At 40.2% G+C, this 252,974-nt stretch overlaps 7 protein-coding genes and 3 long non-coding RNA genes across 17 annotated transcripts; 4 read left to right on the forward strand and 6 right to left on the reverse strand.

Annotated features, from left to right (window-relative positions):
* The first annotated feature begins 15,545 nt into the window (after positions 1–15,545).
* On the forward strand, positions 15,546–23,296 carry LOC134220808 (protein elav-like). 3 transcript variants are annotated; one of them, XR_009982064.1, is made up of 3 exons: positions 15,546–17,205; positions 17,537–18,086; positions 22,071–23,296. XR_009982064.1 is itself a non-coding variant. In XM_062699903.1 (2 exons), exons 1-2 carry the CDS (start codon positions 16,136–16,138, stop codon positions 17,556–17,558), a joined length of 1,092 nt encoding a protein of 363 aa, XP_062555887.1. In that variant the 5' UTR covers positions 15,546–16,135; the 3' UTR covers positions 17,559–23,296. The 3 variants fall into 3 exon arrangements, 2 of the variants coding, with proteins under 2 accessions (XP_062555887.1, XP_062555888.1); XM_062699903.1 differs by having other exon boundaries at positions 17,537–23,296; XM_062699904.1 differs by lacking the exon at positions 17,537–18,086.
* A 25,401-nt stretch (positions 23,297–48,697) lies between these two features.
* Positions 48,698–82,041, reverse strand: LOC134221449 (uncharacterized). The gene is made up of 3 exons (XM_062700638.1): positions 81,898–82,041; positions 79,516–81,643; positions 48,698–48,999 (listed from the first exon to the last, which is right to left on the reverse strand). Exons 1-3 carry the CDS (start codon positions 82,039–82,041, stop codon positions 48,698–48,700), a joined length of 2,574 nt encoding a protein of 857 aa, XP_062556622.1.
* Positions 82,042–92,468: 10,427 nt separating this feature from the next.
* LOC134227343 (fumarate hydratase, mitochondrial-like) lies at positions 92,469–107,062 on the reverse strand. 3 transcript variants are annotated; one of them, XM_062708747.1, is made up of 4 exons: positions 106,816–107,062; positions 94,004–94,141; positions 92,919–93,924; positions 92,469–92,860 (listed from the first exon to the last, which is right to left on the reverse strand). In XM_062708747.1, the coding sequence occupies exons 1-4, from the start codon at positions 106,918–106,920 to the stop codon at positions 92,598–92,600; spliced, it is 1,512 nt and encodes a 503-aa protein (XP_062564731.1). In that variant the 5' UTR covers positions 106,921–107,062; the 3' UTR covers positions 92,469–92,597. The 3 variants fall into 3 exon arrangements, with proteins under 3 accessions (XP_062564731.1, XP_062564732.1, XP_062564733.1); XM_062708748.1 differs by lacking the exon at positions 106,816–107,062 and adding an exon at positions 106,513–106,658; XM_062708749.1 differs by lacking the exon at positions 106,816–107,062 and adding an exon at positions 94,325–94,549.
* Positions 107,063–109,996: 2,934 nt separating this feature from the next.
* On the forward strand, positions 109,997–121,732 carry LOC134227807 (uncharacterized). Of its 2 annotated transcripts, none has more exons than XR_009983766.1 (5): positions 109,997–110,593; positions 110,653–110,843; positions 110,978–111,127; positions 111,594–111,879; positions 121,596–121,732. It is a non-coding gene; the product is annotated as an uncharacterized LOC134227807 (long non-coding RNA). The 2 variants fall into 2 exon arrangements; XR_009983767.1 differs by lacking the exon at positions 121,596–121,732 and adding an exon at positions 112,172–112,450.
* LOC134227806 (uncharacterized) lies at positions 121,194–121,996 on the reverse strand. Its single transcript, XR_009983765.1, has 3 exons — positions 121,829–121,996; positions 121,587–121,709; positions 121,194–121,457 (listed from the first exon to the last, which is right to left on the reverse strand). It is a non-coding gene; the product is annotated as an uncharacterized LOC134227806 (long non-coding RNA).
* An 11,648-nt stretch (positions 121,997–133,644) lies between these two features.
* Positions 133,645–134,663, reverse strand: LOC134225608 (uncharacterized). The gene is made up of 3 exons (XR_009983280.1): positions 134,539–134,663; positions 134,304–134,458; positions 133,645–133,767 (listed from the first exon to the last, which is right to left on the reverse strand). It is a non-coding gene; the product is annotated as an uncharacterized LOC134225608 (long non-coding RNA).
* Positions 134,664–135,896: 1,233 nt separating this feature from the next.
* LOC134222830 (telomerase Cajal body protein 1 homolog) lies at positions 135,897–146,132 on the forward strand. Of its 2 annotated transcripts, XM_062701979.1 has the most exons (3): positions 135,897–136,007; positions 136,084–137,431; positions 145,744–146,132. In XM_062701979.1, the coding sequence occupies exons 2-3, from the start codon at positions 136,142–136,144 to the stop codon at positions 145,957–145,959; spliced, it is 1,506 nt and encodes a 501-aa protein (XP_062557963.1). In that variant the 5' UTR covers positions 135,897–136,007; positions 136,084–136,141; the 3' UTR covers positions 145,960–146,132. The 2 variants fall into 2 exon arrangements, with proteins under 2 accessions (XP_062557963.1, XP_062557964.1); XM_062701980.1 differs by lacking the exon at positions 135,897–136,007 and having other exon boundaries at positions 136,070–137,431.
* Positions 145,991–218,342, reverse strand: LOC134222829 (WAS/WASL-interacting protein family member 1). The gene is made up of 9 exons (XM_062701978.1): positions 217,508–218,342; positions 177,219–177,584; positions 166,513–166,820; positions 166,372–166,433; positions 154,293–154,601; positions 154,033–154,151; positions 153,608–153,972; positions 152,961–153,450; positions 145,991–146,869 (listed from the first exon to the last, which is right to left on the reverse strand). Exons 2-8 carry the CDS (start codon positions 177,571–177,573, stop codon positions 153,073–153,075), a joined length of 1,896 nt encoding a protein of 631 aa, XP_062557962.1. The 5' UTR covers positions 177,574–177,584; positions 217,508–218,342; the 3' UTR covers positions 145,991–146,869; positions 152,961–153,072.
* A 701-nt stretch (positions 218,343–219,043) lies between these two features.
* On the reverse strand, positions 219,044–223,239 carry LOC134219801 (biogenesis of lysosome-related organelles complex 1 subunit 1). The gene is made up of 4 exons (XM_062698667.1): positions 223,066–223,239; positions 222,927–222,999; positions 219,365–219,497; positions 219,044–219,249 (listed from the first exon to the last, which is right to left on the reverse strand). The coding sequence occupies exons 1-4, from the start codon at positions 223,124–223,126 to the stop codon at positions 219,148–219,150; spliced, it is 369 nt and encodes a 122-aa protein (XP_062554651.1). The 5' UTR covers positions 223,127–223,239; the 3' UTR covers positions 219,044–219,147.
* A 1,872-nt stretch (positions 223,240–225,111) lies between these two features.
* On the forward strand, positions 225,112–241,569 carry LOC134226475 (alpha-(1,6)-fucosyltransferase). 2 transcript variants are annotated; one of them, XM_062707279.1, is made up of 5 exons: positions 225,112–225,185; positions 225,591–225,976; positions 232,216–233,310; positions 233,369–233,522; positions 240,715–241,569. In XM_062707279.1, exons 3-5 carry the CDS (start codon positions 232,232–232,234, stop codon positions 241,201–241,203), a joined length of 1,722 nt encoding a protein of 573 aa, XP_062563263.1. In that variant the 5' UTR covers positions 225,112–225,185; positions 225,591–225,976; positions 232,216–232,231; the 3' UTR covers positions 241,204–241,569. The 2 variants fall into 2 exon arrangements, with proteins under 2 accessions (XP_062563263.1, XP_062563262.1); XM_062707278.1 differs by having other exon boundaries at positions 225,161–225,498.
* The last annotated feature ends 11,405 nt before the right edge of the window (positions 241,570–252,974 follow it).

Raw genomic sequence — 252,974 nt, forward strand, 5'->3', positions numbered from 1 at the left:
CAATGTATCTTAGTGAAGGTGGACAAAAAGAGTTACCTGACTGTATGCGATAACTGGCAAGACATTATGTTGCTATGTACCGTTCTCAAAGTTCTATGCAAAGTTATCCTAGCCGGGATTCAGGAGAAGATCGATGTAACTCTCCAGCGGCAGCAGGTCGGATTCCGTGTCGGAAGATAATGTGTGGACCATATTGTCACGCTCCGTAGTATTCTGGAGCAGGTCAACGAATTCCAAGAGTCCCTGTAGTTGGTGTTCATCGACTACGAAAAAGCTTTCGAAGGCAAGGGCTGCCTTTGCGAGTTTAAGAAATACCTGGAAAAACAGGCAGATAAGTGAACGCACCAAAATACGAATTTTCAACTCTAACGTGAAATCTGTGCTGTTATACGCTAATGAAACATCGTGTATATAAGTGGAGAACACTCAATAGCTGCAAGTGTTCATCAACAGATGCCTGCGGTATATAATTCGGGCATGGTGGCCTCACAACTGGATCTCAAACAACGAGTTTCATCGTCGTTATCACCAGAGGCCGATAGCAACAGAAATTCGGGATCGGAAGTGGGGTTGGGTCGGTCACACTTCACGTAGGGACGGAAACGAAATCTGTGAAAGAATAAAGAAATAAAAGAAGTCGACACAAATCTAACCTGGCAACAGGTTAATGCAGGGCTGGTAGCGACCAATGCCGCTCAAAATAGTGACTTTAGTGACCAAAGCTGACGAAAAAAGGGATCAAATAGTGACTTTCAGTAAAATTACTGAGTAAAATTGTATTGGCCGCTCTTTTTTTATCCCACGGAAACTAAATATCAGTCAGTCAGTCAAAACCAGGATTACTCAAAATTATTAGTAGTCCTGCTAGCAAATCAAATGTTTGTGCTACTGGAAGTGAACGAAATAAAGTTATCACTTATAAGCAGGGTTCGTACATTTCGTTTCGATGAGGCGAAATCAAACGATTTTCAGGTCGGGGGAGAATCTTTTTTCGAAGCTAGTAGTGAAAAACATTTTTCTTCCAACCCTCTTTTCTCTAGAAGATAAGCGAAAATCATGCCTACTTGATGAATTTCTTTTTTTGTTTCATCACTTTTACGCCTCACTCACTTTTCGCGAAAATTTTCGGTAAGCAATTACAAAAATTTTACGACCGCAACGGGATTTGAACCTAGAACATCAACAAAAATGGCGATGGGATGCGGTCACTGTAGCCATACCACCACAGCGACTGCATGTAGGGATTAGGTTGTTTGTTCCATAAAGCCCACTCTGTTTGCAATTGGTGATGGTACGAAAAGGAAGCAAGGAGTGAGAAAACGAGCAATCGCGGCACTGGTAGTGAGGGAGAAATGGTTATCTCTTATCACACCTTTTTTCTTTTCCCGCAAACCGATTTCTCAGTGAAAATCAGCGTGAGGGAGCATTCTCTGCTCGTGAGAATGAGTGAGAATTACGATCCCTGCTTATAAGACCTGTGTTTCTTTCTCGAAAAATGATTTCTCGGCAAAAATGCGTGAAGGAATATTCTCTTCTCGTGAGAATGAGTGAAAATTACGATCATTGGATTAGCTGAACACTTTTTTTGGAATTGTTGGTGCAAAAGAAACAACAGTACGGATCGTTTTGGTAGAAAACGAAACAACGAGCCAAAAGTTATCAAAAGCTAACAAATCTAACAAAATCAAAAAAAAAATCACAATTTTTCATATTTGAATCTTTTACATTTATGCCGTTTAAAATGTATAAATTATCATCATAATATATTTTTGAAAATTCGAAAATATTGATCGAAATGGATGTTGGGAGAAAAAAACGGCTTTTTCTCATGTTCTTGCAGCAAAACTACTATGGGGGGGATCCCTTACATATTTAATGTACCTCCCCTCAATTCGATTGCAGTACAATCATAGATGCAAATATCATTATTTAGATTTAAAAATAATTATTTTTATTCTACCAAAATATCACGCGCTGCTGTCAAAAGTTGAATTTGAAAATATTCGGAGGGTATTGTTCCTTCTCCGAGAACTTGCTTTCATGAAAGTAGAAAAGTGCTCCCTGAACTTTTAAATATTTTTCCTCCAAAAAACGCAGATTTTTCGACTTGCTGTGCATATTCATGAATGATTTTTGCTATGGAATTCGACAGCGCATTCAATCTTCAAAATTGGGGAGTCTTAATCCCCTTTAAATGATATCTACTCAATAAATCTTTTTCCGAGCGAATTCTTCATTACATCTATATCTACAAAAAAAATATCCGCTTTAGCACAATTTATATTTTCTTGAATTTTCTCGCCAATTTTATGTGTGACTAATGAGAGATCAAATCTCCTCATATTCGGGCAACAATTTGAAATCCAAATATCCTGAAATTGTAATGGAATGTAGGAATTTTTATCAGTAAAAACAATTTAGCATACTGATGGCTTTGTGCTGTGAAAAAATGATAGCATTTGGTCATTGTTGGGAGGAGTTGTTCAAATTTTTCGTAGCCGCTAAAAAAAATCTTCAGGAGGGACAAAACACAGTAAATAATAGAGTAAATAAGATTGTCAATTCAAAAAATAACTCGCCACATAAAGGTCTAAAGGATTTATTAGAAAAATGCGCTAATCTCCCAAGGGGTCAAGTCTCTCAAGGAATCAAGTCTCCCCACCTTCCCTTTTTGTAGAAAGTCTGATGGTTAAAAACATCCAAATAGTCAGGTCTCCTGCTTGCATGACCATTAGGGTGGTTCAAAAAATTGATTTTGCTCCACAGTGCTCATCTGATTCTTTACCATGTTCTGAGCGTCCTCTGAAAATTTGAGCTCATTTGGATTAAAACTGATTTAGCACAAGCCGTTTCAAGTTTGCATGCAAATTAGTATAAGGAAATTTATTTTTTTATTATACTGTTAATGACGTTTCCCCATTAAGTGCAGGTTAAAAGAAAACCTACATAGCTAAAAGGGATACTCAACAGCTTTCACCCAACGCAAACCGCATGTTGATTAATCGTCCCAATAATTAGTAATCGATTTTAAGACAGGTCGCGAATCTTTAGTCATGATCGTCAAACTTCTTTAAGGGCATCATTGAAATGTGCAGTGCAACATAGTAGCCTGAATTTGAGTGTGCTAATTTTCGCGCCACGAGCAGCAATGTTGCCTGTTGATGAGTTATGCAATTAGCTCCAGAAAACCACGGTAAAGTTAAAATAAATTACAAATTATTGGAACGATTAATTGAGATGCTGTTGCTGAAAGCTGTTGAGTATTCCTTTTAGCTATGTAGGTTTTCTTTTAACATGCGCTTGATGGGGAAGCGTCATTAACAGTATAATGAAAAAATAAATTACCCCATACTAATTTGCATGCAAACTTGAAACGTCTTGTGCTAAATCAGTTTTAATTCAAATGAGCTCAAATTTTCAGAGGACACTCAGAACATGGTAAAGAATCAGTTAAGCACTGTGGAGCAAAATCGATTTTTTGAACCACCCTAATGACCATAAACCAATTCATGAATTCTGACGTAAAACACCTTCAATTAGCTACTGGTGAAATGCCAATAAGAGCAGCGAGTAAAATGGCTGGCGAAGTTTCAGAGCAATCAGAGTTTTCCCAAGATCAGTAATAGCATTTTCGCCATGAATAAAGCATCATCCGACGGATACATAAAGCTTCATTCATAAATCTTAGTCAATAGTTTCAAAATAGTTGAAAATAGTGACTTTTTGCGAGAAAGCATCATCCGACGGATACATAAAGCTTCATTCATAAATCTTAGTCAATAGTTTCAAAATAGTTGAAAATAGTGACTTTTTGCGAGAAATAGTGACTTTAGTGACTTGAGGTCGAAAAAAGAGACTTTTTAGTGACTTGCCCGAAAAAAGTGACCAAGTCACTAAAAAGTGACCTGCTACCAGGCCTGTTAATGCGATAGCTGGACATCGCTCAGAATGGAGATCTTTCAAGTCGGCCCTTTGCACCACCGGGGTGTACAGAACCCATTAGTAAGTAAGGTGAGTCAAATTCAAAATACCAAAACTCTATAAAAATACAGAATTCTTTCTAGCTAAGAGGCAAAAGAAATGTCAAATAGTCTTATATTTTGCCCTCTTGTCATAAGACGAGTTAATACAATCCCATTGAATTCCACCACTCAATTGTATCTTGACAGATACGTATTTCGACCTCAACAGTACGGCCGTCTTCAGTGTCTCGTACTTGACTCGACTTGAAGAAAATGATCGCAGCTTACACTATTTATACTATGCGTAGGTATAATAATTTATCTAGGTACTTATCTAGTTACATTTACTACGGTGCTTACTTCTACTCGCTTGTTGCGCTTAATGCTTAGGTATAAACTTGAAGAGCCATGAGCTACCATTTCCTTGATCTTTATTCAACAACCGCGTTTGTACCTGTCGGTAGATTTCCAAGCTCTCAGCAACATCAAGTTTCCACGGAGAAGAGACATTTCTTAAAATTCTTTCTTAATAAGCCATACAAATGTTGGCTTACTTGTACAATTATGTAAATAACACATGTGATGGAATTTGTACAAAAGTAGAGTCACAGGAGTTGATGTACCAATGCACCATGCGTCTCCATAGGCTCGTATGCTTATATGATTAACATTCTCACCTACCCTGACCCATGGAAGGCCCGTGTTCCTCTGGAAAACACTAGTGGGGACAAACAAATATCAGATTTACAATATATAACTTAATGAAATAACTATTCCTATTTTTTTTAACATTTAGCATGCAAATGACTTCAACGCATACACAAGCGACGATCCCTCTGCTATGTGAGATGCTCGTGAAAAGAATAGGAACAAATATAAGTCGAGTCAAGTACGAGACACTGAAGACGGCCTCACAGTTGAGGTCGAAATACGTATCTGCAAAGATAACAAAACGTAGTGGAATTAGATGGAAAGTACTAAACTCGTCTTAGACGGTTGAATACACGTTACTAAAAAGGGGTTAAAATATTTTTTCCAAAATAGTCGCGCTCATTTGATATAGAATATCTTCAACTACTGAGTTGAAGTTGAACTGAAGTTGAATGTTCGATAAGGTTTGTCAATTAATTAGAGCTGGTACACGTATATTTTTGCGTAAAATTGGGTGATTTTTCATTGGCGCTTGCCACGTATTAGCAGAACCCCGATCATATTGATCTTGGAATTTTTCCAATCAATTTACTAGCGACCATCATCAGCCGATTTTACAATTAGGCAATAATATAAGATCTCCATGTTTTCTGCTGTTGTCGACCATATATTAGAGAACGAAAATACATACATGATTTCAAAACATTTACTTCTACCAGCATTTGGCATGTTTTTCTCTTGAACTTCATGTTGAATGAGCATGGTCATGATGACCATACGATTCACCATTGATTGACAAAAGCAATCGTAATCACACTGGTAATTAATTGAAGGGCCATGGGATTCTGCTCTAACCAAAATGTGCACAGTCCGAGAGCTCTAGAATTCAAATGATCAACAACGGCGCTGGTCATCTTATTACGATCGATGGGATAGTGACGTTAATGAAATTATGCTGCAGTCACCCGCCCGCTGCTAACCGAGAACATTTCGGCACTTGTTGCCACGAGTTCATGCAGAATTTGATTGAAATTCTGAGGTTAGTTTCTATGGTAGAGGTTCGTCTTGATTAATGGGTTGCTAATGTGATAGGAGGGGAGCAGGGACTATGTCCAAGGGCTTGACGATCCCTCCCCAGGCCATCTGCGAGTTGTGGCGCCTGCCTAGGATGTGCTGGAGTTTGACAGTGGGCCCTGTTAAACCTTTATAAAAAGCTACTTGTATCCGCAAGTAGGCTCCGCCAAAGCGACCGTGTGCCGCTCAGAGCGCACAAGCCCAAGTCCTGGTGTTAGGTGGGACGCTAAACAGCCTTGACACGACGGCCCTCCGACGAGACAGGAGGTTTGCGCAGGCCCAATAAGCCGCCTATAAAAACAACTATTACGAACGGCATAGAAGATAATACGACTCGATACAATCGGCAACGACCTAGGCGACGAATAAAGGATCACGATTGGAAGCTTGGAACATGGAACTGCAAGTCGATAGGCTTCGCAGGTTGCGACAGGATAATCTACGATGAATTACATCCCCGCAACTTCGATGTCGTAGCGCTGCAGGAAATCTGCTGGACAGGACAGAAAGTGTGGAAAAGCGGGCATCGAGCGGCTGCCTTCTACCAAAGCTGTGGCACCACCAACGAGCTGGGAACCGGCTTCATAGTGCTGGGAAAGATGCGCCAACGCGTGATTGGGTGGCAGCCAATCAACGCAATGATGTGCAAGCTGAAGATAAAAGGCTGTTTCTTCAACTATAGCATCATCAACGTGCACTGCCCACACGAAGGGAGATTCGACGACGAGAAAGAAGCGTTCTATGCGCAGCTGGAGCAGACATACAGACATTGGGCGGCTACAAAACGGTAGACTAGCCCAACACTACGCGCAGCAGCTGGAAGTGGCACTCCCAACGGAAGAGCAGCTAGGCGCAGCATCTCTTGAAGATGCTTGAGAGATATTCGATCCGCCATTGGAAGCACCGCAACCGCTGCACTAGGCACGGTGGCTCCGGATCAGAGAAACGACTGGTATGACGGCGAATGTGAGCAGTTAGTTGAGGAGAAGAATGCAGCATGGGCGAGATTGCTGCAACACCGCACGAGGGCGAACGAGGCACGATACAAACGGGCGCGGAACAGACAAAACTCGATTTTCCGGAGGAAAAAGCGCCAGCAGGAAGATCGAGACCGTGAAGAGACGGAGGAACTGTACCGCGCTAATAACGCAAGAAAGTTCTATGAGAAGTTGAACCGTTCACGTAAGGGCCACGTGCCACAGCCCGATATGTGTAAGGACATAAACGGGAACCTTCTTACAAACGAGAGTGAGGTGATCCAAAGGTGGCGGCAGCACTACGAAGAGCACCTGTATGGCGATATGGCAGACAACGGTGGCGGTATGGTAATGAACCTAGGAGCACGCGCGCAGGACATGCGACTGGCCCCGAATCTCCAGGAAATCCAGGAGATCGGCCGGCTGAAAAACAACAAAGCCCCTGGAGTTGACCAACTACCAGGAGAGCTGTTTAAACACGGTGGTGAAGCACTGGCTAGAGCGCTGCAGTGGGTGACTACCAAGGTTTGGGAGGATGAGGTTCTGCCGCAGGAGTGGATGGAAGGTGTCGTGTGTCCCATCTACAAAAAGGGCGATAAGCTGGATTGTAGCAACTACCGCGCAATCACATTGCTGAACGCCGCCTACAAGGTACTCTCCCAAATTTTATGCCGCCGACTAACACCAATGAATCGCCCACTTTGAGCGTGCTTACAGCGGCACACTAGGAGTTAACTTTCTGAAATCAGTATGGCGAAAGGCATCTAACGTTCGATTTCTCGAAATTAAGCACTTTCATCGATAAAATATTTGGTAGGCGTAGTAGCGGACACTTTCCTGCATAACCGGTACCAAATAGTTTTTCATGAAAAGTTTCTTATTTTGAGAAAACCCGCGTTAGATGACTTTCGCCATACAAATTTCTGGCGGTTAACTCTTGCTGGCTATTTTACGCATATACTATAGCGCCTGGATGTGGCAGCGGCGGGTAGAAAATCAGCCACTGCCAATAATGAATTGCAAGAGAGTTCATGGGGCAGTACCAGGCGGGATTTATGGGTTATTTGGTTTCGCCGACGACATTGATATCATGGCACGTAACTTTGAGAGGATGAAGGAAGCCTACATCAGACTGAAAAGCGAAGCTAAATGGATTGGACTAGTCATCAACACGTCGAAGACGAAGTATATGATAGGAAGATGCTCAAGGGAGGTCAATGTAAGCCACCCACCACGAGTTTCTATCGGTGGTGACGAAATCGAGGTGGTTGAAGAATTCGTGTACTTGGGCTCACTGGTGACCGCCGATAACGATACCAGCAGAGAAATTCGGCTGTAAGGCGCATAGTGGCTGGAAATCGTACGTACTTTGGACTCCGCAAGACGCTCCGATCGAATAGAGTTCGCCGCCGTACCAAACTGACTATCTACAAAACGCTTATAAGACCGGTAGTTCTCTACGGACACGAGACCTGGACGATGCTCATGGAGGACCAACGCGCACTGGGAGTTTTTGAAAGGATAGTGTTGCGTACCATCTATGGTGGGGTGCAGATGGCGGACGGAACGTGGAGGAGGCGAATGAACCACGACTTGCATCAGCTGTTGGGAGAACCATCCATTGTTCACACCGCGAAAATCGGAAGACTGCGGTGGGCCGGGCACGTTGCCAGAATGTCGGACAGTAATCCGGTGAAAATGGTTCTCGACAACGATCCGACGGGAACAAGAAGGCGAAATGCACAGCGGGCAAGGTGGATCGATCAGGTGGAGGACGATTTGCGGACCCTCCGCAGACTGCGTGGTTGGCGAAGTGCAGCCATGGACCGAGCTGAATGGAGAAGTCTTTTATGTGCAGCACAGGCCACTCCGGCCTTAGTCTGATAATAAATAAATAATGTGATAGGAAAAAAATGATTAGGGGAGATCCCCCAGCGTCGGACCTCTCCCAGTACCGGACAGAAGAAGTTGTTGAAAGTTGTCATGTTGTAAGCTTTGCAGAAAATATGCAATTGAACAAAAATGCAAAAAAAAATGATAAACCTAAGTTTAGAAGGTTTGTATCAACAATATTAAAATCAATCAAATGCATCTGATTATGTGGAGATGGTCAATATTAGCCATATTTCAAATAACGATAATGATTTGTTAGATATATAAGTGATTCAACTGAGTTGTTCAATTCACTTGCCCTCAAAACGTAGCATTAGCCGATTATGTCCCGATCCCGAACACACAGATTCCGCAATATTTACCTAGGGGAAAAGACGGCTTTGGCAGGTTTTGTTCTATTATTGTCAGGGGAGTTTTTGTCGACCAAATTTTATGAAATTTGGCCACAATATTCTTTGATATGCAAAGAATGTTTAGGCCAAATTTGAGCATAATGAGTCATAAAAAAAAACCCCTGACAATAATAGAACAAATCCTGCCAAAGCCGTCATTCCCCCTACATGTAATTCAGTGCAAATATTATTGTCAGAACCATTGTTCGCCGGTTCGATGCTCCCAAAATATGTAGATATCGAGAATATGTTGTTTCCGGTGCGTTTGTTTGTACCAAGGGTATTTCATTGTACCAACTGAAAACAATTAGGTCACAATGTCGAGTTTTGTGACAACTAACCACTTTGTGCTAAATGTTTCCAAAAACAGCCAGCAACAAGCCACAAGATGTGCTTATTGTGGTTTGGATCCTGCCCATGGTTTGCTAGATTGCCCGGTGTACAAAAGACGCACCCAAAAAGTGAAGCGCTCGTTGGTACAGCGCTCCAAGCAGTCGTATGCGGAAATGGTTAAAGCGCAAGGCAAAACACATCCGCCTGCCACCGCAAAGACTGCTTTTCATCTGCCGTTCACGTAAGTGACTATTATGATTCCATCTCCATTGATGAATCGGACTCTGACGCAGCAGATAGGGATAATTTTTCGGAGGTACACGCGCCCGGAAAAAGGAAGCAACCGTCTTCCCTGGGATCGCGCCGTAAGAAAACAAAAGTCATTCATTAGGGCTTGGCAACATCTGAAGGTAATGGGGAATTATTAAAAAATCCCGAAGCAACCAGTCTTTACTGTAGATCCTTGCTGCACTAAGACATTCCCGCCATTGCCTAAAACCGATGTTCTTAAGCAACATCCGGCTAGTATTATCAATTAAAAGGAGAATGCTACTCGCACTTCCGAAAAAAGAATCTCGTCCAAGCGAGGATTGATATCCTTTAAGGATCTCGTTGATCGCTTTTTGAATCTATTTAATATTCCGGATTCATCGAGGCCAATCATTGACCTCTTTATTCCAACAGTAGAAAGTTTCCTGAAGCGATGGACTGTTTTATGGCCCCTTCTTGCAGAAATTGTATGCACCCAGGTTTTTTTTACACGGTTTGGTTTTAGTCGTTTGAGACCCTCAGCGTCAATAAAACAATGAGTTAACCCCACGAAAAAATTCACAAAAAATCAAAGAAAATTCAGGGGGTATTTTAAAAGCTGTGAAAAATTCAAGTTGACCGAGAAAATAATGAATTCCAACCGCGTAAAAAAAACCTGGGTGTATTTCGTGTACTTGTTCTCTGTGAAATATGGTAAGACGCGCGGCTACAAAGCAAGACCATGCTGAGGGTGGCTAAATTTGATTCCTATGGCGCCGGTCTAGACAATTTTTGGTTTGGAAATTGTCTTGACTTCCCTGGGCATAAAAGTATCATCGTGTTAGCCTCATGATATACGAATGCAAAAATGACTTGGCTTAGAAATCTCGCAGTTAATAACTGTGAAAGTGCTTAATGACCACTCAGCTGCGAGGCGGCTATGTCCCAGTGTGGGGATGTAATGCCAATAAGAAGAAGAAGAAAATACATTTCTTTCTTCTGAAGATGAAATCAACTTCCAAGATTTTAACATTATTTAAGATTGGGATGACCACTATGGTGGCGTTCTTTTTGGGATCAAAAAATGCTACTTCTTCTACAAAATTCCCATTCCGGTTGTTAATGGCTTAGAAATCGTCGCTTGCCAAGTAAATGTAAAAAATAAAGACCTTTGCATAGCTTCAGTTTATATTCCACCAAACGACATCTTTGGAGCGCTATTTCCCTTCTATCATCTCCAGTATTGATATTGGGTGATTTGAACGCACATGGTATTGGATGGGGCGACACATATGACGATTACAGAGCGCCTATTTTCTATGATTTGTGTGACGATTTCAACTTGAATATTTTGAACACAGGTGAAGTAACCCGAATAGAACCAAATGGTCAACAAAGCCGTATTAATCTGTCTTTGTGCTCCATCTGTCTTGTAATCCAAGATCCCCATGGTAGTGTCCATATGCCGATAGTCACCTCACTCAAAACTGGCTATCAAAAATCTGAGCCAGCTGATGTTCCTTTCGTTCTAACGAAGGACATTGACTGGCAAAAATTTGCATCGGCGGTAAAACATGGTATTGAATCAATCAACAGTTACTGATATTCTAACGCTATTGGATGAGTATCGATTCCTTACCGAATTGATTCATAAAGGCGCACTGGAAGCTTAGAAACGACGCGTTCCAAGTACATCTGGCATAAGAAGACCAGCCACTCCTGGATGGGATGATGAATGTACTAATTTGTTTCCTGAGAAATATGATGCCTTTAGTATATACTAATATATAGCTATCTAGCAATGATATGTAGCATCATGGATCTTTTGTTTCAGTTCACATTGTGACATGTAAACTTAATGGTTTATAAATGAATTTTCAGGGTGAATTAAGTATTGTTTTCAATACAGTGTAGTAATAATGGTAAGGTGATGTATTTATACGGTTTAATTCATGCTCTGTTTATGTGCATGATTTTCAACGCATATTTACATTGAGAAAACAATTATATGATCTGTATTTACATTAGTTTTATTGATAACATTACCAGTGAAAGTAGTTTTTTTTTTGCAGTGCACTGTAAAAGCTACCAAATCCTAGGCAGGGGCCACAATTCGTAGTTGACTTAGAGAGGGATCGTCAAGCCCTTGAACATAGTCCCTGCTACACGCATAAAGGGCCCAAATCCCCGATATAGGGATTGAATCTCCAGAAAATATTGAAAATGCCAAATTTTCCATCTTAAGGTCCATCTTAAAGAGTATAAATTTATGCACGTTACATCGAGAAACATTCAAAACAAAAAGTGGGAATAATATGTGTCTAGTTTCCCTTAATAATATAGCAAAGAAAAGGTGTGAAAAACTGAAATTTTCCACATTTGGATGAACCTGTTAACGATTTCGATATGATTCATTTATTGTATTTTTTAACTATTTCATTTCCATGTACATCCAATTTGTTGTTATTAGATCGCTCTGGCACTCGATTGATGACTCAATTCTATTACGGCAGACCTAGAGGTGAGCCAGCCTAGGGATGCAAGCCTCTTTAATAAAAAAATAAAAAAAAAAAAATTACGGCGGAATTTTGTGCTTAGAAAAAGACGAAGTCGGTTAAAGACGTTCGATCTTTTCTTCGTCTATTGGATCCATGTTTGCATTAATCCAGAGGTTTAGAGTTGTTGCTATTTCCACACCCCCCTCCCACTTTCAAAAAAAAAAGGTGTCAACTTTATGACCACATGATGCGTTAGTTTTTATCAGTTCAGCCATTCTGAAAAACATAACACCAATACTGCCGCGATTCGCATAAGAGTCCCATGGCGATGATTGACGATTTTGATTTTCTTTCAGAAATAATCTTAAAGTGAACTCATCTTTAAGAAAAACTGATAAAATAATAGGCTTTGTTCTAGAAATTTGAAAATCAAAACCCACTTGTGTTGTCCCATCTTGCTATTTATTCGTATAACAGTCACATTCCAGATTTTGATACACTCTCACACAAAACATCAATGTAAATATGGTCCATTTAATAGTTCCATAGCAATGTATACTGATAAATAATGTTATGCCAAATTTTCAGAAAGATTGCTGGCTATATCAATTTATTAGAATTTTTTTAATTTCTACATGTAAAACGAGTTTGAAAAATTCAACGGCATGTTTCTCAAGTTGATGAAAACTGACATGGGACGCTTATGCGAATAGGGGCAGAATACCCCTACAAAGGTTTGAGGGGGACGACCTACATGTGTTCAAAATAATTAGATTTCTCTTTGTGTTCGGATTATCAGTTGAACTTTATTGACTATTAATTCTTTTGGTCGATGATGAAAATTTTCAAGAGTTGATGGTGGCCTTGATTCTATCCATTGAGGTTATTTATCGTCCCACATATTCTTCCACGTCTTGGTCGAGGATGACTGGTTTGATTTGACATTTTTCTGGTAAACGACTGCAGCCTTCGCCTCAGCATATAATGTTTTAGAATACGGGGTCAATGTGTAGTAGACTTTGAGGATGGTAATTCGTAGCGTATCCAGTGGGGTCGTTCAAAATTGATGTCACAGGTTTTAGGGGGAGGGGGCATTGCAAAGCTTCCCATCATTCGATCTTTTAAGCAAAGATACTGATGAAATGATGGGATATCGATCTTAATTTTTTATGTTAGGTGGCGAGGTCAGTTCAGATTTCTTTTGCGACGGTGGGAAGCAATTGTACTTTGGTTTCCGGATCGTTCAAAAAGGGAACTGCTGTTGCTCGCATCCCCTTTGGGAGAAGCCAGTGAAGTCAGAGTTCTGAAAAAAGTAGGCTTTTCCTCCCGGGTTCAAGTGCCAAGAATTGGGCAATAAAAAACCACCTCGGGATTTACCGCCTGAACAGGAAGATCAGGAGAACCCAATAAGACTGGTATGTTTCAGTTTTTCCTTTCCTTATAATTGACCTTTCTCGTAAAAAAATCTATTCACTGAACCTATGCATTATTTCATTTAAGGTCAGCTTCCCCAAATGACCCATATTTTTTTACGCTTCTAAGTATTGTTAAAATCGTACAGAACTTTTTCGGTTTTCGTTTTTGATTTTTCAAATAGTTAGAGGCTTAAAAAATATGGGTTCTTTAAGAAAGTTTATCTAAAATAAGTCCACGAATCGACTGAGACAGAAAAGATCAATTATTGAACAATTATGAAAAGTTTTCGAAAAATGAAGATTTTAAAACAGGTGGACGGAAACTTGGGTGAGGGCCATTTGTGGGTGTCTAGGGTAAATTATCCAATAGTGGAGGAACTAGGCACGGCCAACACTATTCAAAGGTTTGAGGTGGTGATGTCAATACTCACGCTGCTCTAATGTGAATGTGTACTATACACAGCGTTGGCTTGACAAATAGATTGCGAGTTATTTGACTATGCGTCCAATTTGGGAATCTCGAGCTCATTCAGTAGCCGCTAGGTTGCGAAGGCCGACGGAGCGTGGGTTCGAGTTCCATCGAAGGGAAAGTGGTTACCTCCAATACATTTTCAAATCAATATCTTCCACATATGGTACATTAGGGCAGTTCAAATTTCAAAAATGTTCGAAAATTTCAACTCCCATATGTCTATTAGCATCATTATGATAATATAGGAATCCTGGCAAAATTTCAGGCAATTCGGTGGCCATTTAGGGGTGGCGCGAAGTCAATTTATGTTTATATGGAAATTTGAATGGGAAAAACTTAAAATTAATTCAAATCCCCCTACAACTCTTAAATCGTGATGAAGTCAAATAAACATCCCCAACCTCTATTTTTGGAATCTATTTGAGCTCAACCAGTGGGTAACTCATTAATTTCGATTTATATTTCCACTGCTACGTTGAGGCTAATTACACCATTTTAGCCATTTATCACATATTCACACTGTCAATAGAACCGTTCTATCCACTCATAACTAATGTGTTATACAGAGGTCTCATTTATATAGATTCCAAAAAAGGGTGGTTGGGGATGTTTATTTAAATTTATCACGATTTGACAGTTGTAGGGAGACTTGAATAAATTTTAAGTTTTTCTCATACAAATTTCCATATAAACATAAATTGACTTCGCGCCACCCCTAAATGGCCACCAAATTGGTTGAAATTTTGCCAGGACTCCTATATTATCAAAATGATGCTAATAGACATATGGGAGTTGGAATTTTCGAACATTTTTGAAATTTGAACTGCCCTAATGGTACATATTCACATATGAGTTTTCACAATATTGTAAATTAATGTCCAAGTCGGGTGTTTTATTCCCCGGAATATAGGCAATTAACTTTGATTGAACTATCAATCAGTAGTTGTGAGATGAAATTTATACATTGTTCTTATTAAGTGATGTTTAAAGATGTTTTAGATGAGAAGAATCTACTATTTTTTTGAATAATTATTTTGAAACGACTTTTTCACGGTGTGTTTGTCCGAAGAGGCTTATTTCCAAAAAATAAGTATCTCTAAAACACTCACTACACGAAATTATAGGTTTTCCTCTTTCATGTAGATGCATTTTTAAAATGTTCTATCGGGGGTAATTTTTCCATACATTTTTGGGGGGGTTAAATCGGCAATCATTTGAGATTTCTATGAAGTTTGCACCAAAAATAGTGAAAAAAATAAAAATTGTTCTAGATCCCCCGATAGAACATTTTAGTTTACCAACTATATGAAAGAGGAGAGCATACTATCACGTGGTGGGTGTTTCAGAGATACTGATTTTTGAAAAATAATATTTCCCCATAGACACACCGTGTGTTCACTTTTTTATTTCCAACACTGTAAATTCCAAAATCAGAGAATACATGTTGCATGGCAACTGCCATATCAAATGCCAATAACTTCAGATATGTCGTGCAACAGCAGGCAATCCAATAAGAATCACCGACACCTGCCGTTGAGACACGACACTACCTCCCGCACCACTACCAATACAGCTCACGAAGCTATAAAAGCTGGCACTGTCACCATTACGAAACCATTGTATCGTCATCAGCGTAGTGCCACGGTTGTGCTCTCGTGAAAACGGAACCCAGCAAGGCCCAGCAGCTTTCCTGTTCTAGTGTAGTGTTGTAGTTCCAGATATATAGCCAGTAAACCAGTCAAACACACTCACACTCGTGTACGCATACATCCATCAGTCGTCACCCGCCGTACGGTATATAGTGCAAAAAGGAAGAAGAAAGTTTTTGTTCCGTTCGAAAGAGCAAAAGAGAAAGACGAGACCGAAATTGATTTTTTTTTCTGCCTGGAAATTTCTTACTGGCTGCCGCTGCTACATCCATCAGAAGTTAATTGATATTCGCAGTTTCGCACAAGTTTTATACCATAATCGTCAATCGTTGCGGAAGAGCTGGTGTGTGAACTTGTTTGTTTTTGGTGACATTTTTGGAGTTGGTTAAAAATAAAAGATCGCGAAAATCAAGTGAAGCTTGACGACGTAGCCGTGACCGCGACGGAAAATTGCCAAATTCGGAAGTGAATATTAAGAAGCGTGTGCAACGGTGAACCTGCACGCGGCCGAAGAAATTTTTTGAGTGAAAACAAGTAAAAAAGAACAGCCTCAAAATTACGACTTCAATCATGACCAACAAAGTGCTAGCAGCCGTACAAGATCTACAAAAACAAAATGGCGAATCGCAGAATACTACTGCGGCGTCGTCCGGGTCGGATACGGCTCGGACGAATCTGATTGTCAACTATCTGCCCCAGACAATGACCGAGGAGGAAATCCGGTCACTGTTTTCGAGCGTGGGTGAAGTTGAAAGCGTCAAACTAGTGCGTGACAAAAACGTAATTTACCCGGGTCAACCGAAGGGGCAAAGTTTAGGATACGGCTTCGTGAACTTCCACCGATCCCAGGATGCCGAACAGGCCGTAAATGTGTTGAATGGATTACGCTTGCAGAACAAAGTGCTGAAAGTTTCTTTTGCAAGACCGAGTTCGGAAGGAATCAAGGGAGCTAATCTTTACATTTCCGGTTTGCCAAAAACCATCACACAAGAGGAATTGGAGACGATTTTCAGACCGTACGGCGAAATAATCACGAGCCGTGTGTTGGTCCAGGAGGGCAATGACAAACCGAAAGGAGTTGGATTTATCAGATTCGATCAACGTAAGGAAGCTGAGCGCGCTATTGCTGCTCTGAATGGAACAACACCGAAAGGATTGACCGATCCCATAACGGTTAAATTCTCGAATACCCCTGGACAGAATACGGCCGCAAAGATTGTGCAACCTGCTCTGCCGACCTTCCTGAACCCACAGCTGACCCGCCGGTTGGGAGCTATCCATCATCCAATTAACAAGGGATTGGCCCGTTTTTCACCGATGGGAGGAGAAGTGTTGGATATGATGCTGCCGACCGCACCGACTACGGGAATCGGCGCAATCGCACCGTCTGGTGGATGGAGCATCTTTATCTACAACCTAGCACCGGAAACCGAGGAGAATACCCTGTGGCAGCTATTCGGCCCGTTCGGTGCCGTGCAGAATGTGAAAGTCATCAAGGATTCGGCGACAAACCAATGCAAAGGATACGGCTTCGTCACGATGACCAACTACGAGGAGGCAATGTTGGCGATTCGATCTCTCAACGGATACACCCTTGGCCAACGGGTGTTACAAGTCAGCTTTAAAACCAACAAAGCAAAGTAATTTCACTCATTTCTAACCGAACAGATTTCTTTCTCCTTTCCATGAACACTAACACTCACACATATGAACACACACATCAAAAAAACCACACGGGATCGACGACGCGTGTTGAAGCGCCTGAAACGATTCTTGATCCGCTAAAAATACCCGACTTTTTTCTCGCTACTGTCTCTGCAATCGTGGAATTCCCTGCGAAAAGATAAATTTCCTCCCTCCAAGCGCTTCTCCAACTCTTAAACTCTTATTTTACATTTTTTATCCACCAAACCCATGCTTGCCCCACATTGTCGATATTTCCATTCTGATATGGTGATATTCTGATTTCAGCGCCGAAATGGCCGATCATTAAAATGAAAGAAACCCATTGCAATTGAGAGGAGGGTGAGATATATATCAAACGCATCGAGACGACACCCTCCTTCGGAAAGGAAACAAAAGTCAATCAAACTCCCCCGCATCAAGACACGAGTACTGTCGGTGCAATAAATATTCCACGAACACAGACATGAAATATGTAACTACAATCGTGCATAAGCCGCGATTTAAAACAGACACATAGATTGTGAGGAGGGAGTAGGCGGTGGAAAAGCGTACTACGCGGCTTGAGCGAGGGGTGCGATTTTCTTCGAGGGGTGCGTCGCGATTGAGTTTGATATTTTCCAGCCTTGCACCTCTCGTTTCCTATCGACCGTCGCGTGCGCTGCGCATGCGGAGGATCGAAGAAGCATCCAGCCGCCAGAATATTCGCAACCCCCTACTACTACACAACCCTACAAATGAAGCGCAAAAGATGAGAGGCAAAGCGAATCTTCACAGAACACAGAAACAGAGAGGTTCGCTTTGGAAGAGCGAGATACTGCCGCGAAAAAATAATCAAGTATGTGTGCTTTTACCCATTTTTAAACATTTTCTTAAAGCTAAGATTGGCGATTTAGCGTTCCCTAAAGAGGACGAAGAAGAAAGAGGGCAATCACAAAAAATGCACCGCAAAGAATAACCGAAAATAGTTAAATTACTGTCAAGGATTCTGTACGAAACTTTTTTAAAACGTAAGTTTGTAATTTAATCAGTGGTGCACAGCAAATCCTTTTTAATTGAATTTCATTCACAATTTATGAGAATCGTTTCAAGTTTTCTCCCCATTCTTCCCTTCTTATCATAACAACGCAAAATCGCCAATATTTTTCGAGCAACACATCCCAACTCGCTCTTATTACATTAGGCTATAGTAGGCTAGGTGCACTAATCAAAAATGAATGTTGGCTTCTCATCGACTTGGAAGTATTTTAGAATGAGAGATTATTCAGCTTCTCTGCGGATTAAAGCAAGCGGTGGGCAAATACTCTGCTATCGAGTGTTGCTGTAAACCGTTTATTCGTGTATTTGTTCATATTTGCTTCCATCCATCAGAGTAGGCGATTAATTAGCGACTCACGCGCGACTACTCTCGTTTGTTCTCTATTTCTTAAGTCTATTTACACGAAATGCGCAGCTGGAAAAGTGGTGATGATAATGTGCGATGAGATCAGTACCAGAAGCTGGGAGTGCGCTGATGCTCGTTTAGGTTGGACTAAATGTGTAGCGAGAAAAAAGGCAAAAAAGCGTGTAATTTGAACATTCTTGGTCGTCTTCAACACGTCGTTCCGAGGTCGTTGCGGTAAACGAACAACCCTTGAGAGACATTGTTCGAACATTTTTGAGAGGCTTCCCGAAGTATGGAAGAATGAGGCTATATTATAGAAGTTAACGTTACACGTTTCTTTTTCGTTCCTGTGTGTGGCGAGGAAGCGAAATGTGTGAGCTTTTACAACAAGAACAAAAATGGCTTATATCCGTTCTATTTAACACGTTGATGACGAAAACGACGATCAATAAGTAACTATAACACGACCTACAGGAAAACCACTGTTGGTCGAACAGAAAGCTGAAAACTGAAACACGAAAATCTAGTCAAAAGAAAAAGAAAAAAAACTTTTACAACAAAGCATAGTAGGCAGAATAGGATCTTTTACGCGTTAGTCTTAAATGTCCCCTTATAAAGTAAACACATATGTAACCAGGCTGGAACTACAACAGCGTGGACAGATATTTATTAAAGGAAAATGTGTATCAAAGGGCGGGATGTAGATGAAAGTGGTACTACTGCAATATTTTTCAAAGAAAATGGAACTTTTTTCATCCCTCTCACACGTGCGGGAAGCCGGATCGTGAAAGCAAGCCTGCTGGCAGAAATACGCATGATACACGCAAGAAAATAGTAAGATTAAATTAATATTTTAGGAAAATTTTATTTATTTTACAACTTATTTATTGATGACGATGGAAGGTGGCTTTGAGACTAAACGAAACAAGCTAAACTCTTCAAGCTATTAGAACACGCGAAAGACGGAAAGCAAATAATGAAGAAACAAACCTACATACGAAAGGATCTCATTTTAGCATATAAAACAAGTGCAAACAGGTTGGGTTTGACGAAAACGGTAAACGGAAGCCATTAATTTAGTGAAATTGAGCGAGTGAGCCTAATAACTGCAGATTAATGAGACATAACTTAACCATAGAGAAAGAACGCGCAAATGGAAAGAGACACAAAACGAACGACAGATGAAAAACGTACTTAGAAAAGAAGAAACTGTTGAGACAGTTAGAAAGAACAAATATAAATCATCAAATTTTCAGTTCCAAAGAACCTAGTGAAGATAAAGTAGAATCACTGACTTGTTTACTTTCGGCAGTAGCTGCCACCGATGTTCTTTTTGTTTTTATTGACGGAAACGTCGGTCAAGTTTCGAAAATTTCTTCTTCAAAACGATAGACTTTTATACAAACAAGACAGAACATCTTGAGCCCACCATCGAACGCGATTTCGTTTTTGTGTGGTCTTTGTTGAATAGCGAAATTGGTACTAAACTTGTTGTGGTGCACCTTTCTCGGCTAGAAGCGAATCCAGAAAGTGTTGCATCAATTGGTGAAAAAAAAACATTTTGTTTACGACTTTGAGAGCGAACATAACCCAGAACAGTAATAATATTAGTCAAAAAGTATTAAAAGCCTGATATGAAGGTATATTAACCGTAAAGATACAAGAATATTCAAAGGATAACAACTATTGGAATGAGCAACAAAATAAGCATAATAATGCCGCACAGTAATTTTTAAGGTGATCGTAAGACAAGTTATTGATATACACAAATTCTGCTCCTTTACCAGATACCCACAAAGAAGGAAAAATAGATCATTGTGGCATAGTAACAGAAATACTCCCCATCCCATTTCTCACCAGGAATATATTGATATTATATGTATAGAGGAAATGTGAGATAGGAAGAGAGAATAGTGACACAGACAGAATTTTAACATGTCAATCTTTCTTTTGTTGTATCGACATTTTATATGGTTTTTCTACTTTATTTTCAAACCCTAGATTCGTTTATGACTTTGGTTTAAAATAATTCCGCTTCGTTCTATTCCCTTGGGCAGTGGTTCCACGAATGTCTAGCATTTAAAGCAACAAAAACAAATCTTATTTGTGATTTCTAGTCCAAGCTAGCGCCTACCTCGCGCTAGCGCCAATTGTATAAGAACTTTCCCGTGGAATCAAGTCTGGTCAGGGGAAAACAAGCGAAGAAAATACAACACCCGAATCTATTCCATACAACTGTGATACAAGCAAAACAAGAAAAACCTACTTTTAAGAAAACAAAACAACAAATACACGCAGAAAAATTGCAAGCAAGAATGTGTTGATTTGACACTGCCCCATCCAAGTGCACACGGTTTTTGCTTTTCAACACCGCAGTCTCTCTGAGGCGACCGATTGGCACTCGGTGCACAGTGTCGCCGGTTTATTCAGTATTTTTAGTTCTCGCTAAGAGATTTTTCCATTCCCCCCCAATCTTCTCTCTTCGCCGTGACGGCACCCTCCACCCGTGGGATGGCAGCAGTGATGCACCGTGCAAAGGCCATGCATCTAATGATCGCAGGAGACTGTTCGTATGTGACATTTGACCGCGGCGCTTCTGTCAGAGGCGCACCACACGCACATTCTTGCTGAATACGTTTTCAGTTCTTACATAGTTCTGTTTTCTTCTTTTATTCTCTCGAATTATACGTTTTTTTCGTTTGTTTTGGTTTCTTTCGTTTGCTCTGTTTTCTTTATTTTTGGTTAAATTATTGTGTATGAGGAGAAAAACATTGCCGAACAGGTCCCGACAGACTACGCCATTTGTTCCAATTGGATAAACGAAAGAATTTGACAAAAAAGTATGAAATCATTATTTGCTTTTATATTCAGTATTCACAAAAAGAAAACATAATAAGAAAACTGTTTACTTTCTTAACGTCTGATTTATGTTACGCTTTGTTCCTGTATTTTTTAGTTTTCGCAATGATCAAACACACACAAGCACACCCATATAACATCAATAGCAAAAACATGTACAATTTGGTTTTCGCTCGTGCGATATGACAGGTGTAATTTTCTTTTTCTTTTCATTATAATTTCGTTACTCATTATGGCACAGATTCGCGCGAAATGTCATCCCTTAGCCCAGCTAGAGTGCCGTGCCACATTCTTGTATTTGGTTCTGCTTACGTGGTTTTGTGTTATTATTGTTTATTCGGTTTAGTTAATTGTTGTTTTCGTCCTCTTCAGTTTTCTAGCTCGTATTATAGTTTTAATAATTTTCATTTTAGTCCTGCTATTGAAGCAGGACTTTACTTATAAGTTGTGTACGGTTCATTTGGGTTTTCATTGCATGATTTTTTTTATCTTTTAAGTGTATAATCATTTTGTTTTACGTTTATTATTTCTTTTAATTTCTCTTTTCTTTTTTGTGTGTTTTCTTTTCTTTATTTTTAGGATTTATGTTAGAAAGAATTGAGAGTGATGTGTGCAATAGGATGTGACTATGTTTTCTTACTTCCCTTCTTCTCACTTTATCTTATCCACTCTTATTCTTACTTTTGCTTAGAATTTAATTATGAAAGAAGAAAGCTAAACTCTAGAATATCTATATAGCGAGTATGAACAGAGAAAAACATTATTTATTTAAACAGATTTTCATACTTATTTAAAAAGTTAGTATTTTAAGCATAATTTCATAATTTATTGCGTATTCATCATTGATTGTAAAAAATGAAGAAGCTTATTAGTTTCAAATTTCCGGCCGTTTCGCAAGTTAGCGCAGCATACTCTGTTTGTTTGAGTATCCATTTTACAGTGAAGCGTGGAAACACATTTGTTCAGTTCCTTATCAATTCAAACACGAATTACGAGTAGGATTGCGACAAGATCCAAAAACAACAGTGGAGAATCCAACAACGTGACAAAACATTTGAATCCTGTAAGTACAAATCAAATGGTTTACGGAAAAATAAACAAATACTCATTTTGTTGGATTGTCGCTGGCGTGGAAGTGAAAGTGTTGAATTAGAAAAATCACTCCATACGAAAATCTGTATCACCAAAACCAACACCACGTTCTATACATAACAAGGTAGCTTTTAGTTGAATTCAGAATTCAGTTCCCATCACACACCATATGATGCTTGTTGTTTGTATTTTTCTCTTACAAAGGAGGCAATGTTTCAAACATTTATGCAACACTTTTACAATTAATAACAAAGATGAAAAACCACCTTTAAGAGAATATCGAAATGACTCTCAAAACCAAACTTTTCGAATAATATAAATGAACATAAAGCTGTAAAACTGGCAGCCTGGCGGTAGCAGCAGCAGCAGCATTAGCAACGGCGGCAGCAGCAGAAGAAAACCCATTATAAAGCTTGTGTTAGTAATTCCTCTTATCTCATTTGTGTTAGTTCATTATCAAATTTTCAATATACAAAAAGAGGGAAACTAATTCCGCAATAATAGCAAGCAGAAAAAGTAACGGCTTACTGATAGAAACGTCAACTGAATTTACGGCTTTCATTTATCATTATTTATATATTCGAATTAATCAATGTATAATTTCATTTTCCCGAATACGTTCTTGTGTACATACGAAAATTATAAAAGAAAATCAATTATTACAATAGTAAAAGAAGCAAAAATATGAAATACAATAAAAAATTATAATTTGAGTCCGTTTTTCTTCATTTTATTTTTTCCGTTATTCCATTATTGGTTTCCACCGAACAACAGAAGCAACAACAACCAACTGTTGCCAAGCAACAATTGGAAAACAACAGCAACCATTCAATTTGGCGTGTGTGCTTTGTTTACTTTACTCTTCTGTTCGTAAGTTGCGTCCTTTTGTATACACAGAGATGAGTACCTCTCCATTTCATACATTCACACGTACCCAGTCCGCGTCTATGAAAAGATCATGTGGAACAATTTTGTAGATTTTCAACATTTATACGTACGCATGTTAAGGATTACTGACACAAATAGTATCAGATGTGTTGACTTTTAAGAATTGAGAAACAATTCGCTTTTAATCAGTGAAACATTTTATTCATATTCAGAATATCTATGTTTGAAAAAGTGGTCCTTAGCATGCAACTCGACACATTTCATACACTCAAAATCACTTCATTCTCAAAAAATGAGTGCTCTACTGAATTTTTTTCATTGTTCTCCATCGAAGTGACGATCCAGTCGGTACTCGAACCGCTTCGTCACTGTCGAACAGACAGCAATGAGTTCCATAGGGCACTCATCCAACATCGTAGCACACTCACACTCACGCAAAAGATAAAGAAAACAATCGGCGAAATATCCGGTTTCGTTCGTCTTCTCAAGCCTCCCTGTCTCTCTTTAAGCGCAGAGTGTGTTGTTGTTAGGCATATCGACTTGTTTCTTTTTGAGTTTTGATGACAAACATCCGCCCACAGTTAGTGCAAGTAGAATCGACCAGAGTAAAAAAAAGAGTACCGGAAAACATTCAAAATCTGCATATTTTGTTTCACATCCAGTATCGGTTCGTTATCGGCTTCCTTCCTCTTGTGTATGTAAACAATATCTTCTTAAGTGCATCGGTTATTCTCTCACCTCTCAGTATCTCAGTAGGCTGTATGCTTGAGTTCCGTCAGTTTTGCGTTTATTGCGCTAGCCATCTTGCGTAACTGAGTGTAAACGGTTTGTCCGCGCGAGCGAGTGCGCGCTGTCCAATGTTTTTTTGAGTTTGGAATCACGTGTCTGTTACAAATTGCCAAAATCAAATACAAACATTAGAGAGCTCTAATGCAAGCAGTTTACCATGGTTTTTGTAAGCGTATTGGTTTGATTCTAGGGTCCATCATTTCAGTTGAATATATTACTTATTATTCTATTTATTGTGGGTAAGTAATGATTTCCCTTTTCTTTCTTCCGAATCCTGTTTATGTTTCCATTGTCAATTTTTTAAACTGTAATATTTATTCGTCAACTTAATTTCAAACTAGGATAGGGTACGACTGCTATTTGCTATTTTTTAATGTAAGTTGGAGAGGATTGAAGTGAAAGTATTGTCATTCAAATTAAGTCGTACTCCTGACTACTTGTCGTATCCTATCCTCAGCTAAGAATATTGTGAATTGATTGATCAGTGATCCATCAGTTTGCAAGAACATTTTGTTTGTTTGGAATAGAATATTTTCATATCGATAATTCCACGAGCACTAGTGAAGCTATCACACTTTCATGACTGACTTCAATTCATTTGTTAGTTGTTTTTTTTTTCTTACGGAATTAACCTTTTGGTTCAACTCATATTCATCATGTAAATGTGTGTATTTTGTAAACAAATATATCCTCATTTTGTTCTATTCATGCATGCGATCTGAGAAGGTAGAAGTGTTATTCTAAGTTCAACGAATCCCACAACATGGTTTATTTTATTTCTAAAAGTTATTTGTGTCAACGTTTCTATTGTTGTCTTCCCGTTTGAAGCTATTATCCCTTTCCAATTAATTGTGGCTATGTTAATTCTGTTGAACAATTTCACTAAAAGCGAAATCTACTTAATCACTATAATTATGCCTCTTATAATTAATCATGCAAAAGTTGTATCTCTTCAGTTTATTTCCAGCAGGTAGAGAAAGCGCCGAACAGAAACAATAGGCCTATGTTTTTACATCAATTCTTCAGGTATAACTACTTTTCACATGTCCTTATTGGTTTTCGGTTATGTTTCCTGGCAAGCAGAACCAACATGAGTTTTACTGTCTTGATTTTTTCGTCATGTGTTTAGAGTTTGTATTCAATGTAAATTTGAAGGGAAGGAATGTTTAGCAGTAAATTACAGAATATGCATAAACAAAGAACATACATGAATATGACGAAAAAGTTAGAGCAAACATTTTCTTCGTCCTGATATATAAGTAAATAAAAAAATATCAAAAGGCTGTGTCAGTTTATTATACGAATAATAAACTATAAATACGAAAAAGACTGAACTTAGAGTACAAAAAATGGTAGCGAAGTGTTTAGACGTGAAATAAAAATCTATTTGAAAACAAATCTAATTCGTTTCTTGTTTAAATCGTTTGTTTGGTGTGTATGTATCTTAAATGTCCATTACATTGCGTATTTTCTAAAGGTAAAAATGCAACAAAGGATAATCTCGTGGAAATTCGTAGCCCGGGTTTCAGTACGCCTGCAGCATTGGTAAGGAAAACTTGCCGGTACTGCGAAAACTCGACACATGCGCACCACCCATCGCCGGCCCATCCCAAATGTTTAAGGATTTGGTTTGCTTTTCCCTCTAGGTTCTCCTGTGCGATGGTGAGGGTGTTGGCTGGGAATAATCGATACTGCAAATCTGAGTCAAAATTAAATGAATTCTTCTGAGGAGTAAATTCAAGAAGCGTTACTGCGAGTATATCTGACAGATGTTTGATTTCCGTATCAGGAAGTTGTAGAATTTGTTTCGAATTCACTCAACGACTTCATTTGTGTTTTGTCAGATCACATCCAATATAATATGCAGGCGTACATTCAAAAAAGAAGATTTAATAGAAATGTGTTGAAAGAAAAAGCGACTCGGAACCAGGTAATACGGTTTTAATGCGACCGAGCATTAAATGTTGAGGACGGGATTACGGATACTGTCCTAAAATCTAGTTCCTATACGCATTGACATGCTAGTTTTAGTCTAAAAACAGTTTACATGGACAATAAATTTTCCTGTAAAGAATTTTAAAAGCTCAATAGTTCGTATTTTAGAAACAACAAATCTTTAAATCTGACATCACGCGAATCGAGGTTCAGCATTAACTTAGTAGATATCAATGATACAAATACAAAGTTTGCTATATTTCGCAATAAGGCCGATACAAATATTTAAGAACTATTTTGTCCCCCCCCCCCTCGGATTTTTTTTGCCAAAATATAATATTTTAAGAGGGCAACAAAATAAAATTCGGATAATTTTGAGGATTTTCAAAACATTCTTTAACAAATCCGAGGAGTTTATTTTCCTATTTTTTTCATTTTAATATTTATTTTTTATATTCCCCCCGCTTGACCTTTCGGAGGCCAGTAGGACAAAAAGTTAATTCAATATTTGTAACGGTTATTTACGAAAAGTTCCCTTATTTTGAGCGTTGTTGAAATTGAAATCCGATAAAAGTTCCAAGTCAAACGTAGAAAACACAATGACACATTTTTTTTGTGTTCAAATATAAATGGGCATGCTTTATTCATGGTGTTGACAGAGTGGGACAGTGATGAGTAATGAAACATTATTGAAGTATGCTCGCTGACTGAGTAATAATTAATGGAGTAATAATTAAATGGAGTAATAATTAAATGAAGTAAGCATGCTACATTTAGGTTCAAGATAATCGCTTAATGTGACAATCATTTGCACGGATCGTAATGTGAGTGGTTTTCGCTCGACGAAAAATAATTGGCTATTCTTAAACCGGCAACTCACAATGCGGATTGGGCGTGAAATCGATTTTAACCAATCAATTTTCATATTTTTTTCTGAGATTCTCGAGATGAGAGAACCCAAAATTGCAAATCTCCACCAATTGTAGCTTTCGAGAATTTATTCTTCTTAAATGGCACTTGACAAGGCAATGTAAGAGTGATAGAGATGTTTTTTTCGCGTCCTATTAACTATTAAGGCATTGGATGTGGCCATGTGAATGGCCAAGCGTCTCCATAAGTTTACCTGCAATATTGCTTCTACACGATTAGAAAAAAGTACCTAATTTTAGGTACTTTTTTTATCTTGCATCTCCCTCCCTCTTCCCTTTGTTGTCATAAAATGAAGAGCAAAACCACTCAACAAGGGCATTAAAGTGTGGGAACCCAACGTTGAGTAATCTCATGTTTACAAAAGTTGAGTTAAATTCACCTAACTTTTGGTTAGTTTCTATTTAAAATTAAGTATATTTTACTTAATATCTTATATATAAAAATGAAATGGTCTGTGTTCGTATCCGCATAACTCGAAAACGGCTGGTTGGATTTTTTTCATTTCTTCAGCAGAAACATTCGTTATAGTTTCCGACGGGTTTATATGATATTTTCTCATGCGAAAATCATGGAGTTGGGTTGAGCAAATTGTGGAAAACTCTAACAAAGATTCGTATGGAAAATTCGCATGGGCAGTTCATAATGCGCATTTTCGCCTACTATGCAGGACAACGTCTGCCGGGTCGACTAGTTAAGTGATAAATTTCAAGAAAAAATTACTTAATTTTGGGTTCCCACACTGAACCCTCGATTTGAGTGAAAAGTACCCAATATTAGGTACTTTTTTCTAACTGTGTAAGCAGTTTGTCATCGACTCTACGACACTACCCATAATTCCATTTCCCATAACACCATTACCCCGAAGGCCACTATCCCGAACGCTATTATGCCGAATGAGCCAGTACACTAAATTAGTAATTGATTTTCAAGTAAATAATTTATTTCAATTGAAAAATTGTTTCTCAATAAAAGGTTATTTATGTTCGAATCATCGAGATTCTTGATCGTAGATCCGTGTTTTTTTTTGGAGCTGTTTCAATACAGTATAGAAAGAAGAATTATCATTGTGTAACATCCCATTCCACTCCGTGTGATACCCTTAAAGATTATCTTAGGAGCGGGAGAAGATAGTTCAGTACGTTCTCATGCGTTGGGGGAAATTTCAGCCCACGTAGACTATCGGGACGTCCCGTCACTTCAAAATATCAATGTATCTATATTAGACAGAGGCGCATCCACGTTCCAAGTCGTGGGTAGGACAAATAGGACAAATGTCAGTTTGCGCAACAGTTCTGGTGCTGAGAAATCGATACACATTGCACATATTACATATAAAAAATTGTAAAAATAAAAAATCTGAAACTCCAGGCATAATCTTCACATAATTTGTGATTTTTTTTCACCCGAAGGCTGCTGAACACTTTATAAATTAAATTTAATAATGAAGTGGAAACTCTGGGTAATTTAAGTTACTGTTGTAAATATTGTCTCAGTCATTATGTATATGAAATTGAAGATTTCTATGTTTTGTTCATTTAATCTTTTGTCCCTCCTACCTCTGACATTTTTAGTAATTTATATGGATCGTCGCTTATCCACTACCAGGAAATCGTATGATCGTCAAATAATCTTTCGGGGAGTACAGGACCCGTCGCAGAACAGATTTTATGCAGACTTGAGGATATTTGTGATTTCTTAGTCCTTCCAGGTTTCTTCTTTCCATAAGTTTGTAATAATTCATTTAAACTAATAATAAATTAAACTGCACAATATTTGATGATATTATATAGACCTTGAAGGCAGACCTACCACACACTTAATCCAGTTCACAGATTTCAGTGAGTTCACGCTGCTCTGTGGGAAAATGTTAAATATTTCATTGAAATACTCATAACGCGAAAGTGTGAACTCTCCTCTTTCATATAAAAGGGTAAATTAAAATGTTCTATGGGGGATCTAGAATATTTTGCCTTTCTCGTATACAAAGAATGTTTTATTTTTTCAGATTTTCCAGTGCATATTCCATAAAAATCGTGAAAGGCAGGCATTTATAATGAAGTCCTTCAGCCGAAGACACCGCGAATTTCGTTGAAATTCACCGAAATCCCAACAACAGAACTGTTCGTTAGTTATTTCACCGATTTTCTGTGATATTTTTCTTTGTTCAGCTGTCAAAGCTACCGGAAATCTGTAAAATTATTTACCAAACAGGTATGCTGTTAACAATCCGATGAATTTAGCGATTTTAGGTGTGCAGACAGTATTGCAACAAGAGCTTAAAATAATCGAATGTTTTTGATGAAGCCTCTTCGACACTCTCATTTCGTAACATATTCATATTCGGCTGAACATATCAGAATTTATTCAGACTTCGAAAGCTAATAAATGTCTGTAAGACTGAACACTTATATTTTAATGATTTAAACAGTTACCCACATAGATCTGACCCCGACGTTCAACTGATGGACAATTTTAGCACCAAAAGTCAACAAATCTAAGCTTATTGTGTTTTCTTCGAACTCAGTGACCATTCTCAGTACCAATCATATGAATGAATCCGCGACGAAGAAAACTGAGTGAGTCATTCTTTGTTTTGAATAGTCATGCGACTTGTTAAAATTCGGGCCGAAGTTGCTTCGTGAAGGTGAATATTTTATACTCTGCTCGGCATAATCATGGGTAGGACAATGCCTTTACTGTCCCACCCACGGAAATTCGTGCGTAGGACATGTCCTACTTGTCCTACCCACTCCCGGCGCCACTGATATTAGACCTCTTCATGTTTTCAAAAGGAATCAAAAATTCAACCGGTCAGCCCAGAATCACAATTCACATGCTAAAATAAGTCTCCCGTCAAATTTTCAGCTAATTCGTATAAAATTTCGAGGTGGCTCAAGTCGATTTAGTGTTTTTGGGCTATTTTCAATTTTGGAAAAAATCTAACAAGAGATATAAACGTCGAAAACTATCACAACAACCTCTATACGGAAGCTTTGGGTGTGGTCTACAAGTCTTGTGAACATTGCGATTCGTTCCGTTCACGTTTTGTCCATGTTAAAGTGATTTTCAAGCTTTTAAGTGCATAAAAATACTGTTTCCTCAAAGTCGTTGTTCTACAAAATTCTTGAGTTACGACAAATGATTGCTAATTCATTATATTATTATTCCTCTTTTTCCCTGAAAATTTGAGTAATATAATTGTCATTGTGCGATTTATCGTTAAACTCTTAAAAGCAGAAGCTGAATATTTGTAATAAATTTGTACGTTAGGATTTCTTCAAACAAGTTGTTCGAACAAAACATAAATCAAATGATATGATATTTGATGCTTACAACAAACAATTTCTAAATTTTGTTAATTTCACCATATGTCTGCATGCTTTTAACATTGAGTGCATCGTAGTAACAAGTGAAATCGAAGCTTCTTTGTTTGAACAACTTGTTTAAAGAAATCTCAGCGTGCAAATTTATTACAAATATTCAGCTTCTGATTTTTAAGAATTTAACGATAAATCGCACATTGACAATTATATTACTCAAATTTCTAGGGAAAAAAGAGGAATAATAATAGAATAAATAAGCAATCATTTATCACAACCTTGAGAATTTTGTAGGTGCGCAGCGGGCAAGGTGGATCGATCAGGTGGAAGATGACTTGCGGACCCTCTGTAGACTGCGTGGTTGGCGACGTGTAGCCATGGACCGAGCCGAATGGAGAAGACTCTTATATACCGCACAGGCCACTTCGGCCTAGTCTGAATAAATAATAATAATGAGAATTTTGTAGAACAACGACTTTTTGGGGAAACAGTCACCCCTATTCTTGTTTACGGACGAACGAAACTTTCGAACGAATGCAGTTCGTTCGAATCGTTTCCCCATTTGATTTTGCTGGCGTAAACGAGTATGCGTATCGGCTTTCGTTCGAAAGCGCGTTCGTACGTAAACAAGAATAAGGGTGAGTATTTGTATGCACTTAAAAGCTTGAAAATCACTTTAACATGGACAAAACGTGAACAGAACGAATCGCAATGTTCACAAGACTTGTAGAGCACACCCAGAGCTTCCGTATAGAGGTTGTTGTGATAGTTTTCGACGTTTATACTGCCGTCCCAAGCATATCTGTCCCATGTCGATTTTTATCATTTTTGAGTTTTATGCACCAAACGTTCTTTATTAATGTATATTTTATTGTGAACAAATAAATACATATAGTTTGTTCGAAAACTTAGCGAAAAAATATCGGGTCATTTTGTCCCATTGTAGAATTTCCAAGCATAACTGTCCCATTGAAACAAATTTCATATAACATGTATTAAATTACTTCGAAAAGGCCTATTTTCATTACCAAATCATTCAGAGAAAGAATATGGGTTGTGGTATAGTTTCAATGGGTAAAAAGGTTAGTCCACCTAACATCGTTAATGTCTTTCTTGTGCATTATGAAAGTTGAAAAGTAATAATTAAAGCATATTAACATAATTTATATTAAAACTTGAGTGAAAATAGTCTCTCATTTTTTTCGCATTATATGTATTTATTTACACTTTTTCTTCTTTCCTTATTGGCATTACCATGTTGGCATTCGCATATGATGAGGCTAACACGATAATACTTTTATACCTAATTGCACCTGAATATTTCTTTGACCATGAGTCCAACCAAGCCACCTAAGCATCATCGCTTTGTAGTCGTGCTTCTAAGCGCATGGCTATAAGGTAGGCTCAATTTATTTACATATATACAAGATTTTTGCAATAGGGAAGTGACTAATCGATTTTCAAAAGCAAACAATGGGGCCGAATTTCCCGTCGAGGGCAACTTATTACGAAAAACCAAGATTAATCCACCTACAGTGAGATGTTGACCCTTCCTTAATTAAAAGGAAATATTTTCAGACTCCAGTATTTAAAACGAGAAAAAACTACTCAACCTCCCACGGCGAATGAAAGTGTAAATGACAAATTAATTGCCTACCAAAAGGCGGATTCCATGGGTTGAGTAACAACAAAACAAATGTTTCCGCACTGTACGTCAGGTTGCCTATCCATCTGGCGCTCGTCGGATTGAATAGCTGTTGTAACATGTGATAACATGGTTGATTAGATACTATCGTAACGCTGGCAGCATGTATACGCGTAAATTCCAAAGACCTTGATATTAATTAATCTAGAACTAACTTAATCAGTCATTGATCTGAACGAAACTCAATAGCGTTCAATAATAACATATATTTTGCCTTATGGCTGCCTAATTTTGTAAAAATAATGATGTTTAATACCTTAAAAATGAGCGAGATATATATGGTAGTAAATTTTGGAATTTGCACACATACGCACACATACATGCATATAAGTGGTCTATTAGTATCTCAAAACATGTTCACATTTATTATCTTGCTTCCACTAAAGAAATTTTTGAAATCACTTCAAATTTTTACGTTTTTGCTTTTCTGAGAAGGTTTTGTGGTACATGCTTCTATCTGTTCCTCAATTGAAATCAAATGTTTCTATGAAAAAAATCCGAAATATAAGCATATTTTCATATCATATCACTGGTTGTAATAATATTTTCAATATTATAGTGAATTTGTTTAAATTGCCATACTTTTTTTTTCATAATTCAAGAGGTTTATTGATAGATTAATACATAACACGCCTACGTAACGCATACAAAGTGAGTGAAATTATGGACACTTCCTAAGGAAGGGTCAAAAATGGTCCTTAACATGTGTTTACAAATGTTCATATACGCACCCCACACAGCTTGAAGTTTCCACTCGACACATCAGATGCTAATCTGAAATAAATTTCATAGGAATCATCAAACACCTTCGCAGTATTGCGGTATTGAGTTACCACGGAACCTGATTTTGATGCTTCTTCATAAAATTCTTCTAAAAATTTTGTCACTGGGGGTTTATGTCTAAAACCACCCCCGTGGCTACGCCACTGACCTGAACCAATTCTCACTGTCCTTATACTTATATAAGGTATAATATCTCTGGGGTTTTTCAGACACACTCGTCCCCATGTCAGATTTTTTATACACATTTTTTTTTCTATGGAGCGTGAGCTCCCTCCCTCAAAAGCTTATATGCTTGGAATTATCAATTTTGTCTTCAATTTCGCAGCATAAATGTCCCACTGAATAAATTCCACTAAAAAACAGTGTTTATCCTTTGAAACATACTAAGCCATTAGAAATACACTATTTTCATCGATATACGTTTATTAATCAAAATTTCATGGGGCAATTTAGCTACAAACTGAAAAATATGTTTCCACCTTCAATCGCATTTTTTTCAGTTGCATATTTTTCGACATGGGACAGATATGCTTGACACGGCAGTATATCTCTTGTCAGATTCATTCCAAAATTGGAAATAGCACAAAAACACTAAATCGACTTGAGCCATCTCGAAATTTTATCCGAATTAGCTGAAAATTTGACAGGAAACTTATTTTAGCATAAAAATTCTGATTCTGGGCTGACCGGTTGAATTTTTGATACTTTTTGAAAACATGAAGAGGTCTAATCTATATCAACGATATATCGGCATAAAATAATGGATATATTGCAAAATCATATGATATTTCAATCAAGAGACATTTAGAAGAATTTTCACAGATGTAGTAATTTATTTTCTAGCGTATTAGGTACTTCATAACAAAAATAATTCTGCGTCTGAAGGTGTGTGTTGGTCATCGGTGGCGGAGTTCGTCGTAGTTTTAATCCGTAAAGGCGTTTTTGGCACGATGGTGAAATTACTTTTTTACGTCCACATGAATTTCTTTGAAAAAAAAAATTAACTTTGGAGGGAATTATACGAAGGCACAGTGTTCGATTTCGTCGAATTCACGATCAAAATTGAATAACTTTGAAACCGTTGGTTTTAGACGTTTGGTATCTTCTACAAAGTTTTTAGACATGAAAAGACGCATCTTTTGATGTAATGAAATTGATGATTAATCCACCTACAAGTGAGATAAAAATTTTCTTTTCGCCAATAACATAAATAGATAATTGATTTCTTCAGCAGAGGTGTAGAGTTCGACATTGCGAGAAACTTCGTAGAACATTCCAAAGCTCTATCTATTGAAGGTATCGAAATATGAGCGTTATCCGAGGATGACCCCCTTAAAACAGTTTTTTTTAATTAAACTTTTAATCCAGATTTTTTACATTTTCGTGATATTCTACAAAGTTATTCGGGTTAACAAAATACGCATTTTGATTACTGTAGAGAGTTTCTACCTTTTAAACTAAAAAAGTTATTTAAGTTTTTCTATTTTTTTAGGCTATGTTTTACCTTAAGTAACTCCTTCCGGCGCAAAATGGCGCAGTTGGTTCAGATGGCATCTGAAAGTCCTGGCTTTCTGCTACAACTGACATGTGAAACCTCTTGTAGGCAAGAGTGGGTAAGGTATGTTACATTCAGAGGAAGTGTCCAATGTATTGGAGTTCGAAACACTCGATTTCACGATCAAAACTGAATTACTTTTAAAACTTATAATTTGAAGGTTCGGTCTCTTCTAAGAAGTTCTTAGGGATGAAAAGACGCTTCTTTTGAAATACATTTTTAATGGTTAATCCTCCTAGAAGTTAGTTGAAAATTTTTACTCCAAAGTAAGAACAAATTACGTCTATCAAGTTCCACTATATTTAGAACATCATTCGAAATAGTTTGGGAAACAAACATTCAATTAAAATGTTGAAAGCAAACTAGTATTTTCTTTAATAAAGTTACTTTTGGAAACAGCTGAATAAAGCAACGAAAGCAACGTTTTGAGCGAAAACGATCACCTAGTATTTCCGTATATAAATGAGCGTTGCACCATACTATGACAGGAGCACATTGAACACTGACAAAAATATATTTATTGCATTTATGTTAGGCAATAGCAACAATAGCACTTTTCTCATAATAGCTATTTGAGTTCACATAACAAACATGAGGAACACACGTAATCGATATTTCCTATAAATTCTATAGGTATGTGATATTTTTTTAAAGCAGAGGGTTGTAAGTGCAATAAACTTATTTTCTACATTTTTGCCAATAAAATTATGTGAAAAATATATTGGGTGTCCAATACTATTCGTGATAAATTGAATCTGCTACATATAAACTTGTGCCAAATTAACGGAAGATATTTTATTGGAACTTGGTGCAATGAGACTTTTCAAAATTATTAAAAAACTAATGAAATTATTTTTTTTTCTTTATTATATTTTCTTTACAACCTTATAATTTGAAGGTTCGGCCTCTTCTAAGAAGGTCTTAGGGATGAAAAGACGCTTGTTTTGAAATACAATTTTTTATGATTAATCCTCCTAGAGGTAAGTTGAAAATTTTATTTCATCAAAAATGACGTGAAAGCGAATTAAGCTCATCGCAATACATAGTTGATATATTCAAATAGAATTGAGGGTTTTAACTCAATTCTATTTGAATATATCAACTATGTATTGCGATGAGCTTAATTCGCTTTCACGTCAGTGGTAATAATTGATATTTGTTTTGTGTTTAGTTGTAGCAGAAAACGCTGTTGAGCTTGAGCTTGATTGACTGCTCGTAGTTGCTACTCCATTATGACCAGATCAGCTGTTCTTGCACAGGGAACCAACAGAAGTTTGCTTGGGACTAGCACGCATCTTCAATGTACAAGTACTGATGATGATCTCATTTGTTAGGTCATACTTGCGCCTTCCACGTCAGAATGCAAGTCAATGTAGGGAAGGGGGAGGAAATGATGATGCCCACTGCAAGCCGAATATACCTCTGCACTTGCCACGAGTTCATGCGGAATTTGTTGTAACTTTTGGGTTAGGTTCGAGGAGGCAGAGGTCCGTCTTGGTTAACGAGCTGCCAATGTGATAGATAGGAGAAGGTAACTGATGGAATTTCTAATTGGATGAAGGAAACGAGCTCTATAGTTCATTTCCAATTCTAGCAGATTACTGGTAGAATACTCAAGTTGAAGGTATAGGAATAGTAATGGAAACGGTATGGAAGTCCATTTCCAGTTCTAGCGATTGCTAGAACATGAGAAATAAAGAGAAAGATACAAAGTAGGAGAATGGAACGGACCTGGGATTGATCCCACGACCTCCTGCGTATGGGGCAGAAGCAGTAGTCATATGACTACCAAGCCCGCAGTAGCAGAAAACGCTGTTGAGAACATAAACATTGTATTTCATTTTCGATGAAATAAAATTTTCAACTTACCTCTAGGAGGATTAATCATAAAAAAATCAGTTCAATCAAAGGTAATTGCCTATTTCCGGGGATTAAACCACCCGACTTGGACGTTAATTTACAATGTTATGAAAACTCATATGTGAATATGTACGTTATGTGGAAGATATTGATTTGAAAAATGTATTGGAGGTAACCACTTTCCCTTCGATGGGACTCGAACCCATGACCAGGCTTGTAAAATGTCATCTGCATGTCATTTGACTAATTTGTTCATAACTTTCTTCAGAAGCCGAATTTATTCCATAATTTTAGATGTACTCATAACCCTTGAGTAGGGCTATATTTTTGTCCAAGGGTACCTTGCTCTAAATATTATATATGAGGCTGGATAGTGAAAACTCTCCAAAATGTCACGTGTCATTTGACATAATGTCATTTGAATGACATTTTGCCTCCCACGCCTCAGATTACATATTTACAGCAATGTCTTGTTAGACAAAGTTGTAGGCACATTTAAGGGCTATAAGTTCGTCATACCTCAGGAATGATGGCTATCTTCAGAAAAAAGTTCTGGGAAAATCATACAACCGAATGCAAATGACATTTTACAACACTGCCCATGACCCTACAGTACGCTAGACTGGTGCTTTAACCAACTAAGCTACGAAGGACCTCCGTCGGCCTTCGCAACCTAGCGGCTACTGAACGAGCTCGAGATTCCCCCTCGAGATAAAAAATTGTATTTCAAAAGAAGCGTCTTTTCATCCCTAAGACCTTCTTAGAAGAGGCCGAACCTTCAAATTATAAGGTTTAGGGGAACGTGGGTAGACTTGATCCCAGGGGAGACTTGATCAACCCCTGTTTTATCGAGAACTAAAGTAGTTTTGTTCTAGCGTATTTTTTAGTACAGATCCTCTAAACAAATGACCTTTATGTGGCGAGTTATTTTTGGATTGACAAACTTATTTATTCTGCAGGGCGATTTGTATGTTTTGACCTTCCTAAAGATTTTTTATTGGCCACCGAAAATTTGAACAACTTTTTTATAACAATGACCAAATGCTTTCATTTTTCACAGCACAAAGTCATAAATATGCTTAATGATCTGTACTGATAAAATGTCAAAAATCCATCAAAGTTTTATGATATTTGGATTTGAAGTTATTGCCTCAATATGGGGACACTTGATCCCCATTAGTCACCCATACAAAAATTTGACGAAAAATTCAAAAAATATAAATCTGTTCTCAGGCTTCTATTTTTTGTACATTTGACAGATTTGATGAAGGATTGGCAGGAAAAATTATTTATTGCGTAGATATGGTAGAAAGGGGATCAAGTCTCCCCAAATTTTAAAATTGTATGTGCTGCCGAATTCAATAACAAAAACCGTTCATGTATACGCACAGCAATTCGAAAATCACTCGTATTTTGAAGAAAAATATTTAAAAATCTGAGGGCACCTTTCCAATTTTATCAAAGCAAGTTATTGGAGAGGGATCAATTTCCCCCGAATATTTTGAAAGTCGATTTTTGACAGCAATCCAAAAAATCGATTGTGTATCAATAACAACAATAATTTAAGGACTGCCATACATCAGTAATGTTAAATACTATATTTCTTAAAGAGTCTGTGTGGATTGTTTATTTATTTTTGTTTATTTATTTTTGGCTGTGATACATCGAAAATCAGAAAAGGGGATCAAGTCTACCCAGTCTCCCCTAAAAGTAATTCAGTTTTGATCGTGAAATCGAGTGTTTCGAACTCCAATACATTGTACACTTCCTCTGAATGTAACATACCTTACCCACTCTTGCCTACAAGGGGTTTCACATGTCAGTTGTAGCAGAAAGCCAGGACTTTCAGATGCCATCTGAACCAACTGCGCCATTTTGCGCCGGAAGGAGTTACTTAAGATAAAAGTTAGCCTAAAAAAAATAGAAAAACCTCAATAACTTTTTAGTTTAAGGTAGAAACTCTCTACAGTAATCAAAATGGGTATTTTGTTGACCCGAATAACTTTGTAGAATATCACGAAAATGTAAAAAATCTTGTTAAAAAGTTTAATTAAAAAAACTGTTTTTAAGGGGGTCATCCTCGGATGACGCTCATATTTCGATACCTTTAGTAGATAGAACTTCGGAATGTTCTACGAAGCTTCTCGCAATGTCAAACTCTACACCTGTTCTGAAGAAATCAATTCTCTATTTATGTTATTGGCGAAAAGAAATTTTTTATCTCACTTGTAGGTGGATTAATCATCAATTTCATTACATCAAAAGATGCGTCTTTTCATGTCTAAAAACTTTGTAGAAGACACCAAACGTCCAAAATCAACGGTTTCAAAGTTATTCAATTTTGATCGTGAAATCGACGAAATCGAACACTGTGGAAGGGTAGGGATTGATACGAGTGCACAGTAGCTAAAATCGTGTTTTAGCGTGTTTCTTTAATAGTACCTTTATTGTGCAATTTAGCAGAAGCAGAAGTCAATCTCTTATCAAAAGGAGTTGATGAACCAATGCACCATGCGTCTCCATATGCTTGTATGTTTATACAACACATATGTTCAAAGCTTGTTGGTAATGAAATAATGGTGTCTTCGACAAGACTATCAGGAGAGCTTTTGATACATCTGTCGCATGTTGTAAAGTAGAAATAAAATCATCTGAAACCTTCATCAGACTGAAAAGGGAAGCTAAACTGATTGGACTAGTCATCAACACGTCGAAGATGAAGTACAGTAGCCGTTCGATAACTGCAAAATGTTTGCTTTTCAGTTAAAGAATGCCGTTCGATAACTGCAACGCATTCTAGACGTCAAACGGTTGTCAATCGACGTCAGATGCAATAAAAGTGCATCTAAATGTGCAGCGCAATGCAGCTGTCCTTGAGTCTGACTTCAGTTTGAAGTTTACACACTCAGTTTTTATTTCTGCAGCTCGGCAAAAATCCGCACAGTCGTGCGCCAGCAAAATAAATAACTGATATTCCGGCAAAAAAACATTTGTTAGCTGATTTTCGGCAAATCATTTGCTGATTATCAGCAATTTTGACAGAAATCTCGGCAAAAAACATGTTTGCTGGGGCACGGCTGTGCGATTCTCGGTAAAAGTTCAACATTTTGCTGAGATCCCGGTAAAAAAAATTAAGTGTGTAGCGGTCCGATAACTGCAAAACTGTTGCAACTATCGAATTGCATTGCAGTTAAATGACTTGCAGTTATCGAACGTCTACTGTACATGATAGGAAGAGGCTCAAGAGAGGACAATGTAAGCCATCCACCACGAGTTCGTATCGATGGTGACGAAATCGAGTTAGTTGCAGAATTCTTGTACTCTGGCTCATTGGTGACCTCCGATAGCGATACCAGCAGAAAAATTCAGAGACGCATTATGACAGGAAATCGTACGTACTTTAGATTCCGCAAAACGCTCCGATCGAATAGAGTTCGCCGCCGTACCAAACTGACTATCTACAAAACGCTTATTAGACCGGTAGCTCTCTACGGACATGAGACCGACGTTCACGACGTTCGTGGAGGACCAACGCGCATTTTGAGTTTTCGAATGGAAAGTGCTGCTTACCATTTATGGTGGAGAGTAGATGGCAGACGGTACGTGGAGGAGGCGAATGAACCACGAGTTGCATCAGCTATTGGGAGAACCATCCATCGTTCACACTGCGAAAATCGGACAGTAATCCGGTGAAAATGATTCTCGACAACGATCCGACGGGAACAAGCAGGCGAGGTGCACCGCGAGTAAGATGGATCGATCAAGTGGAGGACGATTTGCGGCCCCTCCGCAGACTGCGTGGTGGGCGACCGAGCTGAATGGAGAAGGCTTTTATGCGCTACACAGGCCACTCAGACAAACGTGTGTGATAACAAGAGGCGTTTATAGACCGCTTGCATTCCCCTCGTAAAACCTATTAAATAAATGCTAAATACAGCATTAATTAATATTGCCAAGAATATTTCTCAGTTGTTGGTCACTACTACCATCGTCACAGTTAAGGTTGTGTTGCGTTGTAATGTTGTATTTTATAGCTTGCATACTGAAAGCTCTCATGCATATTCTTTAACTTTCATCGATTACTATTTAGGATTTAATAATAAATTTAAGGTCCAAAATGATAAAGTATGAAAGCTACCATTGCTGGCCACGCCCATCGTCTCCATTACTAGCGAACGGAAGCAAATTGAAATACGACATCTACATAACGAAAGGCCAGCAAATCACCGACGCCCTCATAGATGTCAAGAAGTTGGATGATTGGATGGATAATATAGTTTCGGAGTATTATTATTAGCAAATAAAATTGTATTTTAAGACCTTGCGAGTGACCATGCTAAGAATATTGCCACTCCTCTCTCCTGGATGATAATTCTCTGGAATGTGGCGAAGTTATTACACTCGCCCTAGATAATTAACATCGGCTTAAGCTCTTTGAAACGAGAAAGGAAGAAAAAATAAGCTGAAATTTCTAAAAGCTGCTTTCAGTAAAAACTAAGAAAAACCTTGAGTGGAGATCCCAAATTATTTCCCGTTGAAATCTGAATAGAAAAATAGAATTTTTCAACGGAGAAGGGTCTTTCGGCAGAAAGCCATTCAGCCGAAGGCCGCAAGGTCGAAAGTTGATTGGCCGAATATATCGTTTGACCAAACGAAGTTTTTTTGGCCGAAAATGGCCTCTGGCCGAAATGATCGTTTGGCAGAAATGGAAATTAGAATGAATGTATATTGTATGTATGTTGGGACATTTTCCCAAAAAAGTCGTTTGGCCGGAAAATTTTCAAGGCAAATGGCTCTTTCTGCCAAACGACCATTTCCAAACCAAACCAAACAATATTTTCGTCCAAATGATCTGTTCGGTCAAAGGACTTTCTGCATTTTCAGTCAATTAACCTGGGTAAATATCTTTTTTCGTACAAATTACCAGTTCGGCCGAATGTTTCTTTGGCTGTATTTGGTCAAACTATTTTCGACCTAATGACCATTTTGGACAAACGTTGAATTCGGCCAAATGGAATTTGACTACATGACTTTCAGCTTAACGTGTCATTCGGCTAAGTTCCGTTGAAATCCAAAGATTTTTTGCTGAAATCCACATAATGAACAATCTCCCGCAGAAACTCAGAAGAATTTTCCGTTGGAATTTCGGAGAATTTCTCATGAAAATTCCAGGGAGTTCCGCGCGAAAATTTCTTAGAGTCTACCGTGGATATTCCGGAGAATTGTCTGTTCAAATTTTGAAGAATACGCAATCAAAACTCAACACGAAATAATTTCCAATTGATTATTTTTGAAAAACTTGAAGATCTTTCTGGAGTAGTTTTCCCGACGAAATTTTAAAGATTCTCTTGTCAATGATGCTGGGTAAAGCGTACCATTGGTACTTAAGTACCTGAAGGAATAAGATAGACCCCATCTCGCGGTCCCTAGCCTCTTACCCAGCAACTCCTATCCCTGCCTCCCCGTGGCACAGTGGCGGCCCTCCAAATGCCGGACAAAACCTAATATGTTACTCGAATCTACTCCAAAGAGTAATATTGGGACGCTAAATTCATCTTGAGGTTAGAATTGTTATCCAACATATACTACGCTACTCGAGTACTTCTGAAGATGCAAGCCTTAAGGTTTGAAGCATTAACAGCGTCCTCATTCTAACCTTGAAGCAGTCAATTTCCAGCTTTTGAGCAGCTAGGAGCAAATCACCACACTTACCATCGGAGAGTAGACCAAAAATAGGTTTCAATACATGATACCAGATCGTTCCGAATAGTTTCCGAAAAAAAAACTTTAGTCAAATTTTTTTTTCCATATAAATTTGTTCGGGAGATGCCTTACAGCATTAACTTCAACAAGCCTCCAAGAATTAAATTTACTACTTACCTAGGGGCGGCCCGGCGATGTGCTCAAGGACCGTTGATTTGGCACCGTAGCGCTGCAGGAGGTTTGTTGGAAGGGATCAATGGTGCGAACGTTTAGAGGTAATCATACCATCTACCAGAGCTGCGGCAACACACACGAGCTGGGAACAGCTTTCATAGTGATGGCAATATGCAAAGGCGCATAATTGGGTGGTGGCCGATCAATGAGAAAATAGGCAGGTTGAGGATCAAAGGCCGGTTCTTCAACTTCAGCATGATCAACGTCCATTGCCCACATCCCGGAAGCACTGTGATGTTAAGGTGATTATACAATCAAGCCATGTGGTGAATTTCAAATACACCACACGGTTTTCTACTCCTATTATCAAAAGTTCAAATCTAGCGTAATAGTTTTCGTACGATGCTGAAATTAAAGTCGATTGTTTAGCACAAGTAAGTAAACGATCTACGGATGTTTCATCCCCATGGGCATTGTGGTTCTCTTAATTCGTGCTCTTGAAAAATCACAAGAAAAGGCACGTGGTTTCCAAGATGACCGATTTGTGGCTTTGTTGTATAACCACCTTAAGTACGCATTCTACGCGCAGGTACGACAGCTCCCCAAGCCACGACGTCAAAATCATCAGATTTGAACGCTCAGGATGGCCAAGAGGAGGAGTTTAGACCAACTATTGGGAAGTTCAGCGCTCACCGCCTGACGAACGAAAACGGCCCACGACTAATTGATGTCGTCGCCTCAAAGAATATGGTCATTCGCAGCACCTACTTCCAACACAGACTTCCGTATCGGTACACCTGAAGACAGAGTCACAAATCGACCACGTTGAGATTGATGGACGGGTCTTCTTCGTCATTATCGACGTCAGCACGTATCGTGGCGCTAATATCGACTCTGACCACTATCTGGTGATGGTTAAACTGCGCCCAAAACAATCCGTCATCAACAATGTTCGGTAAGGACGACCACAACGGTACGACCTAGAACGACTGAAGCAACCTGATGTCGCCACTGCATACGCGCAGCATCTCAAGACAGCGCTGCCGGAAGAGGGTGAGCTTGATGGGGCTCCTCTTGAGGACTGCTGGAATACAGTCAAAGCAGCCATTAACGACGCAGCGGAGAACAACGTCGGGTATATGGGACGGAGTCGACGGAAGGATTGGTTCGACGAAGGGTGCAGACAGATTTTGGAGGAGAAGGACGCAGCGCGGGCGGTCGCGCTGCAGCAAGGTACCCGGCAGAACGTGGAACGTTATAGCGGAGACAGCAGACCCGCCTTTTTCAGGAGAAGAAACGCCGCCTGGAAGAAGCGGAGTGCGAGGAGATGGAACATCTGTGCCGTTCTCAAGAAACACGCAAGTTCTATCAGAAGCTTAACGCATCCCGCAAAGGCTTCGCGCCGCGAGCCGACATGTGCAGGGATAAGGATGGGAGCATCTTGACGGACGAACGTGTGGTGATCGAAAGATGGAAGCAGCACTACGAGGAACATTTGAATGGCGCTGAGGCAGTGAAAGTCAAGGCAGCGGAGGAGATGACTACGTCAGTTCAGCGGACGATGGAAGCCAACCAGCCCCCATTTTGAGGGAAGTTCAGGATGCCATCCAACAGCTAAAGACCAATAAATCAGCTGGTAAGGATGGAATCGGAGCTGAGCTCATGAAGATAGGCCCGGAAAAACTAGCCACTTGCCTGCACAAATAGATAGTCAGAATCTGGGAAACTGAACAGCTACCGGAGGAGTGGAAGGAAGGGGTTATATGCCCCATCTACAAGAAAGGCGACAAGCTGGAGTGTGAGAACTTTCGAGCGATCACCATCCCTAATGCCGCCTACAAAGTTATATCCCAGATCATCTTCCGTCGTCTGTCACCACTAGTGAATGAGTTCGTGGGAAATTATCAAGCCGGCTTCGTTGACGGCCGCTCGACAACGGACCAGATCTTTACTGTACGGCAAATCCTTCAAAAATGCCGTGAATACCAGGTCCCAACGCATCATCTGTTCGTTGATTTCAAGGCGGCATACGACAGTATAGACCGCGTAGAGCTATGGAAAATTATGGACGAGAACAGCATCCCTGGGAAGCTTACCAGACTGATCAAAGCAACGGTGGATGGTGTGCAAAACTGTGGTAAAGATTTCGGCCGAACACTCCAGTTCATTCGAATCGCGCCGGGGACTAAGACAAGGTGATGGACTTTCGTGCTTGTTGTTCAACATTGCGCTAGAAGGTGTCATGCGGAGAACCGGGTGTAACAGCCGGGGTACGATTTTCAACAGATTCAGTCAATTTATTTGTTTCGCGGATGACATGGACATTGTCGGCCGAAGATTTGCAAAGGTGACAGAACTGTACACCCGCCTGAAACGTGAAGCAGTAAAAGTTGGACTGGTGGTGAATGCGTCAAAGACAAAGTACATGGTTGTGGGTGGAACCGAGCGCGACAGGGCCCGCCTGGGAAGCAGTGTTACGATAGACGGGGATACCTTCGAGGTGGTCGAGGAATTCGTCTACCTCGGATCCTTGCTAACGGCTGATAACAATGTCAGTCGTGAAATACGAAGGCGCATCATCTGTGGAAGTCGGGCCTATTACGGGCTCCAGAAGAAACTGCGGTCAAAAAAGATTCGCCACCGCACCAAATGTGTCATGTACTAGACGCTAATAGGACCGGTTGTCCTCTACGGACATGAAACATGGACAATGCTCGAAGAGGACTTGCAAGCACTCGGAGTATTCGAGAGACGGGTGCTTAGGACCATCTTTGGCGGTGTGCAAGAAGACGGAGTGTGGCGGCGAAGAATGAACCATGAGCTCGCCCAGCTCTACGGCGAACCCAGTATCCAGAAGGTAGCTATGGCCGGAAGGGTACGATGGCCAGGGCATGTTGCAAGAACGCCGGACAGCAACCCTGCAAAGATGGTGTTCGCTTCCGATCCGGCAGGGACGAGACGACGTGGAGCGCAGCGAGCGAGATGGGCAGACCAGGTGCAAAACGACTTGGCGAGCGTGGGGCGTGGAGAGATGGAGAGGGATGAGAGATGCGGCCTCGAACAAACAACTGCAAACAACTTTAAACCATATGAAGGAAAATATCCTAAAACATGACTTATATTCCATGAAATCGGCAAAACTCGACACTACAAGAAAGTAGACAAGATAACAAACTATACTTTGCCCAAAACTTGTAAAAACCCAAATTTATCCACCAGTGGTGATAATGCCTTTCTCGATTCAATATGTTGAATTCGAATTAATGTTGTAAATGCAGTGCTTATTGGCTTCATTTCGGCGGTTAAAAGATTTTGCGCAATTCTAGTACGCTGCTTACTCAATTATGAGAGTAATAGGTTGCGCCACGGCTAAAATGATTAATGATTCAATGTGTGAATGCAGACAGTGTTTTTGTTGATTAAAAAATAAAAATATAATCCAAACTGCACAATAGTGTCCAACTAGGAAATTTGCTCCGTTGAATGAAACCAGTTGCACTCGAATCTGTCAAGTCCTTCTATATGTAACGCGTTTAAAAAAAAATTTGTGGGCTACACACATACACATTATATCCATCGGGTACAACTTTGTTGTACGAGAAAGGCAAAAAATGAAAAAAAGTTTGAAATATTTCCAAGTGTGTTTTCAATTTCTGGAACAGTCTATAGTCTTATCGTAATGATTTGCTAACGTGATCTTTATGTATATAATGTCAAATTTGATTATTATGAATTAAAATTATATGATTTTTTCGGATTTTTCTTCAATTGAGCTACATTTTAACTGAAACTTGGCCTGCCTGTCAACTTTATTTCCCAAACAAACACTTGGAAACCAAATCCATGACAACACAAGCACTTTCTGAGAAAATCACGGAATGTACAAATAGGCTCTTCTTTCAAATAACGGTTAGAGAAAAACTTTAAAATTCTATTCTAATACATCGATTGACAAAACCATAAACAATCGAATCCCAAAGCGACCGTGAATCAGATTATTTTTGTGCTAGTCTTGATTTCCCATGGGGAGGTGCATCGAATATGAACACAATGACGTTTAAGCGGTGAGCTGTTCAGTAAAAATGAACACTCTTTCATGCATCGAGTTCATTCAAAATGAATTTCGGCACTGCTCAAACGTCAAATAATGAACCTATGCACTGCCACATAGTTTGTATCATTTATAAAGAGCATCCATTGTTGACCATTGAAGAAGCCGAATGAGTGATAACGAACCTTCAATAAAAATACCAAAACTTTACCACTCCCTACAACTAAAATCGTGAAAAATTCTTATCAACCTACAGTTCGTAAAGTCCAACCAACTCAAAATTGTATTCTCTTGGCACATGACTGATGACATGTGCTAATCAGAATCACACAATTTTGAAATATTATTATAATGAAGTGTCATTGGTCTAAAATTCAGCAACAATATACGTATTTTAAAGAATTTTAAGCCCAGGGGTGAAAATAATTCATTAGAACATGAATTTTATTTCGTTAAAAAAAAAATTCCCAAAGGTTAAAGCGGACATTTTCTTTTGTTCGACATAGTCTGGAAAACCAATGGGGCAGTGCATAGGTTCATTATTTGACGTTTGAGCGGTGCTGAAATTCATTTTGAATGAACTCGATGTATGAAAGAGTGTTCGTTCTTAGTAAACAGCGCACCGCTTAAACGTCATTGTGTTCATGCGATGCACCTCCCCATATTGTGCCAAACTCATCCGTACCGAATCGAGAGCCTAGGAGAAACGTTCTGCTATAGTGGAGTTCAACAAATGGGCGTTGCTTTCGCTGGTTTTAGCCCTTACAACGTTTTATTTATTTAACAAACATCTAAAACTAAACCCGTACCAAATCCATACCCAGTTTTAAAATCGCAAAATTTACGTAGAGGAAATTTTGATTTTCCTTCTGATTGAAACATTTTTTTCTTTCAACCATTTGGTTATTTTTGCTCACTGCTAAAAAATCACAAAAATGAGAAATAAATCAAATTATGTTTCATTCTAATGCTTTCGATAGGATAAATGTAGGAGCTACGAGTTGAAGAACCAGTAGTCGAACTTGTGGAGGCGGTGAACAAAAACCAAACGCAGCTTGTCGAACCAGTGGAGACGCTTGGTTTTTGTTCACCTGCGCATCAGTCTCAGAAATAAAAACATAATGCTGCTGAATTCAAATGTTAAGACTGAAAGTTTGATAAATAGGTATTTTTTGATATTAAGGACATTCATAAATCGACGGGACCATGGATATAAAACCATTTTGAAGATAGTGGGGATCAATTTCCGATACGGTCTAGGAAATTTTCGGGTTGGAAATTACTCGACTATTCTGGGCATACACAGTATGATTGTGCCAAAATGGTAATATGGAATAAAAACTAATAAGTAATATGGAATAAGTGCTCAAGAACACTAAGCTGCCAAGCAGCAATGCCTAAATGGGTATGAAACTCTGAAGCATGTGAACGAGCAATATGAATTACAAGGCTCACCTTTCCAATTTTTTGTTACGAAAAAAAATCATATCGAAACTCCCAACGCCACACCTTATAATTAATGAGATTATATTTCAGATAACATCTTATAAGCTCGTGTTCTACCGAAAATCAAGCTACGAAAGCTGGTGCTCCATTTTGCCAAAAGTTCTGATTGACTTCCCCCTTATCAGAAAAATAAGCAAACCATCTCCTCCCTGGTATGTGCCATACCATCATCGCAGTAGGCATGCTTTATAGTCACGCAACCACCACAAAGCCTTCTCCGATGTGGCTACCGGCTGACTCAAAGTACCCCGCCACCTCCATGGATGTGGAAAATAGCATGAACAAGCACAAAAAGGGGTAGCAGAAAAAGCGGTGGTCTTATGGTAATAACATGTGGCTAAAATATAAATGTATCTTATTAAAGAAAAAAAAATCTATAAAAATCTAGGTAGATGGGTGATAATTTGAGTAAAGTATAAGACACTGGTCCTCCCGAGAAATTGTCATGTTCGTCAGAATACAGAAGACGAATAATTATTCCTCTATGGAGCATTTGAACAACTTCGATTTGGCTGAAGAGGTTCTTCCATGAACGCAATCGCGAGTGTAAGCCATCAAATAGAAAAGAAAAAAAATTTAGTGTATTTTTGATATTAGCTACGGTAAATTTGACTTTTACTATGCCCCTGGGGAGTGGAGAGTTTTGCTTCATCTTCCATACATGACTTATGACAGTATTTATATCATCCAAATAATTTAGGGCACACGCTTTCCATTAGCTTAGATTGACAATCGTCATTTTTCCCGATTCCCGATTTTTCTAAAACTCATCATATTTTATAATTGACATAACTTTTGATATATTGCGAATATACTGTCAGGTGAAACGTCATAATATTTTCCGCACTTTGCCATCAAAAAGTTAAAAGTTGTAAAATATTGAGTTGTGCCAGTATTGCACGAAACCGTCCATATCTACTTTATTAGGGAGCACTTATTTTGCCACTGTTTACCGTATCGATTTTCCATCAGCACCCCGGCAGACAAGACCGGCGACGAGGACGACGACGACGGCGTTAGCACGTTTTCGTGATACAAATGTGCGCATGTGCCCGATTTTCCCAGAACAGGAAGCGCACATTGTTGGTCCTCCTGGCTCGGTTTCGGTGGTTGTTGAAGCGCTAGCCTAGGATAAAGCACGCCGGTAAGGAACGGCCGGTTAGGGACGGGAGGGATATTGAAGAGTTTTTGAATATCGGTGGCAGCAACGAGATATGCTTTTAAAAATCGAGTTTGATAGAGCGGGATTCTACGATAGCTGGCCTGGCTGGGTTGGTTCGGTTGATATTTTGATAATAGGCTTTCACCCTTTTGCTTACTTCTCTGATATATTCACTGTTATTTTAAACGATGCAGTTTGCTATTACTCCTGAAGCTGTTGTACATAAAAAGGACTCCGTAGTCTGATTTGCATCTTTTTTGTCTCTATTTTTTAAATTATTTATTCAATTTGTTGGTTGACATCATCGTCACAGGTGATGTATTGCCGAGCGATGTGTATCCACATATGTGTACCATTTACAATCAACACTGCGAAGCTATTGACTTAGCAATGTCTCGGCAATACATTCAATAATTTTTTCGATAAAATAAACATAAGAAATTCAATCTAAATTAAAAATCAAAATTATAAAAAGCTTTACAAGAAAACCCTATTTTTATATTTTCTGTACTTCATAATCATACTAAAAGCATTACAAAAGCAACATGTATATGTATAATTATATGTACTAGTCTACGTTGGTTGACGAAATAAATAAATTAAAAAAGCCAAATAATTTTAAATATATATCATGGACAAATCCTAAAGATACTATTGGGAATATTTCGAAACAACATTATTCGTCTAGATAATATTCGGATTGCAGATTCTCTCGGCTTTTCTGGGCAAGAGAGTATCATCGTGTTAGCTTCATGCAAAAAAAGGAAACTTGAGTTAAAAACCTCACAGTTAATAATTGTGGAAATTCGTTTCGTGTGCTTGTAATTCGAAAAGCTAACTGGAAACCTTAGGCTAACGGTACCAATAGACCAATAGTGGAGGTATTAGTAGATCCACAATAGAAAATATTTTTAAAAAACTAATAATTATGGGAAATTTACATCTTTAATATCTTAGTCAATAGAACTAATAAATTAGCTATTGAAAATGAGATAGATACCATTTAACATCAACAATTACCAAATATTGCTTGCACCACTATGGGTACACTATTCCTTAAGTGGCGGTAAAAATTAATTTTGGCTCCCATAGTGGTGCTATCCATTGATTTCTTATGAGACTCGACACTATAGGTGCAAGGAAGCCAATTTTGTTAAAGAAAATCATTGTTTTCTAAATTTTTCTAAATTCATTTTTTCAAGCGAAACCTTAAGAGCATTTAACAGGATATTTAAAGCACGACGCATCTACTGAAACCATCGTAAAGTATATAAAATCTCATTAAAACCCCACTACCTATACTATTGGGGCTACATCCACCAAGGGTACGGTTACCGGTTACTGAGTCTTCAAAAAAATGTTCAAAAGGGATGTTCAATAAACTTGATCAGTATCACTCAATCATCGTTCGGTGCGATTTGAGTTCTTCATAGTTTCACTTATCTGTTGAAACATCAAATCGGTTAAAAATATTAATACTAAGATATTGAGAAAGGATTATCGCTCCGCGCTTGAGTTTTTCATCGTTTAACTCATTTGTTGGAACATCAATCCGCTTCAAAACAAAATGTTAATATTACGAAAGGATAAGAGTCTAATGAACGGAATACATATCGCGTGAAACAAAAAATGTAGTAAACACATACACGTTCATGGGTTCACAAAAATGAGGGAGTGAGTTCATAATTACATAGATTTTCCACCTAAACAAACTACCAATACTCCCCACAGCAGATCTTGGATGTAGTTGGGTCGTTGTTGGTTATTCTCCTTGACAAAACGTGTCAGCTGTTCGGAACGTTGATCAAGGGAACATGCAAATTAAAATCTCGTGGTTTATGGCTTTGCGTGCTGCTGGGGTGTGGTGTGCCCTAAATGCAAATATGTATCGTGAAGGACTTTTGAAGTGTTACATATTTCATGTTTCAAGTCTAATTTGCTTCTTTCATTTTCCATGGCACCTACGTTCAATCTAGATCGCACATGCTTCACGCTAAACATATTTCTACAATTTTTAATTAAAGGATTTAGGGATGTTCGTGTTAGTATTTTTCTGGCAATTGTTGCAGTTTTCTTCATTGGGAATCATTTTGACTGGACTGAGAAGAAAATATTTTTTTTTTGCAAATTACTAAATTCGCGACTCCATTATTCACTTGAGAAAATCAAGTGGAAAGATTACAATACTTAATAGGTATTGATATAAGTTTGTTAGATTCAAACACTTTAATATTCAAGAAAAAATCAAAACTATTCTATACACCTGCATGCCAGGCTTCAGAACTAACATGCTCCGCACATTCAGCATTGTGGGTTGTCCTATAAGCAAACCATTCCAAGTCGGCTCGAGTGTTCCATTACTCCATCTCGCTTGCCTTACTTAAGTGCCCTCCAGGTATTGATCAAACAAAAGCAACCAGAATAATGAGTTTCACTGTGCTCTGCTGCACCACTTCATCATCGCTGGTTTTCCATATGGTAAGGCACAATAGTGCACAAAAGTGGGTACTGTACCATGCAGTGCAACATATGTGCAACAAAAAAGTAATCAGCACGGTTGTTTTGTGCAGAAAATAACAAAAGTGACAGGCACTTGTTTCCGTAAATGAAAAAGAATACAATCCAAGGAGGCGGATGTTAAATGGGAACATCTTTCTTGTGAATGCGGGATACTGTGAAGATACCTACCGGTGCTGATTTGTTCGAAAGCTTTTTCTGGAACTGGTAGTTTTATTACCGGGCAATTTTCTGATTATTTTATCTTGTAGATAAAGGATGTTAAAATGAAGTTTTTTAGACTCTGATGAAACGAATGATCCGATGAAACGTCACTTTTTACCGAGATCTCGACATGAACGTAGGAAATGAATATCGGAGTCGAAACTACAAGATATTGAAGTACTGAAACAGGTTTAAGACGACAATCAACGAAATAGATTCATATTTCAATACATTAACTTTTGATGAATTTGGATTTCTCTGGGTGTTGCGTTAGAGGCTGTGCACATACCACGTACACCAAATTTTCACATTTTAAAACCCCCTCCCCCTAGTAGTCTTTCCTAGACTTTTTCAAAACTCCTCCCCCTTTCCTTGAAGACTTTTATAAATATAGACTTTAGTGTTAAAATATATGTAGCTACAAAAAGGAAATTTTAAACCGAATAAAATCAAACTAAACAAAATCCATCGAAACAAAAATCAATTTGCTTCAAAATCAAATTCAATCTTCTGTCTACGGCTGCTGAAACCAGATCTCAAAGTCAACTAATGGAATTTCCGGTAGATTCGGTTCCTTGTAGATGTGTGCGCCATGGCGCCAATATTTTTGTATATAGTTGTATATAGTTCCTGTAATGTGAACGAGTATTGGTAAGCTTAGAGAGCAGTCACATCTATCTATTACTATATGCTTATATGAATGATTAGGGATAAATCAATCAGAAATTTTCCTCAAAATGACAAGGTTCATGAAGAAGTTTCTAGGAATTTTCTACTGCATGGAGCCATAATTCGTAAAAGGGAATAGCAGATAATAAGCAGAAATTATTAACTGTTGAGTTGAACTTTGTATGCGAGAAAAAGAAATGTCAAGTTCGTTAAAATATTATTCGATGAAAATCCCAAAACCTGAAGTATTTTGAAGCTCAGAAAAAAGTTTTAACGAGATCGAACCTGAAACATCAACAAAATTGTTGTTTGCGATGTACCATATAAAACGCCGAAGAAACCGAGAGATTCGGTGCCTATTTGTTCAAAATAGGTTTTTGTTGATTTCTCAAAATTGCAGTTTCTCAAACAAATGATTCATTCAGTAATTTACTCCAACAGTATTCCTTTAGAGGAAAGTATAGACTCAGTTGTTATTATTCCTTTACAGTTATTATAATTCTTTTGGAATTTGGCGTCTTAGACTCTTTTGATGTTACCTGTAGGTGACACTTATGCTAGTAGCAGCGGTAATGGTTTGGGAATACCCTTCCTATGTTATATATGTGTACTAAAGCCTATAACATCCAGTTATGATTTTTGTCCGATTTCCCATATATTTATCACACTGTGGCGCCGCTGATTAAAATTTGAAATGCCAGTGACCTATAATTTTTCACGCAAATTTGTAGATTTTTTTAAATTCCGGGTAAATTTCCGTGAAAAATTAGTATATTTTACATAGAATAGAAAATATAGAATAATTTCCAATGCAAATGTTGAGCAGTTTTCTGTGGAAATTTCAAAGAATTTTCTGTGAAGTTCGGTGGAAATTTTGGTAAATTTTCCGTGAAAATTTAGGATTATGTATCATGAAAACTATAAAGGCTTACTTGTGGAAATTGCGAAGATATTTTTCGCAACATCGTACATCGAACTGTTAAGGAGAGTTGTAGAGAAACCTTCGCACCAAAACTCCACCATACAACACATTTTGAAATTTAGCCTCTGGAATGAGTTATTGACAAACTACTAAATTATCGAACGCAGATTACTAAATGATCGATAACATCCTTGCTTTGCCCCCTTGGTCTCGACAAATGTGAACTCTGTTGAATTCCGTCCTTCCATTGACACCAGAAACCTAATATTAGAAAACTTTCCTTTCCAGTCTTTCTCCACCGCAGGACCGAGATTCGCTTTATGTAGGAGCAGGATACATCGAGGTCCCGGTTTCTGGACTTGATAAACGAAATTTGTACGAAATTTCAGTTCGAACGGTGAAAGTGAAACTTTATTTTAGCGCCAGCTGTTATAATTTTCCATAGAATTTACAATTAAAAATTCCCCAAAAGAACCCGTAATTTTTAACGATAAATCAACCAAAACTATATCCTAGGAAATTTTACCAAACTTTTATTCGTAGACCGCAAAGTGATCCGACACTTGTGGAAAATATTATTTAGATAACACTGATACATTTAGATAAAACTGATAAATACATTTTTTAAATCAATATCTTCCACATAATGTACATATCCACATATGAGTTTTCACAACATTGTAAATCAATGTTCAAGTCGGGTGGTTTAATCCCCGGAATATAGGCAATTAACTTTCCAATCCAATCCAAATCAAATCCAAGTCCAATCCAACACAATCCTAAACCAATTCAAATCAAATTTGTTTAGTAGGGTTTTGGTCACCGTGAATTTTTATATCTTTAGATTGTTGATTGTTTTCGGTGAAAAACACCGAAAAAAATCAACAATCTAAAGATATACAAATCCAATTTGAATCCAATCCAAATCCAATCCAAATCCAATCCAAATCTAATGCGAATCTGATCAAAAACCAATTCAAACCCATCCAAATCCAATTTAAATTCAATTAAAATCGAATGTAAAACCAATCCTAATCCTATCAAAATCTAACCAAAATTCAATCCCAATCCAATCCAAGACCAATTCAAATCCAATCCAAACCCAATTCAAATCAAATCCAAATTCGTTTCAAATTCAATTTACATCCTATCTTAATCTAATCCAAATGCAATCCAAATTCAATCCAAATCGAATACGAATCCAACCTCATTCCAATTTAGATCCATTCCATGTAGAATAAAAAATTGGTGAGATTTTGGCAAATACAATGGGAATGAAAAAATTAATTATAATAATTTGAGCAATCTAACGCAAACTCATTTTTATCCACTTTCTCAAAATAAAGGCATTTGATATCTGGTGGGTCGCAAGTTATATGTAAGGTGGGTCGCATATCCAAAAAGATTGGGAACCTATGCTACGCAAAGTGATGCCTCGTGCAAACAACATCAACAATGATGGTATCCTATCCCATTCAGTCCTGAGTATTTGTCGCTGCTCCTACATAAAGCGAATCTCGGTTCTGCGGTGGAGAAAGACTGGAAAGGAAAGTTTTCTAATATTAGGTTTCTGGTGTCAATGGAAGGACGGAATTCGACAGAATTCAGATTTGTAGAGACCAAGGGGGCAAAGTACTCTCCGACTGCATCGACGACTTCTGGAAGGTTCGAAGATTTGAACATAGTTTTATTATAAGAAATTGAAGATCCATCCACTCTGGTATTTAATATCATACCAAACGTAGATAATCAAAAACGTGGAACGGCTTTAGTCATAAGATCGCATATGTCGTACTCTGATGTACGAAGAAGTTTAGACAGTCGAGTGATCACTTTAAGAGATAGTGTTGAGATTATGAACGTTTATGTGCCCTCGGGAACAGCAAATTACTCTACAAGAGAGGATTTCTTCCGGAATATACTGCCTTTTTACCTACAGTCATCCACTGAAAAATTAATCTTGGGGGACGATTTCAATTTTGTCGTTGCTCAGAAAGATGCCACCGGTTCTTGTAATTTCAGCCCAGCTCTGGGAAACATGATTAAGAGTTAAGAAAATTATGTTGAGCTTTTTAGTGGAATGTCTTCACTTGTCATAAGACGAGTTTGTACCACCCCATTTAATTACACCACTTGATTGCACCTTGACAGCTACGTATTTCGACCTGAACCCCTGGAGGTACCTTCGCTGGCTTCAGGGGGTACCATGAACAAAAATGCGTAATGGCGGATGTATTACAATTCCAATTAAAACTTATTAATAAAGTTTTGATAAGTGCGTTCTTTTTTTTCAAAACTTTGTCTTGTAGGGGAACGGTTCGCCACTTCATCTCATAGCTCCTATTTCCATCCCATCAAAAACCAAGCAATGGTAAGGAATTTGGTTTGTTTATTATTTTTGTGATTTTTTTCAGCAGTGAGCACGCATGTTGACAAAAAGAAGCGACGAATTTGGTGCCGTATTTCTTTGTTTAGCGATGAGATGAATATATGTACAGTGAGATGGAGATCGGAACATTTCCCCTACATAACATACATGGCGATTCAAGAGGCTCGGAAGCGTCCCTTCAAGAGATGCGGAAGCCTACTTTTAAAGAGGCTCGGAAGGTTCCAATAATCATAAAAGTCCTGTAGGAAACGTGATGTATAAACTGAATTTGCAATGTTTGATGGAATAATAAACATTTCAGCCAACTTTATGGAGAGCCTTATATCCCGTTATAGGTTTCAGCCTATGAGTTACGCTTATTCTCATTTACAGCAAAAAAATAGGGGGTACCTCAATTTATGCACAAGTTTGAAGGGATACCTCTCATGAAAAAGGTTGAGAACCGCTGATCTATATCAAAACCCCGGAGGACGGCAGAGATAAACAAAATTGAAGGAAAGATGCTTTTGTTGCAAAATCAGTTTTTCACATGCTTTTGAACAATTAAACGATAAAAAATCTCGGGGTCTTCTTTCCTACTGGCGGACCACTTCAAACGGAAGAAAATTGGTACCAATCGTATAGACATATCACATTATTAAATTCAGACTATAAACTACTTGCTCGAATCTTGAAAACACATCTGGAGAAAATCATGACAGTCAATCATAATTCAAACGATACCCAAAATGTTCTAATTTGGGTAATCGAGGCAGTCTTGGGCATTGAAGATAACATGGTTGAGACAAAGTTAAGCAAAAGTCTGGGAAGCTAATTTCATTTGATTTAGACCACGCTTTTGATCGTGTAGATCAACGGTATCTAATTAGTGTGATGAAAGAAATTCAATTCAACAATGAATTAGTTGCATTGATAGAAAGGGCAATGAAGCATTCACAATCGTGAATTCTCGTTAATGGTCATTTGTTTTTTCAGATCACAGATCATTTTTTCAGGGAGACCCGTTGAACAATGAACATGCATTTGTTCGTAATTCATCTGCATCCGCTTATTGAGAAGTAACGTTCAATCTGTGATAACCGTCTAGAACCTGTTGTTGCGTACGCGGATGACGTCTCAGTCATCATAGTTGATGAGTATAAAATGAAACTATTAAAAGAGCTTTCAAAGACTTTGCGCAATGTTCAGCAAAATTGGAGTGAAGTGATAAGAAGTACTTCACGATTAATGTGGCAACGCTAATGAAGATTTTAAACATGAATTGGCATTGAACACTCGAGTCAAGCATTTATGGGATTATATTCTTCCTAAATTAGAGACAATTACTGGTAGAAACCAGAAATATTCTGATTTCGCTTTACCACAGTTGAAAAACTTAAACAATGATTAAAAAACCCTGATTAATCCACCTAGCGGTGATGGTGCCTTTCTCGTGCATTATAAAAATAGTATTTTGGCCTTTACTCTTGAGCCCATAGTCCGATCTGGCAAATTTTCAATAGGAAACAATGGGAGATTATTCTGCGTCGAATGCAAATCGGTTAAGGATAAGTGCCTGAAAAATGAGTGACATTTTTTTTACTCAATTTTTCTATAATGCAATTGTTGCAACTTGTTGCAAGTAAATTGGTTAAGGATAAGTACCTGAAAAATGAAAAATGAAAAATGAAAAATGAAAAATGAAAATTTAATAGCATTTCTAAAAATCCTTTTTCTGTAGCTAGTGAGAATACCAATAAAATTATAAATAAATTTAATTTCAAACCCTCGTATAACGTGTACGTTTTTACGTTCCCCGGACATTTGAAATTTTCAACATATGTAATTACATTTTTTCTTGAAAGTCAGTAATTTTCTTCTGAAATTTTAAAACAAACGCTAAAAGTCACAATTTGATGGTACGGTTATGTAGAACTCCAATTGCGAATCGCCTCTTTCACTGACATATGTTATGTTGTTCATAGATGGAAAACAGAAAGTAATTCATCCTAACATATCACACGTCATATTCTCACTTATGCTACACGTAAACTTTGGCATAAAATCGAGTAATTTTGTATTGGCGCTTGATGCGTTTTAGTAAAGCCCCGGATAATGTCTTTGGATGTCCGCAAGCATTTCCAAAAATATATGATGATTCGTATTGAATCGCATATGAGTTGAATGTGATAAGATATTTTTCTAACATAATACAGTTCCATAATAACTAACAACCGTTTTTCACAAAACTGTTCTATTTGCAAGAGAATGATTAATTGTCGAAAATAATATTCTTAGTGACAATGCAATGACTAAGTTTATAAAGAGTAGTACTGGCTGCGTCATTCTACGGGTTGAACAATCGTGTTGTTGATATCAAACTTTCATATCAGGAAAAATATTCTACTTTGCAAGTCGAATTCTCGGATTTTTACTAAAATAAGAATATTTGTTCGTGCAATATAACTTATTCATACTTATTAATCTAAAGTAGAAATGTATCATTGTTCTGAGGATTAATTCTATTTATTTAAATTATCCTTATTCTCCACTGAAACAACTCTTCGCAGTAAGTCAATCGGTTTTAATTACATGAAACCCCTTACCCAGAAGGGATGCAATCTGGAATCACTATCAAAATGGTTTCGAAGCACACGCTTCTATCTTAAACAGTACTGTAGAGCTGCAACAAGGACGAGGGTCACTAGTAGTTAGAACCAGTGTTTTCTAACTAATAAGGCAAGGCACAATGCACATCGCAGGATCTCGTCAATGAAATCTCCTTCGCTTGACGAAGTTATTGCTCTGCACACCGCACCGGGGACCAAACAACTCGAGCTCATTCGGGTTTTCCATGCCATTTGCGATAGAGACGAAACAATATGCCATGCACAAGCGGAGTTGCCGAGGGTGAGCCCGCCCGGTGCCTGTCGAGACCGAAGCACATGACTCGAGTCACACCAATAATAGTATGCTATAGGGAGTGCAATGACCTCGTCTCGTTTCACCCAGCCCAGTGTGTCAATGGCTCCTTGTGCTCGTCTAAAATCTATTCGGTTTTTCCTGTTTGCCTCCTTGGTCCTTTGAAGAGCGGCTTGTTCTGTTCACATGTTATTTTCGTTAGCTCACAGTGGTCGCATAGTGGTCGGAGGAGGATAAATAGCGCGGTTTCAATTGGTTTGTACTTGGCTAAATGCAGTACTTATCGATACAATTCTAATGACAATTATAGTTCGGAGTTTGTTTTTTCACAAATATTGAAAATACGTTTTTTTAAATAATCCATCTAAGCTATCGAACTGTGTCTTATACTAAACCGATTATCACTTTGTAAAACTTCTAATCACAATAAATGTTTGACTTGAAACTTAATCAACATCATCACATACATGAAGTGTAATTTTTATATTCACCCATATTCTTGTTTACGTACGAACGCGCTTTCGAACGAAAGTTGAAGCGCATTCCCGTTTACGCCAGCAAAATCAAATAGTATCGTTCGTCCCTAAAAAAGAATAAGGGTGATTGTTTCCCTTACTTCGCAATGCTTTGTTCAAATCACTATTAAAAAATAGTTTCAAAAAATTACCAAGATATTGTGTTGATGTATAGATTAGGGCCATTTTCTTCACCGCCGTTTAACTTTTAAGCGGTGTTTCTTTTTATTATTAACATTACATCCCCCACTTGAATATTGCCGACTCATGATACTGTTATGCCCAGGGAAGTCCAGAAAATCTCCAACCCGAAAATTTCCTAGACCGGACCGGGAATCGAACCCATCTAACTTCAGTAAGGTCTTGCTTTGTAGCCGCGCATCTTATCGCACGACTAAGGAAGGCTCCCGGTGCTTACTCACGCTTAAACATCTGAGCATATACGAAGAAATCCGCCCTTGGTATAACTTCGTAAATCTGTACATACGCCGGAAAATCGAAACAAGATTCAATGCTACGCATTATGTTTGGGATAACCTTTCGTTTCTACCGCCACTGTGTCAACGGGCCGATGATGAAAGAACCTCGGTTTCATTTTTCATCCCTACTTGTGTCAGAATCTGAAACAGAATGGCCATCCGCTGCCTTCGTATAATTTAAAGCGCTCGAGGGTGACGATAGAGCGCGTGTTTCAGAAACATTTGCACCCCCTCGGTGTACTGTCCACTGCCTGTCGACGGCATGATAAGGTTTTACCGTAGGTTTGGGAGAATTTCGTGCAACAACAGGGTTATCGTGATTGCCCACAATGGGTATACAAACGTGATCCAGTTCACGGTAAATCTAAATCATCTGTTCAAGCCTTCTGCAATATGTGTCCTATGGCAAGTAGAAAGTCCTGTTCTAGGAGCGCTTTGAAAGCAGCCCTTCCCCTAGTGTTGTGTACGAGCGTATGTGCTGCGCGAGACTGGGCTGTGTGCGTGGTTCCATACGTGTTACATATCATTGCGTGATTTTGTTGCCGTGCTTACGTGTCTTATCCTTGCGTTTCCAACTGAACCGTGCGCTCAAACATAAAACAACCCTCGATCAATGGTAACTAGGAACAAGAAAATCAACAGCAAGGGCGAACAGCCACCCTCTTGCTGTCCGTCCTTCTGCTGCCACTTGCGCACGTCCCGAACCGAGCTCCTTTATTGTATTGACTCGCTATCCTTTGTCTGTGTGTTCGTGCATGTGCGCTATTGCATATTAGCATATCAAATTCATTTCGGCTTGTTTATGCATAAAAGTCTCATTATATTGGAGCGATTTATCTGCGTATTTTAATCTTCTTATAGCGCAGCGGTCCTATGCTGCTGCTACGTGTCCTGCCGTCGAAAGTTTATAGCGCACAGGAAGTGTGGGTAGGAAAATTCGATGTTGAAAAAAAAAGTGAAACAACCTGAACTTCCTTTTTTGAAACAATCAGTATGATAGCAAAGCATGGAGGCGTGCTGTTTCCGTAATAATCAGATTCGTTCGGGGCGAAGAGATGCATGATTTTTACATATAGAAATTAAGCTGCTATTAATAGGATGCAATTTTTTTACACCTTTTTTAGGATGCAAATTGTCCTAACGATTTGACAGTGCAAAGACAGGATCTCAGATAGTTGTCGTTTTATGCATGTGAAAAGCTTAAAACCCTAGTTATTCAGCATTAAAAATGGTATGATTTCGTATAAGAAAATTATTTTGACCTTTTAGTGGAATGTCTTCACTTTTCATAAGACGAGTTTGTACTATTCCGTTTAATTCCACCACTTTATTGTACCCTTGACAGATACGCATTTCGACATCAACAGTAAGGGCGTCTTCAGTGTCTCGTACTTGACTCGATTTGAGTCGAGTAACTGGCAAGTCTTATGACAAGTGATGATTTCGTACCCAACCAATTTGTTATAGATGATACAGCAACTGACTTCTCTATGTGTTTTATAAACAATCATGTAGAACTTTCGGCAATTTATATAATCTTCTAACTCGGCTCTCCCTCACATATTTTGCCAAATGTCACAAAGTTTAGAAAATTTTTATAGGGGGGTTTCTGCAATCCACATAGATTTCTTGATACCAGATCCTACACACCAGTGAATACGTATTATTATATAGGGTAACCAAATTGATTTGAACCCCTACACATTTTGGACCATCCTGGTGACATTTTTCCGATGTCTGAACTAAAAACAATGCCGATGCTAATTCCCCCATTGGCTTCAGGAAATTAATATTGTTCAGCATCTGTTTCATTGGTTTCCCGTGCAAAAAGCGATATTTAGATGAAATTTCGAAGAGGCGAGGCGAGCGTTACAATGCGTTACGCTTAAAAGTATAAATCACTGAAAATCTCAGATCGTACACAATAAGTTTTTGTCGAAATTGTGAATTTAAAACTCTGGAATCTTCTTATTGATGCATTCCAATCGGAAGTTCCTCCAGCAATTCCTCCGGGAGTTCCTCCAGGAATTCATCCAGAAGTTCCTCCAGGAATTCATCCAGAAATTCCTCCAGGAATTCCTCCGGAAGTTTCGCCAGGAATGCCGCCGGAAGTTCCCCCAGGAATTTCTCGGTAAGTTCCGCCAGGAATTCCTCTGGAAGTTCCGCCAGGAATTCCTCCGGAAGTTTCGCCAGGAATTCCTCCGGAAGTTTCGCCAGGAATTCCTCCGGAAGTTCCGTCAGGAATTCCTCCGGAAGTTCCGCCAGGAATTCCTCCGGAAGTTCCGCCAGGAATTCCTCCGGAAGTTCCGCCAGGAATTCCTCCGGAAATTCCGCCAGGAATTCCTCCGAAAATTCCGCCAGAATTTCCTCCGAAAATTCCGCCAAGAAATCCTCCGAAAATTCCGCCAGGAATTCCTCTGGAAGTTCCGCCAGGAATTCCTCCGGAAGTTCCACCAGGAATTCCTCCGGAAGTTCCGCCAGGAATTCCTCCGGAAGTTTCGCCTGGAATTCCTCCGGAAATTCCGCCAGCAATTCCTCCGAAAATTCCGCCAGGATTTCCTTCAAAAATTCCGCCAGCATCCACCGGGCATTCCTACGGAAGTTCCGCCTGGAATTCCTACGGAAGTTCCGCCTGGAATTCCTCCGGAAGTTCCTCCAGGAATTCCTCCGGAAGTTCCTCCAGGAATTCCTCCGGAAGTTCCTCTAGGAATTCCTCCAGAAGTTCTTCTAGGAATTCCTCCAGAAGTTCCTCCAGGAATTCCTCCGGAAGTTCCTCCAGGAATTCCTCCGGAAGTTCCTCCAGGAATTCCTCCGGAAGTTCCTCCAAGATTCCTCCGGAATTCATCCAGAAGTTCCGGAAGTTCCTCCAGGAATTCCTCCGGAAGCTCCTCCTGGAATTCCTCCGGAAGTTCCTCCAGGAATTCCTCCGGAAGTTCCTCCAGGAATTCCTCCGGAAGTTCCTCCAGGAATTCCTCCGGAAGTTCCTCCAGGAATTCCTCCGGAAGTTCCTCCAGGAATTCCTCCAGGATTTCCTCCGGAAGTTCCTCCAGGAATTCCTCCGGAAGTTCCTCCAGGAATTCCTCCGGAAGTTCCTCCAGGAATTCCTCCGGAAGTTCCTCCAGGAATTCCTCCGGAAGTTCCTCCAGGAATTCCTCCGGAAGTTCCTCCAGGAATTCCTCCGGAAGTTCCTCCAGGAATTCCTCCGGAAGTTCCTCCAGGAATTCCTCCGGAAGTTCCTCCAGGAATTCCTCCGGAAGTTCCTCCAGGAATTCCTCCGGAAGTTCCTCCAGGAATTCCTCCGGAAGTTCATCCAGGAATTCCTCCGGAAGTTCATCCAGGAATTCCTCCGGAAGTTCCTCCAGGAATTCCTCCGGAAGTTCCTCCAGGAATTCCTCCGGAAGTTCCTCCAGGAACTCCTCCGGAAGTTCCTCCAGGAACTCCTCCGGAAGTTCCTCCAGGAACTCCTCCGGAAGTTCCTCCAGGAACTCCTCCGGAAGTTCCTCCAGGAACTCCTCCGGAAGTTCCTCCAGGAACTCCTCCGGAAGTTCCTCCAGGAATTCCTACGGAAGTTCCTCCAGGAATTCCTACGGAAGTTCCTCCAGGAATTCCTACGGAAGTTCCTCCAGGAATTCCTACGGAAGTTCCTCCAGGAATTCCTCCGGAAGTTCCTCCAGGAATTCCTCCGGAAGTTCCTCCAGGAATTCCTCCGGAAGTTCCTCCAGGAATTCCTCCGGAAGTTCCTCCAGGAATTCCTCCGGAAGTTCCTCTAGGAATTCCTCCGGAAGTTCCTCCAGAAATTCCTCCAGAAGTTCCTCCAGGAATTCCTCCGGAAGTTCCTCCAGGAATTCCTCCGGAAGTTCTCCAAGGAATTCTTCCGGAAGTTCTCCAAGAAATCCTTCCGGAAGTTCTCCAAGGAATTCTTCCGGAAGTTCTCCAAGGAATTCTTCCGGAAGTTCTCCAAGGAATTCTTCCGGAAGTTCTCCAGGGAATTCTTCCGGAAGTTCTCCCAGGAACTCGTCTGGTAGTTCCTCCAGGAATTTCTCCGGAAGTTCCTTCAAAATTCCTCCGGAAGTTCCGCCAGGAATTCCTCCGGAAGTTTCGCCAGGAATTCCTCCGGAAGTTCCGCCAGGAATTCCTCCGGAAGTTCCGTCAGGAATTCCTCCGGAAGTTCCGCCAGGGATTCATCCGGAAGTTCCGCCAGGAATTCATCTGGAAGTTCCGCCAGAAATTCCACCGAAAGTTTCTATTTGAATGCTTCAGGATGTTTGCTCAGGATATCCCCGGGAGGTCCTGTAACTTCTTACAATTATTCATTACAATTTCTCCCAAAATTATCCCTGGAGTTCCTCCAAGAACACTTGATAAATTACTTCGCATACTTTACAGAAATTACCACGAGGGCTCTTAAGATATTTCCAGTGGCGTCGCGTAGCCTCACTTTTATTCATGCATTTATACACTGACACAAAAAAAAATTTTGCTATTTTGACTGGTTCAATCAAAGTTAATTGCCTATTTCCGGGGATTAAACCACCCGACTTGGACGTTAATTTACAATGTTATGGAAACTCATATGTGAATATGTACGTTATGTGGAAGATATTGATTTGAAAAATGTATTGGAGGTAACCACTTTCCCTTCGATGGGACTCGAACCCATGACCCTACAGTACGCTAGACTGGTGCTTTAACCAACTAAGCTACGAAGGACCTCCGTCGGCCTTCGCAACCTAGCGGCTACTGAACGAGCTCGAGATTCCCAAATTGGACGCATAGTCAAATCACTCGCAATCCATTTCTCAAGCCAATACTTCCACATGTGTATTGTACACGTCCACATTAGAGGAGCGTGAGTATTTAGAATGTCTGGCGGCTATACACATTCTTCATCAGCAACGGTACTGATCAAGTGAGGTTGTGTAAGCATTTGCCAGTCGGTCGTCAAGCTCAGACCCGACCGCATTGCGTAGGCAAGAGCACGCAACTCAGGTTCAGTTCAATCAAAGTTAATTGCCTATTTCCGGGGATTAAACCACCCGACTTGGACGTTAATTTGTTATGGAATTATATGTGAAATATATTCATATGTATACAGATATGGTCAGACGTCACAGATTCGATCAGCATTATGCATACACGCAACTCAGGTTCAGTTCAATCAAAGTTAATTGCCTATTTCCGGGGATTAAACTGAACTGAACCTGAGTTGCGTGCTCTTGCCTACGCAATGCGGTCGGGTCTGAGCTTGACGACCGACTGGCAAATGCTTACACAACCTCACTTGATCAGTACCGTTGCTGATGAAGAATGTGTATAGCCGCCAGACATTCTAAATATTCACGCTCCTCTAATGTGGACGTGTACAATACACATGTGGAAGTATTGGCTTGAGAAATGGATTGCGAGTGATTTGACTATGCGTCCAATTTGGGAATCTCGAGCTCGTTCAGTAGCCGCTAGGTTGCGAAGGCCGACGGAGGTCCTTCGTAGCTTAGTTGGTTAAAGCACCAGTCTAGCGTACTGTAGGGTCATGGGTTCGAGTCCCATCGAAGGGAAAGTGGTTACCTCCAATACATTTTTCAAATCAATATCTTCCACATAACGTACATATTCACATATGAGTTTCCATATTTTGACTGCTCAAATGGAAAATAAAATCATCGGAGTCGTTTGAACTAATCAAAATCTAGTTATTCTATGCATTTCCGCACACCAATTCCTTAAATTTAAATCCAGTGCACAGGTAGATTGAGGTTAGGGAAACGCCACTGGATATTTCTTCTGAGTTCCTTCCGGGATTCATATGGAATTCCACTACAGCCACCTCCCAGGAATTCTCCCGGAAAGTTATCCAAAAATTCTTGAAGAACTTCTTATGGAAATTAAATGGAGAAATCTAGATCTAGAAAACCTTCCGCGCATTCCTCTGGTAATTCTTCCAGAAATTCCTACCCTACCCTAGTAACATTTTGGTTTTATAACACTCTTTTTTATATAAATTCTTGAATGATTATGGACTTACAGGAGAAATTTTCGAAGGAATTCTTAAAAGAGTTTCTGTGGAAATTCTAGAGACGTTTTGGTTCTTGAATTATTAAAAAAAAAGATTGTCGAGTTTCCAAATAATTTTTAAATGAAATTCTGAAATATTTTCAGACCGAAATAATTTAGGACGTACTACCGAAAAAGATCTAGAGGCAATTCTTTGAATTCCTGGAGAACAATTCCCTTATTTTCTGAATAATCAATGTCGGGTGCATTTTTTTTAACAAATATTGTTTTGTTTGACCGAGCATAAGTTGTACAACAACTGATCTAGTGGTTCTCCAACAAACAATTCCGCCTGAAAAAGCTACTTTTTAGCTAGAAAAGCCTGATTTAAATTATATAAGCCTTTCATCAGCTTTCAATTTTGTTGGGTCTAGACTTTATTGGACATGAGAATAAATGCTGCATAACTGTAAAGAAGATAATTGTCATATGAACTTAATTGGAAATATTTATTTTCATATAGATATCAACATATAGATAAATCTAGATTTTCAGGGAAAATGTCCATTCGGCGGCGTGGACAATTTTCATACGGCGGCGCACCGATTCATTTTTGACGGCGGCGCACCGATTCATTTTTGACGGCGGCGGTCTGAGAAAATCCTCGGCGGCGGCGGCGCACAGATCTATTATTATCCATTATTTTTATATCAAGATAAAATTTTCAAAATGACTTATCTGCTTTTGTAAACAAAGATTCAAACGACAATTTGACGAATCTGATAGCTCTCCCACGCAAACCAACACCATCAACAGGAAGCGGAAACCTTCACCTACCTATTATTGGTGTTGGTTTGCGTGGGAGAGCGATCAGATTAGTCAAATCATCGTTTGACTCTTGGTTTACAAAAGCAGATAAGTCGTTTTGAAAATTTTGTCTTGATATCAAGAGGTACATTTTACAGATGCTTAGCCGATACATACAATTCATCAACTAAATTAATTGTTTTAAGCTTTATTTATTAACATGTCCGTTTTACCCACACACTATGTCCATTTCAGTGATTTCACCCGCATACTTTAAAACCGAGATTTTTTCATCCTGATTTTCTTGTAGAAAAAATCACAAAATCCGATTGTTTTCCACTAAATTGACTTCAAGCTTTCGTAGTGCTTAGGTAAGTGGTTTAGGTCCCCAATATTAATGCTTGTGAAAATGACGCGATTCCTTAGGGTGTCCATATTATCCCCAGACCCCCTACTTGGACACACTGGAGATACATTTTTTTATTCAAAATTCATCATCAAAATGCATCGTCGAAAAACGTGTTCAAATGATCAAATATTATTTGTATGAATCATCAATGATCATAGTTTGTTTTTATGTAATAAACATAAACAAGTAAACATAACCCGAATAATTAGACAGTATTTCGTTAAATGGCTTATGTGTAGGGAGATCTCCCCCTACATGTCATTAGACGAGCTAGTACTATCACGTTCAATTCCACTGTATTCCGGCTAAGGACATCAGTGTCTAGTACTTAACTTAACTTTGGCTTTACTAAAAGCTTTTGCTCGGCTTTACAAAAATATAAAATGATTCAAGTTGTGCACAGAGTTTGTTCCAGTCTGCAATTTATAATCCTTCATAATCAGGTGAAAAAGTGCTACGCGGCATTCTTCCCCTTTATAATACTCCTTATCCCATTTATCCATGTAGGGGAACTGTTCCATTTTTCATTTTACCAAACTACGAAATATAAATATCAAAAATCAATTTTGTCGATTTTTTTGCTAACATGCGTCCTTGCTCGATGAAAAAACCGCAGAAAAAGGAACAAGCTCATTTGCTTTTCATTCTGTTATTTTTGACAGGATTGATATGAGACCTGCGAGTTGAAGAACCGAAACAGGCACCCTATAGCCTTAAACTATGAAAATTCCCATTCTCCTTAAAACCCCACACTGATTGCGATATTTAAGAGCCTCCTTCTCGTCAGCATGAATAGGCCGACATCCATCTCACGAGAACTTTGTTAATCACGAACGGCTGTGGTTCCGGCTATGGGTAACCTCGTTGCTGCCACCGAATCGAGAGTGGTGCTTCCGCACTCGATTTGGGCTTTCCTACACAGCGGAAAATCGTGGTGGGTGGATACCAGGCAAACTCATTTCCATGTTAAGGTGAACCACATCAGAGCCCAGTTAGGAAATTACTCCAGGAGTTTCAGGAAAAAAATAAATTGAGAAAAAACAGACAACAATGTACACCGCGTTGAATCTTCGCTGCGATGCAGATTTCGTATGAATAGGAATTTCAGTTGTGTTGATCATCTGTTTATCGAGATTTGTGGCCTCATTTGTATCATTAGGTAACCATTTGTATTGCATTTTGTCGCGCTTGTCCTTAAATATAACCCACTATAAATGCAATCATTAGCAAATCCTTGGTTCCCAGTAGAGCATAAGGGGAAAGGCAGGTGCAGTAAGGCAGCGAAGCGGTGGTGGGTGGTTTGCGGTGAACAGCACGTACTCCACTACTCCTAGAGAATAATAGTCGCTATGGCAACTGTGCAAGAGGGCATGCAGCAGTACACTCATAGCAGCATGATAGGTGGCACTCAAGAAATCGATATTTTTTGCACTATTCGTGCACAACGAAAGTTACCGCCCTTTTACCCACTACATTGTGTTATTAAAGTTAATCTTATTGGAGTATTCATTTCGATTATCAATCGATCTAGAAATCTAACATCGACCCATAAATAGCGGTTGATCTTAGGGTTAACCACGTGCTTCCAACACAGCCCTCTCCTAATCACAAAATAGTGAATAAAAGATACGTGGGAAAATAAGTAAATACTATGTACGAATGATGATTATCTATAAGCTATTGGGGTTTCGCTTTCGTTCAATGTTTTGTCCTGTCGAGGAAGCGCTAGATTTGATTCCCCATTGAACATCTATATAATATGATTAGTTTCCAACTATGCACAATACATATGCATATGTATATCACGATTGATAATGAATGAGTTTATTGGAAGCGATGTTACTGGCGCTATCTAACGGTAGGTTGTACAATGTTAATACACGTTGCATGAGGGTATCCTTGATATGCAACATTATGGATGTGACATGTTTGGAAGCGTTGCGCGATACGACTTGTTTCAGTCCCGAACAGCAAAATGTTGGGCAACAACAAGTGAGGTTGGCCTACAACAACACTGAAGTATAATTAATTAATTTTATAGATGATTTTTTACAATGCTATATGCATTGCTATGAGAATTTGCCCTGACGGCAGCGCGAAAATAAAATTGGAGTTGGTTGGTGCTATTTTATTCACCCGGCAAGACATATAGGAGGTCGATATCTAAACTCTATTTGAACGTTAAAACATATAGGTGAAACCGCCAAATAACGGCTAATTTTGCCGCCTATAATAGGTTTTTTTTTCAAATGGGCGTAATTTATTTTGACCTTCGTTTTTGAAACGTCGATTGTACGCTATTTTCGTCAAGAATGTGGCCAGCAGAAAGAATGGATTCACATAAGTGCTGTCCAATGAGAGCTTGAAGTAGCTCGAAGTTTCTCCCAGTCCTGCTCATGCCCATTTGTTGACAAAAAAGAACGAGCAGGACGGGAACAACTTCGAGCTACTTCGAGCTGCTCATTGGACAGCATTATATATTTGGAAGTAACGTCAGCTGAACAAAATATGCTGAAAAGAGAGAGTATTAGCCGTTTCAAATTTCAAGGTCAAATACAATTACGCCTATTTGAAAAAAAAAATCCGTTCAACAAAAGGCGAAGAAATTTGCCGTTCAACATTTCTCGGATACTTATTCAAAAGGACGTTTGTGATTTTGTAAACAAAGATTCAAACGACGAGTTGTCCAATCTGATGGCACTCCCACACAAACCAACATCACCGACAGGTAGCCGAATCCTCTCCCTATCTGTCTATGGTGATGGCGAATTACCCTGTCCTATTGCCTTATTCTGGGCACATGTGTGTTTTAAGGATTAATTTACTTAAACTTAATTCCGGGTTAATTTGTGGTTTAATTGAAAAAATAATGTATAATTTTGCCTTATTCCTGACAAATACGATTTTTAATGGCCGATAACGGCGCTGGCCTCGTCCTCACGCAATCTATCGAAGATGGGAAGGAATTGATGATGCAATCACTCGTCCATTGCAAGCAAGCCGAGAATACCTCTGCATTCGCGAGTTCAAGCGCAATTTTATTGGAATCTGAGAGTTTAGGGAAGGGGCGCCTAATATAGCTCTGGTCCTCACAAGTTCCAATACTCACGCTTCCACGGGTCTTCCGATGACAATTGGCCGCCAGCTAAGGGTTAGTTAGCCTAGCTGGTAGTGCAGCCTGGGCACTGTTGTCCTTCTGACATCAGCTAGAGTGAGAGGGTGCGTCCTGTGGGGTCTGCCTAAGATGTGGTGGGGTCGACAGTGGGCTCTGTTGAACTTCTATAAAAAGCTGCATGTGTCCCCAAGCAGGCCCTATCAAAGCGACCGTGTGCCGCTCAAAGCGCACTAGCCTAGTCCTGGTGTTGGGTAGGACTTTAAACAAATTTGACCCGACTGATCGAGCGTCTGTCCACCAAGGAGGTGCGGCTCTAACAGCGTCTGTTCTGGCATCCAGCGGCTGAGTATGAAATGCTATTCCCCGGAAGCTATACCTAAGATGGCAGCCCCATCCCGGTGGATAGGGAACCTTGGGCCAACAACCTACTGTTCCCGAAACATCAATTTGTTCGAGAATCCGATAATGAAAGAATACGGACTGATTTTACGGCGACGACTCTTAGCGCGAAACAACGGACACGAATAGGAACATGGAACGTTTTAACCCTAGCCCAGCAGGGTAAATTGGCACAACTTGCCAATGAGGCACGCCGCATGAAGCTTGAGATTCTGGGACTGAGTGAAGTCCGTTGGCCAAACTTTGGAGAACACAGAACGCCGTCGGGACAAGTTCTGCTATACTCTGGTTTACGAGGTGAACACGCTCCCCGGCAACGCGGAGTTGGCTTCCTACTAAGCGCTCAGGCACACTCTGCGCTTATGAAGTGGGAACCTATAAGTGAAAGGATAATCGTTGCCAGATTTAGAACACGGGTCCGAAACCTTACTATAATCCAATGTTATGCGCCAACCGATGCTGCCGATCTGCAAGACAAAGAGAACTTTTACAGTCAACTCAATGCCGTCGTAGATAGAATTCCGAAGGGTGATATCAAGATCTGTTTGGGCGACTTCAATGCGAAGATCGTATCCGACAACTCGAACCATGAGCGCATTATGGGACGCCATGGTCTCGGAGAAATGAGCGAAAACGGAGAGCTGTTCGCAGAATTTTGTGGTAATAACGACATGGTGATCGGGGGATCGCTCTTCCCTCATCGACCGGTTCACAAGGTCACGTGGGTCTCCCGTGACGGCTTTACAGAAAATCAAATCGACCACATCTGCATCAGCCGAAAATGGAAACGGAGCCTTCTTGATGTACGGAATAAACGTAGTGCCGATATCGCGTCTGATCATCACCTCCTCATCGGCGAAATACGCCTGCGCATTGCGCGGATTCGTCGGCAGGAGGAAAGAGTTGGACGACGATTCAACACACGCCGACTGGAAGATGCCACGGTGAAACGGTCCTTCGTTGAAGAACTGGAGACGCGTGCTGCAGATATTCCGGAAGGTGGCAGCGTGGAAGACCAATGGACCGCCATCAAGAATGCCTTCATCGCCACCAGCGAGAACAATCTGGGCGAACTACGCACCCAGAGAAAACAATGGATCACCGATGAGACCTGGAGGAAGATAGAGGAGCGAAGAGAAGCCAAAGCCGCGATAGAGCGATCAAAAACCAGAGGAGCCAAAGTTCTAGCCCGCCAACGATACGCGGCTCTTGAGAAGGAAGTAAAACGCTCATGTCGACGGGACAAGCGAGCGTGGGCAGACTCTCTGGCCGACGAAGGAGAGAGAGCCGCCGCAACCGGGGACATTCGCCTCCTCTACGATATCTCACGACGCTTAAGCGGGGCGAAGATGAATGCAACGATGCCTGTGAAAGACGCGAATGATCAGTTATTGACCGACCCAACTGACCAGCTGAAACGCTGGTTCGAGCACTTCGAACAACTTTTCAAGTGCCAGCCAGGCTATCACCCCCTCGGCATGATCTGCCTAGGATCCGACGTATAACACGCGTCAATACCGAAGCTCCATCACTGCTAGAGATTCAAACAGCCATCCAAAGCATGACATCGAATAAAGCCCCAGGGGTCGACCGCATATCAGCCGAGATGCTCAAAGCTGACCCCATGACATCCGCTCAACTACTGCATCGTTTATTTCATAATATCTGGGACACCGCAACTTTCCCGGTCGACTGGATGCAAGGTATCTTAGTAAAGGTGCCCAAAAAGGGTGAGCTGACTGTATGCGATAACTGGCGAGGCATTATGTTGCTGTGTACCGTTCTCAAAGTTCTGTGCAAAATTATCCTAGCCCGGATTCAGGAGAAGATCGATGCGACTCTCCGGCGGCAGCAAGCCGGATTCCGTGCCGGAAGATCCTGTGTGGACCATATTGTCACGCTCCGCATCATTCTGGAGCAGGTCAACGAATTCCAAGAGTCCCTTTACTTGGTATCCATTGAATACGCAAAAGATTTCGATCGTCTCAATCAAGAGAATATGTGGGGCGCCCTGAGACGCAAGGGAGTTCCTGAGAAAATCATCGGCCTCATCGAAGCACAGTACGAGGCCTTTTCGTGTAGAGTGCTGCACAATGGGGTCCTGTCCGACCCTATCCGGGTCGTAGCTGGTGTGAGGCAAGGATGTATCCTATCACCGTTATTGTTCCTCATCGTAATCGATGAGATTCTGGTAGGTGCGATTGACCGTGAACCAAACCGCGGGCTGTTATGGCAGCCTATAACAATGGAGCACCTAAACGACTTCGAATTGGCTGATGACGTTGCACTCCTCGCGCAACGGCGCTCTGATATGCAGAGTAAGCTCAACGACCTTGCTGAGCGCTCCTCTTCGGCAGGTTTAGTCATCAACGTCAACAAAACCAAATCGTTGGATGTAAACACGACGACTCCTTCCAGTTTCACAGTAGCCGGGCAACCAGTGGAGAATGTTGAAAGCTTCCAATATCTTGGTAGCCAAATGGCGTCGGACGGCGGTACCAAGATCGACATAGGCGCACGGATCAAGAAAGCAAGGGCTGCCTTTGCGAGTTTAAGAAATATCTGGAAAAACAGGCAGATAAGTGAACGCACCAAAATACGAATTTTCAACTCTAACGTGAAATCTGTGCTGTTATACGCTAGCGAAACATGGTGTGTATCAGTGGAGAACACTCAACGGCTGCAGGTGTTCATTAACAGATGCCTGCGGTATATAATTCGGGCCTGGTGGCCTCACAACTGGATCTCAAACAATGAGCTCCATCGTCGTTGTCACCAGAGGCCGATAGCAACAGAAATTCGGGATCGGAAGTGGGGCTGGGTCGGCCACACTCTACGTAGGGCGGAAACGAAATCTGTAAACAAGCATTAGACTGGAACCCAGCGGGACATCGCAGCAGAGGCAGACCCAGAGGCTCATGGCGGCGAAGCCTCAATAAAGAAATAAAAGAAGTCGACCGAAATCTAACCTGGCAACAGGTTAAAGCGATAGCCGGGCAACGCTCAGGATGGAGATCTTTCAAGTCGGCCCTTTGCACCACCGGAGGTGTACAGGATCCGTAAGTAAGTAAGTGAGAGTTTATTTTCTATGGCAGAAGTTAGTATAGGAGAAAAGATGGAAACGGTATGAAAGTCAATTTCCAGCTCTAGCGATTGTTAAGGAGAATCGGGGAGGCACTACACACCGTGTTATTTTTCCTATCTTTTATCTCTTTCTAGCTAAGAGTAAAGTAAAAAGTAAAAAAGGAGGGACTATGTCCAAGGGCATAACGACCCCTCCTCACGGCCTCTGCAAGTTAGGAGGCCTGCCTAGGACGTGGTGGGGCTTGTTAAACCTCTACAAAAAGCTGCATGTGCCCGCAAGCAGGTCATATCAAAGCAACCGTGTGCCACTCAAATCGCACAGGAGCCCAAGGAGTGCCAATTGGCACATCAGGATCAATGCCAGCGAGGCATGTAAGTCATGCAAAGATCACCATGGGATCATTAAAGGCGACTACAGCCACAAGGGGGACCCATTTAAAATGAGTGAAGCAAAATAAAATAATTCTTTTGACGATGCGTTAAGCATGGAGGTGGTTGACCCCTTTGCCAATGGGGGGTTGGTGAGGTCTCCTCCCAGGGAGGCGGAGAGCGGAGTGACGGAGGTTGCAACTAGCAGCACCGGAGTCTCTCCAGCAGTGACAGGGTATAGCCCTATCAGCACGCTCGGCGGTCCACTACCCGGGATGCACTACGCCGAGCAACTCGATGATATCATATAAGGATGATATCATGAACATCAGAAAGGAACTAAAACAAAACCTTCGGATGCTCCACCAGGCTGTTCCAGTCGCAAGACAAGAACAGGATGCGTTTATCAGGCGGGTGGTAGGAAAAGAGAAGGCCGACAAAGGTGCTCAAACGGATGCCTTCTCCTTCCTTGGAGGAGCGACCATGGCCCAAGAGGCGATTGATTTCGCCCTGACGGCCAATGAAGAAAAGACTGCGCCTAACCCGAAACGGCTCAGAGCAAAGCCAAACGACGTGCGACCATAAAGGCCAAACGTCGTCTGGACGGAGCAGATCGGGGTGCAGAGGAGCCCGAAGGGCGTCGACCCGAGAAGGTGACTTCTCGGCCCAAAAAGGCGAAAGGCACCAACCAGGCGCAAGTCGCCGGGCCGCAAGAGGGTACCAGCCAGCCTGTGCCATCGGCACAAGGGACCGAAAATCCCTGGCAGCTGGTCAGTAGGGCAAAGCGGAAGTCGCATCTCGCATCTCGATTCTCGACCCGCAAAGAAAGCTAAAGACAGAGGAAAGGCCTTGTTGGTGAAAATCGATAAGGCAAAGTACGCTGATGATGATGATGATGATACTACCATCTATTGTAGCAAGGCACCTGCCGATAGCACTGGCCATATCTGACAAATGATTTGATCATGATTATACTACTGTTTGTATTTCATCAGACTCCTGTATGAAGGGCCAAAAATGGGTGGGGTGGTTCCATAAGCAGAGACACTTATGCGAATCCACGGGAGGATTATAGAGAATCTCCAATATTATAATCTTGCCCTCGTTTCCCAGATTGACCCAATAGATGGGGAGAAGAGCCCGCCCTTTATCCACGAGATGTTAACAATAGGAAGTTGGCGATTCCACTCTTCCTATCCAAATCGCTTCAATCGGGTGCCCTGATGGTTGTTTTGTTTTTTTTTTGGTTTATGGTATATAATCATATAGTTTCAATATAATTTGCTAAATATATATAATGGAATTCTCTCACCAAGTTTCCATTCGTATGTCCTGGATGATGGAGGATCTTACTTCAACACTAGCTAGTTTTAGATTTATGCTATCTTCAGAGTATACATATTTCATTCTGGTTCAAAGATCGAAAAATAGATCGAAAAATAGACAGATGATTTCTGAAAAGATGAAATAAAAAGACGGATGGCAGTATCATGCATAATAGCATGAGCATTTGAATTAAATTGAATGATTAAAAATGAATATGTATATACTCTATACAATACTATAACACACCCTTTTTTCTTTTCTCTATATAAACTATACTCTTCTTTCTTGTAATCTTGTAATCTTGTAATATCAACGCACCCTCTGACCATAGCCTATCTGCGTTGTATTTAAATACCACTGAGCGATACGTCTACTGGGCAACACGTCCGGTGTGCACTGCACTAAGATCTCCTTAGATGCAACCGGACCGAGATCTTACTTAAGGCTCCCAAGGGTCCGTTTCGTTGTGATATGTTGCCATAAAATAGAAATATATGCACTTGCTTTTCTAATCTACGGGAATATTTAAATTTACTAATGATATTGATTAGTGACAAGTAAATTCATTCATCGATCAGATTAGAACGAGCTCAGTGCAATTAAAATATAAACGCAATACTTATCTGCAATTCACAGAAGATGTTGGGATTGTCCTTGAAGTAATCACGTTGTGAACACAGACTTCCTGTATTGACGGTGGTTGTTATGAATATGAATACCACTGCTGATACCGGAACAATAAGATTTTCTTCATCACTGGTCGTCTGGAAAGAGGTAGATAAAAGAATTGGGCCGCTTTCACTCGCCGGCCCGCAAAACATTAGTAAGTAATTAATCTTACTACAAAGACAAAAATACAGTTCTAATAATTCTGTCTTATTATTGGATAACACACATGCCCATCTGATACTCAACTTAACCAAAATATATCCTCAATACTTAATAAAATGATAACTGTATATAGTTTCTATTATTGTCCATATATACCTACTATTCAATCTAGGATTCCAAATCGGATAAATTAATTCAGTTGCTAACTAAAAGCTTATCCTCAACGCTTTGGCTGTCAATAGTCTCCACAATATGAACCTGAAAGGTTATAACTTTGTTCAATCCTACATCTGTTTATATTAAAACTCATTCCTAACTGGCCCGAAACTGCTTTCAACACATAACTGCCCCGAGCACAGCCACTACATGCGACCCACAGGACCCCAATCGAGGACGGCCTACATTATACCGTTGTGAGCTTACACCCTCTCCTGGGCTGTGCGACGCTGAAAACATGCTCCTAACGTTTGATGCCTAAAAATAAAAATAATTAAACTAATTACACTAAATCTTACACTTTTGATCGAACCCGGCTGACATTCGCGTTAAACAATGTGTTCCATGAGTGCTGATCACTCATGATAACGCCCCGAATCGGCGAATAAAATTCAGTTTAACGCAGAGTTTAAACCCTCTCTTGCGCTAAGTAATGCTGAAAACCTAACTTCTAGGAATTTGATTCGTAGAAACAAATTATACTGAAATTGGTGCGTGGCAAAATAAGTTATACTATTAGCTAATTTAGTTAAACCCTGACTAGCCCACATTATACCGGCCCGTTTGGAGTCATCCAGTGGCACTTGGTCTTAGCATTCGTTTTCTTTTTAAATTCTATAACAATTCACCACGCTTACCCCATATTAGTAATATGTAGAACGAATGCTTGACTATTACTATACTAAGTATAGTAAAAGACCGGAAGTAATAATTGGGCCAGCCACCACCTATATAAACTATACTCTTCTTTCGAACACATTTTTTAATTTCGTGATAATCTAAGGCAGTGATGCTCAGCATTTTGGGCGTTTTTCCCTTTAATTTGCCTGTCACTGAAGTCCTTAAATCGATGCTGGCGATCGAAAGCTTTCGGCGCTGGGTCAGGACGTGCGAAGCGTCAGACGCACCAAGACCGGTGAAATCTAGACCAAAATTTGAAAAGGGCGTTACAGACAAAATTTAGTCCTTCTGATTCTTCGTCTACAAATATAGCTATATGTGTAGACGAAGAATCAGAAGGAATAAATTTTGGCTGTTACGCCCTTTTCAAATACTGGTCTAGAAAAGATCTTGGTCTGAAACGCGGAGCGCAGGCTAGTGGGACTGAATACAGGAAGCTGGCCCAAGGGGTTCTGGGTGACGACGCCGAGATGAGGTCGTTGGGGCGGAAGTGTTCCTCCAGTGCAAGCAACTGGACGAGGTCACGAACGCGGACGACGTCGTCTCTGCCGTCAGAGACCAGTGTGATACAAAGGTCGATAAGACCTCTGTACACCTAAGAGGCGGTGCCTTTGGTACACAGGTAGCCTACCTTAGGTTACCGGTTGCGGAAGCCAAAAAAGTAATGGAGTGAGGGAAGTTGAAGATCGGCTGGTCAGTATGCCCAGTGAGCAAACTCCAGCGGCCTTCAGTGGACAGGTGCTATCGGTGCTAAGAGTTGGAACACAAGTCCTACAACTGTAAGGGCCCAGACCGTAGCAACATGTGTCGTCGTTGTGGTGAGGAAGGGGACAAGGGCACAGCGAAGTTTTTACCGCGGCCCTGGGACTGGAAGCCAACACTGATGGTCTAAGCGGGGATACGTTGGTAGCTGTCCTATCACCCGCGTGTGACGCCACAAAGCTCTACCGAGAAATGGCAGACGCCCGGTATACTAGTGGAGTCCCGAGATTGCGGCCCTTCGATCAACCTGCCTGAAGGCTAGACGAAGGATGCAACGTGCCCGCATCGAGGATGAAAGAGCGGACCGCCGTGAAGTGTTTCGAAACTGGCCTTTAACAAGGCCCTCAAGAGCAGTAAGAGAGCGTGTTTCGACAACCTATGCGAAGGAGCCAACGCGAATCCGTGGGGTGACGCCTACAGGATAGTGATGGCCAAGACCAAAAGGAGCTCTTCAACCCCTAAACGGTCCCCGGATAGGTTGGCGAGGATTATCGAAGTACTATTCCCGTCCCGAGCCACAAGTCCCTGGCCTCCTGCACCGCAAGGCAATATGGGTGCGGCTGAAATGGTGGCTCCGTGACGAACGAAGAGTTACTCGCGGTGGCCAAATTCCTGGTAACGCACAAAGCTCCAGGGCCTGATGGAGTTCCGAACAGCGCTCTCAAGGCAGCAATCATAGCGAACCCGAACATGTTCATGCTAGCTATGCAAAGATGCCTAGATGAGTGTAGATTCCCCGAAAGATGGAAAAGACAGAAACTGGTATTGTTGCCGAAGGCCGGGAAGCCGCCGGGCGACCCATCGGCGCATAGACCAATCTGTCTTATAGACACGACGGGCAAGTTTGCTAGAGAAGATCATCCTCAACAGGCTGACCCCGTACTCAGAGGGTACGAACGGCATGTCAAGAAATCAGTTCGGTTTTCGCAAAGGTAAGTCCACGTTGGACGCTATTAACTCGGTGGTAAAGACCGCCGAGATAGCGATCCAACAGAAAAGGCGATGTATTCGATACTGATACGTTGCGATGCCATTGCACTCTCGTTACACCGGCTTAGCCTGCCGGTGGGCCTGTACCAGATTTTGGAAAGCTATTTCCAGAACCGTGTACTATTATACGACACCGATGCCGATCAGAGAAGCGTACCTATTACCGCAGGAGATCCGCAAGGTTCAATACTGGGCCCGGTACTATGGAACCTTAAGTATGATGGGGTTCTGAAGCTAAAGTTCCCTCCTGGTGTTAAGATCGTCGGCTTCGCAGATGACGTAACCTTGGAGGTCTACGAGGAGTCAATTCCCGAGGTAGAACTTACCGCAGCACACGCGATCAGCACGGTGGAGGATTGGATGAGCGCTAGAGGCCTGCAGCTCACTCAACATAAGATGGAGGTGGTTATCGTCAACAACCGCAAGTCGGTTCAACATGCAGTGATTCACGTGGGTGAAGTCGCGATCGCATCAAAGCGGAGTTTGAGTTCGTATGTCCTCGTTTCGACGTCGAAAGAAGAGCTATGCTAGACGTTTGTGGTCGGGACACAACCCCGGATACCCTTATCCAGAGGATGTGCCAAGCAATGGAGAAGTGGAACGCAGTTTCGACTGCAACCACTCAGATTGCCTGCAGTTTGCAGATAATCTTGGGCGCCGAGCAGCAGTCGACAAGCATGACTAACTTGTGATTGGTTGGAGCAAAAACAGGCTGAGCGCGGCGAAGTGAATGAGAGGTTTGCACATGTCGAGGTAAAAGTGTCGCAGAGGATGGCAACCGCAGTCGCCACCACTAGGCATGGCAGAAGAGTGAGCGTATAGGTGTTAGTATGGACTGCACATGCCGATGCAGAACTGTTCTGCCGTAATCTGGAAAAGTGACGTAATAGCCATTTTACAACATGCATGTCTAATAGTAGATTTACCTCCTTCGATATTAGCAGCAGACTTGACCTTCCTCAGACTTCTTCGCAATTATTCAGCCGTCCTCCTACTCTGATGAGTCCTTCCTTGCAGATGAACGGATGAAACCATCTCAATGGTGGACACAAACTCTTCTCGCGATAATGCCCTTATTTCGTCGGCAAAAACTTCCTTCTGTACGCTCCGGAGTATTACGTTTTCAGCTTTCTGCAACTCTACAGTAGTTGGCAATCCATTAGCAGAGCGAGCGAGCAGAGCGAGTCGTAGCCAGTAGGCTGTGCGTCGTATCAAATCAGAATATGACCCGAACTTGCCGATGTACATCTCGTTAAATTCTGCCGTGGGAGATACAGTACATGCCACTACTGTGCGGCGTCTTTCTTCTTCTCCTGCTTCTTCATCAGACTCGATGCCTCCAGGCCATAATTCGGGTGCTTCCTTCAGCCAACCGGGACCTTCCCACCAAAGTGCGTTATGAACGATGTCTTCGGGCAGCATTCCACGTGATATCAGATCTGCTGGGTTGTCCGTACCAGGAACGTGTCGCCAATTCCAACCCTCCGTGAGCGTTTGAATTTTCGCCACTCTATTGGCAACAAATGTAGTCCACGTTGTTGGCGGTGATTCGACCCAACGCAACACGCAAGTTGAATCCGTCCAGAAAAAGGTTTGGACTGTCAATTTAGTAGATTCCTTCACTTTTCCGTATAGCTGCGACAACAGAACGGCACCACAGAGCTCTAACCGTGGGATAGATTGGCAGCGTAGTGGAGCCACTTTAGATCGGGACGACAAGAGTCGTACCATAATCTTTCCGTTGGAGTCTTGACTTCGTAAGTAAACGCAGCCGCCATACGCTTTGCACGAAGCATCCGAAAAACAGTGTAGTTCCACCAAAACTGCTCTGGGTAAGATAACACACCGATCGATACGAATTTCATTCAGAAACGGGAGTTCTTTGTGGAATTTTCTCCAATTCTCACCCACCATTGAAGGTACGGGCTGATCCCAGTCTAACCGATTACCAGAAATCCAGAGTTGCTGCATGAAAATTTTAACTGATGAAGTCGTGGCCCCAATCAAGCCAAGTGGATCGAATAATGTTGCGATCTGTGAGAGTATTTGACGTTTCGTTAAAGGAACTCCTGGTTCAATCGGTGGGACAGCAAACTGGAAACGGAGAGTATCAGTATAGGGTATCCACGTTAGTCCTAGAGTTTTGACAATCTCAGGATCCAGAATAATTCCTATGGGATCTCGTATTGCCAGGTTTTCTTCGGGTACACCATCAAGAACTTCTGGGACATTACAAGCCCACTTCCGTAGTTTAAACCCACCGCACTGCATCATTTCAGTCAGTTGATTCCTAGTACTGACGGCTAGTTCAACCTCGTCCGTACCGGTGATGACGTCGTCCATATAAACATCTTCACGAATTGCTCTTGCCGCGAGCGGGAAACGATCGGCTTCGTCAGCAGCCAACTGTTGGAGGGTTCGGGTGGCTAAAAATGGTGCGGGTTTGGTTCCGTATGTAACTGTGTTGAGTTCGTACACTGCAACTTCCTCCTCCGGAGCAAACCGGAATAGTATAGATTGGAGTGGTCGATCCGTTGGCCGAGCGAGGATCTGCCGAAACATCTTCTCCACGTCCGACACGAGGAGCACCTGCTTTGTTCGGCTGCGTAGAATAATTGATCTCAAATCCTCCTGTACAACTGGCCCTACCAGAAGTACATCATTTAAGGACACTCCAGATGACGTTTCGCAAGAAGCATCGAAGACCACCCTGACCTTGGTGGTGGTACTGGCCTCCTTGACCACCGGATGATGCGGTAGAAAACATCTTTTAATCTTGTCCTCTGTAGCTTCCTCAACCTTGCGCATGTGTCCCAATTTCAGGTAGTCGTCCATGAAGGCAATGTATTGCTCCCGCAAGTGAGCGTCCCTCGCCAGTCTTCTTTCCGTGCCAAGAAGACGTCGGAATGCGATATCCTTAGACTCGCCCAGGTTTGGAAGAACGTCCTCGTTTTTAGGTAATGGAACAATGTAACGACCCTCTGTATTTCTCTGAACTCCACGCTGGAAAATTTCTTCACACTTCTTCTCCTCTAGCGAACAGGTATCCGAAAATTCCACCTCCTCGCAGGACCAGAATCGCGCCATCAACGTTTCCAGATCCTTGGATGTTGAGAAGTGGCACTTGATTTGGAGGGATTCGCTAGGAATTGAGCACCCACCACAAACTACCCAGCAAACACTGAGTCCGTAAGGCTTGGTAAGTTTTTACCGATTGTGATCCTTCGTCCTGACTCGAAGAATTCAAAGAAGGCCTCGATACCTAACACGATGTCGACTTCCTTAGACGTGAAGAATGCTGGATCCGCAAGCTCAATCCCTTTTGGTAGGACTCAACGTTTCGTATTGATTGAAGTTGTAGGTAGGTTTGCGGTTACCTTGGGTAATACCAAGAACCTCATGTCTCGCGAGAAGTCCGAAATCCGCGAACGAATGGCTGCTTGAACCATGTGTTTGACCTTGGTGGCCCCTTGTCCTATGCCCAGGACTGAAACGTCGATCTTCTTTCTGATCACCTTCATCCTTTGTACCAAGCGTTCCGAAACGAAGTTGCTCTCTGAACCCGAATCAAGAAGAGCACGAGCGTGGTACTTTACGCCAACGTCATCCTCGACGATGACCACCGCTGTCGCTAACAAAACCTGCGACGTAACTTGATTTGCCGCACCGCTCACCGAAACGTCTGTTGCTGCCATATTCACCACTTGAATAGAACTGGAACCTGATGAAACCTGATAATCCTTGGAGTTTGAAGCTGCTACCCCCAGCAGCCTCTGCGACCGATGCAGTATTACCCTTCTCCGATTTGAAACAAACCAGGGTGTGGTGACGTCTTCTACAGATCCGGCAGCGGAATTTTGATAGGCAATCCTTTGCCTGATGCCCCGGCCGGAAACAATTCCGGCAAAGCCCATGGGATTTCAACATAGCATCCTTGTCCGCCACAGAAAGTTTTTGGAATGCGGAACATTGAAATAGATTGCAAGCCACACATCTTCCTGATGATGCTTCAACCGAGTTATAACTGGCCTTGGTTGTTGAAACTCTTGATTTTGTCGTTGTTTGTTGTGGGTGGGTAACCTTGGAATCCGCCTGCCTAGACGGAAAGCATTCCAAAACTTGGATTCGCTGGCGCAGGAATTCGATGAGGTCTGCCAGTGAGTCCTTTTCCTTGGAGGCTGAGCATTCCTCCCATGCTCGACGAGTAGACGGGTCCAATCGCATTGTGAGGAAATTCACCAACAAAAGATCCTTGTAATCGACAGGTTCCACAACTTGATCTAATGTTTGGACGATTCGCTCAAAACCCTCTACCAGAGAACGCAGATCAACAACAGATTCTCTGCCCAAAGTCGGTAGCATGAAGAATGATTGCACCTGCTTCTTCTTCAATAGCTTGTTGTTGTTGTATCTTTTCATCAGCGTTTCCCAAGCTATATGGTAATTTGCCTTGGTAATCTTCAGGGGATCGATTAGGCTTTTCGGCTCACCCTGAAGGCACCCCTTCAAATAATGAAGCTTCTCCACTTCCGGCAAATCGGTTCTCCAGTGGATGAGCGACGTGAACAATTCTCGGAAGCTCAACCACTCATCGATGTCACCACTGAACGTTTGAAGATGAATTTGTGGTAACCTGACATGATCAACAACATTTGCTGCCGGTTGTTCGAGAAGAGACTGATCCACGGCCGGAGGGGCATGAAGGGCTTTGCTTTTGTCCAACAAAAACGTTTTAGCTTCATAATATCGATCACTCATCTGCTTGCGCAACTTCCCAAGCTGATTCTCTTCGTCCTCAAACTCTTCATGAGATCGTAGCTCGACCAAGTTCTCGCTAAATCTCTCCCACAAATCGTCGATTTGCTCCAGCCGAACGTCTACCTGGGTAGCAGTGGTCGCATCAGAAAACTTCTGAATGAAACCATAGATATCGTCAAATGAAGATCGCAGGTCTTCCAGCTGAACCTTCAGCTGCATCAAAGACGATAATGCTTTCCGAGTGATGGGCATGATGATGTGTCGTCGAACAATCGGTAAAGAAAGCGAGTATCCTTGCTTCGGCGAACATATACTGCTCGCTTTCACTAACCTGGAAGAACAGGTAGCTGTTCTTATCTAATTCCGAATCGAACCAAAGTAGCAAAGGTCCGGTGACGTCACATCAATCTTGCCTCAATTGGGTTCACTCACATTTGGATTTGTAATTCAAGAAGAGGAAATACCGGGGTGTAATATTCAAAAATGTATGCCTCGGCAAGGCATATACTGTGGCAGCCTACCTGGAGGTACCATCAGCAGTACCGATGCAACTATGCCGAAACAAATCCAAATCACCACGAATATCCAATTTGCTCAAAGTGTGTGCAGGTTGTAGGTCGAAGAGAAATAATCGGTATGTAGTAATCGTAACGTTTGCTTCGGTAGGACATATACCGTGCAACTAACCTGGAGGACTTACAGCTCCACCATTCAGTAAATCAAACCAGTCGAGAATGCAACTTGGGTTTGCAGCAGACTTGCTCTAACGAGCAGTTCCAATGCAGGGATTGCGTGGTGTTAAAGAAGAGGTTTTACAGGAATTTCATTTAAAAAGTGTATTTCTGCTGTGCCTAGCTTGGCAGTGACATATAGGGTAAGACGGTATAATGCGCCCCACCTGGCCAAAACGCCCCCCTTTGATTTCTAGAAAACTATAACTAATTAAGGGTCAAAATCAGTTGGTACCTATAAGTATTTGTAAACCCATCATACTATGTGAATGTGGAAGTATTTTTGTATTACACAATGAAAATAATAGCAAAATACAAAAAGTTACAGTTTTGATGTAACTTTTTATGTTTGTTTGCTCAACATTCTGGAGCGACGCTAGCATATTGTCCGCAAAATTTGCACTGGAACACTCAGTTGGGCAACAAAATTACTTTTCTCAGTGGTTAATATGATATAAAATTGCTTCCATCTTCAAAAATTTAACGATTTTCGAAAACATGTTACACCGGCCAAAACGCCCCAGTGTAGGCAGGACGATATGCCCTTACCAACTGGACACAAGCGCAGCGAGCCTGCAGCAGTTGCTCCTGAATTGTATGGGAAATATTGAAATGTAATTCACACCTGCTTAAATGGACCTATGTTGGTTTTTTAATGTCAAGTACATAAGGATTTGTAACCTTTTTATTATGGGATTGATAAAATACTAATGAAGGGCTATGAAACTTCTTTGGCTAAGGTGGGGCGTATTGCCCAGGCACTTGTTAAAATCCATTTTTTCGCGACTTTTCAAAAAAGCTTTATTACGTGTTATCTGTAATATTTTTACATGACTACCCATGGGCAATGCATTTGCGACTTTCTGGACTACCAAATAACACAAAGTTTGCATAAATTGCGTTGAAAAGTAAAAAGTTATCAAGGAGTTGCCTTAGGGGGGGCATATTATACCGTCTTACCCTACGTTTAATTTTCACTCACCCGGGAGGGAGGAATAGGGCGCTTCCTCTTCTATAACCGTCCACAAGTATCATCCACCAGGAGAAATCGTTCGGTTGCAAATGGTTCGGATGCATATACGATGTCTTGCTGAACCGTCCGTTCAAGCAATTATGCAATTATTAATCCTCGGAATATGGATGACACAGTAGAAGCTCCGTCTCATGCAACGATACCATGCGTTCGAAAGGTTGGTGTTAGAATGCAGTAGATCAATGCTTCGGCTAGACATACACCGAATTTTAAATATTAACCTGTACAAGCAGATATTTCTGCTAATTCGGTTCTCCAGCGAAGTCAGAGATAATGTCCCAAACACTGCATGCAATGATAATCGAAATTCACACCAATTATCCAATCGTCCTGATTATCCTTCGAGCTCATTATTCAATCATCCACCGGGTTGCGATGGCGATCCTCCAAAGTTGCTTGGATTGACAATGGCGAAAGTCAATTGTGTCCTTGTTGTGATGGCGGTGTACCAATTGTACCTTACAACGGAATGGCGATTCCGTTCGAGATCACATTGTTGGTTTCGGTGTGACTATTTCCTCCAACTGCTTCCTTGATCCGGTTCGTTGGGACCAAATGTCTAATAGTAGATTTACCTCCTTCTATATTAGCAGCAGACTTGACCTTCCTCAGACTTCTTCGCAATTTTGGGACCGGGGCTTAATTCGTTAGAATCCTTGGTGTTTAGTGGGTTGGAAAGTTCTCTCAACGGCTGGTAGTTTCCTTCATTTGGTTCCCTTTGCACAACACTCGCATTATGGTACAATTACAATTATTAATTGAACACTTTTATTGGTTACTATACGTTTAATACTAAACACAAACAACTTAACACTAAACAAATTAATAATTTCTTCGATGAGAGCCCATCTGTCTGCGAGGACGACCGAAACCAACTGACTATATAAATCACAAAATAATTGTCATCGGTCAACCAGTGGCCGCCTAGCTCAAATCTCCTTCTCACGTTGTAATCTACGATAGGTAATCCATCCATTTAATCGCCGTTCACATGTCTCTCTCGGGTTCTCCATCTGATGCTGTTGATCTCGGCTAGCCTGAGGGAGTTTCGATAACGCGGCTGTTGCTGTTGTGTCTGGTCTGTTTAGTGTGCCTCCTAACACCAGAACTTGGGCTTGTGCGCTTTGAGCGACACATGGTCGCTTTTGCGAACCTTGCTTGCGGATACATGCAGCTTTTTATAGAAGTTTAACAGAGCTCACAGTCAAACCCCAGCAGTTGGCCTGGAGAGGAATCGTCAAGCCCATGGACATAGTCCCTGCTACCCGGGATACCTGCCTAAGATGTGGAGGGACTTGACAATGGGATCGGTTGAACTTCTGTAAAAGCTGCATATATCCGCAAGGCATTACCAAAGCGACCATGGCCGCTCAAAGCGAACTAGGCCAGTCCTGGTGTGGGGTGCGCCCTAAACAAATCCGACCCGACTAATCAAACGTCTATTCACTAAAAAGGTGCGGCTCTAGCAATGTCTGTTCTGATATCCAGCGGTTAAATAAGAACTGCTATTCCCCGGAATATCTAAGACAGCAGCCCCTTTAAGCTAAATAGGACTTGATTGGAGCAGTGTTGACATTTCCTTCATTTGTTCACTTGTTCATTCTTCGCGAGAATAAACAATCAATCACTCAAAGTGAGCGATTGTTTATTTGAATTTCGGATTAGGCGCCCGCGTCATCATTTCTTTAATGTAAGGAAGGTAAAAAAGAAAAAGGATTAAAATTGAAAATAAAGTAATATTCACGGCTGTTCAACCACATTGATAGTAATCGGAAAGTTAATGTCATTCAGCAACCCTTATTTTATCTCCATTTATTACGTTAAATTTAAGTTTATTTTACATGTCGTTTATTTTGCATTACTTTCGCGCGCGTGTGTGTCGCTTGCCGTGACCAGTATACCGTAATCAGGATCTAACTGGTATTAATCCTCGTGTTGGGCTTGTGCGCTTTGAGCGGCACACGGTCGCTTCCCAGTCAACATAAAATCGCACATGGTGCAATACAAGATGCTAAATTGGAGACATACATGTTGTGTGGAGAAGTACCTCTATCGCCTGCACTTCAGCATCCTACACGACACCATATACGTTCATGTGTTGTTGACTGGGTTTGATAGGGCCTGCTTATGGACACATGCAGCTTTTTGTAGAGGTTTTACAGAGCCTACTGTCAAACCCCACCACATCCTAGACAGGCCCCATAACTCGCAGTGGCCATGGGGAGGGGTCCTCAAGCCCTTGGACATAGTCCCTGCTGCCCCTGATTTAACGGCAGTGACATTAGGCATAAAACAAAGAAAACGAATTGGAACATGGAAATTTTTTTAACGTTAACTTAGCAAGGTAAGGGAGCATAGCATAGCATATGTGATTGTACAAATCGTGGGTGGCTATACAATGCTCAATTGAGCAATCTACTGTATATTGTCGCAAATTGGTACTTGGGATTAGTACCTGTTCCTATACAGTAGCAGTTGTATACCTGGCCACGTCCTTACAATCACGGAAGGAAGGGAAGGAATGTTAGTTCAACATCTACTAGTAAAGATGCAGGGAACCCATACTACCTTCATATATGTCTCGAGAATGAAAATTTGTGTTAGTGGGTAAGGTGAATAATAGGGAGCTCTATTCGACAATATAGAGCGTTTGTCAATAACAATATATGCTGAAAAAATATTAAAATATATTCATCAATTTACTTACGAACCGCCCAAAGGAAGACAAAGTAACCTGGATTTTAAAAATGTTTCGCATTATATACAAAACACGTTCAACACGTTCAAACACGTTCACCGAACATTAAAATCAGAACCAAAAACTCGGATTGTTCTAAATCCTACCTGAAACACGTCCGATCACGCACCAATTGTTTACTCACTCGGCCGCGCGAACTATCTGCTTACTGAGCAGAAACACGACAAACAGGCACTGACGGCTGCGCAATGCAGAACACAATATTTCGGCAAATCGCGCGATCGTTCCGCTGTCCGACACAAGAGCCAACACGCACTCTTAACTTAGCAAGGTAAGGGAGCATCCCCAAAATAACGTAACGCTTAGAGGGGGAGGTTTGAGCAAAGTTTGACGATCCATACAAAATTTTGAGATGTTTTATACAAAACGTGTGACATAGAAGGGGGGGTTGAAAATTACCAATTTTTGCGTTATGTAATTAATGGATCTTCCCTAAGCTAACACAACTTGCCAGCGAAGCACACGAGGATCGAAATTCTGGGACTGAGTGTAAATCGATGGCCATTCTTTTACATACTTGTTGGTCCCGTACACCCCGAGTGGTGCAAAGGGACGACTTGAAAGATCTCCGTCCTGGGCTATATAGCATATAGATTCTATGACACTGCCCCGAATGTCACTAACCCGAATGTCACTAGCCCGAACGCCAGTACCCCGAAAGGCTATTGCCCCGAATAACCCGTTACCCCGAATGGTCACTACCCCGAGTTATCATTACCCCGAATGACCATTACCCCGAAATCGTAAAAAAAAACATGTACTTACTGTTCACTTTATTACTGCATTTCAATAATGAAGTTGAAAATAGAAACTTATCAGTCAAAAATAACATATTCAAAATAATTAAAGTATGAGTCATTTACTCACCCATTTTATTCCAGGCTACCGGATTGCAAGGATGTTATCGATCATTTAGTAATTTGCGTTCGATCATTTAGTAGTTCGTCAATAACTCATTCCAGAAGTGGAATTCCAAAATGTGTTGTATGGTGGACATTGCGGTACCTTGAATGAAAGACATCCGTTCTGTTGTGACACATACAATAATCTGATTTATTATTTCATCAACCGTCCATAGCCTACTAGAACAATCCACTAACACATCTCCTTTTTTATATAATTTTGAATTACAATTATTAATAGTATGTATTTATCCTTACTTACTTATACTTACTTGATGGACTACAGCTCTTCGATGAACCTACGCCGAATGGAGTATCCTTCTCCACTGGATTCGATCCTGGGCCAATCGCTTCCAGTCGCCCTGAACATTGAGCGCCCTCAGGTCCTCTTCAACTGCAAAAAGCCATCGTGTACGCGGCCTTCCACGAAGCCTGCCTGCCACCAAACACTATTTGTTTTTTGTATAAATATATATTTTTACATTCCGGTAAAGTTTTCTTCAACATTTTCAAATCCTCTGAATTCTGGTTCTTCATCTGAAGGCACTGTATCTGGAGATTCTATTGTACATTGGTTGTCTGTAGGTCTTGAGGTTGTTGGTGGATTAATATTTTTCAAATGTGCTATGTTTCTTTGGTACGTTACTCCTGTTTCTTGATTTTCTACCAGAGCCCGAGCACCTGCGCGACTCAATACTTTATATTTTGTTTTTCATATTGATATTTAATAAGTGTGTATCTACAGTAATATAGATCAAACCTGAAGAAACTGTAATGTCCTTTGTTTCCACGGGTTCTATTGCTTTTGCTTGGAGTTTGATTGGTTCATAGGAATTGACTATGCGTGTCAGTTGTGCCAAAGTTAATTTCTCTCTCTGTAATAGCCTTTCTTTCAGTTCAGTAGGAGCGTAGTAGATCACCATATCCATAATTCGTAGATCTCGACTTTCAGCTTCAGTTAGCAAATTGCAACGCTTTGATTGATCGACCCGACGCATCACAAATTTTGATAACGTCTCGTGTTGGCCATCTTGTATAACAGCTGGTGATAGTTTGCAATATTCGTTTCGTTCAAAAGATTCATGTTGCTTGGGTGAAAAATGTTCGTCGAGTTTGATTATGGCGGTCTTGTAAGGGTCAATTCCTTTTTCTTTGTCTTCAGTAACATCTGCTCCGTCAATTGAATAAAACAAATCCTGAAGTTCGAGACCCCCTTTGGCGAGTAGTACATTCTTGATCTTTGACGAATTTGTCTCCTAGCTAGCTGCCACAATGACCTCAAAATTTCGCTTCCAGCGCATCCATTCTTTACGGGTTTGCGTCTCAGGAAGGTGGTTGAATTTGAACGGGTTTATGTTCCAGCTTTCCATTTTGAATTTCTATTACTGAAAATTTATTGTAAAATTACTCATTGAAATGGTTGCTATGGTAACAGCTTTGCTGTTATTTTACAAACAGATAGTTTTTTTTTAATATTTATATATATTGCTCACAATGGCAAAGTGTCCTGCTTAATAGAAGTAAATCTCTTTTTTTTCTACCCACGGTAGCGGCTTTATGCCTTTCCCTGTTGCTAGCAGCGGAGTGTCCTGCTTATAGCAGTTGTACAAAAATTTGTAAAACTTATTTTATACCAATCGTAAATCCTTCTTCGCTAGATCGGGAGAAATATTTGACAATCGTCTTAATCCTCGTCGCCAGATGTGGTACCTTGAATGAAAGACATCCGTTCTGTTGTGACACATACAATAATCTGATTTATTATTTCATCAACCGGCCATAGCCTACTAGAACAATCCACTAACACAGACATCTAGTGCGAAGGTTTTTCTACAACTCTGCCTAATGGTTCGTTGTTAGAATTCAACTAATAATGGAGTTATAGCGCTAGTTGCAGTAACTTAAACTAAATGATTAAAATTTTGTTATCATTTAGACTAAGTTACTAAAACTATAACTATAACTCCGTTACTAGCGGAATTCAAACAACGAACCATTAGGCAGAGTTGTAGAAAAACCTTCTCACTTCTCACCGTCCACCATACAACACGTTTTGAAATTCAGCTTTTGAGTTATTGACAAACTACTAAATGATCGAACGCGAATTACTAAATGATCGATAACATCCATGCCCCATTGTTCGAAAGAAGGAAACATTTACTTTTTCGTCTCATCCTGGCCAAATGCGTGCTTCAGAAGACTCTACTCTTCCACCTTATTCCGGGCGAATGTGTACTTTAAAAGGAGGAGGCATTCACTCTTTCCCATTATTCCGGGCAAGTGCGTGGAGTACGTGCTTTAAAAGAAGGTGTCATTCACTCCCCACTTTATTCCGGGCATATGTGGGCTTAATTAATCCGCTAGATTGGCGAGAAAAGCCAATCTAGCGGATTAATTAATACAGGAAGCATTATTCCGGAGAAGCGTATGCATTAAAAAAAGGTGTCATTTACTCTTTCGCATTAGTTCTGGCAAATTCGTGTTTTAAAAGGAGGAGGCTTTCATTGTTTTGCATTAAGAGTTCCGCACATAGGATTCGTTCGCGTTGCGTTTTACAGTTTTCCCATGGGAAATGTACCAAACGCAAACGTATCCTATGTGCGGGCCTCTTTACTCTGGGCAAGCACGTGTTTTAAAGGGTGTCATTTACTTTCCCACCTTATTTTATTCCGGGCAGATGCGTCCTTTATAAGAAGGAGAAATTCATTCTTTCGAATTATTCCAGGCAAGCGCGTGCTTTCAAGGAAAGTGTCATTCATTCTCCTTCTTTTTTCCGGGTAGATGCGTGCTTTAAAAGAAGGAGGCATTCACTCTCTCGCAATATTTTGGGCAAGCACGCTTTACAAGAAGGTGCCATTTACTCTCCCATCTTATTCCGGACATAATTGTATAATTTGTGGTGTATAATTTAAAAGAAAAAAGTAATTTACTCTCTCGCCTTGTCCCGGGTAGGTGCGTGTATTTGGCGCATTAATATTATTTGTTGCTGAAGATATTTAATTTAAATCCGTAAAGAAGAATTTATAATTGCTAATACTGAAAGTCACATCACGTCTTCACAAATTTCTCGTGGAGGTCGTGAATACAGATTTACTTTCATTCTCTTCGCTGGTCTCTATATAAGCACCGTCTCTGGCAAGGTCTCTGGCATTCGCGCTTTCGCATTATCCCGAGCGCTCCCGGCTCAAATATTAGGATAATTGTTAGCATATGCAAAAGTAATAATTAGAATTATTGCATAATATATTTATTTTATTTTCGGGGTAATGGCCTTTCTGGGTAGTGGGGTATTCTGGGTAGTGGAATATTCGGGGTAGTGACCTTTCGGGGTACTGGCGTTCGGGGTAGTGACATTCGGATTAGTGTCATAGAACCAGCATAATAACACATATGTCCAGCTATCGCCTTAACCCCGAGCACGAGAAAAGAACAGACTAAGTATATTGTATTCACAACATTCTGCAGTTGCCGATGTATGGCGACAATCTGATAAAGCATCCGCACATAAATCCCACCTGGTATTATCCCATGAACAATTTTTTTGAAGACCAATCAAAAACTCAGTTTCGGTACATTGACAAGCTTTCCCCAGGGGTACAGAGTACAGTTCCAAACAAGTTTTTGCGACAACTTTGAAACGCAATGTTCATTATAAGCATAAATGTCCCATGTACATAGGAATCGCAGCAAACGTGGGACAGATATGTGTATGACGGCAGTTAAAAGGATTTCACAATAGTAGTAATTCAATAATGAATTCTTAGCATTCGTTTCACAAAAAGATTTCCTGCTTTATAAACTTTTTCCAACATTTTAAATAATAACCATCCGAAATACAATCAAGAAAGGCGAATTGACAGATCATAACTGAAAACGAAACAACTCACCCAATTGTTTACTTCGGTCCCAGCATGTTCTCCGGGCGGACCCATTCGTTGAACTGTTCCTCCGTCAGGTAGCCTAACTTGAGAGCGGACTGTTTGAGCGTGGTTCCTTCCTTGTGAGCCGTTTTGGCAATCTTGGCAGCCTTGTCGTAGCCAATATGCGGGTTCAGTGCCGTCACCAGCATCAACGATTCGTTCATGATCTTATCGATGTTGGCTCGATTCGCTTGGATACCAACGACGCAGTTTTTGCTGAAGGTGCGGGCACTGTCGGCTAAAAAATAAAATCGACATCACTTGGTTTGATCATAAGCGATCGTACGAAAACTTACACAACAATCGAATCGATCGAAGCACGTTGGACACGACCAGAGGTTTAAAAACGTTCAATTCGAAATGCCCGTTCGATCCACCCACGGTGACAGCCACATTGTTGCCCATTACCTGAGCGCAAACCATCGTCATGGCTTCGCACTGGGTGGGATTGACCTTGCCGGGCATGATCGAGCTTCCAGGTTCATTCTCAGGCAAGCTTAGTTCGCCCAGACCGCAACGAGGGCCCGATCCGAGGAAACGGATATCGTTGGCAATTTTCATGCAACTGACGGCGATAGTATTTAGGCATCCGGAAACCTCCACCATAGCATCACGAGCGGCCAACGCTTCGAACTTATTCGGAGCGGTAATGAACGGAAGACCCGTAAGTTCGGCAATTTTAGCAGCGCATTTTTCAGCGAATCCAATACGAGTATTCAATCCCGTTCCAACAGCGGTACCTCCGAGGGCTAACATATAAACGCGTGGTAGCACTGATTCGATGCGCTGCAGGGCGAATTCCATCTGCTGGACGTAGCCGCTGAATTCCTGTCCGAGTGTCAAAGGGACGGCATCCTGGGTGTGAGTGCGACCAATCTTGATAATGTCCCTAAACTCATCGGATTTAGCTTTCAGGGCATCGTGCAAAATTTGAATGGCTGGCTTCAGGTTTCCGGTGAGTTCACGCGCCACCGAGATGTGGATGGCTGTAGGGAAGGTGTCATTCGAGGATTGCGATTTGTTGACGTGATCGTTCGGGTGCACTGGAGTCTTGGAGCCAAGGGTTCCACCAAGCAGCTCAATGGCACGATTACTGATGACTTCGTTGACGTTCATGTTGCTCTGGGTGCCGGAACCGGTCTGCCAGATGACCAGAGGGAAGTGATCGTCATAGAGTTTGCCCGAGATAACATCGTCAGCTGCCAACGAAATTGCATCGGCCACTTTCGGATCCAATCCGTACTCCTTGTTTACCAGAGCAGCCGCCTTTTTCAGAATACCCATTGCTGTGATGACCGGTTGCTGATAACAAGCGTGATAGCAGATTAGCATAAGCATATGTTGTAATAATAATATAAATTTGAATTCAAACTGTTCTTACCGGCATACGTTCGGTGGGTCCACCGATGGGGAAGTTCATCGTCGAGCGAACGGTTTGCGCGCCATAGTATTTGTCGTTTGGAACCTTCAGCTCACCGAAAGTATCCGACTCGGTACGGAACCCGACGTCTTTGTTCAGCTGAAAAGGCAACAAAAAGGCAGAAATCAATTAATTATCTCTTGCATGGAAACAAATACCAAACTGGCATGACACGTCACGTGTTATGCAATGAGACAAGGGCCCCGGTCGCGCTGTCGGTATTTGACTTGCAACCAAAATTTAACACCTTCTCTGAATGGCTCTAAGCAAACAAACAATTACCGTTTCCATCAGTGATAAAAAATACAACAAATAGAAGATACAACTACGGTGGGCAATTGGTCTTTAAACGGGATAACTGCAAATTAAATGACCCAAGTGCGAATCAGACCTGAGCGATCCCACAAACACCAAACGCGAAAGCAAAAGAAACGACCAATAATAACACTAAACCGGTTCGCGTGGTGGATGCAGTCGCGAACCATACGAATGGACTTGTTGCTGTGGGGACAGTCGAGACAATACTGAAACGACTCTATCTGACTGCAATTCAAGTTTGAAGCTTCACGGCGGCTATAATATGACTTTATTTGTTCGTGGTAACTAATCTACTTTTGGCTCATTATTCCATACAGTGGGAGATCAGTCAACGGAAAGTCAGTAGCGGAAAAATAAACCTCAACTTTGAGGTGGACACTGCGATGAGATTGGAAAATAGGAGAATGTGGAGTGCGATCGTTAAACCTGATATAGGTCGAAATAGGCGCTGACTGAAAACAGCAAATTCATACGTCTGAAACAAATAAAAGATACCCTTCATTCATGTAATACTGTGACCTTTATCTTCATTCTCCTCTATTCTGATTAATGATCATCGCGGCTTTGCCCGATGGCCTGTTGGCTTGAATAACGTGATAAGCTGTTTGTATGATAAACATAAATTTAAAAATATATTTTGTTTCACGGGGCAGGGGCGCTCATTGTTTTCAAAACATCGATTGATCTACATAATTATAAATGTGTTTTAATTTTGAAATTACGGAGGCGTCGCGTCCGCATGTTCAATTTTGTCCCTAACATTTAAATTCTTGATAGATTTTTTGTCCTTCTAATCGAAACATATATTAAGATAAAGTGCATTAGTTATATGTTTTGTACAAATTTGACAATAAGATACAGGGGTTAGACAAAAAGGTTGAGATAGGTAAAATTATGTCGAAATTCAAATCATCATAACTTTGCGTAGAATGATCCGATTTTGATAAAATCAGGACCATCAGAACCAGGCGCTTTTCTAGTATACTGTCCCCCTGCAAAACTTAAGATTGGTCCTTGGCCACTGTAGATGTTCCGGGTTTTCCGAAGGTATGTTCAGGATGCATTTTTTCCACTGCTTGTCGTTTTATGTGACGTTCACTTTCGTCATGTTTTATGCTCTCTCCAAAAACTAGAACTAATATGCCGGCTAATGGTGGCTGTAGATCGAGAATCCATCAAAACTACGCAGAGATATGGCCATTTTCGTAAAAAAGGTTCCGGGAACATAATGAAATGATAACAGATCGGAATAATGCAAATATGGGTATCTATCTTCATGGCTTTGCGAGACGATAATTGTAGAAACATTTCCAGAATGATAGTGTCCACGGCCACCTTTATAGCAGGTTCCAAGGGCCTTCCAGGAGGGACCGGTTATGGCACCGTCTGGAACTATGCGTATATGGGTGTCAAAATTCATGTTTTCCCAAGCCGATTAATATAGGATCTTTATTAAAGATACATTATGGTGACTGTAAGACTCTCTGGCCAATTTGTAACAGGTTCCGGGTGTTCTGCGAAAGTGGCATTTGTTCAGGGTGTATGGCCAATCCCGTACCGATTTTACGAAAATGGCAATATCTTTGCGTATACCAAACGAATTTTCGATCTGCAGCCAGCATTGGTCAGCATATTAGTTCTAGTTTCCAGGAAGAGTGTAAAACATGATGGCAGTAAACGTCAGATAAAACGACAAGCCGAAGAAGAAATGCATTTTTAACATACCCTCGGAAAACCCGGAACATCTCCGGTGGCCAAAGTCCAATCTGAGGTTTTGCATGGGGACAGTATACTAGAAGAGTTTCCGCGTCCGAAGGTCAAGGTTTCATCGAAATCGAATCATTCTACGCAAAGTTATGCTGATTTGAACTTCGACAAAATTTTGCCTATCTCAACCTTTTTGTCTAACCCAAAATGTTGCGATGGGGGCGCGTTATATTTTACATTACGATACCGAAACGACTCACCGCCACCACATGTTGTTTCCAACCTTTCAGCCGTGAACCGTGAGCCAGTACACCTGACCTGGAGATCACCACTGCAGACAGAATCACAAATCGACCACGTTCTGATTGATGGACGGCACTTCTCCGACATTATAGATGTCAGGACATATCGTGGTGCTAACATCGACTCTGACCAATATCTGATGAGAACAACGCACACTGGTTCAGAAGCCCCCAAAACGTGCGTTTTTTAGTTTTCGACCTGAAAACTACATTTTAGAGTCATGTTGTCTTCAGAAGAGTTGAAGGATATTTCTTGGGTTTTCGTTTGATAAGAAAATATCAATGATCTATCCACCTTGAAGGGCGGTATGAAATAAAAAAAATACGCAGATAAACAAAAGCAGTGGTTGTCCTCTACAATGCTATAAAGCATGTGAATTGGAACATCTTTTCTGAAGACACCATATTGGACAAACGGTTTTGTAACTAATTAGAGCACGTTTTGTATGAATGACCCCCAAAAATCATATTTTGAGCATAACTTTTTTGAAAATGATTCTAGCATTATGGTTTATTCTAGAAAGTTGTACATAATGACAAAAAACATGTTTGTCTAGAAGACTACTTTGATCTATCTTGAAAACTGTCAAAGTTTTAAAGGAATCTCTAGAAAAAATAGTCAATTTTCACATCAACACACCATGAAAAGCGGCAAGAGGCGGCAAGCCAAACAGCCACCATCTGAAAGATTCGGTTTTAAGCTACCGAATGGACAATGTTTTGTTTTGTTCCGTCGTGTTCCACTATTGTTTTGAATCAACTTAAAATAGACCTTAATGTACGTTTTTCAGTACAACTGTTACATAAACAATTAAAAAGTGGCTAACATGATTAGTTATTTATTGCATGGTTACAATGTTTCGTCTTGATGGAGATTGTTACTATGCAATAAATAACCAATCATGTTAGCCACTTTTTAATTGTTTACGTAACAGTTGTACTGAAGAACGTACATTAAGGTCTATTTTAAGTTGATTCAAAACAATAGTGGAACACGACGGAACAAAACAAAACATTTTGCATTCGGTAGCTTAAAACCGAATCTTTCATATGGTGGCTGTTTGGCTTGCCGCCTCTTGCAGCTTTTCATGGTGTGTTGATGTGAAAATTGACTATTTTTTCTTAAGTTTCTTAATAACTTTGACAGTTTTCAAGATAGATCAAAGTAGTCTTCTAGACAAACATGTTTTTTGTCATTATGCACAACTTTCTAGAATAAACCATAGTGCTAAAATCATTTCCGAAAGAGTTATGCTCAAAATATTATTTTTGGGGGTCATTCATACAAAACGTGCACTAATTCGTTACAAAACCGTTTGTCCAATATGGTGTCTTCAGAAAAGATGTTCCAATTTACATGCTTTATAACATTGCAGAGGACAACCACTGCTTTTGTTTACCTGCGTAATTTTTTTTATTTCATACCGCCCTTTAAGGTGGATAGATCATTGATATTTACTTATCAAAAGAAACCCCAAGAAATATCCTTCAACTCTTCTGAAGACATCATGACTCTAAAATGTAGTTTTCAGGTCGAAAACTAAAAAAACGCACGTTTTGGGGGCTTCTGAACCAGTGTGCAACGTCGGGTATGTGCGACGAAGTCAACGGAACGATTTGTTCGACCAATAGTGCAGACAGATTCTGGAGAAGGATGCAGCGCGGGCTGTTGCGCTGCAGCAAGGTACCCGGCAGAACGTGGAACGTTGTGGAACGTTATAGACGTAAGCGGAGACAACAGACCCGCCTTTTTCAGGAGAAGAAACGCCGCCTGGAAGAAGCGGAGCGCGAGGAGATGGAACAACTGTGCCGTTCTCAAGAAACACGCAAGTTTTATCAGAAGCTCAACGCATCCCGCAAAGGCTTCGTGCCGCGAGCCTAAATGTGCCGGGATAAGGATGGGAGCGTCTTGACGGACGAACGTGTGGTGATCGAAAGATGGAAGCAGCACTACAGGCAGGCAGTGAAAGTCAAGGCAGCGGAGGAGATGACTACGTCAGTTCAGCGAACGATGAAAGCCAACCAGCCCCCACCTTGAGGGAAGTTAAGGATGCCATCCAACAGCTTAAGACCAATAAAGCAGCTGGTAAGGATGGTATCGGAGCTGAGCTCATCAAGATGGGCCCGGAAAAGCTAGCCACTTGCCTGCACAAATTGATAGTCAGAATCTGGGAAACTGAACAGCTACCGGAGGAGTGAAAGGAAGGCGTTATATGCCCCATCTACAAGAAAGGCGGGCCCTCCTTAGCCGTGCGGTAAGACGCGCGGCTACAAAGCAAGACCATGCTGAGGGTGGCTGGGTTCGATTCCCGGTGCCGGTCTAGGCAATCTTCGGATTGGAAATTGTCTCAACTTCCCTGGGCATAGAAGTATCATCGTGTTAGCCTCATGATATACGAATGCAAAAATGGTAATCTGGCTTAGAAACCTCGCAGTTAATAACTGTGGAAGTGCTTAATGAACACTAAGCTGCGAGGCGGCTCTGTCCCAGTGTGGGGATGTAATGCCAATAAGAAGAAGAAGAAGAAGAACAAGAAAGGCGACAAGCTGGAGTGTAAGAACTTTCGAGCGATCACCATCCTTAATGCCGCCTACAAATCTCATATCATCTTCGGACGTCTGTCACCATTAGTGAATGAGTTCGTGGGAAGTTATCAAGCCGGCTTCGTTGACGGCCGCTCGACAACGGACCAGATCTTGACTGTACGGCAAATCCTTCAAAAATGCCGTGAATACCAGGTCCTAATGCACCATATGTTCATTGGTTTCAAGGCGGTATATGACAGTATAGACCGCCTAGATCTATGGAAAATTATGGACGAGATCAGCTTCCCTGGGAAGCTTACCAGACTGGATGGTGTGCAAAACTGTGTGAAGATTTCGGGAGAACACTCCAGTTCGTTCGAATCGCGCCGGGGGCTAAGACAAGCTGATGGACTTTCGTGCCTGTTGTTCAACATTGCGCTAGAAGGTGTCATGCGAAGAGCCAGGTGTAACAGCCGGGGTACGATTTTCAATAGATCCAGTCAATTTATTTGTTTCGCGGATGACATGGACATTGTCGGCCGAACATTTTCAAAGGTGGCAGAACTGTACACCCGCCTGAAACGTGAAGCAACAAAAGTTGAACTGGTGGTGAATGCTTCGAAGACAAAGTACATGCTTGTGGGCGGAACCGAGCCCGAAAGGGCCCGCCTGGGAAGCAGTGTTACGATAGACGGGAATACCTTCGAGGTGGTCGAGGAATTCGTCTACCTTGGAACCTTGCTAACAGCTGATAACAATGTTAGTCGTGAAATACGAAGGCGCATCATCTGTGGAAGTCGGGCCTACTACGGGCTCCAGAACAAACTGCGGTCAAAAAAGATTCGCCACCGCACCAAATGTGTTATGTACAAGACGCTAAATATAAGACCGGTAGTCCTCTACGGACACGAAACATGGACAAAGCTTGATCTTTGGCGGCGTGCAAGAAGACGGTGTGTGGCGGCGAAGAATGAACCACGAGCTCGCCTAGCTCTACGGCGAACCCAGTATCCAGAAGGTAGCTGAAGCCGGAAGGGTACGATGGACCGGACATGTTGCAAGAATGCCGGACAGCAACCCTACAAAGATGGTGTTCGCTTCCGATCCGGCAGGTACGAGACGGCGTGGAGCACAGCGAGCAAGGAGGGCAGACCAGGTGCAAAACGACTTGGCGAGCGTGGGGCGCATTCGAGGATGGAGAGATGCGGCCTCGAACCGTGTATTGTGGCGTCAAATTGTTGATTCTGTGCTTGCAAGTCCTCCTCGAGTATTGTCCATGTTTCATGTCCGTAGAGGACAACCGGTCTTATAAGCGTCTTGTACATGACACATTTGGTGCGGTGGCGAATCTTTTTCGACCGCAGTTTCTTCTGGAGCCCGTAGTAGGCCCGACTTCCACAGATGATGCGCCTTCGTATTCCACGACTAACGTTGTTGTCGGCCGTTAGCAAGGATCCGAGGTAGACGAATTCCTTGACCACCTCGAAGGTATCCCCGTCTATCGTAACATTGCTTCCCAGGCGGGCCCTGTCGCGCTCGGTTCCGCCCACAAGCATGTACTTTGTCTTTGACGCATTCACCACCAGTCCAACTTTTGTTGCTTCACGTTTCAGGCGGGTGTATAGTTCTGCCACCTTTGCAAATGTTCGGCCGACAATGTCCATGTCATCCGCGAAGCAAATAAATTGACTGGATCTGTTGAAAATCGTACCCCGGCTGTTACACCCGGCTCTCCGCATGACACCTTCTAGTGCAATGTTGAACAACAGGCACGAAAGTCCATCACCTTGTCTTAGTCTCCGGCGCGATTCGAACGAACTAGAATGTTCGCCCGAAATCTTCACACAGTTTTGCACACCATCCACCGTTGCTTTAATCAGTCTTGTAAGCTTCCCAGGGAAGCTGTTCTCGTCCATAAGAGTGGCCCATATGGATTAGTAATTTCGAAAGATCAACTGCAACGTGTGGATTTTCCCTGGACGAAAATCTTATGTGATTGCAACGTTGTGTCAAGGGACCAGCGCTAGAAATGGTTCGTGGAAATCTTTTGACACCGGCTAGTGTGCCACATGTGATAAAGACTTTACAGCTGCGCTATGGTCGACCCGAAACCTTGATTCGGGCCCTCACTGAAAAGATTCGGCATCTTCCGGTGCCAAAGATGGATAACTTGGAAAGTATCATCGATTTCGGAATGGCCGTAGACAACCTTGTGGAACATTTGAAGACTGCAAAACAACATGCGCATCTAATGAATCCAGATCTTCTTCACGACTTGGTCGGTAAACTGCCGGTGGATTACAGAATGAAGTGGGCAGCATATGAATGTGCTAGAGTTGAACCCGATCTTAGCATTTTCGGGACGTTTATGAACTCTATCGTAGAGCTAGCGTTTAAGGTCGCTCCTGACGGAATCCAAGATTAAAAGTGCTCGCGTTTTCGGGGGCACACCACTCGATACGGAAGCAACGCACAACTGTCATTTTTATTATTTCACGCATGCTGCGACGCAGCAAAGCTAAATCAACAAAAATTACAGTTGTGCGCCGCCTCTGAATCGAGTGGTGTGCCCCAGAAAACGCGAGCACTTTTAATCTTGGATTCCGTCAGGAGTGACCTTAACGTAGGGGATGATCATCCGGGAGGCAAATCGTTCAAATCACAACAAAAACCGAAGGAACTCAGTTTCGTACAGGTTTATTTGGAAGGATCATATACGGGGGAGAACACAGTGGTGGCCAAGAGGATAAACCACGAAAAAAGGACTTGTGTTGGGGAAGATCCACAAAGTATCGAAGTCACGCAAAAAATGGCCATTTCAACCCCCCTCCCCCCTTCGTCACGCTCCATGTAACAACCCTTACATTTTTGTATTAGGGTCTTGCTGACAATTCTCACCAACACGAACGCACGGTTCGTGGGTGCAAACAATCCCATTTGATTTTGCCGTGACAGCTGCTCGTGGTTGCAAACAAGTGAGCATCGGCCCTAATGGACCATCACGCTGCTCAGAACCCCTCCTCCCCCTAGAGGCATGACATACTTTGTGGACGGCCCCTTGCGTGCGGCATGGAAGGCTCCACGATTGTCAGCAGTTTAGATCATTGAACGTCGACGAAAGACTCAAAATTGTCAACCGGAGCTCATTGTGTAGAACTTACAACTTGTTTAACCAGCATGGTAGATGGCCATGTCGAACCTGGCAAGGCTGCGGAAATGCAGGTTGCCGATTACGGCACCATACCCTTCTACACTCGGTGGCGCAGGCCACGACAGTTGTGGTTTCCACTAGTCATTTGCGCCAAAGGCAGTCTCCTGAGGGTCCATTGTTCAGAATATTGTAAGTAACATATTTTGGGCCAAATGGAAAGGAAGAAATATTTGCGTTTATAGATGAGGCTCTCAACTTACTCTCTTGGAAGATGACGTCGCTTCCAAACTTGGAATTTCTGAACCACGTATACCACTACAGTTGCTTTGGACAGGAAATGCTACACGCGGTGAGTCCAAATATCAACGACTGCTGGTGGATATTTCTGGATCGCGAATAGATCAGAAATTTGAGCTCGTTGACACTCGTGCGGTTGAAAAATTGATTCTCCCAAAGCAAGCATTGAACTACAGTGGTTTAGCGGCAAGATATCCCCACCTTCGTGGGATATCAATCAACGAATACAAGGAAGTTGCACCGAAGCTACTGATTGGTCTTGACAACCTGAAGCTCACAATACCGTTGAAGATACGTGAGGGAGACTGGGGCCACCCAATGGCAGCCAAATGTCGTCTTGGCTGGAGCAGCTCCCTCTAGCGAGGTAGGACCGATTACTTGTGAGTTTCACCATGGAGGATGCACCAATCACGAACTAGAATTGAACCAGTTAGTTCGGAACTGGGCAGCGTTGGATAACTCTAGAATAAAATCGCCAATAACTCATTTAGAGTCCGATGAAGAACGACGTGTACGTGAAATTTTAGAAATAACAACTTGGAGAATTTCTTCCACCGGGTTCGAAACTGGCCTTCTCTGGAGAACGGAAAACGTGCATCTGCCCGACAGTTATGGAATGACGTACAGGCGGCTCCGTAATCTTGAAAGAAAATCTTGCGATAATGAACATCTATACGAATATGTACGGACGATAATACTAGATAACGTTGAAAAGCAATATGCGCATGAAGCAACGAAACATGAGAACTACAACAAAGCCAGAAAAATGCTTGTATTTGCCTCTTGGCATCGTTTCTTACCCAAGAATAAACAAAGTTCGACTGATTATGGATGCGAGAGCAACGGTAGACGGCATGTCATTCAACTCTTCTTTACTAAAAGGACCAGATATGCTTGCGTCATTGCCAGCGGTTCGCAGCAATTTCCGGAGGTTCCAGTATGCTTTAGCCGTCGACATAAATTAACATTTTTATTCCTAATTTAATTTGAAAATTGCAAGCAACAGACAAATATGAAAGCTTTTGATTGCAGTACATACTCAAATTAAATCATGAAGAAAATGTTACTTAGGTCCCTTTGAAAAGTTAAGCGAGAAATGTTTCACCGTATCAAGATACGAGAAGAGGATCGACAGTTCCAAAGGTTCCTGTGGCGAGACCGACCGGACGTTGAACCGACAATATTCGTGATACACGTAGCAATCTTAATTAGGGTATGTACATCGTTTCGTCGATAACATAAAACGAAGACAACAAGGTGTTTCGCTAGAATTGGGGATTCTCACTCAAACTGAATTGGCTGCGGCGGAGCGAAGTTTATGGAAGCAAGCGCAACACGATTACTACCTGCGTGAAGCGAAAGGTCTTAGCGAGATAAATTCTGGCTTAACTTTTCAAAAGGACCTAAGTAACATTTTCTTCATGAATCAATTTGAATACTGCAATCAATAACTTTCATGTTGTTCTGTTGATTGTGCTATTCAAATTAATCCATGAAAAAAATGTTACTTAGGTCCTTTTGAAAAGTTAAGCGAGAATTGTACAATGGTGTCAGAATCCAGAAACATTCAAAAACTGTGCCCTTTCCTGGATAAGTACGGTATACTTCGTATGCGCGGTCGACTCGATCTACCTTTGTATGTGCCATACGAGGCCAAGTTTCCAACAATATTTCCACAACAATCGACCATAACATGGTTAGTGGTGGATTGGTTTCATCACCGATATTGGCGATTAAAGGTTCCATGAAGAAGAAGAAGTTGAAGGATGATATTTGAAAAAAATTGCACGGGAACGGGAGATTTTTTAAAACTATTCTCAAAAATTATAGAAGTAATTTAATTAAAAACGGAAAACAGTACGGGGTTGGACTTTGCTTGTACTGTGTATCAAGGGTGATATCACGAAAAAAAATTTGAAATCGAAAAATTGTATTTATTATGCAGTAGAAGGAAAGTCCAAACCCGTACTGCTAACCATTTTTAATTAAATTACTCCTAGAATTTTTGAGAAGAGTTTTAAAAAACTTCCGGTATGCTTCCCCGTGCGATTTTTTTCAAATATCATCCTTCGACTTCTTCTTCTTCGTGTAACCTTTATTTGCCAACAGACGAAATCGTTGCAATCTTCTATGGAGATGGATCGCAGCAAGACATGCGCGCGGATGGTTGCTTTTGAATTTACTGTCACGTTTTTGTTCGTTCCCGCAACAAATAGATTTGGCTTTGGCTGATGTCTATAGCAAGGATATAAACGATCATTCAGTAATTTGCGTTCGATCATTTAGTAGTTTGTCAATAACACATTCCAGAAGCTGAATTTCAAAATATGTTGTATGGTGGACTTCTAGTGCGAAGGTTTTTCTAAAACTTTGCCTAGTGGTTCGTTATGAGATTTCAACTAATAACGGAGTTAGAGCGCTAGTTGCAGTAACTTAAACTAAATGATTGGAATTTTGTTATCATTTAGTCTAAGTTACTGAAACTATAGCTATAACTCCGTTACTAGTGGAATTCAAACAACGAATTATTAAGCAGAGTTGTATGAAAACCTTCGCACTAGAAGTCCACCATTCAACATATTTTGAAATTCAGCTTCTGGAATGTGTTATTGACAAACTACTAAATGATCGAACGCAAATTACTGAATGATCGTTAACATCCTTGGTCTATAGTTTGCATATGTACTAGAAGAAAAAAGTTTATGTGATCTGAGGTTCAAAATTTACGCGTTTGGTGTAAAGGTCAATGAAGTGTATTTCGTTTGAGGAGTTTGTATACGGGGATGTCCTTGGTGAAATATGTGTGGCTGTGCTGTGTGATAATATCAGAAATACATGGACCAATGACGAATTGCTCAGAATAGTTCTGGAAGCGTTAAGTGAATTGTTTGTGGACACTAGAAGTGATCATCCTTTTTTCAGTTCATTTAACCGGAATGATTATATGATTCCTAAACTAAATACGGAAGTTTGTTTATGGATCAATTATCCAACTTATAATGGTAGCATAAACAGGCGGAGCTTATTGCAAGTGAAAGTGGCCTTGGACTAGCCGTGGGTTACCAGGAAGTCTGAAATGGGTCACTGGAGCTGCAATATAGAGCTAACATCTTCTAACTCCCGAGCTAAAGTTGACTTTATTACAGACAGCTTTCTTCCATAATACCACTGCCGGACAGTGGGAGTTACATTGAAGATACACATGACACAAAATCGTTGCAATCTTCTATTGCAACGATTAGCTCCTTGAACTCTTAATATAAATTATGTTACGTTTAGTTTAAGCTTAAAACATTGTAATTCCTACATAGTTCAATTCAACCAGAGGGAAAATCCTAACTGCCAGAGGCAATTGTAATGTATTAATAATAACTAAAAATGTATCATAGCAAATAAGGATCATAGTTTTAAGGACACACGGAAAACCTAGTTTAAGATATGAATGCATGTATTAGATAACTATCAAATAAAATTAGTTTAATTAGTGATGATCGACTATAAGCTCAATTTTACGAGCCATGTCGATTGTGCATGCCACACATGGTCCACAGAGCTCTCTTATTGAGCTCCAAGAGCTTTTCGGTTACTAATGTTTTAAGAATTATAAATCTCTTGGATTGAACAAGCTTTTGGGAAACCAACCAGTGGCATCAGGTTAAGGCGATAGCTGGAAATCGCCTAGGATGAAGATCTTTCAAATCGGTCCTTTGCACCACTCGGGTTGTACAGGATCTATAAGTAAGTAGGCTCACAGAGACTCTGTTACTTGGGTAAAATATAGATATAATGATCTGAATTACCTCACTGTTTCAAAGAAAACTTATTCATTTAAAAAAAAAAGTTCCATGACGCTTTTCCGTGCTTTTCCTTTGATAATGAACAATAATAAAAAGTGACCTTTAGGAAGATTTTTTTCTCTGATTGTTTAATATAATATAAGAATGTTTTTAATATTATTTTTTGAAAAAAAAAAGTTCAACAGGTACTCAATCATTCCACGCAACGTCACTGTAATTTCCACCGCTGGATTGTAATTTAACATATTGCGACCTCAACAGTGTGGCCGTTTTCAGTGTATCGTATTTGACAAAACATCAATGTTTCATTGAATAAATCTAGAGAAACAAATTTTGTTGATTACTTTTTAAAAGAATTTATCACAAACCAACCCGTTTTAACTTTTTCTTATCTGGAGAGCCATTTTGCTTGCCATTTATTACATGCACTTCACTCCTATACGTATCACTCATTATGCACCACCAGCGCTCAATTGCAGACTGAAGATTACTGCTAAAGGGAATAAGGGATATCCCCAATCGAATCGAGCTTGAGTTCCCATAGGATGTGCATTAAAGAGGCGATATGCAAAATAAACAATAGCCGCCATGCACCATCCAGCAGTGTGCGGCTCGGATTATGTAATTTTTCGAATCTTTTATTTTTGATCAAGGAAAAAATTGCAACAGACTTACCTGGGCGGACGTGGACAAGGCTCGCGATTCTAGTCGGGTGATCAGCTTCAGCTGTTGCTGTCCTCGCAGCACAACCCGCGAAAGTTGACAAATTCGATTGGCCATTATTCCTGTTTTTCGGCAACACACAAGGATACCAACACCACACTCGACACCCGGATAGCGAATTCTTTTTTTTTTTGGATGGACGGAAGAACCAACAACAACACTTTGCCGAGCCTCTCTTCGCACCGCACACGCAACTTTAGCCACAGATCCATGCACAACAAGATGAGGAACAAGGCTAAAAAATCACACTTTGACGGTTGACATAGGGGTGCCGTAAAATATTAGCTTATCCAATCCGATAGATTATCCTCATTCTTCTGTGAGCTCACCCAGAAGGGTGAAACGCCTGTAATCCGCGGTACAATGGCACTCTATCCAACATCGTTTTTGATATGTACTTCGCTCTTGACTTCGCTTCGATTTTTGGTATCCGATTTCTGGGTGGTATACCCTATAACTTAGGTGTGCATCAATATCCAACATCGTTTTTGATATGTACTTCGCTTCGATTTTTGGTATCCGATTTCTGGGTGGTATACCCTATAACTTAGGTGTGCATCGGTGATGTTGCGCTACCGCTTTTTCCCGATGCATACCAGCGTCTATTTAACGTCGTGTGCACTCCATCACCCTAGCAGACGCGAAGATCCCAAGCTCCAAAGAAATATGGGACGATTGGACTGCAGAGTGTAAAATAATCGAAAATTTTTGGTGAAGTCCATTCTTCTTCACTAGTCAGTTCACTTCAGACACATTCATATTCGGCTCTGGGCAGTCAATATTCAGTTGAATATTAGTCATTGAATATTTATGCACATTTTACAAATTGATAAATTATCTGAAATCTGAACACATTTCAAATGAGTAAAGTGATTTATCACACAGGACTGAACCCGATTTTCATCCGCGAGGCACTTTCAACGGTAAAAATCAACATAAACAATGCTAATTATGTTTTTTTCTGCACATAGTAAACACACTCAGTGACAGTCGAATGAATGAGTTCGTGGTGTAGTCGTCTGACTATAGTGCTGTCCAATGAACAGCTCGAAGTAGCTCGAACTTGTTCCCGTCCTGCTCGTTCTTTCTTGTAAACAAATGGGCATGAGCAGGACAGGGAGAAACTTCGAGCTACTTCAAGCTCTCATTGGACAGCACTTATGTCATTCTATGTTTTGAATATTCATGCGATGTTTGTCAAAATTCGGACCGAAGTTGCTTCATGAAGATGAATATTTCAAGCTCTGCCAAATTGGACTAGATCATACGGCACAATTTTTACAGAAAAGGGTATGTGACACTTCACGTTTGTGAAATAACCACACAAGAAAATGTGGTCCAAAAGAAATGTCATTAAATCCGAGCCAGCTAAAAGTTCTAAACCGAATCAGATGTTGACACACTCTCACAAAAGAAAGACGTGCTTTATGGAAACTTGAAGTGAACGACGACTGCGAGTACTGCGGAGAACGTGAAGACTTACAACATGTTCTTTATGGAACGTACACACGGTCAAGCAGTTTGACCAACATTGACTCCACCTCTCGTTTATTCCAACATCCATCAAGTTTTACCAACAGCGGCACGAACAATAAATTTATTCGACCAACAATATCACACACGAACGACCGAAGCGCCAACTTGAGCACCAACCATCAACAAATATATGGGGGTTTGTGCAACTTCACTACAAATGCTCAAACATGTTCGGCGAACCTTGACTCCACCTCCGACAACTCAAACCAAAATCAAACAGTTTTAATTTTTTCCAACCGAGCCGCCAACTGTCAAATGGTTGTTCGAACAACTTCACACACGTTCCAACATAGCAGCAACCGAAGCGTTTTATTGGGGGTGGAGTCAATGTTCGTCAAACTGCTTGACTGTGTTGTGTTCAGTGTATATAGGTAAATATAAGACTATGTACAATAAATAGAATTTAATGTGTAAATCCAATGAACTGAAATTAGAATTGTAAGCTAACAGTCGTAACTCCTCGGGAGGTTTTGTAAACACAAAAAGAAGAATAAATGTTCTCTTTCGATTCTGGACGTTGGACAGTAAACATCGTTTTTCTATTAGCTTATCCAAAACTTCTGCTCATCCTTTGCATCTGGTTCTGGGCCAGCTTTTGGTAAATTATATCACCGTTGAGTTTTCAGGTTGTTGAATCAGGTAAGGTAGAAGTAAGATCAAGGACAAAACACAAAAGACTGGTGTGTACGTTGCATTACGACTGTCCAAGATTCAACAACATCCGTGTAAACTATCATGTCCTGGAGTCAGAACATTAGTGATTAATCATAGATTTAATCATGATTAATGAATAATGGGTTATTTAATCATTATTCATTAATCATAATCATACAAAAAATTCGATGCAACCATTAATCACTAATCGTTAGTCATAGATTTTTGCATTTAATCTTTAATCACTAATCATATTCATGATTGTTTTGAGGTTATTCATTAATCATCAATTTTAATCATTGCATACATCGCTTTTATTTATCAATCTTTAATCATAATCATACAGTCAGTGTTGTCCTACACTCAAGGCAAAAAATTCTGCTCTTTGATTTTACTCCATCTAAACGATTTCATAGTCTCAACTAAGTAAGTTCAACTAATAGAAGGATATTTGAATTTTCTAAATGTCATGACAAACTGTCAAAAAACTGCATTCCAGAGCCACAGGAGCGCGCGCGCTGAAAATACACTCCAGTGAAAACACTCCAGTGTATTTTCAGTGCGCGCGCTCCTGTGGCTCTGGAGTGCATTTTTTTGACAGTTTGCCATGACATTTAGAAAATTCAAATATCCTTCTATTAGTTTAACTTACTTAGTTGAGACTATAAAATCGTTTAGATGGAGTAAAATCAAAGAGCAGAATTTGTTGCTCTGAGTGTAGGACAACACTGCATACAGTTTTTATACCTTTAATAACATAATTTTGTAGAAAGCTTACTTGATTATTGATCACTCCCAGCAATCAATGTGTGAGATGTTAGAAACTGGTTAGGATATGTTAGTTATGCTACGGTTCAAAAACATAACCATTTTTATGATTTTATGCTGATTCTCATTTTTTTTAATTTTGACAGTTCTTTTCATTTTTCTTTGCCGGCCGGCATCTGACTATCTGAGCGCTAAAAACAAAATGGAGTTAGTTTTCAAGTGTTTGTTTCTCGCGGTTCCCGTGCGTTCCTCAGAACAATTTAATTTAGAATATTAACAGAACAAATTAATTTAGAAAACCCGCATCTACACGAGAATCGTCTATTATTTTAAACATCGTAAACAAACATCTGTTCTTCGATCAGCCATCGAAGTGTGGTCTCTGTCGCTTATCAAGTTGCGAGAGATGAAAACAGCGGACCTCTTGAGGGAAGATACGAATACTGGATGATCGCAAGGCGGAAACGAGTCGGATGTTACACGGCCACAGTGGTCCCGTGTATCGCACTGCATTCTTGCCGGACCGCACCGTGCTTCTGTTATGTTCGGAGGACTGTACCGTTCGCCTGTGGTTGCTGCATACCTGGATCTGCGTGGTGGTGAAGGTCATCAGTTCCCTATTTGGGACGTTCGCCTCTCGCCTTACGGACATTATTTTCTCAGTTGCTTGCATGGCAAAACCGCCCGACTGTGGTCCACGAATTCCTACCAGCCACTGAGAATCTTTGTGGGGCACCTATCCGACGTTGAAATCAATCTACGTAGCTACCGGGTGAGTAGGAATCTTTTTATTGCTTTATTGGACATTCTAACTATGAAAACGTTGTTTAGGCACCGGCGTTTTCCATTTGCGGTCGCTATCTGGCCTCAGGTTCGGTTGATTGTCGTGTCTGGTTTGGGACCTAGCCAATGATCATCTAATCGCGGCTCTCTGCGGTCACTTGGCGTCGCACTATGCTTCAGCTGTAATGGAACCTTGCTGGCTACCGGCGGACTTTTCCAAATTGTGCGAAGATATCAGCGTAAGTTTAGAGAGTGTCGAGAAGGCACTGAAAAAGCCGATTAATTATACCTAAGTATACATATTTGTTGACGGGAAATCGAAATCCCTGGATGCACCTGTGAAAATTATTCAATCGTCAATTCGTTTCGACAGGGAAAGCAACTCGTTCCTGTGATATTGTGGTACCCGGCTGATGCTGATGGAGATAGGAAGAAGATTTTTGACAGGAAGGCTTAAACAATCGTTCGGCAGAAGAATCAGCAAGCGCATCCATAGAACCGACACGACCCAGAATTTATGTTTGTAAGTTTAACATTGCTTTTATTTATTTATTTTGTTTTCTAATTTGATCCTAACCAATGCCATTCAATGGATTTCATTTAAACTAATATACGATTTGGGTTTGGTCGCTTACTATACTGCCGTGAATCGCATATCTGTCCCATATGCATAGGAAACTCAGCAAAGATGGGACAGATATGCGATTCACGGCAGTATAGTAACTTACTATTTTAACACCCTACGTTTTATTAGCCTAGAGTACAACGTAGGGCGTTTAAATGCTCTTGATTGATTTATAAAAATTAAGGCGGAAAGTGTAAAACCAAGGAAGGTGATTAATAAATATTTATTGCTCCCGATTCAATATCATCAAATGTCTAAATTAATTCAAGGACGCTACGGTCTTGCCTCATATTCTATACTAGATAATTTAAAACTAAATGTTTGTCAAATCGAGAGTTAATGTAACTATATGTATGTATTCTAGGAGGACCATATAAAAGACTATTTGAACCATCAAAAGACTTCAAGGCGAACGTTGCCGAAGTACTCGGAGAGAAACTTTTGAAGACGGCACTCGTAGAGACGGTGATAAAAAAGCCCACCTAGGGGCTGAGAATGACCTCTTGACTACAGGAGCGAAAAAAGAAATGCGACAGACAGCGTCAGTGCATCGAAGTGGAAAAGTCTCGTCATGAAGCGGATGAACGACGGCTGGCTGAGGAAGGAGAATAAAACTGCTGGGCAAACAGAAAGAATACACATCCATTCCGGTAAGTGGTGGCTTTGTGTGAATTGATTTGAGTGGATTGAAATCAGGCATTAATCTTATCCACATTGCCTGTAATCGCATATCTGTCCCATATTTGCTGGGTTTCCTATTCATATGGGACAGATATGCAACTACAGGCACACTTGGGAATTTTCTGTGATTTACTCCATGATTTCGTCTAATATTTAATCCTGGGAATCTTCCGTAAATTTTATCCGGGTTGACAGTGGTTTTTGATGTATTTTAATTACATGGTATGTTGTCACAAGCTGGAATTCTTTTATATTTTCTAGGTTACGCTGTTTGGAACCTGAGAAACCACGATTCTGGCAACGAGCTGACTGACGAAAAAACAGTACCGGAAGTTGGATACACCCTAGATACACAGGAAAGTTTCAGTTTAGTTAGGAGTTTTGTTGTTGAATGGGAAGGATCTCAGGTCGTTGGACAGAGGCCTTCCTACACGTCTTAAAATGCAATGTATGATGCAACCACACATTGGCACAATTTCAGTTGCACAAAACAGTTCTTAACGGTGCCAAGGCAAGGATTTTGCACTGGCTGAAGATGACTTGAAGCATCTCGTTCCCTAGATGTTTATTTAGTTTTAATTCAATTCAATTGATTTAATTTTAATTTAATTTTAATTTAATTTTAATTTAATTTTAATTTAATTTTAATTTAATTTTAATTTAATTTTAATTTAATTTTAATTTAATTTTAATTTAATTTTAATTTAATTTTAATTTAATTTTAATTTAATTTTAATTTAATTTTAATTTAATTTTAATTTAATTTTAATTTAATTTTAATTTAATTTTAATTTAATTTTAATTTAATTTTAATTTAATTTAAATTTAATTTAAATTTAATTTAAATTTAATTTAAATTTAATTTAAATTTAATTTAAATTTAATTTAAATTTAATTTAAATTTAATTTAAATTTAATTTAAATTTAATTTAAATTTAATTTAAATTTAATTTAAATTTAATTTAAATTTAATTTAAATTTAATTTAAATTTAATTTAAATTTAATTTAAATTTAATTTAAATTTAATTTAAATTTAATTTAAATTTAATTTAAATTTAATTTAAATTTAATTTAAATTTAATTTTAATTTAATTTTAATTTAATTTTAATTTAATTTTAATTTAATTTTAATTTAATTTTAATTTAATTTTAATTTAATTTTAATTTAATTTTAATTTAATTTTAATTTAATTTTAATTTAATTTTAATTTAATTTTAATTTAATTTTAATTTAATTTTAATTTAATTTTAATTTAATTTTAATTTAACTTTAATTTAATTTTAATTTAATTTTAATTTAATTTTAATTTAATTTTAATTTAATTTTAATTTAATTTTAATTTAATTTTAATTTAATTTTAATTTAATTTTAATTTAATTTTAATTTAATTTTAATTTAATTTTAATTTAATTTTAATTTAATTTTAATTTAATTTTAATTTAATTTTAATTTAATTTTAATTTAATTTTAATTTAATTTTAATTTAATTTTAATTTAATTTTAATTTAATTTTAATTTAATTTTAATTTAATTTTAATTTAATTTTAATTTAATTTTAATTTAATTTTAATTTAATTTTAATTTAATTTTAATTTAATTTTAATTTAATTTTAATTTAATTTTAATTTAATTTTAATTTAATTTTAATTTAATTTTAATTTAATTTTAATTTAATTTTAATTTAATTTTAATTTAATTTTAATTTAATTTTAATTTAATTTTAATTTAATTTTAATTTAATTTTAATTTAATTTTAATTTAATTTTAATTTAATTTTAATTTAATTTTAATTTAATTTTAATTTAATTTTAATTTAATTTTAATTTAATTTTAATTTAATTTTAATTTAATTTTAATTTAATTTTAATTTAATTTTAATTTAATTTTAATTTTAATTTAATTTTAATTTAATTTTAATTTAATTTTAATTTAATTTTAATTTAATTTTAATTTAATTTTAATTTAATTTTAATTTAATTTTAATTTAATTTTAATTTAATTTTAATTTAATTTTAATTTAATTTTAATTTAATTTTAATTTAATTTTAATTTAATTTTAATTTAATTTTAATTTAATTTTAATTTAATTTTAATTTAATTTTAATTTAATTTTAATTTAATTTTAATTTAATTTTAATTTAATTTTAATTTAATTTTAATTTAATTTTAATTTAATTTTAATTTAATTTTAATTTAATTTTAATTTAATTTTAATTTAATTTTAATTTAATTTTAATTTAATTTTAATTTAATTTTAATTTAATTTTAATTTAATTTTAATTTAATTTTAATTTAATTTTAATTTAATTTTAATTTAATTTTAATTTAATTTTAATTTAATTTTAATTTAATTTTAATTTAATTTTAATTTAATTTTAATTTAATTTTAATTTAATTTTAATTTAATTTTAATTTAATTTTAATTTAATTTTAATTTAATTTTAATTTAATTTTAATTTAATTTTAATTTAATTTTTAATTTAATTTTAATTTAATTTTAATTTAATTTTAATTTAATTTTAATTTAATTTTAATTTAATTTTAATTTAATTTTAATTTAATTTTAATTTAATTTTAATTTAATTTTAATTTAATTTTAATTTAATTTTAATTTAATTTTAATTTAATTTTAATTTAATTTTAATTTAATTTTAATTTAATTTTAATTTAATTTTAATTTAATTTTAATTTAATTTTAATTTAATTTTAATTTAATTTTAATTTAATTTTAATTTAATTTAATTTAATTTTAATTTAATTTTAATTTAATTTTAATTTAATTTTAATTTAATTTTAATTTAATTTTAATTTAATTTTAATTTAATTTTAATTTAATTTTAATTTAATTTTAATTTAATTTTAATTTAATTTTAATTTAATTTTAATTTAATTTTAATTTAATTTTAATTTAATTTTAATTTAATTTTAATTTAATTTTAATTTAATTTTAATTTAATTTTAATTTAATTTTAATTTAATTTTAATTTAATTTTAATTTAATTTTAATTTAATTTTTAATTTAATTTTAATTTAATTTTAATTTAATTTTAATTTAATTTTAATTTAATTTTAATTTAATTTTAATTTAATTTTAATTTAATTTTAATTTAATTTTAATTTAATTTTAATTTAATTTTAATTTAATTTTAATTTAATTTTAATTTAATTTTAATTTAATTTTAATTTAATTTTAATTTAATTTTAATTTAATTTTAATTTAATTTTAATTTAATTTTAATTTAATTTTAATTTAATTTTAATTTAATTTTAATTTAATTTTAATTTAATTTTAATTTAATTTTAATTTAATTTTAATTTAATTTTAATTTAATTTTAATTTAATTTTAATTTAATTTTAATTTAATTTTAATTTAATTTTAATTTAATTTTAATTTAATTTTAATTTAATTTTAATTTAATTTTAATTTAATTTTAATTTAATTTTAATTTAATTTTAATTTAATTTTAATTTAATTTTAATTTAATTTTAATTTAATTTTAATTTAATTTTAATTTAATTTTAATTTAATTTTAATTTAATTTTAATTTAATTTTAATTTAATTTTAATTTAATTTTAATTTAATTTTAATTTAATTTTAATTTAATTTTAATTTAATTTTAATTTAATTTTAATTTAATTTTAATTTAATTTTAATTTAATTTTAATTTAATTTTAATTTAATTTTAATTTAATTTTAATTTAATTTTAATTTAATTTTAATTTAATTTTAATTTAATTTTAATTTAATTTTAATTTAATTTTAATTTAATTTTAATTTAATTTTAATTTAATTTTAATTTAATTTTAATTTAATTTTAATTTAATTTTAATTTAATTTTAATTTAATTTTAATTTAATTTTAATTTAATTTTAATTTAATTTTAATTTAATTTTAATTTAATTTTAATTTAATTTTAATTTAATTTTAATTTAATTTTAATTTAATTTTAATTTAATTTTAATTTAATTTTAATTTAATTTTAATTTAATTTTAATTTAATTTTAATTTAATTTTAATTTAATTTTAATTTAATTTTAATTTAATTTTAATTTAATTTTAATTTAATTTTAATTTAATTTTAATTTAATTTTAATTTAATTTTAATTTAATTTTAATTTAATTTTAATTTAATTTCAATTTAATTTTAATTTAATTTTAATTTAATTTTAATTTAATTTTAATTCAATTTTAATTTATTAATTAATTAATAAAATTTATTAATTAATTTTAATTTAATTTTAACTACTGGAAGAAAATCCCTAATGAAGTTATGGACGAATTTCTATAGAAAGAATTTTCTGAGAAGCTCCTGGATGAAATGTTAGAGGAATTTCCAGAGAAACTACTGGAGGAATTCCCAGAGGAACTGCTGAAGGAAATTTCCAAAGAACTCATCCCAGAGGAACTACTGAACGATTTCCCGGAGGAAGTTCCAGAGGAACACTTCAAACAATTTGTATTTCTAGAGAAGCTCCTGAAAGAAACCCGAGAGGAACTCTTGGGCGATTTTCTGAAGGGACTCCTGGAGGAATTTATATTGGAATTCCTGAAGGAGCTCCAAGTGAAGAACTCCTGAAGTAATTCCAAGTGGAACTCCTGAAGAAATTTTCAGATAAACTGCTGGAGGATTTCCCAGAGGAACAACTGGAGGAATTTCTATAAGAACTTCTGAAGGAATTTCTTGAGGAACTTGTAATGGAATTCCCAGAGGCACTGTTGATGGTATTTCCTGGAGATATTTCTAGAGGAACTCTTGAGGGAGTTCTCAGAAGAACTGCTGAGAGAAAATTCCAAAGAAATCTTTAAGGAATTCCCAGAGGAGCTCCTTGAGTAGTTTCTATAGAAACTCCTGGATGAATTCCCAGATGAGCTCCTGGATGAATTCCCAGAGAAACTTCTGGAGGAATACCCAGAGGAACTGCTGGAAGAATTCCCAGAAGATCTGCTAGAGGAATTTTGTAAGGTACTCCTACCAGAGGAACTCCTAAACGAATTCCCGGAGAAACTTCTGAAGGAACTTTCAGAGAAAATGTTGGAGGAATTCACAGAGGAACAATTGGAAGAAAATCCCTGATGAACTTATGGACGAATTTCTGTAGAATTTTTTTTCTGAGAAGCTCCTGAAGGAAACTACTGGAGGAATTCTCAGTGGAACTATTAGAGCAATACCCAGAGGAACTGCTGAAGGCAATCTCCAAAGAACTCATCCCAGAGGACCTACTGATCGAATTCCCGGAGGAACTTCCAGAGGACCACCTCAAAGAACTCCTGAAGTAATTCCAAGTGGAACTCCTGGAGAAACTTTTTTATATGAACTGCTGGAGGATTTCCCAGAGTAACTACTGGAGGAATTTCTTTAAGAACTTCTGAAGGAATTTCTTGAGGAACTCGTAATGGAATTCCCAGAGGCACTGTTGGTGGTATTTCCTGGAGAGATTTCTAGAGGAACTCTTGAGGGAGTTCTTAGAGGAACTGCTGAAGGAACTTCCAAGGAACTCCTTAAGGAATTCCCAGAGGAGCTCCTTGAGTAATTTCTATAAAAACTCCTGGATGAATTCCCAAAGGAGCTCCTGGATGAATTCCCTGAGAAACTTCTGGAGGAATACCCAGAGGAACTGCTGGAAGAATACACAGAAGATCTGCTAGAGGAATTTTGTAAGGTACTCCTCCCAGAGGAACTCCTAAACGAATTAACGGAGAAACTTCTGAAGGAACTTTCCAGAGGAGCTACTTGATGAACTCCCAGATGAAGAATTTTTGGAGGAATTCTCAAAAGAACTGCTAAAGGAATTTCTAGAGAAACTCCTGAAGGAATTTCTACTGGATCTCCTGAAAGAATTTCTGGAGAAGCGCCTGAATGGCATCCCAGTGAATTCTGAGAGAAACTTTTTGAGAAATGCCTAGAGGAGCTCCTTGATGAACTCACTGCCTGAGGAATTCCCAGAGAAACTGCTGGAGGGATTTCTGAGTGAACTCCTCACAGAAAAACTGGAAGAACTCACAGAAAACTATAAGAACTCCTGAAGAAATTTCCAGAAGAGCCGCTTGATGAACTTCCAGAGGACGAACTCTGAGGGAAATACTCCTGGAAGAAATTTCCAAAATTCCAAGTGGAACTTCTGGAAGAAATCTTCGAGGAATGGCTGGAAGATTTCCCAGAGGAATTACTGGAGGAAACCCCAGAGGAACTCATGGAGAAATTTATATAAAAACTCCTAAAGGAACTTCCAGAGGAACCTCTAGGGAAACTCTTCGAGAAATTTCCAAAGGAGTTCGTAAATGAGCTCCCAGAGGTAGAACTTTTGGATTAATGCCAAGTGGAAAACCTGAAGGAATTCTCAGAGGAATTTCTAGAGGAACTCCTGAAAGAAATCTCTGGAGCAATTCCTAGATAAACACCTGAATGAATTTCCCGAGGAGCTCCTGAATGAACACCCAGGGGAAGAAATCCGGGAGAAATTCCCAGATAAACTCCTGGAGGAATTCCCAGAGGAACTCCTGGAGGAATTTACTGAGGAACTTTTAAAGAATTTCCCACAGGAACTCCTGGAGGAGTTTCTACAGAAACTCATGGAGGAATCCACAGAGGAACTACTGGAGGGATTCCCAGAACAACTCGAAGGGGAATTCCTATAGGAACTGTTGCCGGAATTCCCGAAGGAACTCCTGAAAGAATTTTCAGATGAACTACTGGAGTAATTCTCAGAAAAACTCCTGAAGGAATTTCCAGAGGAACTTTTGGAGGAATTCTCAGTAGAGGAATCCCTGGAAGAGTTTCTAGAGGAATTCTTGAAAGAATTTCCAGATAAATGGTAGGCTAAATTCCTAGAGGAATTTCTGGACGAATTCTCAGAGGAACTCGTGGAGAAATTCCCATGAGAACTACTAGAGTAATTCTCAGATGAACGCCTTGAGGAATTCACAGAGGAGAACTCCTGGATGTATTCTTAGATGAACTGCAGAAGTGATTCCCAGATCAACTGCTGAAGTAATTCCAAGAGAAACTCTTGAATGAATTCACGGAGGAATTCCCAGAGGAACTCCTGAATGAATTTCTAGAGAAACTAATGGAGGAATTCTCATAGGAACTGTTGCAGGAACTCCTATAGAAACTCCTGAAGGAATTCCAAGAGTCATTTTCTAAGAAGCTTCTGTAATTTCTTCTTTCTAGAGGAATTCTTAGATGAAGTGCTGAAGGAATTACCAGAGGAATTCCTGGAGGAACTGTTGGAAGAGTTCCCAAGGGAACTTCTGGAGGAATTTATTGAGGAGCCCTGACGTAATGCTCAGAGCAATTCCCTGAGGAACCTTGAAGGAATTTTAAGATTTTTTTTAAGGAGTTCTCAGAGAAACTACTGGAGTAACTCTCTTCTGGAGGTATTTCTAGAGAAACGTTTAAGGCTCCCCCAAACCTAAGCGATTTCATCGCTGCGACGGCGACAACTAGTCGCCGCGATTCTATCGTTGGGTCGCTGCAGGCAATGTTCTATTAACGCTTCCATACCAACGGCGGCAGAATCTCTGTCGCCAAGCGATAGAATCGCGTGTCGACTGTCGCGTCGCGTGTGTTTGGGGGAACCTTTAGAGAAATTGTCAGACAAAGTACTGGAATAATTGTCAGAAAAGTTCCTGGAGGGATTCTTAGATGAACTGCTGAAGGATTCCCCAGAAGATCTCTGCTGAAAAAAAAAACTCAGAGAAATTTCCAGGAGATCTACTTTAGGAATTCTCAGAAGAACTCCTAGAGGAATTTCCATTGGAACCTGCTGAGGAACTCCTGTAGTAATTTCTCTCCCAGAGAAACACCTAGTGGAACTCCTGGAAGAGTTTATAGAAGAACTCCTGGAGGAATTCCCAATGATACTCCTGGATGAATTATTAGAGCAGTTCCCATAGAAACCACTGGAGGAATTGCCAGAGCAGCTCGGAGAAAAATATATAAAGATACTCTGAGAGGAATTCTAGAGTTCCAATCATGATTCCCGGTAAAACTTCCAGTGGAACTCGAAGGGAATTTCTAGGCTGAACTTGAGGATGGGAAGCTTAATTCCCATAGTAATAGTAACAATTTAGAATAATTTTTTACAGGTATGTAGGAAACTTGGGTGGTATTAATTGAGGAATTTATGGAGGAATTTGGGAACCCATGGAGGGATTACCAGGGGTATTTCGAGAGATATTTCCAGATGACCTCTTGGAAGAATTTCCAGAGGCACTTTCGGCGTGATTGCGGAACAGCTTGACACCCAAAATAAAATCTTGGGAATTTAGAAAAGGAAACATTGTGTAAATTACCAAAAGAACACATGGAGGATTTCCCAGAATATGTTCATAGATAATTTTGGAAAAATCGCTAGGAACTCCGAATGAAACTCTGTAGAAATTTTCTCTGTAACTCCTGGTGGAATTTGGAAACCTTTGGAGAAGTCGCCTGAGAAAGTTTTGAAGAATTCCGCTGCGGCTTCTGGAGAAATTCCCAGAGGAAATTCAAGATAACTTGGAAGCAGAGGAACTGCTGGAGGAATACTCTCATAGACGTCTTGAGAAATTGCAAGAAGGACTCCTGCAGAAATTACCTTTGGGTGTCCCGGAGGTTTTGTCATGAGCGTTCTTTGTAAATAAGATTCCTGAAAAGAATTCATAAGGAAACTTTTTCTGACGAATTTCGTGAAAAAAATTCTGAAGTAATTTAGTGAGCATTGTTGGAATTCCCTGATGAACTAATGGAGGAATTTCAGGGAAATTTCAAAAAGGAAAAGGAAAAAATCAAATTTCAGGTGGAACTCCCAGAAAAACTTCTGGAGGAATTTAGGAGTCCTGGACATAGGAATTCCTAAAAGAAATTTCTGGGTGTTCTCAACAGGCCGAGACTTAGACACCTCTGGAGAAATTGCCAGAAAAATTTCTAGAGGAATTCCCAAAGCGAATGCGGGAGGAATGCTGAAAAATACTTGGAGAAAGAGGTTCACTTAGGTAACTCCGGAGGAATTACCAGGAACTTCACGAAAAAATCTTGGAGAAAATTCTGTAGGTATTTCCAATGGAACTCCTAGATACATTTCGGCACCCCTGAGGGAATTCCCAGAATAGCCCTTGGAGGATTTTTCAGAGCATCTCCTGAAGGATTTTTTGAACCATCGTAGCTTCTGGAGGATTATAAGAATTTCCAGGGAATTCCTTCTCGATAGAACTGGTATAGCTGAAGACGAGGGTGGAGAAGAGTTTTCAAAGAAATTTATACACCGATTTCTGGAGATTCAAGCTCAAAATATAATACGTCAATTTTAAATTGATTTTTATTTAGTTTTGTACATATTGTTGCTCCTCAAGTGCTTGGAACTTGTCCTGCTAATGGACCGGAAGCAAATGGCCGCACCGGATGGATGGATGCTCTTCCGGATGCATTTGTTTCTGCAACACCACATACTAGACCATTTCTCAATTTTCATCGTACTTCGCTTCATTTCTTTGGAAGTGGCCAGACAACGAAACCTGATCCGAGCCGAAAGAAGAGGTGCGTCGCTGAAAGCGATAGTGCAAACCTAAAAATGGCAAGACGTTTTTATGAAATTCTCGGACGGATTAATCGGCTCCGGATTGACACAAATGTTACATTGCAACCATTGCAATGGATAGCCATCGCAGCCTGCTAATTTTATTTAATGACTTACCTTTGTCAGGATCGCTTCACTAATATTTTTGTCTGCAAACACGACTATGCTGCTTTGCTGGCCAGACGACGGAGGCTGTTCCGAGCCGAAAGGAGAGGAGAATCGCATCGAGGAAAAGCAAACCTGAAAAAGGAAGGCGATTCTTAAGTTCCCGAACGGATTCCTCGGATCCGGATCTACATAAACGCCGTATTGAAATGGATAGCCATCGCAGCCTGCAAACTTTATTAAATTTTACTTACCGATAGCAAATTTACTTAGCTTTTATTTACTAATAGCAAATAATAAAATAATTAAAATATTCGGGAAAAAGTTCCCGAAGATCTTTATTTATATTTTATTTACATTCAACTGTCATTGGAGGCAGTTATGTATATGTACTTTCACTAGTACATATACATTCTGTCTCTGATGACAGTTGAATGTAAATAAATCAGCATGAAAATCCCTTTTGAAGCAACCCTAATCCCTGCCTAACCGCCCAAAGCGAAACATATCTAACGTTGATGTAACGTGAGTGTAACAGGTTAGATGGAATTATGCACCATGCATAAACATACCTAACAAAAGTGTGTCATTCTAGCGTAACTTTAGCCTCACTTTACCCTAACCGTTAGAGAGAATGTTAGTGTAACTATCTCACAGGTTAGATGCACATGATGCTCAAGTTAGAGTAACCTTCCTTGCTGCCCAGCAAACAAGGTTACTCTAACTTGACCCTAACATGAGTGTAACCTGTTAGAAAGTTACTCTAATTTTCTCACTAACGTTAGGGTAAAATGAGACTAAAATTAGACAGATCTGCAACACTTTTGTTAGATATGTTTATGTAAGTTGCATAATTTAATCTAACCTGTTAGCCTCACTTTAGTATAACGTTAGCAATGTTTCACAGTGAGCGGTTAGGGAGTTGTGAGGGTTGTTTTGAAAGGGCTTTCATGCTGATTTATTTACATTCAGCTGTCATCCGAGGCACAATGTATATATAAGTTATGGAATATCGAACCCGCTACACCCGTAGCAACAGTACCGAACCCACAACCCACATGGTAACGGACATTCGACACGTCAATTGGAACACCACGGATACGCTGAGACAGCAGGAGCTCGAGGGTTCAACACCTGAAGAGGACAACGTGGCCGATCATCATCGACGGTATTGATTTTTGTCTACTTAGCAGGTAATAGTTTATAAAAGGGTTAGCGATAGGAATGCAAGCTCAGTCTCGATTCAGTGCTAGTTGCAGAGATATATCATATGTAATTAATTGTAATCCACCGAAGTTTAAGTAAAAGTGTAATAGTTAATAATTAAAGTGAAATAAATATTTTTTTATTATACCGCGGAATATCACGGCATAATTGGCGCAGTCTAACGGAGTTTGAGTGGCTAGAAGTGTTAAAAGTGTTTTGGAGCGAACATCTAGGACAACTATAACGCATCTATAGCAAGAGGAACAGCCCTAAGTCGACGGAAGACACCGATGACCCAGCTTTAGCTGTTTCTGAGCGAATATCAGGAATTTGTGATCATCTGGAGGACTAATCCCGCCCTCGGAACCTACTACATCGACGCAACGCACATCGGACTCCCTGATGAAAGGAACCATCTTGTAAGTACCCAAATTATTTAATCCAACCACTACTAAAGCGGCTCAATTAGAAAAAGTGAATCATAGTAACAGGGTCAAGAGCTTTAACGGGTTATTATAAACATAAAAGTGATCACGAAGCGTAATAATAGACTTACGCAGATCAAATTTTCACGCTCACATACCGAGTGAACGAACTAAGCAGATCAAATTTTCTAAGCTCGATAGCGCATATAGAGAGCGAAACGAAAATGAACGATCAAGCCTCCCAGCAGAACGCTATGGCTAACTCGCCAGCGTCATCTCCTGCTGAACTTACGAAAGAGCAGTTAATCGCTCAACTAAAATCCCTTACGGAAACTCAAAGCAAAATGATTGATGTAATAAACGGACTCCAACGAAAGGCCGAGGATCCTTTCTTACAATTTAGAACACCCGACCCCATTAAGAATCTACCACCCTTCAGTGGAAATAAAAAGAAACATACGCCTGGGTGGAAGACGCGGAAACCACCTTGCAGTTATTTGAACCTTATCGGGACACACCCATGTACACTCAAATTGTGAGGGCAATTAAAGGAAAAATAATAGGAGAAGCAAAGGAAATTTTAATAGCCGCGGGTAATCCATCTGATTGGGATTCTATTAAAACACTCTTTTAAATTCTTACGGCGATAGGAGAGACTTACCGTCCCACATCCTATCATTATTTTATGCTAGGCAAGGGAAACGTTCTCTTACCGAGTACTATAATAAAATTAAATCTATCGACACGTCGATAAAAACAACTGTCGGATCCCTTGAAGACTACAAATTGGCTTTAACAGAAGTCAACAAACTCATTAGCCTTATGACTCTAACCAGATTTGTTGATGGATTGGGAGAACAGTTATCTATGTTTGTGAGGAGCCATAGGCCAGATTCTTTAGAAGAAGCCTATAACATAACTCTCCAGTACTCCAACGCGGCATATCGACAAAAACTCGATAAGCAACCGAGTGGTCAAATGCCTAGCTCGAGTAAATGGAACCCCAATAACGTGACACCTCCTGCCAAACAAGGCACATTCAACCACGATCCACGAAACAACGCAAAGAATCAGTCCGGTAAATTTAAACACCGACCCGTTATGGATGAGGACGCCTCAATGCGGACTCATATTTCGAAAATGCAGGTGAATAACCATTCACACAGAGCGAACGAGTTAAAGGAAGAATCTGACGAGGAGGAAGAAATTCAGAATGAAGTAGTAGAAAATTCTCGGATGGATTCAGAAGACGATGATTTTTTCGTGGGAGATGAGATAAATTTTCATCTTGCTCGAAAAGAAAGTCAAAGAAAATAATGAAGAATAACAACTTCCTACCATACATTTCAATATTGACCACAAAAGGCGAACTGAAGTTTTTAGTTGACACTGGAGCAAATAAAAACTATATTTCACCGAACCACGTGAATATTGAAAATTGTAAGGAAGAGCCCAATTCAACCATATCGAATACAAACGGAAAACATGTAGTAAACAAATCAGCTGCAATCGATATTTTTCAAATCAAAAAGAAACTCAAATTTTTGTTTTTAAGTTCCATAAATTTTTCGATGGCCTTATTGGTTACGAATCGCTTCGTGACCTTAGAGCAATAATTAATACTTCAGATAACTCTTTGAAAATTGGAAAAAGAATAATCAAAATGAAACAGATGCTTCCAGAGAAACATAAAATAAATATGAACGAACATGAATTCCAATTTATTCACGTACCCGTAAAAAAAGAAGGATCATTTATGTTAAACCACGAAGTAGATTTGATTCATTTTTCGATTCTACCAGGACTTTATGAAGGGAAAGATGGAAAGGCCTTTGTGGCAATCCGGAAAAATATGAAGAAAGAATCTCTTGAAATTAACGTAAACGAACTAGAAATAGGAGATGATTATTATGAAATCGAGAAGATTCCTTTGAAGAACAACGTTTTGAAATATAACGTTAGAGATGACCATCTCAACGATAAGGAAAAGCTTGCATTGTATGAAGCTTTGAGAGAGAATAAAGAAGTGCTATATTGTGACGATGACAGATTAACCTTCACTCACAAAATAAAGCATAAAATTAGAACAACGGATAATATCCCTATACACACAAAATCCTATAAATATCCTAAAGTTTACGAGGAAATTGTGAAAAATCAAGTGGATAAACTCCTTAAGGACGGGATCGTTAGAGAATCCATTTCTCCATACACATCTCCCGTATGGGTAGTGCCTAAGAAGTCAGACGCTTCGGGCCAGAAGAAATTCAGACTGGTTATAGATTATCGCAAGCTGAATGAAAAAACTATCAGCGACAGATATCCTATACCGGAAATCACGGACATCCTAGACAAATTAGGTAGAACAAATTACTTTTCTACCATAGATCTCGCCTCAGGCTTCCATCAAATTCAGCTTGATGACGAAGACGTTGAGAAAACAGCATTTTCTGTAAACTCAGGCAAATATGAGTTTACACGAATGCCATTCGGGTTGAAAAATGCTCCAGCGACTTTTCAACGCGTTATGGATTGCATCCTAAGAGAAGAAGTAGGAATATGTTGTCTGGTATACATGGACGACATCATCATATTTTCACCTTCCTTAGAACAACACAAAATCGATCTTAAAAGAGTTCTAAATAAGTTGAAGGACGCTAACCTGAAAATACAACTTGACAAATGCGAGTTTTTCAGGAAAGAAGTTCAATTTTGGGACACACTGTTTCTGAGGACGGAGTGAGACCAAATCAAGACAAGATAGAAACGATAAAAAATGGCCGTTGCCAAGAACAGAAAAGGAAGTTAGGCAATTTCTGGGAATTCTGGGATATTACCGAAGATTCATTAAAGATTTTGCAAAGTTAGTAAAACCCTTAACTAACCTACTTCGAAAAGATAACGAATTTATAATAACGACTGAAATAGAAGCTTGTTTCAACAAGTGCAAACAAATTCTCATGAGAGATCCGATATTAATTTATCCTGACTACTCCAAGGAATTCATTCTTACTACTGATGCAAGCGACTATGCAATAGGGCCGTTCTTTCTCAAGGACCCATCGGAAAAGATCGTCCAGTCGCCTACGCTTCTAGAACGTTGAACAAGACTGAAGAGAATTATTCAACAACGGAAAAAGAATTTTAGCTATGTATTGGGCTGTCAAACATTTTGAGCACTACCTATGGGGCAGAAAATTTAAGTTAGTTACGGATCACCAACCTCTAACCTACTCTTTGTCAAACACAAACAAACGGATATTTAGGGAAAACTAGAACTCGAAGGGTATGATTACGAATTGATTTATAAACCCGGCAGGCATAACGTGGTGGCAGACGCGCTATCCAGAATCAAATCAGACGAGATAAATATAAATTCGCAGGACGAATCAGGGAACGATGACAGGGATAGTGAACTAGATACCGTACACTCTGCCGATTCCAGCGATAATTATTATATTTGGTGTACAGAAAAGCCTATTAATTCTTTCAAAACACAACTCATTTTTAAAATTTCAAATATAGATTCCGAAATTTATGAAGAAATTTTCATCAACCGTCATCGAACGACGATTCTTAAACCGAGCTACAACGAAATAGATGTAGTTCAATTATTTAAAAAGTACCTCAACCCTAGGGGGGTAAACTGTCTTAGAGTTCCCATTGGACTAAGGCAACTTATTCAGGAAACATATAAAAAGCATTTCGAAGCTAATCAAATTTACAAGGTTATCATTTCAGAAGTACTCCTGGAGGACGTTAGATTGGATTCTGAACAGGACAAGTTAGTCAAAGAGACACATGAATATGCGCATAGAGGTATAAAGGAAAATAAAGCGCAAATATTACAGAGGTATTATTTCCAACTCGATCGAAAGGTGCGTACTTTTATTGAAAGTTGTACCACATGTAAAAAAAGTAAATACGACAGAAAACCTCCTCAATTAATCCAGAACAGTATTTTCGGTGAGAAGCCTTTCGAACGAGTTCACATGGATGTATTTTTTTTTGAAAGTACTAAAATGGTTGACGATAGTCGATTCGTTTTCAAAATACGCTAATATAATACCTTTAGAAACAAGAACAATTGTCGACATGAAAAGGCAATTAGCGAACATATTAGAGTATTCGGAAGACCACAAACTATTGTCAGCGATCAAGAGCCCTCTTTTACATCCATTGATTTCATAGGATTTTTAGATGACCTCGGTATTTCTATCCACCATGCCAGTAACTCCCAAGCTAATGGTATAGTGGAGAGATTTCATTCAACAATGATCGAATTGTATAGATCACTCAAATCAAAATTTCCGAACAAGCCCATAATAGAGACCATGAACCTTTTGACCGACATATACAACAACACGATACATTCAACTACTAAACGAAAACCAAGAGAAATCATATTCAATATTTCAAATTCTGCAAACGTACAACAATTACAAGCGGCAGCTGACAATCTACAGACAGCAGTTAAACTGCAACTTCAGAAAAACAAACAAAGACACGAAGAGAAGTTCGGAGACAGACAAGACCCACCCGAATTAAACCCAAACGACAACAAATACGTTAAAATCTCACAGCGACAGACAAAAGACAAAGACCCGTTTAAAATAGTTTCAATAAAAAAATGACGGCTTTCTCACGTTCAGAGACGCGCACAACGTCAAAATTCACAAAAACAGACTAAAGAAATGACCATAATCAAGTACATCCTTTCCAATTTCAGACTTCTCTTAATTCATTATGCATCCACAACAATCTATAGAGACGTGACGAACGACAATGGACTAACGGTATTTAAACTTGATACAGTTAGGATCAAATTAGGGTATGAACGAATTATAAAGAAGATCAGTATAAGCTCCATAGAATTGAACATTAACCATATAGAAAAAATAGCCAAATCTTTTACTATCAAAGATCATTTACACGAAACTCTTTCGAGAAAAATTACAACAGCCAGGGAAAAGCTAACGAGCCTGCAACCACACAGACAGAAGAGAGGTTTGATTAACGCATTAGGAACGGTAGTTAAATACATAGCAGGGAACCCAGACCAAGAGGACTTAGAAATCATTCAACATAGCCTAGGAACATTGCAAAATCAGGAAAATAAACTCGTTAATAACCAGATGAGACAAATCAAAATTAATAATAGCTTTCAAGACAGGATAAATAATGTTACAAACACGATCAGGAAAATTAGTTCACAAATATCAGCATTAAGCAACACGCTGAGGGAAGATGCTACACTAGAACAGCTAAACCTAATATTCAGTATAGATAACCTTATCCATGCTTTAGAGGACATAGAAGAACAAGTAGAATTTTCAAAACAAGACCTTATAAACAAAAACATACTTTCATTAGAAGATAAAAATACATTTATCAGAGACTAGTCCATCAAAATCTGAAATTAAATTTCATAGATGAGATCTTTCAGTTTAGTTCAGGAAGCTTAACAATCAGCAAAGACAATATCGTCATCCTAGTGAAGATACCGATACTGGAAGACAACCCATACGAGCTGCTACAAATCGAGACGATCAACATAAACAAAACGAAAATCAGCACAGACGTAAAATTAGTAGCGAGAAGACATCAACGTATAATTCCACAGCGACATATATGTCAAATCTGCGAGAAATCTACACCATTGGAAGACGAGTGTATCTACAGAATCCTAACGCACCAGAAACCGAGATGCCAAATACAGGAAACAGACGAAATGCCCAGCATAAAGGAAATCAGAAGAGGTATTATACTCATCGACACAACAGCCAACATAGAGGTTTTTAGCTCTTGCGGCGATTCAAGAATTCTGTCCAACCCCACGGTAATCGAGACAGAAAACTGCACAGTGAATATCCTAAACTACACTTTTCATGGAGAGAATCAATTCGCGCCACAGGAAGAGTACCTTGTACCAACTTACAATAAACAACCTGAATTAGCTCAAAACGCCTACGAGGAGACCGAAGACATAAAGATTAATAATCTGGAGTATTTGAAGGAAACACAACTGATAATCAATCGACACCAGAAAATCACGATAGTCGGAGGGGCAATCTTCATCACGGCATTAATCATTACAAGCATTCTTTTCCTTGCAACCAACATCAGGAAGAGGAGAATTTTACAGGTACAGGTAAAAGGCGAAAGTCCACGAGAAGATTCTAAGGATTCAGATAACGGATCAACCGAAGAAGAACTCAAGGGAATAAGCTTCAGTAAACTGTTAACATTCAGCTCTCCAAAAGGTCAACCGAGGACGGTCAACAGTCTCAGAGGGGAGGAGTTATGGAATATCGAACCCGCTACACCCGTAGCAACAGTACCGAACCCACAACCCACATGGTAACGGACATTCGACACGTCAATTGGAACACCACGGATACGCTGAGACAGCAGGAGCTCGAGGGTTCAACACCTGAAGAGGACAACGTGGCCGATCATCATCGACGGTATTGATTTTTGTCTACTTAGCAGGTAATAGTTTATAAAAGGGTTAGCGATAGGAATGCAAGCTCAGTCTCGATTCAGTGCTAGTTGCAGAGATATATCATATGTAATTAATTGTAATCCACCGAAGTTTAAGTAAAAGTGTAATAGTTAATAATTAAAGTGAAATAAATATTTTTTTTATTATACCGCGGAATATCACGGCATAATTTATATGCCTAGTGAAAGTACATAATATACATAACTGCCTCGAGTAACAGATGAATGTAAATAAATTATCAATAAAAATCGTCTTAGAAATTTTCTATATTTACCAAAGTTTATTATTTATTAGTTTATTATTTACCAAATTCTTCCGGAGCTTCTTCCAGGCATTCTTATTGAGATTTTCCTAGCAGGTCTTTCAAAGCTTCATTCGGAATTTTTATCTTAATACTTTCAGTAGTTTCTTCAAAGATTCCTCTAGGAGTCCCTTGAGAGATTCCTCCAGGAATTCTTACTGAGATTTCTTCTGGAATAATTCTAGAGATTTCTCCAGGAGTTCCTTTGGAGATGCATCCAGCAATTCTTTGAAAGAAGCATTCAGGAATTACTTCTGAGATTTCCCAAGAGTTCCTTCGAAGATTCCTCCAGAAGTTCTTGCGGAGTATCTTCCAGGAGATCTTTCGGATATCCCTGCTCGAGTTTCTATGGAGATTCTTCCAGAAGTCCTTCCAGGAATTCTTTTGGAGATTCATCCGGGAATTCCTATTGAGATTCATCCTGCAGGTCTTTCTACAGAAATTTCTTCCTTATACTTTCACTAGTTCCCTCGAAGGAGGATTCCTCCAGGAATTCCTACTGAGATTTCTCCAGAATTCTCCAGGAGTTACTTAAGAAAGAAAGAAGCATTCAGGAATTACTTCTGAGATTTCCCAAGAGTTCCTTCGGAGATTCTGCCAGAAGTTCTCTCGGAGTATCTTTCAGAAGATCCCTGTTGAGCTCCTAATGGAATTCCTAGAGGCACTGTTGGAGAGATTATCAAAAAAGCTTCTGGAGGGAAAATTTAAAAGAATTCTCAAAGGAACAAATTGAATTAAAATTAAATTAAAATTAAATTAAAATTAAATTAAAATTAAATTAAAATTAAATTAAAATTAAATTAAAATTAAATTAAAATTAAATTAAAATTAAATTAAAATTAAATTAAAATTAAATTAAAATTAAATTAAAATTAAATTAAAATTAAATTAAAATTAAATTAAAATTAAATTAAAATTAAATTAAAATTAAATTAAAATTAAATTAAAATTAAATTAAAATTAAATTAAAATTAAATTAAAATTAAATTAAAATTAAATTAAAATTAAATTAAAATTAAATTAAAATTAAATTAAAATTAAATTAAAATTAAATTAAAATTAAATTAAAATTAAATTAAAATTAAATTAAAATTAAATTAAATTAAAATTAAAATTAAATTAAAATTAAATTAAAATTAAATTAAAATTAAATTAAAATTAAATTAAAATTAAATTAAAATTAAATTAAAATTAAATTAAAATTAAATTAAAATTAAATTAAAATTAAATTAAAATTAAATTAAAATTAAATTAAAATTAAATTAAAATTAAATTAAAATTAAATTAAAATTAAATTAAAATTAAATTAAAATTAAAATAAAATTAAAATAAAATTAAATTAAAATTAAATTAACATTAAATTAAAATTAAATTAAAATTAAATTAAAATTAAATTAAAATTAAATTAAAATTAAATTAAAATTAAATTAAAATTAAATTAAAATTAAATTAAAATTAAATTAAAATTAAATTAAAATTAAATTAAAATTAAATTAAAATTAAATTAAAATTAAATTAAAATTAAATTAAAATTAAATTAAAATTAAATTAAAATTAAATTAAATTAAAATTAAATTAAAATTAAATTAAAATTAAATTAAAATTAAATTAAAATTAAATTAAAATTAAATTAAAATTAAATTGAAATTCAATTAAAATTAAATTAAAATTAAATTAAATTAAAATTAAATTAAAATTAAATTAAAATTAAATTAAAATTAAATTAAAATTAAATTAAAATTAAATTAAAATTAAATTAAAATTAAATTAAAATTAAATTAAAATTAAATTAAAATTAAATTAAAATTAAATTAAAATTAAATTAAAATTAAATTAAAATTAAATTAAAATTAAATTAAAATTAAATTAAAATTAAATTAAAATTAAATTAAAATTAAATTAAAATTAAATTAAAATTAAATTAAAATTAAATTAAAATTAAATTAAAATTAAATTAAAATTAAATTAAAATTAAATTAAAATTAAATTAAAATTAAATTAAAATTAAATTAAAATTAAATTAAAATTAAATTAAAATTAAATTAAAATTAAATTAAAAATTAAATTAAAATTAAATTAAAATTAAATTAAAATTAAATTAAAATTAAATTAAAATTAAATTAAAATTAAATTAAAATTAAATTAAAATTAAATTAAAATTAAATTAAAATTAAATTAAAATTAAATTAAAATTAAATTAAAATTAAATTAAAATTAAATTAAAATTAAATTAAAATTAAATTAAAATTAAATTAAAATTAAATTAAAATTAAATTAAAATTAAATTAAAATTAAATTAAATTAAAATTAAAATTAAATTAAAATTAAATTAAAATTAAATTAAAATTAAATTAAAATTAAATTAAAATTAAATTAAAATTAAATTAAAATTAAATTAAAATTAAATTAAAATTAAATTAAAATTAAATTAAAATTAAATTAAAATTAAATTAAATTAAAATTAAAATTAAATTAAAATTAAATTAAAATTAAATTAAAATTAAATTAAAATTAAATTAAAATTAAATTAAAATTAAATTAAAATTAAATTAAAATTAAATTAAAATTAAATTAAAATTAAATTAAAATTAAATTAAAATTAAATTAAAATTAAATTAAAATTAAAATTAAAATTAAATTAAAATTAAATTAAAATTAAATTAAAATTAAATTAAAATTAAATTAAAATTAAATTAAAATTAAATTAAAATTAAATTAAAATTAAATTAAAATTAAATTAAAATTAAATTAAAATTAAATTAAAATTAAATTAAAATTAAATTAAAATTAAATTAAAATTAAATTAAAATTAAATTAAAATTAAATTAAAATTAAATTAAAATTAAATTAAAATTAAATTAAAATTAAATTAAAATTAAATTAAAATTAAATTAAAATTAAATTAAAATTAAATTAAAATTAAATTAAAATTAAATTAAAATTAAATTAAAATTAAATTAAAATTAAATTAAAATTAAATTAAAATTAAATTAAAATTAAATTAAAATTAAATTAAAATTAAATTAAAATTAAATTAAAATTAAATTAAAATTAAATTAAAATTAAATTAAAATTAAATTAAAATTAAATTAAAATTAAATTAAAATTAAATTAAAATTAAATTAAAATTAAATTAAAATTAAATTAAAATTAAATTAAAATTAAATTAAAATTAAATTAAAATTAAATTAAAATTAAATTAAAATTAAATTAAAATTAAATTAAAATTAAATTAAAATTAAATTAAAATTACATTAAAATTAAATTAAAATTAAATTAAAATTAAATTAAAATTAAATTAAAATTAAATTAAAATTAAATTAAAATTAAATTAAAATTAAATTAAAATTAAATTAAAATTAAATTAAAATTAAATTAAAATTAAATTAAAATTAAATTAAAATTAAATTAAAATTAAATTAAAATTAAATTAAAATTAACTAAAATTAAATTAAAATACCATTAGTCGTCTTCAGCCAGTGCAAATTACTCGCATTGATACCGTTACGAACAACTGTTTTGGGTATGTGCAACTGAAAATATGCCCATGCCGTTGCATCACAATTGAGTTTTGAGAAGTGTAGAAAGGCCTCTATCCATCGATCTGAGATCCCTTTAATCCAACAACAAAACTCTTCACTAAACTAAAACTATCCTGCGTATCTTTGGTGTATCCATCTTCATGCACTGTTCCATCGTCAGGCTGACTGCGCCCGTCTCCAGGATCGTGGTTTCTCAGGATGCAACCAGCGTGACCTAGAAAATAGAAAAGAATCCAGTTCGAGAAATCATATCATGTACTCAAAACCCACCAAAAGCACTAGGGTAAGGGAGGTATTTTGGACCACCAGTTCGACGACTCATATTTTGGACCACTGAATGCAAATTCTTCTTGGTGGTCCAAAATAAGAGCCCCGGTAAAGGTGGTCCAAAATACATCCTTCACCCTATCAACCCATATGGAATTCACAGGAATAAATCCCAGATAATATCATAGAGTAAACACCATAGTAATTTTTAAAGAAATTGACAGGAAATCGCAATGGAGTTCATGGAAGTATTGATGGCCAAACGGATCTGGATATCCCAGAGATAATTTTTGTGAAGAATTCACAGAATCACTGCTGGAGGTATTTATTTCAGTATTTATAGAGAAATACCTTTCGAGTCTATCAATCTTCAATAAGCGAAACCCAGCAAATGTGGGACAGATATACGATTTTAGTATAGAGCTAAGATTCATGTTTGATTACAATATCACCTCAATAATTTCACACCAAGCCATCACTTACCGGAACGGACTCGAATTCATTCGCGCAGCAGTTTTTCCTGCCTCAGCCAACCGTCGCGTCGTTTTTTCGCTTTACGAGACTTTTCTACCGAAGTCTACAGCAGCTTCTATTGCCTACTCCCGAAAAAACCGCAAAATTCAGGTGCACTATCGAATCTAAAAGAAAATAAATTAAAATTGCAGTTCAAACTAAAACAAAAATTACGGATTACTTTTCCATGATTACTGGCGTATACCTGAGATGCAGTACCATCAAGACGATCAAGACTTGATCCAGAAACAAAACGCATTTACTTTTTTCTTTGTTTTGTTTTGAGCTGTCAGCAAGTCAGCATAGCGCGAAAAAAAGAAAGATAACATATTTAACATTTTTTATGTTTTATGTTTCTTGAAGGGAAGCATAACTAACATCCCCTAACCAGTGTCTAACCTCTAACAAAAAGTGCCTCTGGGTGGGCTATGCAAATCATTTAATTTGATTATTCATAATCATTAATCATTAATCATATCGATAGTTAATCATTAATCATGCACATATTGTGTCAACATTTAATCACGATCGGTAATCGTTAATCATACTTCAAACGTTTTATTCATTAATCATAATCATTAATCATTATCAAAAATGAATAAATCATTAATCATAATCTTTAATCATAGAGTTGCATGATTTAATCATAACAAATTTAATCATTTATTGGAAGCTTTATTCATTAACGCTTTGCCTGGAGTATATGAAACCACTGCAAAACATATTCAAGGAAGAATGCGAAGAAAGTATGAAGCAAATAGTCGATTACATCCAAGAAGCAAAAATCCAGCTATAAAAAGAACACAATGTCCATAAATAAAAACGACAGACCCCGCACGGAAACCAAAAATGCACCGGAACATCCACACATCACCCTGCAACCACACACGAATGATCACAGAGGCGAGTCGGGGACCAACCCTGGTCCTAGTCAGGTCCTTACAGGTCCTGACGGACAATTCCCGTGCTAGTTTTTCGAATGCGCGACATTCTGCTTCTTCTTTTTCTTGAAACGCCAAATCGCCCAAATCGCCAATCAAAAGCTTTGCGCGGCCCATAGTAAAATCAAGTAAGGGGTGTTTAATACGCGCAATTATTAGGTTTTTCGAAATTGATTTAGAATAGCTCCTGTGCATCAAAACACATGAAATTTTGGTTTTAGGCTCAGTTTTATAATATTGTCGGGCCGCCACCAAACCGGACCGCGCGATTTAGCACTCGCGCTGCGACGCGAGTCGCGACAATTTGAAATATTTCATTAGTAGCGCGCATCATGCACGCATGGATGTACTATCATGCCCACTAATCAGAAATGAGTTGCGACGTCTGATAACTGCAGATATTTCATTTTATTGAAAACAAATTTTCGATTTTCTACTATACACGGAATACATGATTCAAGATCAATTAAAAAGGTTTGATCGATTAGTCGATTTCTTAAGCATCTCTCTGACGAAACATGCGCCATAGAAATAAGCGAACAGACTGAATTCTTCCGAAACCAAATTTGAAGTTTCTCGTTGTCAAAATTCATCATTATCGCGATAATGTTGTTGATGATTGTTTTTGTTTTAATGTAAAGGTGGTAAAGGTGCTCAGTCGTCCGGCTTGACTTGTTTTTGAATCACATATTTTTGAATTTAGTTATTCTGATTATCATACAATCCCAAAGAGGTTCGTACAGTACCTATGTTGATAGTTATGCTACAAAAAGAAAGTAGTTCATTTAACATTAGTGCCATATTTACAGGTGTATTTTTATTGCCGGTTTATTTAACCGGTAATCCAATAGAATAATCATCACAGTCATGTCGGCAGATGTAAGTGAGGTTGAAGTGATATTACCCTCGGAGGAATTCCCTGATCCGACGAAGGAAGCATCGTTATCAAAATTCAATGTTGAAATCGAGTCTATGATAATTGAAAATCAATTGGATCAAGATGAAATAGAAGCTAAACTGTTAGACAATGGTACGCAAAATCTCGGTACAGATTCCGAAATAGTTCTACTGGACGAAGACGTATTGCTGGAAGAGAATAAAGGCGATACAACTTCTGAACCTCAAGAAGTGACTCCACTCGTGGAAAACCTGAACCATGTGGAAGATACCCCGATGGAGGAACGTAATGAATCGAAAGAAGCTGTGTGGAATGGGTATGAACAGGATTATTTTCAGTCACTTAGTGCTCACGAGATAGGCCGCTGTTCATGGGATAGAGCAGCTAAGCAAAACTACATCCGCGGTTGTCTGTGGTCTCCGGATGGCTCGTGTGTGCTGACTACTGCTAACAACGACGGAATGCATGTCTTTGAGCTCCCAGCCGACATGTACGAAGCACAGGAGGTTTCTCCCCAGCGACCGGTCAATCTAATGGAATCAGCAGTGCACGTGCGAGAAACGACTCTAGTGTACGACTATAAGTGGTATCCAGGAATGCACAGCTCCATGCCAGAAACGAGCGTATGGATTGCGTCCAGGCAGCATGAGCCTATTCAAATGTGGGACGCCTACACGGGCAAGCTAAGATGCTCCTACAAAGGCTACAATGCGGTGGATGAAGTAGAAGCTGCACTCAGTCTGACCTGGTCCATTGACGGCGGATTCATCTACGGTGGATACAAGAAGAGTATTAAAACATTCGACGTTAAAGCCCCGGGCAGAGAGATTGCGTCCTTCCCAACAAAAGTTACAGCTTCCTGTATGACCGTTTGTACGCCGCTGCCAAATCTGCTAATTTTTGGATCCTGGAATCGGACCATCACTGCGTTATCGACCAACTCGCACCAGACTATTCCTGTGGGGAACAACTCCCGGGAGTACAGTCACAATGCTGGCGTCACTTGGCTGAAGTTTATCCCCCGGACAAATCTGTTCGCCTCTGGCGGACGAAAGGACAACAAACTGATGCTGTGGGACATTCGCAATTTGCAAAAACCGTTCCATGTGCTGGAGCGTTCCTGTGATACCAACCAGCGGATGTACTTCGATGCTTCCCCGTTCGGGGAATGGCTCGCCACAGGAAATACCGACGGGGTGGTGCGGGTTTGGAACCTGCGGGAGATCGATACGATTGGCAAATCGTACCGGAAGTATGATGTGAGTAGTTGTACAAGATCATTGTGTTTAGAGCTCACATGAATAATAGCTACTAGAGCTCTTCCATTAGTTTTGTTATATATTTGTGGGAGGGTGGTACCCCTATTTGACACGCTCATTGTTTAACAATATGTATTACTAGTTGAAGATTTTATATACTCCTAATGGAGATATGCATATCCGATGCTATTTCAATATTTTACCATAATCGACTTCCACATAAGGCTAAACATGAAAGGCTGAAAAAGTAAAAATCTTACTTAAGGCTGGAATAACAAAAGGCGTAAACTCGAAAGGCTGAAAAATCCTGAGAATCATATTTCAATGGAAAAATTTACATTTGACGTCAACAAGGGCACAAATGGAAATAAATCTAAATCTTCTTGTGACTCCATCTTGATGCTTTTTTTTCATCTTCTTATTTCTCCCTTCTTCTTTCTGTTTCCTTCTATCATCTTGCTTCTATCATTTTTCCTTCTTTCATTTTTTTCTATCGTATCCCTTTCTACCTTCTCTTTCTTTTTTGTTCCTTCTCTCCCTTCTTCTTTCTTCTCAGATATTTCAGCCTTTCGTGTGGGGAACTTATATCAAAAAATCACAAAAATAATACAACAAAAAAAAAATAGCCTTTCGTTACGTTTCAGCCTTCTGATACTTTACAGTGTTGTGAGACTTTCAGCCTCATGAGTATTTAACCTTGTGTGTTTCAGCCAATCGTAGGACTCCGTCCTCTAATGACATAAGGCTGAAATAACAAAAGCCTTGAAACTCGAAAAGCTAAAAAACGGTAGAAACACATTTTTATGGACGCATTCACATTTGACGTAAATATGGAGACTAACGTTGTATTGTATTGTTGTATTGTAAATTTGGAGGTAGTATTTGTTTTTTTTTATTCTTGCCATGATTTTTTATTCTTCATTCTTCCCTCCCTTTTTCTTCCTTTCTTATTCTTCTTTCATCCGTCTTCCTTTTTCCTTTTTTTCTTTCTTCTTACTTCCTATTTCCTAATTCTTAGAATCCTAGAACTCCTAGTTCTAGTTCCTTAGATTTCCTAGTTCTTCCTATTTCCTAGTTCCTAGAATCCCTCTTCCTTTGTTTTTCCTCCTTCTATCTTCTTCCGCCTTTCTTCTTCCTTTTTCTTGCTTTCATCTCCCATCTTCCATCTTTTTTCTGAAGTGAAAGCTAAATCACTCCAAAAACAATGAAAAATAAATTCAAAATGCTGTGCAGTTACATGAACGCAAATAATTGTGAATTAATAGAAATAACTGAATCTATCTACCTAAAGTGCAATTTTGACCTCTCTTATGTGGTTTTCTTGTTACATTTTATAATACACGAGAAAGACAACATAACCCCTAGGTGGATTATACTGTTTTTTTTTCTTTCTTTTCGATCTGGTATCGTTGTGCTGTGTGCAGTCGAGAAGTAAATCAATTAATACGCGTTTGATCGTGTTCCTGCTCGGTGTGCAGCAAGTTAGTTAGTTTTGATTTGTGCGGCCGAGTCATAGTTAGTTAAAATGTGAAACAAAATTGGCACAGTCGATCGCTTATCAGAGTGAATCCAGATCCAACGATGCCTACCGACTAACTAATAATCGTTCCTGAGATTTTGTGGAGACGCGGAGGTGAACAAGGCCTTCAAATAGCAAATAATATTCCTTCCCTTATCCTAATTGACTACAGGGACGTGTCTGGCGCCGTTATTGATCATTTTAATATTTTAGTTTAGAATGCTTGAACAATCCACAATCCAATTTCACTGATTATGATAGGGGTTCAACTGATCAGGCGGGATTACAAGAAGAAAGAAGGAAGAGGGAAGAAGGTAGAAGGAAGAAGGAAAAATAAAGAAAGAAAGCTTAGCTTAGCTTTGACTGACTACGCATATCTATGGTTGCTACTCCGTGATTGACCAGAATCAGTGAAATTGTGCTACGTTTCGGCTATGCAGTCTCAGTAATCAAACGATAATTTTGATTTTATCCCAACGTTTCGAAAAACGATAATACTGACTTTCCCCCGATGAAGACCCGAAAAGTGGTCTACCTTCTTCCCTCTTCCTTCTTGTGATCTTCCTTTTCTATTCCTTCTTCCTTCATACTTATATCTCCTTCTATAATTTGGTTTTTCGGCTTTCATTTACATGAAAATGTTGATAATTTTAAATCATTGCCAACGTTCCGATTCTGAAGTTTGGATCTTCATCAGGGCTCGAAATTAATCAACCTGTCTATTGGAGTGTTGGTCACACGAAGGAATGTCAAATGTACCCCACCCCATTTGACACTAGTACTACGGACCCCACCTGGTCCATCGTGTGACCAACACTCCAATAGACAGGTTGATTAATTTCGAGCCCTGATGAAGATCCAAATTTCCGGATCGGAACGTTGGCAATGATTTAAAATTATCAACATTTTCATGTGACTGAAAGTCGAAAAACCAAATTATAAGCAACAGATCCAGTCGAAATCCCTGAAAATATATCTTCTTCCTTCTTTCATCTTCCACATTCCTCCTCGCTCCTTGTTCCTTCATTCTTTTTTATTCTTAATGTTTTCTTCTTCTTTTTTCCTATCTTCCTTTTTTCTTTCTTTTTCCTCTTTCATTATTCTTTCCTCATTCTTCTATTTCCTTTTTCCTTTTTCTTTCCTCCATCTTCATTCTTTCATTTTTCTTCTTCCCTTTTCCCACAACTCATTCTTTCTTCATTCTTCCTTCATCCAACTTCCTTCTCCCTTCTTTCTTCCTTCTTCCCTGTTACACGCAGAGAAAATCTACCTTTTTGAACTAAAAAATAAAATTATTGAAATATTTTTTAAACCCAAATATTTTATTTTTAAAATCAAAACTGAAATAAGGTACCCCGGGGCAAGTGAAAATACGGGGTAAGTGGGTAACTATGGCTGCCGATTAATCGGTGAACATTTGTAATGGTAACAATGTTCTAGAAAGATGAAGCAAAATTATCAACGAATTCGCCTGACACAAAAAAAATTGGAATCAAAACCATTTACGGCACCATACTATTGTTATTGTTTAATCATGACTTTAAACTACCGGCAAAATCCATCACTTTTATTTTAATTCAATGGATTTCCAACAAAATAGTCGTTCCTGAATTCATCATTGATGTGGAAAGTGAATATTTTGAGCAATTAAATAATTGCGTGACATCAAAAACGATTTAAAAGATTTGATTAAAACCAAAATCTGCAATTTTCACTTTCCCTTGATTTTTAACATACATGGGGCAAGTGGGACATATTTGAACAACATTTTTGATAGAGCCATTTTACCTGTTTTTAGATTGTTGTCTAGTAAAAAATAACTTCGACACTCATATATCATATGGATCTGAATCAAATGCAGTTAATATCGTTGGTTTAGTTGCTAAGAAGTAGTGTACAGTTGATTTACCAAATGTGTATTATACTTTCTGAAAATTTTCTCCCTCATGGAAAAGAGCAATGGTAATAACTATGCAAAATTTTCCGTTTACAGTGCAAACAATCTACTTATTCTACAATAGATCAACAGGTTTTGTCTTAAGTTTTGTTTATTTTTAAACTTCGCATCAGATTAACAGATTTTAAAATAAATTAGGTGCTTAAGACATAAATTGGCCATTTCGTTCTATTACAAATTAACAACACCGCCTGAATAAAAACGTTCCTTTTGAGATTCTAAGTTATGTAATAATTTGTGTTAAACAGAGAAACATTCATTCGAAAAGTGAACAAAGATTTGCTTATCTCTTCAATCTAACACATTCGGTAAGAAAGTAAGCTAATGTAAAGCCAGACAACAGACAATTAAACGGTAAACCGGCTGTTGTCTTGATTTTATATCTGCTAACATTGTACCTAATCCCTTTCTTTTGCCAAAAACAAAAGTCTGACCAGCAATGAACCTCCATCCATGATCTGAAATTCTACAACTCAGAAATTGCATGAGCATTATATCTACTTTTTCAAATTAGTTTCGTTCGACAGTATAGAGCAGAATAGGTCCCACTTGCCCCGTTTGAAGGGGTAAGTGGGTCCCGCAGGTAAATTTATTTATGTCACTACCAATATTTTTGTAACTGAATAAATGACTTACAACACGTCTACACTTCAACAACGGAAGCATATAATGATGTATCCGTGGTTAATGTATTGAAATACCCTGTTATCTAAATATGCTTTAGCGATTTTGCTGAACAAGCGTTTTTTAGGTCCCACTTGCCCCGGGGTACCTTATATTTAATTCAAAAATTTTCATTGTTGTCACAAGAAATTTTATATAACATTGAAAATAAATTTTTGATTATAATATTTATTTATTTTTTGAATTTAAAAAAAAAATTGTTGAAAGCAAAAATTTTTCTTTTTGAATTAAAAATATTTTTTGTACAAACAAAAAATATATTGTAAATTCAACAATTTTTATTTTGTGTGCTGTTTTGGAACATTGTAGAAACAACAATATTTTTCGTCTAATCAAATCTGATTTTTTGTTGAATTCAACAAATAAAATTATTAGCCGGGGAACAATAATTATTTTTATTGTTTTTATACATAATATCATTGAGATTAAAAAACATTTCTCTGCGTGTACTTTTTTCATCTTCCTTTTACTTACTTTTTCTTCCATCTTTCTTCCTCCCTTTTTCCTTCTATCTTGTTCCTCCTTTTCTCTTCTTTTTTCTTTCTTCCTTCTTTGTTCCTCTCTTCTTTTTCCTTCTTTCTTCTGCCTTCTTCTTTATACTTTACCCTCCTCCATTTTCTTCCTTCCTTCTTCCTTGTATTTCCTTATTCCTTTTTTTCTTTGTTCTTTATTTATTATTATTCCATCTTTTATTTTTTTATTCTTTGTTCTTTGTTTTCAATTCCTTATTCTTTATTTCTTATTATTCATCTTTATTTTTTATTCACTATTCAACCAGTTGCTAGACAGTTGCTCATCTGACGATTACATTGGTTCACTTTTCTGTTGCCGAGAAAATCTGATTTAAAACCGTCTTTCCGCTTGTTATAATTGAAGAAGAACGCTCAACAGAATCCCTGCTGTATGATCTTCGTGTTTGGCGAATAGAAATTACTGCTCTGCGAAAGGTTCCACGCACACTGCGTTGGACTTACATAATCAAGCTACTGTGGATGTTTTGATTAATAATGTCATGTGGTTTTGCAACGAGTGTTTGAGTACTTTATCTACATTGCTGTTTCAAACCGATGAGTGCCAAGCGTGCGATGGAGATCATGTGAAGAAGCACAATGGGCCAAAAGCGACGGAAGAAGGACAAATAATGAGCGAAATAAGCATATTGAAATGCCAAGTTTCCGACATTGTGAAGACATTGGAAGACTTTGCGCAAAGAGTTCTACGCCGATCACCTCATCAAAGGCTCTGGATGAAATATTTGTTGGACTGGAGGCTTCTTGCAGTGTTGGCTCAAATATCAACTCTGGTGCTAAAGCGAAACAATCGTTTTCACTGTTGCTATCAAACATCGATAATCGGGTAACAGAACGAGAAATCGATACTTCAGTATGCAATTCACTCGGAATAACGGGATTAGAAGAAACACATAATGTTACAAAGCTCGTAACAAGATGGAAGTCGTGCGAAGAAATGGACTATATTTCATTCAAAGTCGTTCTTGATAATAAATGGAGATCCATTGCTCTGGATGCGTCTACATGGCCCCAGTATACCAGATGTCGAGAATTTGTAAGCAAGCACCGTACTACGTGGTATCCCGCATATTAGCTAGTTATTTTTTTGCAATTATTGTTAATTTAGATATTCAAGTGTTAGTTTCTGTTGTAGCTTATGATTGTTTATTGCTTCAGTGAATATGATAATACCAATGTTGTTTATTGTTTTATAGTTTAAGACACATCATTTGGGCTCTATCGAAGCAGCTGCCGTTCCAGTAGCCGTCTATCAGCCATATGAAGTTGCCCGCATATCAGATGAAACTCAGCAACTAATTCGACTCCGCAATTGTCGCCGACGTCAATGGATGAGAACGAGGGATCCCATACTGAAGGAGATTGTTTCTTCTTTGAACGAGCGAATTCGCTACGACTGTACCCGGACACGTTTCAGCAAATTCCAAAGTACATTACTGTCCTTAGAACGAGGAGACAACAAGATCTGGCGTATAACGAAAGCTTTAAAAAACCACTGTAAGTACAGCCCTCCTCTTCTAGCTTCAAATTTTGAAAAGTCACATGACAACCAGCTCGCTGATGATCCTATCACTGCAGCTATCGTGCAAGACTCAATCGTACAGATTGACCAATCAGCTGTACCAACCGACAACTCTGGGCTGGTACAACCAAAAGAAGTCGATAAAATAATTCGAAAATTGAAGCCGAGAAAAGCTCCCGGAATTGATAAAATTAGAAATTGTCTGCTCAAGAAACTTCCGCGGAAAGCAAGAGTATTTATTTCCAAACTATTTTCTGCTTGTATCAAACTCTGTTACTTTCCACAAGAATGGAAACATGCAGTAATAGTTGCAATTCCAAAGCCAAACAAAGATGCCACCTTACCGTCCAATTACAGACCAATCAGTTTACTCTCATCGATAAGTAAACTGTTTGAGCGTATCATTTTAACTCGCATTGAAAGTCACTTGGATACCAATCGCATCATACCGTATGAGCAATTTGGGTTTCAAAAAGGTCACTCCACTAATCACCAAACTGCAAGACTGGTAAAAGAAGTGAGGCAAAGATTTGAGGAAGGATACTCTACTGGGCTTATTTTGTTAGACGTGGAGAAAGCCTATGATTCGGTGTGGCATGACGCGGTTCTGTATAAAATGCTCCAGGCAAACTTCCCAGTTCGAATCATAAAAATTATACGGAGCTTCCTGAAGGACAGAACTTTTGAAGTCTCTGTAAAAGGGTGTTCATCCGAACACAAACGTGTACCGTTCGGAGTACCCCAGGGTTCTGTACTGAGCCCCACATTGTATAACATCTTTTCGGCGGACATTGTCAAGGTTGACGGGGTCCAGTACTATTTCTTCGCCGATGATACTGGATTCCTCGCTTCCCATCGGGAACCACAAGAGATCATCGAAAAACTTCAGAGAGCTCAAAATGCTATTCTTGAATATCAGCGTAAATGGAAAATCAAGACCAATCCAGCTAAATGTCAGGCAATTTTCTTTACTCGTCGGCGAAGTCCTCGGTATATGCGGCAGAATGAAATAACATGTGGAGACATCGACATTCCATGGTCAGAATGTTCAGTATATCTTAGGACTAACACTGGACAAAAAGTTAACTTTTGGACTGCATACCAACAACTGCATCAAGAAATTTAACAAGCTCACTAGAGCACTCTATCCACTCGTGAAAAGAAGATCGCGCTTAGACAAAAATATTAAACTTTTGTTGTACAAAACCGTATTCCGACCAACGATTACTTACGGATTTCCAGCCTGGTATAACTGCGCCCAAAGCCACAGGAATAAAATACAGGTAAAGCAAAACCGACTGCTTAAGATGATACTGGATCTTGAACCATCCCATCCAACGGTGGACGTCCACAGGATTGCTGGAGTCGAGCAACTGAACGATTGGTTTACGAGACTGCTGCCTAAATTCAACCTAAGCTGCTCATCGTCAACGAACCCGCTACTGCAAGAACTGGCAGTTTAGCTCGCTGTGATATTAGTTTATAAGTAGAATACTCCATTTCCCTTTTTTGTTTTTCTTAAACTAAATCAAATTCGAAGGTTTTTTTTTCATAAGAACATTTTCCTTTCATAGCTAAATTATTAAGTTGAATGTAATTGAACAAATTGTGCATAGAACTATATACTGTTGCAAGGGTTTTCCAAATCTCAAATCTCAAGAAAACTAAACACAAAATGTATTTTCCACAGTTTAAAAACAAATAAAAATAAATATATAATAATTTGGGCTCTATTGCCTGTTAATGTTAATAATAAATAAATAAACCACTCAACTTGTATCATCAACATCATACGGGTGGAATTCATTGCATCTCACCTGTCGATACATTTCAACCTTTGTTTCAGCCTTCTGCTGGGGGAACGGTTCGGCACTTCATCTCATAGCTCAGCAATGAAGAGGAATTTGATTTGTTTTTTATTTTTGTGATTTTTCTTTGTTTTGCGATGAGATGAATAAATGTTCAGTGAGATGGAAAATGGAACAGTTCCCCTACTTTAGCCTTGTCAGATTTTCAGTCTTATGAGATATCAGCCTTTCGTAGAACACCCATCACTGGTTATCTGCATAATAGCAACTATTCTTCAATCTACCCCAACAGTTCCCCCTGCATCGAGACTGTTGCAACGGTGTGTCGTTCCACCCGACGAGACCGATCGTGGCCACGACGAGCGGCCAGTTCCACCCGAATGCAGACTCCGTCGACTACACCGACCAACTGGACGACCAACAACTGGCGGACGACAAAGCCCACCGCGAGACACCGGAGAACTCCCTCACCCTGTGGTGGATTGGCAAGGCCCTTTCGGAGGAATAACAGCCCGATTCGGTGACCGGGCAACGCAACGTTCTGGTTTAGATCACGATTTTCTTCTTCATTTTTCGCCTTCGAAATAGATTAAAATCATCTCCAGTTAATTGTAAAGAAGGATTAAATATTTATAATATTTACAAAGTAACAATAAAATTAATAAAGAATAATTATTTTAATTGTAACTGCTTTCCCTTCGTGTTCCAACCCAAATCGCGGCAACGATTCGGGAATTCTTTAAAGTTGGTTATTTGCATCTTATTTGTTTGTTAATTGCATAGTATTATTAAATTGTTTCCATTATTATCTTTGAGTCATTTTTTTTACTAAAGGTGTCATGCAACGAGGAAACAGTAACTGCTGTTTGTATACACTTTCTTCTTTTATACTGAATGTGGGTATTTGCGTTTCTCTGGTTGTGTGTTTTCACTTTCCTACGAAGAAAGATTTCGAAGCTATCATAAGTAAATTTCGCTTGACAACGAAAAAAAAGTCCCTATCAGGAAGTATTTACATTTTCTTTACTTTTTCCTAAGTAGTGCGCTGCTTCATATATTGCGTTGCATTTTAGATGTATCTATGTGTGCCTGTGTGAACGAGAAATTTACGATGACCCGACGATTGTTTCACTGCTTTCACTAAATGTAGGTATCCTGTTCTATTTTTGTTTTTCTCTTTTTCATTGTTTCGATTACTGTTTAGACTTTGATATGATTTTGTAGCATTTTGCTCTTTTAAATAAATTGTTATACTTGTCTAATAAATTACTGTACTGTTTGGCTCGTGTTCCAACAATAACGTCTAACGACAACGATGACTGACTTACGGAATACAGCGGGGTGAACATCGGATTAGTGTGTCTGGAGTTTGACTTGCACAATTTGTGATTTCGGATCATGACTTTTGGGGGATTGTACTGCAATTAAATAATTGATATAATTATTGTTAATATTATGTTTAAGAGTGATAAACAACACACTTGATGCAAACGATTTTATAACATTCCCCAGAAAGTGCCATTTCTCTGAAAACTATTTCCCGAAATGTACCATTCCCAAAATGCACCATATCCCAGAATTTGTTTCCTATATTTGAAAAGAATTCTTCGGAGAAGAAATAAGATTATGGGTATAATTTTGAATTCCACATTCATTTTCAACTTCACTCCACATAACGATCACTTCACCGTTAGGAAATCCTGTTAGGAAAGTTAGTCAGTAGGGGCAGTTTTATGCAAGGTGGCACATCACGCCACGCCCGCCGCACTGCAAATCAGGTGTTAGGATGCGCAAAATGCGTAAGGTAAGCACAATTAGTTCATATGATTCACTTTTATCGCATTCACAGCATCGTGGCTCGCTCTCTTTCTTGTTTTAGATTTCATAGTAAGTAGTCGATAAGTGGAGTACGCGGTAATAATGTGTTTTCAAGCTTAGTTTTTAAAAACTCGTTCGTGACAAAAAAAAATACCTAAGAAGTAAGATCGCAAGTGATTTGTTAAACAAGTGATATCGCCTCAAGGACCACAGAAGCTGAAAAGGCAACGATATCGACGAACGATATCCGCCATATCGCAACCCACAGATGTTCTTCAAACTCACGTAAGGTTCACCGCATTTTCCGCCCTTAACTTAGTGATTTAAGTGAATTTAGTGCTTTCATAGTTTCACGAAAAGGCCCTTACTGTTAGAAACGAAAAGATTGTATTGAGCAGCTCAAGACTATGGTCGGCGAGCTTAAGTTGCAACTTGCAACACACAAAAAAAATGACCATGATTTTGAGATGAACGAGCTTCGGCATGAACTGATCAGGCTACGTGCTCAAATGATGAAAAGAAATAAACAGGTTGGAAATGCGTTCAAGCTCCCCGATCCGTTTAAATTCTTGTTCGAATTTTCGGGCAACAAAAAAGAGTTTGTAGCATGGCTCGAGGAGGTCCTTCTCCAGTCTATACGTAAGGGCTATAACAACAACCAATGCAACCCAACACATCGCAGCCTAATCCGCATAAACAATATTCGTTCAAGAAGCTAGTCGTGCAGCCAAAGCTACGCGCTGTGTCTCTTATTAACGAAGTGGAAGAATTAAATTAACCAGAGCTCCCGATTGCAATTCCTACAGAAAATAATTACCATCAGAAATGATGAGGAACTAAATTTTAAAGCTACCAGGAGACAGAAGATCAAGCCATGAACTTTATTCCGTATCTACGTTCCGCGACAATAAAAGGAATCTTACCCAACATAAGATCACAACTTCAGACGACATTGGGTAGTGCCCAAGAAAATGGACAATTCTAGCAGAAGTTATCGTTATTGTTATCGATTACAGGAAGTTGAACGAAAAAACTCTTGCTGATCGATACCCGATTCCAGAAATTAGTAAAATTCTGGATCGACTTGGCCAAGCACAATACTTAAACGGTGCTGGATCTCGCTAGCGGTTTCCACCAAATCGAGATCGATCAATACCGACATTCCAAAAACGGCCTCCAATGTAGATGGAGGTAAATTCGAGTTCGTTCGAATACCTGAAAATGCCCCCGCTACAGTTCAAAGGATCATGGATTCCGTCTTTCGCAAGCACTTGAATATTAGATGTTTCGTCTATACATGGACGATATTATAATATTCTCGCGCTCATTAGAAGAGCACCTTCAGGATATAAGAAAAACTTACAAACTTTAAGAGAATCTAACCTCGGAATCGGGATCGGAAAGAAGTTGAATTCCTCGGCTACGTAGTGACCCCGGAGGGAGTCAAACCTAACCCTAATCGAGGCTATTAAAAACTGGCCACTGCCTAAGAACCCAAAAGAATAGAAGTCATTTTTGGGAATGATAAGCTATTACAGGCGATTTATTCCTCGCTTTGTCCATGTTGTAAAACCAATAACCTGCAAGCTTAGATGCAAAAAATACCCTCACTAAAGAATTAAAAGGCGCGACAGGACGGGTCACTAGACAGCGGCTATATTTAAAACTGTTCGATTTCAAACTTATCTATAAACGAGGCAAACAAAATGTCGTGGCCGACGGATTGTCTAGAATCCCTCGCACCGAACTTAATTATCAAACTGTTCTCAAAAATGAATTCTTCGAAAACCACCCTGCTTACGATCCCGAAATAGTAAACCAATTTAAATTACAGATAATCCTTAGAGTCAGTGATGACAATAGGAAAACTCCCCATATCAATCTTTCCAGCATACACACGACATGTATTCCACCAAAATGCTCCTGTTGACATTGTCCTATCCTGCAAACGAATTATCTATATATAAAAATGAGTTTGCATTTTCTTTGAGGCAATATAACTCACGAACGGGTTGACCGATTTGCAAGATTTCCTCACCAATCGAATCGTCTGGAGCTAGAGTTAGAGGAATTTAAGGGGAAAGTTGAAACATTGTGAAAATTGAATATTGGAGCGAGTTGTGAGGAAACCCAATACGATCGCACAAAAAATGATCTAGAGGAGTGTGGCGTCGCAAAAAAAACTCATAAATTGACATTTAGAACGGCAAAACCCGAGCAACGCAGGGTACGTTCTGCTAGTTCTAAATATATTTAACATCGGCTTGAAAATCCATTTCTCGAATCTCAAACTTCGGGACATCATCTCCGATTATTCATTTATTATCAAATTGACTTTATCAACAAATGTCACAATTTTAACCACAGAAGTTGGAAAATTACGAAATGAGGAAGTCAAGAAGTCTGTCTTCTTCCCCGGAATGATCCCCAAAATTGAGAACTTCGTAAAAAACTGTAAAAACTGCACTGCCGTTATATGAATAACTGTCCCATGTACATAGGAAATCCCAGCAAACATGGGACAAATATGCGTATGACGGCAGTGTAAATTTTCTGAAATATGGGTGAAAACTATTTAACATCGAGATCACAAGAAGGAAGTATGAAAAACCGCTTGAAAAAATCTTCATTGATGTTTATGTAAAAGAAGGTGAACAATTTCTAACACTCATTGACTCTTTCTCGAAGTTTTCTCAGATTCACAAAATTTGCAATGAAACATCGGAAGAACTAATTGAACCCCTCACTGAATACTTCAAAACGTTCGGCATACCAAAACTGATCACATGTGATGAACAACTTCATTCAGAAGTCAAAATCTTAAAACTTTTCTGGAAACTCACGCTGTTGCCATTCACTATGCTAGTAGTAGCGACAGCAATGGCACAGTCGAGAGGTTCCACAACACCCTTTTAGAGATGTAGGTGTATGGCAAACAGGAGAAAGGTAGATGAACTAACAGTCTAACAGGGGTTACCGTGCTGTGCCCTTATTCCAATCAGCGCCTAATTCCGTTCACGTAAGACAAAATGATAAATAATAAAGAGTTTTTGTCTGAAAACAACAGAAAAATATGCTCGTACTTTTCTATGGTTATGTATGCATGAAATGAAATGAAAACCAGCGTCATTTTTAGCGATCAATAGTGAAAATTTAAACAAAATTGGTTGGTTGTCACTACGAGCGCCATTTTGACTGTTTTCATTAACCCACTTGCTAAGAACGTCTGTCATAATATTTAAGCATTTTTAAGTGAAAATTTGCCCTGGATTTCAAACACAACAGCATAACAAGACAAAACAGGTAACATTATAGCGTATTACCAAATTGTTGCCTGTATTTTTCCGATAGAAAATGCTGAAAAGTGAAAAATATCTTGACCGGAATAAGGGTACATCTAAATCTACTCGTTCCTTATTCCGTTCATTGGGTTTGGAGGATGGATTCCGAAAATTCCGTGTTTGAGAATATATAAATCTATGAGCAAGAAAAGATACATCGTACATGAAGCCATATGAATGGTGAACATTTGAAATTGTATCCCGAAAGCAGGCAGACCGAAAGAAATTCCATTAACGACTCTACTCGAAAAAATAATGGGACCTTTTTCAACTCGTTACGGAAAAAAAAATATTTTCAGTTTATGATTTAATGATGTTTTATAAAGTGAATGCTGGACAATGCTAAGAAAGGGTTTCCGGAGAATACGGACAGTTTTAAACAGCACAATCCATAATTGCGGCGTTCTTGTTTAAAAGCTTTATCCGGAAATTTCTTGGCGAATTTCTATAAAAAAACACTGCCCTCTCTGAGCTGCAAATAAGGTTATGTTTTACCGAAATCCGTGAATACTTCGTAGAAGTAGGGTTATCCGGTTTTTCAAAGAATCGGAACTTTAAAGAATATTCAATTTGAACAAAACTATAAAATATCGTTCATTATATTTTCATTCATTATCATTAATTATATATCAATAATATCATTCATTATATTTTCCATTCGGAAGGAAATTACATTTTAAGCTTTTTATTTGCAATATTATAATAAATGAAAAGATGATGCCTGGTATTAAAATCTCCAAGAAATCAAATGTTTTTCGGGTGATTGGAATTAGGAACACGAATGAACGGAATTAGGAACATTGCCATTTCAGATGATTGGAATTAGGACCACATAATTGGTCAATTTTGTTTTCCCTAGTGGAGCCTAAGTCTATGAATGCATCCCAACATAATTTATTTTCAATTGTATATAGAAAATGACACTATGTAGCGAAATTGCAGCTTCAAAATACTAAACGGCTATTTTTTAGAGCTTTTAGACATAGCGCATTGTCTTAGGTGAACGGAATAAGGGCACAGCACGGTATCTCTGATCACAGCCATATACAACAACAGAAAACACTCTACTACACCCAGGGTTGTAAATTTTCGGCAGCACTGGATGAAGGTGATGTTTTTTTATATCATGTTTTTATTTTCTTCCTGCTTTGAAATCAGCCTCACATTCCCGTAGAGGCAGAAAAGTAAACAACAGAACTCACATCACCCACTGCGCCGCGAAGATGAAATTTAGCACAGCAAAATGTACAGATTCACCCAGCAAATTGAAAAAATTCACCACGCGTTTAAATGGGCCACTCACAGTCATACCGTAAGGCGCGAACTGAGCAGCGTGTCAGAGCGACTTGTGAGTGGCTGAATGCGAAATTGAACGGTCGGTGTTGGAAATGATTTTTCGGCTGCACCCAGTCGCACTCACCGCGGCGGCGATGAAGGCGACTGCAGATTTTACTGAGATCCATGTTTTTCACTGCATTGACTGTGAAATATTTCTACCCTGACTACACCGCTTACTCCACGACAGAGAATTTTTGGCAACGCGACCTTTCTTAATCTGGACGACATAAATTTAATGAAAGAAGGTGCAATTATGACGGCTAGTGATAATATTCCTCAAGAAGTTAGGATACACAATACAAGACAAGTCACAGGACCCAAAAAGTACGAAAATATCAGCTCTCAAGAAATCTTAGTTACAACAAAAGCCAAGCCATATCACGACAGATACAGGGTGATAGACATTCGAGAACAAGGCAAAAAGGCAATTACGGGAAACAAACATTTAAAATACGAGAGGCAAAAACATAGGGTAGAGAACCATTTGGGCAGCAACCCCTATTCCCGTCAGCAACGTTCATTACTCCAGCGCATAACAACCGAATTACTTGTTTTTTAGTACATGGTTAGTTTCTGTCGATATCTAGTGACGTACAAATAATCAAGCCATTTGGTTGGACCGCGGTCGAGTTATTGACGTTGCGGACGAGAATAAGGGGTGCTGCCCAAATGGTCCCGCTCCCTATCAACAAACTATCATAGTGATGGGAGCTTACTCTCTCTATTTGTTTCCATATTATGTATCTTGATTCAGACAACCTGAACCGACATAAGATTATACGACCTAAACCGTAACCCCGTCACAATCATACCTCTAGGAGAAGCCAGATTAAGCAATAGTTACCCCATAAACTTAGGACAACACTATAAGATGTTACATTACGGAAATCGAAGATGTGGCGCAGGCAGAATGCTATCAACAAAGACAGACCATTTATCAGCCCGGATCGTATTTGTTTCTAACAATTATTCCTTTACCCACGCCCACGGTTATCTAGCAGAATGAACTCACCTTTGCACTGCACCCCTCACGTGTACGGGATCCACCGGTCGCTCACTGGGGAATTTTATTCCCACCGAGCCCGCTTCCGATCCCGTCCTCCTGAGAGTCAGTTGAAGCCCGCTTAATGCTGTTGGTGGTGCTGCTGTTGCTGTCGTATCACGCTCGGATAGACTTTGGCCACGTTGAGAAACGGTTTCGGTGCAGGAAAGTCAGTCACCTTGCGGAAGTGCATCGAGTAGGTGGCCTCGAGGTCAATCTCCTTCAGTGGGGGTGGCATCTTCCGTCGTTGCGGGGCGGCTGTCGCAATGGTTTCCTTTCGCTTTAGATTTGTGCTGTGCTGACTATCGCTAATGATACTGCTGGGGCTGTTCGCATTGGAGAGAGGCTGAGACTGCTGTTGTGCCGATAGTTGCTGTTGCCTGATGGAGGAAATTCGCTGGGGAGGCTGGGGCGGTGCTTCACCAGTGCCAGGAACACTACTACTGCTGATGTTGAGTTGCTGTTGATGACGAGAGTATAGAAATAGCAAACATTAGTAATACTCGAATCCTAGTGCAAGGTGTATCTTATCAGGAAAGTTAAGCTTCGATTGATAAGATAGTATGTGGGTAGGATGCTTGCATGAACTGGCACTGAGATAATGTACGCTCACTTACCGGTGGTGGTGGAGCCGGACAGGTCCGATGGGGTGGAAGGGGGGGTGCCGTAGATTTTATACTGCCACTGCTGAGGGTTTTCGTGCTGCCGATGCTAAGCTGGCTGTTCGATACGATCGAATTGGAAGATGTGGTGTTGGTGAGCGTTGCGACATTGTTCGCCGAACCGCTGTTGACTAGCTTTGACTTGAGCTCGTCCGCGACGGCACTGGCCACGTTGTTGGCGGAACCAAAGTTGGGTTCCGGTGCATCCGGTGCCAAACTCATGGGTAAATGCGATAGATTTGTGTTGGAAACACTGCGAATTGGAGGCGGGGGTGGGGGTTTCATAGCTGGTGGCTTCGGAGGCGGCGCCGCAGGTCGTCCTAAAATCAAGGTAAAAGGTCTTTTATTCAATTGATTTAGAATTATTTTGTTTTACATACCTATGGGATTGTTTTGCCTAGCTATCGACTCCGAAGATGTAAAGTTCGATGGAGGACCTCGCAGCGTTCCGAAATGATTCACCCCAAAGTTAGGACCACCCGGTGCCACTGGCGGTGACCTAACACAATCGAAACAAATAACAAACCCATTAAAATCTTTTAATTTCGTTACTCAGTTAACATACACCATAGCATTGTGCACAAAAATCTATATAACGAAAAGTGTTCACCAGCTAAAACACGCAAACCACGGCACTAACCTGGGACTCCTCATGCTGTGATGTCGTGCGACACGGCTGCTGCCATTGTTGCTTGCCACGCTCGTGTTGAGCTGCATCCCTGGCGGCTTCGGTGCCAGATTTGGTTTTCCATGGTTCGGTACCGGCTTGGGGCTCGGTAGCGTCTGAGGCACAGGCGGCGGTTGGGGGCTACCAGACGAACTGCTATTGCTACTGCCGCCAAATAAGGTCGATTTGTTCGGTAGTATACTAAGGCTTCCGATGGGACTAGTGACTGCTGGTGAGACGGGCCCATTCGAGGGCGAAGGACTTGGCGTCGAGGGTGCCTGGCTACTTACCCCGAATGCAGTTTTCGAACGTTACCAACAACGATTGATGATGGTTGTAGAATGATGATTGATGCATGAACAACCCGAGTAGGTAGTTTACATATAAAGATGTATAGAGAGGGTAGAAGAAAAATGGTTTTGTATGATGAGAAACTAGCAAATATTCAAAAGGGGAATGGAAGTGTGCTGAGATGAATGATATTGGATATAAGGTACACCGGGGCAAGTTGAAACGATTTTATCAAAGTTGAAATTCGAAGTGCTGTAAAAAATCACCCTTTGATATATTTTGAATCCGTTTGCGATGTTTGCTAGTTCGGGCCAATGATTATACATAAAAAATAAGCAACCTTAACAAACTTTTTGTAAATATTTTGTTTATTTAAATTATTTTTATATGCATCGTTTCAACTTGCCCCGCGTATCAGGGCAAGTTGAAACTACTACGTTATATACAGAACATGAGCTAATTTTGCCGAATTAATAACAAAATGTATGTACTCAATGAGACTCAAGAATCACGCGGTTGTAAAGGTGTCTATAATACTGCCAGGATTCACATAAGAGTCCCATGTAAGTTTGAGGCGATTTTGATTTTCTTTCAGAAATTAGCTTAAGATTGTTTAAGAAAAACTGATAGTAGGCTTTGTTCTAAAAATTTGAATCTTGATATTTGCTCACATAAAAATGACATTCCAGATTTTGATACTCTCTTACACAAAAAATAAACTTAAGTATGGTTCTTTTAATTGTCCCGCAGCAATATATACAGAATAAGAATATTATGTCAATTTAAAAAAAAAATAGCATTTTTTTTAATTTATTAGACTTTTTTTTTCATTTCTCCATGTAAAACAAGTTTGAAAAATTCAACGGCAAATTACTCAAGTCGGAGAAAATGACATGGGTCTCTAATGCGAATAAGGGCAGTGTACAACAAGGTCAAAAGCGTATTTTCGGAGATCAAATTCTGGAGAACGCACTACGCTGAAAATTTATCAAATTGATTTCCCCCTACTGGTGACCACTTGGATTACTATTCAGGATGGCTCATTATTTGGATCACTTGTATATTCTGCACCATGATTAATTATATTGTGGCTTCTTATAAATGCACATTAATTAACCAGCCAGCATATCTCTCTTAAACTGTACGATTGGAGAAATAGGCAGCTGGGGAAGTGGAAGTAGAGTTAACGAAATGTTTACATACTCTATGTTTTATTTTTCTGTGAGTGCTCAGTGCTCAGTAGATTAAGAATCTCAAAACTTCAGTTCAAACATGACCCCTTTTCATTCTAGTGCAGATTGTAGGAGGGTTGCATTCGTGACGGAATGGGCGAAAATTTATTATATTTATTTTCAGAAGTTTGCATGTTTTTATAAATTTATGTTTTTCGAATATTCATTGTCCATGTTCAAGCTTGGAAAAAATATTACTTTTAATTGCGTGTGTGACGTTTTGAATTGTTGTTTCAACTTGCCCCGCACCACGCATTTCTATTTGCCCCGACGAGTTGAACATGCGGAGCAATATCAAACAACCAAAATACAAAAATTCAAACGTATCTTTCGTCGATTTTTCATAATCATTATGCTTATTCAACATTGAATGATTACCTACCGTGAAAATTTGATGAAAAAACTCATCAAACATCATTTTGAGACCTGTTTCATTGGCACGTCAAATAGTTGGTTTGGATTTTGCAAAGGGCGAAAAATAAACAATGGCAGGAATTGGCTTTGAAAGCTGCAATCTTCCGGGAATGGCAGTCAGAAGGTGCGTTTAGGGGAGTAGTTTGTTGAAAAAAATAATCAGAGCATTCGGTCATTTCCTATCTAAATTACAGCTTCCGTTTCAACTTACCCCGCATTTCAACTTGCCCCGGTGTACCTTACATAGTTTACTGACTAATTACCTACAAATACAATAAAACTGATTTACTAAATAGGTCTATTATAACAACGATAAACGGAAGTCAAACACTGTTCCGAATCATAACAAGCCATGATCACCAATTTATCAAACTTGTAAGTGCAAAAAAGGAGAATCGGATAGGCAGCCCCCACAAAGAAGTGATGATTCTCGCTTTATTCTCGCTCATTTTGTTTCGGAAACCGCACAGCTATGCAGAACAAGTTGGAATGTATCATCAGAACCAGTGCTCCCTGTGTTTGGAGCTTTTTAAAAGAAATTTTCCATGAGGTATACCGTCAGGTCGCCATGCACCATGGGTGCACCATTCACCATTAAAGAAGTTCAAAAGAATCTTCTCCGAGTAATTACTGTGAAATATAACTGTTCCAACAGCTGTTTTGACGTTAGAGTTTGTTAACATCATGCGGCTGTCTGGTTCCACCTTTGTTTTCAGCCATCAAGTATAATCTACGCTCGTTCAACATCAGTGGAAAAAGTAAATGTTTTATTGTTCTTTACCTCTTAATGTCCATGCAATTGAAGTGTCAGGTTTGTATTTTGATTTTAAATTAAGCCGAAAATGTCGGTCACACTTCATTCTCCACCAAATAAAAATGCACGACGAATTGATCCCCCAGAAAATAACTGTGTCCATTCATCGGCCATCAAGTACTATGAATGATACCGCCATAATTTTGTACACGTTGAGCAGAAGCAATGGTTTTACGGGGATGACTTGTTGGTCATAAGAGTTATGTGACGCTAATGAGCATTGATTTCTGCATCTGCAATATAATAATTGTTTTGATTTTTATTTACAATTATTGTTTTGATTGATTATGTCATTTCTGTGTTACACTAAAACACATAAACTTCACATGTTTATGCTTAACTAAATGAAAAACGCGAATAACATTTTAAAATCAATGTTTTAATTAATATTTTAATTAATTTAAATGAAAAATTCTTATGCACGGCGAAAGGATACCCTAATATATCACTGAAAAATTATCTACATCCATCTATCAGGCCAAAAACCGATAGTTTCTGATTTCCATTCGAATTAAAACAATTATTTAAGGTTCGTGAAGGTGTTCAAGAGTATAATTTTCAATTGAAGTTATTTGGAGAGCTCTAAGATTTGCTAAATTGCCTAAGATGCACGGTGAATGGCGACTTGACGGTAATAGCCTCCCGAATCAGTTCTTTATCATGACAGCTTGTGAAAAAAATCATTCACGGTATGCTACATATCGTATATGTATACAGAGATGATAGGTGAGAGACTTTTTCATTCTCTTTTGAATTCAATCCCTGCCTGTTGGTCTTTGGATAACGAAGGAAGTGGATATGGATATTTAAATTGATAAAATCTTAAAACTCATCAGTTTTCTTTGAGAATTTTCTGCGAAAGCTCAATTTTTTTTGTTATTTCCAATGAAATTTTGAATTTCCTCCTCCAATAATAAAATAACTCCTCAAAAATCGAAAGGTGGAGACAGAAGAAGAAAATAAAGAAATTTGTTTCGGCCTTATAAAATTGTTATGCCTTCTGGCACTTGAGCTTTCACAAAAATCTATATAGGAGGAGATCCTAGGAGAGCCAGCGGTTCTCAACCTACCCCTTGGAACTATTGCAATCATTGAGGCACCCCCTCTTGAAAGTAGGCTTCTAGGCCTCTTGAAAGAACAATTCCAAGCCCTTGAATGTCTTAAAAGTTGGCTTCCGTACCTCTTCAGCTTCAGCTTCTTTTGTAAAGAGGCTTTCGAGCCTATTGCATGGCGGCTTTCGAGCCTATTGCATGGCGGCTTTCGAGCCACTTAAAAGGAGACTTCTTTTGCATCTTGCACTTCTGAGCCTTTTGAAAGGAGACTTCCGAGCCACTTGAAAGTAGGCTTTCAAGCCTCTTGTAAATAGGATTGCGAGCCTCTTGAAAGTAGGCTTCCGAGCCTGTTAAAAGGAGGTTTACAACCATCTTGAAAGGAGCCATCCGAGCTTTTTGAATAAAGGCTACCGATCCTTTTAAAAGGCGGCTTCCGAATCTCTTGAAAGTAGACTTCCGGGCTTCTTGGAAGACGGCTTCCAGGTATCGTGAAAGAAGTTTTCCGAGCCTTTTGAAAAGAAACTTTCGAGCCTCTTGAAAGGAGTCTTCCGAGCTTTCTGAAAGACGGCTTCCGAGCCTCTTGAAAAGTGGATTACGGGTCTCTCAAAGCGAGGCTTCCGGGACACTTTTATACACTACACAGGCCACTCCGGCCTTAGTCTGAAAATAAATAAATAATGCATATTATGTACAAGACAAAGTTTTGGAATAAAAAATACACAATAATCAAAACTTTATCAATAAGTGTATTTGCTATCTTGTATAAGCCATTTCTAAGCAAATTTATCTCACTAGTGATCATCGGAAAGCCTTCTGGAAGATCCGGAACTTCCGTAAAAGTGACCAATTCTAAAAGTTAATCCCAGAGCTTCGCGATTTTTTGGTAACCTTTCCTTCTGGCAAATTGTGGATGCAATCAATAGTATTCTGTTATCCCTAAATGTCCCAGAAAGGGTTCTTCGGAAGGTCCGGAACATCCGTAAAAATGGTTAATTCGAAAAGTTCGTCCCAGAGCTTCGCGATTTCGTAATAATCTATCCTGGCGAATTATGGATGCAATCAAAAGTTAACATCTTTTGTAATCTCCAAATGCCACAAAAACGGCCCTCCGGAAGACCCGATCCATAAAATGGCCAATTCCAAAAATGTATCCCGATTTTTTCGTAGCAATCCATCGATGGTTTCTTCGCGATTTTTTCGTAGCAATCCATCCTGGCGAATTGAGGAAGCTGTCAATAGTGAAAGTCTTCTGTGACCCCCAAATGCTCCCAAAATGGCTCTCCGGAAGAATCCAGAACATCCGTAAAAGAGGCCAATTTCAAAAGTTCATTCCAGAGCTTCGCGATTTTTCGTAACCATCTATTCTGGCGAATTGTGAGTGCCCCTAATGCACCCGTAATGGTACTCCGGAAGATTCGGAACATCCGTGGAAGTGGCCAATTCCAAAGAGAATTCACGGAGGAACTTCCGGATGAATTCTCAGAAGAACTTCTAGAGGAATGCCTTTGAGAACTTTCCGAGGAATTACTTGATGAACTTCCGAAGGGATTACCGGAGGAAATTCTGGACGAACTTCTGGACGAACTTTTGAAGGAACTTCTGGACGAACTTCCGGAGGAAGTTCTTGAAGAATTTCCAGAGGAGCTTCTAGAGAAGCTTCGGAGGAATTCAAGGAGGAACGCCGTCACCCCGCCGTCGTTGGCTAATGATGATCTATTACGCTAACTTTTGGAATTGGCCACTTTTACGGATGTTTCGGATTTTACAAAGTAATTTTTATTATTGATAAGAAATATATTTTAAGCTATCAATGGAACGTCTTTACTTGTCATCAGACGAGTTTGTCCATTCCATTTAATTCATTTTGCTTGATTCATTTTGATTCACTTGATTCATTTTGCTCCCGTCACTTTTTTCAGATGCTGAATATTTTTTGGTTTTGTAATACAAATTATTGAAAAAAGAATAAATAGAAGTGAAGTGCGCGTGGATTTAGTGTTTTTTATGCGAAAGTGTGATATTATGTAAGGGTTGAAAGACCGAAGTGATGCTGATACTTGCAGTTCGAGTTGAAGGAAACCATAAAGATAAGTTTTAAATTTTCTTTCGTCTTACTTTCAACAGCAAACATTAAACAAATCATTTGGTTCCATTATTGTTCTGCTTAATTTTTGATACAGCCTGTGGTCAGGCCTCAGAGTTCCTCAAAACACGGGTGGCGCGACTTTTGCTGTCGCTGAGCGATTGTCGATGCGACACACACTTCCGGTGGGACCCATCTTTGGCACGGGATAGCCAAGTTGCTTTGCTCCCCAATGATCGATTGAGTTGAGGTTTTGGGTCGAAACCTGAGTCTGGTTGTTTGGGTTGGCGGCAGTTTTTGATGATGACATACTGGTCAATACGAATGTCAGGTCCTACAATTCGTATTTTCTATATAATACGCAACTCCCAGCAAACACAAGATTGTATATCATGGCGAATAAGTGTACAAACTGGAGGCCATATACGTACATTTTGCATGCAGTCAAATGGAGGAATGCGCCTATATCGCCTCCACCATGTACACTTATGTGCTAGCATATGCGATTTTGTGTTGACTGGGCTATACATAAAATACAACTGATACATACAACTGATCGTTTACTCATGTAGGGTAACCACAGCTTCTATCGGCACCATGAACATTTAATTGTCATAACTACACAAAATAAGTTTTGTTAATTTCATTATAAAAGGTTCATTTATTCTAGAATTTTCGGAACTGATAGAGATAGAGATAGAGAAATATTGGGCAATAATGAAGCGGAAACTGAAGATGAAGGGTGCAGTCATCAGCGACCTTGGTCAGATGAAGAATTGGTGGAACCGGATGGCCAAAACCGTGACTGAAGGAAGTGTGCGCCGGCTAATGAGAGGTATTAACGGAAAAGTACGAGAATTTCTTCGAATTCGTGATGAATGATTTGATTCACATTTTTTCATGAAATATAATAAGATTACCCGTGTTTCTTTCTTAGAAAGTGTTTTGATTGAAAAAATGGTTTAAAAGATACACGCATTTCAAAGTGTCCCATTTCTAAATGATCTAAGCTTTAGAACGACCTCCCTATGTGCAGCTACGTGCACTGTAGTTACAGTTTAAATGTATGTGCCGGAGCCTATAGGCTTGTTGGCAATATCTGTCGCTAAAAACAAAAGTTCAAACAAAAAAATCAGTCGCTCTTTTCATATATTGTCAATATTTTGATTTCCTTTTTTTCATGTATGTTCTATATATTTAACAAATTTTGTTTTCTGGTTTTCTATCAACAAAGAGGAATATTTCGTAATTTAGAAATACAAGCTTGGTGTATTTTTATATATTCATCCGTCTAGGACGAATTAAGTACTCTCCATTTAATTCCACCAGTTAATTAAATGGAGAGTACTTAATTCGTCTTAGACGGTTGAATAAATTCCACTAAAGAGCTAATATATTTTTCTATTTATTCATGTTCTTCTTTCCATTGGCTGTACATATAGAACTCATGTTTGAATGTTTGATAAATTTAACACGATTCATAAATGTCGAATATATTAGGGGTCGTTCAAAAATGATGTCACAGGTTTAAGGGGGGAGGGTGACAGTACATATACTAGGTGTGCAGAGGATCGTGATAGAGGGGGGAGGGAGAGTCTGCAAGTGTCGAAAAGTAGTGGACGTCATACTTGAATCGTCCCTTATAAACGGAATAATACATAATAAAACACGTACAAATTTAATCTGGATTTCTAGAGAGTATGAATTAAAAAAAACTTTTTCGTCAAGACTTCCCAAGCAACCAGAAGTTCAGATTGTACTTAAATGTGTTCCTATTCAATTCCAAGCAACTTAACAGAACTTCAAAGTTCACTTTTGCGCTCTCACTATACAACAAAATATACTTAAAATGCGAGCTGATTAGCCAAAACATCCCCTCCTTATCCGAGCTTCTTGTTGCTTGAGTTTGGAATATATCCAGCATTTCACTATTGCTCCTTCGATAAAAAAACTCATCTATTGTTTTCAGAATAAATGAATTAAAGTACCGAAGCCTCTCCATTTTTTTTTTCAAATTATGTAGTTATGGTCCATGTCACTATAATAGATGTAAGTGGCTCCTTTTGCTTATTTGGGATATTTGAAAACATTTATCTTAGATGTAAACATTTTGAAGTAAATACAAAACTGGGTCTTTCTTTCTTTTACTTTTTATCTATTTCCAGGCTATTTGTTTGAAAGTTTCCTGACAACTTTCTAGTTTGGAATCCAAAGTAGGACCATCTAGAGTCTGAAAAGACCAAACACTGGGGGCTAAGACGCTTTGGAGCAACTTTTGTTTGTTAAAGTCAACCTCCTTTTTTTACGGCTTTCCACAACATCTGTAAACTTTCTATATTCGTATAATACAATTGCATTTTTATTTTCAAGTAACTAGAGTAAAACTAAAAAGATTGTCCGGTTTCAAGCATTCTTCTCTTTTTCATATTTAAAATAAATCTTTGAATGGTTCGTTATTATAGCATTAAAATCTTGTTCAAAATAATACAAAGCATGTTTTTTTTATCTTTTTGAGGTTGCATGGGTCGCATCACTTACCAAGGTGAATCCTGATCTGTGCAACTACTTATCCCATCCAACTAGCATAAATCCCTCCTGTGACAACTGTGCAGATGCAGAGGTGATCTCGGTCTCTAGTAACAACAGATGTCACACCAACTATTCCTTCCTATCCCAGATGACCGTAAGGACGTGGCCGGCGCCGTTATCGATCCAATAATTACTGAACTCTCGACCTGTGTACATTGAGGTTGGAGAGCTAATCCCAAGCTCCAACTATTGGTTCCCTGTGCAATTTCGATTGTTCTGATCAATCACGGAGTAGCAACTACGAATTGTGCGGTCATCAAGCTCTCAAGCTCCATTTAATTCCACCACTTGATTGTACCTTTGACAGATACGTATTTCGACCTCAACAGTAAGGCCGTCTTTAGTGTCTCGTACTTGACTCGATTTTTATTATTGTCATCATTTATTGCATATCACGGAGGGTTTTCACTATTGATTGCATACATAATTCACCCATAAGAATGAAAGCGAAAATTGGCAAAGCTGTGGGATGAACTTTTGGAATTGATCATTTTCACTGATATTCCTGATCTCCGGAAAAACCGTTTAGTGGACATTCAGACGTCACAGAAAATTCCCACTATTGATTGCACAATTACTTCCCCGCTATGGATGGCTTCGAAATAAAATGTGGAGCTCTGGGGTAAACTTCTGGAATATTAATCATTTTAGCGGATGTCCCAAATTTCCCGGAAAACACGGTTTTGCGAAAGAGGACTTTTGCTGTCGATTACAGACGTAACATGCCGTTAATATTGTTTTCTAAAAATCGAATGTGATTAATTTCTGGTAGGTCACAGGAGACTTTCTCTATCGACTCCACATATAATTCACTGTTACCAGTGGTGAAGCCAGAAAATTGGTCTGGGGGGGTCTGCGTACATAATCTGCCCGTATGGATGGTTACTAATAAAATAGCGATGCTCTGGAATGATTTTATGGTATCTGACACTTTCACGGATGTTCCGGATCTTCCAGAGGACCGTTTCGGGAGCATTTGCGGGTCGCAGAAGACTTGCACAATTGATTGCACAGACATTTCGCCGGTATGATTGGTAATGAAGAAATCGCGAAGAGACAAAATTTACATATTGTCTATCCGGAACAAAGTTAGAACGCTTTTTATACCGAATTTGGATTTTTCTCCAGAAACAGCCAACTTTCCCAACTTCGGAAGAAGTGCACTGGATTCGCCTAAATATGCGCTAAACAACGCATCAATTGGTTTGACAGATAAAACTTCGGAAGAAAGTTCGGTTCGGAAGTCCTGACTTCCGAATTCTAAGTTGGTGCTACGCCGACAATATCCAGAATGTTTCATTAAAATCTGAGAAGGTACCGGTAGCCCGATATCCGAGTTGGCACGAAATAGAAGCAAAGTCTAAGCAAAGTTCCAGTATCGAAATATAGGGGCACACCATTCCATCTGAAGAATGGGTACAGACGAATGTCTGATACCGTTGTCTGTTTATTTTTAACAATAAGTATTATTCTACTGCTCAATACATTATATATCATCAAACTAATACCAATTTTCAATTTAAAACATGGGCGAAATTAGGACCACTTTTGCACAAAATTTGGAACCATTATATTTTCATGAGCCAAATAAAGACCATAAAATGGTTTAATATTCATACGGCAAAGTCGTTTTGGAAGTTGCGCAAAATTCTAAAATCCAAGCCTCGACCCATAAGGGCCGATGCCCACGTAGCGTTTTTTCAACGCTGCGTACACGTGGCGTTGAAAAAACGCAGGTGTGCATCGGTGCGGCGACGCTGCGTTACCGCTTTTTCCCGATGCACACATGCGTCCTTTTAACGCCGTGTGGACGCAGCGTTGAAAATACGCTACGTGGGCATCGGGCCTAACACCCTTGATCTCATTAGACAGCAATGGCTCTAAGGATCGCTTGATAACTCCTGCAGAGAAGGTCGCCGAGATAGGTCGTCACTTTGACAGCTCGCACAATCTTGGACATCATCAGTCCACACGAAGCAGCCCTTTACGAGCACGTTAACAACATCCATCTTATTCCCAAGGACTTCTCGGAGGAATTGGAGATCTCAGCTGGCGAATTGACGCCCTATATAAAATCATCGAAGATCATGAAGGCACCAGGTTTCGATAACATTCTGAATCTCGAGCTCATACACATGAGTGCTCCGTTCGTTGAGCACCTTTCACTGATCTTTAATCAGTGTCTGCGGCTCAGCTGCGGAAGTCAGCGAAAGTCATCCCCATCCGTAAGCCTGGGAAGGATCCTTCGTCCCTTAAAAGTTATTCTCCCTGTGATCGAATATGGCATGCCGGTCTGGGAGAGCTGCACTAAAACTTATCATCTGAAACTCCAACGAGTGCAAAACAAGTTCCTGAGGATGATCCTCAACACTCCTCCCAGGACACGAACTTCCGAGGTCTACCGCCTGGCCGGTATCAAAACATTACAAGAGCGCTTTGGTGAGTGCAAGGAAAGGTTTAGGGTTCGTTGCGCCTTTTCGGACCAACCAGCGATTAGGGCGCTCGTTCCACATCCAATGAATTAACTTTCATCACTTCTTTAAAACATCCCTAGGAAATCATATCAGTGACCAAAAACAGTTCCGGAGATTTTTGTAAGCCCAAAGGAAAAATGCTTCTTTGCTCTAAATTACTACATTATAAATCTACCTTTCACTCTGTAGTCAATCCGTAATTCATCAGTTAGGAAATGGTAAAAATGGTTCATAAATTACAATTGTTGTAATTTACGAGTCGACGCCCCCATCGATTCTCGGTCCGGCCAATGATGTTTTCGGGTAGGCAACATTCTCGACTTCCTGGTCACAGTGAATCCATTATACTTGCCACACAAGGTACGTGCTCAGGCATTGGCGGGCATTGAAAAGCTTTTAATTAATAACCATGCAAAAGCATGCCAAGTCCCAGTTGGAATGTGAAGCCATTGAACAAGAAGAATCATCAACCAATTGCACTGGTTTTTTAACATGTATAAAAGATTAAAAACGAACTGTATAGTTGGGCAGTATGAGAGACAGTATCAAAGACTTTTTTAAACCAGCTTTCTTCTTCTTCTATGGCTCTACATTACAACTGGAACTGCTGGACTTGCTTTTTCAACTTAGTGTTTTATTAGCATTTCCTCAGTTAATAATTGAAATCATTTCTATGCCCGCCATTGCATGAGTAAGTATCTTGTGGGCAAAAGAACAATGGATACATTATGCCCAGGAAGTCGAGAATGCTTCCCACCTGAAAACATTCTAGACTGAACCGAGAATCAAACTCGCCATCTCTTGATTGAAAATCCTACGCCTTTGCACGCAAGGTTAACGGGAGACCCCAACTTTACAGGCAAAAGATAAGCAAATTCTAAACTACTATTCGATTCATAAAGAAGCACGCATCATATCACCTAGTGACTCAAAACAAGCTAACAAAGGTACTTAGAACCAAAATAATTCATAACTAAATTGATGACAAACTTCAGCACACATCAGTAAAGGGAAACCCGCTAAACACTAAACTATCAGCAATCCCGAAAGCATTCATTAAACAAATATTGCAACGTGCCCCTATGAAATAACGCAAAACATACCTCTTTTGACTGGAATAGCTCGACTTCCCCAGCGTGTTGTAGCTCGATGAATCATTGGCATTCTAAAATGACATCGATACAGAGAGCGTGAATAGAAACCCGTTTACTACACCCAACAACGAAAAACCGTCCACTACGTACCTTCAACAGCTGCTGCACCGGGGGTTGCGGTGGGGGTCCTCGATTCGTCCGCAGATTGCTCTCCGTCACCGGCACCTGGTTGTTATTGTTTACGATGGCATTGTGATTGTTGGTACTACTATTGCTACTGCTGGTTTTTTGCTTCTTGAGCGTCAGCTTCGCTGCCAGTTCGTCAGCAAAATCCACGGCTCCACCACCACCGCCACCCCCACTGGCGCCTAACCGATTGTTGCTTTTGATTGTGTTCTCCGGCGATGGTGACTTATTGCTGATACTTGTTGATTGTGCTGCTGTCGCTGTCGTTGCTCCTGAAGGGGGGGAAAGGGTAAAATATAATACTTTAGAATACGTTCATTATCAGTATCGGGTGAGATGTATTTTCAACGCTAACTATAATGTGCCGATATTATGTATTGTATTCAACGAGACAGTGAATCATTCATCTTAGAAGAGCGATAGATAAGCTTATCAGCGCTACTAAAATGATTGATAAATTCAAACTCTTGCAATTAGTCATCAAGGTTGAAAAGGAATTCGGAAAACTCGTGTCTTAAGCCGTACCAAAAACTTTATTTATAAAAGTTGCGTTCTTTTTTTCAGTAAATTAATAAACACCGCTCAATCAATCTAAGACCGGTTTCAAAACCAACCACAAGAGTCTTCAAGCTCCAGAGCGTCCATCAATAAAACATAAAGCGGATACAATTTTGAAGGATCTACTGAAAATCTTGACTGATTTGAGCATTGTGCGAAGGTGAGACTCCGAAATACCAAACGCAACGAAATCAGACTACTAATATAGTTTTGTATGAAGTCATTATCTGTAAGTAAGTCGAAGAAGATTTCAAGGTAAATCAAAGTTCTATCTATTATGACGAAGGTGTCTGAGATCGGACTGAAAAAAAATTGGAAAGTCTTTTGAGGAAGTCCTTGTTTCTCTTCACTGCGAAAAAAAGAAAACGCGTGGACTGTACTTGATGTATTTATTTCGACTGACTTTGAAAAAGAAAAAATAACAATAATAATAAAAACTGGAATGTTATTCTGGACAGCGTTGCCAAATGCACCGATTCGACGAAACATCCTCCCGCGCCATTGAATTTCCGGGAAATCAATACTACGTATCCGCCTTCTCCCTGTCGTCCAACGGAAGCAGTGCAATCTTGGCTGTTATCTCTTATAAACCCCTACTGGCGTCTTCACAGTTACTACTCGCGTTACTGCATCTGGACCTGGGTGCGTGTCCACCACTCTGCCAAGTTTCCACTGCATAGGAGGGACGTTATCTTCCTTGAGTACCACCAAATCACCAACTTTGACCTCGGTGTGCTGTTTGGACCATTTGCGGCGCTGTTGCAATTCGGACAAATAGTCTGTGGACCATCGTCTCCAGAAGTCAGCACGCATCTTTTGAATATGTTGCCACCTAGACAATGTTCCGGGTTTGAGGTGATCATACGACGGCTCGGGAATAGCTGTGAGAGGACGGCCAATTAACAAGTGACCGGGTGTTATAACGTTGTAGTCGTCTGGGTCTGCTGTTTGCGGTACAAGAGGTCGTGAATTTAGTATCCCTTCAATTTGCGTCAAGAGTGTGTTCCATTCTTCTTCGGTTAGCTTCGCATCTCCCGCAGTGCGCTTGATTAGGTATTTAGCCGATTTTACGCCAGCCTCCCATAATCCACCCAGGTGTGGCGAGCGAGGAGGGATAAAGTGCCAATTAATCTCCTTAGGCAGGCAAAACTCTTGAATGACCTCCAAGGTTAACTCTTGTCTCAGTAGATTGTAGAGTTCGTGAAGCTCAGAATTTGCCCCTGCGAAATTTGTAGCATTATCGCTGTACATGTCTGTTGGAATGCCGCGTCGGGCAACAAATCGTTGCAAAGCTGCTACGAATGCAGCCGTCGTTAAATTAGAAACAAGCTCAATGTGAATGCATTTGGTGACCATGCATACAAATAACGACACATATGCCTTACAGTACACTGGCTTGCGCGGATTTCCTTTGCGCACAAAAATTGGCCCAGCAAAGTCAACGCCCGTTCGCTCAAATGGAAGAGCCTGGGTTACCCTGCAATGGGGTAAATCTCCCATGAAAAGTTTAGTCTCTGGAGGGTTGACTCTCAAGCAGCGTAGACATTTTCGTAGTTGTTTGCGAATCACACTTCGTCCATTGAGTATCCAGTATCGCTGCCTTAAAACCGAAAGAGTTCCACTCGGGCCAACGTGTAGATTTTCATCATGGGTAGCTTGAATTAGTATTTCCGTGACGTGATGATCGGCTGGTAGTATTGCCGGACACCGTTGCTCATATGATACGTTCGCGTGTTTGATTCTTCCGTTAACCCGTAGTATGCCACTACTGTCGACCCATGGATTGAGGCTTCGTAGTCTTCCGATGTATCTTTCATTTGTGCCTTGCTTCTTTCGAACTTCATGAATATCTTGTAGTAGTCGTTGTTGTTGCATCATGTAAACTATAGCTTGAAGCGATGATCGTAGTTCAGCAACAGTAGGACGTACTTCTTGTGCCGTATTAGGGAATCGTTTACGAGCTCGGTTGACAAAGCGAATCACATAGGCGAATATTCGTTGCAATTTTCGGAATGAACTGAACCTTTTGAAGATTCGATCGTACTCTAGCTGACGTTCTTCAGTGGTCACCACCGCAGCAACCTTCACTTCCGGAAGATCAATCACCTCCTGTATTGTTTCTTCTTCGTAGTTGCATTGCTGCAGAAACTGTGGTCCATGCCACCAGAAGGAATTTCCAATCAAGTTTTCCGGATAGAGACCGCGTGAAACAAGGTCCGCAGGATTGTGACTTGTGGGCACGTACTTGTACTCGTAGGTTGGTCTAGGTGTAAGTTCTTGAACGTGTGCCACTCGATTAGCAACGTATGTGTTCAGCTGGTTAGGAGATTTCGTCAGCCATCCTAGTGTGATTGTAGAATCCGAATACAATACTTTACGATCGAATTTCATCTTTAGAGCTTCGACGACCCTTGTCACCAGCCTTGACATCAAACGAAAGCCGCATAGTTCGAGCCTTGGTATTGTAGACTTTGGTGCCAAATGAGATTTACTGACGAGCAGATGAACTTCAACAGTGTTGTACGCAAGAATACTTCGCACGTAGACGCATGTGCCATAGGCTTCCTGCGACGCATCTGAAAACGAGTGCAATTCCAATGCAATTCGGCACGGCGCGATGACTCGACGATCGATTCGTAGATCCATCAATGTTTGTAAACCTTCACGGAACTTGTTCCACTTCACCACGATGTCATTGCTGAGTTCTTCGTCCCATGACACTTTGCTTCTCCACAGCTGACGCAATATGAGTTTAGCAGTGACACAAACCGGTGCCTGTAGACCCAATGGATCAAAGGATTTGGCAATTTCAGACAAAATGTATCGTTTCGATACCGGCTGCGTTAGCTGAGTGGGGGCTATCCGAAACAACAGTTTGTCACTTGTAGGGTTCCATAGTATGCCAAGGGTCTTAATCATGTCGTTCACGCCATTTAGTTCATATGACACTCGCTGCTCTCTTCGATCTTCTGGTATGTTATCGAGGAATTCGACAGAATTTGAGCACCATTTGTGCAGTTGAAATCCACCCTTGTCTAGTACCTCCTCCAATTCTACGCGAGCCAACAACATTTCCTCCAGTGTATCGGCACCCGAAAGTGCATCGTCGATGTAAAAATCATTTTTTATTATTTTGGCAGCGCGCGGGTAGGATTGTACTTCATCGTGTGCTAATTGGTTCAATGTGCGGGTAGCCAAATACGGTGCTGATGCCGTCCCATAAGTGACGGTCAATAGTTCGAGTGTCTTGCATTGTTCTGTAGGATCTGATCGCCATATTATGCGTTGGAATTTAGTATGCTCGTCGTGCACTCGAACCATACGGTACATCTTAGAGATGTCAGCCGTGAACACGAAGGCGTGTGTTCGGAACCGGAGCACTATATCGATGAGCGGGTCTTGAATGGTAGGGCCCACCATCAAAGTATCATTCAAGGACAGACCGGAACTTGATGGTGCAGAAGCATCGAATACTGTTCTTAGCTTGGTTGTAGACGAACTTGGCTTGAGTATAGCGTGGTGGGGTAGGTAGAATCCACCAGCCTCTTCTTCAGATGAATCGATCTCCCGGCAGTGACCTAATTGCTTGTATTCTTCCATAAACGCACAGTAAGCCATCTTGAGTTCAGCGTCTTTGGCAAATTTTTTCTCAAGGTAAGAAAATCGGAGTAGAGCGTGCTGCTTCGAGTCGCCAAGTTGACTCACATTGTCACGGAAAGGGAGCTTCACTGTGTAACGACCACTTGCGTCGCGACTGTAGGTTTGCTGATAGAACTTTTCACACGCCGTCTCTTCAACTGACAAACTTGAAGCGGTTGGTACCGCCTCGGATTCCCAAAAACGTTCGACGAGATCGTTTAAATCCGCTTCCCGTACCACAACGTTGCAGCGGTTCACATCGTACCTCCAGCTAGTAGTGTCGGCTAGACCACCAACCACCCAACCAAACACTGTCTCCTGCACAAACGGCAAATTCTCGGCTAGTTTGACTCTACCCGATTTCAGGAGACCAAAGAAATGGCCAACACCAATCAGCATGTCCACCCGCTGAGGACGGTGGAAGTCCGGATCAGCAAAAATCATTTCGGATGGTATTGGCCATGTGGTAATATCGATGTACTTTGCTGGTATTATCCCAGTGATTTTGTTGATCACCAGACACTCAATGATACTTGTGTAGTTGTAGTTACGTGCTTGCACGTTGACGTGTACCAAGGTCGTGACCCGAGTCGCTGTACCATCCACACCTGTCATTTCAACGTTGACACTTTGACGCTTCAATCGTAGTAGAGAAGCGAGTTTTTCCGTTAGCAGGTTTACTTGCGAGCCACAATCTAGCAGAACGCGGCACGGCTGAGCTCTTCCGCTATCATCATATACATTCACAACCGCGGTGCAAAGCAACGCCTGTTGCTGGTGCATTGTGCAAGAAGCACTGATAGCGTTCGTAGTAATAGGCGTCATAGAGCCTTCCTTCGATTGTGCCGATGGCACCGTAGTAGCAGTCTGTTCGGCAGCGACAACCATAGACGTAGAGTTCACATGTAGAGTAGAGTGGTGTCGCTTCTTACAAACCTTGCAGGACATGGTAGAGGAGCAATGTGCAGTGACATGCCCCTTCCGCAAGCAGTTGTAGCAAACTCCGTGTTGCTTTGCCTTCTCGTAGCGTTCTTTCGGATTAAGTTTGAGAAAATCCCCACACTGATGGTTAGGATGGGATTTTTCACAGAAATTACACCGATACTCGATGGATGTTACCAGAGATGCTACTTTCAGCGGAGGAATTTTCGTGGTTGCGATGCTGCTGAACTTTTTGGGCTTGCTTGTTGGCTCGATTCGCTCCAGTACTTGACTCCGGGAAGTGAGGAACTTGATTGTGTCTGTATACTGAGGAATGTCGCCATGATCGATGCTGCTTTCCCATAATTTTCTCGTCTCTAAGTCGAGCTTTGACGCCAGGATGCTGACGACAATTATATCAGATAGTCCGTCCATTTCAAACTCATAGAATTCGAGTGCATCCACGTGCCGCTTACAAGTGTCAACTAGCTCCCGTAGCTGCTTGCCACTTTCGGATGTCATTGATTTGAGGCCAAGAATGCCACTCACGTGAATGTCGACAATCTTCCTTTTATCTTCGAAGCGTGCTGTTAGATGTTCCATGGCAGCTGCAAAATTGCCGTCGTTGATTGTCTGTTGATCGATTGTTCCGGAAGCTTCGCCCACCAAACATTTGTCGAGGTGGTAAAGCTTCGTCGCATCCGATTCGCCACCGTGCTTGCTCATGACATCCGTGAAAATTGCCTTGAATTTGAACCAGTTTTCTGGTTTTCCATCAAACGTGGGCAGTGGAGTGTGTAATGGAGCGGATTGTACTCGAACTGGTTGGGATTGCACCGGAGCTGTTTGGACGATCATTTGAGGTTGATGCTTTCCTTCTTGTTTCGCTCCTTCCAGCAATCTGCACACCCTGGTTCGAACATCGTTGTAAAGCTCCTCGAATTCAACGTATTTATCTTCCTGCTCCGTAGCATGAACAGGCGAAAGTGCGTAAATTTTGTTCTGGAACTGGTTGAATTCGTCGTAGGCAGCGTCAATCGTCTTCAACTGGGTGCGCAACAAAACTCATCCGGAACTGTTTCCGATTGTTCGTGCCGGAACAGAACATTTCTGATCCGTGTAATTTTGCCCTTGACGGCTCCGCGTTGTAGAACAGTTGCTTGAAATTCTTCCGCCATTTTCTTTTCTGTTGCTGGCGTTCCCGATTGGCGTGCTAAACACTTCCACTTTATTTTCCGGTTTCTTCACGGGAGTTGACGACATTTACCCATCCATTCGACCGGTGGGTCCTTCCGCGATTGTGACGACCGAAACCACTTCGAAATCCGGCGATGTAGGACCAAAATGTTTCTCTTCACTGCGAAAAAAGAAAACGCGTGGACTGTACTTGATGTATTTATTTCGACTGACTTTGAAAAAGAAAAAATAACAATAATAATAAAAACTGGAATGTTATTCTGGACAGCGTTGCCAAATGCACCGATTCGACGAAACAGTCCTTTTAAATTCCAAACGCGCTCAAGCAAAATATCCGAGATCCTATAATAGGATGAAATAATTCTAATCCGAAAAAAACCCACATTGTGTACGAAGTCCTTTTGGAGTTTGAAAGTTTTCAATACTTATGATTTCTAGTCAATCAGAAATATTCTTGAAAGCTGGTAAGAATTCTTGAAGTTCTATCAAAATTCGCGGACCGACAAGTGAATTAGTAAACATCGTAAATCTTTTGAAATAAATTAAAAACAACGATTCGAAGTCTACAAATGTTAGATATTGAAACTTTACAAAACACAAAATTTTAGAACTTTTCAAAAATGACGAAGGAAGAGGAACAAATCAGGAAGAAGAAATCAGGAAGAGGCAAGTAGTGAGAAAAAAGAAGGATGAATGAAGAAGGAAGAGGAATTTTGAAGAAAGAAGAAAAGCAAAAGAAGCAAGAAGAAGGAAGAAGAAAAAAAATGGAAAGAAGAACTAAGAAGCAAGAAGGAAGAAGGAAATAAAAAGTACGAAGAAAGAAGAAAAAAGAAAGAAGGAAGAACTAAATAGCATGGAGTAAAAAGGAAGAAGAAAGAAGGAAAAAGTAAAAAGAAAGAAAAAAAGGAAGAATAAAGGAAGAAGAAGTAAAAGAAGGATGAAAGAAGAAGACGGAAGAAAGGAGAATAAAGAAGGAAGAAAAAATAAGGAAGGATCAAGAAGCAAGAAGGAAGAAAGATGAAGGAAAAAGGATGAAGGAAAAAGAAAAAAAGGAAGAAGTAGTAGGAAAACGGGAGAAGAAGCATAAAGCAAGGAAGAAGAAGAAATGGAAGATAGGAGAATGAAAAAGAAAGAAAAAAGATGTAAAAAGGCAGAAGGACGAAGGAAAAAGAAAGAATGAAGAATGAAGAAGGGGAAGGAAAACGAAAGAAGAAAGAAAAAAATAGAAAGAAGGAAGAAGGATGAAAGAAGAACGAAGAAGAAAGAGCAAAGAAAGTGGAAGGAAGAAAGAAGATGGAATTAGAACGAAGGAAGGATGGAAGAAGAAGAAAGAAGAAGAATAAAGGAAGACAGAAGATGGAATTAAAACGAAGGAAGGATGAAAGAAGAAAAAAGAAGGAGAAAGAAAGAAAAAAAAAAGGATGAAAGAAGAAAAATAAGAAAGTAGAAGAAAAGAAGTAGGAAAAAACGAAAGAAGAAGAAAAGAGAGATGGTAGAAAGAAAGAAAAAGAAAAAAATATGGAAGAAGGCAAAAGGATGAAGGAAGAAGGGGAAGGTAGATGTAAAAAGAAAGAGAGGAGTAAAAGGAAGGAAGAAGAACGAAGAAAGAACGAAGAAGAATGAAAAAAGACGTAAAATCAAAAAAGAAAGAAGAATAAAGGAAGAAAGAAGATGCAAAAGGAAGAATGTAGAAGGAAGAAGGAAGAAAGAATAAACCAGGAAGAGGCAAAAGGTAAGAAAAAAGAAGAATGGAGGATGAGGAAAAAAAGAAAGAAGGAAAAAGGAAGCAAGAATGAGGAAGATGAATACATATAGAAAGAAGAACTAAGAAGAAATAGGAAGTAAGAGGGAAAAGAAAACAGAACTAAGAAACATGAAGGAAGAAGGAAGATATAAGCAGGAAGAAGGAAGAAGTATGAAGAAAGAAGAAATAAGGGAGAGGGAAGAAAGAAGAAGGAAAAAAGAAAAAAGAAGTTTGAATGAAAGAAAAAAGAAGAAGAAAGAAAAAATAAGGAATAAGATAGAAGAAAGGAGGAAAAAGGAAAAAGGAAAGAAGTAGGGAAAAACGGAGGGTGAGGAAAAAGGAAGAAGAAAGAAGAAAGATGGAAGAAGTCAAAAGAACGAAGGAAGAAGGAAGAGGGGAAAGAAAGACGAAAAAGAAAGAAAGAAGTAGAAGGAAGGAAGAAGGATGAAGAAAAAAGAAGAAGAAAGATCAAAGAAAGAAGAAGGAAGAATTAAGATAATTCCATCTTTGAAGGAAGAAGGAAAAGAGAAGAATGATGAAAGAAGAAGGAAAAAGGAAGAAAAATAAGGGAAAGAAGTAAAAAAAAAACGAAATAAGAAGAAAAAATGAAGATGAAAGAAATAAAAAGAAAAACCCTGATTAATCCACCTAGCGGTGATGGTGCCTTTCTCGTGCATTATAAAAATAGTATTTTGGCCATTACTCTTGAGCGATGAAGATGGAATAAGGCTAAAGCAGTGGCGTTTCCCTAACCTCAATCTACCTGTGCACTGGCTTTAAATTTGTGAAACTGATTTGCAAAAATGCATAGAATAACTAGATTTTGATGAGCTGAAACGACTCTGATAATTTTTTTTTCTATTTAAACTGGCAAAATATCAAAATTTTCATTTTTTGTATCAGTGCACAGGTAAACAGTGAGGTTACGCGACGCCACTGGGCTAAAGGATGAAGAAAGAAGAAATAATGAAAAGGAAGAAGTGGAAGGAAGGAAGAAAGAAGTAAAATAAAGGAAGAAAAAAGAACGAAGAAGGAAGTAAAAAGAAGAAGAACGATCAAAGAAGGAAGAAGAATGAAGGAAGAAAGAATATGGAAGGAGGAAGAATGTGGAAGGAAGAAAGAAGATGGAAGAAGGAAGAATGTAGAAGGAAGAAGAAAGAAAAAAGAAGAATTATCTTAAAAGAAGAAGGAAGAAAGATGAAAGAAAAAGGTAGAAGGAGATAGGAAAAAAAAAGCAAGGAAGAAGGAAAAAAAGAAAAAAAAGGAAAATGGAAGAAATAAGAAGTACGAAGAAAGATGAAAGAATGAAGGAGGAATAAGTAAAAACAACGTAGGAAGATGGGAAAAGGAAAATGAAAGAAAGAAGGAAGAAGATAGAAAAAGTAGGAAAAAGAAAGAAGGAAGAACTAAGTTGAAGGAAAGCAGAACGAAATAATAAAATAAAACGAAAATAGATGAAAAAAAGAATAAGGATTGATTTTTCTCTTTTCAATACTTATTTCTCAATTCTAGCTTCTCGTATTTCACATTTTTCTTCTCACTTCTCAGTTCTAACTTTGCATTTCTAATTTATCTCTTCTACATCTCAGTTTTCATTTCTCAGTTCTAAATTCTCGATTCAAATTTCTCAGTTCATTATTTACTTCTCATTTTCTACTTCTCGCTTCTCACTTCCCACTTCTCACTACTCATTTCTTACTCTCACTCTTCACTCTTTACTAGTCGAAATCTGAGATATTTTTTTTTACCTAGGCGGCCAAACGACCCGTTTGGCCAAACGGCATTCGGCTAAATGGCCTGACACCGTTTTATGCATTATGTCGTTTTCAGAAGTTTCCCCTCAGATATGTTTTCCTCAATGTGGCTTCGATTTCCGATGAAGGACATTACGCTCCACAGAACATTCAACTTTTCGTCTATAACTCGTGTAATCTACACTCATTGTTTCACTAAAAAAATAGGCGTACCCTTTTAAAATATTTTCAGAACTTACACGGGAAAAGCAAAAATAAAGTAATTTTTATAGGATTCCTTTGCGTCACTCGGATGGTAATCACAATGTAGTCCCACCGCAACCGATGTGGCATACATAAATCGTGATATTTTCGATAAGTGTTTTACTTTTTACAACGGTGCGATTCTTCAAAGGTTATTTTTCTTACTTTTATCCTATGATTAATTGAATAATATAACCAGAATGAAATAAGGTGTTTTATACTTGAAAGTTAATCTGGTTGATATCATTAAAAATAGTTTTTAAACCGGGCCGGGTAACACTTTGAGTATCATTGATGGGCCTGAGCTTTCCTATTGAATAATCCTTATTCAAGGTCAAAACAAGCGGATTCGATGTCAATCATAATAAACTTTCACATTTTAAGCGAATCGTTCTGTGCGCGCAAAATCATAAAGCATTACACCTAGTGCCTAGACAGCACTAAACAACACACAAGGCGTCGTCATCTGAATCATGAATCAGAACTTACACGACTAGCGCCCGGCGCGATCACACTTTTAGTGCGACACACCCACGCCATTTGTTCCCTTATAAAGGAAAAGCAAAGCTCTAGAGTGGGTATCTTCAGCAAAACAGCACGTTGCAATGACTCACCTCTACTGCCAACCGGTTTCAGCTTCGGCATCGACGAAAGACCTCCGAATATTCCTCCTAACTTTTGACCTCCGTTACTATCACTTGCACCCAACGCCGCGGGTGCTGGTCCCTTATTACTACTATTACTGCTATTGCCAACCGTGCCGCCGCCAACTCCGCTGACCTTGCCCGGAATCAGCGGACCGCTCTTGTCCACCGTTACCGTCTTCTTTAGTTTGGTACCCTTCTGGATCGACTGTAGCAGCGCGTTCCGTCCATCGGCCGAGGATTGTCCGCCACCAAGTTTCATCGCCGGCGGTGGCGGTGGACCCGGTGGCGGAGGTGGCCCCGGCGGCGGTGGCGGTGGAGGCATTTTTCAGGAAGCTGGAATAGATCAGAGCAAGAACAAAACAAACTGATTAGATTTGGTGCAAGGTTTTCAATACACGATACGGTATCGTGTGATGTCTACGATTTCGAAAACTGACTCTCTTATCAATCTACTGGAACCCATTATCAATCAACACTCATAGTCGTTTATCGTTGCGACAATCAGCGTACATGTACATATAGCGGGTCTCAGGCCGAATTGGAGTGGAGTCAAGTCACTTTGCACTCGATATCAATCGTACGGAAACCTCACAGAACGGAATGTGTACTGACTGAACGTGCAAAACTGTTGCTCATATCAGACACGGCCTTTACCACCGTTATTATATTTATCATAAACAGCATATGGACCGGAGTAACCTTACATGCGGTGGCGTAACAGTGCCTACATTAACAGAGAACGAACGTGACTGCTTTGAATCGATTGGTTTCGAAAATATATCAGGGGAAAACTACCTTTCGTTGTGATATGTTCAACAGGTAGGACAGTGTGGAACATCGATAAAATAAACAAATTTAATGTGCATTTGTTGAATCTTTCCAAATTACTAATGAAATACATCTTATTTATTATGCACGTTCATGGTGCAGTTTTTTCATAGAATTTCTATCTGACAAGGCATAACAAAACTTTTCAAAATCATCCATAAAAAAACATAACATATGAGCTGAGTGAGACTACTGATTTGGATTCCTTCTTATTTCACCTTAGGGAAGAGCACGAGGTAATAGTCATCAGTAGCGATAAAAATTAGATATATTTTGTCTCCCGTGACGCGAAGAGACGAATATGTAGAGCAATCCTCGGCGCTTATCAGTAGGTCAGAATTGGACCATCGCTCAGTCTTGCTTGGTCACGACAGAAGTATGCATTAGTGAGTCTGGAAATTTTTTTAGTAGTCCTTTGAACAGCACTGAGTAAATAATTCGTCATTGGCAAATTTTAACATGAGATAACCAAAATTTCAATTGTGAGAATCTTCAACGTAACGACAGACCAAATGGATTTATTAATTTTCATCGATAAATTCCATCTTATTCATTTGAACACTAAAAATTAATCCTGACCTTAGAATCCTTTCGCAAATAATTGGACCCCCCCAAGGTTTAATTCTTTTGATTGAATCGTAACTCTCGGTCTGACCCCTCCCTCACCCTCCAGCGCCTTCCATGCCGTCTCAAATAAGCAAGACGATCTGTCAATTGACAGTCGGGATGTACTGAACCATTCTCATACGATAACGCTGGGCAAAATGTCTTAAATAGTGTGGTACCTTGATGCTGGGACCTCGTGGTGCCGGCCGGACATGAGCAATCTTAGGGAAGATCAGGTAACCAAGCCTGGTGGGTATAATGGTCGTTTTGGAAGGAAAGAGAGCTACTCCCGGAGGTGGAAATATGATCGAGCATCTGTTCACCACTTTAGGAGCTGTTCACATCGGAGTCAGTTGCCCATTTTAAGGGAAGCTATTCATCGTCCGAGTGGCAGCTAGAAATTCTACGCAAAACTGTATACACACTGAACTGCATTATGTCAGTATAGAGGAAATACATAAGTAGTTACAGAGCAACCCTGATGAGGCCTATAGCCTACCGTAGTTTCTACAATTAACAAGAAAACAAAAATAAACAAACGGAATGGATTCAATGGCAACATACCCTACAAAGAATAATTGACATTGTTTGGAATATCGGCACTTGGAACATGAGAGCATTGCATGAACCCGCACGAGTTTTGCTCTTGGTTCGTGAGTTGCAGAAGGTCGGCATGAGCGGTTTAAAACCGGAGAACAAGAATTCCGAGTGGTAGATCTCATAGCTAACACTTCATTCAAGTACCAAATCTACTATAGCGGTGGTGACAGAGCAGAACGTGGCGTTTTTCAACTACAGCCTGATCAGCACGCACGCCACAACAAGCGATAAGAAGCCTGATGACGCGAAGGATGCGTTCTATGAGAACCTTGATGAGGCCTACGGATTGTTTACTAAGAGTGCCCAATACAGGATGTAGATATGGATCTATTACAAAAGGCTGAAAGGGCAAAGATCGAAAAGACAAAACATCGAAATGGACAGAAGGTCGAAAGGTACAAAAGGTCAAAAGAGGTGAAAGGTCGGACCTTTAAACCATAAAAGAAGAAGGAAGAATGGAAAAGCGAGAAGCAAGAAGAAGGAAGAAAGAAGAGAAAAAGGCGGAAGAAGGAAAAAGGAAGAAGTATGAAGAAAGAAAGAAAAGAAGAATAAAAATAAAAAGAAGAAATGAAATGTCTCTTTAGACGTTCAATCGTTTGATTGTTTTCCTTTACGACCTTTTGTCCTTCGACCTTTTGTCTTTCAACCTAGGCATAAATGTCACAGGCTCAATTTATGGCAAAAGGTCGAAAAGACAAAACGTCGATAGGGACAGAAATTTGAAATGACAAAAGGTTGTAAGGGACGAAGGGTCTCCATTTAGCCTTCCGTACAATTGCGTAGGTTTGCCAATCCGGAGATCTTCTTCCTGCTTCTTTCTTATTGGCATTACACCCCCCACCGGGACATTGCCGCCTCACAACTTCCACACTTCCATAGTTATTAACTATGAGGTTCCAGAACCAAGTTACCATTTTTGCATTTGTATATCATGGAAGCCCATGGAAGCCGATAAAATTTCCAACCCGAAAATTTTTAAGACCGAATCGGGAATCGAAATAAGCCACCTTCAGCATGGTTTTATTTTGTAGCCGCACATCTTACGCACGGCTAAGGAAGGCGAATCCGGAGATGGCGAGTTTGAATCTCGGTCCGGTCCAGGCTGTTTTCGGGTGGGAAACATTCTAGACTCCCTGGGCATTGTGTATCCATTGTACTTGTCACACAAGATGCATATTCATGCATTGGCCACAGAAAAGCCTTCAATCAATAACAGTGGAAAAGCTAATATACTAACTAAGTTGAAGAGCAGGCAAAGTTCCAGTTGAATTGTAGAGCCATAGAAGAAGAAGACAAAAGGTCGAAAGAAACAAATGGTCGAAAAGGAAAAAATGTCAGATAGAAAAAAAGGTAATAGAAGAAGGAAGAAGTAAGGCAGAAGGAAGAGGGAAGAAGGAATAAAGGAAGAACGAAGAACCAAGAAGGAAGAACGTAGAACTAAGAAAGAAGAACGAAGAAAGAAAAAGGAAGTATGGAGAAGGAAGAAGTAAAAAAGAAATAATGAAGAAGAAAGAAGGAAAAGGATAGGAAAAGGAAGAAAGAAGAAAAAGAAGGAAGAAAGAAGAAAAAAGAAGGATAAAAGAAGATGTAGAAGATAGAAAAAGGATGAAGGAAAAAAGAAAAAGGAAGAAGAGACAGAATAAGAAAAAATAAGAAGAAAGAAGGAAGAAATAATAGAACAATGAGAAGGAGGAGAAAGAAAGAATGAGGGAGAAAGGAAATAGAAAAAAAGAACAACGAAGAAGACAGAAGATAGAAGGATAAAGGTAGAATAAAAAGGAAAAGAAGGCTGACAAGGCCGGATAGTTCCTCAAACGAAACAAGAAGTCTTAGGAAATTCTTTTTGGAATTCACGTACGTACGCCGCCAATGTTAGAAAAAAGTCAGTTGAATACTTTTGAATTCAGTTTTAACAAACTGATGTAAGGAACTTGTTGGCACTGCTCGAATTGGGATATTACTGTATAAGATAACGCTGATTTAACAATAAGGCTGAGGGGAAGGACCAGCTCCCGGCTGAACTTCTCAAACATGGCAGTGAGCAGCTTTATGAAGTTCCGCACCATATTCAAAATATGGGAAGACGAGGAATTGCCTGCTAGCTGGTTGGACGGCCTCATTTGTCCTCTCTTTAAGGAGTGCGCCAATTACCGAGGAATAACCCTCCTCGAACGAAATATCACAGCGAACGATGCGTTACAATATCCAGCGATTGTCGGCGGAAGGAATATCGGCTGATTACCGCCAGAAGCTCGACGAACGGATAAGTGCAATCAACGTTAGCGACAACATAAACGATCTATGGGAGTCGATCCATGGAGCGGTGAGCACAACAGCACGAGAAGTGTTAGGCACTGCACAGAGGCGACCCAGGACGGGTTGGTTCGATGTGGAGCGTCAGAGAATGACAGACGAGAAGAACGTTGCCAGAAGCCGAATGTTGGTGTCGGGTACCCGATCGAATAGAGATCGGTACAAGGAAGCAAGAGCAGCCGAAAAACGAACCCACCGCAGGAAGAAAAAAGAGTACGAAGAACAACTTATTAGTGAGGCACAGGAAAAAATGGAGCAGAACGATATGCGGAGGTTTTATGAGTCTGTCAATGGCGTGCGGAGAAAGACAGCGCCATCTCCCGTCATGTGCAACGACCAACAAGGGAATTTGCTGACAGATAAAACCGAAGGGGCTGCCAGGTGGAAGCAACACTTCGAGACTTTATTGAATGGAGGAAGTGACGGTGCATCGGTGAACAGAATAAATATTAGCGACGATGGACAAGCTGTGGAGTCACCTACACTAGATGAGGTTAAAAAAGCTGTTAAAGAGCTGAAAAACAATAAGGCTGCGGGGAAGGACCAGCTCCCGGCTGAACTTCTCAAACATGGCAGTGAGCAGCTTTATGAAGTTCTGCACCATATTCAAAATATGGGAAGACGAGGAATTGCCTGCTAGCTGGTTGGACGGCCTCATTTGCCCTCTCTTTAAGAAAGGGCACAGACTGGAGTGCGCCAATTACCGAGGAATAACCCTCCTTGATTCGCCGTACAAAATCATGTCCCGTATTCTGTTCAACAGATTGAGACCGCTTGAAGAGTCCTTCGTCGGCGAATACCAATCAGGTTTTCGTGAGGGCCGATCAACGACAGATCAAATGTTTACCCTAAGACAAATCCTTGATAAATTCCGGGAGTACAACTTGCAGACACATCATCTGTTTATTGATTTCAAGGCGGCGTACGATTCAGTGAAACGGAATGAATTATGGCAAATTATGCTTGAACATGGTTTTCCGGCGAAACTGATACGGCTGATTCGTATAACGTTGGACGGATCGAAATCAAGTGTAAGGGTTGCGGATGAAATATCGACGTCATTTGTTACCTTAGATGGCATTAAAGCAGGGTGATGCACTCTCGAATCTACTGTTCAATATAGCCTTTTGTGCCTTTTAAGAGGGAGACAGCGAGGATTGGACTCACGATCAATACCAGCAAAACCATACCAGGTTTGTGATGGGATCTCCCGACGGCATCCCCCAGGCAAGTATGCGTGTGATAGAACCGTTTTCCTGCCTAATTCCTCCCCATGTTCCAGCGAAATATATTGCACTCCATTACATCGTTTCGACAAACGGCAATCGGATGATAGTAATTCATCACCAGGACGCACAGTATACAGCATATTGGAAGCCCCGGCGCCCCTCGGCCCAGTCGTGCAAGAAGCAGTTCCAAGTCATCACAGTCGTCCTGGCCCTGTGGTCGAGGTCAGCAAAGGGGTCTTCCAGCCTGTGATATCAGGCAAGTATTCGTTTTGCAGTAGCTCATCCCTGCCTGACATACCTTCCAGTTCCAGCTCGCTCGGACCTATTGTGAAAGCACTCTCTAGACCGGTCCCTTCGGTAATCACGGACAGTTTATCTGATTTGCGGTTTTATTACCAAAATGTTCGAGGCTTAAGGACGAAAGTAGATGATGTCTTCCTGTCTACATCTGAGTTGGAGTATGATATCTACGTTTTCACGGAAACATGGCTGGACGATTGTATACAATCGTCGCAGTTGTTTTGCAACAACTATGCAGTGTTCCGTGTCGATCATTGCATTACCAATAGCTCTCGCCGACGTGGAGGTGGTGTTTTGATATCGGTAAGCAAAAAAATCGGGTCATCACTCGTTACTCTTCGCAACGGTGCGAATATCGAACAGCTGTGGGTTAAAGTGTCTGTTCGGGCAATTGATCTATTCGTTGGCGCTTTGTACATCCCCCCGATAAAAGTCAAGACAGAACATTTATGCAGTATCACATCGACGCTGCATCTGAGATCTGTAACTTACGGAAGGATTCAGACTCCATGGTGCTTTTCGGAGATTTCAATCAACCACGTTTAGTATGGAAGCAAGCGTATAGTGACCACGCATTCGTCGATGCTTTGTTACCGATTTCGCAAAAATCGAAACAATAAGCATCCATTAGAGCTCACAATTCTTATTTTACGATAAGCTTGATAAATAAATTATCTGCGAGTAAATTTAAATTAAAATCCTTCTAGAATTGTTAAAAAAAAACCCTAAGTTTGAACACCGTCTTTATAAAATATAATGCTATTGAGGGGACGATCGAATTCGGAACAAAATTAGCTTTTTAGAAATGACAGCCCTACTAGATCCGATGGAAGAGGACAGATAGCTGATAAATGAAAAGGGGACAAAAATGGATTTTTGGAGGCGAATGGGGTTTTTGGATAGATGATGTGAGGAGTATCGTGTGGATAATCAGTGGAAGCAGTCGAAAGCAATTGATAACGACGAGACAGCGAGTGGTGAAGCGGAAGATCCTTAGCCAGGACGTAGCCGTGATCTCAGTGCGATCAATGACCGCGAGAAAGTGCAAGAAAATCTTGATATGTTTTTCGGCAGCCGCTGTTGTTTAACGCGCCAACCTAATCGGTGCTATGAGCGTGCTATGTCATGACGCCCAGGTTGGTCAAACTTCCACCGCTATTCAGTCCGCTGTAACAGCCATGCTATTATCGAGGATCCACAAGAGCAGAATTCCCCGCCGACGGCACACATCTCCGCAAAATCATCGTTGCTTCCGAACGAATGGACCAACACAACGTCATAGTAATCGAACCCCGATTCCAAGGTACGTGTCTATCCCAGCCATCCAAAGAAGGGCCCCAACATCACCGAACAGCGCTGCAACGAACCCCCCCCCCTCTCTCTCACTCTTTGTAGCTAAGAACCCGAATAAACTGTTCAAATCAATCTCTCTTATCTCACTTAATCTTTAAAAAAAAACGAAAGAGCATATGGATGTGGCCTTGTTCGAATATGTGGTAGATCATCGTTTTCTATAATCGGTAAGTGGTAGTGTTCCAAGAGTTCTCCCGAGGCTAGTTGCCGACCCTGAGAGATAGCAGAAGAGGTGAGCTAGCCAAGGTACCTAGACGTACGGACGTCACTAAAGGGATCCTTTCAGCTTTGCAGTCACATATCTCCATGGCCAGCCAGATTATGCTCGACAACATGGCATTTCATGGATTACATCAACGAAATATGATCAGGAATTGCAATGAACGCATATTGGACCTTGTATTTAGCAGCGACTCTGATACTACCAATAAATTTACATCTCTAGCTGCGGAGGAGGTTGTCCCTATCGACCGCTTTCATCCACCACTCGATTTCTGTCTGCGTAACATTCCAGTCTGTGATATCATTTTCTGAAGAAATTAACCTCTCCGCACGCGATTTCCGCCGAGGTGATTTTGACACAATGTGCGGTCTGCTATCGAATACTGATTGGATCGAAGTGACGCAAAGTACTGACGTGGATTCTGCTGTTTCTGCATTCAACACTATTTTGCGCAATTGCATTGCCCAGACTGTCCCACTCATCCGACCTCCTACGAAACCAGCTTGGGACAACTCGCAGCTTCGTGCATTACGTCGTCCCCGTTTCAAATTGCTACAGTAGTACTGCCGCCAAAGATGCTATTTTTCTCGAAACATCACTGTTATGAATCGAGTGGCATATATCGTGGATATAATCGTTTTCATTACAAACAGTATATAAGGCGGAAACAGTACGATTTTCGCAGAGATCCAAAAAAAATGGTCTTTTGACAACTCCAAACGACAGGAAAATGGTCTCCACACATCGATGTATCTAGGTGACGGCTTGGCAAACAATTTGGATGAATTTGGAGCAATCCATACAGTACCACGTGATTTGATTGATCTAGACATTTTCCAAGTGACTCCACTGATAATCGAGTTGGCGCTTAAAAAGCTTAAGTTGTCGTTTTGTCCAGGACCAGATGGTATCCCATCGTGCATATTCAAGAAATGTGGGCCCGTACTAGGGGAACCTCTACTGTACATTTTCAACCAATCTTTGCAACAGCAAAAGTTCTCGACTGTTTGGAAAACGTCTCATATGCGGAGAGTTTTCAAAAAAGGTGACAAGTCAAATGTTGCTAACTATCGTGGATGTACTTCACTCTCAGCTGGTTCAAAATGCTTGGAAACAATTGTGAATGATGTTATGTTTGGATCGTGTCGCACTTACATCAGTAAAGCACAACACGGCTTTTATCCTAGGCGATCTGTGGAAAGTAACCTTTGTGACTTTACATCAACCTGCATCAGTGCCATGGACAGTGGCGCACAAGTAGACGCAATATACACCGATATCAAGGCTGCATTTGACACAGTGCAACATGGAATCCTGTTGGCTAAACTACGTCGTATCGGGTTTACGGAAAGAGTTTGCAATTGGCTACAGTCGTATCTTACAGATAGATGTCTATGCGTAAAAATTGGTGCAACCGAATCACTTTCCTTTATGCCTGGCTCTGGAGTGCCACAAGGAAGCAATTTAGGACCTCTACTGTTTACGTTATTCTTCAACGATGTTAGTATTCTCCTGGCCGACGGTGGTTTACTAATTTACGCTGGCGATTTGAAAATCTTCCTCATCGTACGAAGTGACGCAGATTGTAGGGAACTTCAAAAGCTTTTGGATATCTTCGCACGATGGTGTCTCATGAACTACCTTCAAGTTTCCAAATGTTGCGTTATCTCATATCGTCGACGGAAGTCTCCGATATTATATGATTACAGCATAAATGGTCAACAAATTGAACGTGTGGATAAACTGAAGGATCTTGGAGTGTTGTTGGATTACCAACTAACATTTAAGCTGCATTTCTCTTATGTAGTAGAAAAAGCCAATCGTTAACTAGGATTCATCCTCAAGATTGCTAGAGTTTAACGACCCAATATGCCTGCGCGCCCTATACTGTTCTTTGGTCAGATCCATTTTGGAATTTGCGTCGGTGGTGTGGTCTCCTTATGAAATATTATGGATCACGAGAATAGAAGCGGTACAAAGAAAATTTGTTCGACATGCATTGAGGAATCTGCCGTGGCGTGACCCGTTAAATTTGCCTCCTTATGAACACCGTTGTACCTTACTAGGAATTGAACCACTACATGTACGTCGTAAAACTAACCGGGCAGTTTATGGCGCCAAATTAATACATAGTGAAGTCGACTGCCCTGCTCTGCTGGAACGTGTTCGTTTTTATGCCCCTGAACGTACCCTTCGATCGAGGCAACTAATACAACTATCAGCTAGGAACACTACTACGGACTTCGTAACCAGCTTAAGTCCCGTAGTCTGCAAACGAAAACAAAACTCGCGCTGTGTACTACTCTGATTCTTCCGGTGATACGGCCATGAAACATGGACGTTAAAGGAGGCTGATTGGAGAGCTTTCGGAGTGTTTGAGCGTAAGGTGCTGCGGACAATACTCGGCGGTAAACAGGAGAACGGTATCTGGCGGCGTCGTATGAATCACGAGTTGTACCAGGTGTATAAAGGGCTGGATATCATTAAGCTTATTCAACACGGCAGACTACGGTGGGCTGGTCACGTTGTTCGTATGCCGGAAGAACGTCAAGCGAAGATAATATTTAATAGAGAACCCGGAAGAGGCCGCCGACTTCGTAGAAGGCCGCGTACACGATGGCTTTTTGCAGTTGAAGAGGACCTGAGAACGCTCAATGTTCAGGGCGACTGGAAGCGATTGACCCAGGATCGAGTCCAGTGGAGAAGGGTACTCCATTCGGCGTAGGTTCATCGAAGAGCTGTAGCACATCAAATCTCAAGTAAGTATAGGGTAGAAGGTAGTACTCTTCTGAAAGGTCAGACTATTACAAAGAAGTGAAAGTTTCGTTAGAGCCAATTCATAAACGAAGAATTGGCGTAATATTGCCTTCCTCGTATACTAAGTATACGTGAAGGCTATATGATCGCTCCAAAAACAAACTTTTTATAGAAGGCCCGGAGACTAATAGTGTTATATACCGATTGACTCAGTTCGACGAATTGAGGTGATGTCTGTGTGTATGTGTGTGTGTATGTCTGTGCGCACCCACCCAAAAAAATGTGGTAAAAGTGTCACTCATTTTTCAAACACTTATACTTAACCGATTTGCTTGCAACAAGTTGCATTCGATGCAGAATTCTATCCCATTATTTCTCATTAAAAATTGATCGAACCATGGGCTCGGAAGTTATGGCAAAATACAATTTTTTATTTGTACTATAAAGGCACCTTCACCGCTAGGTGGATTAGTCAGGGTTTTTTTTATAATGCACGAGAAAGGCTCCATCACCGCTAGTTTACTCTGTGGGTTTTACTTTTGAGTAGATACTACAAGCTTTGAGTTTGACTACTTTTTATTCATACGACCCAATTTCAGGCACACTTTAGACAATTTTTACTCTACCGTTTGGATGTGTGAAAGTTTGGTGAGCGCCAATTTACATTTTAACAACCAGGGTCGTATCAATAGTGCTTTGCCTTTAATAGTTGGCTAATTTTATAAGCGTATATGTAAAAAGATGAGGTCTTTCTTAAGCTAGTGGTAAGATGTAGATCTATAAAAAGTTGCTAAATCTACAACTTTTGATAGATCTACAACATTTTACCACTAGTCTAAGAAAGACCATTATTTTTTTCTCAAATTTTGGCGGAGAGTAGATGCAAATTTATCCGAAAGTTATATCATTCAGCAGCAAATTTAATTAGGATGAAGATACCTAACTTACAATAAGTACTTATAATAACAGAAAATAATAATTTGTTCATTTCTTGAAAATGGTTAAACTGATCAATGTTACCCCGGCGATCAAAGTTCCCCGGATTGCGGTACATATAACTATCCCTTTCTTGAGAAAAGCATGTCAAGAAACAATACCGACCAATTTCCTGGATCGAATTGCAATCTCCAAGCCATTGTTACTTCCCTGTCACCAAAATTGTTTTCATCGTGGTTGGTCGTGAAGACAAAGTATAACCCAGTCGATAATTTTTATTAATAAACAGCCCATAAATGGAATTATTTGGCAATTCCACCCGCCAACATTTATCACTGCTTTGCTGTTCCAATCGTACAATTCAATTAGCCATGGCTCGCAAAGCACATAAACCGTGACGCGCCAGACGTAAAAGCAAAGAACCACAACTTGCCTAGGACGCGCTATCTGTGGAAGCGATTATGATAGCAATCACGCCCGTGGGTGTCTCCAAAATATTAACAAGCGCACTGTTCCGATCCATAGCTGCCGGAAAAGGTGGAGCTTGCAATCTACATAGTGTAAAGTGCCGCGCGTTGGCATCTAGCGCTATCTATTTTGTGACTTCCTTGCCTATAGCCAGTGGTGGCATTGCTAACTCAAATCAAATTCAAACAACCAACGCAACGAAGTGACTGCTGACTGTTCTTCCACCTCGACTACGACGACGCGTTGGTATAGCGTAGCGTGATGAGTCGAGTTGCAATACCAGCCGATTCAGTCGGTATCGCGCCCTCGACAGCATTGCGGGGGAACAACGAAGAACGATGATCTGACTGAGATCATCAATCGCATCTCGCATATCTCGTTGATTCTGCTGAGATGATGATCCACCGTTAGAGTGTTCGCGCAAGGTGCATCAAAGTACAACAGATGTTCTCAACCTTCGCAAGAACATTAAACCACGTTCCTACTTAAATTTTGAATTTCTTTCCACTAACTGTTTCAGAAACATAATTTCAAAAATCGAGTAATTATTATGCTAGTTTCGGCATTAACGGTAAAGTCACTCCCACGTGACTGTAATTAAATAGGGGAACTGTTCAGCACTTTATCTCATAGCTCCTATATTCATCCCATCAAAAACAAAACAATGAAAAGGAATTTTATTTGTTTTCTTATTTTTGTCATTTTGTTTCTACAGTGAGCACGCATGTTAGCTAAAAGAAGCGACGCGATTGGTGCTGTATATCTTTGTTTTGCGATGAGATGAAAGCCAAAGTTCACCCTCAAATGTTCGGGAACCCATGCAAAGATACAAAGCCGATTGAAGCCCTTCTAACCAATTTCGTGCGTTCATCGCTTTGGTGGTTATGATGTTTACTTTATTAAAACAGTGTGACGCTTGCAACGAGCGGCTCGCTCGCTCATTCTCAGCTTCAGCAGGCGCGCGTAGATCTGGAAGCCCCGATAGGTATGTTGCGAAGCGTGAAAACGAAAACAAAGCATGTGACGAGCGCGCGCGCTCGGCGAGATCTGTGCTGGATTGTGGGGTTGTCTGCGTTTGCAAACAGATCCAACTAGTCTGAGTAGGTTTGGGAATCGCACCAAAGTTGATGTGGTGACATTATTTATCACCGTGGTGACAGTCTGAGTAGTTTTAGTCTATCTCAATACATATGGAAACGGGGTAGTATTATCTTGCATAATAATACCAGTAGATGGTTTCGTGGCTATTTGCTATAATTATTCGTTTAGTGAGGCTTATCAAACCAAGTATGCGAAATCCACTTTTCGTACCATCAATAAGGAATAGGTCGAGATGATACTGATTTTTGACTGATAAAAGGAATATAGATTGTCTAATCATAGTAAAACTCGTACATAAGAACCAGGGGTGGCTTGGATAATCCTGAGAGAAGGCTGATGGTACGATAACTTTTGGGGGAGGGGGAGGAAGGATCCTTCCCAGGCTTCCGGATGGGGATAACTTTCGCTGACTTCCAGGATGATGGAAAGTAGCTGAGTCTGAGACACTGATTAGAGATCAGCGAAAAATGCTCAAAGAACGGATCACTCATGTGTTTGAGCTCAAGATTCAGGATACTATCGAAGCCTGGGGCCTTCATGTTCTTCGATGATTTGGTATACGCCGTCAATTCGCCAGCTGAGATCTCCAACTCCTCCGAGAAGTCGTTGGGAGGGTTTGCAAACGCGTTAAAGGCTGCTTCGTGTGGATGGACTGACGATGTTCTGTTCAAGATTGTGCGAACTGACGACCTATTTCAGCGACCTTCTCTGCAGGAGTTATGAAGCGATCCTTAGAGCCATTATTGTCTAGTGGGATTAAAGGTGGAATGGGCCGAGGCTTGGATTTTAGTATTTTGATCATTTTTCAGAACGGCTCTGCACAGTCCGGGAGAGGGCGGATCCTATTCGAGAAATCGTTATTTCTGAGGTCCTGCCTGCGAGTGACATTCCGCAATCGAATCAAATCTTTGGTGAGTGTATCGATAGTCAGGGTGTTGCTTACCTGCCGAGCCGTCGGTACATGTTGTTCCCGGGCCACCGAGATCGCCTCCTCGATGGAACGCAGCTGTCGATCGATTGCTTCAGGCGTTTCCGGCCGCGCCTCGTAGTCGACGATGTCGTCCACGCACCTTTGGAACCGGCCCCAGTCGACGATGCCGATTCACTGAAGCTTCAACTTCCGTCACCACCGGATAGTGGTCCGAGCTGAGCTCCTGGAAGACGACCGGCTGGGAGTCTTGATTGTGCATATTCGTGATGAAGATGTTGAGCGTTGCATGGGCTCCGGACAGTGTCAACCGTGTAGGGCTGTCAGGGCTCAGAATGGTGCAGTGGCCGTCGTTGGACCAGACGACTCCGTCCCGGTTTGAGACGGTGTTTCCCCACGATTGGTGCTTTGCGTTCAGGTCTCCGGCGATGATGAACTGCCCCTGCCGCCGAGTGAGCTTGACTATATCCCTTCGTAGCTCGGCTGACGTGCCATCGTCGACGTTCGACATTAAGCCACGATGAAAGTGACGACTCCGACGGAGGTGGTGACTTCCACTCCAACGGCTTCGATGAATTTGAGCTTGAAGTCCGGCAGCAGGCGACAGGTGATGTTGCTTCGCAAGGTGATTGCCACTCCTCCCCCTCTGGAGCTTGTTCGATCGAGCCTCACTAGCTTAAAACCCGGAATTGTTGCACTTATCTCGGGCTTCAGGTGGGTTTCGGTGATTAAAGCCGTGTCAATCTCCTTCTCCTGAAGAAAATCGCTGAGCTCGACGATTTTGCTCTTGAGCGAGCAAGCGTTCCAATTTACCAGACCCAGCCTAGTAGCCATTTTCAATGACGAAAAGACTCAGAGTGTGGATCTGGTCGAACCGGGATTTACAGCTTCGAAGCCGTGCCCCAGGTTGGCTGAATATTGGAGCCAGCTGCTCCGGCTGAATATTGGAACCAGCGGAGCGGAATCCTCCGGGGGTAGAGGATGCTCATCTTGATGTCGGCGGAATCCAGAAGGAGGGAGCGGGGGCCATTCGCTGGAGGATGGAGCCGGCGGTGCTGGAGTTTGAACCGACGCAGCTGCTGCTGCCAATCGCTTGTACGGTTGTAACGGTGGGAGGACTGGAATCGCTCGACGGGGAGCCGCGATGGCCGGGTAGTTCACCTCGTTGACTAAAGGAGCACGGTTCTTCTTCGAAAGGTTTCTGGTGTAGGCCTTCTTCCGGTTTTCCAGAAGCTCGGCTCGCTTTGGGCAGCCCTTTGTGGTGGCCCGATGTTTGTCGTCACAGTTGGCGCACTTGGGATCGGCCACCTCCATCTAACGTCGCGGTGCACTGGGCGATATCGCTCCCAGTCAACGACGGTATGGTTGATTATATTTACGATTTTATATTATACCAGCTTCAGGTCCTGGAAGGCGGTGGAGCCATGCTTCAGGTGGACCAGATAAAGCTGGTCTCGATACCTTCTTGTCTTGTCGTGACAAGCAACTTTGTGCACAGCGACTGGCTTGAGTCCGCTGCCTTCCAACTCCTGGATGAGCTCATTTTCCTCCATGTCATGGAGCCCTCGCAGCAAAGCCTTGAGCGGCTTCGTGCCGGGGAGGTCATGAGTGTAGAACTCATATCTGTGGACCTCGAGGAACTCCACGACTGACTTGTGATGGTCCGTGTTGGTGGGCATCACCTTAACGCCTTCACTGCAGAGCCGGAATGTGCAGTTTAGGCCTTTCGCGATCAATTCCCGGAGCTTTGGTCGCAGTTCCGGCGGGTCGCCTCTGATGAAAACCGGCGGGCACTTCTCCTTCCGCACTGGTTGAGTTTGTGGCAGCTGCGACTGCTGCTTCTCGCGCTTCTAGCGCGGATTGCCGGTGTCGTTAAGTGGCAATGACGAGTACACGTAGCTCTGCAATAGTTGTTTGGAGGGGTTACCCGCGCCTCCAAGAGCAGTGCGCTTAGGCACTTCGAGCAAAAAACACGTCTGTACGTGCTGCTGTCTCGAACTGGAATGGGTGACCCCGCCCCTTTGTGATCTGATATGGGTGTAAATATAATGTGCACTCATAACGATTAATGACGGGGCGGGGCTAATGGAATTACTTCATTAGATATAAGAAAGCTGCTTTCCGGCGCGCGCCAGCCATTTTGATCGAGATTCCGCAGAAAACGGACCGTTTAGAGAACAAAAATTCTAAGAATCCTATAAAATTTTCTCGCAAGATTCTGAATTTGGTAATGGGCTGTTGGTTATCTAAGATGCGTATTGTTGCGAAGAAAGACTACAGAAATTATACTCAAGACGAATTTTCTTCATATGACAAAACATTATCTCTTGGCATCTGTCTGTCCGAGCGACGTTCGCCGGTGGGTGGTTGCTGCAGATAGTTTCCATTGAGATGGCGTCTTCATCAATTTTATACAAAACTGCCGTAATCTGAAAAAGTGACGTATACGCCATTTTCCAAAAATGTGTTAACGAGTACTACTCATCGAGTTCTTTAACGGAAAAATGGAAAACATGTATGTTGTAAAATGGCTGTTACGTCACTTTTCCAGATTACGGCAGAAAAGCCACCATTTTGAACAAAAGAAGGTTGATCCGACTATCCGAAATAAACTTTCTCAAAGTGCAAAACTCAATCGTAACTAGCGAATTTGATAGCACGTCGGAGGGAGATGATGCAATAAATTTGAATAGATGGAATCACTAACAGCAACCAAGCTACCACGCAATTAACTCTTTCTTTCCATAAAATATATAAGATATATATAAGAAAGCCGCTTTCCGGCGCGCGAGCTAGTTCTTCTCACGTGAAGAGAGGAACGAACGACGCACCGAACGAGGAGTCGGACGTGTTTTCCTGGTACCAACAGAGAAACTATAGAGCTTGTTCCAGCGTTCCGATCCACACACAGATCCTTGCGGGGTAGTCTGGTGTGGACACCGGTCCGCCTAGCACACGGGCAGCCTATAATTCCCTGTTGCCTGTAGGCAGTAATTGTCAGCCAATACAACGGCCAGTACTTCGAATCTGACAAGAACAATGAAGAAGATGAAAGGTGACAATCCAAGGATGTACCCCGAATGATGCACCCCGAAGCTGTCGCAAACAAAACACCGTCGTGAGGAGGATGAACAATCCGTCCTTGAAAACATCATAGCGAGCAATCGGTACAGCACCGGCGGCACAGCCGTCAATGATAGCGATCTCGGTGATTTCGACGATGATGCGGACACTGAAGAAAAAGAAACGCACTCCAGTTAGTGCTACAAAGAAGAAGCCTCCACCGATTATGGTGAAAAATGTCACTCTGGACAAACTGATGAAGGATCTGGATGCCGAACGAGTGTCTTGCGAGTTCAAGCTCTGCCGTGTTGGCACAAAAGTGTCAACCAACAGTAAGAAGGACTACGATGCAGTCATCTCGTACCTGAAACGACGAAAGGCGCAGTACTATTCCCATGATTTTGCGAGTGAGAAACCATTCAAGTCGGTGGTCAGAGGACTACCAGATATGGACACCAAATCCATCGAAATTGAGCTCATCAATCGTTACAAACTGCAGCCGTTGGGTGTTTTCCCAATGAAACGCAAGGAAGAAGAAACGAGAAGGTACTACTGTAACTGCAGATGCGCTTCGAGCAGTGTGCTCCATTGTCAGGTTCGTATGCCGCTGGAAGCCATATCGAGGTTCCCAAACCGAAACTCAGTGTCAACGCTGCCTGGAATTTGGACATGGCACTAAGCACTGCAACTGCAAACCTCGCTGTGCCAACTGTGCCCAAGACAGTGGATTTGATGGAAGGAATCAAATTCAAAACCGCCAATTGCAAAGGTAACCACCGGGGAAACGACCGATCATGCTCGAAGCGTGCCGAATACCGGGAGATAAGGAAGAAGGCTTCCACATCTAACCAACCCGGAAGGAAGAACAGCGCTCCTCCACCTCCGCCAACAGAACTTCCCTCCTCTCCGGACGAACTCCGCTCCAGCCCCCTCACCCAGCTGGGTTGGCACTCGGGCTGGTGCTCCTCCACTACGGTTCACCCAATCGCAAAAAGAAGAAGAAGAAGTAGGCAACATCGAAGAGCTGCTGCCAGACAAATACAGCGTGGAGAAGTTAATGGAGATCTTCGACGAGATGGTCACCGCACTACAGGAATGTCAAAACAGACAGGAGCAGATCCGTACACTGGGTCGATTCATCATCAGATATGGCTGCTAAACCCATCAAAACTCTACTGTGGAACGCCTGCTCGATATCGATGAGGCAGCGCTAACGGAAACCCATCTCAAGCCGGATCTCAACTTTAGTCTGATCACATTGGCATCCGTCTGGATCGCCATTCAAACCGCAAAGGTGGAGGTGTCGCCATCGCCATCAGCAGAAGCATCACGTTCACCACTCTTCCAAGCTTCAACACATCGGTGATAGAAGCAATCGGCATTGAAGTAGCATCGGATCTAGGACCGGTGAAAATGATAGCAGCATACTGTGCAAAGCAATGTACCAAGGAGTACAGTGACAAGTTCAAGCAAGACCTCAGCAAGTTGACCAGATGGAGAGGAAAGTTCATACTGGCTGGGGACCTGAACGCAAGGCATGAAGATTGGAACAACTGCAGACGCAATACGAACGGACGTCTTCTCGCGGACGATGCTCAGGCAGGATACTATTCTATATTTGCACCGGACGACCCCACATTCCTATCAGCAGTTGGCAACCCATCCACCTTGGACATCTTCTTATCAAATCTTGGAGACAACATTTCCCAACCACTCACCATCAACGACCTGCGATCCGACCACTATCCGGTGGTAGTCACTGCAGGAAACATCGTGACGAACAATCATCGAAAAATGAGAAAGGATTACCATCACGTCGATTGGGTCGCATTTCAACGCATCGTAGATCACAACCTAAACTTCAACACCGAACTTTTCACCACCGAAGACATCGACCACGCACTGCTGGATTTCCAGAGGGCCATCGAGTCGGCAGAGGAAGCGTGCATCAGGAAGGTTTCAATTGTAAGTAGATTCCTAACGATTGACTCCACTACCAAGCGAATTATAAATCTGAGAAACGTGGTTAGAAGGCAATTCCAAAGATCTCGAGATCTCCAGAAGAAATACCTAGTGAACAAATTGAACAAAATCGTTTCAATCAAAGTTAATTGCCTATTTCCGGGGATTAAACCACCCGACTTGGACGTTAATTTACAATGTTATGGAAACTCATATGTGAATATGTACGTTATGTGGAAGATATTGATTTGAAAAATGTATTGGAGGTAACCACTTTCCCTTCGATGGGACTCGAACCCATGACCCTACAGTACGCTAGACTGGTGCTTTAACCAACTAAGCTACGAAGGACCTCCGTCGGCCTTCGCAACCTAGCGGCTACTGAACGAGCTCGAGATTCCCAAATTGGACGCATAGTCAAATCACTCGCAATCCATTTATCAAGCCAATACTTCCACATGTGTATTGTACACGTCCACATTAGAGGAGCGTGAGTATTTAGAATGTCTGGCGGCTATACATTCTTCATCAGCAACGGTACTGATCAAGTGAGGTTGTGTAAGCATTTGCCAGTCGGTCGTCAAGCTCAGACCCGACCGCATTGCGTAGGCAAGAGCACGCAACTCAGGTTCAGTTCAATCAAAGTTAATTGCCTATTTCCGGGGATTAAACCACCCGACTTGGACGTTAATTTACAATGTTATGGAAACTCATATGTGAATATGTACGTTATGTGGAAGATATTGATTTGAAAAATGTATTGGAGGTAACCACTTTCCCTTCGATGGGACTCGAACCCATGACCCTACAGTACGCTAGACTGGTGCTTTAACCAACTAAGCTACGAAGGACCTCCGTCGGCCTTCGCAACCTAGCGGCTAGCCGCCAGACATTCTAAATACTCACGCTCCTCTAATGTGGACGTGTACAATACACATGTGGAAGTATTGGCTTGATAAATGGATTGCGAGTGATTTGACTATGCGTCCAATTTGGGAATCTCGAGCTCGTTCAGTAGCCGCTAGGTTGCGAAGGCCGACGGAGGTCCTTCGTAGCTTAGTTGGTTAAAGCACCAGTCTAGCGTACTGTAGGGTCATGGGTTCGAGTCCCATCGAAGGGAAAGTGGTTACCTCAATACATTTTTCAAATCAATATCTTCCACATAACGTACATATTCACATATGAGTTTCCATAACATTGTAAATTAACGTCCAAGTCGGGTGGTTTAATCCCCGGAAATAGGCAATTAACTTTGATTGAACTGAACCTGTTGCGTGCTCTTGCCTACGCAATGCGGTCGGGTCTGAGCTTGACGACCGACTGGCAAATGCTTACACAACCTCACTTGATCAGTACCGTTGCTGATGAAGAATGTATAGCCGCCAGACATTCTAAATACTCACGCTCCTCTAATGTGGACGTGTACAATACACATGTGGAAGTATTGGCTTGATAAATGGATTGCGAGTGATTTGACTATGCGTCCAATTTGGGAATCTCGAGCTCGTTCAGTAGCCGCTAGGTTGCGAAGGCCGACGGAGGTCCTTCGTAGCTTAGTTGGTTAAAGCACCAGTCTAGCGTACTGTAGGGTCATGGGTTCGAGTCCCATCGAAGGGAAAGTGGTTACCTCCAATACATTTTTCAAATCAATATCTTCCACATAACGTACATATTCACATATGAGTTTCCATAACATTGTAAATCAAAATCGTTTCCAAACGAGTACAAAAACAAAAAAAAACTAAAACTTTAGCAAGGACATAGGAAGATTAGAGCCCCTATCTCAACCTTTTTAACAAAATTTCGTAAAATTAACAAAATTTCGAAAACAAAGCCAAAATCAATTCCCCGTTAAAGGTAAATGATTCGTGTCTCATCACCTCTTCAGAAAAAGACAAAGCAATTGCAACACACTTTGCGTCATCCCATCAGATAGGTAGAACAATTATTAGTCCGTCAGAAGATGCCAAAGAACTTTAGACACCCTTAGAATAACAAATTGTTATGTTCCAATTGATAAGAAGATCACCCCTGACAAAGTGTGCAGTGCCATAAAGCATACCAAGAACATGTTCTTAAGAAATTGAGCCCTAGAGCATATAGCCACCTATCGGACATATTGATTAGATGTTTAGACCAGCAATACTATCCCAACTGCTGGAAACTCGCAAAAATCATCCCAATTCGAAAACCAGGAAAGGACCCCACTAGTCCAAGCAGTTACCGACCTATTAGCTTGCTTTCCTCTGTCAGTAAATTGTTCGAAAAACTTATATTGAACCGCATCTGGGAACACGTAGATAGAAATCAGATTATCCCTCCCGAGCAGTTTGGGTTTCGCAAAGGGCCTTCGACTACTCAACAACACTTCCGTGTGGTGAAGGTAATCAAAGACAACAAACGGGTAGCCAAATCCACAGTCATGGTGCTTCTCGATATCGAAAAAGCGTTCGATAACGTTTGGCATGCCGGACTCATCTATAAACTCTAATGCCACAACTATCCAATCTATTTGGTAAAAATTCTCCAAAACTACCTTTCAGACAGGTCATTCAAGGTAAACTTGAATGGTGTCTTTTCCGATCAGTTCGACATTCCCGATGGAGTCCCGCAGGGTAGCCTGTTGGGCCCGGTCCTATATAACATCTACACCTCAGATATTCCGTAGCTCCCAGAGGATGCCTGCCTAGCATTATATGCTGATGACTCAGCAATACTGGTGAAAGGTAGGAACACAAGGCATACTGTTCGTAAACTGCAGTCTTATCTGACTATCTACACCACTTGGCGTAAAAAATGGAAGATAGAAGTCAACAGCGCGAAAACTCAAGTAATCATTTTTCCATACAAAAATTCTCCGCGGTTAGATCCTCCTCCAGACTGCTCGGTGTCGATGGGTGGCAATAAGGTAGAATGGTCTAGCGAGGTTACGTATTTAGGCTTGGCACTTGACAAAAAATTGTTATTTAGATCACACGTTGAGAAAACAAAAACAAAATGCTCTTTGTTAATCAAAAAATGTACCCATTGATACACCGCAAATCAAAATTATGCCGGAAGGACAAATTGGCTATCTACAAATGTATTATCTAGGGAGCAGGGTCATTTGGGCAGCAACTCCTATTCCCGTCCGCTAATAACTCGACCGCGTTCCAACCAAATGGCTAGATTTTTTGTACATCACTAGATGTCGACAGAAACTAACCATGTACTAAAAAAACAAGTAGTTCGGTTGTAATGCGATCGAAAAATGAACGTTGCGGACGGGAACAGGGGTACTGCCCAAATGGTTTTCTACCCTATCCTGTTTTGAGTTATGCGGCTCCTGTATGGCAAAACTACGCCAAAACGCATAAAAAGAAATTGCAAACTATCCAAAATAAGGCACTGAAAATTATTCTGAATCTCCCCTGACTTACGCGAACGATCGAAGTGCATAGATTGGCCGAATTTGACCCACTAGATATAAAACTGAATAAAATACTTGCAGACTTTCGCCTCAAATGTTCAAATTCGGAACATGCGCTTCTAAGTGCTCTAGTCCCATAAGGACTTAAATTTAGAGTTTAGGGTAGTTTTAAGAAAAATAGCAACAAAAAACTAGAATTAAAATTAAAGAAATTTCAAATAAGCCCTAGAGCAAACATATGTAAACATAAATATTAGTAAAAGCAAACGAAACAAAGATGAAATAGCTTCTGCGAAAGCTAAATCACTTAAATGTTATACCATACCAGAAATGTAAAACAAATATAAAAATAGAAATACATGCAACGTAAAAAAAACGCGCGCGAGCCATTTTAATCGGGATTTTACAGACAACGGGCCGTTCGGAGAATGTTATTTGCAACTTCCTTGAAAGCGGGAGAAAAGGCAACAAGAAAAATAAACAAAAGATTAAAAAAAAAGGTTTTACGGTATACAAATCAAAACAAGGCACGTTACATTTTTTAGCGAGGAGTCCTAGTTGGAAAACGCATTACAAGTATTTTTTTTTTGCACTTTTTTTCCCAAGCCATTTCATCAAAAATCTAGAAACCAAATATTCAAGATAGGCAAAGTATTCTTCACGCTAATAACGCCATAATCTAACACATGAGATTCAAAATAATTATTACCAATAGGCAAAAGTATATCTTTGTCGTCTTTTTTCAACGAATTTTAACTGAAAATCCTTCTTCCACTCGAAACTACCGATCAAAATGACTCGCGCGCCGGAAAGCAGCTTTCTTGTATTCAATAAATTAAGCCCGTAAATTTGAATGGATGGAATCACTAACAGAAACCAAGCTTCCACGCCAAACGCCGATGCCACCGAAACAGTCCATTTTCGCAATTAAACCTTTCTTTTCAGAAAATGCTGGTCCTGAGAAGAACCAATTTTCTTTCCCCAATGCGCCTTTCCAACAACTAACTGACACCACAATTTGTAATAAATTTTCAGCATCCCCACTGGGGGATCGCAACAGTGCTATTTTTATAGTCAAATGCGTCCGCTCTGCGTGAAATCTCCTTCTAACTGTCTAACTGAGGATTAGATTCAAACCCGCAAGTGATTGATTTTTGATGTCTGTGCTAGTGATGCATGTACGCGATTAGTTGGTTTACCTATTTCTAAACTTTTTATCAATTATCGATAATAAAGAAGCGTTGACTCATCCTTGATCGAATGGTGTAAAATCCATCGAGAAATGGCTGAGATATTGAAGTTTAAAGTCTATCATATTTTCATGACGGTCTCCGATTTTCGCAATCGTAAAGTGTACCCCAATATAGAAAAGACAGATGTAGTCCTACGTCAAAAAATCTCGGAAAATCCTGAAGAGCTTTTTGGATGATTTTTTGTAGAAATTTTAGGAGAAGTACCCGCAGAAGTTTTGAGGATTTCGGCTGGATCTTACAGGAGAATTCCTAATATATTTATCGGAAGAATTTCAGAGGGAATTTTCGAAGGTATGTAATTCCGTAACAATTTTGACGAAATTTTCTGAAAAATATCTGACGAATCAGCCAGATGAATTTTTAAACAAATTTCTCAATGATTAATTATTTTAGAGCGTCTTAGGGGAAATGCTACAAGGTTAAAAGACTATTATTCTTCCATTTACTTCCATTATTAACTTTTTTATGTATCAACAAGCAGATACGTATTTCGTTTCCTACTTGGAAACTTCTTCAGTGTTTGTTATCGAGTCGATAACAAACACTGAAGAAGTTTCCAAGTAGGAAACGAAATACGTATCTGCTTGTTGATACATAAAAAAGTTAATAGTGGAAGTAAATGGAAGAATAATAGTCTTTTAAATTTCTCAAATAATTTCCGGGAGAATTCCCGAAGAAAAAAAATCCCTGAACAATGTTCCAAAAAAAATCTTGGAAGAAACCCCAGGGCTCGAGTAGGAGATGGCTATCTAGGGCTTGCATATGAGTTTCGATGTAATTAATGAAGAGATCTTGATGGAATTTCTGGAGTTATTCCAGAGAGAATGTCAGGAGAAGTTTACATGTGAATTTCCGAATGATTTTATGGTGAAAGCTCTGGAGAAGGAGACTTGAGGAAATCCTAAGTGAATTGCTGAAGAAATACCCAAGGAAATAAGAGAAATCATAGAAGGAACTCCTGATTGAATCTCTAATGGTAAAAAGTACGAGGCTACGTACTATTGATACTTCATTTTTTATGGATTTTTCCGTGGGGTCAACTCAATGTTTCAATAAACTATCTATATATGAACCAGGAGCAAGGACTATCGTCGTGCAATAATGATTCCCACGAAACAACCCGCCAATGACGTAAAGTTTATCGTCATCCTCGCTTAGCACTACTGGCACATGCATGCGAACATTCCTCGTCATGGCCGTTGATTTTTCACTCCAATTACCGTTTGTAAACAATAACACCTGACTGACAAACTAGAATCTCTTTGTCAATAAATACTGACTTTGGCTGATCAATATGTCATGCGAGTGTGTAAAAAATAATGCGGAAACGAACATCTAGTTTTCCGATCGAATCAATCAATCGAGATAGCCTCGATAAAATAAATCAATGACATAGGTATCTAAGCTTTATTTGGCGGCACGGGTCCCACCGATGCGTGCGATGGCGGTATCGTTTTATTTCGGGTCGTTATGTGCATTGAAAAGTGCACAAAAATGGCTCTCCACTAGACTGACCCTCATTACTAATATAATGTAAAAAAGAAATCTATTTTGCTTTATCAACTGGAAAACTTCTAGATGTATGCCTTTGACAGGACAGGAAATTGTATTTAGAGTTCGTCTACTTTTTTTTATCCTTCATTAATGAGATTTGCAGTTCAAGGCTGGTTCATCTCATTGTCAGTTTGTCACCTTTTTCTTATTTCCTATTATACTGAAAGTTCTAGAACACGTTTTTCGAACAGTAGAAAAATATTCAAAACAAAGCAATGTTGACTAAACGTTTTTAGATTTAGGCTCAGTCATCAGTTGTTAAATCCAATCGTACTCTAAAACAAAAATAAATTGATTGATTGTTTATTTTATGCGAACGATCACCTATAAAAATAAGAGGAATAATAAGCAGAATTATTATTTCGTCACTTCAATTAGCTAAGGTTTTCTTTTCCCATTATACACATTTGGGCCGATATGTTATCTTCATATCAAAATCTCATTACCATAAAATAAGGTGCATCTTTCAGAGTAAGTTACCACTCAGTAAAATATAAACATTATGATAAGAAAATTATTTTGAGCTTTTTATGAAAATAAACATTATTTCTATGAACCAGTCTGCCATTCACCTCACATGGTATAAACTAGATATCGTCGGTCTATTGCTCTCCCACGGACCCGAACGGACGCGGTGCATCCGACGACGGATCGATGCAGAGGCGTCCGATTGTTGCTGCTGGTGCTGCAACAAAGCAACAATATGATGCAAGAACGGAGGAACTCGCCAGGGGGACATACAGTGGGAAGGTGTGTGGCGATGCAATATGGATTTTTTTTTATTCAAGTGCTTCCCATAACCCGCGACGCATCGCGGTGGTGGCCGTTGGTTTGTGGAATTTATCCAAATTTGGAACAGTTGCGTTCAGTGATTCCGGGCCACTACCGAGGAGGCAGCTTTCCCGCACTCGTAGTCTACTGTTAGGTGCTAGGTGGTGAAGCAGATCACATCGCGCTTTGTGTGTGATTTATTTCCTAATTTGGGTTTAAAATTAGAGATTTGCGCTGCTGGAGTCAAGTTGGCAAGAAGTTATTGCTGAGATGAGAAGCTACGAGGTTGACACGATAGCAGTGATGAAAGAAAAATTAATTGCTGTGGTAACTAGGGGAAGCTTTCCTTTTTTCGTCTAATGTAAAAAGTAAAAATTCTACTTGCGTATAATTTCATTATTGTATCGATAGAGGAACAGAAACAAAGTCATCTAATTCCGAAATTATAGAATATAGAACCAATTCTGACCGTTCTTTTAGCTAACTTGCGAGCTTACTGCATCTGACAAATGTTAGTTTATTTTTCAATGTTTTTAATAGTAACCCTTTTGCCTACTGAAAATTTGTCGATATTAAGACATGTATTTTCAGATTGTCTAAGGTTTATATTTTCTATCAACGCTCAGCTCTACCTTTAGCTGAAAAAAAAATCATTTAAGCGTGTGTATAAATGCGTTTGTAATAAAAACAATCAGTAATGCAGATGTATTAATACAAACCCTCTAAAAGAGTGTTTCTTTGGCTATACTTTTATCTAGCATAACCCTGGGACGTGCGAAAAGTTCAAAATTATTTTTGTTTACCTTCTCGAACGGCAGGCTGCGCTCGTACATATAACAGCGAACAATAAAAAAAAATGCATGTGTTGGGTCGTGATTGCCTTCCCGAATTTTTATCTTCATCTACACCACTACCAGACTGTACAATCCCGTAAGCTTTGCATCCGGACTGTTGGAGCGGAATCAGTTCTGGCGACGATCATATGACGGTGTTGCCAGGCCATTTAGTAGATAAAACTGGTTTGGATAACACGATTTGTCTGTTATCAGATGGTAGGGCTAGTACCATTCAATGCAGACACATATGTGATTCTTATGATTTTTTTTAAAGGATTAAGAAAGAATTTAAAAAAAGAGCCATTGCTTCTTGAGAACGAGATGCTGTAAAAGAATAAAGGCTTTCCAAAAAATAGAATGAATGAAGCATTGTCTCATGCTCTGCGCATTTACAGGATCTCATAGAACGCATCTGTCGTTGGGTTTTTCGTTCGTTGGAGAATACATGCTGACTAGGCTAGAATTGATAAACTTCGGTTATCGGTTAATTACTCTTTTTAGTCTTTTTGATCAAAGGCACTTGGCCATGGGACTTGGAAAACGGCCGCGTTCTCATTTCTTACGAGGTACGGTTAGTGAGGCCCATGGTAGGTCGTCGCGACCGTCGATAATAAGATGGACGGGGTTACCCTGACCAGTGTCATCAAAACGGCGATGACTAAGGCTGATGCCATACTGGGAGAGAAGCGATTAGAAGAGTTTAGAGAAGTGAAGCGTCCGCGTGCAAGCTCCTTCAATGAGCGATGTATGGAAAACGCTTATACTTGGCAGCTATATTAGGGCAGCAGGGACTATGTCCAAAGGCTTGACGATCCCTCCCCAGGCCATCTGTGAGTTGCTTTGCATACATAGGATGTGGTGGGGTTTGACGATGGGCTCCGTTAAACTTATATTAAAAGCTGCATGTATCCGCAAGTATGCTCAGCCGCTCTGAGTCCTGGTGTTATGTGGGACGCTAAACAGACCTGACAGGACGGCCCACAGAGGGACGAATCCTTAGAAAAAGGGTCAACAGGTCATTTTTCAAAATGATGTATTCTATTTTTTGAATATTTTTCTCGCATTATACAGGTTATAAAACATTGTAAATTACTTTGGTTGAGTTAATTTGACGATATTGTGCCCATTGGGGTACCTTTGGGGTACCTTTGGCATGAAAACTGTTTTACCACACCATTGATAATATATAAATATGAAGTATCATATATTTACAATATTTTTCAAACTTGTTATTCAATCCTTTCAAACTCAATACATCTTCAAAGATAACATAATCAACTATCAATTGCCTACATTGTATCACAAATTCATGAAACATTCACCCTGGCTTATGGAGTTGAATTTGGGCTTATTTCGAAATTTACTCATTTCGTGGTGTTTTCATGTGGTCAGAAAACAATTTACCCATCATTACCCAGCGCTGATAATCGCATGGCTACTACTTTACATTATATATTTTCAAACTAAACCAAAATGACGTAAAATACATGAAAATGTATGTATATGTACTGAATACTACAATCACAACAATCGTTATGAATGTAGTTGAAAATGATAAAATGTCATCACAGTAAGTATAAAAAACCTATTTCTCGGGTACTTATTCAAAAGGACGTATGTGATTTTGTAAACAAAGATTGACATCATAGCGCTGCAGGAAATCTGCTGGACGACAGAAAGTGTGGAAAAGCGGGCATCGAGCGGCTACCTTCTACCAAAGCTGTGGCACCACCAACGAGCTGGGAACCGGCTTCATAGTGCTGGGCAAGATGCGCCAACGCGTTATTGGGTGGCTTGCAGCCAATCAACGCAAGGATGTGCAAGCTGAGGATAAAAGGCCGTTTCTTCAACTACAGCATCATCAACGTGCACTCCCCACACGAAGGGAGACACGACGACGAGAAAGAAGCATTCAACGCACAGCTGGAGCAGACATACGATGGATGCCCACTGCGGGACGTCAAAATCGTCATCGGCGACATGAACGCTCAGGTAGGAAGGGAGGAAATGTGACCGGTCATCAGACCGCAGAGTCTGCATACCGTATCGAACAGCGGCCAACGATGCATAAACTTTGCCGCCTCCCGCGACCCCCGCAAGAATATCCACAAGGCCACATAGAAATCACCTAATCAAGAAAAGAAAAACCAAATCGACCACGTTCTAATCGACGGTAAACTCTTCCCCGACATCACGAACGTACGTACTTACCGCAGTGCGAATATTGAATCCGACTACTACCTCGTTTCAGTATGTCTGCGCTCAAAACTCTCGACGGTGTACAACACGCATCGGAGTCGTCCGCCGCGGCTAAACATTGGGCGGCTACAAGACGGTAGACTAGCCCAAGACTACGCTCAGCAGCTAGAAGTACCAACGAAAGAGCAACTAGGCGCAACGTCTCTTGAAGATGGCTAGAGAGATATTCGATCCGCCATTGGCCGCTGCATTAGGCACGGTGCCCCCGGATCAGAGAAACGACTGGTATGACGGTGAATGTGAGAAGTTAGTTGAGAAGAAGAATGCAGCATGGGCGAGATTGCTGCAACACCGCACGAGGGCAAACTAGGCACGATACCAGGGTTTGCAGAAATCGCTCTCAATAGATAACGAACACCGATAAAAGAGAGGCAAAAACCTCTTCGAATCATAACAAGCCATGAAAACAAAACTATCCCACTTGTATACAAGTTGGAAAAAAATGATTCGGATAGGCGTCCCCCACCGAGGGGGTTTGATAAAACGCGTTATTCTCGCTCATTTTATGTTGGGGACCAAAATTTTTCGCACAGCTGTGTAAAACAAGTTGGAATGCATCATCAGAACATTATCAAACATCATCAAAAGAAATTTCAAGGGTGTATTCGATAAAAATGGCACACCGAAAATCTTCTGCAACTTTTGAACCGTTGGAGTAAAAAACTTAAAATTTGAGCAAATCTTATTCATTGTGTATTGTTTACATCTCCAGAGTTTCATAGTTTTTCATACAGTGGTTACGATCATGTCGTCGGAACAAGAAATTGCCAGGGAAAAAAACTTGTGCACTACTTTCAAAATCTGGAGGCGTCCCACCGATGGATCGCTAACAAGCTTGGGATTGGAAATTCAACTGTATCTCGTGTAATGAGAACCTTCAAGGAGCGTCTGAGGGTTCAAATGAAGGACGGGCTAGGTTATATGTTTACAAGGTGCAAAAAACCCCAAATCGAAATGAAAAGCAAAACACCACTGCAAAAACCCGCACCCGGAAATTTTACATGAAATTGTTCACCAAATCGTGTTGCATCGTGATGGATGATGAAACCTACGTCAAGGCTGACTTCCGTCAACCTCCTGGGCAAGGAAATTTCGTTGCCAAGTCTAAGTTCGATATTCCGGAGGATTTCCGAACGAAGAAGTTATCAAAATTTGCAAAGAAGGCAGATGATTTGCGGATGCGATGAAGTACTTCCGGAACAATCAACGAAGAGTGCCTCAAGAAGCGTCTTTTACCATCTATATACACAAAAATGAATTTCTGTCTGTCTGAACCTTATAGACTCCGAAACTACTGAACCGATCAGTGTGAAAATTTGTATGCAGAGGTTTTTATGTCTGGGGAAGATTCTTAAGATGGTTCGACACCCCTCCCCCCTTTGGAAAGGGGGGCTCCCATACAAATGAAACACCAATTTCTTCATAACTTGAGAATTAATCAACCAATTTGAACCAAATTTGGCATGTAGAGGTTTTGGAAGGGAAAATATGTTTTTGTGTTGATTCAAAACCCCTCCCCCTTCTGGAAAGGAGGGCTCCAATACAAATGAAGCATACTCGAGAATCAATCGGAGAATAAATCAATTTTAGGCGAAACAAAGATCGTCGGGTTTGACCCTGTTTGTCTATCCGGTGCCTTGCCAACCACCGTAGCACGCGGGGAAATTCTCACAAAAAATAAAATATTTGACACTTCGATTCTTTTTACTATCAGATGCAGAAAAAAAACGAGTGACAACCTTAGACAACCAGACACAGCATTTGATGAAAAAAATTACAGACGACAGACGTTGAAAATTTTGATTTTTTTTAATGCTATTATATTAGTTATATTGAAAAAAAAAAATTTGCCACGGGCGCTACTGCGCCCACAAATGAGCTAGTTCATAAGAAAACACAACGTATCAACTCTGTTTTAGCCTGATCTGGCGTCCTGCCACTACGCTCTTAACGTGTTGGAGTGGTACCGAGCTAACGGAGTTAAATTTGTGTCAAAATATGAACAAAATATAAACTGAAATATGAACCAAATTCACCGGAACTTCGACCGATTGAAAAATTTTGGGTAATTGTGAAGACAAAACTTCCTAAAATTAGTAAAAATAGAGCTGGAGTTGAATAAAATTAGGGTACAAAAAAAAACAAAAACACTGGGAAAATCTATTGAACAAAATTTAATTCAATCAAAGTTAATTGCCTATTTCCGGGGATTAAACCACCCGGCTTGGACGTTAAATTACAATGTTATGAAAACTCATATGTGAATATGTACTATGCGTCCAATTTGGGAATCTCGAGCTCGTTCAGTAGCCGCTAGGTTGCGAAGGCCGACGCTTAGTTGCTTAGTTGGTTAAAGCACCAGTCCAGCGTACTGTAGGGTCATGGGTTCGAGTCCCATCGAAGGGAAAGTGGTTATCTCCAATACATTTTCCAAATCAATTTCTCCCTGCGTCCACGCAATGCACACGTTACGTGTACACGACTACATTTGATGCTGGGTACCTTTCGTGAACGCAGCTTGAAAAAATGCTTTGTGGGCATCGGCCCTAAGGAGACTAGACTGAGTATTTGTCTCCTTACTGAGGAAAAGGGGCAAAGAGCTAGACTGTGGAGGTTTGACTACGCATGGCTGTCAACGGAAAAACTTCTAAATTATGTAAGTACGAGCAGGCTGCCGACCCGAAAGGACCATATAGCCTGTCGGTACAACTTTGTTGTGCCCACTGCAAAGGTACTTCACTGCAGATAACTGGACAAGATAACCGAACATGTAGACCTGGTGAACGCGCTAAGAGATCAGTGTGGGGTCGAAATCCAGGACACCACGATTCGGTTGCGAAAATGCTATGCAGGCCTCATCGCTAAAGTCCTAAGTCTGTATGATTGGTGAGGACCCGATCGTAGCAAGATATGTCGTGGTGTGGAGTAGATGGACACAAAGCTCCCACCTGCCAGGCCTTACCGAGGTGTTTGATCTGCGACCTTGCCGTAGACTACAAACATCATTTCGGTGGACAAGCCTTCCGGCCTCTAAATGGACCCTGGCAGGTAAGTAGCACAGTTAAACCATTGCGATGCAGCACAACTGTCGGTTAATGAGAATAAAACGGATGTAGACCTGTTGTCCGAACCGTACAGCAACCTTATTGGAAACGGCAGCTGGATTGCGAAAAAGTAGAAAAATATATCACTCTAGACTTGCGGGCAGTATCGTATCATGTGGGCTTAGTATAGCAATCGTGAATCGAGTTTACTTTAGCAGCTGCTATACATGCCCACAGTGGGGGATGATAGATCAGTTTACAAGGATCAGGATACAAATTAGATACTCTTGATGCAAAACTAAGTGGCCAAAGTCCGGTGCTTGTGGTGGGTAACCAAACGGTTCACCAATGCCAGAGATCATATCCTGTTTGAATCAATAGCAAAATTAAACTTGGGAAAAATAGATGGGTTGGCAGCTGAAGTAATACCTACACTGCCGTGAATCGCATATTTGTCCCATATAAATAGGAAACCCAGCAAATATGGGACAGATATGCGATTCACGGCAGTACATGTGCTCACTGGTGACACACGCGAGGATGTCGAACTTACAGCTTCATATGCGATCAGTAGAGTGGAGAGCTGGCTCAACTCTAGGCGAATTGTGTTAGCATACGGAGGTCATAGTAGTACACAATCCACATGGGTTGCAGCAGGTTAAAATTTGACTAGGAACCTGCACAGTTAAGTTCGTGAGGTTATTAAACCAACTAGGTGTGATGATCAACGATAAGCTCAATTTTACGACCCACGTCGATTACGCATACGATGCGATTATTTATAATTTATTTATTTGCTCAGACTAAGGCCGAAGTGGCCTTCCATGGCCAGTCCATGGCTGCACCTCGCCAACCACGTAGTCTACGGAGGATCCGCAAATGAAATCGTCCTCCACTTGATCCGTCAGCCATGCTTGCTGCGCAACTCGCCTTTTTGTGCCCGTCGGATCGTTGCCGAGAACCATTTTCACCGGATTACTATATAGGACTGCCGGTGTAATGAGTGATTTGTAGATAGTTAGTTTGGTACGGCGGCGAACTCTATTCGATCAAAGCGTCTTGCGGAGTCTTGGGCTGCGAAAAGGATAGGCGACATCTGGGAAGGAGCGTCAAACATAGCTCTGGTCATAACTCACAAGCTCCAATACTCACGCTTCCACGGTTCTTTTGATGACAACTGACAGCCAGCTAAGGGTTGTGTACTTAGCTGGAAGTATAGCCTGGGAACTGTTGTCCTTCTGACATCAGCTAGAGTGAGAGGCTGCGACCTGGGGACTTGCCTAGGATGTGGTGGGGTTTGACAGCCGGCTCTGGTGAACTTCTATAAAAAGCTACAATTATCCGCAAGCACCTTCTATCAAAGCAACCGTGTGCCGCTTAAAGCGCACTAGCCTAGTCCTGGTGTTGGTTGGGACTTTAAACAAATTTGACCCGATTGATCGAGCGAGTACGAAATACTTTTCTCCGGAAGCTATATCTAAGATGGCAGCCTCATCCCGGCGGGTAGGAACCTTAGGCCAACAACCTTCTGCTCCCGAACTTAATAAACCGTTCGAGAAACCAACGAAGAAGGATCGAGAAGTGATATAACGGCGACGACTTTTGTCATGTAATGTTTCCGAATTGGAACAAGGAATGTTTTAAGGTTAGCTCAGCAAGGTAAGCTGACGCAACTCGCCAGCGAGGCACGGTGCATGAAGCTCGGAATCCTGGGACTGAGTGAATTCCGTTGGCTAAACTTTGGAGAACACAAACTACCATCGGGACAGGTATTGTTATATTCCTGTAATCGAGGGAACAATGCTCCCCGCCAATGGATAATTTCTACAGGATAATTTCTACAGGGATCTGAATGCCATCATGGATAAAGTTTCGAAAGGTGACATCAGGATCTAAAAGGGGTGACTTGAATGCGAAGATCGGCTCCAACAACACGGATTATGAGCAAGGGACGTCATGGTCTTGGAGAAATGAGTGAAAACGGTGCGCTGTTAGCAGAATTCTGTGGCAATAACGATATGGTGATTGGAGGATCGTTCTTTCCCCATCGACCAGAACACAAACTCACGTGGGTCTCTCATGTTGACAAATTGAAAATTAAATCGACAACATCTGCATCAGCCGAAAATAGAGCCGGATCCTTCCTGATGTCCGGAATAAACGCAGGGCTGACATCGCGTCTGACCATCACCTTCTAATTGGCGAGATACGATTCGGGTTCAGCGGCGGAAGTCGGATGGCGATTCAACCCTTGCCGACTAGAAAATACAGCTGTGAAGAGATCGTTCATTGAAACACTTGGAACTCGGCCATCGGAAGTTACGGAAGGTGGCAGCGTAGAAGAGCAGTGGACGGCTATCAAGAATGCCTTAATCGAAATAAGCAAGAACAATCTGGGTGAGCTGCGAACTCAGCGGAAGTAGTGGATTACGGATGCAACCTGGCGGAAAATCGAGGAACCGAACGTAGAGAAGCAAAGGCCGCGATAGAGCGGGCAAGAACTAGAGCAGCCAAGAACGAGTCCCGTCAACGGTATTCGGCTCTAGAGAAGTAAGTTAAACGCTGCTGCAGACGGGATAAGCGAGCGTGAGTGTACTCCCTGGCCGACGAAGGAAAGAAAGCTTCAACGACTGGCCATAGGGGAAGTGCACCGGTTTTGGCCAACTTAGTGCCTAATTTGGCCAACCCTGAAAATTACATAGTTTTCCAAAATAATCGATCAGTTGAAAGCAGCCTTGAATCGTGAGGGATATACCTCTTGTTGGAACTAATAAAACCCTCGCGAATTGCTTTATTTTTGGAATTATTCGCCAAATTGGCCAAATTAGGAACATGGCCAAAACCGGTACAGTTCCCCTATTCGCCTCCTCTACGATATCTCACGACGCCTGATTGGAACAAGGATGAATCCAAGGATACAGGATCAAATAGATTCGACTCTCCGACGGCAGCAGGCAGGATTCCGCCCAGGAAGATCATGTGTGGCCCATATTGTCACGCTCGGAATCATTCTGGACAATGGTCTTCATTGACAATGAAAAAAAAATGGGATCGTCTTAAGCACAAAAATCTGTGGAGCCCCCTTCGACGCAAAGGACGGACAAAATCGTCGGCCTCATCAAAGCGCAATTCGAAGCTTTTACGTGCAGAGTGCTGCATAACGGAGCATTGTCTGACCCCATCCGGGTAGACGCTGGAGTGAGGCAAGGATGTATTCTATCTCCGCTACTGTTCCTCATCGTAATCGACGAGATCATGGTGGGTGCGATTTATCGTGTACCAAACTGTACCAAGATCGACATAGGACCACGGATCAAGAAGGCTAGGGCTGCTTTTGCGAGTTGCAGAGGATTACGTAAAAACCGTTGTCTACGTTTTATAATTCGGGCCTGGTGGCCTTACAACTGGATCACGATGCCATTGAAAACCGATATCGTCAGAAATTCGAGAGCCTAAATGGAGGTGAGTCGGCCACACATTACGCGAAAGAGCGGAGACGAGGAAATAAAGGAAGTCGACAGGAATCTGACATGAGCCCAGGTCAAGGCTAAAGCGAGTAGCCACCCAGGATGGAAATCTTTTACGTTGGCCCTATGTACTCCTAGAGGTGCTCAGAATACATGAGTGAGTGAGTGTCTTGCGGAGTTTAAAGTATGTACGGTTTCCAGCCACGATGCGTCTCCGAATTTCTCTACTGGTATCATTTTCGGCAGTCACCAGTGCGCCCAAGTACACAAATTCTGACAACAAGAAGCTATAACAATTATTCAAATTTTGGCTGGTGCTTTGTGGGTGCTATAGCCATAGTTGTAGGCTTTAAAAAAATATCGAACATGTTATCACCTCATTAAGTTATCTTAGTGGTAATGTAATAAAATCGGTCCAGCCACCTAAGGCAATTGCGGATCAATCACACTAATCCATATTTTATTCTCATTTCTCAAACACGTGCTTTGTGTTGTAGCCGACAGTATCGAAGTGTGTTTGTTTACCAACTGATGATTGCTACAAAGACTCAAATTGATTGGCTATTACGTCTAAGTGTAGTAGCGCTCGGCTTTGTCCCGCACACTTAAAGGAGAATATGTGACGGATCGCCGTTAGGTTCTAGCCGGTAGTCAGTGGATATAACTTTCCACCAAGGATTCCGATGAGAATCCTTTACTGATTACGACGGAAATGTTTCAGGGATTCCAACGAGAATCTCCAGAGATTTCGTAGGGAATTCTCCAAGCATACCGAAGGGATCCTCCAGGGATTCTAAAGCAATCCACCAGGGATTCCGACAGAAATGTTTCAGGGAGTTCGAAAGGAATTCTTTGGAGGCAGCTCCTGAACATATCTGGATCAGCGAGAATAGCGTATCTAAGGACCAGGTTTGGAATAATATCCGGGCCTGGTGCCTTATTGAGCTTAAGTTTCCTTGCAGCTACGATAAGCTCCTCGTTAATCACTAGCGGCACCACGTCGACTGACTCGTACGGGGTAGCAGGCCAGTTCGATGATTAATGCCTCGGAAACAACCCTTCGACTATTTTTACCAACATCTCCGGGGCTTTCTCAGGATGCATGCTGTTAGTCCTAGCCATCACCATACTGTATGCATCTCCCCATGGATTGTTGTTCGCCATCCTGTACAGCTGCTCAAAGAAGGCTCTCTTACTACATTTAATCTCGTAGTTCAGAGCACTGCTCGCTGTCTGGAACACCCGGCGTCTCATGACCTTTTCAGCGTCCGTTCTGGCACGTCGCAACCTTCTCTTAGCTCGAAGACAGGTTCTACGAAAGTCTGCAATTGTGTCTGTCCACCAGTACGCTGGTTGTCGATTTCCGGGAGGTTTGGTCCTCCTAGACATCGTCACATCGCATGCACGAATTAGTACATCGATTAACTCATCGCCACTTAATCCCGTTGTTCGCCTCTCCCAGCGTAGTGATTTCTCCAAGAGTTCTGGGTTGAACTGCGAGGTGCACCATCCTAGATCAGTTTTGTCGATCCGCGTTCAGCAGGACTATGTTCAATACCGCTAGCGACTCTAGCAGGGTATGACCTCTAGCGTTTGTGGACCGGGATCCCCAGTCCACTGTCCACGCATTAAGTCGCCTGCTAATGGTTTTAAGTCAGTTAGTTTCGATAAAAGAATGTCGACTACCCTAGTAAACTGCACTGTACTCCACCTAGAAGGACAGTAGCAGCTACAAAAGTTAAAACCGATTACCTTTGCTATGACGAAACATTCATGATCAGGTGATGATAATATCTCCTGGATGGGGTATCCCCGCCCAGAAATCTTCTGAACAGCATCCCGCTTCAAGACGAGAATCATCTCGCCTTTCCGCGTCCTTCGGATGCAGTTGACATCCCCTCCTAGGCTGGAGAGTTTATCGTTAACTCTCATGGCCTTCAAGACTTCAGCGTAGCTTTTATCGTCAGTATTGACGATATTCACCTCGCCTCTATCTTTACGCTTACCACTGCCATTGGAAAGCGCACCCGACTTCTCCTGGGCTCTACCCTTCTTAGCAGTGGTGCGCACCGTACCACCTGCCGTACTCTTTGCGGCCTGCTGACGTTTCCTCCTCGCCTTCTTGGGGTTCACGACCTCCCTCCAGTGTAGATCTTCCTCCCGGTACTGGTTTTTCCGGCTTGGGAGGGCCGGTTTTCCGTTCAACCTTCTCCAGTCTTTCCCGTTTAGGAGCTGCAGACTTCTCGGTAGCTTTTTTCAGGTTCGCCTCCTGCGTAACATTACTGAGCTTCGGAGTCGCCCCTGTCACGGCCATCCTTCTGCGGAGTTCCTCGGTCTGGCTCTCCGTCAACCGTTTCCCTTCGGTCAGGCAGCGAATCTTCGATTCAGCCTTCTCTTTTTCCTTCTCCGCCTGGTGTTCCGCCAGTTTCCGCTCCTTCGTAAGTTTGCGGATTTCTCGCTCCGCACTCTTACTGGCCTCTAGTAGGGTTCTCCACTCGGACTTGGCCTCCACTACTAGGGCACAGAGCGCCTGTACAGCAAGTTTGAGATCCTTGCTGTAATTAACACGGTTGTCCAGGAACGACATGATCACGTCCGATACATCCGTGATCACCTCCATCGTCTGGCCACCGCGTTCTTCGTGGTTCGCCATCACCGAATTGATGACTCGGGTCTTCATTTCGACCGGCACCTCCTCAGACCCTCTACGGGCTTCTCCATCGCCTTCCCCCGGCGATCTTTGGAAAGACCTCTCAAGACCACTGCTTCTGGCGAAAGGATTCTCCCTGCCGCCAGTCGCCACTCCTCCCTCGTTCGTCGATTTGGTAGTTTTAGTAGATTTCATGGTTGTTGGGTCTCCCTTGCGGCTGCCATCGAATCCTGGTGTAGTCGCCTTCGCGATCCCATGGTTATCTATACATACCTTGCGGCATGCAGGGAGGCCATGCGAGGGTTGACACTTTCGTGTTCAGAGCCAGATCAGCGCTAGTCAGGAAAGAGCATCTGAGCCTACTCCCACTCAGCTGGCAACTGAGTGGCAAGATTGTACCGCGTGCTACAAGGCCCACCACGGTTTTATGGGACGGAAGACAACCTGACTATTAGCCCATTCGCCATCGGTGCCACCCGGCCTTACTAAGAGAATAGAATAACCAGACTACCAGCCCGCGCTTACACAATATTTCAATACCCGGAGCCAAGTCCAATAACATGCAACCAGTATACCATAATCAGGATCTTACTGGGATCAACCCTGATGTGCCGAAGACACTCCCTGGGCTTGTGGTTTTGAAGCGGCACACAGTCGGTTCTATAAAGTCTGCTTACGGCCAACGACCAACCAACTGCTTAACCCCAGTCCCTGCTACTCCCGAGCCAAGGCAATGTGGAGCAAGACAACTGGGAACATATGTCGACGAGCGTTTTTCAATCCAAATTTGTTGAGTAAAACATTGGAAGCTTCTACAAACAGACAAAGGGTGCACCGATGGGAAATCCGCTATCACCGTTTTTGGGCGAACTATTCATGGCGAATAACATGGAGGACAACCAACAGGAACAAGGAGTACTTCCCGAGAAATGATGGAGATTCGTCGATAACATGTTTAGCATCATCAACCGGATTTTGGTATTTTGGAAGCTGTAAACAACATGCATAAGGGCATCAAATTCACCCACAAGGAGGAAAAGGAAGGTAAATTACCTTTCTTGGATAGTAGATCCAGTAGGGTCATCAAGGGAACAAATGCAACATTAGACGTCGAGATCTATACAGAAAGCTCACCAATCATCTCAAATACATTGAATCATTCGTATCAACATAAAATGGCAGCATTTCAATATATGATGCACAGGATGCCGACGATGCCCCTTAACGGAGCAGGAAAGACTAAAGAGCTACAACATATTATGTTCCTAAGATCGGATATAAGGAGAGGACAATACAAGCAACCATCAACAAGAAGAAAAGGAACCTACGGAGAAACGAACTCACAACACTAAACTTGATCGATGAACCGGTAAAGAAAGTATCGGTCCCCACATCACTAACCCGCTAGGCTATGAACAAAGAAAATTCGGCATCGATTTAAGACTTAAGACTTTGTTGGGCTCCACAAAAGACAGAGTAGAAATATTTAATAAAGCGTATTTTTTGTAGGTCAAACAAGTAGATCTTTAGAGAAGATCTAAGACAGCTGACCATGTATATCAGGAAAATCATTCAACTACGACATCAAACATTAAAATTTTAAGAAATGTCACTTGATGTTGCCGAGAGCTTGGAAATCTACCGACAGAAACAAACGCGGTTGTTGAATAAAGATCAAGGAAATTGTAGCTCCTGGCTCTTCAAGTTTATACATCTAAACATTAAGCGTAACAAGCGAGTAGAAGTAAGCACTGTGGTAGAATAAGTTAATGTATACCTTGATAGTCCCTACGCCTAGTATAAATAGTATAAGGTGCGATCATTTTCTGGAGTCAAGTATGAGATACTTGACTACCTTACTGTTGAGGTCGAAATACGTATCTGTCAAAGGTAAAATAAAGTAGTAGAATTAAATGGAATAGTAGTGTGCTAGTTTATGGACCATCGTGTTGGAATGGGCCTCCAATGGAGGTAAAGCGGAAAAGTCTTTAACTCGCTTTAAGTCAAGGAATCTAGATTTTTATTTATTTCATGCTTTAGTTTTCCTTTGATTTCTTAATTTTACCTGTAAATCCTAAATACTTTTTTCGTGACCTGATGTTTACACAGTGTAAACTAAAAGATTTACGTACGCAATAAAATTATAATTTTTCGAATATTTTAATAGTTTTTATTATGTAGTGCTTCAAAAAACAAATAAATTCAATGTTTATTCACAGTGAAATAAATACTTTTTAACATCTGGCATCCCTGGGTATGTGGACTAAGATTCCGTAATGCTAATTCCACTAAGAAACGTTTTAGGTATCTGTAGACACAGGTAGGATAGACAATGCGATTACTCACCACCTGGTTTCTTCTTGCGGCCTTCCCTGCTTCCACTGCTGGCACTTCCACCTCCGCCCACTGCAGCTGCTACTCCACCTTCGCCACTATTCTCCACCGTTGGCTCCGGTAGCTGCTGCTGATGGTGCAAAATTTTATCTCCGTTTGACTCCAGCGCTTCACGGAACAGAACCCTGCGACCTTCCGTCCAGGTGGGCAGGTGGAACTCTTGCGATACCTTCGAATCGCAATACCTGGCGCTGACTCAGAAAACACCTAATCACTGCCTAGCACTCGAGAGCCTTATCTAATCTTGAAACTCTGCCAACTAGCACAACCCTCCTGGATATGGTCACTTTTTTCGGGGCTCAATCCATGCCCCTTCAAGGCCCAAAATATCACAAAATATTATTGGTTTTGATTAATCAAAAAATGACAGCCCCACACTCAAAAACACACAGCACAAAAATCAGCAGACAGTCCCCCAAAGAAACTTTTTTTTTGCTTCTCTTATTTTTCGCTTCCTTCCTTTCTTCCGCACACTCACGGTGTATTTTCCTTCCTCCTCAGGCTGCCACAAAAATGATTTTCTGATGATGATGGTTGGGCTCGGACTGCACTTTCTATAGCACTCTTCCGAGAAGCTGGAAGGTCCTTATTACCATCGATTCCAGCTGCGGAACACCGTAGGAACAATCACACGCCGACCGACGAAATCCATCACGAAACACTGACGAGAAACTTTGCACGGGAAGCGACAGAAAAACGAGAAATTCCCGTGGCCAATTTGTGTGTCGTCGACGATTTTCTTTTTGACGTCTTCTCCCGACGAGAGCACCGTTTGATTTGATGGCTGGTGCACGGACAGATAAATCAACCCAAACTTTGAGTTCAATATACGCACTATTGAGAATATCGCAGAAAAAATTTACCCAAATTTGGGTAGTTTTCCCTTTCTTTCCCATGATTGCTATCAAAACTAGAGCAAGATGCAAACACCTCACCGAGGTTGCTCAGCCCAATAACCCAAATTTGAGTAAATTCAATATTCTCTATTTTGGGTTGATCAAGGTCAGCTTTGGATAAATTAAACTCAGCTTTGGGTAAATTGTTTACATGGAATTAAAGGCAAACTACCTAGTGCCAGAAAAGTCATTTTACTCAAATTTGGGTTATTGGCCCAAACCACGGTTTTGAGTGCAAACAACCCACTTTTGGGTAGTTTTGGTTTTCAGTGTGCGATTTCTTGCGTGCTTGTCATTCCCGTTTTGTCATTTTCAAGTCTCTTTTCATGGGTGTATGAAAGTTCAGCAATGTGAGCAACGATGTTCGCACAGTGAGCCATTGGTGCGTAATGCTTCGATCATTATTTTTTGTATTGAAATTTTATTAAATTTATTATTTACATTTATGCAAATTATTATAGGTACCTTTTGGACTGTTAACAGAAAGTGCAACTAACTTGTTCGTCATTTTTAAGATATTGGGTACATAACTGTGAATTTTTTGACATGTTTTTCAGCTTCAAGACATGTCTTAAACACCAACGTACGTAAATATTCCAAAATTTTGAATATGTCGATTTATTGAAAATAATAAGTATATTAATAAATTATATTCTCACACTATTACAGTCGCAGCAGCGATAAATCCTTTCTAAATTACTTTTCCCGACTGGTTTTATATGCGATTTCCAAAGCAGTTGTAATGACGTTCATGTCGTTTTCTATCGTTTTAGCCCAGTTTTCAACATCTCCAATTTCCTGAAATGAATAAAACATATATAAGAGGAATGCGTGGAATAATAAAAGGGACAGTTGTGCGTGGCTTCAACATGGTCACAATGTAGTGTGTGTGAAATACTCATAAAATATATACCTTTAACGATCCGTTAAAGTTTTCAATCAACGTCAACCAATGCTGCGTTTGTTTGGCAAAGTTTGTAGCTCCCACGTGTAGTTGTTTGGCTTCCGCATCCAATCGCTTTTGGTTTAGGTATGCCTGAGCAACGCTGAAATGAAAAATAAAGCAAGAGAAAGTTCGATATTTATAACAAATATTAATATGGGTCTGGGTGGTGCGGATAGAATCGATTTGGTTGTCAAACTGAAGCCAAAATTTTCTATTGTGCCGGAGCCAAACATTGAAGATTGTGGTTATGTTCGTTTCTGATCTAATATCGAGAAGTATTGTTATTATTTTGGGAAAAAATAAAAATAAACTTTGTTTGAGTTTTGTATTCTTTGTAACAAATATTCTCACATTATATTTCGAGTGGAAAATTAGTGGGAATGCAATTAAAAAGGACCCGTTACGAAATTTCACGAGATTCAGCAGCTGATTGGAGCATCAATGTATGTACACAATCGTAAAGTCATGTAGAGTCTAGCGCCTTTGTGCGCTCTCGTGCAGCGTGGAAAGAGAAATTCGAAGAGCGGGAAATCTTTGGCAGTCAAGTAACTGCAAAATAATTTAGTTTATGGGAGTGATTTCAAAATATCCCTCTGCTCGCTTGAGCGCAGAAAAGCGGCTCTATCCGCAGCACCCAGATATGGGTGGTATAAAAAGAAAAACACGGATACAAATATCATCCATTCGCTTCAAAAATATGCATGCTTATTTGCAAACTGATAATACGCTTGAATCAAACATATATAATTTTAAAACCAAATTAAATGCCTGTTTGTTTTATGCATGCACTAGGGGGCAATTTTGTAAAAAATAAACACGAGAGTGGCCATGATACGAATATTTTGGGGGGTTTATATACTCAATCCAGTAGAAACCCGAAATTGGGGGCTAGCGAAGTTGGATTTTTCTCACAATCCGTACGTTAAACCTAACTTCGGAAGTGGTGCGCTGAATAGCGCTTCGCGATATGAAAACAGCGCACCACTTCCGAAGTTAGGTTTAGCGTACGGATAGTGAGAAAAATCCAACTTCGCTATCCCCCAATTTCGGTTTTCAACTGGATTGAGAATAATAGGGAAGAACATCCCGAAACGGAACCTGAAAATCAAATGAAGTGTCGACTATAGGGAAGCAATTTCCTATTATGGACCCTCAGGGGGTCTACTATAGGGCAAATTCAGTGAAACTCTAAATTGTTAATTTCAACAAATAACGTCGAGTATTTAAGTGTTTTAAGTATGTATCGTGAGGAGGAGATGCAAAACTTGATATCACGCGAAGTTATGCTATGAACATATTGTTGATGTTTACTCCTTGTGCCAGGAAGAGCAAAATTCCACTATTAGGGCGTCCCCTATTGGGCATTTTACCCTGTATAAATCTTCAAAATCCATCGAAAAACAACCGCTAGCAACTTTTGAGATCTTCCCTTTCAGCGTAACGCTCTCGATTACCAAAAATTAAAACACCCAATGCAGTAAAGAAAGACGTACCCACATTAAAAATATCAAGCATCAATTTTTCCACAAACTGTTTTTCGATTATACATTTTATGATTGGTTTATTTCGAGCCGGTGACAAGCGTGGTGTCATCATCATCAATGGACATAGACCGCTGTCATCATTGAAACGCAGTATATAAAAAAAAATATAGCCCGGGACATCCTGGCTACGATCCGGCGATGAGATAAACAATAGGATGTCAATAGCCTGGTTTATTTATCATATCTCGTTTTATTGTCTCATTCGATTCTTTGGCTTATTTAAGGTCAACTTTCCCAAAGAACCCATATTTTTTTAAGCCTCTAACTATTTTTAAAATGGAAAACAAAAACCGAAAAAATGCTGCACGTGTAAACTGGCCTGAAAAATTCACCCGATGTTCGTTCAAAATCGGGCCTATTTAAAAAAAATATTGTTTTAAATTTAAAAAAAAAACCTATAATAGGGGGAATGACGGCTTTGGCAGGTTTTGTTCTATTATTGGCAGGAGGTTTTTAATGACTGACTAGGCTCAAATTTGGCCTAAACATTTTTTGCATATTAAAGAATATTGTAGCCAAATTTCATAAAATTTGGTCGACAAAAACCCCCTGCCAATAATAGAAAAAAAACCTGCCAAAGCCGTCTTTCCCCCTATATAAAGTTGAATAAAGTTGACAAATAAATAATCGATAGAGCCAATAGAATTTTTTGACGGGCAAGGTACCATGAATAATTTTGACGATAGCCTCTATAATTTTTGGAATTTGGATGATACAAAAATGACCTTTTTTTGCGAACAAAAAAAAAATGCTGTATCATTGAGGTTACAACTACTTTATCATGCATTTAATGATTCTATTAATCTTTTGGTGTATGATCGAAATTGATTTAAGAATAGTTTGACATTTTTCGTCTGTATCGTAAAATCATAAAAGCGCTATTACTTGAAGAATTATCATTTCATGAATAGAAACTGAATATTCAGCATTCTACGAACGCTAATGGCCGCCACAATCCAGCTTAGTTTTTGGTAGGGTGGAAACAGTTTGAAGTTTGGGTTGTGTCTGACACACTCGTTTCAAATCACTCAGAGACAGTGAAATTGTATTGCCGTCTCTTTTTTTTTTCTCACTGAAATCTTACTCAATTTTCGTAAAAAGTGGAACTACTCAAATTTGAGTAGTTCCACTTTTTACGAAAATTGAGTAAGATTTCCGTGAGAAAAATTTAGGGGTTGTACACAAGAGACGACCGCTCGACGTAAACTACGTAAAACCAAATATAGTACACTGAACCAACTATTCCGCTCTATATAGAAGAGAAGGAACCATCGACAACCACGACAATACTACCCAGCTTTAGCAGCATCTCCTACTCTACGACTCCACTGTCTAGCGGCTGGGCCACCCCATTGATACAACCCAGTTCAATAATAGATAATACCCTAAAAGTAGGCAATTACCAAGGATTGGAACGCGCTGTATAGGGGATGCATGATGCATGAAAGAACTAAATTTTTCAATAGTTTAGCGTTGATAATCAATAGTTTCAATACTACTGGCAAATTGGTGGAGAGTTTACGAATCGATTGATAAATAAATCATTAAAATCCATTGAGAGATAAAGGACCTATTAATGTTACAAATCTTACATGATTTCGTGACGGTCCCCAGTTTTGAAATTTTCATTTGACCCCCTGTATCCGAGTCTTCCCCTTAGACGTAGTTTACGTCAAAAAAGAGACGGTAATACAATTTCACTCAGTCTCTGGGCGTGTACACAAAAACGACAATTCAAACGTCAAATCGAATGTACCAGAACATGAGTAAAATTGTGGCGGCCATTACCGCACGTAAAATGCTGGATAACTGATAATAACAGGCTGTTTTAATTCAGTGCATTCTACTGATTCAAGTGTAACCTGTGCTGAACATATGAAAAAATGCATGATAATGCTGCTTAAGAATATAATTTTCTAAAATAATAAATTATATTTACCAAATTATAAATAAGGAATGAATATTATAAAATACGTATAACTCACCCTACATTCAGATGATCCACCAGATTCTGCGTTAGTTCGTTTGCGGAAAGGATTGCATCTTTTCTTCTACGCTCTGCAAAACAGACACGAAGTATGGCACCTATCTTGTTTTTCGAAATGCAACGCCCAAATGTCTTACCTTGTTCCTCTTTTTTGGCAGCCTGCCTCGCCTGGTGGTCTTTTATCATTGCCGATAGCATTTTGGTATAATATTTACGTTAAACTGTGGTTTTTAAATTAAACCAATGAGCGCAAAATCAGAATGCAACAAATCAGCTCGAACGTAAACAAAGTTGTTACTTATTGATTGATGATGATTTTGTTTCACCATCTGACCATCAGTGAGTAACCATTTTGATATGATGACGACGATGATGGTAACTCACCGATTTTGATGTTCCCATTCTCATTTTTTGACGTCTCGCCGACATTTCTCACCAACACGAACGCAGGTTCGTGGTTGCAAATAGGGATCCTACATTCAGAGATATGCGAAAGCGGCCATCTTGAGCCAATCGAGCATTGAGAGCTGTCAGAATCTGAGCCAAATGAACATTGTTATTGTTGTGGATTGAAAAGTATTGCGATTGTAATGAAAAATATTTTACGAAAAGTTTTGTCGAATAAACAATTTGTTTTACATTGGCAAGTTGAAGTAGTCTAGTTTATGCATGGTACTTTATTCATTTGTATTGCACTTTTATTTTAGTGATAATGCACTGTTGGACGTGAGTTAACGAAATCTGAAAATGCCATTATACGCAAAGTCATGTTCGAGCTCCAACATTTTGCGCCACGGTAAGTGCTGGCAGCGTTTGTTTACGAAAGTTACAGCGTTGCTAAATCGTCTGGAAAAGTATTCGCACATCTCTTAATATAGGATCCCTAGTTGCAATTTGATTTTGCCGTGACAGCGGCTCGTGGTTGCAAACAAACCGAGTAAAAGTGTGAGTGAAACGTGCGTGTACGTAAACGATCGCTGAAAGCTTAATGGTTTCAGATTACAGTATTAGGCTATCCATGAGGACATTCAGCGATGGGACTGACAATCGAAATCAAAACAAAGTGTGTATGCAGTTGAAGGCAATTCACTTCTGGTGTAAGCCGGGCTTAACAATTTTCTTTGGATTGTTCTGTCAGTCCGGTCAGAATCTGTCAAAAAATCAAGGTAAACAAAAATCGTCAGCTGATCGGAGCTGTCTCATGGATTGCCTTATACCCCCGCTGATCCGACAAATGTATGGCCGGACTATCGAGGTTTCTCTCGTTAATCCGACTGTCAAATCCATACAAATCAACCAAAACAAAATCACAGCACTAATTTGAAAACTGACAGCATAATGTGTTTAAATGGGTGTTGATACTTTTGAATCCGGAAAATTCCGAATTAGCGAGATCCGGACTAACGAGTCGACGAGTCGATACGTGGTTATTTGAAAATATGATGAGTGAACTTATTGGACTTCTAAATACTCTTTATCATGTCATAAAACTCGTAATATAATCAGGCTATTACGGAAAGTTACTATCAAATCAAAGTTGGGCATAATTCTAAAAAGACGTCACGAAATCATATACCTATATCATATATTTATTATTATTATTATTATTATTAAGCGATTGGTATTATAACACTACAGGCACAGCACGAGCTTTCTATCAAGGATTCAATCAAAATTTTATGAACATACAATAGTCATTAATACATTTACATATAAATACTCAATTAAGTTGAAAACTGGAATGGGGGACTACCTATCGAAGTTGGATTTTTCTCGCAATCCGTACGTTAAACCCAACTTCGCTAGTCTAATAAGAGCCCAATTAGACTAGCGCAATCAGCGCAATACTAGCGAAGTTAGGTTTAACGTACGGATTGCGAGAAAAATCCAACTTCGATAGTCCTCCATTCTGGGTTTTACCTTTACTAGCGATATTTTCGAATAAATCTTGTAGTCTGAACAGGCTATAAGAATTTTATTGAATAATAAATATTTCCCGTGTTTTGAAATGTTTTGGTAACTCAAAATTATAGGGATAATCTTAATTTTTGTCCAAATTACAAAGCACACCGAGCACTCACAGCCCTCACAGCTGTCTTTCTCTATCCTCCCTCTAGCTTGCCTCTCCTCACTCCTATAGGACAAACGCTGATGGATGTGATCTGTCAGATTGTACGATTTTTGTGCGACAAGAAAATAGCTTCGTAGTCGTATAGTTGCCAATCAGTGAGTGGAAGTCCCGTTGGCCAAGCAAACAGTATTACAGATTTTGTGCATTTTTATGAGGGAATAACGGAGTAGTGCAAAATAATCCGTTTATAGAATATCGTTCCCGTAATAGACAGTCTTTTAATCAAAATATGTTCTCATTTCATTGAGGAAGCAACTGCACATGTTTTTTTTTCTATTGACCATTCATCGTTGCTGGAGCTGTCGCACTACGAGCGATTAGATTAGATTTGGAGGAAAAGTGATGTTTGTGAAGTGCTGTTCGATTCGAATAGAAGCAGATACAGAATGGAATTGGGATGGCAGTAGATGCGCTGTTTATCATATTTAAATAACAATGGGTAGTTGCGGATGCGAATTAACTCGCGTTGTGGTGTGATTTGCTCAACTTATTTACTTTCACGGTCTTTTGCATTTTATTTATCTCCATCAGACGATAATATCTGTGAACAGAAGTGGACCTGAGCGTTTGGAAACTATCATTCCGGTGGCCAGTGGTGGTTTAGTGTGTGTTAGGAAAGAAGAATGAGCTAACCGAAAAGCAGCAAATTGGCATCGATTATGTTGTTGGAAACAGTGGATGGATCGAGATAGATTACTCAGGGCATATTCTTAATCCCAAGGTTGCGGCTGATTAACAATCTCTGCGGTATAAAACCAATTACACGTGGGAGAAAGAAACACGTCACCTTTTCGGAACTACGGAGTGTACAATTGTTGACGATATGAAGCTAAATCGTATTAAGAATTAAATAGAAACTAGTTCCTAATCCGGAGCAGTGAACGGATTACACAGAGAATAGTAGCGATTATAAAAAGGTTGGTATGACGACGATTTATTTATTTTATTTACATCATTCTTCCATGGCTTTTTCTTCATTATGGTTCTTCCTTGGCGACTGGAGTTGGGCTTGCCTTGCTCTTCAGCATTTCCACTGTTCTTAAATATTTAATAGTGTATGGGAATACTCGTTGGGTTAGATAGATATTGTGGAATCCGTGAGATTTAGAAAGTTGCCGTCTGCTACGAATGTGTTCAAAAGGTCAAAACAAAACTGTTGCAGATCATATTATTTCGGACATTATCGACGTCAGAACATATCGTGGCGCTAACATCGACTCTGACCACTATCTGGTGATGGTTAAACTGCGACCGCCGCGGTACGACCTAGAGCGACTGAAGCAACCTGATGTCGCCACTGCATACGCGCAGCATCTCGAGGCAGCGTTGCCGGAAGAGAGTGAGCTCGAAGGGGCCCCTCTTGAGGACTGCTGGAGTACAGTTAAAGCAGCCATTAACGACGCAGCGGAGAACAACGTCGGGTATATGGGTCGAAGTCGACGGAACGATTGGTTCGACGAAGAAAGCAGACAGATTCTGGAGGAGAAGGACGCAGTGCGGGCGGTCGCGCTGCAGCAAGGTACCCGGCAGAACGTGGAACGTTATAGACGGAAGCGGAGACAGCAGACCCGCCTTTTTCAGGAGAAGAAACGCCGCCTGGAAGAAGCGGAGTGCGAGGAGATGGAACAGCTGTGCCGTTCTCAAGAAACACGCAAGTTCTATCAGAAGCTCAACGCATCCCGCAAAGGCTTCGTGCCGCGAGCCGAAATGTGCCGAGATAAGGATGGGAGCATCTTGACGGACGAACGTGTGGTGAACGAAAGGTGGAAGCAGCACTACGAGGAACATCTGAATGGCGCTGAGAGTACAGGCAGTGAAAGTCAAGGCAGCGGAGGAGATGACTACGTCAGTTCAGCGGACGATGGAAGCCAACCAGCCCCCACCTTGAGGGAAGTTAAGGATGCCATTCAACAGCTAAAGACCAATAAAGCAGCTGGTAAGGATGGTATCGGAGCTGAGCTCATCAAGATGGGCCCAGAAAAGCTGGTCACTTGCCTGCACAAACTGATAGTCAGAATCTGGGAAACCGAACAGCTACCGGAGGAGTGGAAGGAAGGGGTTATATGCCCCATCTACAAGAAAGGCGACAAACTGGAGTGTGAGAACTTTCGAGCGATCACCATCCTTTATGCCGCCTACAAAGTGATATCCCAGATCATCTTCCGTCGTCTGTCACCATTAGTGAACGAGTTCGTGGGAAGTTATCAAGCCGGCTTCGTTGACGGCCGCTCGACAACGGACCAGATCTTTACTGTACGGCAAATCCTTCAAAAAATGCCGTGAATACCAGGTCCCAACGCACCATCTGTTCGTTGATTTCAAGGCGGCATACGACAGTATAGACCGCGTAAAGCTATGGAAAATTATGGACGAGAACAGCTTCCCTGGGAAGCTTACCAGACTGATCAAAGCAACGGTGGATGGTGTGCAAAACTGTGTGAAGATTTCGGGCGAACACTCCAGTTCGTTCGAATCGCGCCGGGGACTAAGACAAGGTGATGGACTTTCGTGCCTGTTGTTCAACATTGTGCTAGAAGGTGTCATGCGGAGAGCCGGTAGGCCGGGGTACGATTTTCAACAGATCCAGTCAATTTATTTGCTTCGCGGATGACATGGACATTGTCGGCCGAACATTTGCAAAGGTGGCAGAACTGTATACCCGCCTGAAACGTGAAGCACCAAAAGTTGGACTGGTGGTGAATGCGTCAAAGACTAAGTACATGCTTGTGGGCGGAACCGAGCGCGACAGGGTCCGCCTGGGAAGCAGTGTTACGATAGACGGGGATACCTTCGAGGTGGTCGAGGAATTCGTCTACCTCGGATCCTTGCTAACGGCTGACAACAACGTTAGTCGTGAAATACGAAGGCGCATCATCTGTGGATGTCGGGCCTACTACGGGCTCCAGAAGAAACTGCGGTCGAAAAAGATTCGCCACCGCACCAAATGTGTCATGTACAAGACGCTTATAAGACCGGTTGTCCTCTACGGACATGAAACATGGACAATGCTCGAGGAGGACTTGCAAGCACTCGGAGTATTCGAGAGACGGGTGCTTAGGACCATCTTTGGCGGTGTGCTAGAAGACGGTGTGTGGCGGCGAAGAATGAACCATGAGCTCGCCCAACTCTACGGCGAACCCAGTATCCAGAAGGTAGCTAAAGCCGGAAGGGTACGATGGGCAGGACATGTTGCAAGAATGCCGGACAGCAACCCTGCAAAGATGGTGTTCGCTTCCGATCCAGCAGGTACGAGACGGCGTGGAGCGCAGCGAGCGAGATGGGCAGACCAGGTGCAGAACGACTTGGCGAGCGTGGGGCGTATCCGAGGATGGAGAGATGCGGCCTCGAACCGTGTATTGTGGCGTCAAATTGTTGATTCAGTGTTATCAGTTTAGATGTTAACTAAATAAATGAAATGAATGAAATTATTTCGGAACCAAACTTTGCAGAAATTGCTCTCAATTTATAACGAACAACGATAAAAGAAAGGAAAGGAAACTGTTCCGAACAAGCCTTGATAACAAATTTATCAAATTTGTATACAAGTGCGAAAAAAACATAATCGGATAGGCAGCCCCCACTGAGAAGTGATGATTCTTGCTTTGTTCTCGCTCATTTTGTGTTGGGGACTTTACAACTGTGCAGAACAAGTTGAAATGCATCATAAGAACCAGTGCTCCCAGCGTTTGAAGCGTTTAAAACAAGAATAGCACGAGTTATGGCCTCCCGAATCAGTTCTTTATTATAACAGATTGCGACAAAAATCTCTCACGGTATGCTACATACCGTATATGTATACATACATAGATGATATATGAGAGATTCATTCTCTTTCGGATTTATTTCCTGAACAGCCCTTGCAAATCTCGTTTATGCATCCCCAATACGGACATCAGATTGTTGTACGTTTCGGGCCTCTCTATCTCTCAGGTCATCAATCGGTAACATTTTTTCGCTAGTTTCTTTTACGGCGGTCGCTGGCAAGGTGCTAAAGGACACCACAATTGCAGTCGAGGGAAACTCATCCAAGCATCGTCTGTCAAGCACCGTCTATTCGTCGTTGCCAATGGATAACGTCGGCAATCTATCGGAAGCAGCAATCGCAACTGCTACAGGTGTAACCAGACCGGAAGGAAAAGTGTTCGCTTGAGTTTGTGAAGGGCGATCCACCGGATTTGCAACCGACAATTCGCCAACTGATCGCGAAAGGGGTGAAATGTACTTTTCTGCTCTGCAGGAGGGCGTGAAAGTAATGCCGACAAATAAAGATCATCATCGATCCTTCGTAGCGTTCCTCGATGTCCACAAGTGTAAGAACATGACCATGGCAGGAAGCCGCTCAAGGCAAGACGACTGAAGGAGGAAAAGCTCCAAACTAATTCCGAAAGTTGTGTCCTCAAACCAGGGGCCATGCACAGGATTGCCCGTCACGACAAAGCGAGGAAATATCACAACCAGCTCTACCTTGACCTCTACCTAGTTCATTTGGAGCACGACTCCACTAGCTAAGGATCTGAAGCTGATCGGCGTTATAAATTAAACCATTGTAACAATGTCACGCAGTGCACTAACTGCATCGACTTTGGGAGCGGCATCCGGAAATTCCGCATGAAGCCGCGCTGCAGCAAGTGTTTCAACCCGTACCCAACGGATCATTGCAACAAGATGGAGGCGACCGATCCCAAGTGCTCCAAGGTCTGTCCAAAGCCGGCGCAGTTTTTGGAAATCCGGAAGAAGGTTTCCACCACAACCCTGTTGAAGAAGAACCGTGTTCCTACGCTCAGCGAGGTGAGCTATCCAGCCAGCCCGGAAGACCAGGAGTGGCATTGCCACCTCGACTCGAAACGAGCAAACCATGCAAACTGTCATACGAAAGAGCTGTCTGAAGTAGATGCGCAATGAGCGCAATGCGCCAGCTAGGTCTTCACTCTTGACATGTTCATTATTGAAAATGGCTGCAAGTGTGGGCTTGGTCAACTAGAACCAAAGAACGCTTGCTCGCACAAGAGCAAAACTATCAAGCTGAAAAATTTCCTTGAGGAAAAGAAAACAGACGTGGCGTTTATCCCCAAAACTCACATAGAACCGGAGGTGAACGTCAACATACTGGTCTTTTGCACCGTTAAACTCGACCGGCTTACCTGGGGATGTTGTGTGGCCATCGCTCTTCGCCACAACATCAACTGTCAGTTGCTGCTGCCATGCTTCCAACTTAAATCAAAGCCGGAGGTGGTTCAACGGCCGCACTTCGGAGGGACATCGTCAAGCTAACATGGAGGCAAGCTCAGTACATAATTCCCGGTGACCTGAATGTTGAACGTCAAGCCTGGGGCAACATTCGTTGCAATCAAAACGGCACCATCCGGCGCCCGATTCCGCCTGAGCAGGGATTCCTCCACTCGGCGGGGTCCGTCCGGAGTCCATGTAACAATCGATTTGTACATAACAAACATGAACAGAAGCTCAGCTTAGTCCACTTCTCGCTGGTGATGGAAATGGGTTCCATAGTCAATCGGCATTCCAGTCCCGGCGAAACTATCAGCGAGTCGGCTGAGGTCTGTTTCACGACAGCATGGACTACCAGCGACATCCGACAACACAGAGGTTCCGGATAAAGCATAGTAACCGATTCAATGGCGCTTCGACTACCGATAACAGATTATTCAACGCGCCACGATATACTTGGCCTAGTCCCAACTACAAGCTTCACGGTGGCGGAAATGCGGAAACACTCCCGAGGCTGAACTTTTCAAACCATAGAGTCATTCAGCTCCCAGCTTACTATTCTTGTCATTCTTAAACACTCGTTGAGCCATTTAGCTTCCAGCTAAATCGCGGACTATTCAGATGATCCCCAACGGCAGATCTATCCTACTCCAACAGAGAGTTTCCCGGCTTTGGAATTTTCCTCCGAACCGACGAATCGCTTCCATGTAAGGCATATTGAATAACCTTCATCACTCTTATCATCTCTTTGTTCCTGTTTTCTAAATCGCACAGATCTAGAGTCGGCCGAAGTCGCTCCAGAGATTCCGAATGGAGCGTCCGGTTCAATTGTGCTCCAACAACCTGAAACCGGTACTATTACGCGTCACGATCTACTCGGCCTAAGCCCCGGCGATGGATCTAGCCTGCTCTAGAAGCTACCCGGTGGCGGAAGCTTCTCCGAAACCAATCTTTTGTAATCTTGTCATTAAGCTCGAAGTCTATAGTCCTCGGCGACGGCTCTATCCTACCCCGATAAGAAGATCCCCGATGGCGGAAGCTTCCCTGTAAACGACCGTGTTACTGTGTTCTCTATAATCGGTACCGATTTGCCCACCTCGTTCCACGTATTCTCGTTCTTGCACATTAGGGCTGATTCAACTATGGCGTCTACTACTTTTTGAGATTTCTAGACCCCCCTCCCCTCTCTGTCACGCATTTTTGTATACCTAGTATACGTATGTACTGTCACAAAATCTTAGACCACCTCCCCCCCTAAAACCTGTGACGTCATTGTTGAACGACCCCTTAGTGTACGATGTTTTCGGGGCTTAAAATACGAGCACTGCTAGTTGTGATCCCGCTTTGTTCTGTCCTGAATCGTGGACAGTAAAAAATCACGTGTTCCGGTGTCTCCTCGCAGTTCGAACAGGTCGGGCAAAAGGGGCAAAATGCTGCCCGTACGAATCTCCCTGGAAAACCGATGGTTCGACAGGAATTGCGTCAGGTAAAAGTCGTGCTTTCTGGCCGCCTACAACGACAGGTTCGGAATGAGCCAATTGCTCCACCTTCCTTTCGAACTATTCCCAACCCCTCATCTCCCCCGTAATAACCCCGAGGTCTGCCTATTGTCTATTGTCCCAAGCGTTTCGAATTATTTCCCCCCCCCCCCCCCTCATACATAACCCCGAGGTCTGCCTAATAAACAGAAAGCCCTGAGTTAACCTTCCAACACCTTCCATTACACTATGAGAATTCAGGTAGGATTGTGTATCTTCCTTGTTCCCCTCTCCACAGGATGCCTTACTCTCTAGACATAAAATGTAGTGATTAAGTCCCAAAACCTTCTGTGATAACGAACCGATGAAATGCTACGAAATTTGCCAACGTATGTAGTGATAGTGTTTATTGGCATTGAATTACATACACTATGTTTCTTTTCATTTTACAGCTCGGGCCGTTCAGCCATGATACTGCGGCAGCTGATGGGCCTGAACACCTGGGTTCGGGTTCTCGTAGCATTCATCTCGGTGTGGGTGATACTAGTGCTGGTGTTTTACTCCAAACTCAACACCGGCGGTTCCAGTGATAGCGATGATGCGATACGCCGACTAAACCAGGCCCTAACCTATCTGGAAAAATCCAAGCAAGTCGACCAGGAGTTGCGCGGCCTAATAGACGAATACCTCAGTGACCAGTCGTACAACCGGAAGCAGAAATTCGTCGATGAACTTGGTAACAAGCTGCAAATACAGGGCGCTGGCGCCGGTCGATTCAAAGGGGTCCCCTCACTGGAATACGAACAGCTGCGGCGCCGAGTTTACAGCAACACCCAGGAGCTGTGGAATCTGCTACATTCCGAAACTGCAAAACTTGCCAAAACAGCACGCCGGAACACACCGGAAATCTATGCACCGGCGGAAAACTTCCTCGCGCTCGCCGCAGAACAAAAACGATCCATACTGAACGACATCGGTCAGATGCGCGCCACTGATGGGTATGAGTTCTGGCGCTACAAAGAATCCAAAGATCTCAGCGATCTGGTCCAGAAGCGACTTACGTACCTGCAGAACCCGGAGGACTGCAACTCTGCTCGCAAGCTAATCTGCCGGCTCAACAAGGGCTGTGGCTATGGATGCCAACTGCATCACGTGGTCTATTGCTTCATTATGGCCTACGCAACGGAGCGGACGCTCGTTCTCAAATCAAAAGGATGGCGCTACCACAAGGCCGGTTGGGAAGAGGTATTTCAGCCCATTTCAGATTCTTGCATGAGCGCAGATGGGGCAACCCATGCCAGCTGGCCGGGCACACCGGAAACGCAAGTCCTTACCGTGCCAATAATTGACTCTCTGAATCCAAGACCACCGTACCTCCCGCTAGCGATTCCAGCTGATTTGGCACCTCGGTTGATGAGACTGCACGGCGATCCCATCGTGTGGTGGATTGGACAATTTTTAAAGTACCTGCTCAAGCCAACCGGCGAGACAAAGCAAATGCTCGAAAATGGAATAGAGAAGCTGGGCTTCAAGAAGCCGATCGTTGGGTATTTCATTCGATGGTTCGTTTATTTCAGGTAATTTTATTTTTTCATTACATTTCAGGGTTCACATAAGAAGAACGGATAAGGTAGGGACGGAGGCGGCCTTCCACGGAATTGACGAGTATATGCAAGCAGTTGATGATTACTATGACCAGGTGGAAATGGTGGAAGCAATCGACAAACGACGAGTTTTTATCGCAAGTGACGATCCTAAGGTTAGTTTCGTTTTATGTTTGAAATGCGGTACTGATTGTGCGGTTTCTATGTAGTTACATACACACACAGACACGCACTCACTCACACTCACACACACATGGGCTTGACGATCCATCCCCATGGCCACTGCGAGTAAGGGGGCCTGTCTAAAATGTGGTAGGGTTTGACAGTGGGCTTTGTTGATCCTCTATAAAAAGCTGCATGTGTCTGCAAGCAGGCCCTATCAAAGCGACCGTGCTCCGCTCAAAGCACACAAGCCCAACAGGAATGCCAATCGGCACATCAGGATTAATACCAGTAAGATCCTGATTATGGTATACTGGTCACGGCAAACGACATTCTCGGTTTTTAGATAGGATGAGGCGTATATGGGCCAACAGTCGAGCTATTCTGTATCCTGAGTTAAAAATAATGACTTTTTTTGAAATGGCAAGCAGACTAATGGTTCGTCTGCCTCCGTCCCAGTAAACAACCTGGCAGGCCTCCGGTAACGCTCAACACCTGTCACCTATACCGGTGGGTAGTAGGTTCAGATGCACCATTCCTAATTTACGCTGATCCGGCTCTGAACACGGTGGTATAAGGCACCAGAGTCAACCCTTGCATGGAACTCACTGTTTACAAAGGCACCCATGGGATCACAAGAGGCGGCTATCTACAACAGGTAAAGATAACGTCCCGGAGGGGGGACCCTTTTAACAAGGAAACAAATTCGTGTGTACACACTCAGTTTTTGATTCTGCAGCTCGGCAAAAATCCGCACAGCCGTCTGTCCAGCAAAGTAAAAACTGATATCCCGGCAAAAATGACGTTTGTTAGCAGATTCTCGGCAAATTATTTGCTGATTTTCAGCAACTTTGACAGAAATCTCGGCAAAAAACATGTTTGCTGGGGCACGGCTGTGCGAAACTCGGTAAAAGTTTAACATTTTGCTGAGATCCCGGTAAAAAAAAAAAATAAGTGTGTAGCTGTTACACACCCCCAAGGTGGACTTTGGAGCAGTATAACCGGATGCTGATCAAACTCACGGAGAGCTGATCGGACGAAAACCGGTAATTATCGGAGGCAACTTCAATGCTTGGGAAGTAGAATGGAGAAGCAGACTGACTAACCTCAGAGGATACAGTTTGCTGGAGGTTTTGGCGAAGCTGGACGTCAGGCTGTGCAACGAAGGTACCGTTAGTACATTTCGAAGAGATAGCAGCGTGTCCAGGGATCCAGCGACGCCAGCGGAAATGTGTCCGGACAAGCTGAAGATCATCGATGACGGTCTCTTCCCGCAGCATGATTCAACGATGTGGCCGCCAACACCGTATGCAGATAAAGACGGAGTAACCATTGTAGGTGTGCAAGTCTCCATCGACGAGCTGTCATCAGTGGCGAAAGGTCTGAAGATGTAGAAAGCTCCTGGTCCGGATGGAATTCTACACGCGGCCTTAAAAACTGCGGTACTGGCGTTTCCAGATTTGTTCAGGATAGTGCTGCAGAAATGCCTAACAGATGGTTACTCTCCGGAAAAGTGGAAGATCCAAAAACTAGTGCTGCTGCCGAAACCAGGGAAACAGCCGGGGAATCCCGCATCGTATCCAGTTTTCCGCGAGCGATAATGGTCGCCAGCTTGCCTGCGGGTTAGTCTCTGATTTGACGTTTCTGGAAGTCAACTGCACCCACCATTCGAGAATTTTGATCAATGTGGTATATAAAAAGGCTTGAATTCACTGAATCAGCACCTTCTTATATGCAACATTGGACAAAATTCTCGGAGCGGTGGGTGCAGTTGACCTCCAGAAACGTCAAATCAGAGACTGACCCGCAGGCAAGCTGGCGGCCATTACCGCTCGCGGAAAACTGGATAGGCCCATAGGCCTGCTGGATACGCTGGGGAAGCTTCTGGAAAGGATTATCCTTAATCGGATGACACAGTTCACGGAGGGCGAGACCGGCTTATCGGAAAAGACGTTCGGATTCCGAAAATGCAGATCGACGGTGGACGCAATCAGGACGGTCGTTGGAATTTCAGGGAGAAAGCGTGCGGAAGAAGAGGTGCGGCAATCGATTATGTGCTGTAGTAACGATTTACATCATAAACGCTTTTACAGTGCCAGCTGGGAGGCCATCGACGCAGCGCTGCACGGTATGCGGGTCCCTAACTAACGGGTCCCTGTGTAAAGTCCTTAGGAGTTACTTCCAGAACCGGATTCTGGTTTACGAAACGAATTCGTGGCAGAAGTCGATCAAAGTTACGGCGGGTGTTCCGCAAGGTTCCATACTATGCCCAACGCTGTGGAACATTATGTACAACGGAGTTCTAAAACAGAAGTTGCTCAAAACAGATCTTCGGATTCGCGGACGATGTCGTCCTTACGATAACCGGAAAGTCGCTAGGAGAAGTAGAAATGCTGGTGGCGGAAACGACCGACGCAGATGAAAACTGGATGAATGGAGTCAAGCTGCAGCTTGCTCACCATAAAACAGAAGTGATGCTAGTCAGCAACTGCCGAAGGATCCAGCGGATGCAGATTGCCGTAGGAGGGCGCAATATACCGTCCGTGCGGGCTTTGAGGCATCTAGGGGTGATAATCGATGACCGGTTGAATTTCAACACCCATGTCGACTATTCTTGCGAAAAGGCGGTCAGCGCGTTTGCAAGGATCATGCCGAACGTGGGTGGCCCGAAAAGCAGCACTTGTAGACGTCTTCTGGAAGCTATGTCATCCTCGATACTGAGGTAAGGAGTTCCAGCCTGGGGAGCTGCGCTCAAGACGAAACGGAACCGCAGGAAGTTGAACAGCGTGTTCGGTCTAATGGCTGTTCGAGTCGGGAGTGCGTACCGAACCATTTCGTCGGAGGCAGTTTGCGTTATCGCAGGGATGATTCCAATCTGAATAACCTTAGCAGAGCATATCGAGTCGGCCAACCTATCTAAGCTAGGGGCCGGATTTATCCGGGTGGAACATTTTTAGTGGAACATTTCGCCTTCGAGGTGTCTGTCGCGCAGATTTTTAATGGCCTTCAACCCTTTAAAAAACACACACACACCAGCTGGGAAGCCTGAATAGCAGGCCATGACTTTGTCTCTTTCCTCGTCGGGCTGTTCCTGGTTGGAAATTATTGTTCTTTAAGTATCCTGTGGGCGTGACTGGGACATATTTTTCTTCGGGTTAAACTTGTGCTGTCGCAGGGAAGATCGCCGGAATAAATTATTTGTTTTCTCATCGGTTTCGACTTGTAATGTCAAAGACGCTCTGGAAGAGCGTCGGATTGAATAATTTTCTCATCGGTTTCGACTTGTGATGTCGAAGACGCTCTGGAAGAGCCGAAGTAACCACGTTCCAGAGCGCGGCATCAGCTTAAATGATTTGTTCATCGGTTTCGACTTAGTGACGAAGGCGCTCTGGAAGAGCGTTGGATTGAATGATTGTCTCATCGGTTTCTACTTGTGATGTCGAAGACGCTCTGCTGGAAGAGCGTCGGATTGAATGATTTGTCCATCGGTTCTGACTTGGGATGTCAAAGACGCTCTGGAAGTGCGTCGGATTGAATGATTTGCTGGTCGGTTGTGGTTTGTGATGTCGAAGGCACTCTGGATTGAAAAATATGTTGTTTTCTCAACGGTTTCGACTTAAAAAAAAATTGAGCGCCAGCATAAATGATTTATTTTTTTATCGTTTTTGATATGTGATGTGATAAGCTGCTGTGGTAGAGCACCGGATTTAATGATTTGCCCATCAGTTTTGGCTTGTGACGTCGAAGACGTTCTAGAAGAGCGCTGCAATAATTTATTTGTTTTCTTATCGGTTTGACTTGAGGTCACTCCTGACGGAATCCAAGTTTCAAAGTGTTAGCGTTTTCGGGGGCACACCACTCGATACGGAAGAAACGCACAACTGTCATTTTTATTATTTCACGCATGCTGCGACGCAGCAAAGCTAAGTCAACAAAAATGACAGTTGGCTCTGGATGAGTATCGGGTTGTTGCAGCTTTTGATGGTTGTGTATAAGAGGGGCGGACTGTTCGCGTCAAAGAAACGTTAATGCGGTGAACCAGCAGAACACAACGTTTCAAATTTGAATTTCAAAGGTGTTTTGTGCGAGTGCCGGACTGATTGGCTTAAGCTTGAAGGACCAATACAGAGTATGTTTGGAGAGCCACCGATATTGTTTTGACTTTTCTTGTTGGAAGGCCATCAAAATTGTATTGTATATGGTCTGCCAGCTCGAATTCTATTTGGTTTTGGATGGCAATGCTGGATATATTTGCAAAAAAAAAGAAGGAATACAGATAGAGGATCAGGAACATAAAAAAAGTTGACAGTTTAGAAGGCTCAGAAAAAAGGCTGGATTAATTTGTTTAGTAAATATGCACTTGCGTATGGATTGGAAAATCGTATCAAACGTAGGATTGAAATATTTGAATTAAGATGCTTTTGAATATGGGAATTGAGTACGGATATTGGATACTGAATTGTAAAATTAAATTTGGCTGTAATGTAAAAAAAATGTTTGAAAAAAATGATGTAAATAGTTGTTTTATGAAAACCGCAAGTCAATGTTTTTTTCTCTTTTTTTATGAGAGAAGAAGGGGAATGTGAGGGTGAGATTTAATAGAAATTGGGCAATCCGTGGGCGTGCATTGATGACAGACATGTAAACATCATCCGTATAACGGTTCGGTTGCCAACATTGACCAGTGAATAGCAGGCCATGACTTTGTCATGACTTTGGCACACCCGGAGTTGTACGCTAGAGAACACAGCACACACAAGAGATCAAATCAACGGATTGCTCGTTCGGCGGTTTTAGGCCACACACTACCTAAGCTAGGGGCCGGATTTATCCGGGTGGAACATTTTTAGCACACACCAGCTCTGCCGTAATCTGGAAAAGTGACGTAACAGCCATTTTACAACATGCATGTTTTCCATTTTTCTGTTAAAGAGCTCGATGAGTATACGTAAAAAAAATAACCTTATATGTTATGGCAAAAAACCATTCGAAAATACTTATACTCTTCATTATGCCACCTAATGAATGATCCCATATCAAAAAGCTAATAACATTCCTAAGTTAATGAAAAGTATAAGTTTCCGAATGTATGTGACTAATGCGATGTATAAGTTTTTTCTTATACATGTCATTAAGTGCCTGCTTTGGCAAAAAAGTATTAGAAATATTAATAACTAGCAGACCCGACGAACTTCGTTTCGCCTAAAATTGATTGGTTCTCGAGTTGTGCAGAAATTTCGGTTTCATTTGTATGGGAGCCCCCCTTTCCAAAGGAGGGAGGGGTCTCGAACCATCTTAAGAACCTTCCCCGACCCCAAAAACCTCTGCATATAAATTTTCACGCCGATCGGTTCAGATTCGGACATTAAATTTTTTTACGTGTAGTACTCGTTAACACCATTTTTGGAAATTGGCGTATACGCCACTTTTTCAGATTACGGCAGAGCTGGGAAGCCTCGCCGTTGCGCTTCACGAAATGTGGGTCCCTGGCTACTTAAGTGTAGAATTCATCAGAGCTACTGCCGGAATCGGATTCTGTTTTCACGTATTCAGAGCAGAAGTCGATTCTAGTTGAGGTGTGTATTCCGCAAGGCAAGGCAATGCGATCAGTGCACTAGTAAGGATCATGCCGAACGTCGGTGGTCCCAAAGGCAATAGTAGACGTCTTTTGGAGGCAGTATCATCCTCGATTCTGAGGATGCAGGGTAGGGTGGCTCAAAAAAACACTTTTTCAAATTTTTTGATGGGCCGCCCTCTTATCCGGTTCTATTTGATGCCATGATGCTTTGGACAAAATTTCAGCCTAATCGGTCAAGGTTTGGGCGGTGCTAAACTCGTTGAAAATTTATATGGAAAAATGTATGCAGAAACATCCAAAAACAGTGATTTGCAGTTGGACGGCACAATTTGCAATCAAGAACAATGATACTCATTCAGTTCTTGTAGAATTAAATACAGAATGTTATGCTGAAAACCGCGAGAAGATTAGAGTTTATTAGGCAAAGATATTAGCATTTTACTGGAGTGTTGTAGGGGTGAATTTATTTCTTTTCAAAGGTAAAAGAAACGAAATTTGCTCAAACCCCACTTCAGAAAAATGCTAATAACTTAGCCGGGCAAACTCTAATCTTCTCGCGGTTTTCTGCATAACATTCTGTATAAAATTCTTCAAGATCTGAATGAGTATCATAGTTCTTCATCGTAAGTTGTGCCGTCCAACTGCAGTTCACTGTTTTTGGATGTTTCTGCATACATTTTTCCATATAAACTTCCAACGAGTTTAGCACCGCCCAAACGTTGACCGATTTGGCTGAAATTTTGTCCAGAGCATCAGGGCATCAAATAGAACCGAATAAGAGGGCGGCCCATCAGAAAAATTGAAAAAAGTTTTTTCCATACTAATTTGAGCCACCCTAATGTACGGTATTCCAGCCTAGAGAGCTGCGTTCAAGACGAAACGTAACCGCAAGAAGTTGAAACAGCGTGTTTTGTGTAATGACCATCCAAGTTGCAAATGCGAATAGAACCATTGCGCAAGATGCAGCTTGCGTTATCGCCGGGATGATTCCAATCTGCATAACCCGCATCTGGCATAATGTGTTGGGTACCTCGTGGACGTTTGGCATAATCGTTAAAAAAATGGGTTGAATAAAGTTTGAATATATGATTCCATCTTTAGAAGAATTTGCCCGGAGTAAGCTAAAAAGTATATGATTCCAGCTTTTAAAGTACACATTTGCACAGAATAAAAAGAGTAGATGACCCCTTTTTTTAAAGTATGCATTTGCTCGGAAGAAGGCAAAAGAATAAGGCTGCTATCAGGTGAGCAGTGTCCAAGTAGTCCATAGTCCACGCAGTGCTCAAGAACTCCATCGAGCATATCCTTGTTTGACAGCGTAGTTACAAGATCATCTTGTTTCAAAGTTTTTGCTATTACGCCTACCAAATATTTTTTGGATGAAGGTGTCTTTACTTGAATTTTGAGAAATCGAACCATATATGCCTTTTGCCATACTGATTTCAGAAAGTTAACTCCTAGTGTGCCGCTGTAAGCAAGCTCGAAGTGAGCGATTCATTATTTATTGTACTTTATGAGGTCAAAATGCATGATTAATTGATAATTTTGAAAGAAAAAAAAACTTTTTAGCGAAGCTGATTGTTTTATATTCCTCAACTGTCTTCTAGGTAATTGACGAAGCCAAATCAAAGTATCCACAGTACGAGGTCATTGGAGACCCGGATGTGGCCAAGGTAGCCGCCGTATCCACCCGCTACACCGATTCCTCCCTGAATGGCATTATTCTGGACATCCATCTGCTCTCGTTGAGTGACTATCTCGTATGTACCTTCAGCTCGCAGGTATGTCGAGTAGCGTACGAGATCATGCAAACGATGTATCCGGATGCCTCGAACCGTTTTAAATCGCTGGACGACATTTATTACTACGGTGGCCAGAATGCACACAACCGAGAGGTTGTGCTGCCCCATAATCCGAAAAATCACGACGAAATCCACATGCGTAAGGGTGATATGATCGGGGTGGCGGGTAACCATTGGGATGGGTTCTCCAAGGGCAAGAACGTGCGAACCGGTCAGGTGGGACTGTTCCCATCGTTCAAAGTTAACGATAAAATCGAAGTCGTAGAACTGCCGACGTATCCGAATGTGAAGTGAGAAGCAGCTTCCTACAGAAGACAAAATGAAGGCGAGAATTGATTTTTTCTATGTGATAAATGGTGTGTTAGTAGTGGAAACCTGGTGTAAAATAATTACATAATTTAAAGTAAGGACATGTCAGAAGGAAATTATTACCTATATAGACTAAATCTACCGAGCGTCAAACAAATGCCAGAACAAAAATCGTTAGGTTTATTAAATTATTTGTTTAAGTCTGATGATAGAGAAGTAACAATGTCAAATCATAATGTGCAAAATGAGAAACACACGAAACTGGAAACGACCTACCAACCAATTAATGAATATTAATTTATACAAACTAAAAGCGACAGATCGAGCAGTAAAGACATTATGTAATTTAAATCGTTTGCATTTTTTCCAGTTTTGAGTATCACATCCTTTTAACAACGTACGTTTGCTATATTCAGTCTATTCACAATATTGTTAGATTCTAAAATGCTTCAGCTATAAAGTTTGATTTTCTATCTGCTGTCATTAAGTCCTTTTTCAACACCTTAAAAATCTTTTAGATGAACTCAGTTTTAGTAATGGAAAGATAGTGAATTTATTTGAATGATAATGCGTTGAGAGATTGTAAAATGGTCTACGACTATTATGGATTCCTCCGCTTCCAAGAGTCAGCACCTACTCCCAGCACAGCCTTCTGTATCAGAATTACAAATCGTCCACACTCTGATTGATGGACGGCACTGCCGGTACTCGCATATCAGTCCCATTACATTTTTTATCACTTCTGTGTTAATATAGAATAGACAATAATAGAATAAAACCTGCCAAAGCCGTCATTTCCCCTACTCTCGAAAAAAAAAATTTAAATTGATACTTTGTTCTGACGAAGTGCGAAAAAAATCAAACAGTGCGTCTCCCATATTAAAAGTACTCGCATATCAGTCCCTTTGTCTATACATTCGTATCTTAAGATTTTCAACTGGTATTACAATGTAATAATGGCAGTAAAATATTGAAAAATGAATTACAGTTAGCCGAGAATTGTTAAATAACGTATATTTCATTATATACAAAAACTAACCTAAAAATTCAATAGAATTAAGAACAATCTTGGTTGACGGGTAAGCTTTGCCAAAATAACTTTTGATCCTCTCCGATGAGCGGAGAAATAGCTTTCAGCAGCGTGTTTTTGCAATTGATCTCCAGTCCAACAGGGTGTTCTTGTATTTTTAAAGAGCTTGTCAAATCGAATCCAGGGGCAGTGATTTGCTTGAGTGGTTTCTTATAAAACAATGTGCAACGATGGATTGGTTGGTCACAAAGAACAGAACTACTGTACTTCAGTTCGAAACTTCCTTTCTTCACAATTCTTTTAATCGATGTACGGCCGTTTCTGTAACTTATTGAGAGTGTGCTGGCGGACGCTGAAGGCAGTTTGAATAAATTTAGAAAGTTCCATGTTCAAAACAACAACATTCTTTTTCGCTCGCAATACAGCATCAGTGAATTCCGGGAATATAACTGGTGGCTTTTGACGTATGGATTTTTCCACGGCAGCGTGAAATGAATCCCCAGCCATAAAGATGTGCCCTGATTCAAAAAATTTGAGGGTGATTTCCTTCACCTGCATTGTTCGAGAATTAACCAACAATATCAAGTGAAGGAAAAGCCCCCAATTATTTTGGGCGGAACAATTATCTATCCAGAACGTTAGTTTGCGATAGTTTCCAAGGTGTTCGATAACCTGCCTGTGCGACAGCTTCATTCCATAGGCAAGCTATTACTGAGTTGGATTTGACGTAGTCCCCAACTGGCGCAAAAGTCTCATTAAAAGCCAGAAGACGTTGCAGAAACATGATCATCTTGAAACTATCCAAACGAGGTAGCTGAATGACCTAAAGGATGAAAGAGTTCTTTCGTTCTAGCTTTTAGGTAATTGAAAGAAATGCTTACCTTTTGTAAATCAACAGCTAGAACTATTTCGTTTGTCTCAGACAGGGTCACCATCTTTCCTATACTTTGCGCGAGATTCATTTTTCAGACGCTTGTAGTCTTTGTACCTACCACAAACAGAGCATCCATACTCACTCAGATTCTTCATCTTCATATCACATAAAATTTTGATGTCCTTTGGCAGCAACACACGTTTCGCAATGCTCATGACTGAGCTTGACGATAGATATATTGACCTTTTTTAAATCTATAGAAAAAGGTATAGCTGACTTTCAAATCAGGATGAGTCTCTTGATACTGCTCATACATTTTCCTCTGCGTAATATGTAGTGGGATATTGTAGGATTATACAAGAGGATGTATGCTTCTACAACATTTCTGCGATTAGTGCTATTTGCCACGCGTTTTCGGTTTGACTGAAATGTTGTCCTCATCTCATCAGAGACGAGGCGATAAATCGATAAATCATATTTCTGTAAAAGAATCTATAATTGATCTCATGTAAATATTTATAATACCAGAGATCTCTTACCCACAATTTTCTCCGTAACCAACGATGTTAGAAAATGTTATTCTTCAAACTCGCATGACTCATTTGTCAGCCATCTCAAGAGAAAACCGATACGAGTGTTGCTGGGTGGGTGCTTCTGGTTCTAACGGATACTCGGTTCAGTCTCTCGCTGATTGTCCTGCGACGTTTAGCTTCCAGAACGCTCGATGTATATACGATGCGATCTTCCATCGATACATTATTCGGGTAACCTTTTCTGCAACCGCATAGATCGAGTTTCGGTGGATGAGAAGCTCTGCGCTTTTTTGCTACAACAGCTCTACGTTGTTCTTTCTTTGTTCGCTTTCGTTTTCTTCTGCGCTGCTCTGCGAAATAGCTTCCTTTGGAATCCAGAGTTGCACTGCTGCTTACATCCTCCACCGACTGGTTATCAATCATATTCGAGTCATCAATCCGACTAAAAGATTCCATCTCCGTGTGTGAAGAATCGAGATATAACGCCCACGTGCGAGACACTTTTAGGAATTTTTCGTTCTGATTATTTCGTTCTGATGATTATTATAATCGAACCCATAAAAATCACCTTCCGAACTATCACTATCACTACTCAGTTCACTACCGTAGAGTTTAATTGCATCGAGAGCAGACATTTTTCACGACATGTAACGAATGTCAACCTTGTGCTTTCAAAATACAATGGGGTATGCATTTTGTATGGCAAGTACAATGAATAGGTACACTATACCCAGGGAGTAGGGAATGTTTCCAACTCGAAAACATCCTAGACCGGATCGAGAATCAAACCTGATGAACTGCTCGGGACGGATTAAGATAGGTTTCGGAAACATTCTGCAACAACTCGGAGTTCCGAAGGGCAGTAATCTTGGACCTCTGCTTTTCATAAACGATGTCTCACTGTTGCTACCTGCCGACTGTCGCTTATTTTACGCAGATGACACGAAAATTTACAAAATATTAAAATGTGACGCGGACTGCTTGGAGCTACAACATATGTGCAGATTGGTGTTCGCGTAATTTGTTGTGTCTAAGTACAGGCCGGACTCGATTATCCGGAGTGTTGAAAAAAATTTCACTCCGGATAATCGAGCCATTTTTTTGTTGTTGCTGAAAATTTAACTTTTGCTCAAATAATCTTTATTTTGGTTATATAACATCTAAATATCCCGTTGATCCGTTCATGGATTCTGACTACCGTTAGAGGTCTGCGCCGATCCAAAAATCGTCGGCGGCAACGTTTGTCATAAATTTGGCCGGCGATGGCTTGGCCATTTTTTTATTACGTTCATAACATTAACGGGAGAATCCTTTTAATTTCCCCGGAAAAATCTAATGAGCTGTCTCAGGAGATTCTTCCAAGTTTTACGAATTTTCAACAGGAATTGCTCTAAAGGGAATTTCATTGTAATTTTCACGGGAAATTGTTTAGGAGTTTGCCTATGTCACAAATTTAATAGAATTTCCTTGTGATTTTTGATCGCTGATCGGATTATACGGCGGAAAAACGTTGACCCATTCACCCAAACGCCATTTTCGAACAAATGAGCTGTCGGAGCAAACGTCTTTTTCGGCCAAATTACCAGTTCGGCCGTATGATCTTTACCCGTACGTCGCAAACCGTTTTCGACCTTATGTCACCTCGTCCTGCCAAGCAGCATTTTCGGTCAAACGATTTTTTTTCGGCAGCTCGAGCAAACAACACCATATGTTCATTTCGACCAAATGGCCATTTTCTATCATACAACCATCTAAGCCTTTTTGGCTGAATGACCTATTCGATTAGACGACTTTTCAGTCAAATGACCTGTACCGAACTACAAACGGCCCTTCCCCGTCAAAACTTTGATTTCAACGTGAAATTCTGTGGACTTCAACAGGAAATCCTTGGAAATTTACGCAGGTAATTCTTCGAGATTCCCAAAGGAAATTCTTTATAATTTACCCGGGAAATTTCTGGAATTTGCATTGTTAGTGACGTCAGTCGTCTAAGCGTATTTGCAAGCCATGGAGTGTGAGTTTGATTCCCGCCCTAGTAAGGAGAAAGTCTTTCTTTCTTTTAAATTCTACAAAAAGATGTTCCTAATTTTTAAGGAAATTTACTCAGAATTTCAACGGTAGTGTTTTCAAGATTTCGAAGGATATTATTTAGAATTTTCATTAAAAGTTCTTAGTGTTTACAAAAAGCGGGAGTTTCGCGAGGAGTTTCAACGGGATTGCCATAAACTGTCGGTGGCGACGGCGCACACCTCTAACCACCGTGTAGTCCATCGGGAAATCTGGAGGAACCCAAAAAAATGAAAACGCCAAGATTTTTCTGATGCAATTTGTTTTTGTATTATTAGTATGCACTTAATGTTGTGGCTTATACATTATGTGGCCTTCCGGAAATTCCGGAACATCCGTGAAATAGAACAAAAAATAATTAATTTCAGTGCATAGCACCATTTGACATTCTAACAACGGAATTTATTTCATTTGATTTATTCAAACTAAGACATCTGCAGTATATAAAATTCGTCTACATTCAGCTCGGTCAGTATTTGCACGTCGCCAACTTTGTAGTCCATATCCACAAAAGATATTTTAGTTACTAGATAAAGATTGTCGCTGTCGTCGCTGTCCGGAACATCTTCTGCTGGCGAGGATAGGGGAGATAAATGTCAAAGAAGGAAAATCCATACGATTTGACAGCTTGGTACCCAACATGTTCCGGACAGCAGAACAAAGGGAACCAAAGCGACAATCTTTATCTAGTAACTAAAATATCTTTTATATCCACGGAGGGACCTCAAATCGAACCACCTTGCTCTCTGTGCACCTCGCTTTCTTGTCCCTGCGGATCCCTATCAGTAACCATTTTCACCGGGTTATTGTCCGACATTTTGAGCATGACATTGTGCATGGATCACCTTGGCCACCGAGTGATTCTTTAGAAAATTAAAATGTTCATTTCATAATTAAGGGAAGATCCATTAATTACGTAACGCAAAAAATGGCCATTTCCAATCCCCCTCCCCCTATGTCACACTTTTTGTATGAGGTATCTAAACAATTTTTATGGATTGTCACCCTTCAGGGAACCCCTAAGCGTTACGTAATTAATGGATGTTCCCTCAACACAAGGAATTTTTGTTGTTACTATGCGTACACCAGTTCCAGTGTTTGAATCTATACATGGACCACTGTTGGCGAAATAACCATTTTACGATTCATACAAACCAATTAAACCTCCCATACAAAAAGCATTACGAGGGGGAGGATGGAGGTTCAAAATCGTCTAATTTACCGTTACGTAATTTGTGAACGAACCCATTCCGGATATTCCAGAGGACCATTTGGTGGCATGAGTCACAATATCAATGCTTACAGCAGAATATAGATACAAATGCTTAAAAAAATATCGGTGCTTTGAATTGAAATTCATAAATTGGCCATTTTTATGAATGTTCTTGATTTCCGTTCCCTTAGGGTTCTTTCACAAAATTCGTAACGCTGAATTTGATAATTTTGATACCCCACTCTCCCTCTCGCAACCCTTTTTTATGGAAGGTTTAATTTTTTGTACGGACCGTAACGCTTGGTCTGACTTCCTCCCTCCCCCTAAAGCGTTACGTAATTTGTGAACAGTCCCTTAGGAAAGCGAGAAAGGCACTATCATTACTAGGTGTCTTGCACATATTGGATACGTTACGGATTCACACTGATAATACATATTTCTATTTTTGTAAGATGGGTAAAAACATTACTCCGGATAATCGAGCCATTTTCTCCGGATAATCGAGCCTCCGGTTAATCGAGCCTCCGGATAATCGAGTCCGGCCTGTATCGAAAAATGCAACGTCATTTCGTACCACCGCAAGAACATGCCGATCATCTTTGACTGTAGCCTTTCTATAAGTAGTCTTACCCGAGTGCAGCACCTGAAGGATCTCGGCGTTATCTTGGCTTACCTTTCGAGTTCACTACAACGACACAATCGCCAGAGCCAACCGACAATTGGGCTTTATGTTCAAAATTCCAGATGAGCTCCGTGATCCATTTTGTCTCAAAGTCCTCTACTGTTCATATGAAGCCCATTCCACGTCCACGTCAGGATCGCCCGAAAAAAAACTATTCAAAAAAAAGTCTGTTAGATATGCACTTCGGTTTCTCATGTGGCGCGACCCGATGAACCTGCCACCGTACGTGGAACGTTGCCGTCTTCTGCGAATAGAGATGAGACGGTCAATTGCTCAGGCCGCTTTTACAGAGAAGCTACTCACAGGAGATATTGAATGTCCTGCTCTGCTAACTCAGCTAAATTTGTACGCTCCTGAGAGGCCACTCCGTCAACGCGATGTATTGTACCTGAACTCACGAAGCACGGACTATGCTTTATAGGAGCCCATTCGTTCAATTAGCCACCAACTAAATAAGTTTTTCGACCTATTTGATTTTCATGTTTCCTCGGACGTGTTTCGTCAACGGATGCTCAATCTTTTCCGCACCGCTGATCGTTTCCAGTGGGGTTAAGTTTTATTCATTGAGTTTTCATCTGTCAGTTGGATTTTAAATATTATAAATAAATGAATAAATAAACAAATAATCTCCGGATTGGTAATTCTAAACCTTTGCTTGTAAGGCTACTGGAGACCCCAGTCGAGCCTACTACAGGTTCTGAATGAGACGTGAGTAAATAAAGATTCACACCCACCCAAAACACCAAATGTATCATGTACAAAATGGTCATAAGACCGGAAGTCCTCTACGAACGTAAAACTTAGACTATACTTGAGGAGGACTTGCGAGCACTCGGGGTATTCGTAAGACGCGAGCCTATGACCATCTTTAGTAGTCTGCAAGAAAACAATATGTGGTGCAAAAGAATGAATCACGAGCTCGCCCAACTCTACGCCGTATCCAGTATCCAGAAGGTGGCAAAAGCTGGAAGGATACAATGAGCAGCACATGTTACCTGAATGCCGGACAAAAACCCATATAAAGATGTCGTTTTTAAAAACTCACTTATTACTTGGGTACTTTACTCGCAACAAGTTGCATTCGACATGAATTGTTGTTTCATTGTTTCATATTAGAAAGGAGCCCTATGAGCTCAAAAGTTACAATCAAAGTACTATTTTTTTGTTAGGTTGTTTAATCAGGTTTTCAGCTTGGATTTTAGTTGGTTGAAAAACTCCTCTGAGTTTGGATATGATTTTTAAGTGACTTGATTGCAGACTGCGCTAAATGTAATCCACAATCTAAAAATTTCAATCCACTCCATATCGAATAAGTTTAGATACATCACTTTTGTAACAAAACATCTTTCTGGCTTCAGAACTTCGTTCAAAGCAACGATACCTTCAAATTCGGCTATCAGGTCCATGTCGCGGATGCCTTGACAACGTTAAATTTCTTACGGGACTGCCGATTTTCTTGTACCTTAAAGTTCGACGAAAACACACCGTAATGTCGCTTCGTTGTCTAGTTGTAGTCTTATCGAACTTACACGGTTAGAAAAAAGTACCTTATATAAGGTACTTTTCACTAAAATCGTGGGCTCCCACAGTAAGGAACCCAAAATAAAATATTTTTTTTAGACATTAAATAAAATTTACTTCACTTGTCATAAGACGAGTTTGTACAATCCCATTCAATTCCACCACTTAATTGTACCTTGACAGATACGTATTTCGACTTCAACAGTAAGGTTGTCTTCAGTGTCTCGTACTTGACTCGATTTTCAAGTCCAAGTCCAAGAGGTTAAGTCATCTTAAACGTCAAGCCAGTTATCAATTTTCAGAAATACAAGATTCTCAATGTACTTCAAAACGTTCTCGAGTTCATCCCACAGTATCTACCAGATCAACCAAGACTTTTGCTATTTTCTTATCATCGGCTTATAACCAATCCCGTTCAAAAAGCATAAGCGCACTATGTAAACTGAATTTTCTTTATTACGAGATGTTCAAGGTACTCCGAAACGTTCTCGAGTTCAGCGCACGGATCTAACAGATCAACCAAGGCTTTTGAAATGTCCTCATCGTTGCTACATACCCAATGCTGTTTAATGAGTATATGCGTATTATGTAAACTGAATTTTCTAGCATACGAGATGTTCATACTCCAAAACATTCTCGAGTTCAGGCTACTGTATCTACCAGATCAACCAAGTCTTTGGGAATATCTTTACAATCGGAATATACCCAATCTGGTTCAATAAGCATATGCGCATAATGTAAACCCAATTTTCTTGAATACGAGATGTTCAAGGTACTCCAAAACGTTCTCGAGTTCAGCCCACGTTATCTACCATATATCAACCAAAGTTGTTTTTTGGAGTAATCCTATAGCCTTTGTTGTACGAAAAAGGCAAAAAGCGCCCTAAAAGGGTTGAAAGATTGACAATCTGTTACCATCTTGAATAAAAAAACACCTAAATCATTAAATATGCATGCATACCTATATTACACAGAACTAGCAAAAGTATATTGTACGGCTTGCAGTAAGCGAATGAGTCACCGATATTCTCGGAATCGTTCGAAAGTATCGGTCGTCCGTAAACAAAAAAATTAGGGTAAGTTTTTCTCTTACTGTTCCCCACATTGCAGTGTCTGCATTTTAGGAGCTGCAAGCGCTAGTATGGCTCTAGCAAGCGAGATCACCATTTGTCCATCACAATCAAATATAATAAATAAATTAGAAGTCATTCGTCAAAAAATACATAATTTAACTTTATTTAAACGCGTACATCGGTAAAAGTACATCGTTATCAGCTTCCAAAATTGTTCCATTTTTATTTCCCACCGGAACTATTCGAACGGGTATGCACAACCTATAGCGCTTTCGAAACCCTGTCATTGTCAAAGATATCCGCACCTCGTGACAATACCGCTGCTGATTATCGTTATCGTTCTTCCTCTTGTGATTATTTGAAATTCGCGGAATCGCCAGGTCCATCTCATATGAAACATTGTTGCCAGGGCTAATCAAATCCTTCATTTTGACTCGCGTCAATACCATCTGGCGATGATTGGTCGGATCAATTCGCTCTGTGCGAATCAATTTGATACCGATCGAGCAAATTTTCTGTCGGCCTGTCTCGATGACAGTAAGAGTGATGGGGATGTGCTGACCAGGGATAAAACTTGTGCATGGGATGAATGCGGAAATTACCGCGGGGTTGGCGCGTGATGATTTCTTCACGGGTATTTCCAACACCTGTTCCATCAACTGTATGTGTGATCTGGAAAAGTAAATGAGGACTAATGATGTAAAAATTGATTGATACTTATGCACGTTACGTGACCTTCAGCTGGGCGACAGCAATCACAACTTCAACGGAATGAATCTGGTACTCGAATGCACTTCCAGGTGCATAGCATGCAGACCGTTGGTCTGTTTGCATTCGATTTGCATACGTAGGTCATTGGTGGGTTCGCTCGATGGGCGGACTAAAATTGGCACTGCCTTCGTGAGTGGACTGCAATTAACTTAGTTAAACTAATATAATCACGATGCCACTGGTCACGCCATTCTTGTGTCGTTAAAAGTTATTTTCACTTGGGTAGAAACATTTCATGAAACACGTTGGAAATTCCACTGGAACCGGAGAGGCTGAACAATATTTAAAATTTCAATGGGGGATTCTTTTACTATTGTGGGCGCTATTGCGCTTGGTTCCACCCACTAACATGTTACCTAGTCTTCGAAGCATTCACCACCAACGTTTCAGGTGGATATACGATGCCGATGCCGCGAAACAAATAAATTGACTGAATCTGCACCCCGGATGTTATTCCCACTCTCTAGTGCCCAATATCGAATGTGTTACAACCCCGTACACGAGCACGTGGGACGTCTTCCTGCGGAATGTCCGGTCAGCTTGCCCAGCAGAAGTAGCAGCTTCGAAATGCGAAATGCACAGTGATAGTGGATTGAATGTCATGTAGCCGTGCTGTACGTAAGCTACCTCATTCACCCTCTGTTTCTACTTTCCACAACGAAATCGCACCCCTGACCCCCCACCCCCCTGTATTTGGCCAAATGTAATTTAAGCTTAAATTGTTCAATTGTTGCCATTTCTTGGAACATTTCCTGGGTTTTCGGTGATTGTGCTGTTCCCTTCTTTCCAGGGAATCAATTTTTCTTGCATGCGCTTGCGAAACAAGCGACAAAAGAGAACCAACGACAAAGCTTTGTTTTTGTCGGAGATAATAATGACAAAGATCCGATTCTTTTTGTCAGCAACAAAAAAGAAGACAATTTTGTTGCTGACTTTTCATCCCGTTATTTTGCATTATCTCTACAGTAAATGTCGGTTTCAAGCTATCATAGTTTCTGCTTTTATGGAAATATTCGAGAATCTAACTAAGATTACAAAAATAGCATCGTATTCGCGGAAATAGGGACACGGCAGGTATTTCCGTCCATCGTCATAGGGGCTAAAACCATCAAAAGCAACATCCATTCGCTAGAGCTCCACTATAGCAGAACGTATCTCCTGAGCTTAAGATTTGATACGAATGAGTTTGTCAAAAAAGTGTCTCCTTTATTGGTTTTCGAGACTAAGACGAAAAGACGAAAATACCTGCCTTAACCCTATCAGAGCATGCAACAAATGATTCTTGTCATATTGTGTTTGGATTCTGACAAAGGCTTATTACGAGGTGCGTTTGTCAATAACAAACTCTGTTGACGACAAATGGTATACAGTCGGGATTCGCTGGTTGGGATCTTAATACTTGGGTCACTTTTTAGTTGGGCCTCCGCTGGTTGGGCAATGGCCCAACTAAAAAGCAACAACAACAACAACAACAACAACAACAACAACAACTACAACTACAACTACAACTACAACTACAACTACAACTACAACTACAACTACAACTACAACTACAACTACAACTACAACTACAACTACAACTACAACTACAACTACAACTACAACTACAACTACAACTACAACTACAACTACAACTACAACTACAACTACAACCACAACCACAACTACAACCACAACTACACCCACAACTACAACTACAACTACAACTACAACTACAACTACAACTACAACTACAACTACAACTACAACTACAACTACAACTACAACTACAACTACAACTACAACTACAACTACAACTACAACTACAACTACAACTACAACTACAACTACAACTACAACTACAACTACAACTACAACTACAACTACAACTACAACTACAACTACAACTACAACTACAACTACAACTACAACTACAACTACAACTACAACTACAACTACAACTACAACTACAACTACAACTACAACTACAACTACAACTACAACTACAACTAC

This window comes from Armigeres subalbatus, chromosome 3, assembly GCF_024139115.2.
Source record: "Armigeres subalbatus isolate Guangzhou_Male chromosome 3, GZ_Asu_2, whole genome shotgun sequence".
Taxonomy (NCBI): Eukaryota; Metazoa; Arthropoda; class Insecta; order Diptera; family Culicidae; genus Armigeres; species Armigeres subalbatus.

What these genes read in the sequence shown, in the direction of transcription:
- LOC134221449 (XM_062700638.1), bottom strand. Translation starts at nt 82,041, where the DNA reads ATGAAGGTGATCAGAAAGAAGATCGACGTTTCAGTCCTGGGCATAGGA. An exon ending in GGTTCTTGGTATTACCCAAG is followed by an intron (nt 81,644 to 81,897) that starts GTAACCGCAAAC and finishes CTCCAAATCAAG; the next exon opens with TGCCACTTCTCAACATCCAA. An exon ending in GCAAGGAAGGACTCATCAGA is followed by an intron (nt 49,000 to 79,515) that starts GTAGGAGGACGG and finishes GATTTTTAAAAG; the next exon opens with CATATCTCGTTGCTGCCACC.
- LOC134222830 (XM_062701979.1), top strand. Translation starts at nt 136,142, where the DNA reads ATGTCGGCAGATGTAAGTGAGGTTGAAGTGATATTACCCTCGGAGGAA. An exon ending in AATCGTACCGGAAGTATGAT is followed by an intron (nt 137,432 to 145,743) that starts GTGAGTAGTTGT and finishes CTACCCCAACAG; the next exon opens with TTCCCCCTGCATCGAGACTG.
- LOC134220808 (XM_062699903.1), top strand. Translation starts at nt 16,136, where the DNA reads ATGACCAACAAAGTGCTAGCAGCCGTACAAGATCTACAAAAACAAAAT. An exon ending in TTTAAAACCAACAAAGCAAA is followed by an intron (nt 17,206 to 17,536) that starts GTAATTTCACTC and finishes TTCTGATTTCAG; the next exon opens with CGCCGAAATGGCCGATCATT.
- LOC134222829 (XM_062701978.1), bottom strand. Translation starts at nt 177,573, where the DNA reads ATGCCTCCACCGCCACCGCCGCCGGGGCCACCTCCGCCACCGGGTCCA. An exon ending in CGGTGCAGCAGCTGTTGAAG is followed by an intron (nt 166,434 to 166,512) that starts GTACGTAGTGGA and finishes ATGTCATTTTAG; the next exon opens with AATGCCAATGATTCATCGAG. An exon ending in GTCCGGCTCCACCACCACCG is followed by an intron (nt 153,451 to 153,607) that starts GTAAGTGAGCGT and finishes CGTCATCAACAG; the next exon opens with CAACTCAACATCAGCAGTAG.
- LOC134227343 (XM_062708747.1), bottom strand. Translation starts at nt 106,920, where the DNA reads ATGGCCAATCGAATTTGTCAACTTTCGCGGGTTGTGCTGCGAGGACAG. An exon ending in GACCCACCGAACGTATGCCG is followed by an intron (nt 93,925 to 94,003) that starts GTAAGAACAGTT and finishes GCTTGTTATCAG; the next exon opens with CAACCGGTCATCACAGCAAT. An exon ending in TCGATCGATTCGATTGTTGT is followed by an intron (nt 92,861 to 92,918) that starts GTAAGTTTTCGT and finishes TTTATTTTTTAG; the next exon opens with CCGACAGTGCCCGCACCTTC.
- LOC134219801 (XM_062698667.1), bottom strand. Translation starts at nt 223,126, where the DNA reads ATGCTATCGGCAATGATAAAAGACCACCAGGCGAGGCAGGCTGCCAAA. An exon ending in TGCCAAAAAAGAGGAACAAG is followed by an intron (nt 223,000 to 223,065) that starts GTAAGACATTTG and finishes TCTGTTTTGCAG; the next exon opens with AGCGTAGAAGAAAAGATGCA. An exon ending in ACTTTAACGGATCGTTAAAG is followed by an intron (nt 219,250 to 219,364) that starts GTATATATTTTA and finishes TATTCATTTCAG; the next exon opens with GAAATTGGAGATGTTGAAAA.
- LOC134226475 (XM_062707279.1), top strand. Translation starts at nt 232,232, where the DNA reads ATGATACTGCGGCAGCTGATGGGCCTGAACACCTGGGTTCGGGTTCTC. An exon ending in TTCAAGAAGCCGATCGTTGG is followed by an intron (nt 233,311 to 233,368) that starts GTATTTCATTCG and finishes ATTACATTTCAG; the next exon opens with GGTTCACATAAGAAGAACGG. An exon ending in TCGCAAGTGACGATCCTAAG is followed by an intron (nt 233,523 to 240,714) that starts GTTAGTTTCGTT and finishes ACTGTCTTCTAG; the next exon opens with GTAATTGACGAAGCCAAATC.